This window comes from Sparus aurata, chromosome 16 (assembly GCF_900880675.1).
Source record: "Sparus aurata chromosome 16, fSpaAur1.1, whole genome shotgun sequence".
Classification (NCBI taxonomy): domain Eukaryota; kingdom Metazoa; phylum Chordata; class Actinopteri; order Spariformes; family Sparidae; genus Sparus; species Sparus aurata.
The window spans coordinates 3140111-3368006 of record NC_044202.1 but is presented as its reverse complement, the minus strand read 5'-3'; the positions used below and the strand labels follow the sequence as shown (position 1 = coordinate 3368006).

Genomic DNA, 227896 nt, shown 5'->3' with positions numbered 1-227896 from the left:
CTCTGCACTCAATCTTTTTGTTGTTGTTGTTGTTGTTTTTCTCGACGTTTTGCGTGGACGAGCCCCGTCAGTCACTCAGTCGATTGGTAATTTAAAGGCCCCAGCAGGCAAAAGTTCTGAGTATAAGCAGCAAATGAAGTAATTTCCAGCTCTCCTCGGGCTGTGAGTGGAGTCAGACGAACAGCGTGTGAGCAGGAGCGACCTCACGCTTCTGTAATATCACATCCAGTCGCAGCGATTGAACTTCATTAGCGAACTTTTTCAGGTGTCGTGATGGATGGTTGGCTGCAACTTCTGGATGGAATTGGTAAACACAAAAACACGCTGCGCTGAAGTTTACAGCCGGCACATTTCTGGCTTTGTCATCTCTAATTTCCTCCTGATCATTTGGACTCGTTTTAATTAATCAAAACCAAAACCACAGTCACGACGGTGCATGATAAATGATAAAAAACGAGGTGCTTCAAAGTCGACGGAGGGAAAAAGCAGGAATATAAAAGTAAAGATGCGCTCGTCACAGTTTCAATTAAACGTTATCTAATCTTCAGATCTTAATATTAAACTGAAAAATGAATTATTTTGTTTGCCTCTGAAGTTTAAAGGCGGTAAACAAAGAGCGGTGCTGCTGCTGCTGCTGCTGTCGGTGTTTGGTGGGTGGAGATGAGAGCTGGCTCCGTCACGGTTCCCCCCTCATCATCATCATCATCATCATCATCATCATCATCATCATCATCATCAACAGCAGCAGCGACCTGGCACACTTCCACTTCCTGTGTGTGTGTGTGTGTGTGTGTGTGTGTGTGTGGACGCCCTTCAAACACACTGGACTTGGCCGTGTACGTGAAAATGCAGTAACACACACACACACACAGTGATGGAGGGTGAGGGAGAAGGAGGGAGCTCCACCTGTCTTCCTCCTCCCCCCCTGCTAGACTGCATCTGTGGGGGTGTGAGGAGGGTGAGGGATGGAGGAAGGGGGAGTCTCCTTCGTAAACAAGGTGAGCCTCCTCCTCCTCCTCCTCTCCCTCCTCGCCTCCTGGAGTCTTCAGCTGGGTGAAGGTGGTAAAGAACGGCGCAGCTCCACCTCACCTTGCCAGACTGTGCGTGGGGGGGAGAGACGGGTGAGTCCACCTCTGTCTCCCCCCTCCCTCCCTTTTAAAGTCAGCGCTCAGAAGCTCTCGTCTGTTTGAGTGCCAAGGTGGCGACAGGTCGTCCAGCTGAAAGCTCTGCCAGGCCCTCCGACACCCAAAACACCGTGACATATTAAATACTGTGTGTGTGTTTTGGTCGCCTGCCTGCAGAGGGCGGCGCTGAGCAGCAACAGTTGGAGGCGGGTGGAGTTAATGCATCCACAAACGACTAAAAGAGACACTGTTGGGGAAAAACTGGTGTAATGTTATTACTCCGATGTGATGTGACTATAAAAGTTTCAGAAAACCCTCAAACGATCACTGTTGTTGTCTGAGTTGGACATGATAATAGAGACGGGCGCCATCATGAGAACAGAAACCTTTTAGCGATGGTCGAAGAAAATAACTTCATGGACAGATAGAAAACGAAGAAGAGGATGGAGAAGAAGAAGAAACGGAGGGAGAAGAAGGAGAAAGAGAAGAAGAAGAAACAGAAGGAGAAGAGAACCAGAAGAAGAAGAAACAGAAGGAGAAGAGAAAGAGAAGAAGAAGAAACAGAAGGAGAGGAAGAAGAAACAGAACGGGAAGAGGAAGAAACAGAACGAGGAGAAGAAGAAACAGAAGGAGAAGAACAAGAAACAGAAGAAGAGGAGAAGAAGACGAAGCAACAGAAGGAGAAGAAACAGAAGAAGAAACAGAAGGAGAAGAGGAGAAGAAAACAAGAAGAAGAAGAAACAGAAAATAACTTCATGGACAGATAGAAAACGAAGAAGAGGAAGGAGAAGTAGTAGAAGAAACGGAAGGAGAAGAAGGAGAAAGAGAAGAAGAAGAAACAGAAGGAGAAGAAACAGAAGAAGAAACAGAAGGAGAGGAGGTTTGTATGAAGTTCTCCACTGTGGGCTCAGCCCGCCCAGCCTCTCAGTCCACACACACTCTGCTCTATCGCACAGCCGCGTTCTGTGAATTGTTCTCCCCCATCGTTGTGCTTCAGTAGGGGGCCGCTGAGCTCCGTGAACCCGGGGCACAGGTGGATCTCTGGGTACGGGTCAGTCGGGTCGGGCTCGGCTTCCCCCCTGCTGTGTTTGAGGAGAAGGACTTTCTCCCTCTCTGTCAGCCTCTTCCTCCAGAGCTCCAGGCTCCTCTGCATCAGGCGGACAGAGCTCACCCCCCGCACCGAGCTCAGAGCCCGGCTGTCCGTGAGCGCCGGTCCTGCTGCGTCTACCAGCTGACTCAGGCAGATGATGTTTGAGCTGCACAGCGCCCCCATCAGCCCAGGCACGGTGCTGCAGCACACGTCCATCCTGGCACCACAGATTAGAGGCTCCTTCAACAACCAGTACAGAGAGTCACATTTCTCACTTCTTTCACTTTTAAACAGCGCCCAGGATTTAAAAGCACCCAAAAAGGAAGCAACCCACCTAACTTTAGGAATTCAGTGAAATCAGAGTAGCATCCAGCCCCAGGTTACTGACACGCCTGAGTATGCAGCCGGCCACGTCTCTCCACACCAGATCCTCAGGTCCAATCAGATATCTCTGAATAAACTGGAGCCTGAAGGTGGCTGTTCTACTGGCCAGGTGGACCGGGCCCTGGCCCCCCTCAACACCGACTGTGGAACCCAATGCAATTTAATCCAGAAGAAACTGACCATCTTTGCTTGAATTTGAGCAATGAGACCTGATGGAGTGTCCAGACAGGCTAACCGGTGCCATAGCAGAGAGGCCACCAGGAGAAGAAGAAGAAACAGGAGGAGAAGAAGAAACAGGAGAAGAAGAAGAAGAGGAAGAAGAAGGTGTTCTTGTTGTACACACAGGTCGTCTTTCCACATTTTTCTGTTTTATTTTGAAATCGGATCCTCTCTATTTGAATACGTGTCAACGGATCCTGAAAAAAAAATGACTGACGGATCAAATTCAGTCGTCTGACTTGTTCGTGCATCTTTGTGAGCGCTGAAAGGAGCCATTGTACGAAGATAATCCTCTGATCCTCTCGCAAAAAAAGGGTGTGATTTATGGTTCCGTCTGCCAGAACCGGCTCGTTTTTCACCCTCATTAGCGCGTTTGTCTGCCGGCCAGCAGGACTCGGCCTCGGTACTTCACGATCGACACATCGCCGTGACGTGTGACGGACGGACTCGGGTCAGAAGAGTTCGGGCTGCTCATCAGGAATTTCCACAGAGGGGATGATTATCGTTTTTCAGCCATAACTGAGCAACTAATGAAAATAAAGGCTTGATTCCAAACTCCAGAGGGAGGGTTTGAGTGACAGGAAGTTAGGATTTTGTTTAAGGTTAGTAGTTCTGAGTTCTGGAGTTATTTCTGCAGGTTTTGTTTAAGGATTCAGACTCCAGCGTCTCTTTTTTTTCGTTGGTCTGTTACAAAGCAGCCATTAAATGAAGGTCAGCGCTTTACGTGCTTCTTCGTCAAGGTCGGGCACACTAATTACATCGTCTTTGTCTCACCTTTATGTGCGCCTGATGCATTTTTGATCACAGACTTTGGAGCGAAATCGTCCCATTTCACCATCAAAGCGCTGTCGCATTCCTCCACATCCCACTGTTACTGCATATAACTTCTCTCCCTCGCCGTCCCCTCGCCCGGTCTCTGATTTCAAAGCGAGCGCTCAGCGACGGGGCCGGCCTCGCTTCTCTTTCGTCATCGCCCAAAGTCGAAACACATCAATCGCACATTTGTTTTCCATTTAACAGAACTTTAACTTAACAGACACTTTTAAGAAAAGATGGAAATATCCTCTCTTGGCAGCGCGTCGCTGCGCTGTTCCTCTTTCAACCTCGTGTTATTTAGCTGCTTTTATTCCTCCTCCTCCTCCCACATCTGTCGAGTGGTTTGAGGACAGAGGGTGGAAGTGTGTCTGTGGTGCTACGACACCATCACATCTCTAATTACCTCGAGAGCGAGCTTCAAGATACACGGCAGCTAAGCTAGCTCTCTGTGATGAAACTTCATTAGCACTGAGGAAAAAACCAAGCATCTGATCAGACCTGGAAGCTGCTGCAGGAGCTGAATCTGGTCTTTAGGGTCTCCGGTCGTGCTGGATGCCACTTTGAAACATCATGCTGGTGGTTTTGCATGTTTTGCTCAAAATCTACAGATGCCAGGTGAACAACTTAGAATTTTTATGTTTATTTCCAGCCAGTAGGAGACGTGAGAACTGAACCTGAAGCTGAAAGAAACTGCGTTAGCAACACGGCTGCAGCTAGCAGCTCCTGTCCAAAGCAAAAAACGACTGTAAGAATCCCAATTTCACCCAGAAACTCTGATCTCTGCGCTGTGAAAAACACCTGGTTACATTAATAAGCAGGCAGGTTTTTGTTACGTACTGATCTCGTAGAACGAATGGCAGTTTTCTCAGTGGAGAGAGGGAACACATCAACAGAGGAACAGACTCTAACACAACACCGGAGTGAACGCTCGTCCTTTTTATCACCATCAGAGTGTTTCCTTTTCTATTACAGTTAGTCCAGTTGTTCCGCCGCTACCTGAAGATCATGACCAGATGGAAAGTTGTGCCTTTTCCTGTTTCAGTTCTTCCTTTGCGCCTTCATCTGACCCTCATTTCAGCAGGTTAAATAGCGTAGTAAAAGCGCGACTTATAAGGAACAATCTAACGTAGATGCCATCATTCTTCTACAACCATTCCACTGTGACATCACTATTTACCTCAGAATTAAAAGTTAAAGCAAGAAAAAGTTGTGTATTTAACATTTAGGGCTGATTTAAGTCACAAAAATTTGACGTGTTTGCTGCCAAACCAATTAGCAGAATAAATGTTGCAGATGAACATTTCTTTGCATTTCTTTTTGTCGCATGTTTACGTTTCTTTAGGATCAATTTGTATGATCCTAAAGATGCTGCTCTTATGGTTTGGTTTTGGTGAGGATAAGATTTAAACACGGCTAGAAATTCTCCCAATATCCGAGTAAAATGTCAAATTTCTTTTGCACAAATCAACATCAAGAAAATTCACTCTGGCAGGAAAATCACCTCACATTAAAAGACGGGTGGATGTGAGACTCATGACACGCGCAGATATGAATGAATCCTTGGTTTTGCCATCACATAAAATGCCAACAATTTCTCCTGGCGACCGGTCTGCTGCTGCAGGATTTGATTTTCTTCACATTTGGCTGCCCTAAGACTCAACTAGATTGGACTGGAGTCTCGGGGAAAAAGCAAACACTCAAAAGCAAATATTCCTTCAGTTGACTTCAAATAGTTTTTTGATGCCGAGACGTTCGACTTCATTTTTATTTCAGTCCGCTCGGAAAATCAACTGGCTGTGACTTCAAAGTCTCCAGAGGAACATAAACATTTAATTTCCCTTAATTTTTTAATGAATTCTCGCCGGCTGATGCAAATATATAAAATGCAAATGTTCTGATTATTTCTTTCTCCTGTGCGTGTGTGTGAGCAAACTGGGATCGTGACAAATACAGTAAATGTTGTCTGCGTCAGGAATACGAAGCCATTAAAAGTTGAGTTTTAAGCTTTGCTTGTGGCTTCACAGACTAAACTCAAATTAGTGTCTGTGTTGGTTTCACAACAGGACCCGGATCCTCCGATTCTACCTGCAGACTTGTGAGGTTATTTATAAACCCAGACTTCTTTTCTGTTTCGTCTCTTTATTCAGGATGTTCGACTGCGCCGGGGTAAGAAAACGTCTTGTCGTGCGCGGCGGTGTGAATTAACCATAATGGTGATAAAATGCTGATGATGGCCCTTAAAAAGCCCTCAGTGAGAGAGCTGCCAATTAGAGGGAGGATGGTGATTAAATGGGAACAATAAAGCTTTATCTGCTCTGCCTCGCACACACACACACACACACACACACACACACACACACACACGTTTGTACTTCTACTCTTGTGAGAGCCCTTATTTAAATATCTCCAGTTCTGTATTCCTACCTTAACTTTCTCACTTTATGACTGCACAAACTAACTTTTTCCAAAGACATCCTCACCTTTAAAAACTCCTTCTGTTAATGAATCTAACTGTCATAAATGTCCTCACTTTTTACGCCATGTGAGTAGCTCCAGAGACGGCGGTGTCAGTCGGTCCAACAAAGTGGTTCCGACTCAAATATCTCAACAACTATCATACGTCCCATCTCTCCCGATTTTCGCAGGTGTTTTCCTATTTTTAACGCTTTCTCTCGCTGTGCTGCCAGTTGGTATTTTCTCCCGATCTTCCTTTTTCATACTGATGAGTTGTTTCTCAGTTTCTGTTGGGAAAGAGTGTCCTAATACCTGTCAGTCCAGCCCCGGGGATAAAGGTAAGTGTGCACAAACGACCGTTTTTAACTCGTCCCTGTGTTCTCAAGAAGACTCTCATATTTCACCCTGATTAGTGCGAGACGTTTCCTGATATCAGACATCACTGTCAACTTGTGTTGCATCCTACTGCAAGTCGGATGTTGATATTTCCAAGGGGGCATTTCCGACTTACACTAAAAGCATCCCCACACATTTGCTTGGAAAAATGCCTGCTGCAACAAGGTGTTTGCATGGAAAGTCAGCAGCTGATTAAACAGTTAAGGGCACAAGACAGGAGGAGAAGGCACAGGGACCTCAGTATTTTAGGTGGCCGAGCATCAGGAGTGGAGCTTTGTGATGCAAGGGTGATGTTGGATGGAGCCGGTGACGTTTACAAGAAAACTCCCATCAAAACACTCAGTTTGGCCTTGCCGTATTTTAAGGACACGCCCTCGTAGAACACGTCCTCGAGGGATGCAGCCTTAAAACATACCTCGTCTACTTTACTCTAAATGGGACTTAACGAACATCATGGTGTGTTAAAGAAGACTTGAAAGTATTGATTGAGACCGTAAACACATCAGGAAACCGTTCACTGAGGTCATAAATCATGTGAGAAGTAGGGTCGTTTTCTCATAAGCTTACATGCAAGCAGATCTCTTCTTGAAACCAGTGGAAAGGATGCCGGTTTAACGCTTCACATCAGACCTGGGAGATACATCCACATACAGCCACAGATCCACTGGCATACTGCTGAATAAAGGATCTTAAATAATAGATGGACGGATGGATTGTTCCCATGTGGAGAATTTCAAATTTGATAAAAAATGTCCTCACTTTGCAAAAATGACAAGGGTGAAAAGCTCAGATGTGACAGAGCACACATGCACCTTTTTGGCCAATTCATGCACAAACATCCCAGTACAAAACCTCACAGAGACACCGAGCCTGCAGCAGCAGCAGTCAGGGAGGGTTTTTGCTTTGTTTCTCTGGAGTTTGTCAGTTAAACTCGTGATGCCACCAGACACCAGGACCCACTGCAACTCTTAATGAGTCTCTGAGGAACGGCCAGCTGTGCAGTGGCCAGGAAACCCCGCTTAAAAACTATCATTTCGTCCCCTCCACTCGCCCACTTCCCCTTTTCCAGACATGCCAGCACTGCAACCAGCGTCAGGCCTGACCACCTGCCACACAATGCTGCAGTCTCCCTCCCCTCCCCTCGCCTCCCTCCATCTCCCAGCACTAAACTGTGAACCTGAACAGCCGGCCAAACGCCCGGCCTCCAGTCACCTGAAAACATCATCTGCATTTAAATTGAAAACTGGCTTTGGTGACTCATTATTACTCCAGAGGTTCAGGATGTTTCATTAAGAGGATTTGCAGGCAGGAGAGTTCGACGTAAACATGTTGCAGTCGCTGTGACTCATGATAAACAGATGGAGGGTTTTTTATTCGTGGGTATTGATGAGGATTAAAGGCAGAACAGGAAGCAGTGAGCCTCACATATATTCCTCTTATATATCTGGCTCAGACGCAGCAGCTCTGTCTGGGAGACATGAGGTGATGCAGACATAAAATGTAGAAATATTCAGTTACATAAACTCCAGAAACTCCCCTGATTTTTGAAGTTAGTGGCTGAATTTCTTATGAGTGTCGGGGTGACACGTTTGGCTTTTTAAAACAAGTTTGCATGGATTGACAGCTGCCTCGGTCTGTCACACTCAGTCAGTGGTGATGTTTTCTTGCCCCACTTAAACTTAAACTTATTCAAGTGTCATCAAAAAATAATGTTTTGGATCCTCTTGCGGCTTAAAGACAACAAAGTGAAATCAATCAAATGTGTCTGAAGTCGTTCTCTCATCCAGAATGAAAATAGTTTCAGTATGAAGTGAATAGTTTTAGTTTGCTGACTTGTTGCATTCATGGTTAGCTGTGCAGTATTAGTCCAAAAAATAATCTAAATAATGACAATTTTCATATTGAAAATTTCCAGATGTTGTTATGACTTCTTCTTCTACCTGTCTCTTATTTTTCCAGTCCAGGCGTCAGAATAAAAGTACATTTCTGAAAACACTTGTTGACATGTGTATCAAAATGTCCACGTGTGGAAACAAAACAGAGAACACGTGAAATGGTTTGAAATGAATGTCTTCACCTGTGAATTGCACATCTGCAAACATTCTTGCATGTAGATATACAGTTCGACATGTGGAAATAAACAAAGGACAAATGAAATCATGTGAAATTTGTCTTCACATGTGAACTGCACATTTTTTGCACATTTTCACATGTGGACCAAAATTTCGCCTTGTAGAAACAAAACAGAAAACATGAAGAAATGTGTACATTTTGATCCACATGTGAAAATGCATGCAAATGTGCAATTCACATGTGAAGACATACATTTCCAGATGTGGAAACAGAACAGAGAAGACTCTGAATCATGTGAAATGTATGTCTTCACATGTGAATTGCACATTTTCGCAAATTTTCACATGTGGATATAAATTTCCACATGTGGAAACAAAACAGAGAACACATAAAAACATATGGAAATATTGATGCACATGTGCAAATATGCATAAGTGTGCAATTCACATGTGAAGGCATTGATTTCTAGATATGGAAACAAAACGGAGAAGACTCGAAATCATGTGAAATGTATGTCATCACATGTGAATTGCACATATTTGCACATTTTCACATGTGGAAACAAAACAGAAGACATGTGAAAACATGTGGAAATTTTGATGCACATATGAAATGTGTGCAACTGTACAATTGACATGTGAAGACATACATTTCCTGATATGGAAACAAAACAGAGAAGACTCGAAATCATGTGAAATGTATGTCTTCACATGTGAATTGCACATTTCCGAATGTGGATCTAAATTCCCACATGTCAAAACAAAACAGAGAACACGTAAAAACATGTGGAAATGTTGATGCACATGTGAAAATGTGCACAAATGTGCAATTCACATGTGAAGACATACATTTCCAGATGTAGGAAGAAAACAGAGGACACAAGAAAACATGTGAAATGAATGTCTTCACTTGTGAGTTGCACATTTTCGCACATTTTCACATGTGCAGTAGAATTTAAATATGTGAAAATAAATAGTAAATGTGATACTTTCACATGAGAAAAAGGACATGGATGGAGACCACAGGAGTCTCTCTGGCTGCAGTAGTTTGAGAAAATCCCAGTTAGTATCTCTTCTGTCCATGCAGCTCAACCAGAGCATGTTTTATTACCCCCTTAAAAACTTCTGTATGTACTGTATGGACTGTGAGGCGCGTTTCTAAAGCTGTTCATCATCTTCTCCCACTAATACTGATTCCTGCGAGTGACCACAGAGGCTGGGTGGCCTTCAGCGACGAGCCAGGCTGTTTACGGACGCCAGAGTGAAGGTTAAGTCGACGCCAGATAGCAGAGGTCACCGGCAGCCCGGGAGACGGAGATGGATGTGTGTTTGGTCTGGAAGGGAGACAGGCCTGGAGTCGCTCTCTCTCCTACAGAGAGGCCTCAGTGCAGCTCGGCTCGCCCACCAACTCACACAGAACCTCAGTGAGCGGTTCACAAAGAGCAGAGCTGTAAAATCACCAGTTACTCAACTACTGTACTTTAAAATTATGTTGCAATACTGGTTCTTTACTGAGGGATATTTCTACAATCCTGAGACCTTAAACTTCTTCATCAAGGCTGCACTGTTTGTTTTAGCAAGACACTAAACGGCCGAAAGTATGTGGACACCCATATGTGATTGTTGTACATGTCACCTCAAATCCACAGGCATTAAAATTATCAGCCTCCAATCCTCATTTCAACTACAGGAGCATTAGCGATATGTTGTCAGACCTGAACGTCTGAATCGGTACATTGCCAGTGACTCCCAAAACAACATATGGCCGCTGGACAGCTGCAGTACCGACAACGTAAGTTAAAATAACTCAGTCTCCTGAGTGATAGTGTTTGTTGGACCGATCCATCCGACCCAGCCGCCTCAACCTGCAGACTTTGTCGCTCGCTATATTAGATTTAAACTCAGACCTCCTTTGCGCTCATCATAACTTCCATGGCCACTAGAGGTCAGCACCTGAGAATAAATGTAAATATGGTACGCAATAAGCTGCTTGCACAGATGACTCACTTTTTGCGGTGAGGATGGGATGGCATATGCAAAGGTTAACACTTAAGTTGGGGATTAAAGTAAGCCCAGTCCCTCATCCCCTCGTTGGTTTGGTTTGTATTTACGTCCAGTCTTTATTCTTTGTCAAGTCATTTGTTGTGTTTTCTTGATGTTCCTCCGTGTTCCCCCCCTAAATGAAACTTCATCCCGTTGCACTTCCTGCCAGCCATCTCCTGCATTTGGGTCCAACTTATCAGCTCCGGCGTGACAGGCCCAAGTTTTTCATCACCAAATTGGGAAAAAAAACATTTCTTCACGGTGTTGGCTTTGTGCACGGGAGCTTTGTCATGCTGAAACCGGGGAAACATAAACTGTTGCCACAAAGATGGAAGAACACAGTTTCGACAGGAGGGCGACTTCAAGAGAAACGTCTACAGTCTCTCTCTCTTTGTACAAACCCCAGACTGCCTGGTAATGCACCAAATTTAAGTTTACACTGAGTCACTGTGACATTTTTAAACAAACAAAACAATGTGAATGTTGCCATTTTACCCATAAATGACAAGTGAACCACTCATTAGGAGATCCAGGCTGACTTCAGCTCAGTTTCACGAAGCCATTGAAAACACTCTTTATGGTTTGTTTTCCCTGCTCGGACGCCAGCGAGGTGGAGTTTTCTCGACAATAATGAGACCAGAAAGGATTGTTACACAATCACAGAGGAAGTGTTTGAACGCCAATTAGTCCGCAGACGTACCTGACTGGCACGGTGACGCCCCGCCCACCTGAAGCTGCAGCTCAAAAATGTGTGAGGACAAACTGTTTCCTTCATTTTCCGTCTCTCTCAGCGGCTGTGTGGCGACCTCAGTCTGCTCATTCATCACTGACAGGAACAAGAAGTCACAGTCTGCCAGAGGAAGAGAGTTTATTCCTCCAGAGCATCGAAACTCTGTCACACGCTGCCATCTAGTGGTCGGACCACAAAGACCCACGACACTGAGAGATTATTCTGCTTCTTCAGCAGCAAAAACATCCTCACAGCAACCAATTAATGATGTTTAGAGTCAATGTGCATCCATCAACCTTCGTTTATACTCTTCTAAATGACATTAAGTCAGTTTAAAGGGAAAGAAAAGGGAAAAAACACCAACAAATTGGAAGACTTTATAATAACCATCCCTAATAAATGTTAAGTTTAAGTTAATCTAACTTTATAAACCTTTTTAAACTCTTTATTAAACAATCGTAAAGGATTATAAACATCAGTTCCATATATGATTGCTTTGTAAATGTTAATAAATACTGTGTAGTTCGTCTATAATCATTAATCACGACAGAATTTTACAATAAACGATCGCTTATGAAAGTGGTTATTGTTCGTTATTGCTGCTGCAGTCAGGTCGACTAATAGGACTGAAGATAAATCCACGTTTTAATCCCAAAGTTATCTGATGTGACCCCAGGGTGTTTATTCCTCCAGAAGGTTCTGGCTCTGCACCACTAAACTGCTAATTAAACTTGTTTCCCCCTTTTTATTTAATCTATTTATGGTGTAAAAAACTAATGTCTCTCTCTAGTAAAAGCCAGACTTAAACCAACTGCATGTTTTTTTTCAGCGGACGGGGGAATTTCTACAAATTAATTCTGCTTTTCATTGCGGGATGAATTTACATAACAGCATTATTAAAGGGACTTAATGAATACATTAAACGGGGGAAATACAATTAGCGGGGATTACAGGGAGGAGAGCAGCCTCGTATTTTAATAAAGAGGAACAGAAGCCCACCAGCGTCGGCGCAGCTCCGTTTTAAAAGGGCGTTGTATTGAATAACAGATAAACAGACGGAGACTAGAACAGACAGAAGCGCAGAGGGAAGCTGTGTTCAGAGATTTATTGCAGTTTGTTTCAAGCGGTACGAACAACAGCGTGATCACAGCGGCTTCTGAACCATCCAGATGTCTCAGATGTGTTCAGTTCTCCTTCGTTTAGGAGCAGATTTACATCAGTTTATAGCAGAGCAGACAGACAGCACTGTGTGGTTTATACAGCAGCAGACAACAGTGTGTGTGTGTGTGTGTGTGTGTAGTTACTATCTGTGGTAAACAGTTTTCACCCTCAACAGGGATCAGTTTCATAAACGTCTAGTGAAGATTTACATTGATGTTCGAGACTTTTTTTCTGCATCCGATACGACCGCGATGTCTTTCAGGATGTCTTTTCTTACACACTTTGTTACGTAACGCGGTGCACGAGGCCTTTAATGTGACATTCAGCTGTCGTGACTGACGGAAGAACAGCGGCGAACGTTAATCTCTGAAACGGCTTTGAACGACGATCACAGAGAAGTTAAACTGATGAAGCCTGAAGCGACACGACACCCCGCAGGGTAATGTAGCACCTTGAGAATGTAATGAAACAAAGGATGTGTTTAAAACTAACTGGATGGTGGGAAATCTCCAGCCAGTTTAGTCGTGACAAAAGCTGGATGTTTCTGACAGGAAGTTGGGATTTCTGCAGCCGTGTTGGGGCGACAAAACCAGGTGTTTTTAACAAGACCTTGGGACTTTTGCCAGACACGTTGGTGGCGACAGGAAAGAGATATATTTTTGATGGGAAGTCGGAGGAATCTCAAGCCATTTTGGGACAACAAGACCTGATGTTTATAAGAAGTGCTTGAGACGATGTTTGAGGCGACAAAAGATGGATCATTTTGCAGGACGTCGGGACATCTCCAACCATGTTGGGGTGACAAAACTGGGTGTTTTTAACAACACGCTGGAAAGTTTGTTCGGGCGACTTATTACAGATATTATGATGGGAAGTCAGGACATTTCCAGAGGTACTTTGTGGGACAGGAAGTCGGGACATCTCAAGCCATTCTTGTGCCATCAAAAAACAATATTTTTATCTTGAGGTGAGGATATTTCCAGACATTTTTAAGGTGACAAAAGTTTGATATTTCTGACTGGAAGTCAGGACATCTCCAGCTGTTTTTGTGGAAACAAAAGCTGGAGATTTTTGATGGGAAGTTCGAACATCTCCAGCCATTTTGGGGCAACAGAAGCACATCTTTTTATCAAGACCTTGGGACAATTTCCAGACAAAAAACAGATACCGTGATGGGAAGTCAGGACATTTCCAGAGGTATTTTGTGGCAACAAAAGATGGAGATTTTTAATGGGAAGTCTTGACATCTCGGGCCGTTTTGGCGAAACAGAAGCGAGTGTTTTTATCAAGAACTTGGGACAATTTCCAGACATGTTTGTAGCAACGAAAAACAGATATTATGATGGGAAGTCAGGACATTTCTAGAGGTATTTTGATGCGACAAATGCTGGATATTTTGGACAGGAAGTCCGGACATCTCAAGCCAATCTTGTGGCATCAAAAAAAATGATATTTTCATCTTGAGGTCGGGATATTTCTCGCTGTTTTTGTGGACACAAAAGCTGGAGATTTTGATGGGAAGTCTGGACATCTCTGGCCGCTTTGGCGAAACAAAAGCGTGTGTTTTTATCAAGACCTTAGGATAATTTCCATACATGTTTGTGGCGACAAAAAACAGATATTTTTGACGGGAAGTCAGTACGTCGGCAGTTGCGTTTGTGGTAATGAAACCGGGTGTTTTTAACGAGACATTTAAAGCAGAGTGATGGCTTCCACTTGTAAGGCTGTTTGTGTGGCTCAACACACTGAATGACCTCAACACAAAGGTCAACAACACAAAGTAAGTCAGTCAGTTGTGTAGCTGAAGGTCAAAGGTCAGCCGGATGGTGAGAAAACATGACTCTGCAGGTTTTATCCTGCTGCTTCTTTCCTACATGTTTTCTAAAATGTTGTTTGTTCCCAAGAACATTGAGTGAGAACTACCAAGTGTTCTAATTATTTCAAGAAATCATAATTTTGCATTCTACACTACTTTTTTGTAACTGGCTTCAGTTTAAAACCTCATCAAAAAGTTCGTCTCCAGCCCTGGCAAACAAAACGTTGATAGGAAATCATATTTTGTGGTGAAATCCCGACCTCTCAGACGACATTTGGCCCTCAGAGACACACAAAACCATCACTGCTGCTCTGTAGGAAATGAGAAATTAACATAAAAAGTTCACTGAAAACCACAATTTCCTTTTGGGGACCCAAACAAGATGTTAACAATTAATGTGTTTACAACAAATAAAAGATCCAAACTTGGTTTTTAAGCGCAGTGACCATAACTGGGAACCAAAACCGGGGACGGATGTGGAGCCAGAACTAAAAACGATCCCGAGGCACTGATGTTACAGAAAAACACTTAAATTAAACGTTATTGTACGTGAGCACCTGTGATGAGATGAAGAAAGTCACTTTTCCTCTTCGTTTTTCGGTTTTAACAGTACATGAAGAAGCCCGTGCGTGCAACACATGCCCGACTGCCTCCACGCTGAAATATACAGGACGACAGTCTGTGAAGATCCACCAGAGCAGGAAGGAAATCCCCCCAAATCTGACATCACAGCTTCAGTTATCACAGTCAGAGTTACACCGACAGAACATGTGGATCTGTAAACGGGCATGCATCGTACCTACTGCTGCACAAGACTTCAAGTGAGCAAGTGCTGTTTTATTTACATTAAAACTGTACGTTAAAAGAAAATACAGAAGTTAGATCCATCTACTGCTTCTTCAGCACCGTGTTGTTTAAAACGACTAATCATCAGGATGGAAAATCTCTTCAACAGACAGAATGAGTTGGAGCGCTTCGGCTGCACCCGCTGCAGAGTGAGAGTGTGTTTACATGCACACAAGTATCTCAAGTTATAGTTTTTTTGTGGAGGACCTCCGTTACGTGTTGCTCATGTAAACATCTCGTCCAGGCTGAATATCCATCAAACGTTTAAGAACTGCAGTGAAAAAGTGCTCCACAAAGCTGATTTATCGTTGAGATTTTTCAAAGAAGTTGATTTGATTTGTGTAAAATCTTTACAAGGTCCAACGTGCAGGATTTAGCAGCATCTATCGGGGAATACCCCTCATTTCACGGCAAACTGGTGTTCAGTTTGTCCGTCCTGGGCTACTGTAGACACAAGTCTCAGTCTAAAGTCACGTAAACACAGTAATTCTTTGTTTCGGGTGATTAAACACTAATAAAAACATAATTTTCTGCCAATAGATCCTCTTAAACTCTGCAAACTGGACCTGGACGTTGTACAAATAGAGATTAAAACACAGGAAATAAGAGTGTGAGCGAGCTTCATGTGGCACGACATCCTCTCAAATGTGTTTGGACACAGACTCGGGTTTATAGAAGCCAAATCCAGCAGATCTGTGAATCAAACCTGGATACAACAGGGATAAATATAGCCAGATTTATGTTGTTGTCCTGAATGTGATCCATACCAGGTAAACAGTCCAAACCAGAACACCAGTGTGCATGTAAACGCTCTCACTGCGGTCATGTGTCCTGCGTTTGCTTTGCAGTTTACTTTATACAATTTAAAGTTTCACATGTTCTTTTAAAGGATTATTTTACAACCACATCTGTTCCCTCACAGATTACATGTATATACACATGAATTTGCATCGCCAACACACATCTGGATCATGTTTTCTGTTACTTAATGAGGAAACGTTCATTAGAGTTCCTGCCAAGTCTCCCAACATACTGGCGCTAAACTCGACTGCACACAACATTTTCATTCGTTTTCCCAGCAACCGACGCATTATTTAAGTTTTTGTGGTTGTGTTGAGCCGCTCACACAACTTAGTTAAGTTTAGAGAAAGACTGTGGTGTTTTGATTTAATATTGAAAAAGAAGTCGTGAGGGGAAACTCTGAGACTAAATGACCTCCAGACTCACGACCTCAGTGATCCCACAGTTTGATATTTCCCACAGCCCGAACTTATGGACAGAACACTTCGTGTGCAAACATTGAACATTTCTAAAATCCATTTTTAGACACAGGTGCCTTTTAGATTCCTACAGAGACGTGCTGCTCTTAAATACGTCAATTTTTAAATGGAGTTCTGGACCTTTTAACCCTGAATTCCTTTAAAATATACCATTTTCCTATAAATCCAGTATCAAAAACCTTTTCACATTTCAGTTTCAGGATAAAAAACACTGATACGATTTGATTCGAGAATCAAACGTGACAGCTGACCTCTCGTATCGTGGCAGATTCAGGAGACTTTGTCAACATGAACCCAATTACAATCTGCACGTACAAAAACATCACACCTCCGTGTTTCTGAAGCCTCCGAGACTTGTGCAAGTCTCTGTAATCAACACCTCCTCATCAGACCAGCGTCACCTCTGAAACTCCCTGCAGCAGACTCGTCTCACACTTCCTGAGATCAATGTTGCCTGAAAACGCCGTCACTGCGAGCAGGTTACAGACGCACTTCAGCGTCCTGACAGGCAGAACCAGACAAACTCCCCGACAGCCGACTACTGAGCAGACTGACGGGTAAATATCTTTGGTTCCCTGCAGAGGTGTGATGACGGATGGAAAACAAGCGGGGAAACATTTAGCTGTCTGTTGAGGGTTCGGCTCTACATGTGTGCAGACATCTGGAGCTGCACGCTGAAATTTAGCCACGGCAAACTCTCCGTGACTGAGTTCAATCTCAGGGAGAAATGTAACAGACTGAGAAATCAGCACATTTTCAAGGTTTTTACTGTTTCAAGGCTGCACGAAGAAACATGTGGAGATGTGTGACCTCAAAATGTCGGTGAGCGGTTCAGTTTGATATTTCAACATCTAGTTTTGTGACTTTCAGAAATCCAAGAGTTTTGATTTCAGTCAAGACCTCAAATCTCTGCAAAATTTAACCCTAACCCTTTATTTTCACATCACTGTATTCAATGCCTAACAATAAAAGTCCAGAACAAATAATAATGTGCATAACTAACCTGAATAGAGGACGCAATGGCTGCAGGACGGTTGTGTGAAATGAATGATTTTCTGAGCGTTCAGAGAAGTTTTACTGGTAGTTTTTAGGAACTTTTAGCAATCGACAAATCCTCCAGAAAGCAACAAGTATTTATTTTCTGGACATATCTATCAACATATTCTATTTATTATAGATTCCTTTGCTCCGCTGAGCTCCCCGTCTGAATCTGAATACAATTCTCTGTCTGTATTATGTGTTGTTTTTAACTCCCAGCTTACTTCAGCTGAATCAGTTGCTCCTCAGCTTCGTAGACTTTCATGCGACGACTGACGTTTCAACACCAGAGTAAACTTTTTGTAAACTTGATGGATGTTTGTTCTTCGTAACCTTAAAACATGGTGTTCTTTTGGAGTTTCTGTCCTGGTGTCGGCCCCTTTGGGAAGGATGAATTGCTGAATTTATCGTGTTTTTTTCTAATATATCACATTTGCTCTTTAGCGTTCGGTGCTTTTGTCTTCGTGGCCGAAAGACAAGTCTGTTTTCAGGGTGTGGCACTCTTAGATCCAATAAATTTGAATCCCTTGTTCATCCAATTATCTACTGATTGACGGTCTAGGTTGACGATGTGGTTTAGGTTTGCCGAAACATCGTGGATATCATGAGCAAGATGCAAGCTACTGAACTCGGTTTACTGTAATATCAGAGATTTAAGAGGTCAGGTGAAGTCCTGCTTCCTGCTGGACCGATGAGATGGATGAACTGTATTTTTCCATCACACCTTAGTGCAGCCTTAAAGGTTATATTTCAGTAAAGACCTACAAAAGCACCCTGAACATCACATCCCCAACGTTAACAACCAAAACAATCTGAGCACATCATCACACTGGACGACCGGATCAGCTCCTGGATACGAGCTCTTTTTCCAGTTAACCTCGGTGCACATAAAGGGTTAAACACCAGCTTCTTTTAGTCTTTTATGCTCTTGTTTCCTGCTTCAGTCTGTTAAAAGAACCACTTACACACAGACGGTAAAACTGTCGCTGGATAAATAACTCTGGGTGCATTCCAGCGGCAGGGGACCGAGGCTCTGTGGTGAGCCTGGTAAGGACTCAGGAATGAGGGCTTGGGATGGGAAATAATAGAAAAATGGCTGCATGGAAGGATTTAGAGATGACACACACACACACACACACAACCTAACATGGCTGTGTGGAAGTAATGACGTGTGAAAAGAAATATGAGATGTGAAACAGAAAACAAACATCGAACAAAGAAGAATCCAGGATCATCCATGATTTATTCAACACTTCTGATTCATTTAGTGAATTATGTTTCTTTACATGAACACTTGATTTGTGTTAAAAATAAAACAAAAACAAAAAAAAAAAACCCTGAAGCTTATTTCATACATTTGAGATTCAAGTTAAACTGAAATCCAGTTCCGGTCGTTTCCTGAAGAGCGTTTCCACATTTGGATGAATATAAAAAGGAGAAAAAAACAACTTTGGAAAACTTGATTAAATAAATAAATAAATAAGCTTTTACTCAGATTATTTTCATTCCAATATGATCCAGATGAGTCGGAAGATTAAACTGCAACTCTGTTTACGTTGTTCACTTTCTTTTAAAACCTCGAGTGAATTTGAGAACTTTGTTTGGGATTTAATATCATGTTTACTGGTTGTGGCTGCAAAACACAAGGCTTTGAAACACTTTTGAGTTGAAAAATGTGTGTTCAGACAGAAAAGGAAAGCACACTTGTATTTGCCTTCCGCCTGGAGAATTTGTGTCAAAGACTGAAGTGAAATAACCAACAGATCCTCACACCTGAACGACCAAATACCGGACCGGACTTTTGTTGTATCCTCGCGGTTTTGATCGGTTTAGGCCAGAAAACTACTTGGTTAGACTCAAGAAATCATTATTGTTTGGCTTAAAATAACAAAAGCAGTATCCAAAGTTTTATCCAGTTTTTCTGTCCTGGCAAATAACAACATTTAGCCTCATTCAAATCCCTTGACTCGCCGTTTTAGCCCGCTTTAAACCCAAAATATTGCCAAATTGGTGAGCTGGCCTCCGTCCTCCGTCTCCGTGTGTTAAAGCTCCACTTGCATGCAGCTACATCAGGCCAATTACCCTGAAGTAACCTCCCAAGTATGGATGCATGTTGCCTCCGCTGCCACGACAGCTCAGCCTGCATGTTCTTTTCAAAATAAAAGCCTGACAGCTGTTCGATTTTGTGAAAAATATCACATCTGATGGCAAATATCGCAATATTGGATTATATCTCATATTGCCTCAAGCCCAACTCTTGAAACTACTTTTTGCCGACTTCCTCCTTTGCTGTCGTAATAATAGGTACAGCCACTAGAGGACGCCACTTTACAAGAACCGTAAATACGCGTCGTAATAAGCTGCTTTCACAGTCGATCTTCATGGTTGTTTTTCTGATGAGGACAAGCTGGAAATAACACACGTCAGGGTGGAAATTGGCTTTTTTTCCTCTGTCTGAACAACAAGTTTCTTGTGTAAAAAGATGGTGGCTGCACTATCATTTAAAATGCAGTTAAAGTTTTAGTTTTCTGCATCCGTTTCACTTTCAGTTTCAACCTGAGAGGCCTGAGCTGCTCTTGTATCTGTGCAAGCAGACTTTAACAACACTGCTGGTCCAGCTTTCAGTCTCCCCACCTCCACCTCAAGAGAAAAATCATATATATTCTACAAGAAAATAGCATTCTTCTAGTGATAAAAAGAGCTAGTGCAAAATACTTTTAAAAAAAAGGAAACAACACGTTGGTACATCTGTGTTCAAACAGTCAACTACAAGTGCATCAACTCCCAAATAATCAGCCCGATATCAAGAAGAGAAGCAGAATCCAAACACTTGCTTTGTTTTTTTTTTAAATCATAGCATCTTTTTTACTAAATTAAGTGTTACAATATAGTTTGAACAATTTATACACACCTCAAAAATGAGAGAAATTCAAAAAGGTTACACGATGCATAAATGACTTATTGCTTTTAAATATTTGTTCTTCTAGTACACGAGAGCTACGACTCGTCTCCTCACACTCCAACAGGAATCTTTTTAGGACGGTTTTCGTATCGCAAAAACACCGAAGCTGCTCGCACCACATCCACACACACGCACCCTGAGTCTGAACATTAACTCAGCACCGACTGTATCAAACATGAATAGTGCATTTACACAGTGGCAACACTCGACAAGAGAAGCAGCCAGAGAATCACAACAGCGGGCTTACAAATCAGCCGTTTCTCCTGCGAAAAAATATCAAATTAAAGTCGCTGAAAGAACAAAAGCGAGGCGGGGAGCGACTCTGGGCTGCTCGACTTGACAGTGACAAACGACTGATTTAAGCTGGCTGTCAAAATGCTGCTGCTGCCAACTGCATCTCTCCTCTCACTCCCTCCTCCCTCCCTCCCTCTCTAAGGTAGACCCTGTTTAAAGAAGCAGCTTCAACAACACAGTGCAACACTGCTGCCAGCGGTGAGCCGTGAACGCCGCCCGGCTCCTCACACGGCAGCCGGAGACGACGAGGAACGCACAAACATAAAAACATTCACGGCTGCAGAAGTTCTTGTAAATAAGAAGCTTGTGGAAATTAAAGCAAACAGTCTTTTTTTTTCTTTGTCTGTGTCCAGTGACTGGCGTGTGGTGTTCACATTAGAGCTTAAACATTTTCTCCATTTCAAGATCTCATTATTCTTTCCAGGATTTCTTGAATGCGTCTGATGGTTTGACAGGTTTTCATAAATCATAATCACGTCTCGGCAGCACGTGGGGAAATATGACTGTCATGTTAGATCACCGACTGTACGGCTGAAATATATAAATCTCTCATAATGAAGGTATAAGCTCGCAGGAAACTGCTTGTGATTACAAATATTCCTATAATTGGTCAATCATTTAAGTAATTTTAAGGAAGAATTTGCTGATGTGCTTTCTGTTTGTTTGTAAAATAAATGTATTTTAGAATTTGGATAAATTGTTTCAGCCTTTCATCAAGCAAAAATGCCAAACTTTTGCTAATAAATGCTGTTTTATTCTGTTTTATATCACTGTAAACTACATTTTGTTAGTTTTATGACCCAGGAACAAACATTTTAATGACGTCGTCTTGAGCGCCCAGAGGTTTTGAAGGGCATCTTTTCACAATTCTCTAAAATTATTAACAGATTCATGTTAAAAAATAATCAGAAGTGAAAACAACTGCTCACACGACAACAGCTTTTTTATATTTTCCAGATTAGTTTCAGGCGTTCAGAACAAACACAGCACTGTGTTAAAGAACACAAAGGGCCTCGCTGTTTCAGACCCCTGAGACAATCAAATCAATAAATCCAAATAGCTTCATTAATTGATTAATCTCCTCTGAGCACCTCGGGTTTGTGTTGAACACTGATACTGTTTGTCGACTTTAAATCCACAATCATAAACCCTTCAGCTTCTGTTTGTAGCGGTTTTAATGAACTTGTTTGTGTTACATGCATCTTTTAAATACTTGCTGTGATTAATGTCTCTCTTTCTAAACTTTTATCATATTTTAAACTGATTAACATCATTGTAAATGTGTATTTCAACAACTAATCAATTATCATACAGATGCCATTTAATTCTCTGATCACAGAAACAAATCTTTTTATCCTCAGCTGCCAAAATCACCCAGTAAATCGTAGACTTCACAAACGAATCTACCAGAGTTGAGCGACTTCACCGATTCGATTGGCGACGCAGCACCTTGTTAAATTCAAACTCTGTTCAAACCTACACTGGAACTTTTAAGTATTGATCTCCTTCAGCCTCACATGCCTTCCTGGTATACGTCCCTGTCATGAACCCTGCCCCCCCCACATCTGACCTTTGACCCCTCCATGCCTACAAACAGTGGCAGTGCTGCTAATGTACACACTGCTCCCCTGAGTCCGACCTGTCAGGCACCGGGACACAAACACCTCTCGCTCCTGCCAAGTGTAATCGAGATGTTGTCACAACGTTCCCGTGACGTGTTTACACCCACTGATGATTAATGCTGCAGAGAGCGTGCCATGTCCCGCCGGATCGTCTCTAACCTAAACACAACCCTCCAGCAGAGCTGGCTGTGGCCCATGTATGGGCCGAGTGTTTACCCTGCACCCATCAGTCTGACTGGTCCCAGGCGGAGCAGAGCCCACGGCCTGTCAGGCAGAGCTGAGTCTGAACCGGGACAGTGTCTGATGGAGGACCAACCAGCTCCTCGTCATCCACACGTCTGACAGCAGATTCCGGGAACGGATTAAACGCAGCGTCATCCACTCAGCATTATCTCAAGTACCACTTCGTCTTCTACGGTCACACCTGAGCTCTTCTACGACCCCAAACTACCAGATATTCAATTTAATCAGACATTAAAGGAGAATTCGCACTGCAAGCAACATGACGAACAACTCAGCAGAAGTCTGTTCTTTCATTTAGTTACGCAAGGACGCTTACGAGCACTGTCAGCTGAGAAATCCAGATTTCAATGAGATTTAAATGTCTTCCTTGATTGCTGAACAAGTTCTATTTTTATTCAAGAACAACAACTAAGCTTTGCAGAGCAGAATGAATGTGAAAGTGATTACAAACACGCACAGCGACTCAGCCGTTTATTTGTTTGATTATGGAAGTAGTTCGATGTCAGGCGGGCTCGAGTTGTCAGAGAACACAAAGCTGTTTGCAATGTGAACACAGCCGAAGAAAAGCCACCAGGCAGTGGGATGAATGTATCGTCAGTAGTCGACTCAAATATTAACAGAAATCATCACTGCGTCCACACATTCATTGCTACGGTGCAAAAAAAACGAAACTCTAATTCATCCATCAGACGTCTTCAGCGCAAAAAACTAAATTACATCAAGTTAATCCACAGTGAGAAGAATATCAAAACTACCACCTTCTGAAAACACTCCAAAATAAATACACAACGGTTTATGATCCATAATATCTGCGTCAAGAGAAGGCCACTTTGCATTTCCAACTATGGAGCTCAAGATTACCACGGTCATTAAACTACTCGTGTCTACAAAATAAACTACATAACATTCATTGGACGACCACCAAACTAATGACGACTAATAACTCTACCAGTTGTCAGCTGACCAATATTCGTTATACTGATTATGATCCTCGCTGCTCATAAATATCAGTCAGTCTTTTCTGATTTTCAGGAAATATCAGAATGTTGTTGTTTTATTAAATGTGCCACAGTGCAACTTTGGCATTTTACAGAAAATCTAATGACCACAACAGGAACAGATATGACGAGCTTTGCTACAACGAGACAAAAAATCATTACATATATTAAGTAGAAAATAAAAAGAAATAACAGTACAGTCATTTTTAATTTTGATGTAAATGTTTCTAGCTTCAGTTCTTGGCTTTTTTTGGACAAATGTCCAACACTTCTTCAGCGTGACTCCTCCATTTACTTGTTTTAGTGGGAATGATTAACATAAAGCTATGATCTTTAAACTTGTACACATAATTTGATGGTTTTTAATTAGTTTTTATGTTGTGAGTAATTTCATATTTGGTTGCAGCCACCATTTAACATCCTAAAGCCGGCAATAAGCTACCCTGCACAAGTACAATTCAAAAGAATAACTTTACAATATGGGAGTATGATGGATAAACAAAATCTAAGAGGAAAAGAAATGATGGTGATGACATGATTCTTTTTTTTTTTTTTTAACGGTGCAAAGTCCAGAAATTATCCCTCATTTCTCCGAGATGATGACATGAATGAAATGAAAAGGCAAGACGGTTCACCTCAAACTTTAAACAATTAATCTTCTGATAAATATACTTTCCAAACATAATTTGTGATCATTTTTCTCCTTTGCCAACTCCAAACTCATTGTTTGATGCCATTGTGTTCCCTCTGTTAATAAATTATTGAGTAAAATTACACAAAACCAAATATTAACATATGATACATGATCAGTCGAGAAGAGTTTAACATAATTACAATTTAAGTTTCTTTCTAATTTTGTGCGTTTTAAAGGCAATATGCCCTTTTCTTTTTTTTTTGTTGTTCATTATTTGAACTATTTTTAAGAGCTAAATTTGTTATTAAATGACTTCCTGAGAAGGCAGCTGTTACCTCGTGACTCTCCCTCGGTCTGAGTCCAGAATTTTCTGTGACCGGGTTCCAGTCACAAACTTCTCAGTGGTCATTTTTTTTTTTGTGTCTTTGTGGAAAATGAGTTAGCTGTTGAGAGTAGCTGCCTTTTCCTTCTCCGCCTTCTCTTTGGCCTTTTCCTTCTCCATCAGCTTCTCCTCCTTCTGCAGCATCACCATGATGTCAGCCACCTGAGAGGTGGAGATGTCCAAGTCCTCCTTGTCGATCAGTTCCACCACCTGCGATAATGCGAGACAAAAGTGAAATGGTAAAGCAAGTTGTCCTCCCGATGAATCCCGAGCTCCATCAGAGCCGCTTAGAAAATACTTATTTCAGAAGATACATTTTGTTTTCTCTGGAGAGTTTAATTTGTTCTGTCAAGTTTATAAATAAAACTTTATGTTTTGCTGCATAAAGAGTTTAAATATCACTGGAAACAGCCACTATAATCATTAAAGCAGAGTGTACAGACACAGTGAACCGGCCTATGTGGGTGTATCTTAATTTTTCAATATTGCGCCTTTTAAGTAGCTGACCTTTCAAGTCGTCCTCCTGATGAATCCCGAGCTCCATCAGAGCCGCTTAGAAAATACTTATTTCAGAAGATAAATTCTGTTTTCTCTGGAGTTTCATCTGTCCTATCAAGTTTCCAATTGTGTTTTCTCTGGAGAGTTTAATTTGTTCTGTCAAGTTTATAAATAAAACTTTATGTTTTGCTGCATGAAGAGTTTAAATATCACTGGAAACAGCCACTATAATCATTAAAGCAGAGTGTACGGACACAGTGAACCGGCCTATGTGGGTGTATCTTAATTTTTCAATATTGCGCCTTTTAAGTAGCTGAAATAATACTGCGTACACTTTTTTGTTGCCTTTAGATGCATTTGAACACACCTCATTTTAATGGCGAAAATAAAGTGCTGGGTATGAAAATGACAACTGCGTCAGCCAGAAACTCGCAATGACACGTAAAGACATAGTGCCCTGAGATTGAGTAACCCTGATCTATAACAATCCTTTTTACCCGTTTGTGTCTCATTTTCTGTCATACTGTCCAACGTACTTTGATGACGTCGTCGATGTCAATCTTCCCGTCCTTGTTGTCGTCGAGAGCGTCGGCGATGCTCTGCAGCTTGTGCTCTGGAATGCTCTGGATCTGCCGCATGACGCTGATCAGCTCGTCGATGCTGATGAGGTTCTCCCTGAAGGTGTAGAACAGACTACATACAGGGAACGGTTTGTAACCAGGTGTTCATGGAGAAGTGGTGGAGAAAGTCTAAATCAACATGCTGCATTCAAGGTTCCCAGATCACACCAATCAAATGGATTTTCAACTTTTTAAATTTTGTTAATTTCATGCTGAAAAATGCAGCTTTAAAAATATCAATAAATGTTTGTTTTTTTCACTGATTCTGTTTTAAAAGCTGATAAATAGATTTTAAAGCTGCTTAAGGCAACAAGGCTTAAATTCACAAAGCACAAAGAATTTGGAAATTTGAAAACAATTTATAATCAGCCTCAGCAGAGGTAAACAAGTAAAAATAAAGTTTTGTCTTGAATCTTCCAAAACAAGCAGTTAGATCTTCATATTAAATGTGATTTAATGAATTGAGGAGCATAAACGGTTTATTAAAAGTGGATCCACAGCAACCAGTGGGCAGCACTCTGGTGATCCTCTGCAGCACAATTTTCAACAGATGACGGTTGACAACAACGATGCAATGTTAGCGTCTGGCAAGCAAGCAAATGGCGGTTTACCACAGTTTCAGCTTACCTTGTGGCATCACTATGTTTAGTAAAGAATAATCTGTAAAATTTGGAATCAATTAGGATGTGGTCTTATAATTGTCAAGTAATATATAGCTTAGTTTAATATCTTTTTGTTGTCTTTCTTTTTCTGGGAAACCTTTTGTTCCCTGTTTTATCTCCACCACCATTTTACGGATGAAGTAATGATGATGAAGATGACCATGAAGATGACGAGGATGATGATGACAACAACAAAAAATATAGCATAAACACTGATCACTGCTTAAAAGAAATACATTTTAAAACAGAGCTGCAACATTGTGTCAATTATTTGTCAACGATAAAACTTATTCTGACATGTTATGGACCAAACGGCGAATTGATTAATCAAGAAATAGTTGCAGTAGCAGCCCTATTTCAAATCTAAAATGTAGTTAAGACATCATAATAAATGCCATGAGAGTTAAAGGAAAGGATGCAAAATAAAGATAAAGTTGTCTTTGTGTTAATAACTTTGAAAAGCTTTGCATCCTTTACGACAGACACACAAACTACAGCCTGTGAGATGGAACGCAGCCATGACGGAGCTTTTGTCTAGACGCAATAGTTACCACTTTGGTGACACATTATGACTATTTCTTCGCTTTCTGAGAGTGAGATGAGAGGATTAATAACAGAAGTTGGTAGGCAGGTTGTTTTAGGAAAAGACAGAGCCTGTTTTACCATATACATCTGTGACAAACTGTCCAAGACGGACTTTCTTTTGTCTTTTCAAGGAAGTAAAAAGTTGACAATACCTTCTGTGTTTGTACAGCAGCAGCATTTGCTATTCTGAAGCACTACATACAGAAGCTTAGCGGTTAAAGTAATATATTCAGCTCTTACCCGACAGGTGGGGTGGTACCACTGTCCATCTGTCCGTCCAGGATCACCTTGTCCTTCTCCAGCTCCAGGATGATCTTGTCGATGCGACCGATCATACGGTTCACCCTCTTCGACAGACGCTGGCTCGCCTTCGACTCCTCTATCGCCTTTTCTTGTCCGGTCTTAGAAAGCTCCTTCTTTATCTCCTCCAGATCCTGGAAAACACACACAAATACACAATTGAACAAAATACTCTTAAAACCTTTGATTTTCTGCAGTGATTACAAGTCTAAAACTGGCACCTCGTTGTATTCCTGAACATCATCCTTCAGTTCTTCCAGCTCCTCTTTCTCCAGAGTCAACAGCCTCTTCTGCTCCTTCAGCTTTGAGCACGCATCACTCAACATGTCGATCTCTTCTTTGGTGATCTCCTCACCCTGAAACACAAACATACGATTGAAGAAACATGCTCCTAAATGTTTAGAATACATAAAAACTGCTTTGAAGACTACTTCTTAGATACTGACAGATGAAAACAGATGTTTAAGGTCATATTTTCCCTCTAAAAACTGCTTTGCACTCCTGTTACTTTAAGAAGTAGGTCAGAAAGTGCATCACTTAACAAGCACCACATGTGCATTTAATATAAACCCACATAAGAGACCGACCCAAACACAGAAAACGGGTAAGAGAGGGAAGCTGTGGAGGATGCTGGGATACTCCCCAAAACCCTAAAAACACACGATGAGGAGAACTCTGTGGAAACTACAAAGACTGTTAGCGAGGGAAGGAAAGGTTCAACTTGGTCAACCTGGAAGGATCAACAAGGAGAAGAGAAGGAGAAGTCTGGATAGATGTGGGCCAAACAGAACTTGCAAGTCATATTTAGCTTTCTCTGTAGCACCATAAGTGGGATTTTCTATAATAAGTAAGGAAATGTGGGTAAACGTTGACCTTGGCTGGCAGGATTTTAAGCTTAAATGGTTTCAAATATCAGATTCTAGTAAAAAAAAAACATGTCAACATTCATCTTATCATACTTTCGTTCCAGAACCTTGCATTTGGGGGGTTATTTCCTGTCATTATGTTATTACTGCTACTGAATCTGAGATCAAAACGGCCTGAAATAACTCAAAGAAATGCCAGAATTATATGCAAGTACTGTTTAACCGTCATCTGGGTTCGCTCAGAGGAGAAAGACCAGAAACTGTGCGTGCAGGGATAAACTGGTGTGGATGTGAGGGTTGACTGGGAGGAGACATCGTTGTAAACCTAACCTGGTAGTGCAGGAATGTCTGCCACTGTCCAAACTGTGTGACAGAAGGTGGCAACAAGTGAATGACACATAAATTACAGTAATAAATCATATCAAACATTCACGTGTTGTGCTCGTTAAAGGTAAGTTGTACCACGGAGGAAAAAATTATAATAAAATCCTCTGTGACAAATATTAAATATAGCCTGTATCTCAGGTAGTAAGAGCATTAAAAGAAGATATTATTTGTTGTTTTATTTATATTATACATTTTTTATATAACTGGTAGATAAAAATGAAAGTAGAGTTTTTAAAAGTTTCTGATTTCTAGTTAAACTTTAGTGTCTAAATTGCAAAGAGGGCTGTTCTGAATAGTTAATAATGTTATATTTGAATCCTTAATCATTATTAAGGTTTAATATTTCCAATAACTCGAGGGTGTTGTGAAGAGAAGAGAGTTATGCACCTTTTATTAATTAGATTTATATAACTAGGCGAAGAAAATATATATTTTAACTCTATTTTTATATAGTCAATGCCTTTAGTTGTTACAATAGATAAAAGAAAATGATTGTATAATATGGAAAGACGTTTGATTGCTGTTGATGAATCACTTTATTCAAATTGAGGATTTTGTTCGAAGTCAGAAAGAAATCAGAGATTTGAAGCTTCATTAAAAAACCTGTGTTCTTGGAGGTTTATGATTTCTTGTAAGACTAAAACCAGTGACACAGATTGTGTTTTTAGAGACGTTACCTTGATTCCTTCGAGGACAGGCGCTGTATCCCTCAGTGTCTCTGAGTGAGCAGCTGCGTCAGCTTTTTTTGGCTCCGCTTCAAGCTCCAACTCTTCCTCCTGTAGCAGACAGGCAAAGACACAATGAACAACATGGATTAATAAAGTCCTTCATTATCTGTAGGATAACGTAGATGTATGAATCAGTTTCAAAAGGTAGTCAAATATTTTCAGAACAATAAAAACACATGATCGGAGCTGTTACCCTGGCAGCCTTCTCTGCAGCATCCGCCAGTCTCTCCATCTCCCGGTCCTTGTTGTCCTGGCGTATCGCCTCCTCCTCCCGAAGTGTCGTCTCCAACTTAGTCTTGTTGTCGACTTTGGAGAGCTCCATCTCTGCCACCATCATCTGGGCCTCCTTTGTCTGGAGACGAGAGAGCAGAGTCAAACATTTTTAATACATTTCAACAGCTGAGCAAGGAAGCCAAGGAGCTAATTTCACCACGACAAAGTCACACATCCCAGCTCGGGCTTCTTAACATACCACCATCTCCGGCAGCGTCTGCAGGGTCGTCTTCAGCTGGTCGGCGGGGGAAAGTGTGTCGGGGAGGTACATGGCTCGGGACAGCAGCAGCAGAGACGTGGGGATCTGCTGTTTCAGGTGCAGCTCCAGCCACTACAAGAGCAGAATATAACACGACAGATGTAATGCCAAAGGAATGACCGCTTATATGTAGAATATAACATTTATTCTGTCAAACTGCATGAAAAACATCCTCCGTCTCTGTTTGCTGTGGTTACCTGGACGAGTTGCTCTCTCAGTCGTTCCTCCGTAACGCCGAGTGATCTCATCCCTCTGACACGACAGGCCGCCTGCACCTCGTTCACGTTCAGACTCGCCACCCCTTCCTCCGCTATGAGCTGGATAAACACAGTTCACACAAAGCATTTATTACCAACTACCTCCCGTTTTAATAGTGTCAAGAAAGAAGAATGAAAGCAAGCAGCTACAAGAGTATTGTCTTTTACCTTGTCATCTGCACGGATGGCTCTCAGCTTCATGATGAGCTGGAAGCGGAGGAAGTTGTTGGTCCCGATGGACTGCAGCTCCAGGAGACGGCAGAGAGCCACCAGCTGAGGTCGGGTCAGGTTGTCCAGAGTCAGCTCGTCCTCGAACAGTTTGGAGAACTTCAGGATCTGCTCATTACTGGGACGTTCACCAGAGTCCCGAATCTGTGCAGATGGACAAGTTATGACTTAAAACTTGAAAGTATTTAAGTTGACAAGAAAGTGATCTATTGTAGCTTTTTGTAGCTGTGTTAAATCAAGTTTTTGGAATTACTTGCTTCAACTGTACACTACATGAAGCACAGACACTTCATTGTTTCTACCACCGGAGGGCAGTACTGAGCAATCATTTCATGCCTCCCTGACTCATTGAACATGAACACCAACCTTCTGGAAGAAGGTGGAGAACTCCTCCGTCACATTTCCCTGGGCAGCCTTGTTCCGCAGAGCGATCTCCTCGATGGTGTCCTGCAAGAACTTGGCCATCTCCAGTTTGACTCTGAGCTCCGTTTTTAACCTCTCCTCCTAAAAAAAACAACAAAAAAAAACATTTCGAAATGTGGTGTGAATAGAATTCCCAAATTACATTATAAATATAATAAACGGCAATTTGTTGAGCGTTCTGTTAAATCTCACAGACCACGTTGTGACATAGAATGAAACTGTGCTGAAAATGACAACAGAAAGAAAAACAAAAAAAGGGAATATAACTGAGTTCTGTTTTAAAACAAGGACATTTGCTTAATTAAATAATTGCCAGGGTAAATTATATAGAACAACAGGTCAAGGATCGTGTTACGCTGTGGTTCAGACTCTAAGAAGGATTAACCCTTGTCAGGATCAGACAACAGCCTGATCACCTCAGCAGGATGCTGTGTGAAAGTTCAAGTCATGGAGACTGCAGTAGTGATAATTAGATAATAATATTGCTGGGGCTGTCTCAAACCACACCACAATTAGCATCTCGCAAAATAACACCCAAACTTTATTTTGTACATTTTCTCCGTCTCAGGGAGCTTCGATTACCTTCTTTGACTGTGTCTCGAAGGTGGACGGCAGCATGTTGGGAAAGAGTTTCAGAGCTACAGGAAGCAGGAACTCCATGAAGGGGACGATGATGAACACCAGGAAGGGAAGAAGTCTGAAGACGTCGGCACATGTTCTGAGGAACTGGGGAGAAAATATGAAAGAGCTGGAATCAGAACTGAGTCCTTTAATTCTGTGTGTCTTGTAGAACAATGGAGATTATGTTTTCAGATTTATTTTCCAGGTCTTGTGTTTGGATTGTCAACAATGAAGATGAGTTTCCTTAACATGTGGAGCATGGGCCCCAGAGTACCGTTCATTTCTACCAGGCTGGAGTTCACGTGAGCCTCCAGCAGAGAGCAGCAGCGAGAGGAAAAGCCAACAGGCAGCGATGTGAAAATGTTTACCTCATCTTTCTTTGTCCCTTGGTACAATCACCCTGCTCAATCCCTCTTATAACAGTTTCAACAGTCAGCACTTCTCACCCTGAGCCCATACATCCCCAGAGCAACAGAAACCTCCTAATTCATCGGTGCGACATTTGCATGGAGCCGCGGACCAAAGTGAACATTCTGCCTCAGAAACTGCCCACTTGAGCCAACAGGAAGCACATTTGTTCAGCACCGACCTGAACAATCCTCCGAGTATAGAAGCACCGGGCCAACACTGGTCTACTTTATTGTACAGCTGTCCGACTGTGGCTTACTGACCGGCCTCAGGAACACAATCCCGAAGCAGCCATCTACAGAAACGGCCCTGAGGAGAGAGGGCCAAAACACGAGTCCCTCTTTCTACGGCCTTTCCACCTGCATGTCAGTGGAAAAGTAGGGTGAAGGAATTAGGCCAGCCTGAGTGAAAGGGGCTTTGTCCAGCAGCCCATTGACATGTATATCATCTCCCAGAGCTCCACATCAAAGGAGGGAGGAGGGGGTGACAGATTAAAATAGAAGAAGCCTTAAACGGAGGCCTGAGTATTGTAAGTGAATATGAAAAGGGGAGATTAAGGAGGCAATACCAGCGCAGGTTAGATGAATGGGGGTGTAGATGGGCTCAGGACATGCGCTCAGAGGGAGTCAGCTGCATTTGAAAAGGTGCAGATGTGCTGGTGGAGCGGGTCTAATGCGGTGGGGGGCTGTGGTCATCGTCAAAACACTGACCAGCAGCTAGTAGCACTGTGGTAATTCTCTATTTCCACACTGAGCACAGCATGATATATCTCTTCTTGCAGCCAAGTGGATTTCTATAAAGATCTTCTTAAAAGTCAAAGGAGGTCAAATGAAATTGACGCATTTCAGCTTTCCACTGAACTGTTGCAACATCCCTTTACAAACTAATGACTGGTCCCATTGTTATCATGTGTCAGTGTACGACTCGTGAAACTACATTGTAAACATGCCTTACGTCTGGAGGTGTAACACCTGTACATTCCTCTGAAGATACTGCACATTTGAGCAGGTATTTCATCATCGTCGTGGATATCTAAATGTTCTAGAAGATGTAAAGATGGATGAATAATGCTGTACATTTGGAACTAGCATCGCTCAAATGCTCTCACCTATGCCACATACAGAACAGAAGAGTTAGAAGTGATGATCGACTTTCTAGAATTATTTCCTCCAGACGCTCTGGCAGATAAACCAGCTTAATTCAAATGGTAATGTTTGGTTTTAACTCCGTTTAAAAGTAGAGGGTGGATTCGAATCTGAGGCATTTCTAGACAAGAGCAGCAGAGGAGCATTCATGACTTGCCAGTTACGAATCGAGGCCACTAAGTCTGTACCATCCTGGACTGCTGAGGAACATGTAAGAGTGAGAGACCTGAGCTGACCTGCTCATCTTCCCTGAATTGGCACCTGTGCACCAGCAACTGCAGCAAACGACTGCAGTGCTGCGGCTTCGATCCAGACTGCAGCCGGATTCAGATTCATGTCAACAAATATCAGATGAATCTGATGTTTAAATATATTCTTACTGTTTCACTACCTGCAAAAATAACACATTTTAACATCTGTTTCCACAGTTTTGTACTGCATCTAGTTTGGATTAGTGATTGTAAAAAACCTTGTTATTAACTTAGGTCATCCACATATGAGTAAATAATATAATTATGTATGTAAAACAATAAATAAAAGGTAAAAGAAAGAGCAGAGGTGCCTTGCCACAGTTTTATGGCCTTGTGTTGGATAAAATGTTGTTGACAAATGTTGTGTAAACAAAAACATGAAAAAAGTCACGATGTGTATGATAAGTAAATAATGTATTTATCTTGACAGGCCTGCATGTCTCAGCTGAGTAACATCCTACTTTTTTGTTGCTTTAAAATTATTTTAACAATATATATTCTATCATGTAGCAGTTGTATCATCATCAGCTGCAGCAAATCTTACAGAAAATTGACTTTTAAGTTAAGATTCTTTTGCATTTGTTTTTTTTTCCTGATTGCATTGAAATATTCTGTGGAAACCAAGAAAGAATAATGAGCACTATAAGTGAAGCTGAAGTTAAATGAGGAGTTTCAGTGTCAAAGAGGGAACATGTAAAGCTTCTAATCAGGCAGCACAATCCTCAGAGCGCCTGGTGAGTAAACACTCAGCGTGCAGCCAATTTCTATAATTGATCCCATTAGGTTTGGGAAGCTGTGGATTAAACATTACAGAACAAGATGTCTGTGCTGTCAGACTTAAACGGTGCTCAGTCATCTCTGATCTCTAAACTCATGCTGATTATCTGCTCAGGAGAGCTTTCTTTCTGCGGAAGCACTGACTGACGGCTGAGGGATCACATTTTTTAAACAGATTTGCTCTCCGGAGAAAAACCTCTATTTCCCTCCCTGCAGACCTCACCTGTCTCCTCTCGCGGCGGGACAGCGGGTGTCCGTTCAGCACCCTCCACAGCATTCTGCCCGCGATGGTGGTGTCAATCCACAGCAGCCTGAAGCCGTGATAGTAGTGTTTGATTTCATCCAGAACCCGCTGTCGGATCGTCCTTCTCACAGGTTCTGCGTCCAGCGCGGGGCTGTACACCGGCCCTCCCTCCTCCAGCTTCTTCTTCTTGTCCTTTAACGAACGCAGCGACTTCTCCACCTTCGAGTCGTCCCATCTCCTCCTGGAGGTGTGTATCCACCGAACACCGGAGATGTCCTGCGGTCGTGCTATCGTCCACTGGGCCCCCGTTGTGATTGCAGGGTACGGTGAAGCGGAGGCCCCCAACAAAAAGGCGCAGTAGAGCCTCTGTGAGTCTGGGCTCTGGCAGGGGCCCACGTAGAAATCTGACAGGGGGAGGGAAGGACTGGAGGAAGAGACCTGGGACAAGCTGCCGAGTCTGAGCCCATCGAGTCTGAGGACACAACAAACAGAAGAACTTCAGAATACAAAGTCCAGACTGAAATGTACGGTTTTAAATTTTAAAAGGTGCTCTGTGAAGTTTCTGACCACTGGTGGAGCCATGAGTTGTGCATCCACATGACTGACACAATACACCTTCTGTGCAATGGTTTCACACAGTTTCACCTACTAACTAGTGGCAGTTATTGCCACATCACACAGTTAGAAAACTGCTAAACAAACGCTTCAATCCCCTCACATAGGCAGGGAAGAAAGAGACAACAAAACAGGCTTTGCAAGTGTTTGCGAGGAGGGGAATACTCTCAACATGTTGTGTTTTGGTGAGTGACACTGAATGTAAACAGAACATTTGTTCCCATGAAAACGAAGGAAAATAAAGGATGTTTTTCTATATGAAAAACTGCAAGACTGCAATTAAAAACAGATGTATTTCTGAATAAATTGTTCCCAATTACTTCATCCTTTTCCACTGATGTGATTTAAGAGAATTTAAGAGTTATTATTTATTCATTTTTCATATCTTTTATGAATCTATACGTATTGGTTTTCTCTGCGTGTGTGGACGACTCTCACTATCTATATTTTCCAGGTGTTTAACTCTGAGCATGGTGGAAACTAAACAAGTCAAATATCTGTTTTCATTCAGTGGAATCTTTTAAGACTTTTACTGGAATGAAATTCAAAACCTTTCAGAAAAGTGGGTGGTTTCTAACATGGAAACAGCGTCCAAGAAAGCTTTAGAGAGCTAATCTTTAATTTGATGTTAGCGCTTGGACAAATAAAGGTGTGCCTGGTGCTGTGTTAGCATGCTAGCACTGGCAAATGACCAAGTATAAACTGTATCTGTATCCATAAAATCGATCCAAAAGTTTTAGGTTTAACACTAAATGTGAGTCACAGAGCACCTAAAACTTGAACATCATAAAAGCAGCAACCAAGAAACCAGTTTTTTCATATTATTTAAGTTCTTTTCTGATGATTTCAGGAAACGGCAGAGACATTTATGTGGCTTACTTCTGACTGGAGAGTCTGAGCGCTGTGCAGTTGAAACAGGCACCATCTTGTAGTTTCCCTGAAAGGAAGAAGAAAAAAAAAAACATGAGCAGCTGTTCTGATAATGAGCCATTAGACAGAGAAAGACACACAGAGGATACTCATGATCGTCACACATCCGCAGCTATCTGTGGGCTCTGAGCAGTCTCATGTAATAGTTCTGAATTCACTGACCCGGCAGTGACACACCGAGGCTTTTATCTGATTATGTAATATATTGATATAACATGCCGTCTGTTACAAAAGTATCCTGCAATCTCGTGAAGGTCTTTTTACTGTTTTATCAAGCTTTAAATCCGGCATCAAGCCTCGATGAAGATAGCGTGAATTCTGTTATCCAACATGTGCTTTAGATTGAGTTATTCTCTCTTGTAGTTAGTTTTATTTGTCTACAACTCATTTCAAAGACCGTCTTTGCTGCTTAACATCTTTTAATATATTTCATAGTGTGTATCATCTGTGAAGATCTCTGCCAAACACACGAGGTGCATTATTCTCCTGTTCGTATCTGTTCACTGATCTGTCTTGGAGGTCGGGATATTCACACCCTCCGTGAGGCCCACAGAGGGGCTCCCAAACCCCCAGAGGCCCTGCGCCACCGTGCTGTGTGATGTACATGCAGGGAGAGGGCGGAGTGGTGAGACACTTTCAACCAATCAGGTCACAGCACATGGCCTAGCTCCGCCCTTCCTGTGGCTCTCACATGGCCGGCTGGAGTGGATCCAGTAAGGCCTGGTTGAACATGACGGGCTGTGGCAGGCGGCCAGGAGAGGACGCAGAGTTTACTGGAACGGTGTCACCTTTGTGGCTCGACAGCCAGCAACTGTGGCACCGACAGAAAACCCTGGAAATACAGTAGATGATCTAACCTCACCCTCCAACATTCACCTGGGCCGAACGTGCAGATACACTCTGCTGGGTTTCCTCTGTGGTTTTATTTCCCCGGGGTTTTTACAATTTTGGTTTCACTTTCATGCCTCCACACAGATAAATAACATTCTCGTTGCACCGCTTTTATTTATGACAAAACATCGATATGTACTTTTTTTTTGTCAGAAATCACAACCAGCAACACTTTATAAATCCCTGCAATGTTATTCTCAAGCAAAAATGCTAAACATTTGCTGGTTTCAGCTTCTTAAATGTACAAATTTGCTGCTTTATTTGTCATTTATGATAATTAATGGTGAATTTTAGGGGTTTGGACGTTTTTTTGGACAGAACTGGACAAATTAAAGACGTCAGTTTGTGTTCTGGGAAACTGTGATGAGCATTTTTTACATTTCACACTTATTCATCGGCTAATCGTGGAAGTAATTGGCAGTATTACTGATAATATTCAATGCCAGGGGAACAAACTATCACACCATTGAGGGCATATAAATTGGGATTTTTATTTAAGGATTAATTTAAACAAAGAACAAAGACGAGCAACACAACACAAGTTAATTAACTGATTTTAGTCCTCGCATGATGTTTCTATAATGTGTTGCGTCTACACATCAACATTAAAATGATCTATGTCTTGTACTAAACCCTGAGTGAACTTTCTAATCAAGTCAGTTTTATTCATAAAGCTCAAAATCACAAATTTGCCCCTGAGGGCGTCACAATCTGTTCAGCACACGATGCCAAGTTTCTATTCCTAGACGCTTCAGATAAGCGATAACAGAAAAAACAGAAACCTCAGGAAGAGCAACAAGGATCCCACTCATGCAATAAATGCTGTATGAACAAAAGGAGACAAATTCAGAAGATTTGTACACAGTTACATCTTCTGTTTCACTGACATTGTGGTCATTACTTGCTCCTCTGAAGCTGCAGAATACAGAGGAGATCATGACTCACGCACAAAACCTCAGACAAACAAGAGTAAAACTCAGAATGATTCCAGTAAATGTACCGTTTCTGTCGGCTTACCGCAGTAATACAGCACCACGTATGTTGATTCAACCTCAGTTAGAATAAACTTCTTACACTAAAGCAGCTTTATAGCATAAATCACATGCTGCATTGCTAACATGTTGATCTAAACCAGATCAATGTTCACCGACAAATGTTGTGATTATAGCTCAACGTGCAGCTGAGAGGTTTGCTCGTGTTTCGGGAAATCATCCCTAAAAGAATACCAAGTTAATAATTAGCATGAGTAAAAACAAGATATCGTGTCTTGTATCTTATGAGGCACGAACCTCCTGAACTGGCATCTGATTCAAACTGAAACTTGACGTTAATCACTCCAATATAGGGCCTCTAGAGACGCATGTTCATCCCTTTACTCATTACTGTTGCATGTGTAACGTAAAATGACTATGTGACTGTGTTTATGGCCTAGATTTGGTCTTGACTCCAACTAAACTAGGTCTGGCCTTGGAGGGTCACGACTAGGTCATCAGGCGTTCACGTGCAACAGCCGACTCATGTGTGACCCACAGCCTGCAGCTGTCTGACTGTGAAGTGCTAAACCGGCAGTCTAACAACACTTCCTCATTCACTGTGGGAGCGCCAGCCGGGTGTCACCACACAGGCCTGGAGCCACTTCTTTTCAGTTAACGAGGTTGAATGAGGACACGTTATAAAACAGATACAATTGCCTTGTAGTTCGAAAGTGAGAGCTGTGTACAAGTCTGAATCAAGGTCCACTGTGAGAATGTTTACTTTATTTTAAATTACATTCTTCAGGGGTTTTCCCAACTATTATATGACTAAGGCGCAGCACCCATGTGGCGTTGGGCGCCGCCTAAGCTAACTAAACTAACTGAGTGACTAACGGTTGTAGTTAGTCTTCACTGGACTTCTGTAGAAAGGTGCATCATGAAACTTTCTGTGTATTGCTCTAGCTTTTCCAACTGTTTATACACAGACATAATAATGGTGCCAAGCACGTGCACCTACCTTTTCAACAAACTTTGGTAAAACACTCTAAAACAGAATCAATGTGCAGAGCAGAAAATCTATTCAACAGATCGAACTGTTGTTGTTGTTACCCAGTGGACTTTTCTTCATCCAGTTTTATCATTTAGCTTTTTGGGGTGTTTATTTCCTATAATCTGATCTAGCAGATGTGTTAATAATAATGGTCTAAAATGATGTGAAGCTGCATTTTGTTTTGAGGAACCCCAGTATTGGCATCGGCCCCAAAACTCCAGTATCAGTCGGGCTTTTCCCCAAACCCGCTGCCAAATAAATGCACCTAAGCCTTATACCTATGTCTTGTATTTGTTTAGCTACGCATTGAACACATGGAAACAAACCACAGCGTGGAAACAAATGTGACATGGACTCAGAAGAAGCGTGTTTATTGTACAGAATCTATGTCAGCTGAAGTTCAGACTGTGGTTTGTGTTTAAATCCCTGGCTTCCTAGGTATGTGGATTTACAAGTTCTCAAATGTCGAGCATCATCCCTTCACGGTCCCCATAAATTATGACGTTTCTGGGTCACTTCCCTCTGGGAATAAACCCAGAGTCACACTGAGACTGAAACTCACATATCCAGGAATATCAGTGAGTAAACAATGACGGTGGTGTCAGCTGGAGAAATCACTTAAAATGAGTAAACACTCCAAATAGATTATTTTTTAAAGTCTGCTCAATACATGCATGTTGTTTCAGATGCCCCGATACAAACGACTAGTTGTTCACGTCCACCCAGACATGTGATCACAGCTGATACTTGTTTCTCCTGTAGTTTATTGACGATGTGTAAGATAATGTTACAATCTTTATTACCTCTGACCTTACAACCTTTGCTTGACAACAGCTACAGATCTACTCTGCAAAGAACAGCATACTGGTCAATGTCCAGCAGTCAGAGCAGGAGCTCAAAATGGTCTTTATTGTCCTTGGACCACTCATTTAGTGATAAGTACCAATAACTTAATGAAATCAGAGGTCAAATGTACACAGACTGCTGTTCTAACAATGGCATATTCACATGCAAGATATGATCTTGTAATGTAGAATATCTCAACCAGAGAATGAGCACAGACATGAGAAGAAAATGAGAAAGTTAAGCTCAGTCTGTCTCAGGTGGAGTTATAAAAGGCACTGACCTTCGTTGAAGCAACGCAATTTGTCTGATAATCTGGGCCTAAAGCCAGGAACACAGTCTCAGTCCATCCAGTGCAGACAGACAGATTCCCTTTATGAGCCTCTCATCTATTTATAAGCACAGCTTTAATGCACCAACCAGAGTACAGACAGAGATATTTTATATTGAGTATACCACTCACTGACAGCAGTGATAAACAGCAGCTCACATGCTTATCAGAAACGTGATGATATGAAATCACTGGTTTGGTCTGGAGCGGTTTGATTGATGCCCAGTTCAAGTCAGCACAGATAAAAAAGATGTGGGCATGAATAAAGTGAATGAAGTGAGGCTGAGAGGTTAAGGCAGATAAAAGTTAAAGTGATTTTAAACCATTTGTTTTCAGTGGAAATGAAAAATGTGTTGCAGAAATGATCATTCATGTTAATCATGAATCATATCACAATATCCGTTGACATGATTGCAATATGTTTGTATGCCACATTGTGCAGTTTTTAACAGCTATATTACTAAACATTTATGGATGTGCTTGAAGTTATACTTGCTGTTAATGGACATTGGCTTTTTGTGCAGTAAAAATCTGTTATGTTGAATACAGGTGTACAGGATGCTGCTGGGAAGTCAAAGGGTCCTGTTTCTAATCAATAAATTATGAGGTATTGGATGGGTGCAGAGACTTGAGCACCTGCCAATATCGATTCAAGCATTCTAAGCTGTATCAGAGGAATTTTTGTGTGGCATTGGTTCTTCAAATCTGAGTTTTGGTGCTTCATTAATGTGAACAACACATACAAGTTCAATATTTCTGCCAGACAGTCTTGCTCAGTGTTTGGGATTATGTCAGACATGATCCTTGATATATAAATGTAATTAAACTAAAGCTAACCTTTAACATTTCATAGCATTTGTTATCTAGTTAATTCAAAATGTCAGACATACACTGTGTATAAACCAAAAGTGAAAGTCCTTGTTTGGAGAAGCACAAAATTCCCAGAGAGCATTTGCAGCATCATCATTCCAGTGGTTTAGTATTTCTCAATCTTATTTAAACACCAACAAAAAAAGCACACGACCGAGTCAAACTGTGCTGCCTGGTCTCAAAACAAGACATCTGGGTTACCTTGAGGAAATCAGCACACCATAGAAGCAAAATATGGCCTTATTTTGTTTTAGTCCCACCCTTCTTCATCGCACATTATGACTTGGCTGGTGATAAACAGAGAACCTGACTGCCATGGCAACCGCATCCTCTCAGACTGCAGTAGATGGAGGGGGCGCTCGCTAGACGGAACAGCCTGCAGGTTGTCCTCAGATAACCTGATGCCCTAAGCATGTTTTCCTCCTTGAATTTAATCTGTAGCTTAAAAAAGTAATAGATTCTGCTGGTGCCCTGTCGCCTTAAGTCATCCATCACCCTCCTGAACTCATTTTAAACCTTTAAAAGCAAAAGTGAAAGTCAAATGTGGAATCGTTTGGAAATGCACAAACTTCCCCACAGTGCTCTCCATTTTCCACAACACCATTCCTGTGGTTCTACATTGTCTGAACCTTGTCTAAACACCCAAGAATAAATAGAAGACTGACTCAAACTGTGCTACGTGGTCACACAACAATGCATTCAAAGAAATCCGCACCCATAGAGCCAAAATATCGACTCATCCGCTTTAAAATCCTCATTTTGTTTCCTCACAATGCATCGGGGTGATATAAGAATATATCTCCAAGGAGCTGAATAAACAAAAAGGAGACCTGTCTGCCATTACAACGAGCATCCTCTCAGCCTGCAGTGGAAGGAGGGGGCGCTCGCCAGCCATCACAAAAACCAGGTTGTCCTCACATAACCTGATTCATGCCCGGCTCCTTCTTGAGTTCCCATCAGAAAAAGGTGCAGTGCCCGGAAAACCAATTATCCTCATGTTATAACACTAAAGCTAACATGCGACACAGCTGTCATGCACGGCACTAACTGACGTGTAGCTTACAATAATGAATGACAGACGGTTTTATGTGGGATGCTTGGTTATCTGCTGTCACCTTGAGTCAACCACCATCTTCCTGAAAACCCAAACACGGCAAATCCAGGACCACCTGCCTCCTGAACACCGCTACATGCTAACGAGTTAAATTAGCTCATAATCGTCTTCATTAGCATAATAAACACAAACAGCTGAGTTATAACGATACACATTTAATATAGAAAGCTTACCTTTTCTGAATTCGCTCTTTAAAGACCTGGACGTTTTCATTAAAGGTGCCCGGGACCTGGTAAACAGGATTAACGCCATGCGGAGGCTTTTCTGTCACAGCTACCTTTTTAACAGTTACAGTAAGTTGCGAGCTAGCTAGCCGGTTAGCTAGCCTCTGTTTTTTTCAGAACGTCGGAACCAGTCGACGCGTTCTTGGTCCAAACAAAGACCAGGATCCTTTCAGGCTTTTAACAAGTTACGACGCACGTTTGGATGTACATCGGAAAATTTAGCTCCATGTCATGCCCTTCCCTTTTACGCGAATGACAGCTAGCCGGGCCAGGCTCCCCAAGTGACGTCAATGTGGCGTTGTTTGTTAAGCAGCTTCTGATGCGTGATCGGGGGATAAACTTCCGGTAGGTCTATAAAATAAAAGCACGTGTTTCCGGTATTGCATGGGGGTTGAGTTGTGTTGACAGGTTATATTTACAGAAATATCGTCAAGACATACTTGGAATAAGACGTCACTCTAACAAAGATTGACATCCAACTTTCCCCCAGATGTATATAATATAATAATGTATATAATGAATTTAATTATTTATTCTAGAAAAAAATACACTCATATTTTATTTAAAATTACAAATTTGAAATAATATTTGACTTCCACTGAAAATTTGAAATCTAAAAAAATAGAAATTTAATATTTAAACATTTCAAATGTACTCCTTTAAGTTAGCAGACTTCTAAATTGTGTTTTGTTTGTTTAGTTGTGGGTGGACTGTAATTAATTAATTTATTGCATAATCCAAACAATGTAATGCAATTTATAAACTGATTATTGTGACAGAGAGGTACAATACAGAACTAACAATATAAAGAAAAGTGTGCAAACAGCCACCTCCTCAAAAGATGCACAAATAAATCAAGCTTAATTATTAATTAATTAATTTGTTTGTTTGTGTGTTTCATGTTTATTATGGCCACGTACAAAAGCATTGATGGTCTAATAAGTTATTTATTTTTTGAATGACCTTCTTTCCATAGGCCTTATAAACAAAAGTCAACAAGATGATTCTTGGATCTCAAAATTTAAAAAAACAAAAACAAAAAAAACACAAGCTATGATGCAATTACATGAGTTTAAACTCTACATAACTGATCTTTCTTTAAAAAACTGTTTCCATTTTAGTTTAAAACAACTCCAGTCATATTCCATTTTTAAGTTTTCTTAATAAAAGAGGGGGTAACAATTATACAGTTTGATCAATGTAAACTTTCTTTTTCACACTTCACTGGTGGCCAAAAAGTTTAGACATGGTATAAGAGAAGCGGGTCTCTGTGATCCTGAAGCCAACAGGATACTGTGGGTAAGAGAAGTGAACAGGCAGCATCTGCTCCTTCCTCATTACTGCTGCTGAAGAGGGCCCTGAAGCGGCACTGTAGTGGCGACCTACAAAGAGGCGGCTTTCAGATGTGAATGTGTAACCCTGTGAGTGAAAGTAAGAAGGCATTGCTGGAAGGCTTTCATGGATGAATAAAGAATCTAAAAATAAGTCTCCAGTGTTCTTCTTCTCTGACTTCTAAAATTAAATGACAATGAGTGAACCAATTACTGCAGTTTTTGCATTTTCACCGTAACTTGTCAACAAATGTAGGCATTGATGTTTGTTAATCTGTTGTCTTCAGTTTTGTTGAAACTCAGCCCTAATCTCCAATGTAATCTCTGTATTCTGTCATTAGAGTTCTACTCAATCAAAGGATGATGGCTTTTGTTTTGAAGGGCAGACTTTTGCCGGAAGTTGGGAGTGTTGTTTCGATATACGCCCCGCCCCCTCGCGTCCTCTGTTGGTACTGCAGGTTTAAGATTAAATTTACTGTACATGATCTATGTGGGGCAAGAAGGAATCAGGGCCTGAGCTCTGCTGCAACCAGGTCGTGCTTTGAGGGAAAGCTTCCATATAGCATTAACTTATATATTATGATAGATTACAAATACATGTGACATAAATCAACAGAGTTCCTGCCCTCTAGGAGAACAAGGGAGGTGTATGTTTGGTGGTTATGCACTGAATTTAGCATGCATCAGAGCTAGAAATATGATTATAGGCTTTGACCTAAATTAAAATTTGCTTGTAACATCTCTTTAAATAGGTTCCAGGACCAACACATACTCCAGAGGACTGCAGCTATAGTCTATGAATTACAATTAGACCATATTTAAACATTATTAATATTATTAAATAATATTATTTAAATGATTTCAGATTTAATAATCACATTTTGCATGATAAAAGGTTAAACAGTACAAGAAGAATTACATGTTAATTTAACCTACCTGAGACTTGACTAACTTGTTCATGTACTTTATCTCCATCTGAACCCTCTTTACTCCTGTTTTTGTTGATTTTAAACTTCTTAAAATTATATATTAAACATGAGGAAATACAGGTGGCATATTTTCATGTGTACTGTTTTTCATATTTCACACTTTTTACACTGTAAAGTTAGCAAAGCTGTTGTTCATGAGAAACCATTCTCAAAGCTATACACCATTTATAAAAATCGAGAACGTTATAGTTACAGGAAACGAATAAACATAAATATATAGTTAGTACAAGCATTAAATATTGGTTGGTGATACAGTAAAGTGGTGAAATGGTGTGAAAACAGTCGGGAGAGTTCGGGGTCAGCTACTTCCTGTGGTTGGGCTTTTTGAAAGGACCGGTTGGAGCCTCGCTCTGGTCCCGACCAATCGGAAGTGAGTATTTTTCGCGCTGGCTGGCCGGAGAGTTTGAGTTTCCCGCAAGCTTTTGATTCGACTTGAATGAAATCCTTCGCTTTACAGGATGAATACGGCCATTATTTCCCTTTAACCACCGAGAGGAGATTCAACAGGTAACCACACAGAAACGGTCTTTCATGTTATTGTCAACGCGGAGGATATTAGCCGGCATTAGTTTTTGCAAATGCACTTGTTCGGGGCCGACCATCCATTTTAGTCAGGGAGGACCTGCTAGCTAGCATGCTAGCTAACTATGCTAACGCTGAATGGGCGATTTGACTTGGCGTCAGTGGTACGCTTGCTAGCTTCGGCTAGCACGTTTAGCTTTTTGAAGCGAGCTGTCATGGCGCCTACAAATTGAGTATATCACCGAAACAATAGCAGAACAGTTTACAAAAGCTACGACAGTCATCCGGTCGTGCCTGTGTTTATTTATTCACGTGGATACTTGCTGTAATCACGTAAGTTTGCCCGCACGGTAACCTCATTTAGCTTTTGGGTGGCGGCTTTGTCTAATTGCTGGAATGCTTCGTAATGGCTGACTGTAGCAGTGACAGAGATGCCGTTGTACGGTACGGGGAAACTGCTTGTCCGTGGCTGGGATCCATGAGATTCCCACATCGTGGCTTCCGCTTCAGATTGTAGTCGGTGCCCGTTGCGTGCATGACATGGCGGTGTAAATACTGGTTAAAGTGATGTTGTGGATTTACTTCAGAGAGAGTTGATGGATAACCTCAAAAACGACTGAGCGGCTTGTTTTAACATTCCTGTAAATAGACTCGTCCAAGGCGCCTTGCATGCACAAAAACCTACATACGTTAACGCCACATTTGAACGGAAACCACACTGCAGCATGCTAACGTTAGCCTTCAATTGATGATGGGATACATTCATTTCCATTAGTGCTACTCCGAGTTGTCAGCTGCTTCCATTTCCGCGGCTTTTCTCGCCGGTGATGCGGTGGTTACGCAGCACAGCCAGCCACCCACTCATTGGGCATTGGCTGCATGCGGTGGAGCCTGCAGCCTGCAGCCAGCCTCCTGCCTTCTCCAGACCGCTTTCCAAAGACTGCAGCTAGCAGCTAGCTAGTCCCCTTTTTTCCCCAGGAGAAAGCCAACTTAAAACTGTCGCGGTAAGAGCTGTTCCTACCCGCCCTGTGGTTTTTGGTGGTATGCATGGATGTAATCGAGAACGGGGTTCTACTTGACCTCGTTCACATTAGTTGTGATCAACCTCACAGATCTGGAATTCATTAAGGCATTAGAAATCATTAAGTATACAGAGGTTTTGTTGGTTCCGACACTTGATCGAGCCGAGCAGCTCGACTTTCTTGCAAAAACATCCAGAACTACGCGGCTTGCACATTCCGTGACAGGTGCAGTTTTCCCAGTCGCCTCCGAGCTCTCTGTTCATGCTCCGCTGGAGCAAGTGAGTGCCATTTTGTAAAATGTGTAACGTTATGCTCATAGGATTCATATCCCAGAATCCCATTTTACAAACTGCAGAATGAAAAGCACATGAGATGGTGAATGTTGTCTGATTGTACCTGTGGAATAAGAAGTTTCTGTGTGTTCCCTGTCCTGCAGCCCTGTAAGCCTGGAGGGGGTTAGATGGGATGGACAGCATAGGTAGCTCCCTGCCTTCGATGCCTGAACCAGCCAACCCGATCAGCATGAAGCAGCCACCAGAGTCCCTCAGTGTTCGGAAAGGTGGGGGGGACATGAGCAGTGAACCTGCACTACTAATGGACAAAGCTGCTGCCCAGCTGGCCGCCACACTACAAGACGGTGTCATAGACGGTGTCCTAGACGGTGTCCTACAGAAGATGGCTGGCCACAGTCACAACAACCACAACCACGAGAGGCTGAAAGACCTCACCTCGCGTGTGCTCAACGGGGACCAAGATGCACTTCCCAAGCTTTGTGCTCCAGAGCCACCGATGATAAAAGCTGCAGAAGTCCCCGCTACGAATGGCACCCATCAGCACAACTGCACTCCTCATCCTGAACCTGAGCTGAAGGTGACGATACCGCAGGTGGTCACGCAGCCGCTGTTTGAGCCAAGTTGTGCCAATGGCACCAGTTTGGCCACAACCACCGAAGATACTATATCAGGATCTGAGAAGAGACAGGACGCGAAGAAAAGAAGGGGGAGACCTCATAAACCAAAACCTCTACCAAACTCTGGCATCACTGTGGAGACACTCGAACACACAAACACTGAGGATGAAACCGGAGAAGCTGATCAGGTTTTGGCTTTTATTCCTGCTTTTTAAGAAAACATTTCTATTTGCTTGTGGTGGATACTGCAAAAAATATCTAGCTAATACTGCTTTGAAGACAAAGATTAACACTACAGTTATCCTGATGGATGATGTTAAGACATCTCTCAGACCTCCTATTAACAGAGTTGTAAAGTTAATTTGATATGTTGAAATGTAAACACCTGCTCTCTCACCTTGGGGGAAGCATTTAAACCTATATGCACTGCTGCAGGTATTATATTGTGTATGTGTGTATATTTATTAGCAGATATTTCCAGTTTTTTTTTATTTTTAAAAAAGGGAAGGTGTCAGAAAAATTATTAGTTTCTATTTCTATTTATTGACAAACTGATTCTTCTTTTCTGCAGTCTGATCTCATCCCAGAGTTGATGGAGGAGTCCCCAGCGGAGTCCCCAGCGGAGTCCCCAGCGGAGTCCCCAGCGGAGGCCCCAGCGGAGTCCCCAGCGGAGGCCCCAGTGGAGGCCCCAGCAGAGTCCCCTGTGCTGATGAGTTTCTCTGTTGGGGATCTGGTTTGGACCAAGGTGTCAGGATACCCCTGGTGGCCTTGCATGGTGACCACAGACCCCGAGTTCAACAGTCACTTCAAACCGAAACAGAAAGGTGAGATACAGTCATCGCCACCTACATCAATTTTTAATCTTTAAGTTTAAGAGTGAAGATGCTTTATGCTTTAATATATTTATAATGTTTTTATGTTATAATTTTAATTTCTTTAATAAAAGTAGATCATTGAATTAACTTGTTTTGGGGTATTTTTGCAGCCAGCAGCAGGTCGGGCCTCCTGTACCATGTGCAGTATTTTGGAGATGCTCCGGAGAGAGGCTATATATTTGAGAAGAACATGGTGTCCTTTACTGGGGAGGATCAATACCAGGCGCTTAGCCAGGGCAACAAACAGCCAGCCGCCCGTGTCATCCACAAAAAGGTAAATGAGCTTCTCCTACTCAGTGACACCCCTGTGTCTCATCATGAGGAGGATGTGGCGTGCTGTTGTTTAGAAACCCAGAAACCTTACAACGTTGAAATACTTCACTTCCTTAAAATGTTTTACACAAGGTTTTAATTTGGAGAAGTGCGATCCAAATAAAAGTCGATCAGAGGCTATTTTAAAAGCGCTGATTGTACCGGTAAACATTTTGAAACTTGATTAAAACAATTGTTGGATCAGCATTTCCCCCTGAAACTTAACAAGCAGCGACACTTTTGATTTATTATCTCAACACCAGCAAAAAAGAAAGGAATAATGAATTCATGCAGATCATTTTTGTCTTCTTCTACACAAATGTCACATGCGTCTGATAAAGTGTGCGATGTTGTTTTTAAATATTGGCCTAGTATTTGTTTAAGCCCGTCTTCTTGGAAGCAACGTGTGTTCAGCAACAACAGCACTGTGTATTTTATAACCTGTCATACAATCTTTCTGTTTTCTCCTTGTTTTGTGCAGACGGCGCCCTCTGTCCCCCGCAAACTCCAGGTTCAGTGGAACATGGGCGTGATTCAGGCCAAGGAGGCCGTCAGCATGTCACTGGATGAGCGCATGGCGAACTTTGCGTTTCTGTATGATGATGACGGCCCTCATCTGAACCCACACATCATGGAGAAGCTGAAACCAGAACCGTGCAGCGCGATAGAGCAGGAAACGGGCTCCAGGCTTAGCCCGGATCTGTCATTGCTGCTGGCGGACCCTGCCAGCGACCCCACAGCTGCCCCTCAGTCCCAAGACAGCACTTCAACAGGGAAAAAGACACTAGTACCCAGAAATAAACTCAAAATGGGAGACTGGCAGAAAAGGGGCAAAGGCCATCTAAATGATTTCCTGTTGACCGACGCTGTTTCTTCCAAAGAAATGCTTCATCTGCAGCCAGACTCACAGGTTTGGATAACTCAGATTTATCTCCTTGACAAGGGATTATGTTGCCTGGTCCCTAAACAGGTTTTAAAAGCAGGGAAATAAATATTCAAATCTGTGGAAAAACACACTAGAAAAAGCTTTTCAGCTCAACGCAACTTTGCAGCAAATGTTTAGTTTATCTTGTCAATGATCCACTAACAGCTTAAAGCATTAGAGCCAGTGTAGTGACAGTGACATTCATATTAACCCACTTCTAACTATATTTTAACCTTTCAATATCAACTCAATTGTGTGAGTTTTCCAACAAAGTCAAGGTGTGAATATGCAGCATTTTCTTAAGAAATTGTGTCATACTCTGGTCCTATTTCAGCAGCCTGAGAACATTTTTCTGCTTTTATTTGATACGTTTGGTTCTTGTTGTTTTCTCCGCAGGATCTCACCACTTCTGCACCAGATTTACAAGCTGCATCAGTCATACCTCAGAAGAAAAAGAGGAGACCCCGACAGGCTCAGTCCACCACCAAGACTGTGAGGAGGAGGAAAAAATCTCCAACGGACAACACCTCTGCCCCCGTGAGGAAAAGGAAACCCAAGCTGGTTTCTTCGACAGAAGATGTTCTGGAGCAAGTCTCGCTTCCAGTTTCAGTTCCAGGTTGGTTGAAAGTTGAAACGCGTGCAGCCGATCTACGCTAGTCAGGAGTTGGTTACATCTGGCTGAACTGGTATGTGTTTACCAGACCTGTGGAGTCCATATGTGGCTAGTAAAACGGAGAAGTGGTTGGTTTATTGTGGAATTTATTCTTGATCACACTGAAGCTTAGAAATGCTTGGAATTAGTTGTGTAGCTTTTTAAGGTTGTCGTACAACACAAAGATCACTGATATCGCTAAGATTATCGCTAACACACAGTTTTAACAGCCATTGATTGCTTATTTCTTTTCTGCAAATGATTAATTAAGAAAAGTTTGCAACAACACCTGATGGCTGAATTACTGGAACTGAATTTTCTTTTGTTGTTGAAGGTGAAAAAGTGAAGAGAAGGCGAAAGAAAAAGACTCCCGATGAGCAGACGGCTGATTCTTCAGGTGAGTCGTTTTTTCAGCAATTCTTCTGTAACATTTCTAAACCGCAGAAAAAGAATTAAATTCTAGTAAACAAAAATGTATAAGAATGGCAAAGTTCCTCTTTTAAGCTGAGTCGGGCAATTTATTTTGGCCTTTATATCTTTTCTTCAGCACAGTTACTCACCACAAAGTGGGAGAAGGCTTTTAAATGAGTCATCAGTCGACTCTAAAAGCTGCCTGAACACATTAAGTGTTTCCTGTTGTAACGATTAACGGCAGATAGAAATCCGAGGCCAAACAATATCAGGGTGTTGACCTTCTTTCTATTTTGTTTTTTTAGTCAAGAGGGAGCGGAAGAAGAAAAGGCCACTAACAGATGCTGCTGCTGCTGCAGAGAAAGGTCCGCCGCCCAAAAAGAGACGCAGAACAAACAAAGATGCTGAAAAACAGGTGAGTTTTCACATCCCCATCTGCACCTGTTCTTGCAAAATGACAGATAAAACAGTTGACAGATATTGTTGAGGATCCTGCGGTGGTAAGGAAGCATTGTTTTAAAATGTAGTATGATCAGCCAGAAGATTGTTCCCCAACATTTTGTAAGAAAACCTTAAACTTTCTTGTTTATCGTCAAATCTTCTCAGGCCTCCGCTTCAGACGGAACAGAGAAAAAGCAAAGAAGAAGAAAGAAAACTGATAAAGATGTGAAAGAACCCAAGAGACGGCGGAAAAAGTCGCCCGCCCTCCTCACTGGTAAACCATCTTTTATATTCTGTACTGAAGATTTATGAGCTTCTTTTAAATTCACATCTAAAAACACAGATTGTCACTCAGCATCCTCGCTCTTGACTGCACAACATTTTAGCTATTTTGTTCTGGCTTTACTCTCCTTCATTGTCCTCGTTTCTTTTCACAGAGGAACAAGATGCAGAGAAACCAAAGCGTAGGAGGAAAAGGAAACGGGATGGAGAGAACCAGGCGACGCCCTCCAAGGCGAAGAAGAGGCGGTCCTCGCTCTGTCTTGATCACGAGGTGAGAAGATGACCTCAGATCAGTCTGAGATGGACTTGTAATTTCTGCCATCTGATGTTGCTAAATGACTATTTTATGATTTAGCCTGCAAGTGCAATTTAGGGGATAGTGATATAATCAAACAAGTTTATTATTAATGGTAAAAAATGGACTTGAGCTGCAGATAGAGTGATTGTATAGTTATTTAATAGTTCCCCACATTTGTCTGCTGCAGGGCTCTGGGAGTGAAGAACGTCCAGATTCTCCGAGTGACAGTTTAGACGGGACGAAGAAGGGCGAGCGGAAGAAGGAGTTCGTCTGCCAGGTACGTTGCTCGTGTCCACTGGCTTGAAGTCCAGCCTCTAACTGTTGCCATGGTGAATCGTGGTACAGGATCTCCACTGATGATGCCTAGCAGACATGATCCATTTAGCCCTACTGCATCGCTTCTCTCGTGAGAACACTCAGTGTGAGCAGCCTGTCAAACCAGCCCTTCAGGACTGAGGGACAGTGAACCAGAACATATCTGGCAAACAAATACCATCATGTTCTTTCTTTCGCTTTCCTCTCCATGCATATTTGGAGAATAAAACGTTTTGGGGCTGCTGGTCCAGTAAAACTCTCTTGGACATTAAGGTCATTGATCAGTGCCCAGTGCAACATTTCCCCCCCGTCTCTGCTCATGTTTAGATGTGTATATTTGTTTCTTACAGACGTGTGAGCAGGCTGGTGAGGACCTGGTCCCGTGTGAAGGGCAGTGCTGTGGGATGTTTCACCTCAACTGTCTCGGTCCGTCACTCAAACCCGACGAGAAGCTGCTGTGTCAGGAGTGCAGCACAGGTGAGCTGTTATTTAGCTAAGAAGTGACCTTTTCTCTGCACTCGATCACTTCTTGACTGTGACACAATGTCCACAATCTGACATATGATTGTTATTTTTGTTTTGTGGTAGTTTTCTCTGACAAAATGGCAAAACGACATTCTATTTTCTAAGTTATTCAGTTTACAATTGTATGAATCAGATCAATCATCGCTGCATTTCTCCTCAGGAAAGCACTCGTGTTTCCACTGTAAGCAGTCGGAGGGCGATGTGCGTCGCTGCCACGTCCAACACTGCGGCAAGTTTTACCACGAGGCGTGCATCCGCCTCAACCCCCTCACTGTGTTCGACAACAAGGGCTTCCGCTGTCCGCTCCACACCTGCCTCGGCTGCCATTACGGCTCCCGTACCAAGCACAAGGCCGCCAAAGGTGAGGCTGTGCAGCACGACATGTGTCTCATTTTGATTGTAGAGACCTTTTACGATTAATGCTGTGACTTGAGTTCATCCTGGTCTCATCAAATCCACTCGTTGCTAAAGTTTAAGAATGACTAACTTTTGTGTTTATATCACAATAAAAAAGCAGTTTCACTTACCTCTTACATATTGAACTTCAGTTCTGCAGTTGATGGAATTTTTTGTGTGGGCAGGACATTTATGAGTCAACTGTACAGTTTTTAATAACTGTAGGGAAACGCATCATTCTTATCAGCTGGGAAGATAATGCTTTGTCTCTCTCGCTCTCTGAACTGTAGGCAGGTTGATGCGTTGCATGCGCTGCCCTGTGGCGTACCATGTGGGTGACCTGTGTGTGGCTGCAGGCAGTGAGATGGTCACCAACACCGCCATCATCTGCACCAACCACTTCAACGCCAAGAAGGCCTACAGCCATCACAGTCATGTCAACGTCAGCTGGTGCTTCGTCTGCTCCAAAGGTTCGCCCCTTCTTTCAAACACTGCAGGCGATCCTGCTCTTACACGACGTAAAGGTTATATATTTTCCAAATGTTCCTGTAGGGCAACAAAGCGTCGCCTGATACTGATCAATATCTCTTTAAGCTGTGTGAGGAAATAAATTCTGGCACAGCGAACTGCGCTGGAGCTGCAGCAGGGCGGCTGTGAAGCTGTTCATCACACAAACTGCTGCAATCTGAGAAAACGCTGAACACCAGCAGCTTCTGAAAATCAGCTTGCAGTTGAAATCGGAGCCTGTTTTGCAGAGACAGCTGTAAAGTCAGATGGGAGTTATCTTCTGAAAATAACTAACTTCATTTGAATTTCTGTTTGTGTGGGGTCGAGTTAATGAGTGTGAGTTTTCTGGGCTGCTGGTCGGACTTCTTTTGTTGTGCTGATTTTATTCCCCTTGTGCAGATGACTCAGCTGTAATTAGTGTAAAGTTTTTCCACACTCGGGTTTTAATTCGGTCTCCTTTGTTTGTTTCTTGCAGGAGGGCAGCTGCTGTGCTGTGAATCTTGTCCAGCAGCTTTTCACCCTGACTGTCTCAACATCGCTATGCCTGATGGGAGCTGGTTCTGCAACGACTGCCGGGCCGGAAAGAAACCGAAATACAGGGACATCATCTGGGTCAAACTGGGAACATACAGGTGAAAAGAACAAAACTGTGGCAGTACTGAATCAGGAAAAAGTTCTTGTTAAACCTCGACTCTCGATAAATAACTCCTACGTGCTCCTCCATTTTTCCTCCTCAGATGGTGGCCTGCAGAGATCCACCACCCCAGAAACATCCCCACCAACATCCAGCACCTTCGGCATGAGATCGGAGAGTTCCCCGTCTTCTTCTTCGGCTCTAAGGACTATTTCTGGACTCACCAGGGCCGAGTGTTTCCTTACATGGAGGGGGACAGAGGCAGCAAGCACCAGAGGAACGGCATCGGCAAAGTCTTCAAGAATGGTGAAGATTTACAGCCTGGAATTAAATGTTTTATTCAATATACTGAACTAGTTTATATACAAATGTTCTACCTTGTTAATACGATGAACACAATCGAGGAATTTCTGATTTGGATATTTTTGGAAGTTGCACAGAAATCTGTAAAATAAGCCAAACAATATTGTTCTCTTCCAGCAGAATTACTACACGTTATGTAGTTTTAAACCCTCTTGTTGCGTTATAAAAACCACTGTGACATTTATTTGTAAGCCTCATCTTAAGCTCGGTGTTCAGTTGAACGTTTCCACAGATGAGATGTGATGACCTTTTGTTCTCTCGTCTTCTCAGCTCTGCTGGAGGCTGAAGCTCGATTCAAGGAGATAAAGATTAAACGAGAGGCTAAAGAAGCACAACAGAACAGCCGAAAACCACCCCCGTATAAATTTATCAAGGTCTGTAATCTCTTTGTTTGCATCCTTTTGCTTTTGTTTCATTGTTCAGTTGCAGTTTTAAAGATACAAACCCAATCAGTACACGAGAAGAGGGCTCAGAAATCATGAATAAATGAATACAATTTTGTGTTTTTGCTTCTGTCAGGTCAACAAACCCTTCGGACGGGTTCAGGTCTACACCGCAGACATCTCTGAGATCCCCAAGTGTAACTGCAAGCCGACGGACGAGAGGCCGTGCGGGTTCGAGTCCGAGTGTCTGAACCGCATGCTGCAGTACGAGTGCCACCCTCAGGTGTGTCCCAGCGGGGAGCGCTGCTGTAACCAGGACTTCACCCAGCGTCTCTACCCCGACACCAAGATCATCAAGACGCCCGGCAAGGGCTGGGGCCTGATCAATCTGCGGGACATCAAGAAGGTGAGGAGACAGTTTAACCGTTAACTGGGGCTAATGTGCATAATAACAGCAAGTTTCACCTTTAATTCACTTCATTATATGTCAGTGTCAATATTTGTTTGAAGCTTGTACAGGAAACAAAGATCAAAACATTTTTGTTTGCCATTTCCTGGATGAGTACAAGCAGATTTGACGAGATCTGTAATAAAATGTGTGAATTCATGTGTTAGTCGCTTGAAATTAGATGAATAAGAGTTGGTGTAATTTGGGGATCACATGACTAGCCCACTGCTGTCTTTCTTTTTATATCTTCCTTTCATTAATACTGATGACAGACGCTACAATTACTAACTTAAAGCGTCACACAAATATTACTTCAGAGGCACTTTAGCCAACACAAAAACACGTGGATCGTCAGAAGTCATCGCTGGTCTGACGTGACGTTTCTCAAACAGGGCGAATTTGTGAACGAGTACATCGGAGAGCTGATAGACGAGGAGGAGTGCAGGGCGAGGATCAAGTACGCCCAGGAGAACAACATCACAGATTTCTACATGCTCACCATCGACAAGGTGAGCTGCAAAATCTGGACATGTGGAAATATATCTTTTGCTCCAGAGAGTATCGAGGTGCTGCGTTCTCTGCAGCAGCACCTTTTCTGCTTGGAGCAAGAGAAACAGACTGGTATTGCATTGGGAATGTTGCATTACAGCAACTGTAACATTACAGTAGTCAATACTACAAACACAACTTCAGCTGCATGTATAGATGATATAATGAGCATTTGTAGTGGTTTTATAAGAAACTGTGGATTATAGAAAGTAGAAGTTAAAGAAAGTAACTCAGATTCTGTTGATCTTCTGAAGGACCGGATCATCGACGCTGGTCCGAAGGGAAACTACTCTCGCTTCATGAACCACAGCTGTCAGCCCAACTGTGAGACGCAGAAGTGGACGGTGAACGGCGACACACGGGTCGGTTTGTTCGCCGTCCGTGACATCCCCGTAGGTGAGACAAGCGAGACTCCTCCTACGTATGAGATGCACGCCACATCGCCTTATCGAGGCAATCTTTCCTGATTGTGTTTGTTTTGTTTTTCAGGTACTGAGTTGACCTTCAATTACAACCTGGATTGTCTCGGGAATGAGAAGACCGTGTGTCGCTGCGATGCTCCAAACTGCAGCGGTTTTCTTGGTGATCGACCGAAGGTGAGCGCCGCACCTGCAGGCTAATGTTGACATTATGTAGAGGTTACCACAAGTCCTGAGAAATATGATTTTAAGTGGAAACAATTACTGGAAAACATGTGAGTTGAGTTGAGATGTGAAGTTGTCACGGCAGGTTCGGTTGCATCAAAAACATTTATCCACAGGCTGTTAGAAATCATTCTGACGCGCTGTTGTTCTCTGTAGAACTCCAACGGCCACACAGCCGAGCCAAAAGGGAAGAGGGTGAAGAGAAAGTATAAAAAGAGGAAATCTGAGGGAAAGAAGAAGTCTGACGACGAGTGTTTCCGCTGCGGGGACGGAGGTCAGCTGGTGCTCTGTGACAAGAAGACCTGCACCAAAGCTTATCACCTGACCTGCCTGAACCTCACCAAGAGGCCCTTTGGTAAGAAACGCCTGACACCCGACACTGCCGATAATAATAACTAACCCTGGCACACAAAAAGTCATGAAAGCATCAAATTAAATGTGATACCTGCAGACACCCTGATGATATCTCAGCCCTTAAAGTGATAGAATTTCATATTAGGTTTGGTGCAACTTGCTGCTCCAAGAGTTGAACTATATTTAAGTAAAGTTGACCAATAAAATGTTTTACTGCTTATGTCTGCATTTATCTAAATTCTGCTTTCGACACTTGACTTTATTTCACGGTTTCCCTGCAGGACGCTGGGACTGCCCCTGGCACCATTGTGACGTCTGCGGGAAGAACTCGGAGGCCTTCTGCCAGCTCTGCCCCAACTCCTTCTGCAAGGCTCACCAGGAGGGGGCGCTGCGTCCCTGGCCCGCCACAGGACAGCTGTGCTGTCTGGAGCACGACGAGCTTGAAGGACCGGACAGCCAGGATCAAGGCGTCTGCTCCGAGACGAATCCAACGACCGCCACTACTGCCGTCACCGCCGGCCGTCCTAAAGGCTCCAGGAAGGCAGAGGGAGCCGAGGCCAAAACGAAGGGCTCCAAGAGGAAAGCAGCTGAGGCCTGAAGTGACCTTTGACCTCTCAGAGAGCCGCAAGACCAAACTAGACTCTGGCCCTGCTTCCCCGCCGTTCATGAACAAAAAACAAACCCCTCGTACTGTCGTAAGAATAAATCACAAGAACCAAGGCACTGTACATCTTCGTCATCAGGGAACGCCGCTGATCTCTCGCGTGCTCGGCAGCCGCCTCCAGCTCACTGCTCCAACACGTCACGTTTTTTTTATTTTCTAACATTTTCAGGTTTTGTTTTTTCTCTCGTCTGCACTGAGTCGAACCATCTGTGGTAAAAGCACAACGCAGCGGAGCGAGTGCAGGTCAGGAAACTTCGGCTTGAATTCCACCAAACAAAACACCTTTTTTTGTTTTTATTTTATTTAGTTTCACCGTTTTTATTTTCCTTTTTTTTAATATTTTTTGTTTTTATTTCTAGCATAACAAACAGAAACCAGTTTGTTTCTGCAGCCGAGCGTCGCCGTCTGCTAACTTGAATCTCAGTCAGCCCCCTTTTTTCTCTCTCAACACGGATGATCTTGAACAGCAGAGTTTTATAGCTATATCTATATATGTGTATATCAAAGACCAAAATTATGATTACTGGAATAGTGTAAGACATCAAACAGGTTGCCAAATGGATTGTTTTTATTTTTATATATAGTGTATATATGCCAGATGTAATATCGAAGACACTATGGATAGGCCTCAGATGACCTCTTTTCTTCTGTTTCGTAGCCATAGGTTACATTTAACTGTAGACATTTGTTTGATATTTTACAACCTGTTATTTTTGTTTTAGCTCAGTTTTACTGTTTAGATTTGATCTTTTTTTTATTATTATTATAATATCGGCATGCTGAACGATGGCAACACAACCCTGCCTGTCCAGAGAAAGAGGGATTACAGAACGTACATCACCGAGGGCGCTTTTTTTTTTTTTTAAAACAGCCGCCTGACGTACAAACACTACTGGGAGGTCTTGAACGCTCTGCTCGATGTTTAGAAATGAAGGAAAACGGGGAGATCTTCTTCTTCTTGAACGTTGCTCTAAGCTGAGTTTTGAATCCGAACCTTAAAGGTGCTGTTTTTGTTTTTTGTTTTTTCTTTTTCCACTGAAGTATCTGAAAATCTTAAAAGGTACAAAGATTTTATTCTGTATAACTGTACAACATCATGCTGATTCAAAGTCTGAAGGTCTTTCAGTGTCACTGGCCGGGCGTTTTATTGATGATGATGATGATGATGATGATTAGTTCATTGAGTAGTTGATCAGGTTGTTAAAAAAAAGAAAGACCTCGACTTTTTTTTTATTCCTCAGGAGGTTTTTAGTCTCTAAACTGCATCCTGCCTGTTGTTGACTTGAACACAGGCTAACAGCACACTGGCTAACAACTTGTAACTGCAATTTCTGGTGAATATTTCATATGTGTACTAGACGTGAAGCATAACAAAGACAGATTAGAAGACTATAGTAGAGTACGGTGGCCATTTTGGGACATGTGGGACTTCAAATCGCTCTCTGTGGTCTTTAGCATCTTCAGCCTCACGTGTTCTGACGGTGTGACGCTGCATTTATGTCGATTTGAAGTCACGATAACTGGTTTTGATATTTAACCCAGAGCCGCATTAAAGTAACATATTGATCCCCAACTAATGTATTTTTAAAAATAGAAATTCTCAGATTCTGACCTCTAAATGTGACATTTCTCGGCTTGAATATCAGGACGTCATTGAGCTTTTTGTGAAATATATTTTTCACCATAATCCGAGATTTAAAGACCAGCAAATTAAACGATTGATCAGTAATTAAAGTAATCATTTGTTCCGGGTGTCATGCTTGTAGTACCACACTGTCGAACTTCCAAGTGTTGACGTGCTACTTTAACAGATCTAATCAACCGAGACTCACAACTTTGGAAAATATAGATTGATCGCATTAACAAGATAAAGCTGGAGACGGTTTCACCGAATATCGATCATGCATGCAAGATCATTTCTGTAACAAAGCGCTCATTAGGACAGTTTGTGAGCAGCAATCTTGTTTAACGTGACGCTCCATGTGTTTGCGAGTGATGCCTGATGTCGATACTTAACGACTCCTGCGTACGTTCACTCTCATCACATCTATTTTAGCGGTCGTTGGCTAGCAAAGGCGCTAACACGACCAACAGCAGACGTGTGTTTGATCCCCTAAACTGACTTCTGTGTCGTTACGTGTTCCCTAAAGTAACGAGCCGAACACACTGCACTTGTTATTGGAAAAATGTAGATCTGAGATTTGGAAAAACTGGCCCAAAATGGCCGCCACACTAGCAGCTTTGACACCATTTCAGACGCCGGTTGATGACGCATGATTGCAGGTTGAGAAAAAAGATGGCCGTCGTAGTTCTTTCACAATTTTGGGAGTTGCCAGTTTTGCCAACGGTGATTTATCGTGCGCTTCTCAAAATGTAGCTGTTATATTTAAAGTCTGTTCTGCATCAAGAGTTAATCATCTGCCTCGTTTTTTTGTTTTTTGTTTTTCATGTCGTTCACGAGGCTACACAAACATCTCGTGCTTTTTTTTTATTTCATGTTTCACAACTTTCATCCTCAGAATCTCTTCAAACAGGCGGCTTGTTTTCAGACTGTTAAAGCCACTATCGGTGCTTTTTTTATTTTTTAAACTTTCTACAAAACAAAACACAGTTGTACAGACACAACAGGAGTCCATTTTTGTTTTTTTTATATATATCTGCACCTTTTTATGTTTTGGTTTTTCTTTTTTTTCCCAGGGCGTGTGAATGGGACATGTCCAAGAGGTGCAGCGAGTCTCGTACGAGTATTTTTCGACTTTGTGTATCCTAACCTTGTGTTGAGTGAATGTAGTTCAGCCAGTTATTTTTATAAGCACTGTAATTCCCTGTAGAGCTCAAAGTGTTAATGTGTGCGTAGGGGTTTCCTTCTGTAACTACTGTCATAGTAAACCAGAGACTAATATGTACATAATGTATAAGTGGTAATAGTGATGCATCTATTTGTAAATATCATACAATTTCTCTGACATTGTATGTTTTTTTGTTTAAGGTTTTTTTTTTTTTTTTTTTCTTGATGCAGTGCTGAAACACTTTGTGCAGGATCTCACGTCTGTTGAATCGTGCAATAAAAAGTGACCAAACATGCAACTTCTGTCGTCCACTGCTGATCTTTTCTTTGTATTTTATATTTTATATCGTGTGAAAGTTTAAATTTCTTTAAAGGAGCAGTCCACTCTTTCAGTCAACACCAGCATGATGGTGAGAAGATGAAGGTTCTCTTTCAAACTTTTTTCTTAATTCAAAGTCTTTCAATTTTTTTCATGGATGGGAAAAAAAAATCAAACCTTTTTCTGACATTTTTCTAAATTCAGACTTTCAAAAAAAAAAATCTGCTTTCCATCTGTGAAAGCTGAAAAATTAGTCTGAAACAGACGGGGGGAAAAGATTTTTTTTTTTTACCTTTTTCATGTGTGATTTTTTTTTTTTTTTTTTTAACATTTTAAAGATAACGTGTGTGGAAAGATGTTCATTCAGTTTCACACATGAAAAGGTGAAAAACATCTTCCAGGACGTTTTTTTTTTGGTCTGTTTCTGACATTTTTTTATCGGTTTTCACAGATTTATGGGGTTTTTTTCCTATGAAAAAGTTTTAATTAAGAAAAGTTTGAATGTTTGTCATGGAAAAAAAAATCAAACCTTTTTCTCACATTTTTCTAAATTCAGACTTTCAAAAAAAGAAATTGTTTTCCATCTGTGAAAACTGAAAAATCTGACAATTTTTATGTTTTTATTTATTTTTTCTTTACCTTTTCATGTGTGAAAATTTGTTTCGTTTTTTTTTTTTTTTAACAAATGTTTATAAACCAAGAACCAGAACCACAACTTACATTTTAAAGATAACGTGTGTGGAAAAATGTTCACTTAGTTTCACACAAGAAAAGGTGAAAAACATCTTCCAGGACGTTTTTTTGAGGTTTTCACAGATTTATGGGGGGTTTTCCTATGAAAAAGCTTTAATTAAGAAGAAATGTTTGAATGTTTTTCATGGATGGAAAAAAAAATCTAATTTAAGAAAATCTGTAGATTTGATAAAAATTACTTTGAATTATTTTGATAAAAGTAGCCAAAAAATTCTCCTGGAAACTTCAAATTCAAACTCTTTACAAAACAGAAAGTTTATTTTTCTATCTGTGAAAAAAAAAAATTGAACTTCATTTTATTAAATTAACCAAATTCCAAGTATTTTTTATCAAGAAATCTGCAGATTTTCTTAATCAATAGATTGATTTGTCTCTGATCTGCAAAATATTTCAAACTTGTTTCTCAAAGATAGAAAAGTTTTTTTGCTTCTTTTATCAAATTAAAAGGAATTCCAAGTAATTTTGATCAAATCTGCAGATTTTTTCTCAATAGATTGATTTGTCTCTAAAATCACAGAGCACCTGTTAGAATATCTGTACTGAAAGTGACGAAAGAAGACCAAATGTCTTTTTCTGTCTGACCAACAGTCTTAAAGATATTTAGATAGTAAAAACAGTTAAATCCTTAATTTTGAGATTCTGAAACAAGCAGTTTGTGATGTCTGTCCATCAAAGTGTTCATCAACTTAAAGTTTCAGCAAAAGTAAAGATAAACACAGATGACACTCGGGTGATTTAAGTCCTCCAGAGTTTTTATTCCTCTTTGAGACGAAGACAAAACAGGTTTCATTTTGCATAACAGTAGTACAGCAGCGGCCGAGGGTACAAAACGCTTTATTCTCAGTTTTCAGTGTAAAAATAATCTACTCATACCTCACACCTGTGCCGTCCTCTCGTAGTGCAAATTAAAGTTAGGCACATGATGGATACGATCGCAGTTCAATTACACTTAATTGCTGATGACGAGTGAAACGAGTCATTCCGAACCTTCCCAAGTTCACGATCAAACACTCTGAAGACGTGGTGACAGCTGGAGATTAAACAGCGATAAAAGGGCAGTTTGACTTCCTGTTTGTAGCCGATGAAGCTCGATGAAAGAAAAAAAAAACAAGATCTATAGAGTTCTACCTCACTGACGGGATGAAGAGTATCTGTGTCAGCTTCTGCGACTAAGTGCAACTGAGTTTTAATACTATCAAAACAAAAACAAACTAATTACATCGCAAGCTTATGGTCCCAAGCAACGATCACAACTTCTCCCTCGTTGATGCTTCTGCTTGTAAAATATCTGAGCGAGCGTTTAAGTGGCAACTTGACATCTTTCTACATTTCTAAAAGGAACAGAGCGCGCAGAAATGAAAAGTCAGCCGTTATCTGCTCGCCGATGGAAAGTTTCGTAGTTTACGAAACTTCTTCTGGAGCTTCACAGCGTTCTCCTCAACAGCTGAGGCAGCGAGCGACTTTTAAAACTACTAAAAATACATAAAATGGCTCCGTGCAGCTCGTCTGAAGTGATCCAATGAGGACGTGTGATACCGCAGACGTCCTCTCCGAGCCAGTGACAAGTAAAAACCCTGGCTGGGATCTCAGATCATTTATATCAGGGCTGTCATGATATATACTTTAACCACATGATTATCAAAGCCAAACAAATTCACAATAACATTATCGTGATATTTATAGAAAATGTTTGCAGTTTTTGCAGCGTCTCTGAGCTGCAGGAATAACAAGTGCAGATAAATGTTTGTGTCCATTTAAATCACAGTAAAGGCAACGAGAGATTTCAGTGACTTTTTTTTTTTATCTGACCTTCTAAATATCAGGTGCAACTGATGAAAAGTACTAAAGAGGAGATCTGTGGTATCACATGTCAGACGAGCTGCCTGAAGCCATTTTATTATTTTTTTAGTCTCCTGCTTCTTCAGTCGTCGAGAAGAAAAGCTGCAACACTGTGAAGCTCCAGAAACGTTTAGCAGACGACGAAACTTCACCCAATTTTCATCGACAGGTTAGATTAGAGAGTGAATCTTTATTTAACACTGAACTGTTCCTTTAAGGGAAAAAAGAAATTATAAAACTAGCTCAAAATAAAGTAAAAAGTAAAATATTTCCCAGATTTACATATGTTACAAATAAAAAATAAATATCAGCTCTGTTTTTAATCTAGGCATTTTTTACGATTCATCCAGAAAAATAAAGGTACAAAGAGCGACCGTCGTTCTTTTCCGACTAACACAGTGCAGCTTATTTCTTAAGTGTTGCTCCGCCGTCAGGAGGCGAGCACGCCTCGGCGGATGATGTCAGACCCGTAGCGCCGGCCGAGAGACGAGTCGCCCCTCAGCTGGTGGGAGTGGCATCGTTTCAGGCACGGCTCCATGTCGCCCTCGCCGGGTTTGGAGTCGGAGGCGTAGCCGTCGTTCTCCGTCCCCGTGCGGAGTCTCGTCCTGGGGTACGACGGCTCTGGCGTGTTGGTCAGCGGCCTCAGCAGCGGCTTGTGGTGCTCCTCTTCCTCCTCCTCCTCCTCCTCCTCCTCCTCTTCCTTCATCAGAGGCTTCTCGCTCCTCTTTGGGATCCTGAACTTCCCCCAGCCTTTCAGATGTCCCGCCACAGGTCTGCTGGGCGCGTGCGAGCCGTTGGCGTGGTGTTTCCTCAGCCAGCCGTTAGTTTTGGTGGCAGCGGCGGGGTCTGACACCACGCTGGCTCTGTGGAGTTTAGTGTTGTTCACATCCAGAGAGACGGAGCTCCTTCTCGCTATTCGCTCGTCCAGGAAGTAGTCGTCACTGTCAGAGTTCCTGATGTCGACCAGCCTGATGGAAACGGTTTTCTCCAGGTGTTTTGGTAGCTTGTTCCTCACCTGGCTGCTGTTGAAGCTCTCCATCACCTCCTTGTTCCTCTTCTTCTTCCTCTCCTCTTGTTCGTGGTCGTCTCGTTTCCGTCTGGCCAGCGCCTCGTGATCGGGCCCTGGCGCCTCCCTCCGCAGGGCTTTCCTGCTCTCCAGTTTGTGCAGCTTGACGGTGATCGTCTCCTGAACGACCTCTGGTTTATGAAGCTTTGGGAGTTGAATCTCTGCGCTGATCTCAGAGGTTTGGATTTTGGCGTCGCTGATGGCCTCAGCAGGTGCAGACTCTTTGATTCGAGAGCCTTTACTGTCCTTCGTTTCCAGTGGTTTGCTCAGATTGTCCTTCTTGTGAGTGTGCGGGGAGTCGGAGAGGCTTCTCCTGTCGCCGCTGCTGCTGCTTTTCCTTTTTTCCTGCTTTAGAGAAGATCGTTTGGTTTTCAGTCCGGAGTGAGACTGGGAGCCCTGAGAGGATAACCAGCTCAGAGAGAAGAGCTTCTCCAAGTCCTTCGCTGAGGGATCACCTGCAACACACACAGGTGACATATTCAGTTAAGACACACAGTATAAAAATGTACCAGAAGCAGCTATGATGAATGTTTCCTCGTCTTGCAGACTCACCTGTGAGCAGCTCGTGGTCGAGCAGTCGGACTTGTTGCTGGAAGATTTGCTCCTGGACTTTCCACAGCGAGCGCTTCATCTTCTCCCTCCGAGTCACCATGTAGGTCAGGTTACGCACCTGCGGAGCAACAACAATAAAACGCTTTTAGTATTTCCAATTGTATTTATTCAATTCCCTCGTCTTCTTTTGACAATCACTCCCTCCTCTTGAAGCTGTGGCTGCAGGTGAAGCAGAAACGTACCCTCTCCAGGTCCTGACGGAGGTGCGTGAAGAGCTGCAGTCGTCGCAGCAGCACCTCCTGCTCGCGGCGTGCCAGGCTGTCCTCCTCGTCCTTCTTGGGCGTGAGGAGCGGCTGGTTGAAGTTGGCTTTGCGTTTCAGCTTCCAGTACTGGAACAGGAAGTCCACCACCTCCGGCGCCAGCTTCAGGTGACTGGCCACCTCCTCCACCTCCACGTACTGGTAGAAGTCCTCCTCCATCGCCTCCAGCTTCAGTTTACGCATGTTGACTCTCTTCTCCTGCTGGGCGGTGAGCTGCTCCGCACCGCTCGGCGCTCTGTTGATGATCTGAGGAGCCACATAGGGCGACGAAGACGAGGAGGCGGCGGCGTCCTCCTCCCCTCTCACCCTGCCTCTCCTCTTTCCCTTCTTGTCTCTGGTGCTCTCCTTCTCCTTCTCCTTCTCCTCCTCTCCTCCTGAGTCTCGGTCTCTGCACTCGTCGCCCTCGAGCCCGGAGTGTTTGGGACAGTAGGACTTGAACTTGACCTCGTCGTCCTCGGTGAGGATGGTGTTCATTTCAAGGCTGGCGTGGAGGCCGCACGTCACGTGGAAGGCAGTCCGGCAGTTTTTCGCTGAGCACTGCAGCGACAAACACAACTTACTTTGTTAGAGCTTTAAACACTTAAAAACACACACTACAATATGACTTGAACTCATTTAATGTGCATTAAAAGGACCTTACTACAGTTCAGAAAACTGGAATTACAGCCTCATCATCTATGGATGTTGCTGGAAAGAAACTACGCTGCTTCACAGACATGTCCAACCCGACAGCCTGCTACCATCAGCACAGTTTTATTCATTTAAATGTATAAACACTAGAACTCACTGGTAATATTATGTATTGGTGTGTACCCAGCCTCAAATCTAAATCTAAAATAAACATTTCGGATGTCTCCTCCTCGCTCTTGGATCCTGCTGAGCTGTGAAGTCACCACAGTTTCATTTTCCTTGTTTGTTTGGTTGTGAAAAGCAGAGGAGACGCTCTGCAGCGTCGCAATTACTCTGAATAACACGCTGGCTCACACTTTGCTTTTCACGTCTCATTAGATGAGATGAAGTGATAACGCCGACTCTTACCTGTATACACGCTCCCGTCTTCTCTTTGCACATGCAGCAGATCAGCGCCCATCTGTTGCTGGGAATTTGGGACACGTTGGTGATCGGCTCCATCTTCTCTGGATTCCCGATGCTCACCTGCACGAGCACATTTAACAGATTATTGTTTACGTGTCAGCGCAGGTGGTGCTGACTCATTTAGAAATGCAAACACATCAACATGTGGAGAGAATAATCACCACCATGTGTGCAGGAATTAAACCTCCAGTTAGCGTCTGTGCTGTGATGATTTCACAACACAGTTGGGTGTTTTTGTTTCATGGTGCTACTAACATTGTCTTCACTCACAGGACTAACTTCTACAAACTATCCCTGAAGTCTGAACTGAAAACTGCCTGAATCTACAAGTTAAAGAATAATACAAAAATACTGTTCTTCACCTCTGGGATCCACAAGGCACAGCTGACGTGGACCCACTTGGTTCCACTTCGGGTCGGCTTCATGGCGCCGCCCTTCTTGGGACACAACTGGCACTTTGGCAGAATGCCGAGGGCGCAGATCCGGCACAGCCAGCTGCCCTTTGGGACCTTCTGGATGCCGTAACACGCCTGGTGAGAAACACAACCAACAGGGCGGCTCAGCTTCCAGTCAGCGAGCAGAAATCAATACAGCAGCAACAAGTGAAGATGCAGAGAAAGTGTCGGTATGCATCAGATGAAAGCACAACGACAGCAGGGCAGAAATATAAGAAGCGTCACTTTCATTTTGACACTTTCTTCAGACTGACCAGTAAAGTCCCTGACTGCTAACGTCATCATGATCAGGATTAAAAACATTTCAATCATGTGTTCCGTTTTATTTTTCAGTTCAGAAGTTTAAATAATCCTGCGTGTTGTTGACGTCTGACCTGGTGAACGCAGATATTGCACTTGTCGCAGAACACCATCTCGTTGTTGTCCTCGCCGTCGGGCGACTGGCAGACGTCACACACCACGTCCTCGTCGTACTCGATGCCCAGACCCTCCTCCGTCTCCATGGCGTGCGTCATGTTCTCGTGGCAGCAGCGCTCAAACTCCTCCATCACCCGCTCCATGGTGATCTCGTCCAACGGCGGCATGGCTGAAGAAAAAAAAAACAGTTTAGTTTCCATGTAATCTCTTATCAATTAACCAGAACACCTACATCGCTGTTATCATCCAACATCCTCTGGAAAAGTTCGGTTTCATAACAAACACGTTTGAGTCACCCCAGTTAAATGATCAAATTCGGTATGTCCGTAAGAGAGAACTGATTTTCTCTCAACTCATCGGCTAAATAGGTTGAAAATTATCAGAGATATAATCCAATATCATTCATCCATAAATAAAATATAACATCAGATTACAAAGAAACAGTTTGCTTAGGTTAAAAAAACACTTTCAGTAACAGACTTTTATGTTCTGATGTTTCTGTTATTGCTTTCATTTTTTTAAAGAAATGCTGACTTTTTAAAAACTGCATCCTCAGTCCAGACATCCGTTCTATGACTCACCCATCTCTGCAAACTCCTCGTTGGCGATCTGCAGCCAGGACACGTCCTCCTCGTTCAGGTCGTAGCGACACATTCCCTCGGCCAGCGTCCGGATGTCCACGTAGCCCAGAGCCTCGGCGCCCGACGTTCGGATGAGCTTCTTCGGCCGGATGAACATGACCTCCTTTCCTTTCTCTACCAAAACCCTGCACAGCACAGACGACAGACATTTCAGTTCACAGTCCTGCATTTACAGTGCAGATGGAGAGAAAAGAGCAACGTTTCATGGCTTTATAACACCCACAACATGAGAGAGAATTCACAGAGCAAATGTGACCTAGATTAGATTTAAGCATCCGGCTGCTGCACTCTCCCCACAGCAGTCGGTCCTCAAGTCGAGAGCTTTTTAAAAGGACCTGCCATCTTACAAAAACACAACCTGAAATGCCAGATAAAAGTTTCCTTTGGTGGATAAAATTGAAGGGCACCAGCAACAGCCGAATCAAAACAATGGCTCCCTCAAGAAACACACTTTTAAATTAGCCTCTCCTTGATTCCTAATCAGGGACAACAGGGGATCAGATGAAACTCTTCTTCCATCTTTCTTTATTTGTCCTACCTGGTGACGGGCTGTGGGATGGACTGGGGGCTGACTGGAACCTGGACGCCCTTCTCCCACTCCTGTCTCCACGGGTCTGCGAGGACATAGTAGTCTTCGGGGTTCAGCTGGTACGAGTCGTGAACCTTCATGGCTGTGATCAGGTCCGTCCTAAAAACCTGCAGCACGTCGCAAGGAAACAAGAGTCAGTACGGAACAGAATGACGCAGCGCCGTCACTCTGCCTGTGGAGGAAACTTCTCTGGAAAAATGTTGTATGACAGTTTACAGATTTCAGAGGTCATCCGTTACAATCATGCTTTGGCTTCTGGCGTGAGTTCATCTGAGCAAATATTTACTAAAGTGTGAAGACAATACAAAGATAAAGCCACGTTTTGTCTTCCAAAACACTATATCAGTTTTATAACAGCTCTAAAAATAAAGCACACAATTACAGTGCATCTGTGGCTCACTTGTGGTTTTTTCCATAGAGATACTGTATATCAGTGTTTACACAGGGTTAAAGAAAAAAATGACCACGTTGTGTACATACTGACTCAAAGGAAACAGCCAATCAGGATCCTGCTTAGACCAGAGTCATTGTTTTGTTTTAATCTCATTGGCTCTTTGGTCACAGGGTGTGTACAGTGGCCTGGAGGGACCAAGTCCACAGACTGTACAGGCAGATAACAGCCGGTCTGTTTCCATCTCAAGTGTCCACTGAACAACATGGACGATTACATTAATGAACAAATGAAGACCACTTTCTAATTTCAGATCTCTGTGAGCTCCTTAAATATTTAAGTTTTGATAAAAAATAATCATGTGGTTCAGGTTGTTTCCACCCACAGATCCAGAAAACACAAACCCGACAGCATAAGACAGCTCCTGATCTATAATCTATACATTAAACATCATCACGATGAGTTGAAGCAGTCGTACCTCGGAGGGTTTCTGCCCCGTCCCCCTCCTGGGCTGAGACGAATGTTGGGACCAGCAGGTTGAATTACCTGAAGGAGAAACATGACAAAGTGTTAAACATCTCATCATTTCTTCTTTGTCTGTTTGTGCTGTTCTGATGAACGACTTCACATCATCTGAAACATATGGACTTCCCCCACAAGGGAAACTTAAAGAGCTCATTTGAATAGTCAAAATGTCCCAACAGATTCTTTCTGTTTCAAATTTCAATTCTGTCCTTTTCACCAATTTGACTTTGAGCTTATAAAAAACAAATAATAGCAGCTGCAGTTACTTGACATTTAAAACCATCTGTGTGGAGCAGAGTGACCTTAAAACCCTGAATGCCCGTTTCATGAAAGCATTCAACTGTTCACGCAGCAAAACCCTGAATCAGACCTCAGCGAAAGGCAGTTTACAGTAAGAGCTCTGGGTTTGCATTCACAGTTTGCAGACGGCACATCAGATAAATTGGATATTAATTAAATCCAAACATTCACAGGGAAGCATCTACACATTTATTTGACTTTCTGTATTTTATATGATGTAGTAAAACCCCACCCAGCTGCAATTTCTCTAGCATTGTCTTTAAATGTCCAAATGAGCCTCCTGTCCCGACTCTGTCGCTCAGACGTTGGACTTTCTCTTTCTTTTGCTAAATCTTTGTCCACCTGTCTCCTCTCTTTCATTTTCTGTCTCTGTTTCCTTCCTACACACGAAGAAGACATTTCCATGAAAGGACAGCTGCTCTGACAACAGGATGTGACTTGTACAAATGAGAATTGCTGACTTCTTATCTTTATGTATTACCATAAATTCAGTCAAAAAATAGATTTGTGGTATTCAAGGATGATCATCTGACCTCACGGTGCTGCTTTCTTATTTACAATCGTCAAATTAAGGAAGCTGCAGCGCTGTACAAACATCTTCAGGTCTATATTTGGACTTGGTAGGAATGAGTCAGGAGGGACAAAAGTTTGCTTACTTCCATTGTCGGAGTCGTCACTGCTGCTGTGGTGCCTGCTTCTCTTCATCGTCGTGTGTCGGCAGAGCTCCAGCGTGAAGACACTTCAGAAACCAAAGCAAGCCAGAAGATTTGTTAAAGGAGAGATTGATGACAAGACATGCAAGTTGTGATAAAGAAACAATTTACTCAGGGAAACCTGATTCACTCCTTGTATTTTCTTATCCAAACAGCCCCCTGGCAATCTTCTGAAATGGATTTTGCCCCCAATAATTAATCTAGTAGCTTGATTTGTCTGTCAGTGTTTATCTACTATGTTAGAATATCAGTTCCTGAATATAGAGAGGTTCAAAACAGTGTGACACGAGTATTTCCTTATTGATCTGGCAGCATACCAACCCCACAAGGATCTGCACACAGCACAGTCACTGCTCAGCGATGTCAACAAGACGTAACCACATGCAACACACACACAGGAAAATACGCCCAGCGCTGCTGCGAGTTCAGCTGGAGGCGTACAAAAACACACCGACGAGGACCTTAAACTCCCGAAAAAGTGGGAATATCTCTGGGTCTGCTGCCAGATTGTACAGGGGGGAGAGGTGCTAACCACAACTTAGCATGCTAGGCTAACAGCAAGCTTGTGTGACGCCCCTTTTGAAGGCAAACACATCAGAAAGTATCAGCTAACTAGCGAGCGGCTAACTTTAAGCTAGCAGGCTATATGAGTTGATTTTAGTGTTAAGTTACACACAAGCACTACACTACTGTGTTATCTCATGCTGATCGCATATCTGCTTGAAATCAGCACAGAAAACGTTGCATTTCGTAACAAACCTGCAAACACTAGCAGGGCAGCTAACAGTAGCTAGTTAGCTTATCTCCCAGTAGCTACGGTTATGAAACGTGCGGGCCCACCCACAGCCGGCGCCTCCAGTGGAAATGTTTACGATAAGGATTTTTTTCTTTTACCATTTATCCGCCAATTAATATTGCTTTTAACACAAACCAGAAACCGGTTACTATTAGAGGGATTCACGCCGGGTATGCATGTTTACATGCTGCATGTTAAACTTAAGCTAGCAACATCGGCTAGTTTGTTAGCCGTACGTTACACCCACGTAAGCGGAGTTAGCACTTAGCACTAGCTAACGCTGCTAACATACGGTTGGCTTCTCCGGTGCTCCTTATTAACACCGTGTAGCCCCAGCCAGCTATCTGTCAAAGGTTAGGGGTCAACAACTGATCAAAACAAACTACCTGAAATCAACGTGAGCACATTAATAAAGTATATCAACTCGTACGAGAATGTTGTTGTGCTATCTGTGCGGCTAGCCAGCGGGGCACAGTGTGGCAGATCCACCAGCGATCCACTGGCTCAGGTTAATCTTTGGCGCCATTTTAAATGACGATGTCGCGTTTTCCTAGCGGACTTGCTAGTGCGACCACACCAGCGGCATAAACTCGCTCGAATTAGCCCGCTTGAGAACATTCTGGCACATATGCACATGAGTTAAAACCGTGTAGAGTTGTAGAAGAAAGTGGACAGTACATACAGAGCACGTCAGGCCGATGCAAGCCGGTGTTGTGAGTTTGATGTGAAGCGCAGTTTGAGCCGTGAGTTCCGCTTGACCCGCATTCCACATACACAAACACAGAGCGGCGGCGGCGGCCGGGGAGGAGGTTACCAGCCCGGACTGCGGCTGCGCAAGATGGCCGCTGGAGGGCAGCAGAGGCTCCTGTAATATCTTGAAATGTAGTATTTGGTAACACTTTATAATATCTGTTAAATCATTAAATAAACAATTATGAATCCTTAAAAAATATTTATAATTAATTAAACTTGAGTTTGTAGTTATTTCACTGCTTCGAAGCAGTGAAATGCTTTTTAAACCATTTATGTGGCAATTTATGTTAATACTACTTGCTAAAAAATCTGTCATATCATCAAAATAAACTATTATAAATACTTTAAAAAATAATGTATAGTTAGTCAAATTTGAGTAATAGTTATTTCACTGTTTAGAAGCAATGAAATGCTTTTTAAACCATTTATGTGGCAATTTATGTTAATAACACTTTATAATATCTGTTAAATCATTAAAATAAACAATTATACATACTCAAAATATATATATATAGTTCATCAAACTTGAGTTCAAAGTTATTTCACTGTTCAGAAGCGATTGAAGGCTTTTGAAACCATTTATTTGGCAATTTATGTTAATTAAAACACTTAATAATATCTGTCAAATAATTAAAACACACAATTATAAATACCTAAAAAGATTATTTATTGTTAATCAAACTTGAGTTAATAGTTTTTTCACAATTAAATGCTTTTTAAACCATTTATTTGGCAATTTATGTTCCTAACACTTTGTAAATGGTTAATAAATATTGTGTACTTCATTTATAAACAATATTTGGATGAGTTGCAACAAGTGCTTAATAATTGTCTTATCAAAGGTTTCATTGTTTCTCAACAGTGAAATTACTTAACTATAAATTAACCACTTATTGATGATGGTTATTATAAAGTATCACCAATGATGATAACCATGTTCAATACATTTAAGAATTTGAGTCAAGTTTTCATAGATATTATTTCATGAGCAATTACTGCGGAGAAATGCACAAATTTATACAAAAGTCAAATTTATAGTGGTCAAATCTTCTGGATGGGGCTCGGAGGGCACTCCCTTTTTTTTTTTTAATTTAAAGAGACACGACCACCAACAACACTTCAAGTTGAGTTTTGAAAAAAGGAAATGTGAATGGAAACAGCTCCAAAAACACTCAAAGTTATGAGAGAGTATTAGGCCGAGGGGGGTGAGAGGAAAAATTAGGTCACTTCACATTTGGAGATTAAAGTCGACCTTTTAAAATTATATCAAGCGGCGCCAACGAAAAACCAGACGAGCTCAGAAGAGTTGGTTCATTTTCTTTCTCACCTCTGGCCCCAAAACTCTTCTGTACAAATCTGAACCCGAGCTGCTGTTGCAGGAAACTCAAGCTGCGATTTCAACGTTTCCCAAATAAGTACGCTTCTTTTATAGATTCATAAGAAGAATCTTATTATTTCATGTCTTATTCTCCAATTATCTCATAATCATCTCATGAAACAACCTCGAAAGAGCAACGGATACATTTTTAAGTTTTGTTTTTTTTTTCAGATTGAATTTAAATGACATCTTCCTTAGAGGTACTATGTTGTTTTGCAGAAGACAAGTTGTTATTGGAGGAAAAAACAGGACACAGAACCTTTTTATTAGCTAGAAAGGTGGCAGGGTCCGCCACATATAAACAAAGTAAAACAAGTTGAAAAATGGTGTCATCCTTTAACTGACATCGTCCTTAAAGTCTGGAAAACAGACTCATATCTGTTCGAAACATCTTTATGTGTGTTTGCTTTTTTGCTTGTGTGTTTATTAGTTGGTATTTATTTGAAAGATTCACAATAATATTAATGCAACAATCCAGAATTGTGAAAAGATCAATGATTATTTTAAAAGAAGGCCTTTTTTCTTCTATCTTTACATTTATTGCTGCTGTTATTTTTATGTAATTTGTCTGATTTTAACCTGTTCAAACTAACAAAACAATAAAAACACAACTATTTATTAAAAGCTGTGTTGTTGTGATGAAAAGCTACAATATAAGTGTGTTGATTTGGCACCAAGATGTTGTTTACAGTGAACTGTTTACAAAGAACAAACAAGATGCAGGAGTTTGATTTAATGTGAATGATTCATGCTGCCAACATGTGGAACGATCAGGAGAAGGTCGAGGTTACAGAACCACAAAAATCATACAAAAACTTGTTGCACATCTCCAGATTCAACGTGTGACGGCTGAGAAGATGAAGATTATTTTCTGTTGTAAACATGTGATGCAACAAACAAACAAACAAACATCAGTAAGAAAAGGTTTTTAAACAGTGTAACAGCGATTCTTCTTCCTTCAACTATCAGGTCACACAAAATGAGAGAATGAGAACATTTGAACAGCAGCAGCGGAGGAGGAGGAACGACGGAGGTGAAGTGAAGACTGTTGCACAGAGTCTGATCTACATGCTGTCTGACAGTCGGAGAGGGAACCTGAACGCATCGCAGTGAAGAGAAAAGGTCGGGAACACACGATCGCACGTCAACGTCACGACACACATCTCAGAATTCAGTGTTTTTCATGTAACTGTACTTTTATCACTGGACTCAACGGGTTTGTTTGTAAAGTAGAAACGACACGAGAGTGAAAATAAATCAAATCAACTGTAACTGAACACTGACATTTCTATTTAAGACTGAGAAAAATGATTTATGGATCATAAGACTGGCCGATTCTGGTATGAATTAATGATATCTGACATTAGAGCTGTTGCTACTTTCTATTGTAGACTTAAAAAAAAAGGTTTTATATCATAAAATAACATTTTTGCATAGATGTTTTTGGTCACAGATCTCTCCTGTTGATGGATTTAACAAGATTAGATGCAAATGTTCCAGTTTAACTGCATGTTTACGGGGCTCTTTCATTTTCCTTATGTAAAAATATATATAAGAAACTGTTGGTATTGGATGAAAACAAGATATAGAAATCAACAACAACCAGTCGAGGATTATAAATACAACACTTCTTGTAAAAACAGAATTATTTACAGACTATCATGATGTGATATTTGTCCCAAATCGACCTGAATGTTCATAAAAAGCTTCTCCAAATCCGTCAATAATTGTTTTACATTTTTTAGAGAACACGTCTGTGATACTCCAGAAATACTGTGATTATAATCGAACATGACACCAGGTGTTAGTTTGGTTTATGTGATATGTGGCTGTGACAAGCTTATCTTTAAAGAATACGACTGGAGCATTTATCTGATTTTTATATTTTTGAGACGTTAATAAAAAGAAAAAACGGCAACAAAGTAAACAAATGTATCAGTGCATTTATAAAGTATCAAAAAACTGAAAGCACTTTTTTGGGAAACACTCGCCAACGAGGAGAAAATCTAAAGAAAGATTTATAATTGTCAAAAAAATTCCTTTTCTAACCGAGTCTGATGCAACATTTTGTATCCGATGGATGCAGAACGTGTTTTTACTTAAAGAGAATTCATCCAAATATTATCTAGCAGCAACTTCAATCCTGAAGGTTTGTGACAGTGCGAGCTTTAAAAAACAAAATCATAAAACTGAGAATCATGTGCACTGAGACTGACCACCATTGTTTCAGAGCGGACATGTTGAATCCACCTCTCGAGGCCTTGAAAAGCTCAAGTGTCCCAGTTCCCGTCTGAGCTCATCTGACGGCGAGGATGGCGTCGTACGACTTGCCGGTCCGACACACCTGCACGTTGCGGAAGCCGGTCTTGGTGAGCATGCGGGTGTACTCGGACGGCGGGCGCTCGCGGCCCTCCGCCTGCACCAGCATGTTGAGGGAGAAGATCTGAGCCATGACGGGCCCCCGCCGGTTCTCAAACAGCATGGCTTCCACCAGCAGGACGCCGCCGCCTGACGGGACGACGGACAAACACACTGAGTACTGAGAAGGTGTGAAAGTGTTCAGAGAGGTCGATTTGGTTTGTTTCATCTTTCTGTTCTGGATCACTGGTGGACGTGCTAGGACGCAGACTCACCTGCTCTCTTAAACTCACCTGGTTCGCAGGTGTCGTAGATCCTCCTCAGCAGCGTCAGGCACTTCTCCTCAGGCCAGTCGTGAATGATTCTGGCCAGAACGTAGAGATCGGCAGGAGGGATTTCACCGGCGAAGAAATCTCCTGAAGACACGACAGAAATCAAGTGACAGCTTCAGGCAACGACAGTCAAGATGCAGCTACTGAACAAACCGTCTGATGAGATTGTTTTGCATCACTGTCACACAAAAACAACATAAATTCAATGTTATAATCTTTATTAAATTATTTATTTCAGGCTGGATTCGAGGCTCACCCGTCTGAAACGCGACAGCATCGTTCTCCTGAGAGAAATGTTTCTGGGCCGTTTCCACGACCTGCGGGAGGTCGAACACCGTGACGGAGGAGGAGGGATACGCCTTCGCCATCTCACGGGCCAGAGCACCGGTGCATCCTGGGAGTTTTTCAAACAGAACAACGTGAAAACAAGAATTCACTGTGTTTAGTGTGAAATCACACAGAGGGAACGTTTTACCAACTGATCTGAGAAACAAAAGATTATTTAGTTTCTATATTTGATCGTTTCCATGTTGTCAAATGCAAACAAGAATGTTTCCCCATACGTAACAATTAAAATATTCAATATAACTGTGTTTTCTTTCACCTCCGAGGTCGATTATGTTGTGAAAGGAGGCGAGGTTGAACGCCGTCACGATGTCGTGTCCGTCCAGAACCCAGGAGGAGTTCATCAGACCCATGAACTTCAGCATCTCCTCCTCTGATCTGGTTGGAATCAACCGAACAAAAGGATTCAACACAGCAGAGCGATGTATTAGATTCTAACTACACATCTGATGCACAAACCTGTAGATAGCCTGAAAAATCTCCTCTGGTGGAAGCCCGAAGGTCTTCTGGTTCTGGTTCTTGCCCTCTCTGTGTGGAGGAGAAACAACGTGATGATCAGTGAGTGTTTGTTTTTAGTTCTGCAAACATTTCCCAGCAGCTCCGGCGGCTGTTAGCTCACCTACAGATGACTCTGTACGTTTAAACTTCTGTTCCAACGTCTCATTGAATCTGTCAAACATTAACAAGCTCAAAAAACCCTTTAAAACCCTTAAAGTCTCGGTGGACCAGCCGACCGGACCTCGTCCTGTTTGAGCCCACTGACCTGACAGCGTCCACCATGTTGTTCCACAGCGGGTAGATGGTCTGCGATTGGTAGACGATCATGTCGTGGAGAGACTTGGCGCTTCCTTTGGCCAGGTAGAGATTCGCCACATCAGAGCTGCTGTACAGAGCTGTCGAAACACAAAACGCTCAAACAACTTTAAATCGGTGTGTCGGATTGTACGGCTCACCAGAACCAAGACGATTAGTCGAGCAAGAAAAAACTGATGTTGATGATCAATTAATCATGTCGTGAATAACACATTCATCACTTAAAGCTTCTTAAATGTGTCGATTTAATGCTTTTCTTTGTCATTTATGATGTTTTTGACTGTTTCTAACCGTAAACAAGCATTTTTATGATGTCATCTTGGTCATGTGATGGTGTTTTTTCCACCATTTCCTGCTGAGTCTTTGTTCACATTTAATGATTTGTAGCACAGTCATGCAGGAAGTGACCTCATGACCTGTCGTCAGTGTCGTATGTCACAAATAAAGAGGTCTGCTCAGGTATAAAGTCACAGAGCTGATTGTAGCCCCTCCTCCTCTTCCTCACCTGTCCCCTTCGTGTTCTCCACCTCCAGGATCTCGATGCCCACCAGAGCGTCCAGCAGCCGCTCCATCCCGTCCTCGCTGGTTTCCAGCTCCCTCGCCACATGTTGGGCGCTCAGAGGCTCCTGAGACTTCAGCAGGAGGTCAAACACGCCGAGCTCACAGGCGGAAAATATCACCTGAGGGACGAAAACACAAATATATCTTATTTACTTTTTAAGTTTTTGTTTTGCGTCCCCTGACTTTTCTATCCAGCACCAACATCAGGTCAAAGGTGAAACTGATGGTATTCCCATGAGCCTCAGCTGCCTCCGCCACATGCTGTGCCAATTAGCAATAATTAACATGATTAACATGGTGAAGACTGTATCCACTAAATGTTAGAATCCTCATTGTGTGCACGTTTGCATGCAGATATTAGCATTTGGTGAATTTAAAGGGACAGTTCAAAGCAAAATTGAGACATTGAGCACTGAAAACTTTTACATTATAAAAATACCAGACTTTTGTATCATTCCAGACGCATGAAACAAGCAAAATAAGAGTGTTGAGGACATTTTTATCGGCCAATCACAGGAAATTGGTAACAACACATATGGGGACGATATCTAAACTTCTTTTTTAGAGATTATGATTTAGAAAAAAGATGCTCTGGGTGATTTATAATCATCAAAATGTCAAAAGTTTACTGAAATGAAATGATGACTTCTTAGAGATCGCTGCAACAAAATGTGTGCATCCTGTAGCGACTGATAAATCGATATCTGAAACAAAACATACCATCTCACAAATGATAAATCAAACATCTGGTATAGAAATGTGCAGAAATATCCTCAAACTACTGGTTCCAACTTGTGAAATTTGAATTTTTGCATGAGATTTGCTTCCTCAAACACAAAACAAGCAATATAAAGATGTTAACTTCATTTTTTGGGGTAATTTGGACCAAACAAACAAATCAAATAGCTGAGACATTCACTGGCTGCAGCCCTGTTGGTGCATTAATTTGCATTTTAAACATGCATTATGGGCATTTTTATCAGCCAATCACAGTAAATTGGTAATGACATATACAGGGCGATATCTAAACTTTTTTTTAGACATTAGGATTTAGAAAAAGATGCTCCGGGTGATTTATAATCATCAAAATGTTAAAAGTTCACTGAAATGCAATGATGACTTCTGAGAGATCATTGCAAAAGAATGTGTGCATCCCGTATACGAAACAAAACATCCAACATTCAGCCAAAGAAGAGACAAAACAAGTCATCTTCATTCACTCTGATGATCTTTGAGTGCAAAAATACCTCCAAAAATACTGTGAAATTTGAACTTTTGCATGAGATGAGCACAAAACATGCAATATTAAAATGTTAAATTGTTATTTGGGAATAAATTATGGACCAAACAATGAATTAACACAACATTTGAGACAGTCATCACTGGCTGCAGCCCTGTTGGTGCATTAAAACATGTAAGTAACGCCTCTGGAGACATTCCTGCAGGCTGCACGCTTGATAACATGAAATATTAATTAAAATCAAAGTGTAAACACGTCACCTTTGAGACCCTGAAGCCGTTGAAATACTCCAGAAGTTTGAATGGGTAGTCGAGCTCACTCTGGGACAGATGCTCTGCCATCACTGCCCTCCTGATGGAGACACGAACCAAAAACCTTTCCAATCGCTGCAGTTAACTTCACACTGCATCCACTCAATCACCTGTGTGTCTGACGTCATCACTCACCTGGTTTTTTTGTATCCTAGAGAGCCGCTAAAGATGATCCGGTCCGTGAGGAGGATCTGGGTTTTTGTGATGTTAGGGGGGAGTTTTCAGCCCAAACAGCCACCAAGATGTCGGTGTTGTGTTCAGGAGCTGCTGCCTGTCTGGGTGAGCTCGGTCATGAGATAATCGATCGGATCTTCAGCGGATTAAAAACACACATCCTGCTGTGGTACCGGTTCTGGAAGTGTTCTTGTTGGGTTTGCAGCAGTTGTGTTGGTTCGTGAAACAGCAGCGAGCGACTGAAGCTTCACCTGAAACACACACGAGTCAGCGAGGCTGCAGTTCACGGACCGTCCGCAGCCGCCGAGGGGGCGCTGTCGAGCTGCGAGCCGCTGATCTCAGGACAGTGACTTCATGACCACATGGTCGAGAAAGAGGTGGACAGGAAGTGATAATAGATTACATGTAACGTGGATTACATGAGAAACAGATTACTAATTAGGGACTATAGTGAGCTCAGGTCACATTTGAGAAAGAATGTGTAATCAGATTATAAGATTATCAGGGATTATTCTTCAAAATATGGCAATTATAATGTTTTTTTTTCTTCCTTTCTTTATATAAATATGTTAAATATGTTTTTACTGTGTTTAAAAGTAATCGATGTTGTGACATGTGTGTGGATCTGCAATAAAAGTCAAATTAAACGTTTTTTCAGGAAGTAAAAATATTTACAAAACACAAAATAAGAATTTAGATATTTCACAGAATAACCATATTTTAGATAATGAAAATGTAAGATAAAAGTTTTGTGTACAAGTAACTAGTAAGTTAAGAGTAACTTATGCTGTCAGACAAATGTAGTCGAGTAAAGAGAAGAAGAATGACTCAGCTTATAACAGTTACTCCTCTGAGGTTGCCAGATTTGTCAATGGCAACTATAGTGTTGAAAATGAAGGATGAACACCTTGAGCACTCGTTACCTGTAACTAAAGAGTAACTAAAGCTGTCAGACAAATGTAGTGGAGTACAATATTTGCCTCTGAGATGTGGTGATGAAGTTACTCCACTGAGGTTGCCAGTTTTGTTAATGGCAACTTAGCTAGCATTTGTTTTTGTCTTGTAATGCGAATAACAAAGTGTTTATTCTCTTTTATTTAAACTGAAAATGAAAGATGGTCATTTTAAGTATGAGTAACTAGTAACTTAAGAGTTACCTATGCTGTCAGAAAAATTTAGTCGAGTAAAGAGAAGTATCAAGTATCTTCGAAGTTACTTCTCTGAAGTTGGCAGTTTTGTTGCTGGGAATTAAACTAGTATTTGTTTTTAATGAACAAAGTGTTTATTTCTTTTTATTTACATTGAAAATGGAAGATGGACACTTTGAGAAATCGTAACCTGTACCAAAGAGTAACTAAAGGTGTCAGACAAATGTAATCGGGTAAAATGACAATATTGACCTCAGAGATGTGGAGATGAAGTTACTCCTCTGAAGTTGCTAGTTTTGTTGTTGGCAACTAAACTAATATGTTTTTAATGAGGATAATAAGTGTTTATTCTCTTTTATTTAAATTGAAAATGAAAGATGGACACTTTGACGAAGAGTAACTAGTAACTAAGGGGTAACTAAAGCTGTTAGACAAATGTAGTGGAGTAAAGAGAAGAAGGATGAGACAGCTTAGAAGTTACTCCTCGGGAGTTGCCAGTTTTGTTGGTGGCAACTTAACAAGTATTTCAGATTTAATGGCGTGTTTATTCTTTTTTAATGACAAGAGTGACACTTTAAGAGTAACTAAAGCTGTCAGACAAATGTAATCGAGTAAAATGACAATATTGACCTCAGAGATGTGGAGATGAAGCAGCTTCAAATAGAAATACTCAAGTTACTCTTCTGAAGTTGCCAGTTTTGTTGATGGCGACTAAACTATATTTGTTTTTAATGCAGATAATAAAATTGTTTATTCTTTTTTATTTACATTGAAAATGAAAGATGGACACTTTGACTACGAGTAACTAGTAACTCAGGAGTAACTAAAGCTGTCAGACAAATGTAGTGGAGTAAAGAGAAGTATCAAGTATCTTAGAAGTTACTCCTCGCCAGTTTTGTTGATGGCAACTAAACAAGTATTTGAGATTTAATGGAGTGTTTATTCTTTTTTAATGACAAAATCGACACTTTAAGTAAGAGTAACTAAAGCTGTCAGACAAATGTAATCGAGTAAAATGACAATATTGACCTCAGAGATGTGGTGAAGTAGCTTCAAATAGAAATACTCAAGTTACTCCTCTGATGTCTCCAGTTTTGTTGATGGCGACTAAACTAATATTTGTTTTTTAATGAGCATAATTTAAAGTTCATTCGTTTTATTTACATTTTAAACACAAGAGGAAACAACAGTTTGGTTTTCTGCTTCACCTCCGTCACTCACAACTTCTCAGGCTGCTTTCGGGGATCTGAACATCTGGAGTTAATCCTCGTTCACCCAGAGGTTTGTTCTCATGAAGCGATCCGTTCGGTGTACATTCTGTTCCTGAATTATGATCCTGCACTTTTCAAGAGTGAGAGAAGAAACATCTCTCGCTATAACTCACCAACTGTTTAAAGAGTTAAAACGTCACCTCAGAGGATCTGAACCGTACAGACGCACGACTAATTTAACAGATTTATACCCCAGATATTAAATTACCGTCCGTCTGTTTATTCTCCCTGAAGGTGAACGCTGCTCTGTTTACTCGACTCTCAGACGCTCTTAATGAACATTAAAACATGTTTTTCTGGTAGTGATCTGATCACGCCGTCCCCCCTGAAAGCAAATAAAAACCCCCCAGACATCTTCAATTATTAACCAAATCGATTTATTATGCATGAACAAATCCCTTCCTGCCTCTGTCACGCAGACACGCACACACACACACCCAACATTTAAATACAATGACGTGGTGGGAAATTCGCCATAGCTCACTTTGTTGTTGCAACATGCTTTTTTTTTTCTTTTTTTCTAATAAAATGACAGATAATATTTACAGGATAAGCAACGTCTCCGGAGAAGAAGAAAAAAAAAAAAAAAAAGAAGAAGAAGAAGAACAGCTCCCGGTCCCGCCCTGCAGCACTTTGCAACGCTCCCATCTCTCTTTTTTTCTTTTTTTTGTTTGTAATTTTTGTATGTGTTTGTTTTCTTTTTTGGAAATTCACCCACGTTTAAAAAGAAAAGCAAAGAAAAGAAAGAAACCATGAGGGGGGGGGAGGGGGGGTTTGGCCAATACGACATAGCATTATACATATATGGAGTTCATCAACTACATAAATATGGCAGTAACACTGAGTAATTCATACGGTCTATTTACAGAGTTTGTGAAGTGGGGAAGTCTTACAGTCTGTGCGTGGACGACTGACAGAACGCATGCCTTCGTTAAAGTCTGGGGGGCCCGACACCTCCATCACCTCCGCTCGCCTCCTCTGTTAGCACGGTCAGGACTGACACAACGAACAAAATAAGGCACAATTAATACTTGGACCATTTTCAGGGGGGAATCTACAGACTTTGCAGCTGGCTTGTGAGGCATGTAAACAATTGTAGTCGATTGATTAGGACTGCCTTATCACCTTTCCCTTTTTGTATTCCCGATCAGTGATTCAGTCCCGTCATGTGATGTGATTCAAAAGCAAGATTCATATGGCAAGGACCTTTAAAAACCCCCCAAAACCCAGCCGGAAAACAAAGAAACTAAATAAACAGAACTCCTTCTTTCCCCTCCCGCCCGCCCGCTCTATGCTACTCAACAAATACAATCACATGGTGACAAACAAAGAAAACTAGTAGTGCATACACTACAAAACACAACAGGAAAATTGCGCCGCCCCGCCAATTTCCACAGCGCCGTTTCTCGGCCGCAGCGCCGCCCTCTCAACAAGGGGTGAAAATGATCTGAACAAGAAAAAAGAAACAGAACTGATTGATTAAGTGATTGATGAGCTGTCCCGAAGCTTTGAAGCAGTTTTCAGTTGCGATGTGACTGAACCAAAGATAAAAAACAAGAGAGAGAGAAATCCGTTTTCCCCGTCCCGATCCTCTGATCATCTCCGATCATCTCCGAACCACCTCTGATCAACTTCCACCCCAGCGCTCGGCGGCGACCACGACGACCACACGTTCCCCCCTCTGGAGACTAAAAGATTTTGTGGTTTTTGTTTTCAAATACACCTAATGGCTCAACCCCGAACTCTCTCCCTGCCCCCAGACGTGTTTTCTGTCGAGCCCCTCGTCGAGGGGTTTTCGATCGCTTTCTGTTGGTGGAATTCTTCGCAGGATGAAGAGGGAGGGAGTGAGGGAGGGAGGGAGGGAGGTCTGGGCGACTCGAGTCCTGCCCTTCCAGAACAGCCACGGCACCGGACAGATTTGGGAGGTGGGAGGGTGGGTGGGGTCGGGTGGGGGCAGGAGAAAGGAGTGGCAGGTAGATGGATGGGGCAGGAGGAGGAGGAGGAAGAGGAGGAGGTCTGGGGGGGCGGTCTGTCGCAGCTGTGTGGGGCTCCAGGCTTTGGTCAGTGTGATGGAACCGCTCAGTCGTGTTTCAGGTGGTCCTTTATGTCCTCCTCGTCCGTGTACTCCGACGGCTCGTCTCCGGGCTTCAGCAACCTCCCGACGTAATCGTATTTTTCTGGAAGATATTGAGAAAAACATTGTGTTAACAGTTTCTGCTGAAGTGTCTTTTGGTTTTGGACGGCTGGTCAGACAAAAGAAGCGACCTGAAGACGTCACTTTGCTCACTGTGACGAGCAATTTGACCTTTTTAAGACTAAAGAATTCACCATGAAATTAAGTTTGTTGCAGCTGTCTGTGCAGCGACATCCTTTAAAGGCCTGCGATAACCATCATGTTGTAGTTTAGATCATCAGCTGTGATTCTTGCCTGACTTGCTGGTTTTCTTTTTATCAATATATTGCTGAAACATTGAAGAACGAAAGAATAATAAACATCCACGCTTATTTAATTCATCTTTTAACGCACAAAGACGTGAACTGGGACTTTAAATCCAGCTGTAGTCTGTCGACATGTTTCACTGATCCTCTTGGACAAATGTAGATTTTGTCGTTTCTATAAACGGTTTTGTTTTTGTGGGGTTTTTTTCCCCCTGTGTTTTCTATAATCAGGGTCGGGCCGTTTGTGACCGCCGAGCTTTTATATGGATGAATGAATTGAACCGTTTCCACTAATCCATCCAAATACCCAAAAGATATTTAATCTGATATTCTTTCCTTTACTACTAAAACGCTCCGAACATCAGGCAGCACTCTGGACTCGGTGAACAACATGCTGCGAGTAATTTACCGACATCTTCTTTCCAGATTTAATCAGCCGCCGCGTTGGGACCCGCCAACTTCCAAAAGCTGCTCAGTCGAGCTTTAAATGTGTGATTTGTTTCAGAGAGAGGCGTGTTGTTTAAGTAAGCAGAGGCCTGATGTCACCAGCACGGCTTTCACTCCAGAATTAGACGCCGGCGGTTTGAAAAAATACACACGAGCTTTGAGAAATACTTCTGAATGATCTCCTGTAACATCGTATAAAGCTGTTGTACGTTTACACTTTGAGTAGAGAGTGATCTGACACACATGAGAAGATCTGCGCTTCCTTCCAGTTGCAGCTTCCTGTTCTAACTGTAATTTTCAGCAGAAGATATTTTTAGTTTTGAGTTTATTAACATCTGTGTTAAGTTTAGTTCAGTTCAGCGGCACCTGTCAGAGTGAAGTCTCTCTTTTCTGCTGTTTTAGCTGAAACAGCCAGAAAACAAAAACTTAGCAGCGACTAATTCCTAGTTTCACAACCGATTAAGCGTCTGATTATTTTCTCAGTTATTTGATTGAAGTCTAAAACGTCAGCTGGTTTATACAGATGTTTGTTTGACGTCTCGATGTTCAGGCCTCGACCTGCACATCTGTTGTTGTTGTGAGTCTCTTTCCTTTTAGTGAGTTTTCACCTGTAGCCACCCTTGTATCCCTCTTTAACAGCATAAAACATAACTTCTGGACATTTTCAGAGTTTCTCCATGTCGGTGAATCTGCAGACTTGAGGCCGACTTCCTCTGAGTATTTATAAAGTAAAATTACACATGCATGCAACAACAACTGCAGGACAGTGTGCGACTCTGTTCAACGCTGCTACAAGTGCTGGTCTGTGTTCTGCTGGCAGCTTTAAATCCTCCTAATTTAATAACAGAAATCACTTTGTTCTAACACACAAAGTACAGCCACACTGTGTTTTCTGGCGACTCGCGCTGACCTGACTAAATGTGCAGAGACATGCGATGAACACGGTGGACGTGTCGGTGAAATCTGAGCCGAATCGATATTCCTGCGGAGCGTTATCTCTGGTATCATCGAGGGAATGAAGCTTACCCATGAACTGCATCTCCCACTCCCTCACGCTCTCCATCTGTACAGCGTTGAGGTCTGACAGGTCGTCGTACTCGTCCCTCAGGGCGTCTTTCTCCAGGCAGAAGGTGGCGAGGCCTCTCGAAGCATCCCGACCCGCGAAAATGCCGTAAGGACCATCTGAGGAGGAAACACACAAACGTCAGGATTAGAAAAGATTCTGTCTTCATCATGAAATCTCTGACTACACTGTCCTGAAAAACATCATCAAATTGATTCAACGTGAATAAAAGCGTTCCAGTCAAACAACAAGTTAACCCGTAGCGATTAAGTCAGACCTGCGTCATGTGATCGCTGCTGCTGCTCCACATTAAAAGCCTCCAGCGCTGCCAGTAAGTAAAGCACTTGAACGCAGCGTGGATACAGCGAGTTCACACACAGACTCAGAATCAGACAAGCTGCTCTTTTTCTGAAAAACTCTCAGGGGTGACTAAGCAGAAATTCTCTGAATGAGGATGTGAGACGGTCCTGGACTCTGCTGGACTCCTGACGGCCTTTAAATGTTCTCAAAGAAGTTTTCATTTACGTGAGAGGTGAAGCAGAGCTGCAGCAATTAGTCTGTTAATCCATCAGACGGCGGTCAGTGAATTAAATCAGCAACACCTCTGATTAAAGGTTTCAAACCTTCACTGCTTCAGATGCTCACGCGTGACGATCTGTTCTTTAATTTCCCTTTTTATCAACTAAATAAAGAAGATGTTAGGTGCAGCTTGAAGTTACACACAGTAATAAAACTCCTGATCTTAAAAATCTACCTGCTACATAACGACACCCACACTTCTATGGATTGTTTCCTAATACAGCCTGATCAATACTGAACGTTTGATGCCAATACTGACACAGATATATGAGAGTACACTGGAAAATTGACATTTTTACAGCCGTGTGTAACCTCAAAAGTATAAGGACATTTGTGTGATGCAATGTAAGGCTCCGTCAATTATATTCTTGAGTAAATTGATTAGTTGTTGGTCCATAAAATGCCGGTTTCTGTGGGAAACACGGGTAGAGATACACAAATTGCAATTATTTTCACTGGCTTCGGTCATTTTTGCATTTTATCTTCACTGACAACGTTTGTAAATGATGAGAAAGTGTTTTTTTTGCTCCCCAACATGAAAAAATACAACTTATAGGTCAGGACGTCTCTGTCGCACCACCATGTTTTATTTATAACGGGACGCTGTGACACATTTTTACCTTCATCAGCACGACTGAGCTGCAGACTGAGACGGAATGTGATCAGTCGATCTCAACATGTTGTGGATGTGATCAATCATTGTGCAACGTGGCTCCTTCCTTTTAGTTGTGCAACTTGTAAGAATGACAATACAAATGATAAACAGAGTTAAAATGTCCTTGTGAGTCTGAGTGCATTAGTAGAGGATATAACAAGCGGCGCTGTGTTAACATGACATTACAGAAATGTACCCGACCGCCTGCCTTCGACTTTCAGCCTGATCATTAATCTCCTGAACGACGCCCCGGAGCTCCCCTCGACTCTTCCCACTGTTTTAAATCTTTCTACATCTTCCCGATGAACATCATCTGATCTGCATGTGAAAACTCTGCAGGCGCTTTAGGTTCTTCTCATTGTGCAACTGAGAGAAAACAGTGTTCAAACGGCCGACCATAAAGCCGTGAAGCCTTATCGCCCTCAAAGATTAGATGTGCGGCCACCTTGCACAACTACAGGTGCGAGTATCTGAGGTTAAAGCTGTTCACCAGACTTCAGGGTGAGCTGACAGCGCCGGCAGCACACGGATGTTTTTATTTTACCGTCTATTATTAGAATCAACAAAAGAAGAAATTACCGAGGCTGATACACGCCTGAATTATGTCTGATAAGCCGGAGCGTCAGCTGTAGACGGCGGCTCCACACGGACGAGGCTGGAAAATACAGCTCGGGTTTATAATAATGACAAACGCACATGTTCGCAGAGGTCCAGCTGCTTATCTTGTCCGAGCAACAGAGACAAAGAGTTACGTGAACATGCCCCCAGCCTCCCCCTGGTGCAAATGACGACTGTGATTTTGATAATCGATTTGAGGAAAAATGTCAAACATCGTCCGGTTCCAGCGTCTGAAATGTGAAGATTGAACTTCTTTTGGTTCTGAGCTGCAGGACGGACAAAAGAAGCAGTTTAAGGACGTGACTTTGGGCTCCTTTCAGAGCCAACAAGCGCACAAACTCTCATGTTTTAGAAGTTGAACTGAGAAATGTGTTGCCCTTTTTTGTGCTGATATGAAACTGATGCTCTGATCTTATAAACTTTATCATTAACTGTAAAAAAAAATCCTGATTAAGGCTGCAGAAATATTCTGTTTTCAATGTAAACTGTGGTTGAAAACTTGGCGGTTATCATACCGTGTTGCTCATTTGACTTTATAACAAGGTTCATGCCTCAAAAGACTTCATATCTTCCAAAAAGCTCTTCTGCATTAATTCCTTTAAGTAGGGTTACTGTTACTGTTACTGTAGCTGATATAATAAATGTATTAAGTTCACAGCACTGCAATACTGTGAAACTTTATTACCTGAGATGGTTATTGTTCTGTGATATATTACATTGTTGTAAAGTTAAGCTATCACCTCTTCCTGATTTCATGTGTTATATAAATGGAAGATATCATAAAAGGACAAAAGGAAACAGACACAAGCTGCAAACTCTCACTTTCCAGGAGCTTAACCCAGAAAATGTTTTACATTTTTCATTCACAACTGAACCTAAACATCACTTCTCACTACTATTCATACCATACGTCCCTGCAGCAGGTCCACAGTGATGATCCAGACTATGTAACATATGTTGGGAGTCTCTGAACCTTTGTGTCATAATAATGTGTTGAGCTGGATCCGATCAGCAGCTTGGCTCGGTGCTGTCGGTGTAGAATAGCAGACGTGACACTTGAGGCTGCTGGGAATGTGTATGAATAATTATAGGCCTGGTTTATTAGAGTTGATGGGTGAGTCAGCCACAGAAAATGTGGAGAAGCAGGCTAACCCAGTAACCTTGTTTCTCAGGCTCAAACAGACTCAACTGTGGGGACTGAAACGCAATATTTACTCTCCGTATTTGCTAACACGTCTCTTTCCTGCGCTACAGTTAACTTTGCACAGCTAGCAAGGGGCTAAAAACACCCATTTCCACGCTAAGCTAGCCTCCACGTTAGCAAAAAAATAGCAAAATTAGTGTTATTCAAGATTAAAAGTTTGGTGCAAAGCTCCTATTTCATGCATGTTGAGTCCCTTCACTGTAAACAAGCGGCGGCTCCAGACCAGACACCCAGACAGTGCAGTGTGTCTGTGTGCACGTCTTCATGCTAGCAGGCTAACGCTAGCAAGCTAGCTCGTTAAAATCTTGCACTTTAGCCTCAGCAGAAGAACTTAAATAAGAAATAAAGTTGCGCATGTTGAGCGTAGGGGGGTATACTGTGCAGAGGTGGTCAAACATCACCACAACAGTCACGACCCTGGGGCGCAGCGCTAGTTAGCCAACAGCTAGCACCCCATTCAATAACATAGACAAAGCCACAGAGCTAGCTAGCTTAAGCTAACCACAACGGTTTGCGCCCAAATTTTTGTTCAGGACAACTCACCACAAGCGGGGACGTGTCAGCCACCTCACCCGGCTGTCAGTGCGTGATCTCCCCGCTGCCAACTCACCTTTCCCGTAAAACTTTTTACCGCTGGTCACGTCGAAGATCTTCATGTTGACAGCCATCAGGATTCGAGGGTTCTGGAGTCCGTCGTACTCCCGCAACTGCTCCAGAGTGAAGTCCCGTCTCCTCATCTTGGGAAGCGCCGAGGCCTCGTCGCCCTGGGCCGCGTCAGCGACGAGCCGCCTGCCCCACCGCCGGTACACGGCCAGACAGACCGCAACCACCAGAACCAGAATACTGATATTCAGCAACATCCCGCCGAGGCCGAGCCCGTCCGACTCATCCGCTGCCCCCTGCCCGCCGCTTGTGTCAACTGGTCCGCTCGAACTGTCTCCATCGTCCGCCATACTGCACGGTTAGCGCCTACCCGCCCCTGGCCAGATGCTGCGTTCACGTCCTGTCGGTAAAAGCGGAACCACTAGTTGAGCGAGGAGGGGAACGTGTTGTCACATCGTGTTCTGTTCTTTGGTGCTATGAAAAAAAAAAGACACACACACACACAGTCCCATCGCATGGCAGATATAAAGCTGCGAGAAGTGACCAGCCCGATTCCATTATCGATTCTACGGATTGATTTTTCGAGTAATCAATGAATCATGTCATCAACAGGAAGCAACTAAGAGGCAAAGTGACATTTAAACATATCACCAAAAGTCCAAAATCCAAAGATATCTGCTCAACACCTTCTTTCTCAATATTTACTATTATAAAGTCCAAAGAAAACCCATTTCAATTCGATTTTCCCAATTTAAATGACTTATTTCACCATAGAAATCCTTGTCAACTACTTAATTGACTAATTGCCAAGTAAGCCTACATTTAAAACTCCACAGTTTCCCCCACTGACCTAGAATTTAATAATCGGGCACTATTGTGCAAACCTCAGATAACAGGAACACAAGTTGTGCAAGAGGGATAAACTTGTATCTATCTTTTTATATTGTAGTTCATTTTATTGTTTGTTTTTTTTGCTGATTGTACATTTCCACATTAGAAGATTGCAAAACTCACAGATACATGTTATCCTCCTTCTGTTGTGACAAAAATTGTTCTTCTCTACAAACTTTAAAAGTAACACAAGTCAGACAAAGTAGAGGAAGCTGTGCAAACATGACGATATAAGAAACACGCATCAGAAAATATATATTTAATTTTATATAATAGTTGGCATTTGAACAAAAACGCACCAGAGCACCGGAAAGTCCCATAAAGACCCACCAGAGCACCGGAAAGCCCCATAAAGACCCACATCTTATTCAGCTTTGAGATTTACGAGGGGCACCTGAAGTGGGCAACACACCCGCCCACCTCTGCTCCAAGTTGAGACAGGTTTGTTTACGCTTTTTGTCCCTCCGTGGGGACCCGTAGTGTCACAAACTGCCACTTAAACGCAATAAAACACAACAAACCCACCAATTTAAGTACTTAACAAACTTTTTCATGTGTTTACTGAGTGTTTGTGTCGTGTTTCTTACATGTGAAGTCATTTCTATCACATTTAATGCACTTTTTCCTTTAAATAAGACACCGTTTGGTTTCATTTAGATCTCAGAATGCTTTACTGAATGTTTATTAGTTGTCTTTTGTGTTTACTCAACACTTTCCCCTGCGACACTGTTATCTGTACGCTTCATGTCAACACCTTTTCCTGCTTGTTTACTCTGTCAGAGATAAGCACCTGATGGTACTTTAGATTTACAATCGACTCGGATGATCAGACAGCTTTTGATCTGAGCGACGAGTTGCTTTCAGCTGTTGCTGGGAGAAAAAACTAAAACAAACCTGCTGATCAGGCTCGATGACTCGCCCTCAGCAACACTGCATAATATCAGAAAGGCACCAGAGAGTGAAAGTAGGACAGAACACACAGACACGTTCATACAATCAACTGTTATTTTATATTTTTTTGCATTTTACAATTCAAGACTCAAAAGGCATCAACATGCATCGCTTTAACCTAAAACACACTCAAAAAAACCACACTACCGATAAAACAAATCACTTCTTAAAATCAAGAGAATAATTGAATAGCAAATGATTTTTTATAGTATTTACATTTTTTTCTTTTAAATTCAACTCTAAAAACCTTCTTCCGTCGATAAAGTAAAAGGGAAAGTTAACGATTTAAGTGCTCTAGAGCACCAAGCCTCAAACATAATACGAAGTAAACTTCCAAAGCTAAGATATATACTGTAAGTTTCATGATGCTAGCTTCACACCCATAATTCCAGCAGAAACATTTTCCTTTATTATCATATTCGATAGCAGAAGAAGCCGATAAAAACTGCAATGATTACTAAGACTATTCCATCAAATCAAAGTACATGAAAAACAAAAATAGAACAATAAATTATACTAACTCTGGGTGTAAAACGGGACTTAAAGCTCCCCAGATTAATTTGTCATCATCGTTACTGCAGGTTTTAATTAAAAACCAGCGGCGATAGTTTCGCTGTGACGCCCGTCGAGTCAGACTCGAGGGAGCGCATGTGTTAAAGGAGCAGCAGCCTCGGGGGAGTCAGTCCTTCACAAATCTATGACTGCAGCTGTCAACTTGATTGTCATGATAAAAATAAAAACAAAAACGGAAGATGTTAATGGAAAAACCTGCGAGTGGTGTCAGTTTTTTAAAACCCCGAATAATTAAAATCGGAAGACTTTTTCTCGAGAGCAGAATGAGGGTTTGTTTCGTCACCGATCGCCCTCCTGGTGGTCACATTAAGGCACACAAGAATAAAATCTTGGCAAACTAGAATCACAGTTCAACAGGCTGAGAGCTCTTCCGTCGTACAGATCGTGTTGAAGAGTTTGGCACCCGAGTGAGAGAATAAAAAGGCTAAAATGCAGGGAATGCATTTCTTTTTTTTTTTTGTTGTGTTGTTTTGTAAACGTTAGGAGCTGTCAGGCGCAGATTCAAGCTCACTGCCTACGCTTTGCTTGCTTGCTTTAAAATAAAATGCACAGATAAAAACAATCAAATTAAGTCGACCACGCTCAGTCGCTCTCCAAACCCAAACAGTTTGCAGCTGAAAGAGCGAACGCTGAGCTCAGAGCTGCCGCCGCCGCCATCGCCTCGCTCCGCATCTCTTCTATCCAACGCCCACGCCTACAGGAGGAGGAGGGGCTTCATTTATTTGGCGCAGCACTTTCCTTCTTCGCCGCTCCAGGCTCGGTGGTCTTCTTCCCCTGGGAGGAGGCGGCGGATGTTTTCTGGGTGTTTTCTTTGGGTGTGTCTTTCTGTGCAGCAGCAGCAGCGGGAGCAGCGGTGGAGGATTTGGAGGCCTGCGTGGGTTTTGAGGTAGAGTTGGAAGGATGTCGCCGACGCCTTCCTTCATCCCCGGCCGAGGACGAGTGACGTCTCCTCCTGCCTCCCTCCTCTCCCATCGGGGGCTGCAGACACAAAGGTCAGAGTCGTTACATGATCGACAGCTGTTTTCATCTTGTCAGAGAAACATGTCGATCATTTTTGGACACTCACCACCACCCTGAAGTCCTCCAGGTTCTTGAACTGGGAGAGGTGTTCCTGCAGCTTTGGGTCGATGGGCTGGTTCTTTATCTTAGAGTATTTCAGGAAGGCCCAGAACTTCTCCAGTCCATACAGCTGACCTGGAGGAGCAGAAACAGCACCGAGGACAACTCGTTTAATGGAAAAAATCATTAACAAGACAAGACTTTGAAGGTTTAACGAGGGAACACATAACATCATCCAATCATGATCGGATGATGATGATGATAAAGCTCCTTAGAGTTCCACAACTGCAAGTTTTGCGTCTTGACAATACACCAAAAACACACTGCATTGTGGGATTGTTTGCAGAGGGTAGTGACCATGTCATTAGCTAACTCCAATACCAACAATGGTGTTAACTGTGATATTTAAAAATGTAATCTTTATATTTAGATCATTACACCCGTATGATGACGTTGCGTAAATAATCCAGCATCTCTAGAAGAAGATGACAAAGACGCAGAGGAGGCAGAAGAAGACAAAGAGGAGGAAGAAAAAGAAGAAGAAGAAGAAGACAAAGACGCAGAGGAGGCAGAAGAAGACAAAGAGGAGGAAGAAGAAGAAGAAGAAGAAGAAGAAGAAGAAGACAAAGACGCAGAGGAGGCAGAAGAAGGAGAAGTGGATAAGAACAAGAAGAAGTAGGAGCAGAAGACGCAGAAGGAGAGGCAGAAGAACAAGAGGCAGACGAAGAGAATAAGAAGTAGGAGAAGAAGAGGCAGAAGAATACGCAGAAGAAGAAAAGTAAGAAGAGGCAGAAGAACAAGAAGAAAAGGCCGAAAAGAAGTGAAAAAGAACAAGAAGTAGAAGAAGAGGATGCAAACAGAAGAAGAAGAGGCAGAAGAAGAGGATGCAGACAAAGAAGAAGAGGAGACAGAAGAAAAAGCAGAAGAGGCAGAAGAAGAAGCAGAAGAAGAAGAGTGCGTGTGTCCTGGAGAAACCTTTGGCAGCAGCAACAACCGCAGACACTTTGCCAACTGTTTATATGTTTACAACATGGCATCACACCTGTACGAGATGCAGTGATGAAACTTTACAGGTGTGGCGCTGAGATCTAAATGAGGGCAGAGTCGGAGGCCTCTAGTTTTTATTTATCAGATAAAAACTTTTTCTCTCACACTTGAATAAACGTCAGACAGTGAGACAGATGTGCAGCCACAGAATGAGAACAATGTTAATTAGCTCGTTAATTAGCCTCTCTGGTTCTGACTCAGGGGTTCAGTATCAGGGTGGCGACTGTGGCCACACATCTATTGTCAGTGTTGTTTAGTCTTCGGCGTCTCCTCTCTCACGGCGACCAGCCTCCAGTCTGAGGAGGAGGAGGACGACTGAATGGGCAACATTTAAACCGAACACCAAAATAACTCGGCTGGAAATAAAGAGGCTGAAGGCTCCGCTGGCAATCCTCCGTTCTGCTTCACTGGGTCACTCGCTGTGTGTCGACATCGTTTGAGAAAATCGACTTTAATCCTTTTTTTCCCCCCCCTCTCTCTCTTTTCACACAACGACACGTTCAGATTTAGAGAAGCGAGCGCCCGCAGGGTGAACTTTTAAGTCGGGTCAAGAAGGTTTACAGGATAAATGTAGCTTTTATTTAAGAATTTAAGATGTCAACATCCTCTAAATGTCTTTAAAAGCTTACATTTATTTACCAAAGATGATAATAAACACCTGGAATTCTCCTTATATGCTGCACACAAACACTAAATATCAACATTTATATTCGCTGTAGGACTTTTCTTTAAGTTAAGAGTGATCAAGTGTCTGTTTCGACCTTTTTAATGTGAGCTGAACCTCTCACTTATCTTTTATTCCCAACATCACGTCTCCTGTTATAGTGTCTACTCCTGTAACCGCGGAATAACATGAACGTTTTCTGGTTTGACCTACTTTTGGCAAAATATGGTTAAGAGAGACCAGTTGTGTGAGTTTATTCTGAAAATCCTGGTAAACCTGTGGAAGAGGGAGGTGATATTTGGGACTTGTGTGCTTTTTTTTGCACGTTTTTACCTTTCTCAAAGTCTCGGAGGGTCTCTTCTTGAAAGTCCTTGAAGAGCTCTAACCTGAATCTCTTCTCCAAACCGTAGCTGTAGTATCTGAAGAGACACTCCAGTCCGTACCTGCAGAGGAAAACAAATATTTACCTGAACTCCGACCACGACAAGCAAACAAACGAGCTTATACACACGAGTGTGTTCACATGGATCGGGACGTGATCTTTAGTGTCCCACCTGTACCTCTAAACACTTCAAACTTTGTCTCACATGATTAACGACTCTGTCAAAAGATCCAGACGGACAGGGTCGACTGGTTTTCAATCAAATCAAGTCAGCTGCTGCATAAAAAAGCTGACGAGGTTGTCTGCCAACACACCCTGAAACTTCATTGAGACCCACTTCGACACACAGGCTCGAGCCGCTTACTTATTTAGACAAGAATGTGGCTTTGGCAGGTGTGTGAAGTCGCCTCTGGCAGACACACAACAGCGCTCCAGTGAGGCGGCCTCCCCCTGTTAACCCTCCGCAGTCAGCAGGAGAACACGGAGGGGTCAGGAAACCATCAATTAGAGAAGATTACAGAGGAGACGGCGATTAAAGTGCAACTCTGTGCTCGGAGTCCATCGTGTTTTTACTCCGGCTCCTCTGAGACATTGAAACTCAACTTTACCTCGAACAGAAGTCGCTAGAAAATGTATTGTGTTCGAGAAAGTTCCTGAAAAGTCAAAATTTTGATGTTTTATCTGAGCAATCAAGGCTGAATTTACTTGTAATTACTCACTAAAAATCTTGATTCTTATCAATAAATTCTTCTTCTTGTATGTCTTTATTGTTTTCATACTGATTTGGACTTAAACGTCTGAAGAAATGAAGCTAAATTCAATTAAAAAATCTCCAAAATTGGCTTGTGAACAGAATTTCTTGTGGATTTTGGACTCTTGATCAACTTCAAGACGTCCCTGTGTTGTTTAAAGGTGCGTTGCAGGAAAAGGAACTCGTAATCATAACCTTGCATCTCATAATTACATGATGTGGATCTCGTAACACTGTAATCACTTACATTTAATAGTAAGGCAGTTAAAACACAACACCTTTTAAAATCGTTTTCATTCCTCGTTTCTTTGACGCTTTGACATTAATATCCAACAGATAATTTCACTTTAAAAACTGAATCTGACTGTCGAGCCGCTCAGACACATCGTAACTCCTTCACATCACTTCGCTGTGAGCGTTTACACGTTTAACGGCGCTCCGTCAACAGCTGGCGGCGAGACGTCTCCATAGCAACATGACTCACCTGTTGTTTTCTTTGGCGTCCTCCAGCGCGTACTGTTTGAACTCCTCGTACATCTTCCTGTTGAAGTTGTCTCTCAGGAAGAAGGACCAGAACCTGAACAGAGTGTTCATCTCCTGAGACTGGCCGACCCCCAACCGTTTCCTCTCTGAAACGCCGTCGACACCGTCAGCAACAGAAAACAGCTTCAGGTCTTTAAACACCATCATCTTTTCTTAGTGTGGTGAACTTTACCGTTAAGGCACCGTCGGCGGTACTTGTGGTATCCCTGCTGGGTGAAGCCGTTGTCTCTCAGCAGCTCGTGGGATGGATGCCAGAACTTGGGCAGAGACTGCGGGGTGCAGCCGTAACTTCCCGTCAGCGGGGCTCCTTCTGACGGAGACGCGTTGGAGCTGCTGTAGGAGGACGGAGGAGGAGAAAGGACGTCTGAGTTACGAGGCCACATTCCTGATTCCTCTTGGCCCAAATCATTGTATTTATCATACAAGCTTGATCAAGTTCTGTTGTCTGTATTCTACACAGGATGTCACAAATTGCTGATGCTGGTCGTTAGCAGAATATCTACAACAATTTTTACCAAAAACTGGTCGTTTGTGCCATTTATTACGGAAATAAGCCAAATATTTACAGGTTCAAGCCTCTCAAACATGAGGACTTGCTGTTTTTCTCTCTTTGTTTCTTGCCAATTAAATATTTTGGGGGTTTTGGACTGCTGGGCAGATAAAATCAAGCTTTTTTCATGAGCCAACTTCTGAACTTGTGATTGACCAAAAACATAACTGACAGTGTAACTAATAGTAACTAATAGTTTGTCCAAGAATAAGGTGGAAGTAATGAAAGCGTTTGTGGCTCTGTGAGGCATTTAAGGTCCTTGTTTTGCTAAAAAAAAGGTGACCATGAATACAGAGAAGTGACTAAAAGGTCAAAACAAAGAGATAACAGAGAATGGAGAACAGGTAACAGGCTGAAAAGTGGGAAGTGGCAGTTTGTGTTCTTGTTTTTCCAGTTTAGAACTGAAACAACATCTTCAGTGAATGTTTTTTTTTCGAGCAGACGGACCTGATGGATGCAGAGCGCGGCCGGTGTTCACGGGAGTCCATCACCCAGCCGATGTGGGCTTCTTGAGGAGGGTTTGAACTGTGGCTGGTTTTCTTCTTCCTCGGCGTCTAGAAAACACAAAGACAGGAGATAAATCGGTCACTTTTAGGCGACAGGATGCTTGATAATCTAACAAACGACAGGTGTTGATACACCTCAGACGAGAAGTTTTGACAAAGCTGTTTGACTCCCGACGACAAAGTAAACAAACACACATGCAAAGCAGGAAACAGTTCCACACAGTCAGCCTGCAGTTCCAGCTCAGACTCAAACATGTGCAGGTTACTGTATTATGCAAAACAAGAAACAAATCAGGTAACATCAAGATCTAAATGCAAAGAGAGACTCAGATGTCAACAAACAGGAGCAAGGCGTCGTCTCCAGACCTGAACTATTGAGCTGCACGCCACTGAACTGTACATCGATATTCATTTCAGTGCAGATTTCGCAGATATCGATCAACTAAAGTCTCTAAAAGCTGCTTAAAAGCCTGAAAGAATTGAATAAGGAAGGAAGACTGACAGTGAAACCTGCACCTCGATAGAGGCTCACTGGTTGTTTTCTACATCAGTGCCTCTCCACCTTTTTTAAATTTTATTTCTATCGACCTGAAGAAGATAAATTATGCAGGAATTCAAGTAAAAAACATTTTCGTGCATTAGAAATCTGATCCTCTGAATCCTCTTACAGCCACGCAGATACATCGTGCAACATGAATTCACCTGTCCGTCGATGGTGCCGCTCTCCTTCATGACGGGGTAGAAGCGTGGCGTCTTGTTGGGGTCCTGGCGTCCGGGGGTGCGAGGCGTTCTGGGGGTTCGGGGTTCGTGAGTATGGGGAGACTCCGGGACTGTTGTAGGCAGAGAGCGGGCCAAGTCTGCTCCGCTGTCCACTGAGAAAACACCCAAAAACATCATTAATATACAGAGAACAAGATTAGCTTGGATGTGATGCAGAGGTCCAAGAACGTTGTTGTAGATTTGAAGTTATGCGGAGGGAAATCTGGACAACGTTTTGATTTGTTTTAATGTCTTAAAGTCTAATATTTGTTCCCAGGACGCCCCATTTTCTTTTGATACCGAGTGTAGAGCTCTACAAAAGAATAAGGACATGTTTCACTACTAAAACTATCAACTGTATCGATCCAAGAACAGTAAAAAAGGAAAAGAATGCAGAATGCAGCGAACAGGAAGCTGCTCGGCTGGTGTAAAACCGACTTCACAGCTGTTTCATTAAACCCACCTGGCATAGGAAGAGGCGGGACTTCCTGGTTCTGGTCGACGGGCATTTTGGGGGCGAGAGTTTCAAACTCATCTTGACTGATGACGTTCAGCTTCTTGAAGTTCTCCACTTCCTGCTGGGGAACACGGAAACACGCGATTAATAAAAAATTTAAAAAAACAGCGAATATTAACGAGCAGCAGAGGAAGAGAACAGCTTGAATCGGCAATATGACAAAAAGTAGAGATCAACTGTGTTGTTTCTTTTCTGTAATTCCACTTAATAAACCCACAAAATGATGTAAAATAAACTTGAAGAAATGGCTTATTGATTAGTTGATCAAAAGAAAATTAACAGCCGGCAACTTCGATCATCTTTTCAATCGGTTCTGTCAAACATTTGCTAGTTCCGGCTTGTTAAACGTGAAGATTTGCTGCTTTTCTTCGACATTTTAAAAACACTAAACGAAGAGTATTTGACTTTCTGACAGTTTGTTGGACAAAAGAAGAAATTTAAAGACAATTTTTTGTGCTCTGGTTTATTTTCTAACACGTTTTGGATATAATACGGACGAAGAGATCAATCTGAGACTTTTTTCTGTAGGAAAACTCAACAACCAACACCGAAGTGTTTCCTGCAGCTCTCTCAGATACGAGACGTCCAACACTCGACTCTCTCCGGCCGCCGCTGGCTGTTTCAACTGATAACACGACAGCGACATGGTGGTAAAAATACTTGATGTGCCAGCGGCTGCAGCCGTGTCAGCGTGTGACACAACGCAGATGTGAAGCAGACTTTGAACTTTACACGTCAGCGTCAGAGGAGAATCAGGTGACCTTGGCGTGTGTGTGTTCAGGCGTGACTTTTCCCACATGTGGCGACATTATTAACGACCTTTAAACCGAGAACGAGCCGAGAACTGACTGAATTTCTGTCAGTCGGCCTTTAAACTGTTCGACTGTTGTTTACTCTACTCCTGCTCAGTGTACAGATTTGTGTGGTCAAACACTTTGAGCGTGTGTCTGTACTTTCTCTTTTACAATATTTTTTTTTGATATTGTTGTTGTTTCCTCCTTTACTTTTCAGAGTAAGATAAAAACACACGATCAGGCTCCAAGACGTACTTGTTCAGTATAATCATTAGGGGTGGGTATTGGCAAGAACCTCACGATACGATACATATCACGATACTTTGGTCACGATACGATACGTATCACGATATTGCGATATAAATAAAGATGAAAACACAAGTACCTGTATATGTACATCAGATGATATTGATCAGAGGACAAATTGAGTCAAAACTATTTCATTCAAAACAGCCTCTCCATTTTATTAATTCCCATGAAATTTCCGGGCAGTAATATTCTCTTTGTCCAGCTCGTTGTTCTTGCTATCTCTCTTAACTTTGAAGCCAAAGTGCTTCCAAACGTCAACTTTAATTGCGGATGCGTTGTTAACTTGCCATCCATTTTGCAAAGACCTCAGCCACTCTCTCTACTACAGAAATACACCCGCCGCACAGCAGAGTCGCTCTTCGGCGATACATCGATATTTGGAGTAGAAAAATCGATATTGTATCGGGCGGCAAAGTATCGCGATATATTGCCGTATCGATATTTTTGCCCACCCCTAATAATCATACTGTATCATTTTCTTTTCACTTTTATCAGTTTTTATCTTTATCTCTTGTTGTGTTTTCTTATTTTAATCCCATAAAAGCAGTTGAGTGTTTTATTTGTAATATTACGTACGCTTAAAACACTTTTTTGAGGGTAGAACATGTACTTTTCCTTTTGTATTTTACATGTTAGTATTCCTGTGTTTTCTGCTTTAGCTAATTGCTTGAAAGCTTTTGAATAACTACCATCAAATATCTGCTGATATATTAAAACTACTGACAAATGATAAGATAAATGTTTGTTTAATTGTCCCAAGTTTTGGACGTCAGTGCGGCAGACAGCGTTGAGGTGACGGATGGTCCCTGAGGCTCAACCTCTTGCTCAGTTATCGTCACTGTTGGTTATCAAATCTGTTTCTGTCCTGCAGACCTCTGACCCGACGCCGCCCGTCCACAAACACCTCATCGAGCTGCAGCTCAATAGTCTCTTGTTTGAAGGAGATTCTGAAGTGTCTCGTCAACAACATCTAACCAGCATCGTATGACAGACAAGCATCACCCCGTGCACTTTTATTATCTAATGATTATTCTGTTTTCTTGGCCTCAACGCACCCCTCAAGACGCAGTTTACATCCAGTGTCCTTTAACACAGCCCGATGACTTTGGAGGAATTTTTAAAATGGAAAACCCGGAAAAACACAACGCCTCGTGCAAAGGCTATCGCAGGCTTGGAGGCACATGGAGCGGTTGTGGGTGCACGACAGGATCCGACAGAAACGAGCGAGCAAAGAGATTAGCTGTGACAGCGACGACAACACCAGCAGCTTCCCCGGAAATATCAGAGACTTTCAACTCAAAGTAGTCGGAGCAGCTGCACGAAAGGACGACGAATCAAAATCCACTGAAGAAACCAACAGAATGAATAAATACCTTAAATTCAAAATGTCTGCACGGTTAATTCTTCATTCTGAAGCTGCAGTGAAGTTTAGTTTGACTCCCGCGTCACAGAAGCAACAACAAAGTGCTGATTCAGTTTGCTAAAATCCAATATAATCAATACTAAATGTGTCAAATGACGATTCAACACTGTTTAACACTGTAACTGATCCTGTGCTACTACGTAATTTTGTAATTAAGCAAGATTACGTAACGCTGTGTGATCTATAGACGGCGTTCCTGCAGACGAGGCATGAAAAGCAGGTCACTCAATTCTGGCAGCAGCTGCACGACACACACACACACACACAGTCTGCAGGCTCGTATAGTGGGCGATAAATACTCGTTTATTTCCGTCCTCTCTACGGTGAGAGATTTAACAGCTCTGTCACAAACTCTCGACATCAGAGTGCTCCGAGCGCCGGGAGGGCTGAACTTTAACGAGGCAGCTGAAACCCGAAACTGGACAGAGAAGAAGAAGAAGAAGAAGAAGAAGAAGAATTCCCTCCACGAGTCTTTAGGAGAAATCATTGAATTGTTTTTATCGACCGCGTTAAAAGGCACAATGTAAACATTCGGCTGTCGCAGAGGTCGGCAGTCTGGAAAATGACTGACCTATTTTTCAGCCCTGGGATCAGATGTCGGGTCCCTCGACAGATTGTCTGCTGCCTCGTGTGAGATATCATGATTTTCAGCTCAATGACTCGACAACAGTCTGCGTGCATTTGTGCTAAACGAACATTTAGCACAAGAAAAACTGATTTCTGGGTATGAGCGGTTGAGTTCGGTCTGCACGCCTCTCAACACGGAATAACCTGAATCTGCAAAGTAACCGGCAGCTAAAGTTTTCAGATAAATGTAGTGAAGTGGAAGAATTAAATACAATATCAGTTATCTGTCTCTTTGATTACTGAAAAGAATGCATCGGGATATTTTCAGCACTTTCTTTTATAGGTCAGGGTGACATTTTAAAATGTTCTCCAGGGAGGTCGCCAATAAAAACACACAAATCAGCCGTCGTCTAGGAAAAGAGCAACGCTGCCACGCCAGAAAAAGAAACAGCATCCAATATAGCTTTCACGTCGATGCTGATGTCAAGAAACTATCTTCCTCCATTGTTCAGGATCTGATCAACAGTAAAAGAAATCTTCTGCACTGAAGCAGGAAACTCAAAATGATCTACAAATGTTTTCCGAATCTGAAACTGCACAATCAGAATGAGGAAACGCTGTTTACGGAAAATGAAAGTGTGTATTTGTATCCAGCAGCTCCACTGTGGACAGAGTTTCTCTCCTTTGACCCGCTGGCACGACTCAAACATGCAGCGGTTTCGTGAGCGGGCAGCGAAATTCAATAACAGGAAGTGAATCATGATAAAGAAATGCCAAAAGACCAAAAACAGTCCGACTTTTACTGACTGCTGGACACGCTGGACGCTCACTTGAGCTCTCAGGCACTTATTACTCATCGTTCTGACTCGACAGGAATTATTATTTTACTCTTCATTATCCATCACGTCACAGATATCTGAATTATTGATGATTGATGATCGGACGCTTGGATGGACACCAGGGTTTTATCTTCTCCTGGGTGGAAGATTAATTTCACTTCCTGGACAATAAAAGCTAAATTTTCTTGCATGTTTAAGGGTTTCTTTGCAGAGTTAAGACTTTAAATTGTAAAAGCTTGTTTTCGATGTAAAGACCGACATGTTCAGACTCGACTTCATGTATGTGTGTGTTGCATGTTGATGTAAGTACCAGTTGTTCTTCACCTCACTGTAACAGACCTGCTCATACATGTCGTGTTCCCCGAAGCGATATATGTTTAATTAACTGTCAATCCGAAGAGATAAAATACTGGATTCAAGCTTTTTTTTTTCCACTTCAGATCTTTTTGTTTGGACACAGTGAAGAAGAGTCAGATAATTACAGTAAAAAGCAGCAAAATCAAGCCTAAAACAAATAAAAACAGACTTTTAAAGACATAATCTTCACACCTAAATTGTTATAAACACAGTAGCGTAAAAAATAAAATGTACAGAACTCCTTTAAACCCTCGACAATCAACATATATTGTCACTTTTGAGTTTGACTTTATGTTTTAATCACGGTTTTTTAATTCTTAACAAACAAACATGACAACAGGATTAATTCATGACTTTTGGCTACATGTGTTAGTGTGTCGATAAATAAACTCCTTTAAACCCACGACAATCAACATATATTGTCACTTTATATTCAACCAGCTGTTTTTATAAAGTTTGACTTTATGTTTTAATCACGGTTAATTAACAAACATGACAACAAGCACTAATGAAACAGTCACGACTTCGTATTTTCTGATTAAAACCGTAGCCGTGTATGACTTGAAATATTTGCTACTCCGAGTTTCTGAGTATAAATGTCTAATAAACAGATTTGGGGAATTCCAAACTACCCAAAATTGACATTAGGGACTAAAAATCAGATGTAGACGCAACAACTCGAGATTCAGCACTTGTAAAAATAGAAATTCTCCTTGTTTTTTCTCACCTTGGTGCACTCGACCGTCTCCTCGCCCTTCCACAGGTCCTGCTCGTAGTAGAACAGCCCGTCGTTGATTGCTTTGGCCAGGTCGCCGGTGAGCTTGGCTCGGGACTCGTGGTTTCCCGTCCGGTCGCCCCCGGGGTGTTTACGGATGTAGGGAGGGGTCTGCGTGACGATAAGGATCTTGTTTACATCTTGGTCGTCCATCTCGTAGTCCGAGTCGTCCTCGTCTGACCAGTCGGTGAACCGGTTCTTCCTGGGCGCCATCTGCTCCATCTCCTCATCGAACAGGAAGTCCAGCTCCTCCTGGTCGAGCTCGGCCTGCGGAGGAGCCTGGCGGGTCCGGGGAGACGTCTCGCTGCGCTCCTGGACGACAGAGCGACGGACATAAGTTAACAAATGAACTGTGAAGAGGAGATTAAGCTACAGGGGAGGATGACAACAGGGAGAGGATTCGATACGTTGTGTCCTTGCAGAGAGTTGAATTAGAAGATCTTGTGTTTTGGGTTCAAGGTTAAACTTCAATTGCAGGAAAACGTGAAGTGGATATTACAAGAAACATGTTTGGTGGCAGTGTTTTATCTCAAGTGTTGGTCAAGCTACCTTTAAGTCTGAAATTAAAATACTTCTAAGGTCGGGGTGTCCTGGTAATGATCCTCCAAATTGGACAATTAAAATCAAACGCAGAAATGTCAGTAAAGACTTGTTTTAGGAATTAGACTGCTCAGAAATTAGACTTGCTAAGTGTTGCAATAAAAGCTTCCCAACAAGAGTAAAATATTAATGTTTCGACTGCAAACACCTGAAATTCAGCCCAAAATGTCTAAACTGACAAACAATCCTGGTGTAGTTTGAGTTACATGAACGGATGGTTGGGAAAGTTAGATAAGACGGGATAAAGTGTGAAAACTGGATGAGAAAAGTTGGAGGTACGACAGATGGAGAAGAGGTGATGAGCAAGTGAGAGCAGGAAAGTACTCAACTGCAGAGGGGAGGTGTTCAGGTTCAGGTCGGAGCGCTGAGGGAGGAGAGGAGCTGACAACACACACATCATCACCGACATGCTGCAGGCGGAAGGGTGGAGGACACAGATGGAGACGAACAGCAGGAAAGGTGAACAGGGGGGATGGAGGACGTTAGAAGGATGAAATGTGGTGAAACACAGAAAGAAAAGGGAGGAAGGAAGGGATGAAAATATGATGCTAGAACTCGTAGGTTAAGTTTCTCCACCTTTGCCTTCCCGGAGGGCTGTCGGTGGCGTTTCTCCACCTGGATCCAGGCGTCGGGGTCGAGTTTCGGGGCGTCTTTGGAGGCGTCTGTGGCGGGGAGGAGTGACTCCTGGCTGGAGGAGGCGGGCTCAGCCGAGTCCTGAGGCTCAGCGGACTCATCGGGAGTCTTCTTCACAGGCGATGAAGCTGAAAGGCCCCAAAAACATCGCGCTCAGACAACCTTCAGCACGGCTTTTAACATCACACATCTCACTGTCGGCTCGCGTTTGGACACAGAGGTGCTAAAGACGAGAAATCTCAAGCCTGCAGAAGAGTCTGAGTCTCTAAACTCTGTCTACGATAGATACGAATCAAGAGGACGTGGGAAAGTTTATGCAAGCGTGTTGCTTTCTTTGTTATTAGAACAAACTAGAGCTGCTGACCGGAGTTTGTGGAGCTGAGCGTCTGACGAGGGACGAACTCGGGACAGTTGATGAGCTGCGAGAAGTCGGTCCGAGGGGAGCCCACGATCGTTGGCGTGGGGATCGGCCAGCGCTCCGGGTCGACTTTACAGCGAACCTTGTCGTCCACCAGCTCCACCTCTTTGCTGCTCTTCAGCGCCTGGAGAAGCAGAATGTGTTAACACCAGCACCGATACATCTTCTTGTCAGCAGGCGCACTCTTGAAGTGATTGATGGTGAGATATTACCTCCATGATGAGGCTGATGTCCATGGTGAGGGCCTGCACTCTGTGGAAGCTGGCGATGAGGGAGATGGGGAGGAAGCCCTGCACATCCATCTTTCTCCTCAGGAAGAAGTCTCGCTCCAGGTTGTGGAGGCTGAAGTAGTACTCACTGGAGGAGGAGGACAAACACATCAAACAATCAGGAACACAATCAATTCAATACAAATCATATCGCAGATAAAGACGCGCGGGCTGATTTATGATTGTTAAATTCCCAGAGAAGTTTAGCATTTCAGTTCTCTGGTGTAATTCAAGACAAAAGATAAATGTAAATGTTTAAAATTTCCTGCTTTTGGTGCGTATGTTTGTGTTTTTGATATTAATATCTGAGGGATATTTGCAAAAAAAAGGGCGTAAATCTGAATTTTTCACTTCTAAATACGAGTATTGAAATCAACCTCGAGTATCAGTCGGGCTCTGATCCCAACAAAGGAAAAGAAAGAAACATTACAGGTGATTTAAGTATAGATTTGTGATTTAAGTGCACTTGAACGCACCACCAAGTTCCTCTCTCTTTGCTTTGTGTGCGACATTGTTCATAGAAAAAGATTTACATCAGCGATGTAGTCGAGAATTAAACATCCGCCCACATTTGGCACTTGAAACGATTTAAATCAATTTTTTAACCCCGCTCCAATCAATTAATTAATCATTCATTGATGATTAATCAGGAGGTTGAACATTAAGCAGACAGCAGATAAAAGAAGAGAAACCGTCACACTGTAAATCTTCTAAACGCTCCTGTAAGCCACAATAAAGCAAAATCTTCTGACCCAAAAACCAAATCTGTGGTTGGAGGAGGCCTCTGTCTATTACTTGTCACACCACTTAAAGTCACCACAACACACACACACACACACACACACACACACACACACACACACACACACACACACACACACACACACACACACACACACACTGTCTGTGCGTCGCTCGGCCTGCAGGCAGTGCGTAACGTCGGCTGAGCGAGCAGCCTGAATAACACCGAGGGAGACGAGAGAGGAGACGACAAGAATGTCTTCCCTCCCCCGTCCTCCTCCTCCTCCTCCTCCTCCCCGCAACGTTTCTTTTTTTCTTAACATTTCCACGCTGCGTATAATAATTCATCTCCTGTCCCCTCTGAGGCACTCAGGACTATATTTAGGCGTCCACCTCGCCCTCCACTACTCTGAGTCCGCTGCTGCAACGAGGGCAGAGCTGTCAGTCAGCCTCAGAGAGGACGCTGCCCCCTGCAGGACACGACGAGCGCTGAGGAGATTTATTTACAGACTACACACACGTTATTCACCACTTATCACACCCACACACACCCACACACACACACACACTCTCTCTCACACACATACATTCACACCTGCTCGGTACACGATACACGACTTTGACCGTTTTACACCTCGACCTTTATCGCCAAGTTTTATTACGTCGCGCTGATAAATTATTGAGGTCAAAATGTCACCGCCTGCATCACCGAAGAGCTAATTAGCTCCATAAATCAAACTTTTGTACGAGGTATTAAGTAGACAAGTATTTCTTTAAAACTAAGCTTTTTCTATGGCCGTCCGTATACACGTAAAGGTCGGCGTTTGGAAAACTGTGAAGATGTTTGTGTGTCGACAGGAAAACCAGGATTCATCTCCCTAGCAGCGTTCTGATTGGCCAACGTGGCGTTACGGTGCAGGTAATCTTCACCAGGTAACATCTGAAGGCTTTAAAACTACCTGTAAAATCCTATAAGTGGCAGCAAACATGTGAAGCGATTAGTCAATAGAAAAGAAAGGAAATTAATGTCGAATATTTCCTGGTTTTAGCTTCTTATATGTGAGGATTTGCTGCTTTTCTTTGTCAGTAAATGAGGAGTTTTGTGGTTTTGGACCGTTGGTTGGATCTTTTATTGCACTCAGGTTAATTGATAATGAATCTAATTATTAGTTGCAAAAAAAATGCAAACTCTGAGATGGATAACATCGGCATTAAAGCTCCAAATACCACAGTTTTGTTTAAAGAAAGAACACTTGGACACTTTGTCACTTTCTATTTCTTTCTTTCTTTTCCTTTTCTTACATACATCACTGAGTTTTATCTGAGTGCTGTCAAAACCAACTAAATCATAGAGAACAAGGGGAAATAAATGGATTAGTGGCTGCAGTTGTTTTATTTTCTCAGCTGCTCTTAAACTAAAATGATTTCCAGAGTCCAGTTTGCAGAAAACGTGCTGCAGCCTAATGGATGTCAGATACTCACATTTGGCGTTTGATGTATTCTTTAAGAAGCTTTTCGTCCACCGTGTACATCTGGACCTTGTTTCCGTCATCGTAGTAGTAAACCATGTTGCTGCCGAACTCTGAGGGGGCCTGAGCCGAGCCGTCGGACGACTGAGAGTCCCGGAAGCTCTGAGAGTATTCGTAACGTCCTAGAGAGAGATAAACAATCACAGAGCGAGTTGTAAGCACTGTAATGTTTTCTGGCAGAGGAAGTGAAGCAAAAACATTGTTTTTTATGAACTGCATCCAAGATTTTCTCTCGTTTTCTAACTGCTGAAATGAAACCCTGACTCAGAGATTCGCAGCGAGGAATTAAAACCAGACACAGAAATGACACATAACGTAAACAGAGCGGGTCAAGTGAAGGTGAAGTGTTTAACTACAGACAGAAAATATAAAACTACGCAGCTTTTTAAATCTGCTGAAACTAAAAACCGCACCTCTTCCACGACCTCTCCCGCGCCCGCGACCTTTCCCTCGGCCTCGTATTCCTCCACGAATGCTCCCGCCGTCACTTCGGACGCTGGCGTTATCGTCGAACTCTCGCTGCTGACTTCTCCAACCTGTCAACGAGAAACGTGAAACCTTATCGTACACATTCTTCGTGTAGACGCTTCAACACAGACGGGAAACATTTTAGAGACTTCTGTTGAAGGAGAAGCTGAATACGAAGCAAAACTACAAAAGGAGGAGTTAACTTTTTGTTTTGAATTTGTTTTGTTTACTGGTTGTTACGTTTTAATCATCACTACAGTTAGTTTAGTTAGATTAGTCATCAACTATTTTGATAACCCGTTAATCAAACAATAACTTCAGAGATTAAAAGTATAATTTGTGAATATTTTCTGGTTTCTTTCCTCTGAATATCTTTGGGTTGTGGACAAAACTAGACATTTAAGGATGCAATCTTGGGTTTTGGGAAACACAGACTGACATTTATCACCATTTTCTGACATTTTAGAGACCAAACAACCAACCGAGAGGATAATTAACAATATAATTAATCTTTTGCTGCAGACAGACAGAAAGAAATGTCTGTAAAGAAGCGTCGAGTTGAGTCAGGATACCGAAACCACTTTTTTGTTTTCAGCATCAGCTAATCTGCCAATGTTTATTACCTTAAATAAACTAATTGTTTGGGTCAATACAGGTCAGAATATGGTAGAACTTATCCCAGTTGACGTCCACATAGACTCTCAAATATGTAAAAGACAGACGTGTTTCAGTTTTGTGAGTCAAACTATGGAATGAAAATGGGAAAATTGGAATATTTCTGGTTAAACAAAACAAATAACGGGGTGATAGTTGGGATTATTTACAACCTGTGTGACCACCTGACCACTCGGTTTCCAAATGTTACCATAAATAACAGAAACGGCTGCCAAAGCTATAAAAATAAACACCAGGTTATGTATAAAAGGCTCTTTTGCTGTAACCTCTCAGGATTAATGCAGATTTAACAATGTGCATCACCTGTCTGAGGCAAGAAAAAGTCACAAAACTATCTTAAAAGAAAACTAGAGCAGATTTTAATTTGGTTAGACGAGCGTCAGTAAATCTGAGCACATGCTTTCATTCTGTTTTGCGTTAGTATTAAAATTAAAAGCTTGCAGACTCTGCAGAGAGACAGATGGCAGCGGGGGAAAGTGGTGAGCAAACATGAAGTGGAAGCAAACAGTGAAGCCGACCCAGCGAGTGAAGACGTAAACAACAGAGAACAGCGAGCTGCTGGCCACTTACTCCTGCTGCTATCATGCGCCCTGTTATTATGGAGTGTGTGATTGGGCGACGTGGGATCGGGCGAGTCGCCGGTCGCATCCGTGTCCGGACCGCCGTCGGGCGCCTTGTCGCCGCCGCCGTCGTCCCGGGACGCTTCCTCCAGCGGCAGAGAAACCCACTTACGTTTGTTACCTGGCGATGATTGCACACCGGAAACAGAGCGTGAAGAGTTTTGTTCCAAGAAAATAATCCAGTTTGGAACAAATCAAAGCATCGAATGAGGAAACGATTCAGTAAATTAGGATTAAAACTGAGTTATTAACCTCTTAGTGAACGCCCCAATTTTCAGGTTCTTTTTCCAAAACATACCGAAATTAAAAGCATGACAGCTCCCACATAGTTTGAGACTCAGGGATGTGCTTGGTACCATTGGAAAGGTAACACCCTCAAGTTTTTTTCTAGAATTGCATGTGTGAGTCTATGACATACTGACACAGAGTTACAGAGGTTGGAACACAGGTTTTGGTTTCCGTCCAGTTCAAATGTCAATAAACTGACTAAGATATAAGGGTTCAGGTATGTCTATGGACACAGCAGACACAATTAGGCCATAGCCACAGGTCTCAGCTTGCTACACTCAAAATTTGAAGTCAAAAGGCTAAAAAATTGATTTTTCACAATTGTTTTTCTAAAGGCATGTCTGTGCGATTTGCTTGGGTCCTTTTTTTTCCAAGAGCGCCTACTGAGATTCAAAGGCTTATAACTTGAGAACTCCTTTACCTAGAAACATGATCTTGGTCTCAAATGAAAGCTAAGACCCTGCAGGGTTTCTTGCTTGTTCGACACTTGTAGCTAGTTTTGGGTAAAATGACATGGATATTCCCATTCTATGGACTCTTGGCGAACTATGAAATAAAAATTGTGGCATGACGTTGTAGCTGTGGAAAAAGGAAACACTCTGAAGGTTTGTAGGCATTCTTGCTTCTTGCGGTAGAGGGCTCTTTCTAATGTTGTGTCATGGTGAGTTTAGAAGGCTATTACATGGTCTGGAAATAACTTTTTTTCTTTGTGTTTGGGCTTAAAATAATCATGACAGTCTCAGCTTTCCAACAGTGAGTATATACTGTTAAGATCTGATGCTTAAGACTATTAGTTTTTACGAAGGGTGTTCCTATGTTGGAACGGTGTGCCTTAAGGGGTTAAGGGGTTCAAAGTGTTTTTTAGTTAACAGCCTTCACGTGTTTCCCTCAACAAGTCAGAGACAATGAAATCTATAAACTAACAACTCTTGACAAAGATAATGATATAATCAAAGACTGATGTTGCAGCTCGAAAGCTTCACATATTAGCGTTAAAGAATGAGAACTAGTCGGTTTCCTGATGACGTACGTCAGAATTAAACCTTAAATATTATTATATTTATCAGTAATGATGATGTGACGTCGTCCTCAACTCGTTTCGGAACAAAACTCTTCACTTCATCTCTGGTTTAGACACTCAGGAGCAGGTGAAGATGGAGTTCGGTAACCCTCTTGTTCAAATGTGAATCAGGATGAGTGCAACACGTATGATTATCAGAGCAGAACATGCATCAATCAGCAGTCAACCACCTCGTGATCAATACAGTTAAACTGACATGCTCCTCCGGTGGAAAAACATTCATCTCCTAATTTGGTTACAGTCCATGAAAAATGACATTCTGGAGATGAATCATCTCAGTTTCAGTTTCAACATGCCTCACAAAGCGAGAGAGAGAGAGAGAAACGGAAAGAAGTCCTCACCCTCACCTCCGCGCTTCTTCAGGGCGGCGCTCTTGGCGTCCTGTCCCGTCTTGGACTCCCCGTCTTTGGGCAGCTCTCCCAGCGGGTCCGGCTGAGCCTCCTGGTTCTCTTTGCTCTCGCCGCCGTCATGGCTGCTCTCCGATTTCCTGTCCGGTCGCTCCCTCCTCTTCTCCTTCTCTCTGCGTGAGGAGGCGGGAGGCTTCTTTCCGTTGTTGTTGAGGACATTTTGTTGTTGCTGGAAGAGAGAGAAGTTTTTATTTTAGGATGGTGAAACCTCAACTCAACCTTTGTTGCTTTAAAAAAAATAAAAAACACAAAGATTTAACTGTAGTTCAGCAGTAAACTCAGAAAACGAAGCATTTGTTTTAAACTTCATCAGGACACGTTGACCTTCTGATGTCCAAAGAGGAATTTATAAATTCCTACATAGAACAAGTTTCTCTTAACATATCTGACATTTTAATCAACTTGGTTTGTTTTTACTTTTCTTGAAATGCTCAAAACTTTCCAGAGAGAAAAATCTGAGAGTTCACAAGATAAATGAAAAGATGAGACGGAAAAAATACTCTTTTTGTCTTTTTTCTTCTTTGTAAAGTCTCTTAAATTCTTTCAAACAACCTGAGAAGTGAAAATCAGCCAACAATCTTTCTAATCAATTGTTTTTGTTTGTTCCAGCTTCTTAAATGTGAAGATTTGTTGCTTTCTTTGTCATTTCGGACACTAAATAAGGAGTTTGGGGGTTTTTGGACTGTAAGTTGGACAAAAGAAGGACATTTTGATGAGCATTTTTAACAATTAACTAAATTATGATGATGTGAATAATCTCAGCGCTACGTTGCAGTGTTTTAGAGAGAAGAAAGGTCGATTATAATCAATTAAATCAACAGAATTTTGCCTTTTTCTGTCTTAAGAGTTCTTACAGAACATTTTCTCTTCTGCAAAGAGGTTTTAAAACATCTCAAAGGGCTCTGAACTCACTAAATGTATCATCTGGACTTTAAAACATGTATAAAATCACTGTACAGTTAAATCCTTGACATTGTTTGATGTCTTTAGTGCTCCATCTAGTGAGCAGAAACCAGAAAAGCTCTTCTGTTATTCAACCAGTCTGTCCAGTAAGAGCTGCAGGAAACAAGCACACACACACACACACACACACACACACACACACGTCGTACCTCTTTGGCCAGTTCACCAGGTGTGGGCCAGTTTGTGATATCACTGAAGTCACTCGACTGTAAAAAAAAAAAAATCAGAAAAGAGAAAAGAAATTAGCAACAAATCAACATTTTCACACAACGGGTCGCTCCTCGTCAGCTGGACTCTGGTTCTGATTATGTTCTGCGTCGTGTCGGGGGGTTCAGGTGAAGTCTGGTCGGAACCAGCTGGAGGGGATAAAGGAGGTCAGTGCTCCGTCTGTGGGGAAACTGCAAACAACAACGATAAACACGCCGAGTCGCTTTCCCCGACGTGAGCGTTGTAAATTTGGACAGACTGATATGAGATCAAGGTTAGACACACCGGGTCACACTCCTGCAGCACTGATGAATCACTCTGCTGCAGGAGAGTTACCTCAACTGGGTTTTTTTTGGGATACAAGTGATGCAAGAAACATGAATTCATCCTTCAGGGATTTTAAACGACTCTCCTTCAAACACTCACACTTTCTTGAAAGAACGACAGCAGCTGAAAGACTTAAATCCACTTCAGTGACAGTAGATCAGACAAATCTGCACTTTCATGAAAATATATATTATTACCGATGTTTAAACTGCATCAGGAAACATTATCACTTTAGATTTATTGTGTTTTTGGGAGTGACAGCAGCCTTTAACTCTGTCGGTTACAGCAGGGAGAGTTAAAAGGTGCCCTGCAGTTTTCTTGTAAACAAACAAAGCTTCTGTTTACACTCGGAGTTGCTCACCAGAACACGTTCGGTTTGTATTTGAGCTGCGACTTAAATGTGTTTAATAACACTTCCTTCTTATCACACATTCACAAAGCTGTTTTTAAGGAGTATTTTAAAAGGTCTAGTGATTCAGACATAGATTGTAACCAACCGAACAGCCCTTGTGTAACTTCCCCTGTGGCTGGCTGTGAAATAGTGTCGTTGAAAGATTTTGAAATATCGATAAATATCTTTACTGGATGTCTGAAATGGCTCAATACTAATTTTCCATAGTATCAATTGACACATCACTGCTGCAGTCAACAACAGCTTTGTTATATTTACGTTTTAATAAAAATCAATGATGTTACGCCCTCACTGTCGCATTGAATATCGAAGGTATTGTATCGAATTCATCTATTTCAGTATCGTGACCAAAGGCCCTCTCTGGAGTTTGTGTTTGGTTTGTCCTTCCTGGGCTACCGTAGCTGAAGCTGCTCCCTCTGTAGATATAAAAGACTCATCCAAAGTTAATGATAACACACCAATTATTAGTTTCAGGTGATTATACACTAATGAAAACATAATTCTGAATATTATGTTCCATTTCTATCATTTCTTACATCTGTGTTTTCTCGTTAGCGTCTTCTTTCCTACGTTTGTGTCTAAGCCACTGTTTGTCCTGCTGGTGCTTAATCAATAAAGTTACATTACAAAGCAGTAAGAATTCATGATAAAATCGAACGAAAAGTGCTTAATCTGTAGCGTTACAGCGCCGCAGAGTCGACCCACTGACTCGCTTTAAGATATGTCAACATTTGTCTTTTTTAAAAATCACCACGAGCTGTTTGCAGACGAGATCATTCAAATTCTGTTTATTCGCGGGTTCCCCTCGAATCAATGATTTCAAACAGCTGCGGTGGAAAAACTGGTTGGAAAAAGCAAATACGAGTGAGTCAGGAGTTTGAAAAGAGCAAACGTTTGGCTTTTGTGACAGATGTTCATTTTCCCATCATGCATGTCAGCACCTGGCAGGTACAGTGTGAAAATACGAACATGTCGCACTGAGACACCTTCGAATCAGAAGAGCCGAAAATACATCTACAGGTGACGATTTAACACAACGAGGTGCGACTTCTGATGAGCAGAGACGTTAAACAACAGAACAGAAAGTGTCTGTTCTCAAGTTCTCAACTGTTAGGATGATTGATTGTCCTTTTTAAGTAATTTTATAAGAAAATAATCAGTTTTCAGCTTCTTAAATGTGATTATTTTCTGATTTCTTTCCTCATCTGTGAGAGTAAAGTTAATATCTTTGAGTTGTGGACAAAACAAGATATTTGAGGGACAATCTTAACGACACAACAACAAATCGATTCATCAAGAAACCAATCGACAGCGCAAATAATCGTTCGCAGCAGATGTAGACACCTGATGTTTTTAAGAAACTTTTGAAGCTTATAAAAAAAAAAGAAAAAATAGATTAGTTACCTTGCTGGATTTTCTCGTTCTCGGCTTGCTGGCACGGACGACTTTCAGAGCGTTTTGTTGATCTGCAGACACAAAATCAATAAGTGTAAGTGACATGATTACATCTGAGAGCGCAGGGCCCGAATCCAGCCGAGTTTGATCCTCTCGCTCGCGCCGGACTCAAGCAGTCATCTCAGTCTTGCTCGCTCTGATGTGCAACATTGGGAATTTCTGTCACTACAGACTGAATAAATATCCTCCCCCTCCTCCTCCTCCGAGGGACCGAGCGACTGAACTAGTCCGAGGGTGTTTTTGTGTACAGCCGGCAGCAGTTAGCGGCTGCGTCTCTGCAGGCGGCAGCAGGCTGGGAGTGGCCCGCTGCAGCCTGACGGTGCCTATCGCTCTGCAGAGGATGGTCGGATTGATAAGAGACCCGGGGCCGAGGCTTCGACATGAATGGGTGTACGCCTGCCTGCCTGAGCCTGCGAGCGTCCACCCACAAGGGCTGGTTGTACAGTAACACTGTAAAATGATGCCTGTGCTCTCGTCAGAGCGCAACGCTTCAAATATAGCTCCCCCGCGGACGCTCTGAGCTCTGACACACATTCACAACTCAAATTCAGTCGACTCTTGTTTTCAGCGAAGCCGCTCGAGCCAAGAAGTTACCAAATACATGCAGCCACAGCGATCAATTAATATGTTCCTACACGTGCAGCGAGCCGTCTTTGTTTGTTTCAGGATTTAAACTGGGACTAAAACTCTCCGTCTAACTGAGCAGCTAACTGATTAATCAATTAGCTGATCAGATTGACAGAGAGTTAATCATCAGCTGCAGCCACAAAGATTAATCATATTAATCACTAAGTATTTATGATAACTGATTGATCAATTATAGTATTTTTTGGGGGGGAAATCAGGAAATAACTAGTCAAATATTTTTCAACGTTTTCTGAAATTTAACAGCTCAAACAACTAATTGATTAATCAAGAAATTAATCAAATTAATCGCAACAATCAATTAATAATCAGCTACTCCACCAATTAAATGTTAAGCTCCTGAAAAGTTTAAGAGACTTGTAGGAAAGAATTGATCAGGAGAGTCGTAGAAATCCTGACTTCTAATCTTTAGGACAAACACACTGAATCCTACATTTCCCACAATGCAACAGTGTCTTCCATTACACTGCATTAACATACACATTTTGTCAAACTCCACTCCTCGAGTTAGCACCTCACGCTTTTTGTTATAAATTCAGAGTAGAGCTGAAACCAACATAACCACGATGACATCACTATGACATCACTATGACATCACTGGGGTTATAGAGACACAGGAGACATTAAACAGCTGTTTTTAAAGGCTAAGTTTAACTTTTTATGACCTTTCACCTAAAGAAAACGGTAGTCGCATTCAATATTGTAATTGATCGAGTTAAAGCACAAATCCAATTATATAACAGACCTCATTTACTTCACTTTCTTTAACATTGCAAATGTGTTTTTCACCATTTTTGTTAATCTTTCAGGGAACAACAATGATTGATTAAGAAGAATCAGGCAGATTTAGGTGGCTGGTGTCTAATGAGTGACTAGAATTTGACGCAGATCCAAATAAAAATCTGGATAAAGCAGATTTAAATGTGTTTTATTTAGTATTAGATTGGAATTGATAGAGAATTGATAAAGAATTCCAAATTAATCCCTAAACAGCAATTTTAAGAATGTGTTACTTCGGTTAAAACTACACTACTTTCAGTCCTTTTCTTAAAAATGTAATTTTTAATTAATTAAGCTGCTGTTTAATTATATTCCCTTACTTTTGTGGGTACAATTATCAGTCATGTGTGTAAATGTGAAAGGGATTTATAACCTCTGTGGTCTTTATTGGTTTCATTTTCGTTAATGACTCAAGTGTAACAAGTTGAATTCCCCCTTAATTTTTATCTTGTCACATCTCTTATCAATTGTTATAAATCGCTGATCAGCTGCCATCCAATTTACATTCTCATTCTCAGATTAAAAGTGTGTTTTTTTACTGCTCGTTCACACTTTTCACTGTGTTTTTTATTGATTTCTTTCACTTTACAACACAAAAACAACCATTAGATTCACCCAAACTGGGGTTTAATGATTAAGTTTACACCCTGGACCACTTTTTAAGTCCTCCACCTGTCCTGCCACCTTGTTCACATACTTGTAGCTTTCACGAAGTGACAGTGAAAGAGAGGCTGGTGGGAGGAACTGCAGGCTGCCAGGCCATTGGACATGTAAAACGTGTCTCTACAGCAGCAGCAGCAGCAGCTAGCCTTGACTGTCTTAGCTTCCCTGCACTGACACAACCACCAGCTCCAAACCTGATTATGTCTCACAATGCAGCTCCCATGTGTTGTATTTCACCCACATGAGCTTGTGGCACTCGTGTCACCTGCATTTCCACGTGGGTGACGCCTGATGAGAGCTAGCTGAGGTGAAGCTAAAGTGAAAAAAGGCGAGAGAAGAAGTAGCAGTTGTCAGCAGTCAACACGTGGTGCTCCGGAGCAATCCGAGCACAGAAGAGGGGGATGGGGCACATATGCCACCATCAACACCCTCCTGACTGCACTGACATTTAAGTTTAAAGCACCTCATTCAGCTCGAATAAAGTCGAATTCAGGTGTGACAGGTGAGATTTTTTATTATTTTTTTGCTGCAGAGAGGCTGTCAAACAAAAACAACGTGCTGAGAAGAAGAAGAAGAAGCAGTTGGAGGAGCTGAGCTGAGTTTGATTTTAATAATAATAATAATAATAATACAAAAAAAAAAAAAATAGACACTCTCACCTTTCTCCTGGGCGTTGATGTTGTTGCTCGGGACCCGTCCTGTCGTCCTCTTCGTCCACGGGTTCACTTTCGGTGGAGGAGCCTCCACAACTTTCCTCTTCACCGCCTCGACAGCCGAGTCAGCGTTGCTGCTTTGGTCATTTTCTTTATCGTTTTCTTTGCATTTCTTGTGCATGTCCGTCGGGCTCCGGGTCGCCTCCTGGCTGTGGCCATCTCCCGAACCTTTCTGACCCGGTTCTGCCTGCTCTTTCTGCAGGTGAGTGCCCTCGGACGTGTTTTGGCTCTTCTCCTCCGCTCCGCCGGAGCTGGCCGCTGTCAAACCCGAGTCGACCTGACTACTCTCAACCTCTGTGGACATCCTGCTAGTTTCCTAACAGCGCGCAGTGTTAAATCCAGTGTGATGTTTTGGTCCTTGCTCTCTTATCCCAGAGAAAAGTCGTGAAAAGCTCAGGGGGTGACCACATCCACAACTTGAGGTAAACAACTTTTGGGCTGGACCTCGCTAGCCAGCTAGCCAAGTAGCTCCTGCTGCAGCTAACAGTTAGCTAGCTAGCGAGCGTGCAGAAAACTCAGCGAGCCCGAGCTAAATGTTGTCGTTTCCCGCCCCGAACGACAGTTTCATACCAACACGTAGTTACCTGCGAGTCCGTAGTCGGTCACCATGTGAGGGACACGCGCTGAATCGGCTCACCTGCGAGTTAGTGTAACTTTTTTAAGAACAACTTCTCAGCGACCTCCTGCTCGTCTGCCTGCTCCGCTTCAGCTCCACGCTACCAGCTAGGAGCTCGTGCAGCCAGCTGCTCCGTGCCTGTAAACAGTGACTCTGCTGCCCCCCGCGGCCGCACGCCGGTACTGCAGGTAGGTACAGCACACAGAGGGGGAGAAGTACTCAGGTTTGTTACTTTAAAGTACTTTAATAATACTTATGATGAACTTTAATTATATGGAAAATGTATTTACAAAGTTACAAAGTGGGTCACAGAAGAAAATAGCTGAAAATACTTTCATAAATATCTTATAAATAGTTTATAAATACTTAATATTCATACATTCCAAATTTAGAAGAAGAGAAGAAGAAGAAGAGACAGAAGATAAGAAGAAGAACAAGAAGAAGAAGAAGAAGAAGAAGAGACAAGAAGAATGTACTCTTCTTCTTCATTAATGTAAAATCTTTGTTTTTAAACATGTTTTTTATACAATATCTTTACTATTATTAAAGTATGATTTTGGGGTAATATTTACTATACTGTATATAAAATAATAATAATAATAATAATAATAATAATAATAATAATAAACTTTATCTTAACAGCACTTTTCTTAACAAAGGTACAAAGTGGTTCACAAAAGAAAATAGCCGAAAATACTATTTTACAATATAAATACTTTATAAATACTTTATATAGTCATACATTCCAAATCTTACTATTAATTCAAGTACCAATAGTACAGTGACGGAATTTTACTAGGTATAATATTAAGAAGAGGCAGAAGAAGAAGAAGAGGCAGAAGAGAAGAAGAAGAAGAAGTAGAAGAAGAAGAGACAAAGAAGAAGAATGTACACTCTTCTTCTTTATAAAAGAAGTATTTTTTATATTAGTGACTTTCAATTTTAAGAAAGTACATTTTTTAAATAATATTTTTTCTATTATTAAAGTATAATTTGGGGGTAACATTTACTATACTGTATAATAATAATAATAATTATCATTATAACTTTATTTAAACGGCGCTTTTCTTAACAAAGTTACAAAGTGTGCTACAAAAGAAAATACCTGAACATATACCACGGTATCAAAATACTCTGTTACAACTGAAAGTCATACATTCAAAATCTTACTATTAAAATTACTTTACAAACTTCAAACATTTTTATTATTTTATTGTGAAATTTTCTGTAAATATCAGGAAAATGTTCATGTGTAATCACTGAAGAGGAGACATCAGTCATGCACAAAATACAGTTTATTGCTCAACATAGTGTTAATAAAATCTCATTTCTTTAGTTACTGAAGATACAATCTGCAGCCTGAAGATTTTACCACAACAGTTTAAAATAACAACAACCAATAGATCATTAACTGATCAATCAATCTCACTATTATGAAAGTTACAGTTGTGTTTTTTAAGATTTGGTGGCTCCGGCGGGAATCGAACCCTCAGTCCAGGCTGTCTACAGATAATCAAACCCAAAAAACAGAAACATCAACATCAACATCAACATCAACGTGTTGAGGGAGAAATCTTTCATCAGCAGCGACGACGATCTGCTGATGACTCGCGGTCTGGTGTAGATGTAAGGATGCTCCTGAAGAAGTACGAGAAAAAACACCTTTTAAAATGTTTTATTATCTACAAACACAATCGTGAAGATGTTCAACATGTCAGTCATGTCGTACCTGAGACGGGCAGATGAGGTTTATCGGCTCTGAAAACGCCTTTATCATCTCTTTACCTCCTTCAGACTGGAACTGAGGAAACATGTGAAGTTCAGCTTCATGAGTTGACTAAACTAAAACCTTTAACAGTTTTCTGAACATGAATCCTCGGGACATAAAACTTCACCATGTTGTTCCACAGTCCCTTCGCCAGCTCCTCGTGTCCTTTCACAGTGAAGTGGAAACAATCTGCTGTGAAGAAGCTCACATCGATTTTCCCGTCCTGAGTTTACAGAAATAACTTATTTTTATGGGTTTGTTGACATATAAATACATTTTGGAGTGAATGTTCATGTAGTTAAAACTGAAGGAAGGAAAACAAAAGTATATGTTGTAGTTGGAGACTTACAGGGAGTCTCGGCGGCTGCGCGATCTCTAAATAAGGTTGCAGAACAGCAGCAAAGTCCTTTTTGAAGAAACGATCGCTGTCCAGAAGCTTCTTTAATCTCCTCTATAAAGATTGGAAGTGAACATGTCAAGACTTTTACTACCAGATAGCGTTACGCCAACATCATGTGTTTAGTGGGTTGAACAGCGAATAATATCTTCTAGCCTGTATAAAAATAAAATGACTGATGGATGAATTCCACGACAGTTTCAGACTCCTGTTGTTGTTGTTGTTGTTCCTGAAACCTGACATCATCCGACACCATGCGGATGTTAATGATCTCTCTCACCTGGAATTCGTAGTTAATCTCAACCAGCTCCTCCAGTTCAGGGGAGCCTTCTTCAGGTTGGACGAGGCAAGAGCAGAAACTCCTGTGAGCACATTATCATATTCTCACTCTATTAGATTATCAGGTTATCAAATTAACAGATTATAAAAATATGAAACCCCCTGTTAGTTAGTCAGCGCGCTGCATCAGTTATCACATTAGACACGTCAGACCGTTTATAATCAGAACTAAAGTCTGACATTTGGGGATATTTTAGGTTTATTCTCAACAGATCACACTGAATATTTGCTCGTCAGTGATAATTACAGGAAGGATTTATCCAAAAACAATCCCAGGAGGTTTAGTCATCTGCGCTATATCTTTTATATAGTTAATGGTAATATTAACATCCTTCAGTTTGACTTGAGAGCTGTGAGAGAGTTTAGAAAGCAGAAGCAGAAACTGCTCAGGTGACCTCTGAAGATCGCAGCCGAGCACCGGGCTCTGAACTTCTCTGAGCGGCTTCATGGGAAGAATCTGCACCACGTTCACGATCGTCCTGGGGATCTGAAACCAGAGGATGACATGACTGAAATCATGTGTGAAGACTGAAGAGTGTGACATTTAATGTCTCCACATCCTCACTCAGGCTTCATAGTTTCAGTTATTACAGTGGAAAAGAGAACAAACTGTTCAAAGAAAGCAAACGGGGAAGGAGAGCGTGAAGAAACTGTTCATACAGACAAAGGAACAGTCAATAAAAGCCTGAACAAAGCTTTCACAGCTTAGGCAAGAACTCCATGTGACTTTTATCGTTGAGACTGGCTGAATGAATAGTTTCTAAGTTGTGTAAGAAGAGTTAAAGCTCCTGTTTGTAAGATGGTAAAACTGACGCTTTGGGTTTCCCAACTCGTCAGATACTGAAGCTTTCAGATGGTGGCCGACCCGACCTACAATCCTAAAGCGTCAGTATCTGATGAGTTGGGAAACCCAAAGCGTCAGTTTTACCATCTTACAAACAGGAGCTTTAAACCTTCTCTGTATTTGTTCTATTTTTAGCCTCAGACTGACGGATGAAGGATTTCCAGTACGTTCACACAAAAAGGGGAAAGAAATAGATCTTAAAAGAGAAGTTTACTGTCACACCTGTGCACACCTGGGCTAATTATCTGTTTCAGTCCCAGTTCTGACATTGGAGAGCTACCGGTGGATCTGAAAAGCACTTCAGCTGAAGCATGCTGAAGTTTTATGAAGTGCAAAGTTTTTTATGTGTGTCTGAAGTAGAGCTGAGTCTGAACTTTCACTGTGATGATGATTTCAGCCCGCCGTGACTCCGGACTTTCAATCTCGTCTCTGATTTGTTTTGACGTTTAAAATCTTACCTCGTTCATCATCATGTCGAGAGCTGCAGTCATGTAGTGAATGAAGCTGTCGGGGGAGAACAGCTCCTGTGGAGATCAGATTTAGATTTTAATATTTAATTTTTAAACCTAATACATCCTGTATACTTTCTTCTGCTTGAAGAAATGACAATCATGCAATCAAACTGGAGGAAAAACACTGAATACCTTTATTTATTTAACATGACATACATCAAATTTGAAGAGTAACTTCATATCAAGAAGGTAAGCAGTGTTTCTCTGCCCTCCCTGGTTTTAAGTTTCACCTCTGACCACACCTAACATCGCTGCTGGGTGTGGCTGGATGTGAACAGAAGTCTTTTTTGATGCACTTGTAAGCCGCACCCAGCAGACAAAAGTCACAAGTCACAGTGAAGTGACACTGAATACTCGCTTCATCACTGCAGGGAGGTGAAATTATAAAATAAATAAATAACTGGAGGTCAGTGAGAGCAAGATTTTCAGCTGCTGTAAAGAAAAACAACCTTTTACTTTATTGAAGTTCTTCTACTTTACTTACTTAATGTATCTATTTTCAGATACTTTCATACTTAATTATGACTTTTGGGTACTTTTCACAGCACTTCTCAGTTTCATTCTGATAAATCAAAAACTTTCCAGAAAACAAACACTCTTACTTTGTTTTTACAGTAATCACAGATGTCGTTCATGCCGATCAGCATCGTCACCACCTTCCAGTCCTCCTGGAAGTTCAGACCCTAGAAGAAGAAGAAGAAGAAGAAGAAGAAGAAGAAGAAGAAGAAGAAGAAGAAGAAGAAGAAGAAGGAGAAGAAGAAGAAGAAGAAGAAGAAGAAGAAGCTTGGGTTGAGTTTGATGAACAAAATTAAGATTGTTTATCCTCTAGTAATCAGAGTGATGGACGCTGAGACTGACTGGATAAGACTTGAACGTGTCGATCATGGTTCTAATCTGATCAGAGACGTTTCTGCAGAAGAACAGATGAACACAATGACTCATCAGCTACACTGACATCAATAAAACATTATCAAGAGATTATTTAATGATCAGCAGCAGTAATTATGTTGATCTTTGAGCTGAAGGGAGAACGTGTTGATGGCTGCAGCCTCCTGCAGCTTAAAGCTACGATCTGTAATTTTTTTATTATATCGCACCAAAAATCTCTGAATAATCCCCAAATTATTTAAAACTTGACACAACTCACCATCTAGTTGAAATAATAACAGAAGGAAGAAGACACAAACACAAAGTGCACATAAACATGATAATATTACTAATATTCAGGACACAATATAAAGTGAGAGCGTCTCACAGCGTGTTGTGTCCGGTGATGGCGAAGTTGAAGCCGGTCTTGTTGACGGTGGTTGCGGTGCCGTGCAGCGTCATCACAGGCGAAGGAAACATCAGTCTGGGGTTGAAGAGTTTAAAAATATCTGGAGAAAAAGACGCGCAAACATTTCTTTAATTATAAATAATCTCAATCGAAGCTGAAGAAACAGAGATTGTTGCAGGAGAAGAAAATAAAGTTGAGAACAAGTACGTGTAAAAGAAACACGAAAACAAAACAAAATGCAGTTGGTTGCAAATCTTTTTCAACTTATGTTCAGTTAAATATAGTAAAATTACAAGAGATCTGATGTTTAAACTGATCAGGGTTGTAGCTGAAGATTTAATCAGCTAACTTGTTGTTAACCAAAATAAAAATGGCTTTAAAAACTTGTACAAAATGTTCTTTAAACTACAATCTGGTAACAATAAACTGACTCACTTGCGAGCGTTATGACATTTTGAAAAGTGCCGTATCCTCCGATGCTGCACACAGACGAGGAGAAAGTTCACAATGAAGAGTCACAACAACGATGACATGAATCATAACAATAAACTTAATTATGTGAAAATGAGAACATAATTAACAACGTTTATAATGTAACCGTCAAGATAAGATAAAGTGAAATGAGGTCATTGTGTTTTAAAGCACTGTTGCAAAACAATCGGCAGCTTTTGTTAGCAGATTCGTATCAATTATAGATTATTTCAAAGGAAGCCTGGACTTAATAATCAAGCCGCAGTTTTGATTTACCTCCAGGACACCTGACGAAACTCAAAAGGTATCGCGAGAATCGTGGAGCCGTTGGCACCGATCGCTGTCTGCAATAAAAACACACACACACAGTTTAACTTAATCTCTTCGCAGCTTCCATTATAAGCTGTAATGTTATTAACTGAACATGCAAATTATTAATGATTAATTATTTGTAGACTCACGGTTAAAGAGTCTCCCAGCGCGGCGATGACTTTCACGTCTGCAGCTTTGACAAATTCGACTGGAACAGACGAAAGACAAACAGTCAGAATAAAAATGAACACATGACGCAGAGGAAGTGGAACCGTGTTTCTTACTTCATAACCTTTATAAGTTATTTTAAAAAGAGGATCAATGATTTAAAAAAGCCAGATATAAGGCAGAGTGGTCAGCTGGTTTAAAATGATTAAACCACGTCAGGGTATTGATCATATTAAAGATATTTTGGTAGTAGAAGCACTAAAAGTAGCAGTAACACAGGGTAGAAATACTCTGTTATAAGTTAAAGTCCTGCAGTCTCACTTGAGAAACAGAAGAAAGGTTTAATATACATCATATTATATTAGTGAATTATAATTATCGATGCATTCACGTGTTTATCACTTTAATGTTGCAGCTAACTAATATTACATTCCACTGGGTATCTTTAATCTATAATAATACATCATCATTTATTAGTTAATCAAAATTTTGTACCAACAATCTGAATCTACAAAGTAAAAAAAATGAATATTTGTCTCCAAACTGTAGCAGAGTAAAAGTATAATGTTGCATTAGATAAAAATACTCAAGTAAAGTAGAGTACCCTCAAGTTTTACTTTGATGAAATACTTGTAAATGTACTTAGTTACAATCCACTACTTGAAATACATGTATAGAACACATATGTAGAGGGGTGGAAGGAGTATTCAAATGATTTACTTAAGTAAAAGTAGCAATATAACAGTAAAGTAAAGAGTGCTGTAAAGAAAATGGCAATGTGTGTCTCTTAAATGTAGTGGAGTGGAAGTATAAAGAAGCAGAAAATGGAAATAGTTACTTAGAGTAGTTGAGTAAATGTACTTGGACTCACCTGAGGTGGGGACGGTGGGAGACGGGCTCATATCGGCGCAGCTGAACGGAGGATGCAGACGACGCTGGAGGAAATCTGCTCCAAGAAGATCCTGCAGGAGAACAGTGACACTGTTAATTCTCACAGAGTTGATGAGTGTTTATGTAAAGTTGTGTTTAAAGTGCCCGGAGGCTTCTTTGTTCTAAAGTCTGACGAGGTGTGAGAGATGTGGAGGACTATTTAAACTCATTTATCTCGACACCAGCTGAAGGTTTTGCACATAGAAACAGTTTGAAACTTGTGACCACAACAGCAAAATAACCTGCTTTTTAAAATCACTGCTCCCAAACTAAACACAGACTAAATCAGAAATAATAACAAATGTAATACAGCTGGTTGGTTGAACAGTGTTGAATGTTTCAGACAGAAGGAGACGATACCTGACTGAAATCTCCTTCTTCTAACTTTAACATGAAGCCTGCAAGAGAGAAGAGGAATTATAAATAATTAAACTATAATGTTCCAGCACACAGACTGATTCAGATCCACGATGTAAAACAACAAATTAAAAGGGGAGTTTTTGGTGAATACACACAGTTGAGGAAAATAGAAACTTCTCACATCCGTCAGTGTTGATATATTTTAACTCTTACCGTCTACATGACAGGCGGCAAATACACAGACAGCAAACAGCACGCAGGACAACATGTCGCCGCTCCGCAAAGAAAAGACAAAGAAATAAGAATAAAGAGCTGCTGAGCTGGTTTTGAAGCTTTATTAGTGTCATAAAACCTCTTGAATGAATACTGATCATCTATCTTTGACCTTTGCAGTCATTAGTGCAACCAGAGCTGAGAGTGATATACTGCAGATAATCAGCTGGTAATAACAAGCAGCTCAGGTCCAGATTAAAACGTCCGTGTTGTAACGATTTCCACACAATCAGATTAATATGCTTTAATCGGTTTGGAGTTTAAATATAGAAAAACCGCAGAGTCAAGTGTAAATTATGTTCATGTCTTCTTGTAAAAGAGTTGCGGTAAAATGAAACTCTCTATCTGTGATACATCAAAATAATTTTTTTATCCAGTCTTTAATAAATTATTATAATAATCATGATGATATATATGTAGGACCTTTAAAAACAGAGACAAGAGCAGAAGAGTTTTATGTGAATTTCATTTGTTAATCAGTGTTCAGCAAAAACTTAATTCACACATAGGCATTTTTTTTAATGGCTTGAATTCATCTAATTAACTAATTTGAGTTACTAATTAATAGTCCAGCAGTTTAATTCAAAGACAGTTATATTGGATTTAAAATACAAGACAGACAAATAATTTTAAACTATAAATTCATTTGATTTGATGATTTTTAAAATTATTTTCTATCATCTATTATTTAAGAATTTATTTATTTAGTAAAGAGGAAATTGCGGGGGTCATGACGTCATTATTGGGGTCACGGGGTGTTGCCTTCAGGTGCGTAGGTGTGTTTTTTTTTTCCTCCATTAGTTTTTCAGGTTAGTTCCTGCTGAAGGTAAACAAATGGACTCAGCGGCGCTTTGCGGTAAAAACATGAACAATGTGATCGATCCGCGCGGATTAAAGCGAGGAAAATGCCCGGACAGAAGAGAAGATATAATGTACGGTTCCCTCCGGTGAGTTTTCACGTTATTTTGTGGTGTTAAAGCTGTTAAATGGCGGATAAAACAAGCTAGCAGTTAGCCTAGCTGCGTCCAGGTAGCATGGAGTGTTGGGAGCTCCTGCTGCTTTCAGGGGCTGTCGGAAATCTGAAATATTACGGTTATGAACCATCATTTTCAAGGATTAAACCCGAGATATTCTCAATGCGGACAAGACAGGCGTTGATCTTACAATATATAGTACATCTGACGTTGTGCACATCAACATTTTGATTCAACAGAAGAAAAGACACCTAGAAAGTAAATGACAACGGAAAAAACACTGATCAGCAGCATAATAAACAGAGTCAGATATAAGTTATGATACTTTTGATGAAGGGAGTCAAATGCTATCAAATAAAGGTAACTAGTTCATAAAATAGCAGACATTAACACCTAAACTAATGTCTGAGGTTGTTTATGATCTTTAGAAGTGTTCACATGTTGCTTTCATGGCCTGAGATCTCAGAAGTAGTAGTTTACGTGCAGCACCTGAATGCAGCTGCTACACTTTGTGTGTGTGATTTCTCTGAAAGTGTTGAAATGTTTTTGTTTTTCTTTGCAGAGTCGCATCAAGAAGATCATGCAGAAGGATGCAGAGGTGGGGAGGATCGCGATGGCGGTTCCTGTGATCATCTGTATCATTTTACACCTTTTTATCTGATTACTGAGCTCATAAATGTCCCCTACAGGAAGTGTTTCTGTGTTAAATTAAATCTGTTTTTGTAGCAGTCCTATTCCCTGTTTTCCTGCAGCATCCCCTGAAGGGCTCCTGAGCATGCTGGGAGTTGTAGTCCCTTCAGTGTGGCCATGATCATATTCTAACACTTGAAAAGAGTTTTTGTGAGGATGTTTTATGTTTAAACATTTTAGAAATCATGATTTTTTTGTTTTCATTTAACCATTCTTATTCCTTCCAAAAACTCAAAAGTATGCACTCTTTCTCCTCCCAACTGGATGGATTTCTTTCAGGTTTTGCATCAATAAGAAGCTGCAATAATAAATAATTACATTTAAATGTATTTAAAAATCTCCCTGTAGGTGATGCAGTCTGTTTTCTGCTGGTGTCTTGGAGGAAAGTGTCAAATATAGATGGACAGTGACTGTATTTCATTGAAGGACTGTAGAGATTGAAGTGTGATAGATAAATCTGTGAAGTCCTGAACTGCAGCGATCAGCTCGGGCTCTGGAGATGTTCCTGAAGTGTCTGCTGACCAAAACCTGTCTGATAACTCAGTCGAAGCTCAGCACCGTCGTGTCTGTCGCTCACATGTAAGTAAGGCGGACGTTCCCGACTCTTAAAAATGTTTAAGTGACATGTACAGTTAAAATGATTGTGTTGTGTTGCTGTGTAGGAAGCAGTGCATCGAGTCTGAGAAGCTGTTCGACTTCCTCAGAGACCTTGTGGAGCGAGCAACGTCTACGGCAAGCCAGAAGGACAACAGGGGCATCAGTATGTGGCCGCTATGCAGGTAGAGACCTATAAGTTGTTGGAAGAGTTCTCACGTATAATATTTAGATCATCCTCAGTTCTCTTCAATCAGTGAGACAAAGTTGTTCTTAAACACAATATTTTTATCTGTGTTCTCTCCAGGAACAGACGGCACGACATTTCCGTTAAGAAACCGGCTGAGGTGGTAGAAAAGGCGCCACGATCGAGCCTCGACTCCCTCGACAACGACTCCGTCTCCAGCGTACGTATGATCCCTGGTTTTCTTACATCGATATAAATACACAGATTATATATGAGGATGTTTTTTTGTTTGTCACAACATGAGAACAATCAGTTTTCGTTGTTTGTGGGTGGAGTGCACTATATTGAAAGATGTTTCTATGGGATGGACAAAATATTAAAAACACCTCTCAAAATCATGCAATCCAGTTCAAGACCACTGCAAACTACAACCTCAATTCTAAACACATCTTTAGATTATCGCCTCTTTAAAAGTGTTGATCAAAAATGAACATTATAACTTTCTCAAGGCGGCAGAGTTGTATTTTATCACAGATCGAACATGAACGCCTTATAAACTGGCCAGGAAGTGAATTAAAGAGAGATGCTTCAGCAGCAGAATAGGTTGTTTGTGTTGGTAATTGGACTCTTAAGTAAGGAGAAGTGACAATAGCGGCCCCGTGAGGCTGCAATGTTCATTACACTCCAGAAATCATGTTGTTAGACGCCTGTGGAGACGTTACTATTCTTGTATTCTGACCTCAAGTGGAGTGAAAATGTTTGTCTGTTGGTGCCAGAGGACAGAACATATAATTTGTCAAAGCTGAGGAACAAGAAGTAAACAAAGCGGCTTTCATAAAAGATGTAAAGAGGAGCATTGTTGAACATTACAGTCATTATATCTTAATTAACCTCACTTGCTTTGTTCTTGCAGGAGTCGGAGCTGTACATCTGCTTCTGACAGCGAACCTTCGACCAGAGGGAGGTGCTGTGAATCAAGAGCAGCATCGTTATTTCATCACCTCACTTTTCTTTACTAGTTTATCTTTAGTTAAACTGTGCAAGTTGTTTAGGGAGAAAAAAACATTTAAGTTGTGTCATATTTTAGACCTTTGCCTGTTTATATACAGCTATTTTTTTTTGTTGTTAAGCTTTTTGTTTTGTAGTCGTGAACTGAAAATAAATGTGATGTTAAGCTCTGGATAAATAATGTCACAAATCTGTTAGAAATCTAACAGCACGAAGCTTTAAAACCAAAATAAGTGCTTTTTGTTTGCTAGAGAGTGGCCTGTGTTGCTGTTTTGAGCATCTAAATTTTAAAGCACTTGTAAATTAATGTTTTAAAGACAGTAAGCCGTATGAAATGTAATCAAAACTGTACATAAAAAGTTAATTTCAACTTTCTGTGATTGACAGATTTAATGTGGAGGAAGTCAAACGATGTGCTCGAATAAATAAAAACAAATCGAGAGCGTACAGGGATTTGGTTTTATTCCAACCAACTCATCTTTTTACATCGTGAAAGGATGAAATGATGAATAAATAGATGCACTTTTTTGTTCTGAAAACTTTTTTTTTTTACTGGAAATGCACATTATGAAGCCAAATATAGCAAAACATCTCTCTGAAGTTGCTAAGCTAGCTACCTGCATAAAGGAGTCGAAACTGTTTCCGTGTTCCAACATCGATAAACATTTTGCGTTCCTGCTTGAAGGTCCGAGCTGAGCCGATCACGCAGACGAGACGCCGGACCGGTGAAATGTGCGTGAAATCAGGTCTCAGTCAAACAACTGAAGGTTCAGTACGGTTTAGCTATAAGTGACAGACTTCAAGAGTAAAGTTCAGATCCAGTGGTCATTCTTCTTTCCGACAGTTCAAAATGAAACATGCATCGTGGCTGAAAGCATCTTCACTACAGTTACAGTTCAACAGAGTAAAATAAGTAAAAAAAAGAAAACAAAAATCATTTTCAAATCAACATTGTTTTTCTTCAAACCAAACAAAACAAACATTTATTTTAACTCTTGTAGTAATTACATATTTATATACGTGGAGGCCAATTTTTCTCAAGTAGTTCGATACGTCGTTTTACTTTATTCAATCCTTTTTTTCCCCATTCAGAGTCCCAAAGGCACGGTCCGTTACGCTCCTCTGAACAAATGACCCAAATACTGACAGGGAGAGAAATCATCTAGATTTAAATATGTTCAGAAATTAAAACATTTACACGAACACACACACACACTCACGGGTGACAGATCGGCCTTCACCTCGTTGGTCTCTTTCGTTAACTCGTGCTATGAGTTTACAGCGGGGACTTCTTGTGCCGGACAGGTTGAAGGACAAGTTTCTTTTAAAAATTCAGAACAGAAATGAAAACAGTACTATGTGGTACGCCGTCTTCAGTAGAGTCGCGCTCCGTAGCCAAAAGTCTGTTTAATAGCCTCGAAGTAGTATCTTTTCCAGCCCTCTTTCGTTCGCTCCTCCTCGTTGTCCGGGACGCCTCGACACTCCACCTTCAGCTCCGTCTCGCTGCTCCGGTCAAAGAATGTCAGCGTAATCGTTGAGTAATGCTCTGAGAAGAAGAAAGACGACGACACGTGACCATCACCATCATCATCATCATCATCATCCTATAGACTTTATTAGTAAAGAACAAGTTCAGCAACTATAAAACAAGCCTGAACATGTGACGTATGAGTAAGAGGGAACCCTTTGTTTGACCAGAAACTGCAGCTATGTCGTTCTCGCTGTATCAACCAGAGTCCAGAGACAGAAACAAATATGTTATCATAAATCACACGTATCAAACTCAGAAATATAATAAAACTTACCAAAAACAACCTTTTTAGTCTCTTCAGCAAACACCAACTACACTCATAATATAAAAACATTCAATTCACCGAGGTAGAAGTGACAAAAACAATAGAGGAGCATGATGGAGGGTGGACGACGGCAATATCTTCACATATAATAAGTTAATTTATGGTTAAACTTGATAAAAACAAGAGTTGGTGATTGTTGGAACAGTTTTTTTCTGACTTTTGTTTTGTTTCTGCAGCAGTTGAAACATCTTAAGATGATAAAATGACTTTCTGTAAATGGACACTGGTGGATTTGGCGAGAGTGACACAGCAGCCATTTTTACTAAATAAAGTGTTACAGCAAAAATACTTCTTGGTACAAAAACTGATTCAGCTTATTGTGTTTGAATAAATAAATCTACAGTTTTAGTCCAAATTATGTTTTTAAAAATGTCTCTTTAAACATGAAAATGTACAAGTCAACATACCGCAGGGCCAGTTGTTATACCTCCACTTCATAACTATTTTCTCATCAGGTATCTGGTGGAGAGAAGAGACACAGTTTTAGATTCTATCCACCTTCATAGAGAAGATAATGTGGGAGAGCACAACAAATAACACATGTACAAAAACCCTTAACGATGTATTAATCATACAAACATGATTACATTCCGTATTATTTTACGGTTGAAACTGTTGAGCTTGAGTCTTACCAGCTCTGTGAATTCACCGAAAACGTTTCCGTCTAGCAGACGAAACTTTCCTCCTCTCTCTCCGTCCACTGTTGCTGGAGCGTGTGTGAACGCCTGAACCATCTGCAGATTTATAAATACGGATATTCATCAGATCAAGTCAAATATTTATATTGTAACTGTAAAATGTGTTTTAAGTTGACTCGTTCTTTCAGCTGTAATGCCGCTGAGAATAAAGTGAGCATCAGTTGAAACCTGAACCCGAGCAGACTAACAGGTGAAGCTCACCTCCTGGTTGAGAAACACCCTGTAGAGATCAGCCGGAGAGGTGAGGAACTTTTCCCTCATGCTGAATTTACAGGTGGGGATCTTGACGCCAGTGTTGACTGGAACAGCTGTGCTGCTTGAGGATGAAATCTGTTCCACACAACAAGAAAAAAGAACTGGTGAGGGAAGATCTGCTGCAAGCAAAACACTGACGCTTCATTAACTATGCTCCTGTAAGAGTAAATAATTTAGGGGCAAGAGCTCTGTGTGAAAAAGTAATATGGAACTGTTTGTAGGTAATTCTGAGCACTAACTTGAGTTTTATCCTGCTTGGCTTTGGACTGTGATGTGGACTGAAGCTTGGCCACACCGTTGGCTGTAGGCAGGATCATTCCCTGTGTGAACTCTGCAATAAGATGAAACAAGATTTAGCTTAAAACCAACTTCTTCATGTTCAGTGAACTATTTGGGTTCTCTGGTTTTTGTCACTTTTTCCATCAACGCTTGAGAACTTTTGAGACTGATAACTGAACTTGTGTTGTGAGTTTTGGTGGTGAATTGAACCCGATTGTCTCAGTTTGGATCTGCGATTGTTTCTTTAAGATTGAGGCTGATTTCACTCACCTGTTTTTAAGAATCCAACGTAGCTTCCCAGGGCTTCACGGATTTTCTCTGCTCCTTTTGTCCTCATCAGGCTAGTCAGCGGCGTCTCCGGTTCATCTTTATTCAACGATACCGAGATCTGGACAAAGATCAGAGGACGGGGATCAACATACTGTTTCTAACATGACTCAGTCAGTTAGAATCATTATACACAAGTTCTGTGGAGAAACTTACATCAAGATCCTCCATGTCGTTCTCATCAGACAGGTTTGGAACTTCAATTGCTCCTTTATATTTGATTCCTGCTTTTGACGTCCCTGGTAGAATAAACAGAGTCAAGATGTCAGCACAGATTCAAAGCTGCTTCATTCCAATTTCTTTTCAATATTGTGACAAAAGAAAACCTTTTTTTGATCAGCTCATGAGTTACTGTCCTGTACTAACTTCTATTTTAAGAACTATTTGAGAGATACGGGTGATTGGGTTTGTTTCCTGACTGTTTCCTCTGTATTCTTTCAGCAGTGATAGCAGCAGAGTTTTACACACATATTCAACCAACATGAACAGTAGCCTTAGTCTCAGACTCACCGGTCCAAGTAGCTTTCAGGTTCCATTCGTAAAAGAAGATAAGTTTCCCTTTGCGGTTGTTAATCGAGGCTTCTCCTTCCACCTTGCTGACTTCTGTCACCTCGCAGCTCCCCTCGTCGTTCTCCACGCTTATCCCGAGGATCAGCGATTTTAATTTATCTGATGACCAGTTTGTTGCATCTCGTTCAGTCCTGAAACAGAGAGCGCAGCCATGAGAGAGCTGACAGCAGACATCATTACACTGTTCGCCAACTTATCTTCAAGATGGAATCAGAATGTAACGATTTACAAAAATCATAGTTGTGCAGGATTTATACACCAACCAGCTACAGACATTTTACTGTAATGCAGCAGTGTCAAGTGTGATCATTAACAACTACTGTCTCTTTAAAAATCACTCAACACTTTAATTCATCTTCACACACAATGATGATGGATCGCTTTTCCCTTGACCACAAGCAACTGAAACAGACTCTGTGGGGAAAACCTCTTTCAATCTTGTTTTACATGCCTACATTCTATGAAAGAAAACCAATGTTTTTGCATTTACTGTGACTTATATACAATAACAAGTGTTGTTCAATGCTGCTGCGGTTTTGTATTGGTTTTGTATTGTGGCGTAAATATCAGAAACTTCCAACTTTCCTGACACAGTTAACATCAAGTCTGCTTGTATGTGTCATAGTTACATTAACTTGGTTTAAATCTGAACGAGCAATTAGAGTAAGGTTTTCTTGTATGCCACTACAGCTATCTAACATTGTATCACACATTACAGAAAACTCCAGAAATATGCACATTAAGGCTAATTTAATTACTGGGTGGTCTGTAGTTTACCAAATGGTCATCCTTTGCAATCACTGCTGGCTAATATTTGAGGTTGAAATCACAAAAGCTGCACTGTAGGAAAGCTAAGAACGAATTTAATCATGACACAAAACTGCATAGAAACCCTGTGCATCTTGACAAACTCTTCAGATGTGTCAGGTGGATAAACCTTTCTGAGCTGAATTAAGTTGCCACAGAAGTGAATTAGGTTACCCTTAAAAGCAGCATGCAGTTCAGTAGACTATACAGTGAGTATAATACCAGCATTTCGGCTGATAACGAGAGAGAAACACCAGTAAGGATGCTAAAATCAGCCTCTATTAAAAACATTTTGAGCTAGCAGCTACAAGCTATAAGATAAGCACTGCTGTCACTTTTAAAATTAGGCTATATCTGGTGTTGGAGAGCTGGAGACTAAAATAACCATACGATGACAATTTACAGTATGTTATAACACGTGTATTGTAGGCAGACACACTAAAGCTAGGCTAACAACCTCATTGCATTCATTTGAAGCTACAGTAGCGTTAGCTAGCTACAGGCTAAGCTAATTTCAAAGCGATCACAGGGTTAACTTAGCTTCATCCATCAAATGTGATTATTTACTATTATATTAGTGATTATTTCACACTCTGTGGTATTTATGAATAGTACCTTTATACAAACGGGCCTGTATAAATGACCAAAATCCACAAAGAACAGCTGTAGCTTGACAGGAATACGAGCCGAATGTGTAATGTTAGCATTAGCGTGCTAGCTAGTAGTCAGTGTCCTTTATTAAAGTCTCACCAGTGCCAGTTGTTGACATTTGTCGCATCGGCTCTCTCCTCTACAATCCAACGAGGGTCCCCTTCTCCCCACTTGGCCATTTGTCCACTTGGATGATTTTAAACGTGTTGGAGTTGTGAGCAGAGAGCGAGCGGACTCGTTTGCCGGTGTGTGTCCGGTGCACGTTGCTTCTAGAAGCCTCTGGCTGCGCTGCCTTTATCCGCCGCGCACAGAAATTGCTGGAAACGGAACTTTGTGGAACGAGGTAAGAATGTCCCCCCGGAAGTTCATTCGTGAAGACTACTTCCGCGTCGAAGAAGGACCTCTGGAGGGAAAGACAAGTAGATGACACAAACTCAGACAGAATTGTGTCTTTTATCAGCTACATGTCCACTTTCTTGTTTGCCTCTGTGATGCGTTCAAGGATAGCATGCCTAATTCTCTGAGGCTAATGCTAATTTGATTAACTGGCTTAGTCAAATGACATGCAAAGCTTAAGCTATTAATCAATCAGTTAGTCCATTGACAGAAAAGGAAGTTGCAACTATAAATCTGGTTCCAGCTTCAGGAATATGAGCTGAGTTTTATCATTATAAACTAATCAACAACTAGGTTTTTGGACTTTTGGACTTCTGACGACCTCCCAACAGACCTTTTTTACACTTTTCCAACATTTAATAATCAGTTGGTTTGTAGCATCACATTTCTGGCCTCTTTTGCACTTAGAGTCAGTGCAAATACAGGGGATTTGTAGTTTTCCCAGTAAACATACCAACTTCTTTGGTTGTTGCAGGCTCACCTGGCCAGCTGGCTGCTACTTTACTTGAGTTATACTTTCTCCAACAGACTCTTTTTACGGCAGACATTTTAACCCAGTCACAAAACAACCCTTGTCTCCACCCCTTCGTTTCGAGCGTTCATGCCAGGGATAGTGGTGTGGGGCAAAGTCCGAACTGAGGTTCTGACAGAGGCACACTACAAACCAAAGGAAAACAGACTGCTTCTAATAGTGGAGGTTTCTGTAGCTAATTAGCGAGGAAGCTTACGTGTCAGTGTTATTGCAGACATGTGCATGACAGTCATGTATTTCTATGTTAGAGGGCTCCACTTGGATGGCAAATGTTGCCCAAATTTGATATAAAATCCGGCAGCAAAGTCTCTTTCATGGGGACATTTCAACCACTACACCTTGTAACTCTCTTCTAAGAGTCAAAGAGAAGACGTAGGGGTAAAAATCAGAAATGGGATTTAGTCAGCGACTCGTCATAGCAGGATAAGCATCAGTGACAGACATTTTGCTAAGGATGGCTCAGTTCCAGGACAGTGAACCAGCATGCAGAACACCAGGACCCTGGAACCAGCTCGACTACATGACGTGCAGTAGTTAAACCTGTAGTTTTTAGTCTGTAAGTCAGGAGTTCCTGTGTCGAAGGGTTTTCAGATTGTGGGGGAAAGCAACAACATCAACTTGTCTAGGTTCAAATTGAGCTGAGGCTCCGAGCTCGAATCGGCTGTTGACTGTTTAATTGGTACTGCAAACACTTGTTTTACATCTTGTCAACCACTTTCATTAACTGCGTGAATTTCAACAACATCCACCAGGTTTGGTGTGAGGAGTAATTATTGTCCTGATCCCATCAATCAGATCTAATCAGCCGTCTTTTGATTCAAGACTGATCTTCCCAAAAACGTTTAAATATGCCTTGAGGTTTCTGAAACACACCGTTAATAGGAAGGCAGATTAGACTAATTACCAACAGTGAAAACAAAAACATCCATGGCGGAGGTAATAAGCATCAGCAGCGCAGATAATTAATGATAATTACACCTCACTGATTCAAAGGGTGTTCCATGTGGTAGTCATGGCATTAGAGAGAGAAAAACAACATGACTGAAGAAACTAAACTTGGCTGCTAAATATGAGAGTGATGTGAAAACGGGAACATTCAGGAAAAGACGATTTTGAGCTTTGAAACCCAAATAGAGGTGAATACACGTGATTTAAAGACCTTGTTGACATCTGGTGTTTAAACTAACAACAAAGAAAATTACATTAAATTATATTTACTCTTAGTCTTAATTATGTCTTCTTATTTTCTGTGATTTGTAATCAGCACTTGTATTCAGATAAATCCCAACAAAAAAGCACCATCTCTGCATTTATTTCCTGATTTAAACAGTATTAAAGTATGCCAGTGTGTAATCAAGAACGAAAAAACCTCGCAGTAAATGTGTGACAGTACAAACAGGAGAGAATTAGGTAAAATTAAGAAATATTGTACATGATTTACAAGTCAGGTTGACAAATAGGTCTTTTTACAGACTGTTAAAAAATTATTGTAACCGGTTTCTTTACAGAGAAACTGGGTCTGAAACTTCCAGGACTTCCACATTTACTCCGTCTGCATTCTGTCCACACTTCCATTCACAAGAACTCCTGGATTAGGAGAATAATTCAAAATGTGTCCTAAATAGGTGGAAGTGCTCCATCCAGAGAGATTGCTTTATATCAAAAACAGCAAGACAGATCAGTGCACTAGTTTCAAGCGCATAACACAAGTTAATTATATTCTTGGAAAACATTGATTTGTGGTGCAATAAGTACATTCACAGCGACCTCTCACTGTCGTTTAGAGTCCTAAATGATGCATATTTAAGGTGACTAGAATGAATGAAATGCCAGTACAGTTAATTCTGATTTATTTAATGATGGAGCATTTGTACTGTGTATTAACATGCAATAGAATGTAAACTGTATGTCTGCGATGATGATAATGCTAAAGTACCAATACAACAACCTTAAAATACTCTATTGCAAGTAAGCGTCCTTCAAAAGTATTACCAGAAAAATGCACTTTTTAGTATTAAAGATAAAGTAAGTAATATATATTGATGTATAAGTAGGACTGAACTGTTGGCCCTCCAAAGGATCATGTGGAGAGGATTATATGAGTATATGTTTGTATTTTTTGTAAATAACTGGAACATTTTGATCTCTTTGGGCCCCGTTATTCAAATTAAACATTTTGTGGGGAAATGCTAAAAGCAAGACATCTGGAACAACACATGGGGCCCCAACTTGACAGTGCTTGTTGTCTGTGGCCACAAACCTTCTCTTAGAAAACACTCCGACCAAATCAGGTTTGTGTGACCGAGCTGCTCCGTTCCCACTACTGATCTTCTGTCCACATAGACAGATTAAAAATAACAGTAAACAACAAGAACGCCAGGCAGATCATTACTGTGTTTCAAACTGGGGCACAAAACCAAACCGAGTGATCTAAAGTAAAACATCACGCCACACACTGACATATTGTGTTCCCTCTGTAGCATGTAGCCACGCTAAATAACACACTATGCTACTGACGTGATCTGCTCTGTTTTAAGATCTGCGGTCATGCCTCTGCAAATGTAGGTTAAGTACGAAGTCCTACATCAAACATCGGCATCTACAGATTTTTTAAAAAAAGTTTTGAAGGTCCTGTTTGTTAGAAAATCTGATTCTTGAGTCTCATTCCCAACTTGACGAGCTGGGAATGAGACTCAAAAAATCTACTTTTCGTACAAATTGGACCTTTAAATTGATCCACAATGCCAAACTGAGTGAATGACACATGAAAACCGATGATGTTAGAATCCACTGTGGTTTCAGTCATTCATGCTGCAGGTCTGATCGCCAGATAGGTGATTGATCAGGCTGCGTTTCTCCAAAAGTTGTCTTTTTACGTAACCCCGACAGCTAGCGTCGCAAAGACAGTATGGCCTTCCCTCATTAAAATGAATAGGAGGAACGGCATTCACTCCAAACCGGACGTAGACAATGCATCGTATGTAAAGTTTATCGTACGTCTTAGCTGCTACAAGACTAATGCACATTTGTTTTTGATTCTGACGGCGCCTTTTGACAAGAAATAATGAGGGTAGAACAACGTAAACTGTGTTTAAGTGCCGTACCACCAGACTACAGGTCAGCTTTTTCAGCTCGCAATACAAAATAGTTTGAATTTTATGATTTACACATCCTGCATGAGTTGGAATCCAACCTGGTGACGAACAAGTTAAGGCAGGTTTATCTGTATAGCAGAATTCAGAAACAAAGCAACTCCAAGTGCCTAATAAGGGCATAACATTACATTAAAAGACATTAAAACAAGTTAAGAAAATAGGAAAATAAGCTAAAATATAAACAAAAAGAGGTGAGAGTTGGAGCGGACCAGCAGTTTGCTCCAGATATGTGTTTCATAATAACTGAACACTGCTCTCCATGTTTAGTTTTGACTGAAAGCAGACCTGAACCTGACGACCTCAGAGGTCTGGATGGTTCATAATGTACAGAAGCAGCCGATCAGAAAACCACTCAGTGCTTTATAGTAACAGTTAGTTAGAATAAGTGCAATAATTAAGTAGAAATAGCCAATTTCCTCCCAGGTGGTTAGTGATTTAGGTCACACAGATGCATCAGTGTTAAACTGAAGCTGTTTCATAACCGGTTTAAAGTTAAAGCTTGCAGAAATAAACTGAGACGTAGGGGTGGGCAATACAGCAAATTTAGTACAGTGCCAGTATAGCCGATACCAATACTTTTTACTTGAAAATTCCTGATCAGTTAATGATTGTGTACTTTTGCCTTTAATTAGTTGACCATGATTATGATAACGATAAAACACAGGACAAAGATTTTAGCCAAATTTAACATAATTAAATCTATAATCTATCTGCGTGTAGCCTTAAATAGGAATACTAATGTCCCTTCAACAGATAACAAAAGGGTTATTATATTCTTAAGGTAGGCTATATATCTAAATATACGTATATATTTTTGAGTTACAGTTACAGTGAACCTGAGTGAGCGGAGTGAGAGAGTTGAAGAGGAGCGCTGCACTCACACAAACTCTGTGAAGAAATACCTGTGATTTGCTGAATTTATAGAAGAGAAACTACAACAAAAATATCGATCCGATACCAATACTCACCCTGGTATCGATACTATCGATATTTGGATCGATCCGCCCACCCCTACTGAGAAGGGTTGCTATAAATCTTCAGTGGAGTATAAAGTACAATATTTTAGTGGAGTTTAACAATGTAAATTCTCAAATGAAGTAAAAGTACCTCAAAATTAGGTTAATTCTGTTTTTATGTAGCATAATAATCTAAATAATCCCTCCACCACTAATTATTTGTGTTTCTTTTGATTAAAAGAAGCTTAAAAAATGTAAAATGCAGTGCAAATAATGCACAATAACTTCTTTAACCTTGTATGTTTTTGTTGTTGTTGTCGATGCAAACGACAGGCTTTTCACTTTGTTTGTGCCGTTAAAGCATTAATGCAGGAAAAAGAGAAAACAGCAGAGGAGAAATGATTAGAGAGGAATCCCAGGCATATGGCTGGCTTTTGTCGGCTCCCCTCCCCCTCCCTCCCTTCCTTCCCTCCTGCCGTCCGCTCCGCAGCAGCAGCAGGACAGAGGTAGTTCAGTTTTTGAAGCCGTGGCATGAATGATCTCATCTGAACCTGATCTCCGCTTTCCCTGCCGTCGATCCTATGACCGAGACGGGAATAAAATAACACAAACACGAGGTGAGTACGGCGACCCCACAAACCACCCGTCGATAGTCGTGTTAGCAGTCTACCCCGGGTGAGCGTTTGTTGTTTTTTTAGGAACTTAACAGCCCAGCCGCGGCGGAAAAACTCTTGTTTTTGGGCTAGAAAGGAGGAAGGACCGTGGAGGATGTGTGGGTGGGCGCTTTTTGGCTAATTAGCTGTACGCTTGCTAGCATTCATTTTCTTTTTGTGTGTGTCTTTTAAACAAATAGCTAACTAAGGCCACGCTGAGAGGGTCGACAAACGTTTTGTTTCCACCGTTTTTCCCCCCGTTTCACTGAACATCTTAGCACAGTTAGCTTAGCGGGGCTGCTCTCATAAGCGTAAAGTCAAGATCCGTAGCATAGCTAGCTAGCCGGCTAGCTGTTAGCTACTAGCGCAAAATGGCCTCATTGTCGCTCGGTAGCTCTGATGCTGAAAAGACAAAGCATGCGGCAGTCACGGCCAGCAGCTCCCCGCCGCTCTCTCCGGCGGCTGTAGGGCCTCGAAACCGGCGGCTGATAGTGGTTACGTGACATTTTTGATGGAGATACTGTAAAAATCAACGCCGCCGTGTTTAAAGTTTATTTATTAATTTAGTACGGCGTGCTGTGAAAGTGCTGGTTTCCAGTGTGCAGTGGGGGATGGGGGCATGCTAGGAGCCATTGACGTAAAGCGAGCCTGCATTTTGTTTGGCTTCTGGCTCCTAGCATAATACAACAGCTCTGTTTTTAATCATAGTACACTTGTGTTTTTACATAACACTGTAGCATACGTGTGCATTACTGTGTAATACTAGTAGTACCTGCCTGATTTCAATGAGGTGATTTTTTTTTTTCGTTTGCACTTGATTACTCATTTCCTGATTTCTGCTAGACAAGTTTTTGAACATCATACATGTGTGTCAGCATTTTCTTGTTAAATCTTGTCATGCAAGCGTGACTTACTTAACTCTAAAGGATATGAATTAACGGGAGTATGTGTGTGTTAAGTGTGATTTTTATTGAATTAATTAATCCTAGTTGATAATGAAGCATCTATAGCAGACAAAATATGTCTTAAAATCAGTATGTTAGTTAAAGGTTATGCACAGTAGCACAGTTATGATGCACAAGGAAGTTTATAATGTTTTTGTACCAAAAAAACACCTTAGGCTGTAATTTTGGGGTGGTAATGCTTTGCAATTGAGGAATTTCTATACACATGTCAAGTTTTATGGTAGTTTAATTGATAGGGTAAATTATTGTAGCACCATTTGCGTTATTAATATTATAATATATGCATGCACACTGTTTTTTTGCGTTTGCTGTGTGACTTAGTTTGTCTGCTACAGGTGCAACATCAGAATAAGTTTACAGTCTTTTGTAGCCCTTTTTTTACAATCAGGAAATTATATAAAACAAATATTGGACGTTGCTTTTTTGTAGATTTAGTAGTTTCCGTGAGATTTAACCCCAAAATGCTATAACCTATAGGGTGTTCAGAAACCACTTTTTATCTATATACCTGTCATGTCCACAACTGTTTTTTAATTCTCTGTGCAGTGTGCTTTCTCTCAGGTTGTAGGTCTCCCTGGTTGTATATCTCATTTCCTATTTGAACGTTTACACACTGTTGTTGTTTTTCCTTCATGGACATAGTGCTCTCTAGTGTCTCTTGTTTAACAGGGGCCAGCACAAACGCACCAAACACAAGAAGACAACACATGTCTATAATTGTTTTCTCACCCTTTTTGTATTTTTAGATCTCCGGGTACCTTCATAAATGACTTTTATTTTTTTTCCTATTCTGTCCACTGTCAGGAAATGTTCTGTATTCAAGCGAGGACTCAGCCATTGAGTGTACATTAGATCCACTTCCTTGTTTTTTTGGTATGGGTTATAACTTTTTTACAACACGGTGCTGATTCCAGATAATCCATCTGATCAATCACGGGAGGATGGTAGCTGTAATGTAATCCCTTTTTCTCGTTTTATGTCAGGTTCATTTGTATGTGTGAAGAAGCACAGTACCTCCCTCTATTGAAGTGAAGACGAGTTTGCAAACATTTCCTGATTCGAAAATCATACAATTGTTTGATTACATGTTTGATTATATGTTGATCAAATGTAAAATGTTACATTTTTGTCATCCCTGTTTTTGGCTGCAAAATCTCTTGCGACAATGTCTTAAGTGTAAATTAGTATGTGTTTTCCACAGATCTTAGGGCTTTAGTGAGTTTTTGTCTGGCATCCTGAGATGAATATTTAAAGAAAACAATTCCTCTTTGTTGGTATGGAGATGAATTCTGAGAATAACCGCAGAAAAGTGGGACGTTTTTTTGTAAAATTAACAACTTTCTGTTGTTTTTTGTGTTCTGTAAACCTTGAAAATCCAACATGTATCAGCACTGTTTTCATTGTACCTCCCTGGTTTTACTTTTTGTGATTATTTTATAAAGAATGTATCACAAATAGAAAAATTGGAGCAAGTGGAATCATTCATCCAAACGCCCTGCCCGCAGGTTTTTACACAGAGGACACAGCCGGACACTGCAAACTATTTTTCTGTCTGATGGAAAATTAAATGCCACAGGCTGCAGTTCAGAGCTCAGTCTCCTATTTACTTGCATCCCGTTTATTTTGGGGAAGTCAGAGGGCCTTAAATGTTGGCAGGACTGTTGTTTTGTTCCTCTAAGACATCTGTGTACTCCAAACGGTGTGTAATAAGGAAGTTGACTCTTATTTTTCTTCCCCTCCCTCAGTGAAGAGAAAGTGAAAATCTTGTTCTACTAGTTTTTGAAGCGTGTCGTGTGTAGCCCTGGAAACCTGATATCCCTTGTAAATATTAGTGGATCATGGTGGTATGTTCTATTGTGAATATTGTGAATGTTATTTTCCACATTTCTATCACTTTTACCCCTTAAAAGCACCTTATTGATTAGGATATTTTCTTGATCACAGGTGGCAGTGGGAAAGAATATAAGTGCACTGATCATGTAACTTGAGTGCTGTTTTTGTTTTCTGACAAAGGTCTCTCTAGTCTGTGCTTACTTTGATGCAGCGTCGGCTTTTAGTTGGTAACCATGCTATTTTCGGTGGCTCAGTGGTCTGTTAAAAGTGTGGTTGTTCCGCCCAGCAGGAGTCTTGCCTCTGACTGGCCTAAAATGGGCAGAAATGGTGCTGAACAAAAGCTGCTTGTCGCTCGTACAAAAGTACTTGAAGCGTTGCAGCCGGGACCAAGCTGCATTGCTATTGCCTGTGCCTCTCAACAGGAAAGGTATAGCAAACTTTAAGAAAAAAACTACAACAAACAATTTACTGTTTACTGTAGTTCATACAGAGTTAAAACCTGTAGTTTATTGATAAAGTCACAGCTGCTGTTGAGCAGATTGTAGCCCTAGCTCCCTCATGTCCACACACAAATACTACGTCACATAGCCTCACGACATCACACATTTACATAATTAACTACATGGCACTTATTCTTATCACTTTGATCTTAGCTAGCGACATTCAAGCATTTTGTGTGTTTGTCAGAGTGATCAATTAGTTGATGTTCAGATACGTGTCGCTGTTGGATATCTGACTGTGTTTCTGTCTCCTCACCATCACCACAGAGAGACATCATGTTCCCGAAGGGCACCAAGCGCAAGTTCTCAGACTCCGCGGAGGAGCCGGTCTCCAGCAGTGACCAGGGCCCTTCAGCAGCTTCATCAGCGGCAGCTGTGGCGGCTCGGACGCTGTCGTCCTCTTACAGCCTGCAAAGGCAGTCGCTGCTTGACATGTCGTTGATCAAGCTGCAGCTCTGCCACATGTTAGTGGAGCCAAACCTGTGCCGCTCAGTGCTCATCGCTAACACGGTGCGGCAGATCCAGGAGGAGATGACCCAGGACGGCACCTGGCAGATAATGACCCAGGCCCTGGCAGCTGCACAGTGTCCCGCAGACCGCCTGGTGGCTACCGAGGTGCTGTGCCGGCAGACAGACGCAGCAGCTCAGGCCGGGCAGAGCCCGAAGCCCTTCTCAGTGGTTGGTCTGGAGGAAGGCTACCACGCCGAGGAGGTGGTGATGGAGGGAGATGTCGAGACAGAGGTCACCATGTCCACTTTGTCGCCCGTCTCCCCCCAGATGTCCTCTGCTTCTTACCTGGCGGGTCCTTTCGGCATGGGACCGTGCTGGGAGGAGGAAGAGGAAGAAGGTGAGTGCGAGGAGGATGAAGACGAGGACAGCGAGGAGTGTGTGTCGGAGGGAGAGGAGGCAGACCGGGACCACCTGAGCGCAGACTCCAGGACAGGGGAGCAGGTTTTTGGGACTTTTGAGATCAAGCACCCAGCGCCGCCCCCTGACCCTGCCCTCGAAGAACTGTTTTCAGACGTGGACCCGTCCTACTATGACCTCGATACGGTGCTGACAGGCATGCAGAGCGCCCCAAAGATGGGGCCTTACGATCTGCTAGAGAGCCTTTCCTCCCACGGGCCGACCACCCTGAGCTCCAGCTCGAGCTGCAGGTCAGACCTGAATGAACTGGACCACATCATGGAGATCATAGTGGGATCCTGAAACTCAGAACATTCCTTTGGCCTGTACTGATCCCTCAGACTCTTTCCAGACTATGCACAGTACACATGTGCATGTTCTGTATGTGGTATTGTTACACATGGAGATTGTTGGAGGTTTTGGGACAAGGTGGGAAATTAACAGCAAGCCAGGTAGATTTTGGGATCGGCTGTTAGAGGTGTAGTTAGTCCGCTCTAACCGCCACTTAGGCAAGTCGGCAGCTGCTGTTGGGACCTTTCATCTTTTATTCAAAAAATGTAATTGGCAACGAACAGTGAAGGTGAAATTTAATGAATTTTGGGATTCACAAGCCTTTGCGGCCTTGTGGGCAAAGCGGTTAGTTTCCTACTTTGTTGATGAAATCCAAAACATGACAATATCTGTGAGAAGGCAAAGATAATTACCTATACCATGATGCATTCTTATTTACGTACTTTCCATGTTTACGTCTGTCATACATTCTGTCATACTAGCTCCGTCTGGTCGTACTCTCTGCCATTTTGTCCATCTCTATTTATTGTTACATGGACTGAGGAACAATTCATCACACTACATGCATCAGAAACCAGAACAAATTGTAAATCCAAATCTATGAATCAATGCATATTTTCCTAAAGATTTGAGCAATTATGAATGGAATATATGTATATGTACGTATGTGTATATAGAAATATATTTTTTGCATTATACAGCTGGGGGATTTTGCAAGTATCATTTGATATTATTTTTATTTTTCCCTCCCAGGCGGTTTTTAAGATTTTAATGTAGCCAGACTCGAGACAGTGTCTTCCCATGGTTTGGTATAACAAGTCGACTGTAACAGGTGTCAGGGCTGGCATTGTCACACTTTATAGGCGCTGTTCTTTCATTTTCTTAAAGCTTTATGCAGGACAGGGAAATTACTAGCGGGTTAAGATTTGACTGTTTCTGGTAAGTTAACAGTACCCAGAGTAAGTTTCCTGCCCTGCTTTACATACAGATCTAATAACAATAATAACAGCTTTTTTCCTGAAGCATTTGGAGAAACCACGGGGTGATAACTGCATCAAGAAGCCATATTTCTTTCTCTCATTTGTTCATACTACAAATGAAGAATTCTGTGTGTTAACCCAACCTAATTTATTGTTGTTTTATTTATTGTATTTATTATATCTAGGTACAGACACGCCACATTGACTTCAAATCGACCACGAGGCCTGATGAAATTATATTTATCCAAATTTCGCCCTCCGTTTTTGAATGCAGTACCTATTTATTCCTCACATTTTTTTTTTAAACTATTATTAGTAATAATAACAAAAAAACCGGGTTACTATTCAAGTCACTATGCAGCTCTGTCATAACGTGTTTCAAAATGATTGTATACGACTCAAATGTCCTTTAATTCCTTTTATGCAAACAGTTGCCTTTCTCCTAAAGATGTGGAAAAATCAAATGCATTTTTCAAAATTGTTCCTTACGATGAAGAGATTAACTCAGGCAAACAAAATGTATTGACAAAAATACAGTATTACGACACGCTTAATACCTTACCACAACACTCCTGAAGGATGTCACTCTGGTCTGAATGGGAGCTAGAACTTCAAAGACTAATTACCGTTGTAAAATGTATGCATTTTTTTATATTAAGGAAAAAACATTGTAGCATCTTTGTAAATATTTTTTATAATAAAAGGTGCAACTATTGACTGTGTGGTGTTTATTGGATCACTTGGTTGATGATTTCCTATGAAGGTTTAAAAACTGCTTTTATCATAAACCTGTTCTGACGTCTGCATTTGGGCGAAAAGGTAAGTATATCTCTTTTTTTTTCGGGGTACCAGTGGACCAAATTAACATGACGCTGCACAAACAACTTGTACTTCTGGCAGTTCTGAGAGTCTCTGTACTGATTTTATTTACTCTGCTGCTTTGCTAGTGTCTTTGATAAACCAGATGTACCCAACAGTGACAGCTCAGACTTACTGCTAGTTCTGGGTTCAACTCAAGCTGCCATTTTCTTGGTGAAAGTTTTGTTATTAATATAAATCGTCAAACATTGATTTTACATGAGTGAGATGTATAGGCTTGTCAACCCGGAAGTTATTTTAAACATTAATTGGTTTTATACTTAAAATGTTAGTGTCTCTATCATGTCAGGGACTTTATATAGCTTGTAAGTATTTCCAGCAGCAGGACAGTTTATGTAGGATCACTTCCAAATACACTACTGTGATTGTTTATCACAAAGTAAAACATCTCCCACTACAAAAGTGTGGCTCTTATCTTTTTACATCAATGAGCTCTATGGCGAAGAGGAAGAAGACATCCTACAATACTTTTGTGTAGATTAAAAATGATGATGGTTTTGGTCCTTTAATGGAATTTGTTCACATTGAAAACAATTAAAATATCTATCAGCCCTTTAATGTGGTTTTGAGAAGAGATTGTTCAGATGCAAGCGAAATCCAAAGACCAAAGCGACTCTTAACCAGCCAAATATACTTATTTACAATCGTGACACAAAATAATTAAACATGTGCATGTAATTTCTGCCACTAGGATTCCCTCAATTAAAATTAAGCAAATGCTGTAAGAAGCAAGGGATCATGGGAGTTGTTGTACTCTGTTAAACAACCACCATTGCCGATTTTTTACGATATGCTCGCCAACTTTCCTTAAAGTTTCAGTGACGCGACCAAATAAAAAACGATTTTTCAGGGTTTCAACATTGTTGGAAACATTTCACTGTCTAAATTTGACACATTCAGTGCTGCAACTGAGCTGACATCTTGCATAATGTGTCCTAAAAATGCATTTCACTTGGCAGCCGTCAAAATCAGATCGATTCCGAAGGTTAGACGGGTTGTGAAAGGGCACTGCGACACCACTGAGAAGGTCTGTGTTTGTCTGAGTAGATTTTCATTTGTAGAAATGTTGTAAGTGAATGAGTTGTGACTCAGCTGCAGTTTGGCTGCAGCAGGACCTTTGCCCTCACGTGCTCTCACATGATAAAGTTGGACTGTGAGATTCTGTGTCAGATATGCAGAGAGAGTTTCAATGGCTTCAACAGAACAGAGCGATGGTCTGTTTGCAGATCAGGACTTGGAATACAGTTAACCTGTTATATTAATAATAATTAGTCTTGCCTGAACTTTTTTACTTCTCATTCAGAGCTCCAGAGAGTTACAGTTAATGTTCAGTTGTTTGGCTGCAAGTTATTCGACTATCTAGCAGTCAAATAAATAAAAACCGTCATTATTCTAATACAAATTGAGAAAAACTGAGCTCAGATGTTACAGAATGAATTCTACTCTTCAGTTTAGAGACACTTAATCATATTCTTTCACATGCAGCACTTAAATAAAAACCTCAAAGTTGTGTCTACATCTATCACAAGGTGTTTATACGTTAAAGTCTGGCTTATTCTGCCTTTTGGTTTGACTCTGTTTGGTTTGCCTATAGTTAAAGATTAATGGCCTCTCTGTGACTCAGCAAATAGGCTGCCTGAGGAAAAAGCAAGTCTTTGGAGAAAGAGACTATTGTGTCTTCAGAAGCAGCAACACAGAAACAGTAAAACACAGCAAATGGGACGCACTAAACATCAAGTTTACACCATGTGATGTTAAACAGAGCGCGTGTTTTTTTTCACTTCCAACACGTCTAGAAGAAATCACTCCGACCTTCGATATCATGTTTAACCTACCGTAGTTATACTGTACTACATGTTGTTGTCTGCTGTCAGAGGACTGCTCCCTCTTTACAAAACGTGAGTGGGTTATAAAGCGCAACCAGGCCACAGGTCTCATGCTGCCTTCAGGTGCTTCTTATAAAACTTAAGATCTGGAGTCAAGACAACCTTTTCTTCTGTCCAACCCCATAGATGAGTATGTTCTTTGTTTGTCTACAATCATTACAACCAATAGCACGCCATCAGCTATAACCCCTACACAAATAAAGGTCATAATTTACTTACTACATCTTTTCATTTTTTCTGTATATTGGATCTTTTGGCACTGATGTGAGATTTAAAGAGCTCAGGCACATCAGCAGTTTGGGTTTTAAGGTGGCTTTTGTGAAAAACGCCGCAAAATGCAGTTCAGCCAACAAGTGCTGCGATCATTTCTTAAACGTTGAGTATTTATTTTCTGTTCAGAAGAAGGAGACGAGAAAAGGAGAAGTAGAAGTGCAGCTGTGTTACAGCTTCGGAAGGAAGAGATGGAAAAAACGTGAATGACCAGTTTCCTTATTTGGCGTCTGCCTTCCTCGTCTTTCCGGTCACCTCTCCCCGCTTCCCTTCTGAGTCATCTGTCCCTTTAAAATGCTGCGTTCAGGTGCTCACTGTGACTTTCCAGCTTCTAGATATTTCCAACACTGATATGCTGATATTTGTTTGATAACATTTGAATACATATGTAATTCTATGTTTGTATTTGGGCCCTCAGATACATTCTAACTCACATTTAACTTTTTATAATCACTGTGTTATGAAGTTTTTAGCATCTCAACGACACACACTCCTCGCTGTCCTCGTCTTCAATGTTCTTATTTAAAAGGAACGTATGACTAAAGTTATAAAGTGAGATAGTTAATCAGTAGCCAGCATTCAATTAACAGTTATAGTGACTATTTAGCATCATAGATTAAGAGATTAAATATAATTAATATGATACCGTATACAAATGCTTTTATGTATTCTTTTTTTTATCTTTATCTGCTTCCTTTGGTTTTATATTATGATTACACCGGCTTTCATTTGTGCTTTGTTGTGTACATAAGTGTACACAAATACCGTTTTCGTGTGGCTTTGTGTTTTATTGTAGATTAGATTATTATTATAATTAAATCATCATATTAGCTCCACCTCCATCAGATACAGAATTGAAATGGTTCTTACATGTTTTTGCATGTTTAACAAAGCTGACAAGGGACATTTTACAGCATGATTAGTTTTTACAGTTTGTGAACAATTTACAGATGATACTGGAGTTTTACTTAAAGGTGCATTATGTAACTTTTTCAGCTTGTCTTCGTCAGAAAAACAACCACACAAAAAAAGTTGAGCAGTGTTACTTTCATTGTAATCTCAGTAATGTAGTATTTCTACACCATGGTATTAACACAGTGTTGGGGGTAACACATTACAAAAGCAACGCCTAACATTTATATATTTATTTTAGTTGAATAAAGGTCTGTTGTGTTTTATATATCTGAGCCTACAGTTTAACATATTTGTTCCTATCTCATAATATATCAGACTTGATCCTTTTTTTGCCTTCTCAAGTCTTTAATTTCAATAAAAGGTCAATATCCTCATTGAGCCTCAGTTTTATTTTTAATGAGCTGATGAGATACTTAATACTCTTTTTATCATCATATTCCAACTGAAAGGTGATTAAAAAGGCTTTAAATCCCAGTTCAGCTGGTCCATGTGCAGATTGTGTATAATCTCCATTAGGTAGGACACCTTTCTGGCTCGTTTATTCATCTTTTTGTTAGCATAATAGCTCAGGAAGCTTTTCAGATGAGTGGTTTTATGGAAATTTGGCGGAAAGAAATTTCTTTTTGAGAGCTTCTTCATGACCTACTGCTTACTCAATTCAAAAGTTGCTTATCCTTTATATTAAGGTTACAAAACAAATGCTCATTCATGATTAATGACCACTCAACCTATTATTAATGCATTAACTCTATGCAGGCGGTAATATCGTAACATACAATGTTAATTTAAAATGAATTTAATAACTATTATTCAATATATATATTGCATTTTGAAACCAACCCGCCCAACACCAACACTGGTCATGATCAAATCGAAACGTCGCGATCATTTGCGAGTATTCTCGCCTCTCACGTGTGCTCCGGTGTCGTGTCCGGTTTTTCCGCGGCGCACCTGAACGCATCGGCAGCTCGCAGGCGGAACAAGCGGGCCGCACATTCGCTGCCCCGTGAGTGGCGGAGGCGGAGGCTGGCTCAGCGGGCCGGCGGTCCAATCAGAGCCGAGCCTCGCTGCTCCCCCTCCTCCCCTCGCAGTTGCTGTGGATGGACCGAACATTCCTCATTCCTGGGGCTTCGACAGCAGAGGACCGCGGCGACGACACGAAACGAGCCGAAGACACGACGGTTTCAAACAGCTCATGACACTTTCGAAGGGCACGTAAGGTTGTTTATTAAAGTCTTTTTCAAACATTCATTCAAAATGTTCTTAAAGTTTGTTGTTTTAACTCGGTTTAAACGGAGATGGTGTTTCCTCTCTCAAGTCTGGGGGACCGGTCTTCTTCTGGGTCCAGGGTGAAATAAGTAGGATGGAGGGAATTTATTCTCTTATTTTACTGCTATAAAACGAGGAAATTGCAGGAATAAGTGCTTAAATCAGAGATTTTCATGTATTCAAGTGTGAGTATCTATTTAGAAAAGACACCAAGTAGCTTTTAATCTCCTTTAAACTCTTTAAAAAGAAAAAAGAAACAGGCTTCTTGTTTTTTGTAGGAAACATTTAAGACACATTGATGTAAAGATCACTATCCAGATCTGTGTGGATGAGTAAAGTCTCTCAGTCTGTTGGGTGTCTCATAGTGACTCATAGCAGTCAAACTGTTCACGTCTTACATGAACAGACTCAAATGTTGGAGCAGCATTTGTCTGCAGGTCTCCTCCTGATGTCAGGAGATGGGTTTTTTTTTGCGCCATTTCATTGAAAGTGAATGGGAACCGCTCCATGTTTGCTCGGCTGCTGCTGCTGTTACATAAACTGGATGCAAGGTTTATTACATGGCAATTCAGCTTGATGGGATCCTGAATGTGTCTCTGTTCCCAAAAATAATCTCAGCCACTGCTGTCAGAGTTGGTTTTCTGTTTGTCGACTGAACGGACAGAATATCTCCACCAGTGGCGTCACAAATTAAAAATGACAGGCGTGTATATCTACAGAATAAGAAAGGAAATGGTAGACTGATTGATAATGATGATTAATAGCGAGTCGCAGCTCTGGAGTCTCTTTCTTTCAGCACGTTTTGTCCGTCGTATAATGAAGTTTGGCTTTTTCAGGGCTGATACAGATTCATTAGTAATTAATTACACTGAAAACTAATATACATTTGCACCTAGTGTCAAAATTTAGAATAACCAGTGATGGAAAGTAACTAATGTACAATTCTGATGTATTTTACTTGAGTGTTTCCATTTTTTTGGTGAGTGCTGAGTTTGGAACCCGATAAACAGGCTCTCCCTAGTTTGCATGAGCTGATTTTAGTAGTAAAGATAATAAAATGCTTTAGAAATATGAGTCTTTAAAGTGCACATTGATCAAATGCACTGTACATCAAGTCTAATCTATGTATCTGTTAATGTAGGTCAATGTTGGGTCGCGGTGTAAAACGGAAGTGGAGCTGCTTGGAGGAGCTGGAGGTCGGGACCCTCCCTGCTTCTGCAGAAAAGGAGAAACATGGCGAGGAGGACCTGGAGGTCGGGGGCGGATTCCTTGTGAATCCGTCCAAATCCAACATGGACCACCTTCAGCAGCGTCAGGTGGTGCTCGGCCTCTGCTTGGAGAAGCTCCAGCACTACCAGGCCGGGGTGGAGCTCAGCCTGCGTCGCTCCGTGTTGCTCATCAACACGCTCAGGCAGATCCAGGAGGACATGCAGAGCGACGGGATGGGAACCTGCACGTCCGAGGTACTCCTCAACAGCAGCCACGCTGACTCCTGCATTCTCAGGGATGACGTCAGGGAGGACATGGTGGTTACGTGCCCCGGGTGTGCAGAGGGTGATGGGGACACCCTGTCTCCACCACTGTCCCCAGAATTCCCCTCTCAGGAGGCAAACAGCTCGTCTGAGCAGCAGAAATCCCTTCCTGCTGCGACGATCAACGCTTTTAGTGATGCAGTAAACGCCATGGGCTACCTCAGCGACCTCGCCCTGGACGACATTTTTGAGGACATTGACACTTCGATGTATGAGACTTCCGATCTGCCCTCTGCCTGGGCAGCGGGCTCCTTGTGGCCCGTCAGTGTGTCGCTTTGGGCGGATGAGGACGTTAAAATGCGCTCGTCGGGCCACAACTCTGCTGGGAGTCGTCAGTCATGTCTGATGGACATGAACGAACTGGACCACATCATGGAGATTCTGGTGAAGTCCTGATCACCAAGATAAACTCCTCCTGAACATTTACTGCACTGCTGATCACAGCTGGGAACAAGGACTGGGTTTGGGTGGCTGGAAGTTGGAATTTTAAGGCTCCATTTCACAGTTTGGTTTAAAACCCTTCATCTAGTTTACGGTAGAGTAAAACACTAATTTCATGCACGTAAACTATCGTGAGTTATGTACATGACCATGTGCCTCAAATAAGACAGGAAATATTTATTATGTTAGATGAAAGATCTAGTTTAAATTGTCTCATGAGATGAGAAACCAGGGAAGCATCCACTCTTAAACACTCTTATACACGTACAGATGTTCCAGTGGAATTAAATGGTAGAAATGTTACTGTTGACATTCAACAAGGAGAGAAGCATTTTGAACTTACAGAGAGACCAATGTCTGCAGCAACAGAAGCAGGAAGCGACTGCAGTTTCAGGACTAGTTGTGTTTTGAGTCGCGGTTGAATAATCTGTAGACGAGACTTGTCTAGACATACACCGTCTGAAGTGCTTTAATGGACATGATTAGACTGCACAATTTGGTGCCATTGTAACAGTGTGAGGGTGTTTAAGGTGGATTTTCTTTAATTTGCTAAAATGGAACCTTAAATTTCCAATCTCACGGCGTTCGTGCCACTTTTCTCTCCTGTTTTATAAAGTTTTAGTCAAAGCAGCAGCTCCTCTCTGAGTGAATCCACCGCTCAGTAAGAAGAAACCTGAGCTGCCGTGGTTTTGGCGTCACTCAGGCTGTTAGATCAGACTCGGGTTGATTATTAATTGAAATCCCTTCAATTACTTAAGAGGGCGTGCTTCAGCCAGAGAGGAGGGCAAAGGCCTGGGATTCCTGAACGTTTTTTTGTTTTTTTAACCGCTCCATGTAGGATCTTTAAATTTAAAGAAAGTGTGGTGATGCAGCAGTTGGAGGGTGGACGGTCTGTATATTTATTTGACATGAGAGAAGAAGGATGCAGCCGCTGTATTCTGGGATTTACCAGCCAAAGAAGTAAGCTTCCAATCCCTGGATGACATCCGAGAGAGAGAGAGAGAGAGAGGGTAAAATGTTTAACTTGTTCGAACGCCTTTATCTAATATTATTCTTATTTATGAATGAAAAATCAACTATGAACCGCAGCAGATATTATTTGTTCTTTGTATGTTAAGTCTTTTGTTTTTGGGTGTGAGTGTAACTTATAATTCAGATTCTTTATGACCTTTTTCTTGGCTGCCATGTCTTCTGCTTTTTGCGCCATTTGTGGCATCAGTTGGGAGAAACTACCCTCATTGTTTCACGATGAGGTTCACGTGAACGGTTTGTCCTTCTCGGCAGCTTGTATTTAAATGCAACACGTCATGAACGTTAAACATGTATTTTAAATAGTAATGTAATCCCAGTCTGGTTCTGACTGAGGAGCCGATTGCCTCAAGTCAAAAATCAGGACGACTTTGCCATGTCTGAGAATTGTAAGTGAAACAGAAGCCGATGTATTTTTATGGCCGTGATGGTATGAGTTTTTACCGCAATGCCGGGAGTTTTTTTAAAGCTGTTTTTTATGTGTTTCTACCTGAAGCTCCAATCACCTGTCCTGTAGAAGAGATACAGCAGAGTGAAGGATGTTTGACCTTCGCTCTCTGTGGTTTACTCCTGTTCTACCTCCTGATGTCTGTCTGTTGTCGGTTTTTCTGGACACTCCTGTTTCACACCATGAGCCATTGATGGAAATCTTTTTAAGCGTTGTTTATTTCACTGTTTTTAACTCGGCTGAACATCCACTCCAATGGAAACCAGTGCTTTTCCTGTCAGACCAAAGCAATCCGTCCTCATCTCCATCTCATGTCGACAACGTGCCTTACTACTGAACCTGATTTTTATTCGTGTTGAGGTTTTTTGTGGCTGTCTGAGCTCGAGCCTCATTGATAAAAACCCTAAGAACTGTGGCGAGGTGTTATGTAAAGCACTGCGAGCCAGAACCGCCATCGCTCCTTCCTTCTTCTTGGCCTTTTTCTGTGCTCACTGAACACTAGTGGCATATGAGCTTAATGTATCCTGACAGGCTGACAGTGAACTAGCTGAGGGAGGAGGTGGCAGCGAGAGCCGGGAGGGAAAAATAAGAGGAGGAGGAGGAGAACACGGAGGAGGAGGAGGGGTGGGAGGAAGCAGCTTGCGTCACTCGTTCAGTAGGAGGGGTTTAGAGCTTGTTTTTGCCCAGACTCAGACCACCGACCAATCACATGAGACGGCGAGGAGCAAGATTGATGTATGGGGAGCACACTGCTGCTCCAACAACAACTTGTTTTCGCTCCTGATGGCTCTGCACAGAAATACAGTGTGGCTCTGTTGGATTTCAGCCTGTGAAATAAATCCACTTTTACGTTTTTTCTCCTCCACATAATCTTATCGGACAGGACTGAATATAAAACACGGACAGCTGCAGTGTTATTTATAATTGTATGAAAGAAAAGCACAAGCTGTATGTTGTTGATGCTGATTATGATATAAATGTATCTGAAGGATGAGTTTGATAGGTAATAAGATGATAATTAATAATGTATTGTATTTTTTGTGGAATATTTTATAGATTTTATTCAATAATACAGTAAAAATACCCTAACTGTCTTGTGTGAGTCTTTATTTTCCGCCGACTGACTGTGAAGCAGGCCCCGTTATGCAACATCACATGGATCAACAACACTAACATTTCATCCAGGTTACAAAAAACTGATCGCGAAACAAATTATTACAGCCAGCCTCTCGAAAACGTGCCTTACTGCACAGCAGCCATGCATACACAATGAGGTATTAGTCAATACCCGACTGACTGCATGTGGTTTATGGAAGGCACCAAGTGGACTTTTTCTACCCTGAGTTCATCCTCACAGGTGCAACTTTCACCAAGACCCTGATCCTGTCACCTGTATTTCGACTTGTTAATCCAAATGTGTGAAAATCTCCAACCTACAGCTTTGGAGAGGAGCGTTTTACGTGCAGCACATGTCCTGGAAGGCAGAGCTGAGGGCAAAATGTCTCTCTGGTCTGTTTTTCCACACATGGCTCAAGACAGAAAAGGAAGCAAAGACTGCCCTCTGGTGGCTGTTACACTGAAAGACAGATGTTTGCTGATTGTAAAAGCATGACAGTGCAGATTCAAAGAGTGTGTTCAGTGGTGTTAGTTAATGCTGTTGTCTGGTGTATTTATAAACCTGATACCTGCACAAAACCAGCTTCGGTATAAGCAGCACCAGTGGTTCTTACAGTGGGGTGACTGGGCTCGTAGGAATGTCACTTTCCAGTTAGGGAAAGTAAGCTACTGAGAGAGAGAGGCCACATCTCATGTTTCACCCTCACCTTCAGAAACATCTGCAGCACTACGGGTCAGTACTGAAGTCGCATTCAAATGCTTTAACTGTAGAAGAAATAGCAACACCACAAAGGACAAATACCGCATTGCAGAAGTCGATATCTAAATTAGGTTATTAAAAACTTTCATTTTGAAAACTGTACGGATGTTGACAGTGAGCTTTAAAAATAAGGTTTTATCTAAAGGGTGAAATGTCTTTGTTTGAGTCAGTTATACTATTCTTTGTGCTGTTAAATAGGATGTTATCTTTTTTTAGTATAACACCTGGTTTCTTCTATTGTCCTTTCAAAATATGAATTATAAAATAACTTTCATTCCGCCTCCTCAGCGTATCTTTTTGAATGTTTTACAAAGACGTGCTCAGGGGGAAAAGACCGCATTATCTATCAAAAACAAACAAAAAAATCTTTATTAAATTATTGATTTTTTAGCATGCAAGCAGTATTTTGAGTCGTGCATTATGTATTTTTGTGTTTTTCAAAAAAATCCATTTAGAGAGGAAGCAGTAAATTGTGCTGAGACATAAAAGTCTCACTAAATGGGAAATAGAAAAAAGAAATCTTTAGACTTTGAAGGGAGTTCATCACTAAAAGGATCCTTATTTACCTCCTATTAACAACAAAACACTTTCTATACAGCTGCCTGTGATGAAACCTACTTAAACGTGGTTCTGGTTTGCTTGTGTTTGTAATGTTTGTAGTAACTGGGTCTATACAGATAAACACCGCTCCTGTCTCTGGTTTGGCTTTTATTGTTATAAAACAGCTAAACAAACAGATCAAACACCACATTTTTGACTATTTTGCAGTGCACATTATTTTCTTACTGCAGTGTCCGTGCACCACTGAGTGTGGTTTCACTCCAGAGTGTAAGACAGAAGCACAGTTGCAGTAGATGTTGTTAGAGCTGGAATTTCAGGGAGTGGTCACACATGAGGAGGAGCAACACGTGAGCTACTGCACACAACTCCTGCTAATGTTCCCATTAAACACATGTGAAGAGAGGGTGTTCGAACAAACTATCTATCTATCTATCTGAAAGTGAAGATGTGGTATATATTAATGTCAAAATGTCGGCCTGTGGCCCAGCAGAGCGCTGCAGTGTGTCAGTTTGGGTTTAATGTTTCTCTGCAGCCAGACATCAGTCTACTGCGGCGGAGTGGAGCTGGGCTTTGGCTCCGTCCTCCAGGCTGACTCAGCACACACTCACAGAACAAACAAGCTCTGCTGCTGCTGCAAAACAATGGGATGGACCGACTGGACTGATGTGTAAACACCGCAGATCCAGCAGCACTTCCTGTCAGATGAAAACATGTTTCTAATGTCCAGAAAAACATGTTTCTTCTCTTCTCACAGGAGGTGAGAACAACATTGAGGATAAAACCACTAATTATACTGGCCATTAAGATGTGTGTAATGTATTTATCAGTTCTGAAGTGTACATGAGATTTCAGCTGTTGTAAGTACGTCAAATATATTTACAAGTTACAGTCTTTTAGAACAAAACTCCCTGTTTTTGTTTCCATGCTGAGCTGCAGTGAAAGGATCAAAACAAAAAAAGAGAATTTTGTACGATAAAGACTTTTGAAAAACTTGATCGGCTGAGATAACCTTTTGAACTCACTTTTGGACAAAACAACTGTGGATCAGTACATCAGAAAGAGATCATTTAATGGCTAGTATGGGGAAGGGAAAATGCTCTGCTTTTTTAAATTTATTTTTTGGGCCTTTTATTGGCTTTATTGACAGAACAACTGAAGATATGACAGGAAACAGGGTGAGAGAGAGGGGGAGTGACACGCGGCAAAGGGCCCCAGGCTGGGACTCGAACCCAGGGCCGCCACAGCGAGGACAAAGCCTCTGCACATGGGACACCCGCTCTACCAACTGAGCTAAACGGCGCCCTAATGCTCTGCTTTTAACACAGTAACAATACATCTTTTTTGCTCCCTCATTCCTTTGTGTAAGTACAGCAGTTGGAGGAAGGTTTCTTGATATTTAGATCAGAATCATTGTGTCATCACGTACCTCTAATATGATGAACAGACTGTTTATTTCCTTATTTTTACAATAATTCAACTTTCATATTATTGCTGAGAATTAATAGTTTTTCTTGCAATTTCTGTTTTAGATATCAAGTTGTGGTGCCTTAATGAGAAAGGATTACTGCTAGCTGAAAGGATTTCATTGGTCTTGTTTCAGTGAAGAGTTTTAGCGCCCTGCGCTGGACTAAAGATGCTGCTTCAGCTTTTTTTCTCCTCTGGAAAAGAAATAACTCTGGACTTGTAATTTATGGATAACAGCATCTTAAAAACTAAATTTTAGCAAAATACATTACTTTCTGTTTTTAAAGGCTGCACATAAAATCCACCAGCAGAGGCATTTCTTTTTATAACTCATCAGTCTAATGGTTCAATGTTCTAGCTGCAAATTTCCTTTTTTCTTTATTTATCAATAAACTGATTTATACAATGTCACAGAATATAATGAATACCTGAAGAATTTCAAAACTTTAACTACTAATCTTTTGTCATTTTGCACAGTTTTGCACTGCATGTACAGAAATTGTGTTTACACTGCCGACAGTTTTAACTATTTTTACAGTTTTCAACAATTAAATAGATCTTAGCAATTTTCTTTGTATCGTCTTGGTAATTTTTGCACAGTAACTTTCCACAGCTACGACTTGTGCTGCTTGTTCAATGTGCAGCTTATCCAGCCTCTTGGTTTAAAGTTGTTTCTTTCAGCATGTACTCGCTGCATAAGGTTGAAATGTTGATGAAAACAGTCTACTGTCTATAAATAGCTTGTTTCTTCCCCAATTTATAGTCCAAAACACAACAATTGTTGATGTACTATCACATTTAAGTTGAAGACAAACAGCATATCCTCAAAATTAGAAGCTGGAATGAGGAATGGTTTGTTTTGCTTGAAAAATTACCTGAAAATTTACTTATTATGAAAAAAGTTGCCAATTATCTTCTGTAGATTGACAGATAAATTATTTGACTGATTTCAGCTCTACTTTATCTTGTTCTTTTGTTTTATTTTTCCATGTTTGAATATTCCCTTAATTCTCATCTACTTACTTTATTATAATGTGGTTTCAAATTTAATACAGTAACAGATGGTTTTAAAGGCAATACGTTACTAAAGTAAACCCTGTAGCTACTTAACCAATATGTCAAAAAGAGGGAAAACACTAAATGTAATCAGTCTGAGAGGGAAACAACATGTACCTGTGTGTGACACTGGACTGAAAAATGACTAAAATCTTGAACTTTTACTTCTTTCCTGATTAAGTCAGATGTGGGAATGTGTGTGACAGGCTACATGACCCTCAGGAACAAATTCCTTTTTGTCTGATTTTCTGTAAGTGATTTACAAGCTCCTCCAGACACCGTGGAGATTCAAGTGCAGGTCAGAGATGTGACCCGAACAACCGCGGTTACATAGAAATGGATTTGACCCGCGATCGTCCGACTAAATAGGCTCCCATTCATTTTTCTTGGGGAAACAAATTAGCCGCTGGTATGTTGTTTTTCTTGACTAACTGTACGAGACAGAGCTCAGGCTGTGGTGATTTGTAGCCAGGCGTCCTTGGAAAAGGCTTTGACCTCGGACCACGTGGACTCGCTAATTAAAAGGGGAAATAAGGGGACGGTAATTTATAAACAGCCAAAACTTTGTCCCTCTGTGCTTTTTTTTTAAAACTTCACAGTGGGACAGATAAATATTACAAATTGTGGGTGTAATCACATTTTGTTGAACAAGATTTAAAAATTACTATTTTGGCACCAGAGAAGACAGTGATTAAAATATGGCTTAACGATGGTAATGGCATTTTCAATATTATCCTGGAAATCCCCCAAAGTTTAGCTTTCTATTGATTAATCTGTTTTGGGTCCAAATATGTGATTGGACCAGAGGTGAGAAGTTCATCTACTCACATAATAAAGTAAAATGGTAAATGCTCTTAGACAGCTGTAGTTTTTGGTTAATTTGCAGATTTAACAAAGTTTTTTAAATTTTATTTCCAGCTACAACATTAAAAAATACTGAACTACTTTGGATTGAGTACATTTTGTTGCTAATATTCATGTACTTTTAAACTAAAATTTCAAATGCAGGACTTTTCCAATTAGTAATTTTACCTTGAGACCTGAACTTAAGTTACTTACTTAAGTTCAGGAATACTTTTTCCACCACAGATTATTATACACCGATATTAAGTATAAATGAGTACAAACTATAATAGAGTCTTGCATCTTTATCGGTTGGTGGATATTATCAGTGTTGTTGTATTTATTATCTACTATGTGCTAATATATGAAAACATAATACAAATAAATTCCAATTTCACATATGTCATTTTGGACAACAGTTTGTTGTTAAACTGTAAAATATCCTTTATCTATCATGTAAATGTTTTTTTTATTGCATTTGAGTCCACTGCAAAAAATGTATGCATGAATATCGATATATATATTATATATATTATATATATATTATCCATATAATATAAATAAATAAAAAAATCTTAATATCCAGTATTGGTCGAGCTCTAGAGTGAAATCTAAAATTTGATCAATACTGATGTTGTTAGGTGCAAAACATCTTCAGGATTAAAAAGAGTTAAAAAGCTACTGTAAGATATGTGTAGGCCTCTAACTACTGATTAATCTATGAGTAATAATTTTATGAACGTCCAAGAGTTTCAGTTTATAATGATAAAAACAAAAAGCAGCAAATACTCACATTAGTGAAGCTGCATTCAGAGAAGGATTGGCATTTATAGTTGCTGATTAATTTTCTGTAAATCACCAAATCAATTATTAATCACTGATGAATTGTTTCAGCCCAAGATGGATTTTTCAAGTCACTAAATGGTGATTTAAAAAGTTATTTTGCCTAAAGATAATTGGATTTTCTCCAACTTCTGACGAGAAAATCAACATTAACTGATTTGCATAGTTTTCGCATGATGATATGCTGATGATTTTAATGATTATGATGATGATGTGAATCTTGACTGGAGTCCAACTAAACCTCTGGAACAAGACCGATACTGTCCCACACGGCTGCTCTGTCTGCACGGTTCAATCTAATTTTCTACAAATTAATTATACATGTGGTTAATTAAAGGCAGAGTAGAAGCTATTAGTCACATCTGCCGCAGGTCGCATGTAGATGAGACAGATAAGGCAGATGTGCTCGCACCAGCATGCATGGAGGCTCATCATGTGGTCGTCACATGACAGAGGGACAGATTCTCGAGCCATAAGCTGTAATTACATCGATTACAGATACTAATTAGACCTTAAATTCAAGCATAATAGATGATATATGACCTCATCCTATGTAATATTATATTAATCGCTTCAAAGATCCATTTGCGATTGAATTTATTTGAAGTCTGTTTTGATCATCAGTTTAATTCCTACAATTTTACTATTCTTTATTATTTTAGTGACATTTTTAATGTCTTATTGATCTGTGTATCAGTAAAGTGGCAAAAACTAAAGATGGTAATTATCATGATAATATATATCTGGTTGTGATAATGTTTGTGTTTAATCTGATTTCATGAACTCTATAAAATGTCGTCATATCTTCGAACATTTTACAACCTTACAAAGCAAATCCCCCCAAATGTTTTCAAGCATTTGGAGATTTTTTTGATTATGCTGCAGATATCAGACGGTCTTATGAAACCTGGAAACACCTTCCTGCTGTGGACAGTAATCGATCAGCATGTTGTGCTGAATAACTGATAATCAGACATTACTGCACAGCTCACCGTGGGGATAGAGGCAGGTTTGAAGAAAGTACTTTGGTGATTTTGAGGACTCTAAATCCTGCGACAAGATGACATGGCATGTTGACATTTTAATTACCACTAATAAGCATTAAAAACTGGTTGTCATTATTTTTGAAAGTGTGTTTTTCAACCAAAGCACTGAACACATTTATTTTTTTCCTGATGAAATCTGAGGAATAGTATCGCACAGCCCCTTCAATAACTCTCCAGATATGTTCCGTCTGTACTGAAGAGGTGGAATGATTGACTGGTTGAGTTAAAAAATACTGTGGTAAATATAGATAATTTACTCCTGGATCACAGACTTAACATCAAAATTCACTGGACAGTAAAATGTAGCAGCTACTTGCACATGCAGTCCTTGTAGAAATCCTGTCTGAAGATTCAAGCTTTTTCTATAGATTTTCTGTATTATCTTCTTAAATCAGTCGCCAGATAATAATCAAGTTATTGTGAGTGAATTTGTTTTATTACTGTTGATTGTAAAGCTCAGTTTTAACAATTATATGCAGCTATTTTAGTGTGAGGAGATACAAACGGTAACTCCCGGTCTGTGTTGGTTCAGGGAATCATTCTGTCTGGAATGTGTTAGATAATATTCCACTCATCTTTCATTATCATGTTTTGAAACAGACGTACGTCTACACGAAAAGCTCTGAAGCAACACAAGCATCAACTCTTATCCTCTGATTGCCAAACAAACTTACGGAAAAGTGGTTAATGAAGGTGGTGCACGAAGCTCTACTGTGAAAACATTCCAAGGTATTTTATTAAAACCCTTTGAGGTTTTTAAATGCAGAGACGCCCTGGTTTACATCACACACTGCTTAACAAGCCAAGAAACTGATGGGATAACTCTTTACTTACCTGTGTGTGCAGTGATTTGAACCAGCAACCCTCTGGTCCATCTGGAAGAGAAACACAAAATATTAGAAAAGAACTAAATGAAACTATAAAAAATACATCCAATATCAACAATGTAGAACGAACCATGATTTAATTAGTAATCTAGTGAACAAGTGACAATTGATTTATTATTTCTTTATTCAACATAACTGTAATGGTTTCTGTCGTGCAACAATATAAAGAGGCCACGTGATAAAAAGTTCCACCGAGTGAATAAAAAAATCCATCCATCCATAAATGAATGCATTTCAAATTATGTAAAGTCAAAGAATGTCACTGCAGCATTTCAATCATGCCTCTTCTGTCCACTTTCGGGAAGTCTCCTTTTATGTCCGTGGAGAATAAAATCACGCAGTTTGCATGGAGACGTAATTCATTTCCAACACTAGCTGAGTGGAAAGCGTGATGTTGATCAAAATCTCCAGCTGAGATGCTCACAGCTGCATCCCTCTTACACAACTGGCTAGTTCTGCCATTTCAACACAATTTTCTTTGGTGAACTCACACAAAACAAAAACAAAATACCTCAGAATATAACAGGACCACAGTCAACAATAAAGACACCTGTGCTACCATAAACAAATAAGATCATTGGTATTTCCGACTGCTACTCCTGTCTTTACTGGTGTTCGTCAAAACTGACATGTTTGCCATCAAACTAGATGCAAAGACGAACTGTGTCTTTTTATAATGAAGTCCGCCTGATCCTCAAAAAAGGTTGAAATGGGAAGAATTAAGTGGTCTTGCAGTTGGCAGCCATTTCACCAAGCTGTCAAATGGTTTCCTTTTGGTGTATCATTGAATTATGCTGCACATTTGCTCCATTTGAAGTTAAAATCAAGTTTAAAAAACTATGTGTTTATAGTCTGGTTGAGTTTCACCACCAGACAATAGGGTTAGGAAAACATCACACTTATCTTAGTTGAGAATGTTAGCATCTTAAACACAAAGTACAGCTGAGGCAGATGGGAATGTGATTAGTTTTGTAGATATTTGGACATAAATCAAAGTGTTGGATAGAGCTGAGCAGTTAAACATAATCAAGTGCAGTTTTTAAAAAAGGCAAATGTGTGACAAAACCATCACAATATTACTGCAGCGATGTCCTGGCCTGCAAATCTTGTTCGCCAGATGTAAGAAAAGTAGTTTGTTCATCAGGATTTTAACAGTTTTTTCAGTGAATATTAAAAGGGACAAAGACCTTTAAAGTTATGTCGATTCATCCTGAGGAGGACATGAACATCTGAACTACATTCAGTTGCAATCCATTCTATTTATGTTTCAATCATATCTTACACAAAACCACAAGTTACAACCATAATCATTTATATCCATCCAATAGTGTGGACCAAAATGGTGAACCAACATTGGCCTGACTTTACCTTCCAACGCCACCATGACTAAAAACAAAATATCTAAACAAGATTTAAATCATAAAAGGGGGCTGATGAGTCAGTAGCTTCTGTATTTACAGTTTAGACTGTAAAAGACTTTCTGCTCCTCAGCATCTCAAGTGTACTAATCTACAGACAGCCTTGAAGTCAACCTTAATGAACCTTTATATCGGTGCCCTCTGCTAATGAACATGAAGCACTTAAATATCTCAGAGTATCTGAATCAAAATCACTGTGACTCCAGCAGAGCATAGAAATCACTTACAGTCTCATCCGTGCACATTCCAACAGAACAGTATGGACTCTGTTGTATGTGTCTGCATGCATGTTGCGTGTATCCTTACATGTGTACTATGAGGCTCCGCTGACATGTGATGCCGGCTCGTCTCCATCAGGTTTGCTTTTCACAGTGTGTTGTGTGAACTGAGTGAACGGCATTCACACTTCTCACAAGGTTGTTCACCTTTCTCGACATTTTCACAGCAGGTTAACCGCAACAAATCCATCAGCACTGCTTCAACTCTTCAAGAAAACAACACTTTCAGACTGCTACTGCCAAAAAATTGAAAAGCTGGTTCTGTTTGTTTGTTTATGCTGCTGAAGTCAGCTTGATGTAGGAGCAGCACTTTAAAGTTATGGACTTAAAAACAGCTGAAATCAATACAGTTATTTTATAAGCTGATCCAATCAAACGGTGTGTGAAAGGAGTCACTTATAGTAATGAACACAGAGAGAATTAACACCTCACTCAGCCTTATAGAATTACCCAGCATCTTTCAGTGAAATCAATTAAAAGCTGATCATATGTCAGTGTGTCAGCTTGTTTCGCCGAAAAACAATGAATGCAGCTTTTAAGAACCTGTTGTGTCATCTATTTGTTTTAAAATGAGACATCAGACTGATATTTTGTTGTCACGCACATTATATATATTTAATGATGTGGGTTTATTTTTAAAAGTTGAAAAAGGAAAGACACTGTGGCTGTTCTGTTCACATTTCTTAAACAACATTCATGTATATATTTTTTTAAGGTGCCCCCTGTGGACAAAAGCAGTATGAGCACCTGTTTTTTTAATTTCTGGCTAGTCTTTGCATTTGTTTTGGAAGTGAGTGAAAGAAAAAACCCAACATATATTTAATACTACCTCTCTTTTTTAAACTCAGCTGCTGTCTGCAGGATACATGGTCGGAGGTAATGTGTCCATTTGCTGGTACGTAAGATTAACGACAGTAGAAAGTCATGTTTCATGTTTCTCCCAACCAATGTCAGGACAGAAGAATCACCCGCCATCTTCTGCAAAAGACCCAAGACTCTTCAGACTTCACCTCGACTTGACATAGCATGACTGCAATACTCTGAGTAGCAGGTTTAAATACATTTGGGGTTAAAAAGAGGCCATGCAATTTACTGAATGGGACTTCATTTTACATCTTCATTGCCTAATTGTTTAACACGTTTAGATATTTTGTAAAGGCGGATGACGGCAACAGAATGCTCCAAACTGTTTCTTACTGGTCTGAATTTTTTGCTTAATAAGATGCTTTCCAGAATTCCTGGAATGGAATCTGGGCTCACAGGATACATTCTTCTAGTTGGTGGACATTGGTAGCATTAAACATCATCAGCAGAATGGAGAGATGGTGTCCTTAAGGCTAGTAATTCGAGTTAATAAGGTGTGGCAAATTCGAAAAATTAAGCCGTTGTCAAACACCAAAGCTTCTGATATCATGAAGCTTCTGATATCATGAAAGTAATCTCATTTGCAATAACTCGTCTGCGGGATTAAAGTGGCAACCTTCAGGTGTGTGACGATGTTTATATCCATGCTGGGTAAAAAGTGTGGGAATCATAGCACTTTTTATCCTCTGGCGCTGTGAACTCAAAGAGCTGCAAACTCTTTGCAGTTCATCTGATGTGGATGCAAACACCCACACTGACAGGATGCAATCGCGCAACGTGCCTAAGTTGAATTTCATGCATATTTCTAAACATACCAACACAGCACAGAGGAGCAGTTCCCAGTGCCAGTTCAGCTATTTACAAACACAATGTGCAACTTTACTTTTTCATATTTTCATATTTTGGGTTTTTAAAGTCTTACATGGTGTTTTACTGTCGTTTTCTAGATAGTGATTCGACAATAAAGTTTTTAAAAGAACGTGATTGGGATCTTTTGTGTGTTGGGGCGTACAGATGAAAAGAAGACCCTATATAATCGCTTAAGTCACTAATAGCTCCAACTTTACCAGCTGTTAAGGCAGTTTCATGTCTGAGGACACGGCCTGGACAGGAACCAGATAACATCAGGCATTTGCAAAAAAAAAAAAAAAAAGAAAACATTCCCGGAAAATGTTATTAAGGACACAGTGAGACAGTCTGTGGCTTATACCAGTGCCAGGTTTCACTGTTACCGCAACGTACGTGTCAATAAAAAGATCTGATAATGATTAGCATCGTCTGGACAGACATTAGATTGAGAAGCGTGACTTACTACCAACTTCAATCTAAATATAACCACTCTGACTCTGCTACTTAACATAATCATTTAAATATTTAATAAATAAGAAATATGTGACATTTTTCAAGGACATTGTGTTGTCACCTGAGATAAACCACAAACCACAGAAGAGCAGAATCTGCTTTTTCTGACTCTGGTACTGATGTCCACATTGTTCCGACTCGTGTCTTTCTGTCTCATGTTACCGCTTTTTGACAAATGCTTCAAAATCCAAATTATATGATCGGAAAAAGGAACAAAAGCCTGAGTGTGGTGGCACATCGTCGAGCTGTATTTTCCACATGAATGAAGAATCGCAGCTGTTATTTTTTCCCTTTTCACTGAAGCCAGAAATTGATTTAGGTTTAGAAATGTTTTTTGAACTTGTGCCAAAATTAAGCGCTGTGTCATAATGTCTGCCCATAGCCCAGAAGAAGTAGAAGAAGAAGAAAAGGAAAGATGTACAGACATGATCTAATTTGTCTGGATTTGCAATGACTTAAATGCAGACTCAGAGAAAGAACATTTCTAAAATCACGAGTCGTTAAAGGCAGAAAAAAGGACAGAGAACAGAAATGGTATCATTAAATTAGCTTAACTAATGTGTGATTCAATGTATAATGAGTTAAAATAGCTGCAATTATTCCTTCACATTTGAATAATTGCTCATTTTGTTTTAGCTGATTGAATTGCTGGATCGCTGGAAAGTAACTGCATGCTGCAGCGAGCACAGATTGACAATGTGCCTGAAATATCTTCCCTGATACCTGATATTGTTATTTTTGCCCTGCTTGGGTAGACACACCCATCCTGAGCACAACTGGAAGTACGATTTGGAAATAATCCTGCACTTGCCTTTTTATACTTGCTTTGTTTTTCCTTTTCAGCTATTTGGAGGAAGAAACCTTTATTAGACAAGGCAAAGAGAGGCTACCTGATACCTGTGCTGCCTGTCACAGCGTAATGCTGCCTTGCATTTCTGCTGTATTGATCTGAGTGCTTGTCCCATCATAGCTAATGCACTGCTAGCTTCTCTCTCAGGTCCCAACATCACTTAGCACTGACGATCAAACACAAGGGAGCCCACAGAGAGGATGAGTGCGGCGATGATTTGTTCAGATTTGTGGGATGCTGGCCAACAGGCGTTCTCATAAAATTTCTAATAAAACCTGATGCTGACAGAAAAGATATGTGCAAAGTTTTAAAGGGATGCCATCCTGCAAAACACCACCTGGGTTTATATATACGGTCAACATTAGTAATCTCCTCCGCAGGGAGTGTGTTGGGCTGCAGCCATGTCTTAACTGCCCAGTTTTAAAAAGCTTTTAACCTGTGTCTTCTCCTTCACGTCCATCTGACCTTCATGATGTTACTGATGTGAAGGCTGAATCACTGACGGATCTCTGTGTTGTTCAGTCTGATCAGGAAAGATTAGGAGCCTCATTACAGAGACTTACAGGAATCTCAGTTAAGATAACATGTAGGATTTTTGGTATTAAAGATGTTCCCTAAGTGTATTTAGAAAAAAACATGTCTATCTTATCTTAGGATAGGAATTCATCTTATAGAATCTGAATATTGAAATACTAAATATATTAAATATATGTTAAGATGTCCTAAATTAAAAATAACTACCAAAAATGGCAGCACCACGGCTGTTGGAGAAGCTAACATGGATAACGCTACTGCAACACTAATGTTAACCTGTTAGCTTTACATTTCTACACCTATTTCTTATAGCTGTGCTGAAAAATTTTCATTTTTTCAAAGAATTGATCAACTACTGGATCTATAAAATGCTATAAAACGGTGGGAAATGCCCTCTACAATTCCCAAAATTGTACAAAATTAAGAAGACGCAGAAATGACATGTTAACAGGAGTGGTTGTGATAAATATAGATGGTGAAAATAGTGAAAAATGCTTTTAATATGTGTCCAGGCCGCTATATGTTATATTGAAATATCTTTTTTAAGTATCAAACTTAAAGATATTTGATTTATGAAAATATAAGAAAAAAGCAAGAGGCAAATCACAGAGAACAGAACAGAGAATGTTTGATTCCTCTGCTTGATAATTACTTTTTAATTAATTAAATCAAATTAAATTTGTGTCATCAATTATTTTTCTATGCATCAACTACTTCATGAATTGATTCATAATTTCAGCTCTACATGAATTGAAGCAGAACTCTGTTATCTTTAACGAGATAATGTAAGACTGATGTAGATTTTTCCAGTGAGAGGTTACTCATCGTCAGGAGTTTAATCACTTTCAGGGTGAAAATACCATTTTCACTGACTCACTAACTCAGTTATTTGCTATTTGAAAAAGTATTCATAGTTTCTGGTATTTACATGTGATCACTGGGTGCTGCATGCTGTTTGTTATTGAGCTTTTCTGTGTTGACTCAAAATGTGACTGGATTGAGTCTTGCCAAAAGGCCAGGAAGAAAATATGGATCGCCGTGATCGACATCATCAAGTCTTATAATTTACTTTTCTGATCGCTCAATTGTGTGTCTTGACCTGAAACCCAAACTTAATCAGCCAGTAGCCTCACTCGCCAAGATGACATCATGCTCTGTTCAGTTAGATTCCCCTCAGTTTCCTCACGCACAATACCAGATATGATCTTAATCATCTTGCCTTTCTGTCCACAATGAGGGGTTTTAAACGAAGTGTACACAGCATCAAATTGAATTACGGCTCCATGTCAAAAAACTGTTTCACCCCCCTCCTGCGAGCGCCGGAGCCAAAAGCTGACACTGTGATTGTCCTTGTCCGATTAGGCCGATCAATGAGACTGAACAGAGGGGAAAGGAAGAGGAGGAGGAGGAGTAGAAGGAGAAGTGGGGATGTGTCTGTGTGTTGAGGGAGGGGGGCAGCTCCTCCCATAATTAAGTTAGCGTGCTGCGCTGGAGGTCCATGTTTACAGGGCAGGCGAGGGAGTTTCCTTCACTCGGTGGACAGCTCTGAGCGCGGAGACGGCAGCAGCGAGCACTCTCTTCTCTCTCTGGTTATTTCTGCAAATCATCCCTCGCTGCGCTGCGACTGGCGAACTGCACACACAGGCTGATTCAGGACGAGTCGGAGGGGGGAAGCAGCAACTAGAGCAGCTGCAGTGGCACCTGCCTAACCCTCCACCACCCTCCCTCCCTGCCCAGCCCAGGACCTCTTTTCTCCTGCCACCGCCTCCATCACCGCTGCCATCATGTGCGACTGTTTCCATCTGGCCTTCCCCAACTGGCACGCCGCCTCCTCAGGGACCGGTGGGCATCACTCTCTTTGCTCTCTCTTCCCCCTCTCTTTGACTTTGTCTGTGCTGTTTTCCCCTGAGCAATTCACTGATTCAGCAGCAGGGTTCAGTAGTGCAGTGCAGTGGGAGAGATTACGATTGTGTTTGTGATGGAGGGAGACAGTGAGTGAGTGTAAGGCGGCTGGTGCTGATGCTGAGCTGTGTTGCTGACCTGCAGTGAGCGCTGGGTGTGTCTGCAGAGTGCTAGGGAGTGTTTGAAGATGTCATCATTGAGGATGTCAGGCAGCTTCGCTCTTCTCCTGTTTCCCTCCCGCTGTGTCTTTGAAGCAGTGGCTGAAAGGCAAACACACTCGGTTACAGCCGCAGTTCAGTGAAGAAAAAATAGTGGTAGAGGATAACTTCCTGGGGGTAAAGATGAAAAAGGCGACTGAAATATGGGAACAAAACTCTTTCCAAAATTAGTAATGCGTTCACCACAGATCTGAGCTTTAAAGATGCAGCTTTTATGTGAAAGATGGAAGAGCAACTACCTGTAACGTTGCATCAGTTCTAGCGTCGTAACCCAAAAAATGTAAAAAACTTTTGAAAGTTAACGATGTTGAAAGCTCTAAAACTTACACAGTGCATATTTTACTGATTACACTGCTCACAGTTCTTCTTTTGATACATGGAATTATTAGTTTATAAGTGCAGAGTTTCAAGGAATCTGATAGAAATGAATTTTTATGGGTCCATCAAATGCTTACATCATACTAAAATGTAAACAAACCATATCTGATGACGTATGTGAACACAGAACAAAGTCATGTAGTTTGTTTGAAACTGCTTTATTAGCGATGAAGCAAATTGTTTGTAATCTTCACATAGAAAGTTTGAAGTGGAAATCTTTATGAAGTCATGATTTCAGTACGCTTGTGCAGATATCACTGGCTTTAAAACATTGTTTGAAATAGTTCCTGTACATTTAAGTTTTTTTTTCCATTTGTGTGTGATTTATTGAGTTGTTTGCTTGAGCTGGATGTTTTTTGGTACCTAAGCCATTATTTTATTGACAGTTACATCATAGGTTCCTTCAGGGCGGGTGCTCCTACCAAGGATGCATTAAAAGAAATTGCTGCATCACCAACAAGTAGACGATATATGATTCAGGCTCAGGAGGGAATCATAAAAGTTTCTCATCAGCTCCTTTAGCTGCCCAGTTGTGCTAAATTTCTCCCAGGCACCTAGATAATAATCCTGTGTCTGTTATTACTGGACATCATGGGTTTATATATTATATATGCTGTAAAATTAGGTGTATATCTGCTTTCTGTGGTTTCTGGTAAATTATTAATTTCAAAATAATGCTGGTTGTTTTCTTATGCTGCCACTTTCCATTTCCCACAATTGCCCTAATTTACCTCTGCTGCCACTTTTAATTCAATCTGCCTGCGGATGTTGAGAGGTTTGTGTTGCTCTGAGAAGCTTCAGGCGACACTCAAGGTCAGAGAGAGAGAGTGAGACGGAACCTCGCAGACGGGGCGGCTCGACAGTGGAGCCTTTAGCAGACGATTCTGATCCATTATGACCGATCAGCATCAGACGGGCTAATCCTGCTCTTCAATCAATAATCAGTTTATAATTGTTGCCTCTGAAAAGAATCTCAGCGTCTTTGTTTACCTGCGTGGAGCATCAGCCAGCTGGACATTGCTTTACAGATTTATAGTTTTGACAATGTTTTGGTCAATTTTGGCTCAGGGAAGTTGATACTAACATGAAGTTGCTTGTATTTTGTGTTTCTGTATTCATTCAATTTCCATTTTCCTTCTTCAAGGGAAATTTTAATTGCTTGGATTCAATTCTGAGACACATTAAAACAAATTAGGTGAAAAACTGCACGTTATCCCAACTCTATTTATGGCTGTATTCAAGATAAAATGTATTGTCTGTGGAAAACTTTGGCAGCAGTCGTCTCACTAACTTATGTTTAATAAAAGACCGACATCCACCTATTATATCTGTAACTCAACTAAATGTGTTTAAATCTGAGTCACTCTGTGCTTCGGGCATGCAAAGCAAAACAAACATGGCCAAGTGTTGGCAAACAAAGTTCAACCCAGGCGTAGGTTACTGACCTAAAATAATATTGTGTCTCTGTAGTTCTGGTTGTAATTGCACGTCGTGGGAAAACAGGCAGATTAAGATCCAAATTCCAGAGACGTGATGAAACTCTCTGTAACTTTGCAGCCGATTAGTAGATTGAAAGCATGCGCTTTTACAGTCTCATGTTCATATAATCCATGCAGAAAATCTAATTCTGTTTTTCTTTCCCTTCACTCAAATCTTATTATAATTTGGACCCAAACAAACTGCCCTGCAGTGAAAGGAGCTTGTGTCTGTCTGTTACACGAAAAATTAGCAGAATCCAAATCCAAGAGCACAAATAATGAGCTGTATTACTTTATATTAGTTTAGTGAAGAGGGGCTTCGGGGAGCCTTCCAGGTGCTCCTCAACAGGAAGCACAAACTGGAGCAGAAGGTGGTTACGTAAGAGATGAGCTGAGGACAGGCAACTAACACAATATAGTTCTTCTGAGACGAGAGAAATCTACAAACTGATTTATATTTCAAGGATTGCGGTTTTTGTTTTTGTCAGATCTTTTGAATTGAATCGATGAGCGTGTATATGAGAGGTTCACTGGCACAGCATTACGTCAGGACAGATGAGTTTCAGTCAAATTCGTTTAGAAGACTCGCATCTCGTCACATCAGCACAAGCACTGAGGGATGAGCCACACCCAAATCCAGAGCTGCAGTTGCACCCAAATATGAATCATGCAGGATCTGCACCGCAAAAGATTTCAGCATCGACTTCCTGTGCTTATATATCTGCAGAATATTGCTGTCAGAGTCGAATCAGAACATCAGGCAGGAGGTTCATGAATATTTACACTATCTGATCTACGATAAGTAAATAGGTCAATGTGATTTTCATTTTTACAATTTTAGTCCGCAGTGAAAGTTGTTATCAGGCCCTCTACAGCGCCCACATGACAAATATTTGAGAAAGGAGTTCCTACATGTGCGATGCCAGTTGTTGGGGCGGGAACACTGGACATCCGCCTGGTGAAGTGGTGAATAAGACCAGAAATACATCATCCAGTCAAGTCAAGCAGGGCCTGAATCCTCCATAAAGCTCACTGCACACATTGACGCCATGATTCACTACGACAGCAGCCGTGTACTCGAGACTTGGCACATGACAGATTTCAGTCTAGAGGCGCCCGAGAACTCCAGTTAATTAAATTAATCTGTCTAATTCGGTTCCGTTTACCTTCCTGGACCTTCAGTAGCTCCACTTCACTCCACAGCTCAAACAGAATATACAATTAGTATTCAATTACCACTAAATGACTACTACTTTTTAAATTATGTAATTTACTATTGAAAGGATAGGTAAAACTATAGACTCACGTCAAACAGGTGGTCCTCTGAAAGTATACACCATTTCTGTATCTCTCTCCATACTTTAACTTTCCACCTCATTATTTTTATATCAACCTACTGTTTCTAAGCGTGTCTCCTCCATCTAATCTCCTACCTATGCTCCTCTTTCTAACCTGCCTGAGTACTATTTTGTCAGCAAGGGGACTGAGGGAAAGTTGCATGTAACATCCCAATGTGAAGACTATACACAACCAACTAAAACACATTCTTGGTCCCTTATACCCTTAATTGTTTAAATTACGTTTACATTAGCAGTCTCTGTGAGGCTGTACTTTAAAAGAGTGGTGCCTTGTGCCAAATGCTAACTAACAACAACATGGTTACATATAGCAGGTTTCTCGTGTTTACCACCTGAGTTTAGCCTGTTAGCATGCTAATATTCGCCATCTAACACTAAACACAAATCCAGTTGAGGCCGATGGAACTAAGTGCATTTCTGAACTTTAGAATACATTTCACGGCAATTTATTTGATCTTATTTATTTATTGTCAACTTTGTCTTTTATCTCTATCATCTACATTTTCTGGATTTATTCCCTTCTGTAAAGCACTTTCTTACATTATTATTTATCCTATAGTTTACATTTTACTAAAAATCATGAATGTGAACCTAATCTGGGGACTATGAATATCACTACAGAAGTTTAATTTCTATCCAACAGGTTTTGAGACATTTTAGCCTGAACTAAAGTGGCGGACCGACCAAATGACTGACCTTACCATCCCTCGACAGCTCAGCTGTTTTATCTTGAAAAATGTTGGCATCGCTGATCTTTATAAGGGACTTACTGATCAATTACTTTATGGAATGTTTGGCAGTGTTTCAGCAAAGGTTTGCTATTGGGATAATAGTAAGATTCTTCAGATGTGATTAAATGGCCCTTGACTGATCACATTTGACTCTACTTAAGTGAAACTATTAAATATATTCTTGTAAATGAAATTATTACATGAAGAAAATCACATTTTGCCTCGATGGCAAAAGCCTTTTGCTAGAAATGCAAACTGAAAATTATATTAAAAAGTGAGGAGTTGTTTCAGGTGGTTTTAAGTTAGAATATAGTGTTCTTTATTAACTTATCAAGAAAATTTAAGTTTTGAATGAATGAAGACATTCATGCAAATGTGAGGTTATTTTAAGGCATATGCACTGCAAAGAGTTAAATCCTTGAACTAAAGAGGACCTTTAGAAACCGCTTAATTCAGTTTGGGAGCGACACCCAAGGTATGACTGCAACCTAAAAGTGTCCCGCCTTCTTTGTCCATCTGAGACTGAACAAATTCTTTTAGCCACTTTAGCAGTAACACTCACACCGGGAATGTTTCAAGGGCAGTTTGAGAGTTAAACAAGAAGCAGCAGCAGGTAGGTGAGCTGTTTGATTTCACTTTATAAGGGCTTTTGTTAGTCATACCTGATCTGAAGGAGTGAGAGGGTGATGACTGTGTGACAAGGATTCATGGTTAATGGTGTAGGCAGCTGCAGAGACTGTTGATTACAATTCTCAACACATCTGGACTGTGTTGTGTTCAGAGTTCACAGTGTGAAGCTTATTTCCTGTCAGATAAATGTTCTTTGATGTTTTTTCTGATCCTCATATCAGAGCAACGTATGTCTGTGGTGACAGCACAGGTTGTGTTTCAGGTACTTTATCAGGATCTGTCATGAATAAATCAGACATACAATGTCATTCAATAGCTTCTTGAACTGTCTTGAATTATCAACCTTGAGGCAGCAACACACTCTGATCCATTACGCGTTTTCTACATCATCAGTTTGTTGGTTTAACTGTCTTCTAATGCACTTAAACAGGCAGTCAGAGCTCTTCACATGACATTTATTAAAGCACAGGGTGGGGTGTCAAAGAGGTGGCTGGTTAAGTTGCTAAAGAAATGACGGTGCTACGGTATAGACTCTATATGTTCAGCACTGTTAATGGTTGTTATATAATCTTGATTATAGAATCATCTCTTTTTCAGGGTTTTGATCCCAAGGCTTTGCATTAGTTGTTAGCAAGAAGACAGTTTTGCAGACTAATTAATGCACAAAAGGTTTAGCCTCTTTTGGTTTTGTTATTTTGATGCATATCAGTTGATTTTAACAGCAAAAAAAGATCAAAACATCCTTTAAAACCTCTCAAACTACTTTTGTTCTGACTTATTTGCCAACTACTTCAGCAAAATCCAATTATTGACATGCTGAGCAGCATTTCTGAATCTTGCTACACAAGTACTTTGAGTTTTTAGTTGATGTTTTTATATTGACTTTGTTAGAATGAGTCACTGATTTACTCCTAATTGAAAAGCTTTTAGGAGCTTCCTTGCTTGATTTGAACTGCAAACCTTTCAATTCAGTATTACAAGTTGTTCTACGCTGTTTGGGTGACATATTTCTTTAACTTCTTGATTTAAGTTCAGGAGTTTAATGCTTTAATACGACTTACAAAGACTGTAGTGTCTGAATGTAGCCCCATCAAATTATCAACTATCTTTATCTAAATAGAAAAACATTAACCAGCTGTTCAAACAACATTTCATCTGCAATGAAAGCAATTTGATTCTTCATGTGGAGTGCAACCACATCTATTCAATCATTTTGGCAGACAACACAGCATCCACCGATCAATGGCATGTTAATAATATGAATTTATCAGCCAATTAAATCTAAAACCACAGAAAATGCAGACATGCGTAGGACAGAGCAGAACTATTCTTCCACAGTCATTAAGCCTTAATCCATTCAAATGTATTCATTTGGGAATTTGCAATTTTTAATGCCAAACACTTTAACAACTAACAAATAGACTTCCTCCTGAAGCAGGAGTCCTGATAGCATGAACAGGTAGTTTGAAATTGAATCCAATCAAATTGAGGTAAGGTATCAGATTGAGTTATAACAATAATCTGACTAACCATATTCATTTGGAGTCAGAGTTTCCCTCTTAGTTCAGCACTGATGGTTGGAGCTGAGAGGCTGCAGAGTCTAAATCTGTGGATCGATACTGTGGATCACTTAACAGACGAAGGAGGCAGAAGGTCTCTGGGGGAATTTTTGCCAGGAAGAACTCTAAATAGTCTCATCGTCGGCTCCACTGTCTGCTTGAAACTCAAAAACAACCGTCAGGAGTCAGACCAGATGAAGGTCTAAGCAGATAAACAACAGTGTTTAACTTTTGTTTCTTTGGATTTGTCTAGTTTCTGTCTAGACATATTGTGACTTTTGTAGTTATTAATATTGTCAAACAGATGCGGTTTGATTAGGGTTCAGGCTCCAAAACTACTTGATTAGTTTTTTTTTTTTTAAATCATTCTGTAGGTTAAAATAACTGCATTTAGTCTAGTAATGTAAGTTATATAATGATGTAACTCAAGTCATGTAACTTAAGTGATGTAAGTTTATTCGTGTACGTAAAAAACCCCAAACTCATCCTGACGTGGAGTTAAGTCTAACTATTTGTGACTGCAGTTGCTAAAATTACCTAATGCAATTGTCCCGTTAGCTGTGCAGAACTTCTGAAGTTATCAGGTTGTGCTTGTAAAGTCTGTTGTAACAAAACTCAGAATGTTAGTATGAACAGATGCCATGTCGGTGGGTATTTATGGTGCTTTCTGGGTATTTTCTTGTCTGTATGAACAGGACCTGGTCGAAGGCTGAGAGGACCAGAGCCCGGTGCAGAGGACGATTCAGTAAGTGACTACAGTGTGACTTGTGTTATGGACTTTTTATTTTGTCCTTCTGTCATTAAAGAATTCTGTCTTGGCTTCAAGCAACAGAAAAACAGTATGTTATACAGATATACACCAAGGATGTCCTGATCCTGATCTGAGTCCTTTCATATTAGTATCTCTGATATTGAGTTTGACCTGACATTGATATTTACTTAAGTGTTGATTCAAAATGTGTCTGACATTGAAATAGCAGCTGAAGGCTTCTAAATTTGGCACACTTTACCGTTCTTGTGTCCATCCTGTTGATAAGTGATTGGATAAATCCTCCTGAGACCAATAATGTCTGTACACCAAATTTTATGGAATTAAATCAATTATTGTTGAGATTATTAACTCTGCAACAAAGTGTTGGACTAACAGACCCGCCAACATTGCCATCCCTGGAAACACACTACTAATGTGACAATAATTAAATGCCAAACAGCCAAACACCCAGTCAATGCTGCCTTTGGCATAGCAAGGCGTTTTCACACTTGTGTGTGTGTGTGAGCCAGTTTTCTCCACACCTGTTATGATTTATTCTGCAGATACATGAGCTTCAACATTAAAATGATTTTCAGGTGGCGGAAGTAGAGGAGAGAAAAATGTCTAACTGAAACCGATTCAACTGACACGATATCTCTTTAAAATAATAGCAACCACTGTTTTGGGAAAAGACCAAGTGACTGTTTTTGTGCTGACTGACCTCATGTCCACGCAGATATGTGACGAGCCATCTCAGTTCACAGAGGGAGAGAGACCACGCCCCCAGGGATCGTCCCCCGTCGAGGAGTTTCCTGAAATTGAAAAATACAGCGAGAGTGAGGTACAGAGCACCAACACTGACAGAACAAACCAAGTTAAGACAATAAATCAGAGAACCTGTTTACATGCAATTTCACGCCCAAGAAATGTGGTTTCTTGATCTTTCACCTGAACTGGAGAAACGGGGCTTATTATGACATTTTAGAAATCAGTTTATCACAGAGAGCAGTCTTTAACACGGTTACTTAAATGCTAACAAACTGGCTCATTCAACAGTCTATTTTGTTTAGGCCGTAGACAGATGACAAATGAAGTTAGAAAATATCTTGTGACCAGGAGAAGCAAGCTCATGTATTTGGAGCTGAGCACATCCTTGAATCAAAGACTGCTCCACATGAAGCTCTCGTACACAAAATCTACTCAATGGTAAGAAAGTTTTAGAAATAATCATTATTGGATTTCACAAAAGCTACTTTAAAAATCAGATTAAAGTGTCTAATACCCTAAAAACTGTTTCATTAGATGTTCTGCTAATTACTTTCTATAGGCCTCACCTGCAGGGGATGATTAAATTGCTGTGAAGTCGTAGATACACTGTGAAAATGCTGACAATGGCTGCTAGTCTCAAACTTTTTTTTTTTCTGTCAGCATTTTTAAACTAAATATTTAATGCTCTTTTTTTCTTTACTTTCAACCTTGAAGTAACCACACCACGAAACAGTACCACTAATAGCCTGCTGTTGTACAAAATATAGTAAGCACCAATGGGAACTTTTTTTTAAATATGTTGTTCCCTCAAAATGCTTTATTTATTCCCAAAAATTATCACCATCCATTATTTAGTTTCCCCTCTACACTTTTACCATGGACAGCTTGCTTTTGATCTCAAATTATTTTCTTTGTAATGAATATGTATTTCTGCCCTCAAAGAGAGATTTTAGGGAATGGAGCTCAATGGTAAGACTTATACTAAGTGTACTGAATGTAAATATTACTAATTTAAGGGAATGATGTTACGTAAGATCATATATTTTGTTTACTGTTGTACATTGCAGACTCCCATGTATGAATGTATGTACATACAGTGTGTTGCCCTTCATACAAGCCTGTTGATGAAATATCTCCTGTCACCTTTTCTGTTTGCAGAAGCTTTGAGTGCAACAATAATCTTTTTTGTTTCATAAGAATTCAAAGATTTTTTTTTTTCATTTTCCTTTTAGTGTGAAGCAGAGCATGACCCACACCACAAAAGTGGGAGTGGAAAGAAAACTAAAAAGTCTGGGCTCGGATCCATGTTTGAAAAGCGCTCAACTCCAAAGATGAGTAAACTGAAGGTGAGACATTCCCACCTTCTCCTCTCTGTACTGAATCTGTGAATCCCTCCAGGCTGTACTGCAGCAGAGAGCAGCTCAGCTGAAGGTAAAATGATTTCATCCTTTCAATGTTGATGTGTTGGCAGGAAGTTCCCAGCCCTGAGTCTGGGGTGATAGTGAAAACAGCCGAAGATGGATGTGCAGAGGGTCTCGTTTATGGTGGAGGAGGGAAAGAAGGAATCTTCATTAAGCAAGTGGTACCGGAGTCACCTGCTTCAAAAAGTCTGAAACTGAAAGAAGGTAAACTAGCAGGCGGAGATAAGATACAGTTATAGTGACACTGCCTCTCCAATTAAAATGAAAACTAGCAATCCTGGAAAATCATATTTTCTTGTTTGTTTATTAATTTTAGAATTCCAAACTCCCATTAGAAATAAATACAGAAACTCAAAACCAAAAGTACAAAAAACGTTTTGAGGAAGTTGCACAGACTAATGACTAAGCAAAGTGTATCTGTTGTTTTAATTATTTATTTATAAGTTCCCCATTATAAAAACAGATTCATAGACTGAAAGCCTTCTCACTAAAGTGCTCCTGAAATATTCTGCTCTTGTTTATGCAGGTGATCAGATTCTGAGCGCCACAGTGTATTTTGACAACATGTCATACGAGGATGCCATGCAGATTATGGAGCACGCTCAGGCTTACAAAATGAAGCTCTGCTTGAAACGCAAACCAGATATCACAGAGACTGAACCAGCCTTCGAATCTGACGTCATTCCTGTAACTATTTTCAAGTTGTCTACTCAGACTCTTTGTGAAATGAAGTCTTGGTTCTAAAACTGACATTTCATATTTCTGTTACTCAACAGGAGGACGATATTTACCCTCCAGAGATGAGGGAACAAGGAAAAACCAAAAGGCGTGGGGATGCCCGCATTTCATGGCCTAAGTTTCCCTCCTTTGGAAAGGGAAAGAAGTCCCGCTTCACAAGGTCTCACAGTTCATCAGAGGCTGATGAGCAGAGAAAGCTTGAGCTTAGCCCCACAACAAGTGACACAGAGTCACCTATAAAATCTCAGGATGCTCTCAAAGGCAAGAAGAGGCATAAATTAAAGCTTTCTAGTCTGAAAAAGAGAGGCCGCATAAGTTCATCAGAAGACCAGGATACAGACACACCAACGACTGGGCAGATCAGTGGCAAAATTCTCCAGACACATGAAACATCTGACATGCTTTCACCTGAGTGCCTCGAAAGCCCCTCAGGAGAAACACCAGAAGTCTACGTGACAGAAGGTCTGAAAGTAATGGAAGACTTGAGAATTGAGCAAAATGATCAAAAATTCTCTGAACCTCAAACTGTTCAACACAAGGTGGAACTCATCACATTAGATAGCACTTTGAAAACAGAGGATCTTACTGTGGCTCTGGCAGAGAAAGAAATCTCTGATACAAAGTCCCCTGATGGCAAGAAAAAGAAGAAAGAACGGTCTGAATTAAAAATGAAAATTCTGGGGAAGGATAAATCGAAGAAAGACACAAAAGCAAAGTCCTCCCCGAAAAGGCTTAAAACGCTGGGAGCAAGTATTGAAATACCAGATCAACCTGTCATCCCAGGAGATCAACTCACACTTGATGCCAATACCAAAATAACCACCAGTGAGAGTTCAAAGGTTATCTCGGGCAAAACAGTGACAACTCACAAGGAAATGAGTGTACCTAAGGTGGAACTTGATATATCAGATGTCGCACTTACGCGCAAATCTTCAAAGGAAGGTGAAGAAAAAATTAAGAAAGACAAGGACATTAAACAAAAGCAAGAAATAAAGACAGGTCCAACATTCAAACTGCCTAAAATAGGTTTCGGTGACATTGCCACTGAGGAAACTGTACAAAAAATACATGTAAATGTTAAAGAGTCCACAACAAAAATTGAGAGTACAGAAGTGAGAGAAGATCCTTATGAGCAACTGTCAAAAAGCGGACTTTCCAGAACACAACTTCCCAAACGTGAAGAAATTGAGATTCCAGGTATGGAGGACATGTCCAGGACCAAAGTCAAACGACCTAAAGAGCCTAAAGCTGGTTTGAAGGGACATTATGAAGAACATCAAGCTGAAACTGTACAAATGTCCATTGATGTTGACAGCGTGAAAGAGGCAGTTTCAAAATTACCTGGATATAAGCTGCCTAAGGTTGACATGTCGGGAGTGCCTATTCCTGAGGACATTATAGTGATAGATGCAAATGCACAGAGAATATCAGTGAAAACACCTACTAAAGTTGTAGACACCAAAAAGAAACACGAGGCACACTTTGCTGAGTTTGACATTACTGCCTCTCCAGAAATCTCCAAGATGACAGTCAAACAACCGAAGATCACACCTGATTTAACCTCAGAGGAACTCATAATTGAGACCAAGGTACATGTAAAAACACCTGAAAAGAAAGTGATTCAAACAGAGGTCTTTAAACGAGAAGATATCATAATACCTGGAAAAGAAAGCATACAAGAAGTAACCATTCTCCAGGCACAAGATAAGAAATCAAGGAAGTCAAAGTTAACAACAGCTAGTTTTGGTATTGCAAAACCAGACATAAAAATCCCTGACATCGGATTTGACCTGCCAAAACAAAAAATCTCCAAGCAAGAAGGTGATATAGTAAAAACAAAAGGGACTATATTCATCCAAGAAGTAAAAACATCAGAAACTGAAACAAGGAAAGGCAAGGGACAGATTGGAGGAGTCATATCTAGTGTAAAAGTACCTGAATTTGATGGCATTGAATACATTGATTCAGTTGGTGATTCCCCAGCCAAAGGTGACAGGCTGCTTACAGGTTTTGGTGTTAGTCTTGATGTTGCAAAGCCAAATTCTGACATCTCTACTCCAGAGATCAGAGCTGAAGTAAAAGATGTGAATGCAAAGGACCAAACACTTAAACTGCCCAAATCTGGAGCATTTACTGCAGACATCACTGCAAATATATCTGATGTAGATAAGGACATGAGCATGGATGCAGCGGAGATAAACACATTTGAAAGAGAGGGAAAGGGTAGAAAGTTTAAGATGCCGAATATTGACATCTCCATGCCAAAGGTGAAAGGATCTAGAATCGATTCAAGCCTATCAAAGAAAGATGTAGAAGTCACACTACCAGGAGCTAAAGCTGAGGTCAAACTTCCAGATTTTGCTAAGACTGATGTAACACTTGAAAACATACATGTTTCTATTCCAGAGCAAAAGATGGATGTTGAAAAACCTGAATTTGAAATCAAACCTCTGACGACCTCTGAACTTGATGTACAAGGAGACAAGTTCAAAGTATCAAAATTTGGTATCAAAACCCCAAAAATAAAAGGGCCTGAATTTGATTTAAGCGTATCTAAGAAAGATGTCAAAGTACCAGATGCTACAGTTGAAGGAAAACTCCCACAAACCTCTGAGATTGACGTTAATGTTGGTGGGTCGGTTGTTCCGATTCAACAACAAAAGACGATGGTCAAAAAAGCTGAGGTGGAAATTAAACCTGTGCCGACTGATGAGGAACTTCATGGACAAGGTAGCAGGTTCAAAATGCCAAAGCTGGGAATCACAATGCCAAAAGTAAGAGGGCCAGAAATTGATTTCAGCAAATCAAAGAAAGACGTAGATGGGACACTACCAGAAGCCAAAGGAGAAGGTCAAGTACCTGATGTTGAATTAAAGGGACCATCTGCAAAAGTGGAAATTAAAGCTCCTGAACTGAAAGGTGCAGCAAAGGAAGTTGAAGGATCACCATCAAAATTCAAGATGCCGACATTTAAACTACCAAAATTTGGAGTCGGTTCTCCAAATGTTTCTTTGGAGGAACGTGATATGGACAAGGATGTTAAATTTGATAGGGCTGACACTGATATTTCAGTAGCGGTACCTACAGGTAAAATTGAAGCACCCAGCACTGACTTTGAAGGTCCCTCAATAGATACGGAAACCATTGCAAGTGATCATGAGGGAAAAGGAAGCATGTTTAAAAAGCCGCACTTCGGGTTCTCTATGCCTAAAGTCAAAGGGCCTCAAATAAATTTGAGTCTATCACAGAAAGACGTAGATGTCACAGCACCAGATGCCAATGTTGAGGTCAAACTCCCAGAAGCTCCCAAAGTTGATGTCAGTCTTGGAAGAGCAGAAGTTATTCTTCCAGAGGAAGATTTGGAAGTTAAAAGGCCAGAAATTAAAATGAAACATCTGCAAGGCGAAGTTGAACTTGATGGGCAGGGAAACAAGTTTAAAATGCCAAAGTTGGGAATGTCAATGCCAAAAGTAAAAGGACCTGAAATTCACTTTGGCCTTTCAAAGAAAGATGGAGATCTGGCCTTATCAGAAGCCAAAGCCGGAGTAAAAGTCACTGAAGTTGAAACCGAAGAACCCTCCGCTGATGTGGAAATCAAAGCTCCTGAAATAAAAGTTACGGCAAAAGGAACAGAAGGATCGCCATCAAAATTTAAGATGCCGTCATTTAAACTACCAAAATTTGGTGTTGGTACTCCAAACGTCTCTGTAAAAGTTCCTGAAGTGGACAAAGATGTAAAAATCGATGGAGTTGACATAAATATCCCTGAAGAAGGCTCTGTGGTTAACATCTCAACACCCAACGTTGACATTGAGTGCCCTTCAATAGATATTAAAAGTACAGGAACTGAGATGGATGGTAAAGGAGGCAAGTTTAAAATGCCAACTCTTGGTTTCTCTATGCCAAAGGTGAAGGGACCTAAAGTTGATTTAAGCCTATCAAAGAAAGATGTAGATGTCACATTACCAGAGGCTAAAACTGATGTCACAGTTCCAGAGGTTGATCTCGGAAAAGTAGAAGTTTCAATTCCAGAAGCTAAGATCGATGTTCCAAATGCCAACCTCGAATTCAATCTTCCAGACGAACATAAAATTCCTGAAATGGACCCATCAGAGTGGGAAGCAGAAATGGATGGTCATGGTGGGAAGTTTAAAACGCCCAAGTTTGGAATCAAAATGCCAAAAGTTAAAGGGCCTGAATTTGATTTTAGCTTATCGAAGAAAGACAGAGATGTCAAATCACCAGGGACAAAAGCTGGTATCAAACTTCCAGAGGTTGATCTTGGAAAAGTAGATGTTTCAACTCCAGAGGCTAAGATGGAGGTTAAAACACCTGAACTGGAAATGCAGTCCTTGCAGATTAAAGGGGAACTTGATGGAAAAGAAGAGAGGTTTAAAATGCCAAAGTTTGGAATCAAAATGCCCAAAGGAAAAGTGCCAGAATTTGACACAGATGGGATAAAACTTCAAGCAAAAGTTCCAGATGCCCCTACATTGGATGTCAGTCTTGGAAAAGCAGAAGTTCTGGTTCCAGAGGTAAAGGCTGAAGTTGAAAAACCTGAGCTGGAAATTAAACCATTGCAGACTGAAGTTGAAGGACAAGGAAGCAGGTTCAAAGTGCCAACATTTGGGATGGCAGTGCCAAAGGTAAAAGGACCTGAATTTCATCTAGGCTTCTCAAAGAAAGATGTAGATGTCACACTACCAGAAGCCAAGGCAGATGTCAAATTAAAAGAATCTTCAGCTACAGCAGAAAAAGCAAAGGTGGAAGTTCAAAAACCTGAAGTGGAAATCAAACCTTTGCAGACTGATTATGAACTTGGAGGACAAGGAGGCAAATTCAAAATGCCAACGTTTGGAATTACAATGCCAAAAGTAAAAGGTCCTGAAATTGATTTCAGCCTTTCAAAGAAAGATAAGGATGTGAGACTGCCAGAGGCTAAAGCTGAGGTCAAACTCCCAGAAGCTCCTAAAATTGCAATGGAAATGAAAGCACCAGAGTGTGAGGCAGAAATTGATGGGCAAGAAGGCAAGTTTAAAGTGCCAAAGTTTGGAATATCCTTGCCAAAAGTAAAAGGGCCTGACATTGATTTAAGCCTCTCAAAGAAAGATGAAAATGTGACACTACCTGAAGCTAAAGTTGATGTCAATCTCCCTGATGCTGAACTAAAGGAACCTTCGGCTAAAGTGGAAATAAAGGCAGCTGAGATTGATGCTTCATTAAGCAGTATGAAAGGATCACCATCGAAATTTAAAATGCCAACGTTCAAATTTCCCAAATTTGGAGTTGGAACTCCAAATATCAGTGCTGAAGTACCTGATAAAGATGTCAAGATTGATGGAGCTGACGTGAGCATTTCTGTGCCTCACACAGATGTTGATGTGCCAAAAGTCAAAGCAGAAGTCCATCTGCCAGAGGTTGAAGTCAAAGAACCTTCAGGCGGTGTTGTGATAGACCAACAGCCTGGTGTTGAGTTAGATGCAAAAATGAAAAAGCCAAGGTTCTCACTGCCCAGATTTTCTTTTTCAAAACCAAGTGTAAAGGCCCCAGAAGTCGATGTCAGCCTTCCGGATGTGAACATTGCAATTCCAGAGGGAAAGGTGGAAATAAAAGGAGGGGAAGTGGATATGAAACCACCAGAGTGTGAAGCAGAAGTTGATGGGCAAGGAAGCAAGTTTAAAATGTCAAAGTTTGGAGTCACAATGCCAAAGGTAACAGGGCCTGAAATTGATTCAAGTCTATCAAAGAAAGATGTAGATGTGACACTACCAGAAGCCAAAGCTGAAGTCAATCTTCCTGACATTGATCTGAAAGAACCTTCAGCTGAAGTGAAAATTAAAGCTCCTGAGATCAAGCTTGAGAAAAAGGATACAAAAGGATCAGCATTGAAATTTAAGATGCCAACATTTGATCTACCAAAATTTGGAGTTGGTAGTCCAAGTGCCACCATAGAAGTGCCTGACACAGACAAAGATGTCAAAACTGATGGAGCTGATATCAAAATTCCTGAAGAGGTTCTCACAGTTGACATTGCAGCACCCACCATTGAAACTGAAGGCCCATCAATCCATATGAAAATAACAGGACCAGAACATGAAGGAAAAGGAGGCAAGTTCAAAATGCCTAGTCTCGGTTTTTCTGGGCCTACAGTCAAGCGACCTGACATTGATTTTAGCTTATCAGAGAAGGATGTTGATGTGACACTACCAGAAGCCAAAGCTAAAGTCAAACTACCTGAAGTTGAACTGAAAGAACCTTCAGCTGACGTAGAAGTTAAAGCTCCTGAGATCAAGGTTACGGCAAAGAATACAGAAGGATCCCCATCAAAATTCAAGATGCCGTCATTCAAATTACCAAAATTCGGAGCTAGTATTCCAAGTGCCACCATAGAAGTGCCTGATACAGACAAAGATGTCAAAATTGATGGAGCTGACATAAGCATATCTGGCCCACACACAGATGTTGATGTACCAGATGTTAAAGCAGGAGTCCATCTGCCAGAGGTTGAAGTCAAAGAACCTACAGGTGGTGTTGTGATAGACCAACAGCCAGGTGTTGAGTTAGATGCAAAAATGAAGAAGCCAAGGTTTTCACTGCCCAGATTTTCGTTTTCAAAACCAAGTGTTAAGGCCCCAGAACTTGATGTCAGTCTTCCAGATGTGAACGTTGCAATTCCAGAGGGGAAGGTGGAAGTGAAAGGAGGGGAAGTTGATATGAAACCACCAGCGTGTGAAGCAGAAGTTGATGGAAGCAAGCTTAAGATGCCAAAGTTTGGAATCACAATGCCAAAGGTAACAGGGCCTGAAATCAATTTAAGTTTATCAAAGAAAGATATAGATGTGACACTACCAGAAGCCAAAGCTGAAGTCAAACTTCCTGACTTTGATCTGAAAGAACCTTCAGCTGAAGTGAAAATTAAAGCTCCTGAGATCAAGATTGAGAAAAAGGATACAAAAGGACCACCATCAAAATTTAAAATGCCAACATTTGAACTACCAAAGTTAGGAGCTGGTATACCAAATGCCAATGCAGAAGTGCCCAATGTGGACCAAGATATCAAAATTGATGGAGCTGACATTAAAATTCCTGAAAAGGTTCTCTCAGTTGACATGGCAGCACCCAGTATTGAAGCTGAAGGTCCATCTATACATATGAAAACAACAGGAACTGAACATGAAGGAAAAGGAAGCAAGTTTAAAATGCCAAGTCTCGGTTTTTCTGGGCCTACGGTCAAGCGACCTGACATTGATTTAAGCTTATCAAAGAAAGATGTAGATGTGACACTACCAGAAGCCAAGGCTGAAGTCCAACTACCTGAAGTTAAACTGAAAGAACCTTCAGCTGAAGTAGAAGTTAAAGCTCCTGAGATCAAGGTTAAGACAAAGAATACAGAAGGATCCCCATCAAAATTCAAGATGCCGTCATTCAAATTACCAAAATTCGGAGCTGGTACGCCAAGTGCCACCATAGAAGTGCCTGATACAAACAAAGATGTCAAAATTGATGGAGCTGATATCGAAATTCCTGAAGAGGTTCTCACAGTTGACATTACAGCACCCAGCATTGAAACTGAAGGTCCATCAATCCATATGAAAATGACAGGACCAGAACATGAAGGAAAAGGAGGCAAGTTCAAAATGCCAAGTCTCGGTTTTTCTGGGCCTACAGTCAAGCGACCTGACATTGATTTAAGCTTATCAAAGAAAGATGTAAATGTGACATTACCAGAAGCCAAAGCTGAAGTCAAACTCCCAGAAGGTGAACTGAAAGAACCTTCAGCTGAAGTAGAAGTTAAAGCTCCTGAGATCAAGGTGAAGACAAAGAATACGGAAGGATCCCCATCAAAATTCAAGATGCCGTCATTCAAATTACCAAAATTTGGAGTTGGTAGTCCAAGTGCCACCATAGAAGTGCCTGATACAAACAAAGATGTCAAAATTGATGGAGCTGATATCAAAATTCCTGAAGAGGTTCTCACAGTTGACATTGCAGCACCCAGCATTGAAACTGAAGGTCCATCAATACATATGAAAACAACAGGACCTGATCATGAAGGAAAAGGAGGCAAATTCAAAATGCCTAGTCTCGGTTTTTCTGGGCCTACAGTCAAGCGACCTGACATTGATTTAAGCTTATCAAAGAAAGACGTAGATGTGACACTACCAGAAGCCAAAGCTGAAGTCAAACTACCAGGGGTTGAACTGAAAGGACCTTCAGCTGAAGTAGAAGTTAAAGCTCCAGAGATCATGGTTAAGACAAAGAATACAGAAGGATCCCCATCAAAATTCAAGATGCCGTCATTCAAATTACCAAAGTTTGGAGTTAGTACTCCAAGTGCCACCATAGAAGTGCCTGATACAGACAAAGATGTCAAAATTGATGGAGCTGACATTAAAATTCCTGAAGAGGTTCTCACAGTTGACATTGCAGCACCCAGCATTGAAACTGAAGGTCCATCAATACATATGAAAACTACAGGATTAGAACAAGAAGGAAAAGGGAGCAAGTTTAAAATGCCAAGTCTCGGTTTTTCTGGGCCGACAGTCAAGCGACCTGACATTGATTTAAGCTTATCAAAGAAAGATGTAGATGTGACACTACCAGAAGCCAAAGCTGAAGTCAAAGTACCTGAAGTTGAACTGAAAGAACCTTCAGCTGAAGTAGAAGTTAAAGCTCCGGAGATTAAGGTCAAGACAAAGAATACAGAAGGATCCCCATCAAAATTCAAGATGCCGTCATTCAAATTACCAAAATTTGGAGTTGGTAGTCCAAGTGCAACCATAGAAGTGCCTGACACAGACAAAGATGTCAAAATTGATGGAGCTGATATCAAAATTCCTGAAGAGGTTCTCACAGTTGACATTGCAGCACCCACCATTGAAACTGAAGGTCCATCAATCCATATGAAAATGACAGGACCAGAACATGAAGGAAAAGGAGGCAAGTTCAAAATGCCTAGTCTCGGTTTTTCTGGGCCTACAGTCAAGCGACCTGACATTAATTTAAGCTTATCAAAGAAAGATGTAGATGTGACACTACCAGAAGCCAAAGCTACAGTAGAAGTCCCGGATACTGAACTAAAAGCATCTTCTGCCAAAGTAGAAATTAAAGCTCCTGAAATTGATGTTCAGATGAGTAATGTTGACGGATCACCATCAAAATTTAAAATGCCAACATTCAAATTACCTAAATTTGGAGCTACTGCTCCACAGGTCAGTGTGGATGTACCTGATGTCGACAAAGATATTAAAATCGATGAAGCAAAGCTGGAAGTATCAAAAGACAAAGCTAAAGTGGATGTCACAGCACCCAGCATTGACAAAGAAGGCCTATCTGTAGATGTGAAAGCTAAAGGAGATGAAGTGGAAGGATCAGGAAGCAAATTTAAAATGCCAAAGTTTGGGATCTCAGTGCCCAAAGTTAAAGGGCCAGAAATTGATTTGAGCTTGTCAAAGAAAGACACAGATGTCAAACTCTCAGAGCCCAAAACTGAAGTTCAGGTTCCAGATGTTAAAGTAAAACAACCATCTGCTAAAGTGGAGATTAAAGCTCAAGCAGGTAGTGTTGAAGGATCCCCATCAAAACTTAAAATGCCAACATTCACATTACCTAAATTCGGAGCATCTACTCCAAAGGTCAGTGTGGAAGTACCTGATGTGGACAAAGATATTAAAATTGATGGAGCAAAGCTTGAAGTATCTAAAGAGGGAGCTACAGTTGATGTCACAGCACCCAGCATTAACACAGAAGGCCTATCTGTAGATATGAAAGCTAAAGGAAGTGAAGTGGAAGTATCATCAAGCAGATTCAAAATGCCGAAGTTTGGCATCTCAATGCCCAAAGTTCAAGGACCAGAAATTGATGTGAGCTTGTCAAAGAAAGATGTTGATGTCACAATACCAAAAGCTAAAGCTGAGGTCAAACTACCCAAAGTCAAAGAACCTGAAGGTGCCATTTCACTGCCAGATGCACCTACAGCTGAAGTTGAAAGTAAGGTGAGACGACCAAGCTGGGCTTTTCCTACATTTTCATTTTCGAGAACAAGTAGTAAAGCTTCTGATGTTGATGTAAATCTTGAAACACCCAGAGTAGATGTTACAGTACCAGAGGCCAAAGCAGAAGTCTCTCTGCCAGATGTTGAAGTTCAAGGACCTACAGGGGCTATTTCAATGGAAGAGCCATCTGCTGCAGAACTTGATCCAAACTTGAAAAAAACAAAGTTTTCACTACCTAGACTCTCTTTTTCAAAGTCAGGTGGCAAAGCACCTGTAGTCAGTGCTGAACTTCCACATGTGGATGTTTCTCTTCCAGAGGGAGAAGTGGTAGTCAAACAACCTGATGTGGAGCTTAGACCAGCAGAGGGTGATGTACAAATAGATGGGCAGGGAAGCAAGTTTAAAATGCCAAAGTTTGGCATCTCAATGCCGAAGGTTAAAGGGCCTGAAATCGATTTGAGCTTGTCAAAGAAAGATGCTGTTGTCAAACTACCAGAAGCAAAAGCTGAAGTTCAACCTCCGGATGTCAAAATGCAACAACCATCTGCTAAAGTGGAAATTAAAGCTCCTGAGATTGAAGCTCAAGCAGGTAATGTAATAGGATCACCATCAAAACTTAAAATGCCAACATTCACATTACCCAAATTTGGAGCATCTAGTGCAAAGGTCAGTGTGGAAGTACCTGATGTGGACAAAGACATTAAGATTGATGGAGCAAAGCTAGAAGTATCTAAAAAGGGAGCTACAGTGGATGTCACAGCACCCAGCTATGACACAGAGGGCCTATCTGTAGATGTGAAAGCTAAAGGAAAGGAACTTGAAGAAACAGGAAGCAAATTCAAAATGCCGAAGTTTGGCATCTCATTGCCCAAAGTTCAAGGACCAGAAATTGATTTAAGCTTGTCAAAGAAAGATGTTGATGTCACAATACCAGAAGGTAAAGCTGAGGTCAAACTACCCAAAGTCAAAGAACCTGAAGGTGCACTACCACCACAACCAGATGCACCTACAATTGAAGTTGAAAGTAAGGTGAGACGACCAAGCTGGGCTTTTCCTACATTTTCATTTTCGAGAACAAGTAGTAAAGCTTCTGATGTTGATGTAAATATTGAAACACCCAGAGTTGATGTTGCAGTACCAGAGGCCGAAGCAGAAGTCTCTCTGCCAGATGTTGAAGTTCAAGGACCTACAGGGGCTATTTCAATGGAAGAGCCACCTGCTGCAGAACTTGATGCAAACTTGAAAAAAACAAAATTTTCACTACCTAGACTCTCTTTTTCAAAGTCAGGTGTTAAAGCACCTGCAGTCAGTGCTGAACTTCCACATGTGGATGCTTCTCTTCCAGAGGGAGAAGTGGTAGTCAAACAACCTGATGTGGAGCTTAAGCCAGGAGAGGGTGATGTACAATTAGAGGGACAGGGAAGCAAGTTTAAAATGCCAAAGTTAGGCATTGATTTAAAAGCATCACAGAAAAAAGTAGACATCACACTGCCAGAAGTTGAAGCAGAGGTCAAACTCCCTGAAATTAAAGTCAAGTCTTCAGCTAGTGTAAAAGGTTCTGAGAGTGATGCCAAGTCAAAAGATGTTGGAGGATCACCATTAAAATTTAAAATGCCAACAATGAAAATGCAGAAATCGGGAAGTGCTACTTATGATGTCACTGTAGAGACACCTGATGTAGACAAAGCAGCTGAAACTGATGGATCTAAAGTTAAAGCAGATGTGTCTGTCAACATCAAAGGTCCAAGTCTTGATATTAAAACGGACGTGTCCAACGCAGCAGTAACAGATACAGATACGCCAAAGACTGAGACTGACAGTGTGGTTCTTGGCTCTCCAAGTAAATTCAAACTACCATCATTTAAAATGCCAAGAATGAGTTTCTCCAAACCGAAACCAGAGGACGAACATGTCCCTGTTGAGACTGAAAGCAAGGAACATCAGCTGAAAATGGAAGTTGAGCCGAAAGAAGAAATGAAATCACCAAAAATGTCTTTGACAAATTTTGGTGAGATCCTCAAGAATATCGATGTTGAATTTGATGTTTCAAAAGCAGACAAAGAGGAAGTAAATCTTGAAACCCCAAAGGATGTCCATGAAACTGATGGACCTGGTGGAAAGCTGTTAGAGCCAAAGGAAAAGGAAACAAGTACAAAGCAAGAGACTGTCAAAAGTCCTGAGAGGACAGGTTGGTTCAAGTTCCCTCGGTTTGGACTTTCATCCCCATCTGAACCTGCAAAGATAACTGAAAAAGACGAGAACAAAGATGAGAAGAGCCCAGCAGGTGAAACAGCAGATGAGGAACCAAGCCCCACCTGTTCCATCCAGTCGTCAGATGCCTTCGCTGATATTAGCTCTGCAATGACGAGTGAGCATGCTGGCCTGTCTTTATCGTCTCCAACAAAGGTGACCGTCAAATACTCTGATCCTACCATCACAACAGGGCTTGGAGAGACGCACAGTAATGTCATCACTTCCACCACGAGGACCGAAGTGATCTCAGTCGAGCCTAACTTACCTGAGAAAATCACCATTCTGTCATCTGGAGTTTCATCCTCTTCAGAAGACACGCTCCAACTGGCATCTGGAAAAATACACGTCATTACATCAAACATACAAGCAACCCCAGCAGCCCAGCAGGCCAAGCTACTAACTGATGTCCAAATCCAATCAGCTGGAGACTTTCCCCTGAAATCAGAGTCGAACGAAGGTGCATCGATGACAGTTGAGGAATCACCGAGTGGCATGAGATCGCTGTTTGGGAGGCATTTCTTCAGGGAGACATCAAGTGAACGAAGTGAAAGCAAAGAAACAATTGTCATAACTAAACAAATCACACATGTGATTGAATCTTCTGAGCCAATCTCAGGTGAGACGGCTTCATCGATTCAACGACTGAGAGACTCTGTGCACTCTGACAAAATGAGGTTCTTTGACGGGGCTAAGAAGTGAAATAATTTGATCTAAATTATGTCGGAAGATAGAAGTTTAACTTACCAATCACAGGGAAGATTCTGTCAGCGCTCAGGTGTCAACTTTAATCTCTGGTTGCATTCTGATGACCTGTGAAGAGGTGGATTAATGTTTTTCACACTGACGATGTGGTTAAATTGTTGATAAACTGTGTAACTGAGTGCCCTTAGTGCAAGTTAAGACATGGCATAACCAAATGTCTTTGCTTATAATGATGCAAAACTAAAGTAAGCCATGTCCTTTGCTTATCAACACTTATAATATCTTTGTCGTTTGATAGTTTTTAATGTACAACACTGATCCGACTTACTTGTGCTCTTATTTGTTGATTGATAATCACCAGTGCATTTGATTCAAAAACAGTTGAACAACACTGTTGCATAAATCGATCAATGTGACTGACATTCCAAAATATGTTTACAATAATTTCACTGTAAAGTTGACTCGTGAACCCCTATAATACAACAGTGCAGTATGTTATAGAAATATGAATATGTATCACCAAGATATTCTTGTTGCTGTAGCTAAAATGTAAAGAAACAATAGCAAAGCTGAGATGAAAACGCTTATGATAGAACACAGCACTGCTACAACTATATTTTTATTAATATTTTTGCTTAGAACCTAATTTGCTACAGTAAAAATAAACCTATGGTATGTTTTCTTGCAATATCGCTGTACAAAGTGGGAATATTAAACCGGCTGTGTAAATAGCTTTTAATGATTTGTGGAGTTTTATCTGATTACTGCTCTTCTCTTTGAAATCTAACTGAATGTTTGCAAAGTTATATACAATAAATAAATATGATTATATGCAAACCCTTGGCTGACAGTGATGAGTTATGTTTTGTAATCCAGGTCGGTGGGTGTCAGGTTTGGCTTTAGCCTAAAATACACTAGCGTTGCAGGGATTAATCGATCAGTTGTTAACTGCTGAATTATTGGAAACAATTTTTTGATAACCGATAATTGAGTTGAGTAGTGTTTTAAAGAAAATTCTTTGATTGCAGCACCTTAAATGTGAATATTTCCTTTCCCCCCTACACTATGACAAATAAACTGAATATTCTGACATTTGAGGACGTCATCTTGACATTTTCTGACAACTAATCGATTAACAGGTGTTTCTGCTGAAATAGGTGAAATTTTGTGACTTCCCAGTTCACAAAATGTTAGATTAACACACTTTTTAGTGCAATCAAATCTTGTAAAAATGTAATATAGCCTAATAAATATAAAATCTGAATATTATTCTGTTTTGCCAGTTGAGCAAGAATGAGAAGACATGTCCTTGAAAACAATATTGGATTGTTTAAATTTGTTAGTACCACACTACACTGTCAAATGAAGCATTAATGCATTTGCTCACTTGAGGGAGACAAAGCTCACAAATATAATCTTACTATCTCAGCCTTCTTGTTATAAAATAAGAGGTTAGAAAAGTGAATTATTTATGAAAGACTCAAGGAAACCTCTCCGTGCTAGCTTAATGACAAGAAAGTAACGTTAGCATGACTTCTTCGCCATTAGCTTTGATGCTTTGTTAATAGTTGGCATTATATAACCCTCCCATAATTTCACTTAAATGTTATCATATATTATAGCCCTATAAAAAGAGAACAAGTCCAAGTGTGTCTGTTAATCCTCGTTTTAAACTATAAGAAGTTACCTGACGAGTTCAGCCAACTGCTAACGAGATTAGCTCATTTAAAATCTTTAACGGCTGCCTCTGATCAGGTGCTGCCTTCAAAGGGCTACCAGCTCCTCGTAATTTCCATCTTCCACGTTAATCGATTTAAGGGCTCGTACTTGGTCGGTGAATTAAAGTTGTCTGATGGCTCGTGTTTCATCAAGTAAAGAGATGGATAAAGATGATGTGCCCGCCACGTTACTTAAAGACACAAGTTGGCCTCTAAACACATAAATACATCAGAGTTTAGTGTCTGTCCACTACCAAAATAAAAAAAACAATATATATATATATATTAAAAAATATATGTAACTGTTAGTCTTATTATTTTATACAGAAGCACTGTCTTTACTCAGACTAGAAGTAGGCTACACCAAAAGTACACAAATGTCTACATGTGCCAGGGTGTCCACACATCGTGCCAGCTTCACTCCTAATGTTTCCGACTGTCATCGAAGGCAGCAGCGGCCAAACTGCGCAGCCTCCGAGCACTTTAATGCGAGCGGCAACTTCACCGGGAGCCTCTCGCGCCCCGCCGCCTGTCGCCCACAACAGCCCGCATCATCATCATCATCATCACCATCATCATCATCATCATCACCAGCAGCAGCATCAGCAGCATCAGCATCAGTGTGATGAAGCAGCGGAGGACGGAGACCTTCCTGCTCTGAGACACTGGATCACACACACACACAGGTACGGAGCTCTTTTATTAATTCTTTAATTATCTTTTGAAAAATATTCCATTTTAAAAAACACTCTGGAAACAATCACATGAACGTCTCTGCATCTAGAAAACACCTGAACTAGCAGCTGATTTTACCAATTTTTTTGTAAAAGTGACAAACTGATGAGTTTAAAGGATTTAAACTGTTTTGGATGTTTTTTTAGAGAATTGGTCAGAATTCTGCTTCACCTTGTGGGTTTTCTGCACTGCTGGTGCTCAGTGTGTGGGATTGTGGGCACTGATCAAGCCTGTGTGGTGTGTTCAAGTGTAGGTGTAGCAGAAGCTGTGTGTTCTTTACACTGCTATTTAAAATCTATTAATAGTTCCTGCTACCTGCAAGTAAACCAGCTACCTGTTGTGTGAGGCTCCAGATTCAATCACAGTCAATTATTAAATGCATGTAAGTAAGTTTACGTGCCATTAAAACATCAATTCAGTGCACCAGAAGTCAAAAATAGAACAGGAAACTGGATAAATCTAATTAAACTGCACTTAAAGCAGAGCAGATGAGAATTGTGTGGCTGTATAGGAAGAATAAAGGAACATTTCTGTATTTCTTCATGTCCTTGAGCTGTGAAAACTTGAAGAGGAACCTGCGTTTGAGGAGGTGGTTTGGCTGCTGGCTCTGATTTAGTAGCAGAAATGGGAAAAAAAATGTTTGAAGTGCAGCTGGGGCGATAAGAGGCGAGAGAGCGGAGCGGCCATTCTGGCAAAAAGAGAAGAAAAAAAAAATCCCATCAATATCCTGTATCTGTGAAAAATGAATAAAAAATGAACAGTGGGATAGAAAATGATTGTTGCCTCTTAAACTGGGCAGCCTGCACTGTGATGGATCTCATGATGGACGGAGGAGAGGAGGAATTTTAATCCGTGAGGTCACACAAGATGCACATCCTCCGTCCGAAAAGCGAAGATGAGACGAATGTCTGCAGGGAGAATTATTTTTTTAATTTCTTCTGGGTGTGGGAATCTGATTTTTTTTTTTTTTTTATAAAGACTAGTAGGTGGAAGCATCTGGCTTCAAACTCAAGTCAGAGATGCTGCAGAACATCAAGGTGCTGCTGTGGGTTTTGGCTCGTACAGTTGATTTTTTAGAGGAACAACTAGCAAGTTATTCATTATCGGTTCATCTGCCAAGACAAATACTGGTTTATAAAATCAGGAAATACTAAAAGAAATGGCTGTTAAAAATGTCCTGAAACTCAACAAGATGTCCTCAAATGATAGTCCAGTAAGAATTTGGACTTTTTATACCGTGTACCACCTCAAGAAGTATTACACTCTTCACGATCAACCACAACGTTAGCATCTTCAGTTTCAACCGCGGCTGCTTGAAATACTCTCATTCACCACATTTTTTCCTGCTGACAGTGTTCATTTTATTTCCGCTTCCTGTCTTGACAGCGTCACAGTTTAAGTTTAGCTTGTAATCAATCGTGGATTACGATAGCGTGAACGTGAATATGTAGCGAACTCAATCAAAACTATCGCAGAGAAGACGAATATTATTTTATTACTAGAGGGATCTTGCGTACCAACAGCGGTAATCGTACTACAGTTTGAGAAAAGAGCGAGAGTGTGGAAACGATTGCTTTTGAATAATCAACTAGCCGATCAACAGCGAAGTATCTGAGGACAGTTTCGACGATCCGTGAAGAAGAAGAATTGTTTTTAATCTTGTATAATCAGCTGAAACGGAGAATCGTTGTGTTTTCGTCACCTTAGAAAGAGCCGAACTGTGTAACTACATCGTCACGTGATGAAATGCGGCCCACAAAGAGTTTCCGTAAGCGAGAGAGGTGGCTGTGAAATGGTGGATAATTTTTTTTGAGAATCGCAACCTCTTTGAAATAACTCGCTTCACTGTCACAACTGGAGCCATCTGGTCCAGAAACATTTGGAAAGTTTAGAAGAGCGAGTAAGCCGGGCGCTAAACAGGAAGTTAGGAGTAGGAATGAACGCTGTGTTCAGATTTAATAGCGTCCTTGGAGGAGGTCCTCGTCAACATGAAGAGTCCATCTTCTTTCTACGGTAGCTGAGAACAGACAAACCAAACAAAGATTGAGTCGGAATCTTTTGTTTTTTTTTTGTCTTTGTAGCATCCGCTGCGGAGGCGAGTGAGACGAGGGGTGTTCAGTTGGTTGCAACCTGCATTCTCACCATAAAATGCTAAATTGAAAAGCAAACAGGACTTACAAATGTTGTGTAACAAATGTAAACCTTCAACGCTAATTTATGCTCCTTTATGTACGAAAACATACACGTCCGTCTCAAATGATGTAACCTTCACTGCCCACATACTTCCATGCGTCCCTTCACTCTGGCATTGATGTGTCCTGATGACGTAACACCTTAAAGACTTCTCACCAACTCGTGTAACCTTTCCCCAAAGAGTTTCGCCATTTTTAAAACTGCTTGTTTTTTGTTTGTCAGAAATATTTGCGGTTCAGTTTACAATCAAGTTCTGTTGTCTTGTTTAAAAATATCGATTCACTTCCTTCATTCAAGCAACAGTAACCATGAAATCTTCACTCCAACTGGTGTTTTACTGTAACACATTAAAAAGACAAAGAACCAAAATGACTGCGGGCTAAAAATGGAGCAGTTCTTGCCAAGAATTTTGCCCTCTTGCTCAGTTCAGCTCAACAAATTGATTTTGTAAATTATTTTGCCTTAATTCGAACCACCAGTTGAGACACTCAGGCAGTTAAAGATGTAAAGTATCTTAACGTTTCATGTCTCTGTTGAGGCAGAAGTGAAGCTGCTTCCTGCAGAGATAAACACATGGATAACCTCGTTCAGACCTAATGGCTCAAATAAGAAATGATTATTCAACTGGAGAGAAAAAAAAATAGAAGCCTGACAGAAGCGTCACGCCTGGCATCAACATTTAAATTCTGGTGTCTGTTACGCTTCACGTCCTCGCAGAACGAAAGCACTTCACAGAAACAAGACCAAACTGGAATCATGTGCAGGCCTCTTCAGTTTTCTACCTCCAGAAGGGAAAAAGGAAAAAAAAAAAAAACCCTGGACGGAAGACTGGCTGGAGTGACGGCACAGATTCTCTCCAGACGAACAATACGAGCCTCTGATGAAGAATAAAGGCGGTATTGTCTCAAGAGCTGCGACGATGACGGGCAGGAGCGATTCCAGGTTTCACAGAGGAGTCTCACAACGCCGCGGCCCCGTCCTGGCGGCGGTAATTGCTGCGTAACGGCACACATGAATACCCCCCAAATCAGCCCTCGGCCTCGTGCGCTCAGGCAAAGTGCACTACTCAGACAATCAGAGGCATACAATCTCAATCGGCCCGTCCCCATGGCAACAGCAACTGCCGGTGTGATTGTATGGAAAGTGGTGTTTCTGATAACTTGTCACATGTAAAGACTGCCTTTCACCAGCGAGCAGGAGACTGATACTGTTGGCCGGGTTTTAAAGAGACAATGCAGATTCTTTTTTTAAACACAAGTCGCAGTCAAACATTATTCTGCTTTCAGGGATGATGTTGCGTCTTAGCTTCCTCCATTAAGACTTGGGTCATCACATCAGATGAAGGTGCAACACGTAAGATGTGCTGAGACAAACGAGGAAACAGAATCAAAAACAGAATGCGAAGAAACAACAGTGTCAAGAAATGTCAAGAATTTAAACAACCTCACTTATATTTTCCTTTTTAGACAGAAAAATACAACCACACACCTTCTGAATTCAAGTTTCTCTCCATATTGATTAAGACAAGCTAAATTGCCTCGTTAACACATCGTAAAACACATGAGATGTGAAAATATTGCAGCACTTTATAGCGTTTTGTCACTCCCACTCTTGTCATAGTCTTGAACAGAGCTGCTGTAAATCGCCTCCATACTGTATCCCTTGTTGTCAAACTGACCTCTGTCGGTCTTGGAAGTTAACTGAGCCATGAGCTAATTAGCTAACAGTCGCTAGCTACATCCAAGGATTGCTATTAACAGCTGTTGCCGTTGCTCTGGTGCTACGCTGCCCCCTAGCTACCTTTGAATTTTGTCGACTAGGGTTGGACTGATTTAAAAATATCAGTCTGGTTTGATATGAAGACTGAATTTCACTACAAGATGTCGACAACATCATGTGACCCCACAAATGATAAGGTAGCAGTACTACAGTCCATCAGGACAACTGCGACACGTCCTGTTTTATTTCTCACAACAATTAAACAACTTTTTATTCTGAAAATCAAAATAAGGCTCTAAAATAAGAGTCTGTGTTGAGTCAATGAGTTTTCCATGGCTTGTTCCTGATAATCTTTCACAATAAAAGCCTTGTTTAGAACCTGGAGCCTACATTACCCACAATGCAAGTTAGCCACCGAATGACATCATTGGATGCAATTTATCAGATTACATTCTGGAGCCACAGAAGGCTTTATAATACTCTCCAAGACCTGTAAATACACTTTAATGTGATGTCAGATTAGATAAAAGAACCTTGATAATTCACTGTCACATTGTTTACAGACAGATTATTGATCGATGATCATCGGCACGTGTTTCCCTGCAGGATGACCGAGGTGATGAACTCTCTGGAGCCGGGTACGGAGGACTTCAGCGGGGGTGGAGCGGCAGCAGATCAGGGCTCAGTATCCTTCCAGGTGTGTGTGAATGTGTCGGTTCGCTTTTATTGGAGTTGAAATCATACATCGGTGAGTCACAGGAGCGATGAGCAAGAGTAAAGATGTGGGATGATGCGACTGAGGTCACCGGCTGGACTGAGTCCTGCTGTGAGTAAATGGTATGTGTCTATCCAGCTGAGCTGAGAGGACGAGTGTGTTGTCGTCTACAACTGTGTGACTTATCCTTTAATCATAATGTATCATCGTTAAGTGTAAAGAGTGAGCGTGCATGTTGTTTTATACTGCCAGTTAGATGTTTTGTTTGATAAATTCTCCCAGTTTCTTTCTTGTTTTTTCAACTTTTCAGTCTGAAATCTCCAGAAAATAACTTTTTTCAGTGAATTGGGCTCAAGTCAGGCTGCAATTAAGGATTATTTCCACTATCGACTAATCATTTAGTTAATAAAATGTTAATAAAATTTGAAAAATACTCATCACAATTTCCCAGATTTGCTAATTTTCAGTCCAAAACCCAAAGACTCTTCACTTACTATCATATATGACAAAGAAAAGCAGCAAATTCTTAGATTTAAGAAGCTGGAGCCAACAAATATTTGACATTTTTACTTGAAAAATGACTGAAACGAATAACTGATTATCAAAATACGTAGTTGGCAATTTATTATCTCTCTAGCTCTTGCTGAAACTGCTAACTATTTCCTTCTCATTCTCATTTTCACAAATAATATCTCTCATATATTGATATTTTAGTCAAAGGGAAACAATACTGCAGTCAGAGGTGGGAAGTAATAAAGCACAAATACTTTGTTACTTGTTATTTAAAACTAGTACTTACCTACTGACATCTTTTGACTTTCTCTCTCTCGATCTCAACACAAATATCTGAACTGTCTCCTCCCCACATTTTCAAAACAAGCTTATTACTTTAGTCTGAATACGTTTGAGGGGATTTATGGATTATGTATATTTTGTGCCATTACGTAAAAGATGTAAGAAGCCGTAAACAGACAGAGAGGGAGACTGGAATGTGGAGAAAAGGCGTGTTAGTGTCTCGTATCTGCAGAGAGTTTCTGATTTTCTCTCTTTGTTGCTGCTCGGGACGCTTTACCAACCCAACATGTGTCTATTTGACGTCCTGGGAATGAGACTCAACAATCAACTGTCTTTGTGGTGTGTTCAGGAACAGCTGGGACAAATCCTACTGATTCTACCTTTAACTTTAATAGTCTTTGAATTCTATTAATATGATGTGAGCTTCAGTTAGCTTTGACCACAAATGTCCTTCAGACGGAGACTTTTTACTCTGATTTTGGTTCGTCTTTCAAGCTTTTATGTTCCTGTTTTCTACATAGTTACTGGACCAACGCTGTGTCAAGATAATACAATTCAAATAGAAAATAGAAACGATGGAATCATATTTGCACATTTGAAGTCAGACATCAAAGTCTGTCCAGCTTGTCCTAATCCGATTTACCGCATTGTTGTTCATCCACGTGTTGCGAGTGTTCCTCTTATCCCCACAAACATGTAAACCCTTCAGTCGACCTTACATAAGCCTCACACAGATCTTCCCAGATACCCATGAAAGGTATCCAAAGTTAACCAAGAGGCTTCCCTCCATCGTGGTCGAGCCGACGGATGGAGCCGACGTGGAGAGCGGCGAGCTCCGCTGGCCGCCGGATGAGCCGGGTTCTCCTGACGCCCAAACCAAGAGACAGAGTGCAGAGGGTCAAACTGCAGGTGAGCGTGAAGTCACTGAAATGACATACTTGTCTTTATACCCATGAAAGGTCATTTCCTGTAACAACTTCCTGTTAGTTCTGTATGCAAATGAGGCAGGTTTCAGTCGGTCTCAGCTGACCGGACGACTGAACAGACGGAGGAAACACTCGGAGACGTGATGATCGTCTCTGGTCTCATATTTCTGCACAGAAATGTGACGATCTGCTTCTCTGAGCTAAAACTGATCATTTGGCTCTGAACAGGCTCACAACTTAGAATAAATGCAATTTTCCACTCAGGCTGAATCATCACATGGAACACGGTTTCACCTGAACCCGCGTGGACGTGCAGCTGTCTGCCTCCGGTCGCCTCTTTCCATTGACTTTATTAGCATTCGCGCTGCCTCTGAGTGCCACTTGACGCTGCAGCCGAACATCAGTGTTCACCACATCTGATGTAGAAAATCGGGGTTCGTGACCGACTGAGCTGTTAGAGGACATTATTTAAACTGAGTTCAAACATATGCGCTTTACTTTAAAGTGGACGTATGTATTTTATCCTCTATTTCGCCTGATTGAATTATCGATCTGCTGTTTTGAGTGTGAGATGATTTTCTCTCCTGCTGATTTTTACACGTTAACGTTTTAAAAGTTGTCATTTCCCATTTTTAAAGGAGCAATATGTCAGAAGGAGCAGCCTATCACTATAGTAACTGCTAACTGCAGCCACTGCTAGCTAGTTAGCTCTGTTAGCCATGCAGCTAGCGGTCCGAAAAGGGGGCTCGGGGACCAGATCTGCAAAACAATAAATAGATGTAATAAGTGTTATTTCTACACATCCAGTTGATGTTTCAAAGAGGAGTAGCCTGTAGCTAGACTAACTGCTAACTGCCTCTTACTGCAGCCACTGCTAGCTAGTTAGCTCTGTTAGCCATGCAGCTAGCGGTCCAAAAAGGGGGCTTGGGGACCAGATCTGCAAAACAATAAATAGATGTAATAACTGATATTTATACACATCCAGTTGATGTTTCAAAGAGGAGCAGCCTACAGCTAGACTAACTGCTAACTGCCTCTTACTGCACCCACTGTTAGCGTGTTAGCTCTCTTAGCCGTGCAGCTAGTGGTCCGGACTGGAAGCTCGGAGTCCAGATGTGTGTTGGTGTTTACAACTCTAACACAGGTGCTTTAGACCAGAACGAGATGTGGCTAACTGGTTAGCATGCTAACATCTCCGTAACACAGTAAATATACATTATAAATGTTTTTTCTTCACATCCAGTTTGTGATTTAAAGTTAATGTTGAAAACTTTTATGGAGGCGAGAACGTCTTTTCCCTAAAAACATTATTCTGATTGTTAATTAGTCATTTTAAAATGTTTGTCGGGCCTAAAATTGAGGTTTCGTCTAACTCTGCGAAATAATTCAGACAGTTTGTTGGAGCTTCTGACAAGGTTTATCAGCCAAGAGTTTATTGTCATTAAACAATGTACAACCAATTTAAAAGGTGCACAAAATACAGGCAACTCAGGAAATTAATATTAATATTGCATGTGTACGTAGCAAACAAGAGTCTTGATAGTTTTAAAAAATGGCTGATTTCTAGAAGATGCACTTCACATTCTGTTCTGCCCTGATGTTAGCCAGCTACTGTTAGCAACATTAGCTAGTGCAAAAAACTGGCAAACACTTGAGGAGTCAGATGAATCGTGAATGCAATCGACAGTGTGGTATCAATAACACCTTTAAGCTATTTATTTGGAATGTTTTTAACTAAATTCTCACATATTACTCCAATAAAATGTTTCTAAATCACTGGCTAACATCTCACTCTTCCTCCATGAACTGATTCTGCGCTTAAATCTCTTAAATTATATATCTGCGCTCCTGTCTTTCACTCAGATATTTTTCATTTTAAAACACAAAATAACACGTCCCCCCATCCCACAGGCTAAAGTTAAATCTGGTAAATTGCTGTCTCATCCCTATTTATACCATTTCGGGCTCGCACTCAAACACTTCACGGGGACTAATCTGCTAATTCTCCCCCCCTTTTTTTTTTTTTTTTCCAGATGAGGAGCAGTCGAATGTCGGAGAGGACGACGAAGAGGCTTCAGGTGCGGAGATGCAGGACTCCAACTGAGCAAAAACTCTCCGCCTACGTAATCCACCGTTACTGTGAGTGAGTCCAGACTCGGATAAATGAGTGAAAAGAGGGTCGAATAGAAGAGCTCGTTGCATTGATAGGAAAGATTACAGCGACAGACAGACAGACAGACAGATTCCCAAACCCCAGCTGACGGGCTTGGAGCCAGAAACCTGCCGTCACCTTCATAAATAGACGCACAGAGGTTGTTGTTTTTCTTTACGTGTGCTCGTTGTCGCTGATGATCGAAGGGACCAAGCCGCCATCTTGAACCTTGTTTATTTACCAGCTTGTTTTCCGTAAGAAACAAAATAAGACTTTAATAACTGTTGGCAGCTTTTAATGTCAGTACAGAACCTAATCTCCACTTTAAGTATCTATTAATTGATTTTCTGATATATAGATTGGTTCTCTCTCTGGCTCCAAGCCCTCGCCGTCCAGATTCCCACACGTCCGACATCTGGACAGATGTTCCTAAATGCTGTCTTAAGTATTTAGCTCATGTGTGCCATTACTACTACTATTACTACTATTACTACTACTATTACTAATGGTAGCTACTGTATTTTGTGCACAGTTTTTACATTAAGTCTAGATGTAAACGACATCACTGTATGTTAAGTGCTGACTGCTGTAGTTTTGGTGATCTTGGTCTCACTCTGTGACAAATAGCTACGATGTTTTAAAGAGCAGTGTGTGAGTAAGGAAGCCTTCATCGCTTTTAATCGGTGTTATTACGATACATTCTTTTAAGATAATATATTATAACGTGTCTTCATACAGTAGGTGTTAAAAGGGAATGTAATCGTGTTGTTTTACTTTAAGATATTGGAGCAATATGTTCACGGGAGTTTAAAAATGCGGTTCCATTTTGTTACAGACTCACAGAAGTGAAAAAAACAAACCCAGTATATTTTAGATGTGTGTGGCTCGTCACAGACATGATATTTTTTAAAAGTACTGGAAGCCTAAATTATTGCACAAGTAATAAATCTTTTGAAAATTCTTAAAATGTTCCTCAGTTTATTTATTTCCTGTGGTTGTGTTCTGGTCGAGGAGAAGATTAGGTTTTCACTGTGGTCGAGGATCTGACGCCACGATAAGCAACATGTTTTATTTCATGTTCGTGGAAGGAAACCAGACGAATTGACTGAATCATGTAAACCTGTTTTTCCCAAGATTGCATTACTAAAGTGCAGGTAAACATGTAAAATCAGATTATTATCATGACCTGATTGTTCCCAGTTATCAGATTATCGTGGTCATGTTAAAATGCTCAGTGATTATTTCATGCAATGAGCACTTTTAAGATTTTAGGCTTTCTTTTGAGGCAACTAGTGGACAGAAAATGTCTAAAATGAACATTTAGGGGTTTATTTTATGTTCTGGGCTTTTCACTGACACACTAACTCGATGCATTGATTAAAAAATCAGAGTATTTCCAGGAAAACGTTCCCCTCGTGTGGTTGCAGCCCTGCAGGATTTTTTATTTCAGTGAAGGGCATTCAGGTTTGTTTCCTCTCCTCTGAGCGGGAGGATGCACCGTGAATCCAAACTCTGGTTTTATTTTAGGCTCTGATTTATGTGTCTTGCCTCATAGTTATTCAAGGAAAGTAAACCAAACAGCTGCCGTCCTGACTGCCGCGCCTCACGTCACAGCCAGAGAACAGGAAACATTTCCAATGGAATCACCGTCAATATGAATATTTATATTCACCGTTTTGTCCATGCAGTGGTTAAAATTTACAGCCCTTCATTAGGAATCTATGATTTAATTCATTAATCTACTTTAAAGGGAGATTAGCTATGTGGAATTAATAAATCAAATGTAATATTCTGACCTAAATGTATAAATATTAAGTGAGGAACTTCACTCATGAAAGAGCACAAGAACAATTTTGTATTTTAAGGGAATAAAAGCCTCAAAACTATGAACTAATTCAGCTCAGTTTTTGGTCTAAATGGACGGTTTGCTGTTGTTCTTAAGTAAGTTAGAGTTATTTGTCATAATATTTGGTAATTAAGAAATTCTACAATATGTCACGTTTATTTATGTGTTTATTTATATATTATTTGCTTATTTGCCTTTAATGAACTCAAGCCAAAACTTATTTTAGTCACCAGCAAGAAAGAATTTGATATAGAAGGATAACAATAAATATCACGTTTTAAAAAGGTGGCTGTGGTTCAGGAGTAGAGCCAGCATCTTGTTATCGGAAGGTCGCTGGTTCAGTTCCCGCTGGTCTGCATGTTGCAGTGTCCTTGAGCAAGATACTGAACCCTCTTACTATAAATCGCTTTGAACAAAAACATCTGCTAAATGCCCTAAATTATAAATGTTTTAACACTATTTTGCATACAACAAATTTTTCTGAACATTTTATATTTTCCTAATTTTTTTATGATTATCATGAAACAGCAATTTAAAGAAAACTTTAAAGTTTCACAGAACAGAACGTCAGAGATAATTGCTGTACTTTTAATCGCTCCTCAGACTTTAATGTTGCGTTGATCAAAGGTTTCTTTTAATGTGTGTAACTCCTCCGTTAAACATGGCACCGAAACAATTAATTGATCAGACGACGGCAATTTAAATGCCATTCAAGAAGACGAGTGGGAGATATTGTTGTTTTTGGACCGCTGAACAAAAGAAAACCGGCGATTTAAAGATGTCTCCTTTAGCTTTTAGGAAACTGTGGTGACATTTTTATCTGTTTAGTTCTTGTTGTTGTTGTTTTTGACATTTTAGAGACTAAATTAATAATCAGTCACGGCGTGTTGCTCCCACGTTTGATTCAAGAGCTTCAACATGCCCTTTTTGAAAACTTGACATCAAATAAGAAGCACAGAAGACAATCTAGACATAAACTATAGAAGATAAAATATGAGAAACATGAGTGTTTGTGTTTCTCCGTCTTGCATAAACACACACAAGCGGCGCTCAGCCACCTACACTCTGAGAGCTCGTTGAGGCTGATCCACTGCTAAAGGTCGGATTGGTGTCTTGATCCAGACAGCGAGATGGATGGCGAAGATCTCCATCTTATTTCTTAGATGCCTCGTTCGCTCGGTGGATCTGACCTTTGCGATGACAACCCTGTGAAGAGCACTTCATCGGAGCAAGCGGGGTCACTCCTGGGAAAATGAAGGGCTGCGGGGAGCGAGGCTGCGAGGGGGAAAATATACAGTGTCAATTATCTCTCAAATGTCACAAGCTGTTTTTCAGAAGTACGAGGACTCATCTCTCCTCTTAAGGACACACACACTGAAACACACACACACACACACACACACACACACACACTGTGTCTGGCTCCTATTTTACAGATAATTCGCACACAGGTGGAAGCTTTTAACATTTGCTGCCGCAGCGCCGCAATCAGTAAAACATCCCCACAGATCTGTGCAACAAGATCCACTGATGCTGCGCTCAGATACCAACACGTATCTGCTCTGAATGTTAAGATCTTCTTATATATTGAATTATGGATCCAGACCGATATATTGGTTGTAATGGCTGATCACAGATGTATCAGTATCGGTGATGCAGAAAAAAGATGCTCTGGATGATTCATAATCAATAAAGTCCCAGGAAGTTTATTGTTTTTTGGAAGTGAAGTTTACTGTTTCTGTCGATCTTTTCTCTCTTTCCTCATGTTTTACTCTTTCCACTTCTTCTCTCACCTTTTAACCTTTCCGTCCTTTGTCTCTTTCCCTCGTCCTGACAGTCTTCATTCCTTCCTTCTTGTATATCTGATGGCATGAATATCCCCAAAACCATCAAGTATAAACATCACTCGTTAAAATTCTGCTTCTTTTTTACTTTTGGTTTGAATCTCCGAAACAAATTCAACATTTTCCCCGGACATTAGCCGGCTCGCTCTCAATTTATGTCCCCCCCGCTGTATCTCGTCTGGCCGCTCTCCCATTTCATTATGTCGAATTCATTCATGTTCGATTCGGAACAAAGACCGTTGCGGACGACGCCTGCGGCCACTTGTAAATCTGTGTATTTAAAAGTACCTTTTAACACGGCCATTAGAGCCGCTGAGTGTTGTGAGGGAGTTGTGTTTTGATGATGTCAAAGTGTGCTGTGCCAGGACTTTCATCTCCCACTCCTGCTGGCTTCAAACGGGTCTTTCAAATGAGTCCGTGATAGGCCGAGGTAAAGCTCACCCGCCCTCCGCCTGCAGCCCGACGCCGTCCTCTCTCTGCTCACTGAGACTAAATAAGAGTTTTACTACGGCTGTGATGTCAAACTTACCACAGAGGAAACAAGATGCTGCCTACACCAACAGAAATAGATGTAAACATTAATTTGAATCTAATTGGCTGCATCATTTGTGGGTAAAGACACATTTTCTAAGTAAGGGTGATAAAAACAAACTTCTGGAAATTGAAAACATCTTGATAGGAAGTTATAATGAAAAGAAAAAAGCATTCTAAAAAGTATTATATATTATAAATGTGCAATTTAATGAGACGATTTTATTACTCTCATGTTTGTTTTCCTAAATATGAAGCTAAAGTCAGCTGCCAGTCAGTTTAGCTTAGGCCATGTCCACACGTACCAAAACAAACTTTTCTCCACCGTCTTCCTCGGCATCATTTCAAGAATATTTGCGTCCAAACAGATCCATTGTATATGACTCAACACGCTATAGTTCATATTCCAGTCTATAGGTGGCGCTTGAAATTCACCAAAAACAGAGAAGAAGAGACGGAGCATTCGCATAAAGCTTACGCGCTGTATACAAACAGACAGTAGAAGAAGAAACCGAACACAAGAAGAAGACAAGAATGTCTAGTCGGTTGTCCATAATCCTTTTTTGCCCTAGTAACTCTAATAGGCTCAATATCTTCTGCAGCACAAACACAAGCATGTAGTCGCCATTGTTAGTGTTGTTGTTGTTACGTGATGTCGCGGGGTTTAGAGGTCGAAGGCTTCGATACGCAAAGTATGCGGATTCACCGTCCACACAAGAACGCAAAGGCGGCGTTTTTCGGATTTTTCCACCCTGAGACCAGGTTTCAAAAAAGTGTGTTTACAGGATCCATGTGGACGATCGGCCAAAACGATGCAAAACACGTGCGTTTACACACAAAAGCGTTTCAATGTGGATGGACCCTTAGACTGGCAGAAACTTGCTCAGTGTCTCTGGGCTCGTTCAGTAATAATCAGCTACGCCACCACCCGGTCCGTCTGCTCTACTGAACGAGCCCAGAGACACTCGGGCTGCAGCAGTCGGTCGTGGTGGTGTGTTTACCGGGGAAACTACGACCCCACGTTTATTTTACATGTCATTGCAGTGATTGTCTGGTGTTACTACCATTTTAAAAAGGGGGAGTAACTCTAACACTTAAGAATCTGAACAAGCTAGCAGCCGTTACCTTTTCTTTTGCAGCGTTTTCGCTTTTTTACCTGCAACCCCACCAAAGACGATTGTGATCGTTTAAAAGAAATCCTAACAAGCCAAAATGTTTATCCTCCTCTACCAGAATTATTCTCCTGTGTCTCGATAGCCAGTTTCTACTGTTTCTGTAGTCCGGTGGTACGGCAGCAGATACGTCTGTATCTCTTGTCAGGCAGCAGCAGGGAGAACAGACTGTGTCTTGGGTGGGTGCCGTCTTTTATTATCCTTTGAGCTCCGTGCAGACATCTCACTTAACGGATATCACTGATGTTATGATTGGTTGCAATCGACCAGTTGATCGGACGCTTCCTCTTGAAAAATATCATGCCATCACACCCAGGTAGCTGATTTGTGGCTCATGATTAGCTATATAACTTTACGCATCTTAAAGTCAGACATAAATACTCTCACGCTGTGTGAAATGTTGCTCCTCATTTAAAGTGTTTCCAAACAGGTCGTAAGGTTTAAAACTCATTAAGCGGAGCTGATGCTGACAATGTGCCACGCTACGTAAGCGGAAAGGAGATTTCTTGAAAGACCGAAGTGATGAAACAGAGCGTGAATCTGATGAAACACTTCAGCGCGCACCGACCAGATTAAAGAGCAGCGAGATGCCGTGCGTTTGATTGTATGAAGAGCACTTTACTGTATGGACGGCAGCCAGCGAGGAGCTCCGTCTCCTCCGAGGCCGCGCAGCCTTCGAGTTGGACGCCCACGCAACACCTCCATGTTAGACTCATCATGGCTGCCCAGCACGGCGCTGTGACTGGAAGTGTTCAGAGGAAAACTAACGTAAACATTTATCTGCCAACTTGTAGCTGCTGTTTTAATTGTTTGTGTGACTTCAAATGGAGCACATGCAGATATTGTGTATGTGTAGAGTGTGTAGAGTCCTCCATCTTTTGGTTCATTTCCTCATAATAACAAGAAAGTATATTTGTCTTTAATATGTTGGAAAGTCTTGGTTTGATGGTGTATTTCCTTCCAGTTTGTAAATGTTCCTCCTCGTTCCCTCCAGGTTTATTCAACACGACTAAATGTAATGTGATTCCTTTATTCTGTTAAGCTCCAACTGAACTTAAACTGTGTTTTTTATTCTGCGACATAATAAAAAGAAACTGAAGCGAAACATCAATTTTCTCTTTTCAGCACAGACGGGAACACTTCACATTTCAGTTTCATGACTCATGTTTGCACAATGCCGCCGTTTCTCTTACTACAAAGACAGAAAAGATCTTAGAAAATAGCTGATTTAATCATCTAATCGACATGTTAACTTCAAAAATGTTAACTAAAAGTACTGATTTTGCAGAATAATACATAATTTGAAGCTAATTTTGTGTTATTTATATGTATATCATCACTTTATATACTGTTAGGGAGATTGTTAATTTCTGCCGGGGATCAAACGATATGAAAGATAAAATATCCAGCAATTCTTCAATTAAATGTGTAAAAACAACTCAACCTTTGTTCTATATTTTATCAAGTTGTGTTCTGACATTATCCCAAAAGTTTCCTAAAATATTCAAACCATTGAAATCGTAATTTCACTCAAAGTAGTGTTTCATTTGGTCGCGTGTTGCTGTAAAATGTTTTAGGAAAGTCAGAGATGGAGGAAGAAAGTCGGCAAACGAGACTAAACGTGATAATGGAATAAATGATTAAAACAAACATCTAGATAACTTTACAGAGATAAACAAGCAACAAAAGTTTTAAAGTAACTCTCTGAGCTCTCCTCCCGTCGGTTAACGTCTCCGGATACAGTTCAGTACTTGAGTAAATGTACTTGATGTGAAAAACTGTGCATCATTGTGTGTTTTTGTAACGCAGCCACTAAACAAGAAGACGAGAGTTCAGGTCGGATGAAACAGAAGTATTGTTGCCATGGTTACAGCAGGTTAATATCATCCATTTTTCTTTTTTTTTTGTAACTGTACTCCAGCCGAGCGGTGGTGAAGCAGTTAACCAAAAAAATTTGATTTTTTTTAACTGACAGCTGCCAGCCAATCAGATAAAACAACAACAACAACAACAACAACAAAAAAAGCCAGGTTGTAAACGATGAAAAGAAAATACACGATTCAGGAACCAGTAATGAATGAATGAATGAAGTGACGGTTTAATACGCGCCGTCAAAACACTACAATATTGATTTTTAAGTAGCGGTGTAAACACTCGTCGTCTTTATGTTTGTGGGGGGGAAAAAACTGTATCATGATGTCGACTGAATACGCAGCAGATCTGCATATTATTCATAATTGCACAACCGGTTTGTCATTCAGCTCTGATCCACAGTGGTTCAGTGAAGAGAGCCTCTTCATTTGTTTGGGAATAATGTTCCACTCAAACATGCGGCGCAGCACCGGGTTACTCTAGTAACCTTTTCTATGAATAGTAAATGTCACCGTAATCAATTTTAGATGGGGCGGCTCTGCAGGTGGAGCCCGGAGTGGGTTGGGAGGAGGGAAAAGAGGTGGATGTGAGCTGCTTGCTGGAGGAGTGAGTGTGCCTGCGCCTACTGGAGGTGTTTTTTTTATTTTTTTATAAAAGATGTCGTGAGGTAAACAGCCCTGAGATTTAGAGAGATCAACTACCTGAAGAGCAGAGGAGAGACAAACACTTACACTCTATTTAATCAAGGCTGTGAGGTGGCGTCAGGAATCATAACAGGCTTTTTTGTTCTTGTATTCTTCTGATATTTAGCGTATTAACTTGATGTATTCATTCATCACGTTTACAGCCGAGTCGTGAGAATGAAATGTTGGTATTGTGTGTTTCTGCAGACGAGGGAAACATAAAATTTTCATCATATCAACATGTTAAATTCAGATTACATGTGTAGGAGCTGACTGACAAGAGTTTCAACATTTGTAAGGGTGAAACAACTTGATATTTTTGACCTTAAGATACAAAACTGCAACTTCAAACTGTTGAAAATAACACATAATCCAACTCCTTTGTGATGTTTATCTGGCAACAAACAAACAGAGAGCTACACTAAAGGCTCAGGATGTAAAAAGCCCGGTCGGCAGCGTCTCCATGTGATCGGCACCAACAGTACGAGGAAGGGCGACCTACATCTGAGGCACACAGACCTTTGCGAGCAACACATCACATTAGCACATTTCACCATTTCCACATCCACCAGTGTGGAGTTGTAACACAATCTGCAGGCTGAGCGATAAACACTTCCATACTGTTCAGGTCATCGGGTGAGAAGGAGCAGCGTTTCTTTACATGTGAAGGGTTTTTTTGGTGAAATAAAATAATTGTGTGTTCTGATGCTCACTCTGTTTTTAAATAAATAAAATTCAAATCCTGCCGTTGGACGCCGTCCTGTTGGCTCAGCGGACGCCTGTGATCAGGAGTCAAAATCCTGCTCATGAAATGTTTCTCTCTCTCATTTAATTCTCATTTTCTTCCTTTATTTTTGCGTGTCTGCTTGCGTACCTTCTTATAAAGCAGCGGTACCTCAACCGGTAATTTAAGCGGAACAACAAACACAACAAACGCAGACAACTGGGAGAGCGCAATCAAGGAGCAGACTGTATTATTTTCTCTTTTGGGAGTCGCAGCAAGCCAACAAAAACAAAACAAACAGAGCTCCTCGCTCACTGTGCTGCAGGAGGATGCCCCAGTTCTCAGACTGAAGCGGCTCCAGGCGGAGTCAGGAACAGATCAGGTGAGTCTGAGCTAAAACCAGATCCAGAGGAGGGCTGGGACTGAGTTAGGATCAGAGTTTAACCATGCATGTGTGACCCAAAATGCATAATTAACGTAAAGGTTGAGGCACTGAGCACTGAAATTATTAATTAAACCTCATTCCACCTTAAAGGGATATTCCGGTGTAAATTTAATCCATGGTCTAAATCACTGTGAAACTGTGTTAGACTCCCTCTCCAGAGATCAAGTTAGCAGACCGCTAATTTACGGAGTTTTGTCAACCTCAGAAACGACCGCACGACAACAATACACTGCAGTAAATGGATCCAAATATAAACCGCCTACAAAAAGCCACAAATAATGCTCAGAACAGCACCAAACTTCAGCAACAGTACAAATAGGGTCTCAGCACATAGTCCGGGGCATCTAACCTCCGCTAGCTTAGCTGGATTTCTACTGAAAAGCTGACTAAATTTACCACTCTTCTGCAGCAGCTTCCTGTTGACGGGAAGTCCCGACGAGTCGATTACCGAGTGCAGTAGAGTTCCGCGGCTCATGGATGAAAATGTATGATTATGACTCCTTGGAAAAGCAATCAAAGTTCATATGTGTCTTACCTGCCAGTTTATAACAGTTATTATCGAGAGCGGACAGGGAAAAGAACGGAATTGAGCATTTCTAACTGCACTCGGTAATCGTCGCGTCGGGACTTCCCCGACCCGGAAGCTGATGGAGGAGAGTTGAAATCTGTTTTTAGCTTCACAATAGAAATCCAGCTAAGCTAGCGGAGGTTAGATGCCCCGGACTATGTGCTGAGACCCTATTTGTACTGTTGCTGAAGTTTGGTGCTGTTCTGAACATTATTTGTGGCTTTTCGGTGGCGGTTTATATTTGGATCCATTTACTGCAGTGTATTGTTATCATGCGGTCGTTTCTGAGGTTGATAAAACTCCGTAAATTAGCGGTCTGCTAACTTGATCTCTCGAGAGGGAGTCTAACACAGTTTCACGGTGATTTAGACCATGGATTAAACTTACACCGGAATATCCCTTTAACCACATTCACAAGACGCAGCTGTATCTACACCAGAGAGCCCAAAACAAAGAATGCCATCGTAGCTAATTATCTGTAACACACTGTTCACTTTCAGTTATGTCTTTAGTTTTATATGTGAGACTGAAGTTGATGGCATGAATTCAGTTTTTGAATAAACTGTGAGAACGTATCATCCCAGCACAAAAGAAAGATACTGATCGATCACTCTCATGGAACTGGAGGCAACTTGTTTCACAGCACTGAAACTAGGCTGCAGATTTCACACTGTAGAGACTTGATTTTACAAGAACACTGATATTTATTTCATGTTGACTGTTAAATCGGAGTCTGCAGCTACACTCGCCTGTTTTCCCTTCAGAAATGTGCGAAGGAAAAAACACCCAAAATAGTCGTACATGCTTTTTTTTTCTTTTACTGGCCTTTTGTTACGTCCCACCATGTTTGCTTTTTAAACCCCTCATAAATAGAAGATGCAGGCGGAGACATTTACAGACCGATCCTCTCGATGTGTCGGTCTAAAGTAAATACCACCTGATTGAAATTGAACTGTTCCTCATTTTGCTCGTTGACCCCCTCAAAGCCTCGGAGATGGAGCAGAGCCTCGGGGCCTCTCGGGCTGAACAGAGTGTCTGCATCCTCGGCTCGTCTTCATGACACAGAGCTGATGATGCTGCATGCATTATTTAACGTCTATCCAGCTGCCAGAGCCATAGCATTTTTAATCTGCAGCCTCTCATAACCCCGTCTGCAGGGCTCACGTTAGATTACCCCGGAGGCGCTGACGGGCCGAGCTGAAGAGACGGCAGAGATGTTTCTTTCAATATAAAACTGTGTCGTATTATCTTTTTATTTTTAGCAATAAATGACCTTAAAGACCAACACTGATAATACATGTAAGTGTAGCCACAATGTAGCAGCTCCATTGTTGAACAAAACCTGCTGAAAGCATTAAGAAGATTTGTAAAAACCGTGTTATGGTGGTGTAAAACTGATCAGTAACACTGGATCTGAGAGAGTTTCTTATGATTTAAGGGGAAGTAAAAACAACAACATGTTATTTTAGGAGCTGTCGTCAGAGCTCCATTAAAGGGATATTCCGGTGTACATTTAATCCATGCTCTAAATCACCGTGAAACTGTTAGACTCCCTCTCGAGAGATGAAGCGAGCAGACCACTAATTTATGGAGTTTTATCAACCTCAGAAACGACCGCACGACAACAATACACTGCAGTAAATGGATCCAAATATAAACCGCCACCAAAAAGCCACAAATAATGCTCAGAACAGCACCAAACTTCAGCAACAGTACAAATAGGGTCTCAGCACATAGTCCGGGGCATCTAACCTCCGCTAGCTTAGCTGGATTTCTACTGAAAAGCTGACTAAATTTACCACTCTTCTGCAGCAGCTTCCTGTTGACGGGAAGTCCCGACGAGTCGATTACCGAGTGCAGTAGAGTTCCGCGGCTCATGGATGAAAATGTATGATTATGACTCCATGGAAAAGCAATCAAAGTTCATATGTGTCTTACCTGCCAGTTTATAACAGTTATTATTGAGAGCGGACAGGGAAAAGAACAGAATTGAGCATTTCTAACCGCACTCGGTAATCGTCGCGTCGGGACTTCCCCGACCCAGAAGCTGATGGAGGAGAGTTGAAATCTGTTTTTAGCTTCACAATAGAAATCCAGCTAAGCTAGCGGAGGTTAGATGCCCCGGACTATGTGCTGAGACCCTATTTGTACTGTTGCTGAAGTTTGGTGCTGTTCTGAGCATTATTTGTGGCTTTTTGGTGGCGGTTTATATTTGGATCCATTTACTGCAGTGTATTGTTGTCGTTTCTGAGGTTGATAAAACTCTGTAAATTAGCGGTCTGCTAACTTGATCTCTCGAGAGGGAGTCTAACACAGTTTCACACTGATTTAGACCATGGATTCAACTTACACCGGAATATCCCTTTAAACACAAGGATGTTTTTTATTTCTATAATGTTGAATTAAGCTTGTCTGTACACATTTTTGCATCCCAGCTGACACTCCTCTCCGACCACGATGCTCTGGGCTACGCTGGCGATGAACGTGAGATAATCAATCACAAATTTCTCAATTTCTCAACTCAAAACTGTTTTTTTCTTCTATGATTAAAATCAAAATTCATCCAATTCAATTCACTCTTTCCCGGAAAGTATTATTTTTTATTCAAAGTGTTGTTTATATATATTATTTTGCTATTAACTAACTGCACTTATCATTATTTTATACTAATATAGTAAGTCAAATGATTTAGAGGTGCAGAGATGACTCAGACTTGGTTTAGTCCATTGCATCAGTTCCAGCTCTGACAAGAGATTAAAACACTGACCATGAACCACAACATCCTCTCTCTCTCTCTCTCTCTCTCTTTCTCCCTCTCTGCCTCATTTCCTGTAACAAAAAATGTCTAAAAATACAAACTCACTGATGAACCCACTGTACACTGCCTACACAGCACCCAAAAATTACCGGCTGGCTGGTGAAGAATGTCGAGCATTTAGCCACTAAAGAGCCAAAATTGAGGGGGCCTTCATGTGAATGTTCCCAGTCAGGAAACCGTTTCTCCAATAATTCAGACGTCAAAGTTACAACAAGAGACAACAGGGAAAGTTTTTTGCGCCCTTGGCCAGAAACACGTAACTACTCACAAACTTTAGACAATTTTTACACTGCTTATTTGAAAAATATAGACGGTAAAGCAATTTAGTCTTCCTAGATTCCTCTATTAACCAGCCATCAGTCAGTGCGTTTACATGCACAGTTTAGTCAGATTACAGCCATAGTTCGACTACGCTACTCAATCATACAACTGCAATTGTCCGAGTATACATGCTGGTGAGAAAATCGGATTATTGGCCGGAGCATGTCATACCCCGGTACGATAGGTGGCGCTGTACCCATTTCAACTAGTGGTAACAGAAACACCTCCAGCTGACCTCTTTACAGCACCAGCAACAACAAACTGCATCAGCATTCGAGAAAGATGGCGTACGAAGAGCGAGACGAAGCTTCATCTTTGTACATTTCGTATATCAGGGTTCGCACACATTTTTCAAGGTCAAATTCAAGCACTTTTCAAGCACTTTTAAGGGTCATTTTCAATATTTTCCAGCGCCTTATTGCTGGGGTAAAATACATATCTACAGGAATATATAAACTCATTATTTTTTCTTCACTTTTTATCACAATTATGTACACTGTATTATGCTGTAAACATCTAAAATTATGTTTCATAATTGCAAAAACTTCAGAAATTAATTATCCAGTCTGATCCCAATTTTGTGAAAAAGACAGAGTTATAATGTCAAGCACTTTCAAGCACTTAAACTAAAATCCAAGCACTTTTCAGACCTTGAAAACACAACATTGAAATTCAAGTACTTTCAAGGATTTCAAGCACCTGTACGAACCCTGGTATATGGTGTACATGATAATTACACAAACTTGATGCACAATGGCGCTCTTTCTTGCGGTTATTTCGAAGAAAGATGCCACCGCCGTCCTTCTACTTTCGGCTCATGGCCCCTGGAAAAAAATCTGATGGAACGTATACATGCAGGAGTAACGCGACCATCAATCAAATAATCTAGGTGTTTTAATTCGACTATGAGAAATCAGATCCGGTCCGATTTTAGTCAGACTAAGGTGTATACATGCATCTTAAAAATCCGATCATAGTCCGGAGTTTCACACGTTTTTGTATTTGGATGCATCCACAAGATCAACAAAAGAGTGGAAAGCAATATAGAAGCAAGAAGAAAATAATATGAAGCAGCTTCGCTCAACAGAGTGAAGACAAACTGAACTTCTTCCTGTTTCTGTCGTGCTTTTGATTTGGAAAACCAAACAGAAAGACTCTTGCGAGGGATTCTTCCCAGAGCAACCTGGCAACAAGGCGACCTGGTGGAGGATGTTTAGTGAGGGTAGTTAGTGAGAACGAGCGGTCCGGAGGGAGTTTGATGATATAGAGTCGAGCTGTGACCTGCTGTTTCCAGCACCTCATCTATCGTCGACCCTCCAGAGGAAACTCTCTTTCTCTCTGTAGGTATGGGAGAAAATGATCGATCTGAGAAGAAGCAGTTTGTCTTCATTTCTGCAGGACTGACAACAAACTCCGACTTTGATGAATCGATACTGACATTGTGATTTTCGTCTTCTTTGAGCTGTGACAGAAACATCTCGTCACGATTTCAGTCTCATCTCCAGAATAGAAACACATGAATAGGAAAAGTAGAACCAAACAGCAGGAATGGATCCAGGAGTGCAGATTACTTCACAAATACCTGTTATTTACCTGTTGCAGGGTGAAAACATAATATCCCTGAAATTACAGGCTGCAGGTGGAAAGCAAACATATGTTGTTTCTTGACTTTGGATGTCTTTTATCAATAGAGCAAAACTTGAAAACAGATATTCAACCAGATGCATGCTAGACTCGGTCGATCCGTCTCTCCTTGACTTTAGTCCAGACTGAAATATCTCATCGCCTGTCAGGTGGATTCAGGTGTAATTAGGTATTCATGGTTCACAGATGACGAATCCTCCCGACTTTTCTTCTGGCGCCACCGTGAAATAAAATGTCCTGAGTACTACTGGATGGATTATCATGGAATTAGGTTTAGACTCTCATGTTCCCCTGAAGATAAACAGTAATAATGTTTGTTTTAAATCTACATATCTTAAGGAAACATTGACTTTACGGTCTGAAACTGGCAATATACAACTTTTTTACTTGAGCTTATAATTCTGAAGTAAATACTGATTGAAAAGTGTCATCGCTGTAGAAAAATGCATCATCTGCAGATGGATTGATTTCTCATTAACTATGCTATTCAGTTCCAGAAAAAAAAGGTCAAATTAAGGGAGAAAGAAAGTGGTTGGCCAAAACAGGAAGTGGCACAGTGGTCCTGCTCATTATCTCCAGGTCTTTTTAATGCTATAGAATGTAGAATGTCGTCAAGGAAAGTGGTCTTTTTGCCTCTGATTCACGTATTTCGTATCACTCCGCGCTGTAAAATCTTTGCTCCGCAGGTAGTCCGGTCACTTATCACTCCAGCGTCTTCGGTCGCTAAGCGACGTCAGCTGATTTGTTGTCTACTTCATATCAGAAAAAACGTACTCCTAGGCCACTAGTATGGATGAGTTTCACATTAACTTTAATATTCTTGGAAAATACGGTGATTTCAACTCTTGGCAAAAGGCTGAGTTGTCGTCACCGGTCAAGAAAATAAAAACAGAGGAAAGCAGCGAAGAGGAAGAAGCGAAACGGCGTCGGTTTGGCAAACTATATTTCTCTGCTGAAAAACACTATGAATGGTAACAAATAAATTCTAGCAAACATTAACTGTTTCTTCGTTTTATGTGCTGTAAAAATATCTTAATCTCATCTGCACCACACACTTTTTTTTGGCCATCAAACTGAAAATCTATTAAAAAAAAACTCTTAAGAGGAGAAAACTGGAAGTGCAAAGATGCCGACTTATTACAGATTCTCGTAGCCTCATCTGACAGGAGGGCAGGAGACAGTGCGGGTGTATCTCGTGGTCACCGTCGTCCCTCAGCTCATTATTATTGAGGAAGTCTGGAACCTCTTCAAGGCTCGTCATGTCTGTCGGTATCTCCAGACACCCCGAGTCTGCTCACATTAAAGTGCCAACTGTTTAGAACAGTGAGTGAAAACACAAATTAAAGATCTTTAGAGACACACACACACATTCCCGTATGATCATGAATTTCACGGCAGCGTTTTCAAATTCAAATATTGCAACACAACATCTGGAGAAACCAGGTCATTAAGATTTAATATCATAATGAGGCTCATTAATCAGAAGCTTAATCCTAACAACAAACTCTTAAATTAGATTCATTAGCATGATTTCTTACATGCGAACACAGAGAATAGATAGATCATGTCTGACCTGTAATAACCCCCACGGCGTCCTACATTTCCTCCCCCGGTGGCGTCCATATGTTGAATATCATACCTGAAGCGGCTCTGACAGCAGGAGGAGGATGACCTTCACCCTGCTGTCATTCAAAGAGCTCCGGGTCGCCACATTCGACTGTTTTCAACCTATTTTTCAGCTGAAGATTTTCTATTTGAGGCTTTCTATATTTTTCATTTTCACTGCTTTTCTCCAATACCTGGAAGCTGCAACTCACTTTTGCTTCACTGTGGACATTTCTAGATTGAAGCATAAAAGCATCATTGTCCGTCTCAGATTTTCACTACATCCTGTGTATAATCCACTCCTTCCCTTTTAGCCTGCAGTAAATCCTGCAGTCAGACGTTCCTGTTTGAACTCTTTTGCTCTCTCCGTCTTGATTTGATTCAATATTTCAGGTCTTGTGCAGCTAATTCATCCAAATTATCTCCGACTGGAGCTCCTCCGCTCTCAACAACCGCCCTGTCCTCTAACATCAAAGCCAGGTTTTAAATTTCAGTGCTCATAAATTCCACAAAGAGCGATTACGTCAGATTCTGCACAGCAAAAAAATAAAAAGAAGAAAATACAGGCTAGAACACTTTTGTGCTTAACCTGGATTTGACTTCAGCATCACAAAGTATCGAGCTTCGTCTGCAAAGTTGACAAAAGCTGAACCCTCGGTCAGACATAAAATTGGGGGTGATTTAAGTCTGTCATTTTCTGTCTCGTATTTCTTCCATCTGCCGAACAAACGAGCTGTAAAAACTCTCTCGGGCCTTCAGCTGCTTACTTTGTATGCTGTTTGCAATCATGGTGCCATTTTGAGCTCAACAACAAGAGACTGTAGGAGTAAGTGTGTTTAAGATGGATGGATGGAATGATGGATAAAATTGTCCTTTGAAATCTCTTGCAATCTTTAGTTTAGGTTTGTTTTCAGTGACAAATGTTATCATTGTCACTGCTGGCAGAACAGTGACTGGCAGGCCTGCAGGAGGGATGTGACAGCTGGAGAGGTTGGTGTGTTTACCGGGGCAACAACAGCTCGCAATCCTACGACGGAGCATTATGGCCATACTAAGAGGAAAAAAATAAAAGAAATTATGAGAATAAAGTCGTAATATTACAAGAATAAAGTCGTAATATTACCAGAATAAAGTCGTAATAATACAAGAAAAAAAAGTTGTTTTAATCAGAAAAAAGTTTCGATAGAATTATCAGTCTGATCTGACGTGACCAGTTCTTTCTTCGAAATAGACACGGTCGTTTCAAAGTCCTGATACTGATAATAATTTGATGCTGATGTCCCAAAAGATTAAAGTGAAACTCTCTCCAAAAAGCCGAGGCTTTATTTGTGATTGAATATGAGTCAAACCTTCGTGTAAATGCATGTAAATGACGCTAGCATCAAAATCGACGCAACATGAAACTTTGCTCGTAGTATCACCAGGGTCTCTACACATGAACACGAGCATTGAGAACAGAGTTTGTGTACACAGAGTTTACTAAAAAGAACGTTTTTCGACAACTCTTTCGTCGTAATTATGCATTTACATGAAGGTTTGACTCATATTCAATCACAAATAAAGCCTCGGTTGCTTTTTGGCGAGAGTTTCACTTTAAGTATTTCCTCATTTGTGAAACCGATACCAAAGTATAACTGCTCTTACTACTACTTGCTACTTTATTCTCGTTATGTTGCGACTTCTTTCTTGTAGACCTAATATTATGACTTTATTCTCATAATTTCCCTCCCCCAATTTTTTTTTTTTTTCTCTTAGTCTGGCCCTAATATTCCATCGTACAATCCCCCGTATCAGTAAAGAAAAATATTTAGAAATTGCAGAATAATTGATAGATATGATATGTTATATGTATATTTATATGCCACTGCTTTGTAAGGGGAATGAAGCTGAAAAGAAACATAAAAACACATGCTTCATATTTGAAAACAAGTCAGTTCAGGTTACCATGAATCTAAACTTTTTGAGGGTCATTGCAGCAGATTAACACTGGTGGTTGTGAGATGACAGCGTTTAACAGTCACGTACGGGTGTAATGTTGAAGTGTCCACATACTTTTGGCCGGGTAGTGCAGACAGATGGACAGATTTGGCTGTCAGCGGCATAAAAAGAGATCAAAGTTAAAAATGCAATAACATGAATGGAAGCAATACATCAGTCATTGAGATATTGCTTTCTCTGAACAATAGAGGAGGGAGTGTTTGTCAGAGAGAGACTCTGACAGCCCGTCTCACAGCTGGGATACCCGGTCCTCAGGAGTGGGGCGATCAAGCCACGGGGGCGCGGGTTATTTTGGGAACCACTGAGGAGGAAGTGCTTATTTTCGCCGCCATCCAAACCTCCCTCCCTCCCCCCCCCAAAACCTCAACTCCCCCAGCCTCCCGCCGTCTGACAGCTCCCTCTGTTAATTTGCACAACCTCAATTAGCCTTCAGCAGGGAGAATAAAGGAAGTGGTCAGACAAAATCCTCTAAAAGGGTCTATTCACCGCAGACAAGGGGAGTGTGTGTGTCTGTGTGTGTGTGTGTGTGTGTGTGTGTGTGTGTGTGTGTGTGTCGGGGGGGAGTGAGGGGATAAAAATACATCTGAGACTGAACCTGTGTTTGATGTTTGCACCACGCAGCAGCGAGGCGGCTCAACCTCTAAACAGGGAACAGGTCTTTGAAAGCAGACCTGTGATGTCAAACGCCACCTTCATTGAATAAATGAAAGATAACACTGGATATATACCCAAATATGACAGAGAAGCTGTTTGTAGTCAACACTCGCAGGCGAGACGTATAAGCTCTCTCATTGAAATAGATTTAACAGACGCAGCTGGAAAAAACAAAGTCCCTTGTTGATTTCACTTATTAAAGGAGGGCAGGGATGTCAGGTTAGAGTTGGATTTTCATTATCGCAGCTGCGACATATAGATCGTGCAAATTGGGGTGAGACTTGCATGAACGTGGGGTCAAACTTACAACATACCTGAGATCTTCTAGTTCAGACAATCTTTCCTACGGAGTCTAGCAGGTATCAGGTGATTTATTTCTGATAGTGAAAGGTGTATGTGTTGATAGTGTGGATATTTTGTATGTCAGTCCTTTAGATGTAAACAATTCCATGATGGTGTAAGACTCTGAAGCAATACACGTGTATTAATCACTTTGTAATCACTTAAAAACTTTAAAAAACCAAACCTTCCCGAACTTTCTCTGATGCATATTACAGCGTGTCGACTGATTTCTGTGCTAAAGGAAAAGGGACCTTTTTTCCAGGAAAATCCAAAGGATGTGAGGTTATATCTCCAAGACTTGAGTTAAGTGTAGAGTCTGTATTCTGCAGTTGTGTCTGTGTTTCTCTATTGGTAAGACTGTAAAACAAACAGCCAGCACCGATATAGCAGACTGTAAACACTAGTTTCCCCGGTAAACAGACTGACCTCTTCGGTTGTCTCTAAGTTGATCTGATGTCCCACTTTATATGATACTACGCAGCATTTTTATCTCTTGTCCCTGTGTCCCACATATTGAGATGATGTCCCACATTTTGAATGTCGGGCAACGAGGCAGACGCTGTTAACACACTTTCCTGAAATCTGGCTTTTCCTTAATGGAGAAAATGGCAAAAGGCTTATATTGTGTGGATGTGTTTTATTTCATGTCACTCAAACTGCAAAAATGTGGGTAAAAGTCAGTGGCGTGCACAAACTTTTTGAAGCGCAGGGGCGAAAAGAAGGGCATTTTAGCGCGCGCTTTGGCTCCCAAGAGGGCAGTTTATCATGTTTTAACCAGCCAAGGGGGCAATTTAGTGTGTTTTGCCAACCAAGAGGGCACTTTAGTGCACGTTTTAGCTCCAAGGTGGGCACTTTAACATGCATTTTTCAACAATTGGGCCCCCTGCACCCCCCTTGTGCACACCACTGGTAAAAGTACAGGTTAACCTATCCCCACTTTTGCTGTCTATGCTACGCCCAGGCAGAATAAGACAGACACTATGACTGGTACAGCAGCTGAAATAATTACCAAATGATACACAGCAATAGACTGTGATATTAAGCTAGTAGTAGTTACTTTTCCACACTCAGAGAGCAGCTCCATAGGGGGAAAAGTCCTGAGAGGTTGGTTTGTTTACTGGGGAAACTACAGCTCACAATCCGTTGCAGCAACACCGATGCCCTACGAACCAACCATAAGAAAAACACAGACACAACTAGAGCAACACATAAAACAGCCTCTATGTTCGACTCAAAGTTGTAACACTTAATAATGTTAAAAAATGTCAAGGTTGCCGAGAATTATTAATATCTCCTGTATGAAAACTAGATATTATAAAATACTTTCTGTGGAAAAAAAGGTGAAAAGAAACCTAAAAAACACGGCTTCATGTTTCATAACAAGTCAGTTCAGGTAACCCTGAATCTTTAACTTTTTTGCCTCACATGTGATGAACACACACGCACAAACCACACATCTAACGAGAGTGACTGGCAACTTGCAAAGGTGTTACGTAATGCATTTTTTTCCTTTAACTCTGTTTTCACTGACAACATTTTGTGCTGCAACATGGGAGCAATGCATGACAGCGAAACGCTCCTGTTAAGGTTCATTTAATCTCTGGAAAAGGCAGCGAGGAGGATGATGCTCGTGTGTGTCTGTTGTTGACTGCAGTGGCGGAGATGAAGATAGAAGTTGATGTTTTTGTGATCGGGGCATTAGTGGCCATCTGTGACCTTGCTCTGTGAAGAAAGCCCGCAGCACTGGATTCTGTAGGGGGTTATTTTGTGTGTGTCTGTGTGTGTTTTCAGTTGGGGGTTTGCCTTCAACACGTTACAGCAAAGCCTTTTTGACAACATGTGAGCAGCGCGGGGAACAATTTATGACCGCAAACTTCTTTCCCTTTCAGCCTTTTCACTGATCAAACAAACCTCAGTAAGAAATGTACCTATAGGGCTGTAGGATTCGAGATCTGAACCCTGCAACCGAAGTGGCCGGGTCTGAACTGTATTTAGACCATGTCTACACGTACCAAAACAATCTTTTTCTCCCCCGTCTTCCTTTGCATCGTTTCAAGAATATTTGCGTCCAAATGGATCCATTGTAAACGACTCAACGCGGTGTAGTTCATATTCCAGGCCTATAGGTGGCGGAGCATGCGCTTAAAGCTTGGGCACTGTATACAGACAGACAGTAAAAGAAGAAACCGAACACAAGAAGGAGATGAAAATGGCTAGTTGGTTGTCCATAATCCTTTTGTGCTCAGCGTAGTGGAAGAGGAGCAGAATATTTTGCCCTCGTAACTCTGATATGCTCAATATCTTCTGTAGCACGAACACAAGCATGTAGTCCGCCATTGTAGTTGTTGTGATGAGACGTCGTGGGGTTAAGAGGTTGAAGGCTAGAGGTTGAAGGGTAGGATGGGGCAAAGTATGCAGATTTGCTCTCCAAACGAGAACGCAAGGGTGGCGTTTTCGGATTTTTCCACCCTGAGACCAGGTTTCAAAAAAGTGCGTTTACAGGATCCATGTGGACGATCGGCCAAAACGATGGGTGGATTCTGTATCAGCTCCTGTTGCATCAAAATCATCACACGAGAAAACATATCATAAAGGTATGAAGGCAGTAAGAATCGTGTGTTGCTGCTCTTTTGACCTGGAATTATACTTACATCTCAAATATGGGCAAAAGCTCCATTACGTTAGTGTATTTATTGAGTGTTGAGCTTCAGGAAAGCAGCGCTGTGTGCTTCTCCTCTTGTTCAGATGGTGTCAGAGTGCTAGTCTTCACAGTTTTAGCCCCTCTCTCTCTGTTCTCACTCCAGGCTCCATCCAACAGTGCAGCCACACGGATCCATTATGTATTTTTCCATTCATTTTCAATGAATGTGTGCTATCCAAACAATTATCCGTCTCCATAAGACTTCCAGCTGCTTGTCCTCTGTTACTGATCTTAATTAAGCTGAAATCTGCAGGACAAAATGACTCATTAAATTAAAATTGAGGGTTAATGATAGAGAAATAGCAAGACCTTGGAGAAGGCTACAGTGAAATGTTCACCATTGTGTCGACTCATCATTAAAGGATCACAGCAACTCTGTACTTTTATCAGATTTGTTAACTGAAGATCTTTTCAACATCACCTTCACTGTGAGCTGTAAAGCCTCTCCTCACCAGAAAAACAACGTTGTAGGTTGACTGTTGATGTTCGCACTAAATGATAAGCTGACATTTATTTTCAATCATCTTTGTCAGATTTGATTTTATTCTTCATGCAATAAAACATCAGATTGTGTGTATAATTTGTGTGTGTGTAGGACTTGTTCAGAGTCACAGTATCGGGAAACTGTCTCGGTTTTAGGCGAGGCAAAAAAAAAGTTTGATCTCTCCCCATAACCCAATTTTAAAATCCAATACCTCCTGTTCACCGTATCTCCCCGCTGCTCTGCTAAGCTCGTCTCCTTTTTCATCTCATGCCTTCACATTTTTCCTCCCCTCCTCTCCCTTTCTGAAGCTCGTCTTTTCCATATATCTGTCTTCGTCTTTTACTACTTTCCCATTTTTTTTTCTTTGACAGCAGTGTAGTATAAAAACTCACCTCACCTGATATCTTTCCTTTTCTCTGCTCTCCCCCGAGCAGAGACAACTGAAAACAGAATGAGTCATGGAGCAGAAATCCAACTGGAAAGATAAAGACGAAAAAAAGCTTCAGTCTGCTTTCTCTTGTGTCGCTGAGACTCTCCTGCCATCTGTCTGTCGACTTTACTTTCTTTATGTTCTCGAATGTTTTATTTTGCTCTGGTGTTTGACACATTGTTTCCCAAAATGCTTTTAATGTCAAATCCCGCTCCAGCACTTAACATCTTGTTTTCGAAAAAATCATCTGGAATAAGTGCTTCTTATTAGCTTTCAGTCGACTAATATATGAATGAAACAACAGTAACAACCCTCAAATACACCAACTGTGGGTTTTCCGCGACGACCAGTGGTGAATGAGGCGATTAGTTAGTTAGTTAGCCTACCATCACTCTCAATTGTTAAATTGCAACGGATGAAGAGATGTTCAGAGTCACGGCAACACAAGAAACAGGCAAACACAACGGGAACATCTGGGAGACATGACAGCTGGAACAGGAAACAACAAACAAACAAACAAGGAGATCAGGTAAAGGTGGAGTGAGCCGGGAAAACACAGGTGAGAATAATGAGTGGAAAGACACTCTGAACGAGGAGAGTTACTGAAACTGGCTGGAGGAACACTAGGAACAGGGAAAGAGCGGATGGGCTGGACAAACACTAGGAGTAGGGAAAGAAATGATAGACTGGGAAAAACACTAGGAACAGGGGAGTGACTGATAGAGGCTGGAAAAACACCAGGGACCGGGGAAGGAAATGATAGACTGGAAAAACACTAGGAATAGGAGAGGAACTGATATAGACTGGAAAAACACTAGGAACAGTAGAGGAACTGGTATAGGCTGGAAAAACACTAGGAATAGGAGAAGAACTGATAGGCTGGGAAAAACACTAGGAAGAGTAGAGGATATGATAGAGGCTGGAAAAAACACCGGGAACAAAAGAGGAACTGATAAGCTGGAAAAACACTAGGAACAGGAGAGGATCTGATAGAGGCTGGAAAAACACCAGGAACAGGGAAAGAGCTGATAGGCTGGTAAAAACACTAGGAAGAGGAGAGGAACTCATATGCTGGGAAAAACACTAGGAACAGGGATGAACTGGCAGGCTGAAAAACACTAGGAATAGGAGAGGATCTGATAGGCTGGAAAAAACACCAGGAACAAAAGAGGAACAGATAAGCTGGAAAAACACTATAGGAACAGGAGAGGATCTGATAGAGGCTGGATGAACACCAGGAGCAGGAATGAACTGATAGGCTGGAAAAAAACACTAGGAAGAGGAGAGGAACTCATATGCTGCAATAAACACTAGGAAGAGGAGAGGAACTGATAGAGGATGGAAAAACACCAGGAACAGGGAAAGAGCTGATAGGCTGGAGAAAACACTAGGAACAGGGAAGAAATTGATAAGCAGGAAAACACTGGGAACAGGGGAAGAACTGCTAGACTAGAAAAACACCAGGACCAGGGGAGGAACTCATAGGCTGGACGAACACCAGGAACGGGGTTGAGTTAATCAGTGTGATGCGGTGTAGATGTGGGTGAGGAGCACAATAACACAAAAGGGAAACCAAGCAAAAGACACCACAACAACCCAGAAAACACAAATAAATGGAACTGAAATGACGATCCTTGATGTCAGACATTTCCAGCCGACAAACATCAGTGTTGATGACTAAATCGAAAGTTTTCGCAGGCAGATTTTATCCTCTGTCGGAAGCTAGCTTACGTTAGTTCCAGGAGTAGGTTGACAGTGCTTTTAGG

The 227896-nt window shown here is 41.1% G+C and overlaps 13 protein-coding genes and 1 long non-coding RNA gene across 34 annotated transcripts; 6 read left to right on the top strand and 8 right to left on the bottom strand.

Moving 5' to 3' along the window:
• Nucleotides 1-12418: 12418 nt before the first annotated feature.
• Nucleotides 12419-42322, bottom strand: letm1 (leucine zipper-EF-hand containing transmembrane protein 1). Of its 6 annotated transcripts, XM_030391796.1 has the most exons (16): nucleotides 41929-42322; nucleotides 35631-35688; nucleotides 34116-34608; nucleotides 31273-31416; nucleotides 30634-30771; nucleotides 30208-30411; nucleotides 29980-30099; nucleotides 29723-29854; nucleotides 29444-29602; nucleotides 29200-29298; nucleotides 28466-28498; nucleotides 27491-27625; nucleotides 27210-27403; nucleotides 26350-26382; nucleotides 25639-25795; nucleotides 12419-24814 (listed from the first exon to the last, which is right to left on the bottom strand). In XM_030391796.1, the coding sequence occupies exons 1-16, from the start codon at nucleotides 42005-42007 to the stop codon at nucleotides 24662-24664; spliced, it is 2331 nt and encodes a 776-aa protein (XP_030247656.1). In that variant the 5' UTR covers nucleotides 42008-42322; the 3' UTR covers nucleotides 12419-24661. The 6 variants fall into 6 exon arrangements, with proteins under 6 accessions (XP_030247656.1, XP_030247659.1, XP_030247660.1 ...); XM_030391799.1 differs by lacking the exon at nucleotides 26350-26382 and having other exon boundaries at nucleotides 41929-42321; XM_030391800.1 differs by lacking the exon at nucleotides 26350-26382 and having other exon boundaries at nucleotides 25639-25777; nucleotides 41929-42321.
• Nucleotides 42323-44649: 2327 nt separating this feature from the next.
• On the top strand, nucleotides 44650-59722 carry nsd2 (nuclear receptor binding SET domain protein 2). 3 transcript variants are annotated; one of them, XM_030391793.1, is made up of 23 exons: nucleotides 44650-44806; nucleotides 46280-46941; nucleotides 47325-47577; nucleotides 47739-47902; nucleotides 48422-48850; nucleotides 49262-49481; nucleotides 49852-49914; nucleotides 50234-50343; nucleotides 50535-50643; nucleotides 50807-50922; nucleotides 51137-51226; nucleotides 51615-51741; nucleotides 51950-52150; nucleotides 52476-52655; nucleotides 53168-53324; nucleotides 53430-53632; nucleotides 53960-54063; nucleotides 54209-54478; nucleotides 54913-55029; nucleotides 55324-55465; nucleotides 55559-55665; nucleotides 55870-56068; nucleotides 56349-59722. In XM_030391793.1, exons 2-23 carry the CDS (start codon nucleotides 46309-46311, stop codon nucleotides 56663-56665), a joined length of 4311 nt encoding a protein of 1436 aa, XP_030247653.1. In that variant the 5' UTR covers nucleotides 44650-44806; nucleotides 46280-46308; the 3' UTR covers nucleotides 56666-59722. The 3 variants fall into 3 exon arrangements, with proteins under 3 accessions (XP_030247653.1, XP_030247655.1, XP_030247654.1); XM_030391795.1 differs by lacking the exon at nucleotides 44650-44806 and adding an exon at nucleotides 45012-45154; XM_030391794.1 differs by lacking the exon at nucleotides 44650-44806 and adding an exon at nucleotides 45664-45825.
• Nucleotides 59723-61322: 1600 nt separating this feature from the next.
• jade1 (jade family PHD finger 1) lies at nucleotides 61323-71122 on the bottom strand. Of its 3 annotated transcripts, none has more exons than XM_030391840.1 (11): nucleotides 70973-71122; nucleotides 69438-69520; nucleotides 68435-68502; nucleotides 67515-67672; nucleotides 66917-67101; nucleotides 66293-66504; nucleotides 65826-65993; nucleotides 65407-65523; nucleotides 64291-64905; nucleotides 64049-64166; nucleotides 61323-63951 (listed from the first exon to the last, which is right to left on the bottom strand). In XM_030391840.1, the coding sequence occupies exons 2-11, from the start codon at nucleotides 69484-69486 to the stop codon at nucleotides 62861-62863; spliced, it is 2781 nt and encodes a 926-aa protein (XP_030247700.1). In that variant the 5' UTR covers nucleotides 69487-69520; nucleotides 70973-71122; the 3' UTR covers nucleotides 61323-62860. The 3 variants fall into 3 exon arrangements, with proteins under 3 accessions (XP_030247700.1, XP_030247701.1, XP_030247702.1); XM_030391841.1 differs by lacking the exon at nucleotides 70973-71122 and adding an exon at nucleotides 70721-70952; XM_030391842.1 differs by lacking the exon at nucleotides 70973-71122 and adding an exon at nucleotides 70677-70696 and having other exon boundaries at nucleotides 69438-69518.
• Nucleotides 71123-73139: 2017 nt separating this feature from the next.
• Nucleotides 73140-79014, bottom strand: asmt2 (acetylserotonin O-methyltransferase 2). Its single transcript, XM_030392364.1, has 9 exons — nucleotides 78517-79014; nucleotides 78331-78421; nucleotides 76775-76949; nucleotides 76220-76349; nucleotides 75916-75984; nucleotides 75716-75834; nucleotides 75368-75505; nucleotides 75073-75195; nucleotides 73140-74929 (listed from the first exon to the last, which is right to left on the bottom strand). The coding sequence occupies exons 2-9, from the start codon at nucleotides 78409-78411 to the stop codon at nucleotides 74718-74720; spliced, it is 1047 nt and encodes a 348-aa protein (XP_030248224.1). The 5' UTR covers nucleotides 78412-78421; nucleotides 78517-79014; the 3' UTR covers nucleotides 73140-74717.
• A 2315-nt stretch (nucleotides 79015-81329) lies between these two features.
• pgrmc2 (progesterone receptor membrane component 2) lies at nucleotides 81330-89001 on the bottom strand. Its single transcript, XM_030443370.1, has 3 exons — nucleotides 88590-89001; nucleotides 84887-85042; nucleotides 81330-83151 (listed from the first exon to the last, which is right to left on the bottom strand). The coding sequence occupies exons 1-3, from the start codon at nucleotides 88930-88932 to the stop codon at nucleotides 83054-83056; spliced, it is 597 nt and encodes a 198-aa protein (XP_030299230.1). The 5' UTR covers nucleotides 88933-89001; the 3' UTR covers nucleotides 81330-83053.
• A 1463-nt stretch (nucleotides 89002-90464) lies between these two features.
• larp1b (La ribonucleoprotein 1B) lies at nucleotides 90465-117467 on the bottom strand. 6 transcript variants are annotated; one of them, XM_030443363.1, is made up of 20 exons: nucleotides 116680-117467; nucleotides 113882-113943; nucleotides 111681-111737; nucleotides 110503-110737; nucleotides 108743-108913; nucleotides 107443-107565; nucleotides 106983-107151; nucleotides 104703-104847; nucleotides 104437-104614; nucleotides 104016-104200; nucleotides 103769-103849; nucleotides 102792-103151; nucleotides 97722-97836; nucleotides 97202-97371; nucleotides 96441-96547; nucleotides 95616-95776; nucleotides 95385-95529; nucleotides 94101-94210; nucleotides 92064-92191; nucleotides 90465-91975 (listed from the first exon to the last, which is right to left on the bottom strand). In XM_030443363.1, exons 1-20 carry the CDS (start codon nucleotides 117035-117037, stop codon nucleotides 91712-91714), a joined length of 3324 nt encoding a protein of 1107 aa, XP_030299223.1. In that variant the 5' UTR covers nucleotides 117038-117467; the 3' UTR covers nucleotides 90465-91711. The 6 variants fall into 6 exon arrangements, with proteins under 6 accessions (XP_030299223.1, XP_030299224.1, XP_030299226.1 ...); XM_030443364.1 differs by having other exon boundaries at nucleotides 97722-97833; XM_030443366.1 differs by having other exon boundaries at nucleotides 110509-110737; nucleotides 116680-117465.
• Nucleotides 117468-118626: 1159 nt separating this feature from the next.
• Nucleotides 118627-128431, bottom strand: LOC115566043 (phospholipase B1, membrane-associated). The gene is made up of 17 exons (XM_030391792.1): nucleotides 128341-128431; nucleotides 124940-124942; nucleotides 124727-124764; nucleotides 124308-124398; nucleotides 123418-123476; nucleotides 123233-123300; nucleotides 122921-122964; nucleotides 122465-122585; nucleotides 122068-122119; nucleotides 121812-121892; nucleotides 121156-121221; nucleotides 120249-120340; nucleotides 119795-119876; nucleotides 119467-119568; nucleotides 119245-119340; nucleotides 119079-119150; nucleotides 118627-118987 (listed from the first exon to the last, which is right to left on the bottom strand). The coding sequence occupies exons 1-17, from the start codon at nucleotides 128429-128431 to the stop codon at nucleotides 118853-118855; spliced, it is 1293 nt and encodes a 430-aa protein (XP_030247652.1). The 3' UTR covers nucleotides 118627-118852.
• LOC115566171 (dr1-associated corepressor) lies at nucleotides 125779-128899 on the top strand. Of its 2 annotated transcripts, none has more exons than XM_030391907.1 (6): nucleotides 125779-125931; nucleotides 126536-126608; nucleotides 127149-127242; nucleotides 127326-127442; nucleotides 127565-127664; nucleotides 128358-128899. In XM_030391907.1, the coding sequence occupies exons 1-6, from the start codon at nucleotides 125905-125907 to the stop codon at nucleotides 128382-128384; spliced, it is 438 nt and encodes a 145-aa protein (XP_030247767.1). In that variant the 5' UTR covers nucleotides 125779-125904; the 3' UTR covers nucleotides 128385-128899. The 2 variants fall into 2 exon arrangements, with proteins under 2 accessions (XP_030247767.1, XP_030247766.1); XM_030391906.1 differs by having other exon boundaries at nucleotides 125789-125946.
• Nucleotides 128898-134306, bottom strand: LOC115566170 (activator of 90 kDa heat shock protein ATPase homolog 1). Its single transcript, XM_030391905.1, has 9 exons — nucleotides 133995-134306; nucleotides 132378-132568; nucleotides 132024-132106; nucleotides 131811-131928; nucleotides 131501-131592; nucleotides 131208-131336; nucleotides 130941-131042; nucleotides 130716-130767; nucleotides 128898-129998 (listed from the first exon to the last, which is right to left on the bottom strand). The coding sequence occupies exons 1-9, from the start codon at nucleotides 134072-134074 to the stop codon at nucleotides 129826-129828; spliced, it is 1020 nt and encodes a 339-aa protein (XP_030247765.1). The 5' UTR covers nucleotides 134075-134306; the 3' UTR covers nucleotides 128898-129825.
• A 5060-nt stretch (nucleotides 134307-139366) lies between these two features.
• Nucleotides 139367-145779, top strand: cdca4 (cell division cycle associated 4). Of its 3 annotated transcripts, none has more exons than XM_030391337.1 (3): nucleotides 139367-139551; nucleotides 142675-142812; nucleotides 143153-145779. In XM_030391337.1, the coding sequence occupies exon 3, from the start codon at nucleotides 143162-143164 to the stop codon at nucleotides 144092-144094; it is 933 nt and encodes a 310-aa protein (XP_030247197.1). In that variant the 5' UTR covers nucleotides 139367-139551; nucleotides 142675-142812; nucleotides 143153-143161; the 3' UTR covers nucleotides 144095-145779. The 3 variants fall into 3 exon arrangements, with proteins under 3 accessions (XP_030247197.1, XP_030247198.1, XP_030247196.1); XM_030391338.1 differs by having other exon boundaries at nucleotides 142672-142812; XM_030391336.1 differs by lacking the exon at nucleotides 142675-142812 and having other exon boundaries at nucleotides 139370-139551.
• A 4345-nt stretch (nucleotides 145780-150124) lies between these two features.
• LOC115566428 (SERTA domain-containing protein 2) lies at nucleotides 150125-154825 on the top strand. 3 transcript variants are annotated; one of them, XM_030392297.1, is made up of 2 exons: nucleotides 150125-150232; nucleotides 151423-154825. In XM_030392297.1, the coding sequence occupies exon 2, from the start codon at nucleotides 151427-151429 to the stop codon at nucleotides 152207-152209; it is 783 nt and encodes a 260-aa protein (XP_030248157.1). In that variant the 5' UTR covers nucleotides 150125-150232; nucleotides 151423-151426; the 3' UTR covers nucleotides 152210-154825. The 3 variants fall into 3 exon arrangements, with proteins under 3 accessions (XP_030248157.1, XP_030248158.1, XP_030248156.1); XM_030392298.1 differs by having other exon boundaries at nucleotides 150126-150223; XM_030392296.1 differs by having other exon boundaries at nucleotides 150145-150227.
• A 14184-nt stretch (nucleotides 154826-169009) lies between these two features.
• Nucleotides 169010-193332, top strand: LOC115566166 (neuroblast differentiation-associated protein AHNAK). The gene is made up of 7 exons (XM_030391901.1): nucleotides 169010-169455; nucleotides 176563-176612; nucleotides 177355-177459; nucleotides 178619-178732; nucleotides 178858-179011; nucleotides 179334-179494; nucleotides 179584-193332. The coding sequence occupies exons 1-7, from the start codon at nucleotides 169398-169400 to the stop codon at nucleotides 192490-192492; spliced, it is 13551 nt and encodes a 4516-aa protein (XP_030247761.1). The 5' UTR covers nucleotides 169010-169397; the 3' UTR covers nucleotides 192493-193332.
• Nucleotides 169397-194269, bottom strand: LOC115566167 (uncharacterized). The gene is made up of 4 exons (XR_003980955.1): nucleotides 194183-194269; nucleotides 192538-192603; nucleotides 177340-177430; nucleotides 169397-169775 (listed from the first exon to the last, which is right to left on the bottom strand). It is a non-coding gene; the product is annotated as an uncharacterized LOC115566167 (long non-coding RNA).
• Nucleotides 194270-194660: 391 nt separating this feature from the next.
• Nucleotides 194661-204415, top strand: LOC115566429 (protein LBH-like). Of its 2 annotated transcripts, none has more exons than XM_030392299.1 (4): nucleotides 194661-194899; nucleotides 199467-199545; nucleotides 201105-201279; nucleotides 203330-204415. In XM_030392299.1, the coding sequence occupies exons 1-4, from the start codon at nucleotides 194700-194702 to the stop codon at nucleotides 203398-203400; spliced, it is 525 nt and encodes a 174-aa protein (XP_030248159.1). In that variant the 5' UTR covers nucleotides 194661-194699; the 3' UTR covers nucleotides 203401-204415. The 2 variants fall into 2 exon arrangements, with proteins under 2 accessions (XP_030248159.1, XP_030248160.1); XM_030392300.1 differs by having other exon boundaries at nucleotides 194769-194899; nucleotides 199424-199545.
• The last annotated feature ends 23481 nt before the right edge of the window (nucleotides 204416-227896 follow it).

Coding starts and splice junctions, on each gene's coding strand:
- letm1 (XM_030391796.1), bottom strand. CDS start 42,007: ATGGCGTTAATCCTGTTTACCAGGTCCCGGGCACCTTTAATGAAAACG. Junction 27,626..28,465: donor AGACATTCCTGCACTACCAG/GTTAGGTTTACA, acceptor TTTGTGTTTCAG/GGTGAGGAGATCACCAAAGA. Junction 25,796..26,349: donor AAACATAGTGATGCCACAAG/GTAAGCTGAAAC, acceptor CCCTGTATGTAG/TCTGTTCTACACCTTCAGGG.
- nsd2 (XM_030391793.1), top strand. CDS start 46,309: ATGGACAGCATAGGTAGCTCCCTGCCTTCGATGCCTGAACCAGCCAAC. Junction 49,482..49,851: donor GCTTCCAGTTTCAGTTCCAG/GTTGGTTGAAAG, acceptor TTGTTGTTGAAG/GTGAAAAAGTGAAGAGAAGG. Junction 54,064..54,208: donor CCCCGTATAAATTTATCAAG/GTCTGTAATCTC, acceptor TGCTTCTGTCAG/GTCAACAAACCCTTCGGACG.
- jade1 (XM_030391840.1), bottom strand. CDS start 69,486: ATGAAGAGAAGCAGGCACCACAGCAGCAGTGACGACTCCGACAATGGA. Junction 67,102..67,514: donor ATCCCACAGCCCGTCACCAG/GTAGGACAAATA, acceptor TGTGCTGTGCAG/GGTTTTGGTAGAGAAAGGAA. Junction 65,994..66,292: donor GCAATATCTGCGTTCACCAG/GTCAGACGTCAA, acceptor GTTTCTCACCAG/GCGTGTTACGGCATCCAGAA.
- asmt2 (XM_030392364.1), bottom strand. CDS start 78,411: ATGGCAGAGCATCTGTCCCAGAGTGAGCTCGACTACCCATTCAAACTT. Junction 75,196..75,367: donor TGCTGTCGCGTTTCAGACGG/GTGAGCCTCGAA, acceptor TCGTGTCTTCAG/GAGATTTCTTCGCCGGTGAA. Junction 74,930..75,072: donor CTACGACACCTGCGAACCAG/GTGAGTTTAAGA, acceptor TCGTCCCGTCAG/GCGGCGGCGTCCTGCTGGTG.
- pgrmc2 (XM_030443370.1), bottom strand. CDS start 88,932: ATGGCGGACGATGGAGACAGTTCGAGCGGACCAGTTGACACAAGCGGC. Junction 85,043..88,589: donor TAAAAAGTTTTACGGGAAAG/GTGAGTTGGCAG, acceptor TTTCCTCCTCAG/ATGGTCCTTACGGCATTTTC. Junction 83,152..84,886: donor GTGGGAGATGCAGTTCATGG/GTAAGCTTCATT, acceptor AATATCTTCCAG/AAAAATACGATTACGTCGGG.
- larp1b (XM_030443363.1), bottom strand. CDS start 117,037: ATGTCCACAGAGGTTGAGAGTAGTCAGGTCGACTCGGGTTTGACAGCG. Junction 108,914..110,502: donor GAAGAAGCGCGGAGGTGAGG/GTGAGGACTTCT, acceptor AATCATCGCCAG/GTAACAAACGTAAGTGGGTT. Junction 104,848..106,982: donor GAATACATCAAACGCCAAAT/GTGAGTATCTGA, acceptor CTCCTCCTCCAG/TGAGTACTACTTCAGCCTCC.
- LOC115566171 (XM_030391906.1), top strand. CDS start 125,905: ATGCCCGGACAGAAGAGAAGATATAATGTACGGTTCCCTCCG. Junction 126,609..127,148: donor GGCGGTTCCTGTGATCATCT/GTATCATTTTAC, acceptor TGCAGCGATCAG/CTCGGGCTCTGGAGATGTTC. Junction 127,243..127,325: donor GTCGTGTCTGTCGCTCACAT/GTAAGTAAGGCG, acceptor GTTGCTGTGTAG/GAAGCAGTGCATCGAGTCTG.
- LOC115566043 (XM_030391792.1), bottom strand. CDS start 128,431: ATGCTGCTCTTGATTCACAGCACCTCCCTCTGGTCGAAGGTTCGCTGT. Junction 124,399..124,726: donor AAGAAGGAGATTTCAGTCAG/GTATCGTCTCCT, acceptor GTTCTCCTGCAG/GATCTTCTTGGAGCAGATTT. Junction 120,341..121,155: donor TCGACATGATGATGAACGAG/GTAAGATTTTAA, acceptor CTCTGGTTTCAG/ATCCCCAGGACGATCGTGAA.
- LOC115566170 (XM_030391905.1), bottom strand. CDS start 134,074: ATGGCCAAGTGGGGAGAAGGGGACCCTCGTTGGATTGTAGAGGAGAGA. Junction 132,107..132,377: donor CCTGAAAGCTACTTGGACCG/GTGAGTCTGAGA, acceptor TTATTCTACCAG/GGACGTCAAAAGCAGGAATC. Junction 131,043..131,207: donor GGGTGTTTCTCAACCAGGAG/GTGAGCTTCACC, acceptor ATAAATCTGCAG/ATGGTTCAGGCGTTCACACA.
- cdca4 (XM_030391337.1), top strand. CDS start 143,162: ATGTTCCCGAAGGGCACCAAGCGCAAGTTCTCAGACTCCGCGGAGGAG.
- LOC115566428 (XM_030392296.1), top strand. CDS start 150,208: ATGACACTTTCGAAGGGCAC. Junction 150,228..151,422: donor ATGACACTTTCGAAGGGCAC/GTAAGGTTGTTT, acceptor CTGTTAATGTAG/GTCAATGTTGGGTCGCGGTG.
- LOC115566166 (XM_030391901.1), top strand. CDS start 169,398: ATGTGCGACTGTTTCCATCTGGCCTTCCCCAACTGGCACGCCGCCTCC. Junction 176,613..177,354: donor CCGGTGCAGAGGACGATTCA/GTAAGTGACTAC, acceptor ATGTCCACGCAG/ATATGTGACGAGCCATCTCA. Junction 177,460..178,618: donor AAAAATACAGCGAGAGTGAG/GTACAGAGCACC, acceptor TTTTCCTTTTAG/TGTGAAGCAGAGCATGACCC.
- LOC115566429 (XM_030392299.1), top strand. CDS start 194,700: ATGCGAGCGGCAACTTCACCGGGAGCCTCTCGCGCCCCGCCGCCTGTC. Junction 194,900..199,466: donor TGGATCACACACACACACAG/GTACGGAGCTCT, acceptor GTTTCCCTGCAG/GATGACCGAGGTGATGAACT. Junction 199,546..201,104: donor CGGCAGCAGATCAGGGCTCA/GTATCCTTCCAG, acceptor AGCCTCACACAG/ATCTTCCCAGATACCCATGA.